The sequence below is a fragment of the Rhyacophila brunnea genome, unplaced genomic scaffold (genome assembly GCF_057557595.1).
Source record: "Rhyacophila brunnea isolate RB1 unplaced genomic scaffold, BYU_Rbru_1.0 scaffold_17, whole genome shotgun sequence".
Taxonomy (NCBI): domain Eukaryota; kingdom Metazoa; phylum Arthropoda; class Insecta; order Trichoptera; family Rhyacophilidae; genus Rhyacophila; species Rhyacophila brunnea.
In genome coordinates, this window is record NW_028232827.1 from 2,928,025 (window position 1) to 3,171,817 (window position 243,793).

General features: G+C 34.6%; 1 protein-coding gene across 4 annotated transcripts; it reads right to left on the minus strand.

Annotated features, from left to right (window-relative positions):
- Nucleotides 1–15,528: 15,528 nt before the first annotated feature.
- On the minus strand, nt 15,529–237,259 carry Picot (putative inorganic phosphate cotransporter protein picot). Of its 4 annotated transcripts, none has more exons than XM_085944302.1 (9): nt 105,065–105,993; nt 41,160–41,341; nt 24,914–25,159; nt 21,504–21,591; nt 19,417–19,637; nt 17,782–17,931; nt 17,180–17,312; nt 16,503–16,744; nt 15,529–16,089 (listed from the first exon to the last, which is right to left on the minus strand). In XM_085944302.1, exons 1-9 carry the CDS (start codon nt 105,153–105,155, stop codon nt 15,835–15,837), a joined length of 1,608 nt encoding a protein of 535 aa, XP_085800428.1. In that variant the 5' UTR covers nt 105,156–105,993; the 3' UTR covers nt 15,529–15,834. The 4 variants fall into 4 exon arrangements, with proteins under 4 accessions (XP_085800428.1, XP_085800429.1, XP_085800431.1 ...); XM_085944303.1 differs by lacking the exon at nt 105,065–105,993 and adding an exon at nt 237,065–237,259 and having other exon boundaries at nt 15,690–16,089; XM_085944305.1 differs by having other exon boundaries at nt 15,690–16,089; nt 105,852–105,905.
- Nucleotides 237,260–243,793: the final 6,534 nt, after the last annotated feature.

The following is a 243,793-nucleotide window of genomic DNA, read 5'->3' on the forward strand; positions in this document are numbered from 1 at the left end:
CTTCGTGATAACTTCAATCACCGAAGGCTGTTGTGTCTGCTCACGAACTCGGGTGTTTGTAACGCGGTTGTACCAATGTACCCCTAAGATTCGGTGGAGACATCGATTCTCAAAGCTCAAAAGCTGAGACTCTTGAAGCTTAGTAAGATGCCATGTCTCACAGCCATACAGGAGCACAGGTAGCACGCACGCGTTAAGCAAACGACATTTGGTCCTCACAGAATATAGCCTTGACCTCCATGCAACTCCAAGTAGGTTGAACGCATGGGTTGAAGGACGTAAGGTAGATGGTTTGTAAAATACAAAAGTATCATGATGCAATAAATCCACTTTTCGAATATTCACGTCATTCTTATAATAGTAATATTGATACCAGATGGAAGTCTCCCACAGGAGACCACCTCAAAAGACGGACCGAACCATCAACTTTCCCATACCCCACAGCCTACGTCTACTCTTCGTGGCTCTCGCAACTTCCGGCCGAGCGAAGCCTACCACCACTGAAAATACCAAAATTCAAATTCGTCCTCGCTCCCGCCAAAACAGACGCGGTCTACCGATAGCGCCGCCACTACTCAATCCGTCGGTAAAACAGGGAGGTTCCCGACCATTGAAGTTAAATTCCCTCCACCAAACCCGACCCGTACCACCCTCGGTCTTAATCGAGAGTATCACGGGACCCGTCAATTGGTGAAGTGAAGCATCTAAGAATTGGCCTGGGAGTGTCCTGGGAGAAAGTGCCCAAGACTTAGGTTGCTACGCTCAAAGTGAGCTCTGACTGAGTTTACTCTAATGCAAAGTGCCAGGGAGAGAAAAAGCACATGGAAATTACTAAAAAGAAAGTGAAGCAACTTGTTTATTAAATCAAAGAAAGAAGCTAATCATACAGGCAGCAATATTATGTGGAGAGATCTTCACGCCTGTAGTAAGACGCCGCAAATTTTTTGAAAGCAAGATAATTGGCCTTAGTAGCAACCAGGTCGGACGGGCCGATGGGTCCAACAGCTGGTTGGACCGACCTGAGCATTTCCTCCCGTTCGGAGCACATACTCAGACACTCCCATAGGATGTGGTTGGCATCCTGTATTTCCCCTCCGCATGGATATGTCGGACGGCTTGCAAGTCCAAGCTCGAAGAGCTTGCCAGCGAATCCACCATGACCAGTCACAAACTGACTGGTGTAATGGTCTGGAGTCAGATATTTGGTTATCTCCATTCGCCACTGTATGTCTGGAAAAAACGTATATGTGTGCCGGCCCTTGGTCGATTCGTCCCACTTTCGCTGCCAGGTCTTAATGGCCGCATCGAGCGACATAAGTCTAATTCTGCGCTTCAATAATGCTACTCCTTCGCCAGCTAGCCGAGGAGGGGGGACGAAGTGAAAATCACCAACGTTGGCCTCCTCGCCCCTGAGGAGCAATATTGAAGCGCCGCTGGCCTGAATGTGCAGGCAAGTGGGAGAATGCCGGCCAGGACCGGGAGCGCGTCAGTTGAGGTAATACGGTAGGCCTTGGTAATAGACAGAAGCGCGATGCGCTGTCCTCTTCAAAGAGAGATTCTAAGTGTGACACTTTTGGGAATGCCCGCGCACCAAGCACTGGCGGCATAAGCCGTGATTCCCATAAAATGGCGCCATAGGCGATCTTGAGCGCCCTTACTTTTAAGCCCCATCCTTCACCAGCCATGCCGCCGACCCTCTGGAAGGCCACCCCAGCCTTGTGGACTTGGGTTTCGGCATGGTGTTGGAAATTTAACATTGTGTCCATTTTGACGCCTAGATAGGTGACAATCTTCGACACTTTAACTCTCGTGTCACCGAATCGGACTGTGGGTGGTCTCGAACAGCTAAGTCGTCTTGGTCCTTTGAGGACAATGGCTTCTGTCTTGGAAGGTGCGAATGATAGTCTAGTTAATCTACCCCAAGCCTTAATTGATGCTAAGGCTTCGCCAACAGTGCTCTCAATCTTCGCTCTGCTGTCGGCCTGGATCAGCAGCAGCGCATCGTCTGCGTAGGCGATGACAGTACAGTCGGTTGGAAGCGGAATTCTAAGGAGATCGTCGAAGAGTACGTTCCAGAGAAGGGGCCCGAGGACTGAGCCCTGGGGACATCCCATGCTGGTGTTTCTCTCTATTGCTGTTGATCCAACTCGAAACTCGAACGATCTATTGGTGAAATAACTTTGAATTGACGCAAACAAATTTCCTGGTAGTCTCTTCAGCCGAAGCTTTTGAAGTATAAGAGGCCAGGACGCACTATCAAACGCACCTGAAATGTCCAGGAAAACTCCTAGGACGTATTTACGGCGGGAATTTTCAGCAATGGCAATCACATTCCTTATGGCGTCGACTGTTGATTTGCCTCTTCTGAATCCAAATTGCTTATTGAAAAGCGGCGAGTGTGTCTCCAGGTGGGCTTCAATCCTGCGGCACAGTAGCTTCTCCAGCACTTTTCCCAGAGCGGGCAGAATTGTTAGAGGGCGGTAGGCTTTGGGGCTAGACGGTTCTCGGCTGCCAGCTTTGGGGATTACCTTAAGTAAGCCCCTCTTCCAGCAGTCGGGGAACGTGCCGCTCCTGATGCAGTCACTGAAGAGGGCTGTAATCTCTGGCGCGGCGATGACCCATGTGCGTTTGACAAGTAAATTGTCAATACAATCCGAGCCTGGGGCTTTGCCAGCAATTAACTTGCGTACGATGTGGTTGATCTCGTGTTCGGAAGGCAACGATGAGTGAACCGTGTCGATGGGAAGAGAAGCCTCGAAGCGGGCCATCGTCATGGCGTCATCATCCCTGGATTCATCATCCAGGGGGATGATGGCCTCGAGTAGGACCGCAGCCGTTTCAGTACTGGTGAATCCGCCACCCGGTTTCTCGATACCGCACAAGAGGCTCGTCGGTCTGAGTCCCAGCCTCAATGCGCGGTATGGAGGACCCCAGGGGTCCGAACCTCCCTCGATGGTGACAAAGTTACGTCAGTAGTCTTTCTTGGCTTGAGTGATTGCTTTCTTGTATTCCATTCGGGTGGATTTGGCCATGGTTGCAAGGGGATCGATGGAGGCAGGTGGTTGCTTGCGTAGACGTGCACGTTGATGGGCCTTGCGTGCGTTTCTGAAAAGGTCACGCAGGCGCGAAACATGCTACGTGTATACAGTTAGTCGTGAGGCGGCCGAGTGTAGGTCCGGAGAACGGGTTCTAGATATCCTGTCAAGCTTTTTGGAAAGCACCTCTTCAAACTTTTCCCAATTCACGGACGAACATGACGCCGCCTGACAGTTGGACGCACGCGAAAAGCTCTCTCTTGCCTCGGACCTCGAACAGCTAGCATCTCCCGTCAAAAAGCCGAACAGCCAGGATCTCTGCTCTTGCATCGGACGCCGAACGAACAGCATCTCCAGATTCTCCAGCCCAGCAAGTATCTCTCGCCTCGGAGTCGGAGGCCGAGCGACAAGCACCTACAGCACAGCCAAAAGATGGCATCGGTAAGCCGCAAGCCCTGACCATCTTGCCTCGTACCCCAAGCATAAGCATCTTCAGCCGAGAAAAGCAGCTTTCAGCAGTGAAGCCAATAGCCAACAAAAACCTGGTCTACAACCGCCAACGACAATACCCTGTACCTAACTGCGACAATATAATAAACACCAGCCTCAACAGCATACACTTGCGTTTTTCTCATTTCACCCCGCTTCTGGCCTGCTAGTGATACGGCCTTCACCATTCTCCTCGACGGAGACAGGCCGGTATCATTCCGACGCTCGTCAACGTGGGGCTTGTGGGCGGAATTGTGTCCACCGGAGCTAGCATCGACCCTGAGATAAGCCAGCAGAGTGAGTACAATTGTGAACTTTATCAAATAAGTGACATTCGCAACTACTCACTCTACCGTGGGAGAAACGCGCTGCCAGTTTTTTTTTTATATCGCGTGCAATCGAGACACGTGGTGATACGTTCCTCGCAGCGGAGATGATGAGCTTCGCGCGGAACGTACTCCCGCAAGTGCATTCAGTGTCAAAAGCATAGCAAGACCGCGCAAAAACCGCGTGGTCCCGAACCCTGGACATCAGCACCTCAGTGACGCCTGACAGCCAGCATAGCAAGACAAAACTGGGGGCCGCGCAAAAGCCACGTGGTCCCGAACCCTGGACATCAACACCCTAGTGGCGCCCGACAACAACATCATCGACATCGGCTCCATCCCAAGACGTGACGCCACCATCGATCACCAGCACGGCGATGTTCCTCCGACCAGTTGCATCAACCGTCGACCCTGGCCACCGGAAGGATACATTCGATGCCATGACCACCAGCGTCGCGACATCACACCACATAGCCAGTTATCATCACCAGCACGGCGATGTTCCTCCGACCAGCTGCATCAATCGTCGACCCTGGCCTCTGGAAGAATACATCCGATACCGCGACCACCGGTGTCTTGACATCACACCTCTAAAACCAACAGCACAGCAATGTTCCTCCGACCAGCTGTATCATCTGTCAACCCTGGCCCACGGAAGGATACATGCGGTGTAGCGGCCACCGGCGTCACGACATCACACCGCATAGCCAGTTACCATCACCAGCACGGCGATGTTACTCCGACCAGCTGCATCAACCGTCGACCCTGGCCTCCGAAAGGATACATCCGATGCCGCGACCACCGGCGTCGCAACATCACACCCTCATCACACTGCATAGCCAGCTACCTCAACCGTCGACCCTGGCCTCCGGAAGGATACATCTGATGCCGCGACCACCAGCGTCTTGACATCACACCTCCAACACCATCAGCACAGCGATGTTCCTCCGACCAGCTGCATCATCCGTCGACCCTGGCCCACGGAAGGATACATCACACTCGCCTGACCTATCAACACGAAGCTAACCACGACACCTATGGCCAAACCGCTTCGACACCTTGGACGTGCGAGAAGACGACGCTCAAGAACTCAAGGTCCCACTTCCAACGCCAAACCCCATCACCAGACGTCCATTCTTGGAACCGGCGCTATCACAAAGTATCCCGGCGCGACGCCTAGCGCATCCGTGAAAACCTCACGAGGAAGCTGAGATTGGAGCCCTGGTCTCTAGTAACACAACGGTGGCGACTAGCAGGCGCAACAGGTCCCACCTCACTCTTCGACGGCCCAAGGATGCGATGAGCTGGTCGATCCGAGGGAGCCACATGTGGAAGTGGAAACCTCAGCAGTTAGGACGCAAATAAGCCTCAAACACGCCAATACCATCGAACGCGACAAAGCCGCACAAAGGTAAACTGGCCCCCAAGGACAAGCGACGGTAGGCTGATGGAAAAGACGACGGTTTGGTCGTTTCCCGGAGAGGTCGTTTGATACCAGATGGAAGTCTCCTACAGGAGACCACCTCAAAGGACGGACCGAACCATCAACTTTCCCATATCCCACAGCCTACGTCCACTCTTCACGGCTCTCGCAACCCCCGGCCGAGCGGAGCCTACCTCCACTGAAAATACCAAAATTCAAATTCGTCCTCGCTCCCGCCAAAACAGACGCGGTCTACCGATAGCGCCGCCACTACTCAATCCGTCGGTAAAACAGGGAGGTTCCCGACCGATGGATGAACATGACACCGCCTGACAGTTGGACGCGCGCGAAAGGCTCTCTCTTGCCTTGGACCTCGAATAGCTAGCATCTCCCGCCAAAAAGCCGAACAGCCAGGATCTCTGCTCTTGCATCGGACGCCGAACGAACAGCATCTCCAGATTCTCCAGCCCAGCAAGTATCTCTCGCCTCGGAGTCGGACGCCGAGCGACAAGCACCTCCAGCCCAGCCAAAAGACGGCATCGCCAAGCCGCAAGCCCTGACTCTCTTGCCTCGTACCGCAAGCATAAGCATCTTCAGCCGAGAAAAGCAGCCTTCAGCAGTGAAGCCAATAGCCAGCAAAAACCGGGTCTACAACCGCCAACAACGACAATACCCTGTACCTAACTGCGACAATATAATAAACACCAGCCTCAACAGCATACATGTGCGTTTCTCTCATTCCACCCCGCTTCTGGCCTGCTAGTGATACGGCCTTCACCATTCTCCTCGACGGAGAAAGACCGGTATCAATATAATATATACAATGGAAAATGTATTTGGCACTCATAAAACCATTGCAGGTAGGTGTATATTGGTAATTATATTATAATCAAATTATTAATGAAAATAGTTTTTTATTATTTAAAAATTATTTTGGTTATGACTATGCCTTCTAAAATTTTTATTTTTTCAATACTAAGCTTAAAATATATTACATACATACATATTTAAAAATAGAATTTTCACCTATTTATTACTAAGCTTAAAATAATGTCGTAAAAAATAAAGTAGGGAGTAAGAACATGTTAACGCGCGTGTTTGAACATGTACGTAACTCAAAAAAAAAAATCTTTTTTTTTTAAACGGTACATGTTCAAACACGCGCGTAAACATCATTTTACTCCCAACTTCAATTATAGGTTGTCAATTTATGGCTACCATAGCAAATGCCAAAGCATGTTTGGGCTGTTGCAGCGCCAGAAATAACGTCTCTTTTCTCCGATTGCTTTTCCAGTGGTATTTTTCCGGATTGCTGGAAAAAAGGAATACTTAGGATAATCCTTAAAGCCGGCAGCCGCCCTCCCTCTGACCCTAAGGCCTACCGCCCTCTGACACTCTTGCCTACATTCAGCAAGGTGCTAGAGCATCTTATGTGCACACGACTTGAGACTCACCTCGCAGAGACTGCACCACTCTCCCCGAACCAATTTGGCTTCAGGCCGGGTAAATCCACTGAGGATGCGATTCGAAAAGTTATTAACTACACTGAAACAGCAACAAGTAAATACGTACTAGGCATTCTTTTAGACATAGCGGGTGCTTTCGACAGTGCCTCCTGGCCATTAATATTGTGTAAACTTCGATTAAAACGTGTTCCGGGAGACATAATATATGTACTAATCCAAAATTATTTCAGCGACAGATCTATATTATATGATACCGGCAATACAATAATATCTAGGAAATCCACAATGGGGTGACCCCAGGGATCAGTTCTTGGACCCCTTCTATGGAATATCCTTTTTGATTACCTTCTGTCGATCCCGCTTCCAAACGACTGCAGTATTATTGCCTATGCGGATGACGCGCTTCTTCTTGTGAGTGCGAACAGCCGCAATGGTCTTGAGCTAGCTGCTAACGAGGCTTTGGAAACCATTATGACCTGGGGTTTTACTAACAAACTCACTTTTGCTCCGCATAAAACAGAATCCATCCTTCTCAAGGGAGCAGCCAACCTCAGTTCAAGGTCGCCCACCATCCGTATGGGTAGTGTCACCTCCGAAAGGGGGGGAGGGTGTAGGATAATGCGCTGGACCCCCCCTGATGATGTAAGGTCACGGTGATATTGTCTGCTGGCTTCTTCTTTCGGGGACATGCTTATGTTCATTGACAACGCGGAATTATTGGCGAAAACGGCGTTTTATTGTTCGGAATACAGTTACAGTAAAATTACAGCATAGAAAATATTTAACAAAAACATTTAAAAAAAAAAAAAAATTAAATTGACGGGAGACGTCGGCCAGCGCGGCGCCGCGCCGACGTCACGCTCGAGAGTTTGAAAACCGAATGACTTTTCTAGGGGCTGGGGTAGTATCAAAGTAGGTAATAATAATACACAACAAATAATTCACCATTCTATCACTCAAAAATACAGCCCTTACACCCTATGTACCTGGCTTGTAGGTACATTGGGTCTCATGCCTCATATTTCTGAGAATTTCTGGTCACAGAAATAGATAACCAGACCTTTTGTTAGGTTTGAAAATTTTTCTATTGTGTGGACACGATTTAGATGTTATTTCCGTGTGTGGGGAGAATATTTTGTTGATATAATATCGTCACTGTTCTGGCAGAAGACACTAATTCGAAAAAATGACATATTGAGTTAGTACCAAAATGTTCCTTATTTCAAACTTTACCGTCTGGAAATCTTCTTAATAAATAAACAGTCTTTATTTTAAAGTCATCCTTTTTACGATTATTTAATAAACTCACATGGTAGACCATTATTTCAAACTTTTTAACAACTTCAAAGTCAAATTACTCAAAACTAGTATTCTCCAGTTAGTGTGTTCTGCCAGAACAGAGACTTATATATATAGTATTATCGAATACCTACCCGTGTGTAAGATTCTTGCACACATAACAAGTCTAATCATTCTAAAAATCATACCATAAATTCTAGTATGGCGTGAATATGTTGATAAGTCTAAAAACATCAATTCTCAGGGCAGCTATTTATACGTGTGGCGTTCTGTGGTAAATCAGATTATATTTTTGGATGTCTTTAAATTTCAATAAAACGTTTGTAAATTATCAACAAACTAAAATTCCAAAAACAATGTATTCAAGTTAGGTACATGTAAATTGTACGTAAAACATTTCACTTTGAGCTTTCTTATCGGAAAGAGATGACCGTATACTATATGATACACCCCTGTTACAGGCGGGCTTCTCCCGGTGTAAAATAATCATTTAGTAGCTCAAGTCGAAACGTAACCCTGACCTCTAGAAACGGCTTCATAAAACATCTAATCTGATTCCTTGCTCAACCACGTAAGTATTTTTTAATCATAAGTAAAGGCCTTCGTCCGGTGTGTGAAAATCGCATATTGGGCGGAGGTGTAATTAAGATATATTTAATTTAATTTAAAAAGTATAAATGATGATGGATGAAAGCAATAATTTTAAGACTAAATATAAGTATTTAAATATAATAAATTTTGCCGCGCATTGTGCGTGAAATCCTCGCGCGCCGGCGCCAGGGTCAGGCTCGTGATTCGCCGAATCAAAGATCACGCGATAAAATTTGGCCAATCACGAGAGTACTTTTTGCTGGACGGCGTCGGTACGCGAAATTTAAAAAGAAAAAAAAGTTAGTAAGCGTCCCCTTTCCGACATATACGGACCTGCGTAACTAATTGTAAAAACCTAAACATGTAAAGAAAGTGTAAAATATAAGGAATACCAAGTTACACGAGACAGACGTGGATTTATTTAATTCCACCCTCAAATATATCGTACTTTTTTTTTGTGAATCCGGGGTTCGATGGACACCTGATCTAGCCGCTGGAACCCCGGGGATCTCAATGGCGCCCAACGTGGGGCTCGAAGAATCGCATGGATTCTTCCGAACCCGCGAAATAAAATTTACGCCCGCGAACGCTAAATAAAAGTTTATGATCCAGGAGCCGGAACAACCAAGAAATGGTTAACTAAAAAGTGGACTCCGACGTGACCCTTATCAAAGAAGAAGTGCTGTCTCCAACATCAAACCGGGAGAGCCCTCCTCTGGTGTTCGAAGACAGTCCACATACGGAGCTGACCGCGCCTAGCGTCGTGCTGGAGACCGTAGCACCAGCGCGTCTCCAGTACGACGAATGGCTGCACAAATCCCACCTATGGAGACCAGACACATCATCGACGGTATCCAGCGAGGAGGGCTCGTAGAGGCCACGGCCCACTCGCGACGAAAAACGGCGAGCAAAATGCCGATTCTAGCCGCTGGAACCCCGGGGATCTTATATACTGTCTCCAATTTTATTAGATTCGATATGAACATTAATTCAATTTTCATAGCTGATTTAGGCGGAATTCACGAATGAAACCCTAACCTAAAATCCAGTATAACGGTTATTTTCAAAACTTGTTTGCTGCTGGTTTCCTGTAAAGTGTAAACTGACAAGAACTGTGTTTTATTTAGACATGAATTTTATATCAGTACTACATATACGACTCAAAGAGGTTGGTACATAGGTCTTTAATATACGGCCATATATTTCCAATATAACATTTCAAGGTGAAATGTGATACAGCGAACTGCATACGTACAAGTTTCCGGACACGCATATTCACGCCATACACGGATTTATGGATTGATTTTTAAAATGATTAGAATTCTTATGTCTGCAAGAATCTTAAACACGGGTAGATATTCAATAATATTATTGTATTCAATAAAAATCTATTTTTTGGTCAAAATAGAATTTACAAGTTTTACAACATAGAATAGAGGGGCGATGTGAAAAAAAGGATTATTATAAAAATGGGGTTGAAATAAAACCAATACAACAGTGGTGAATAGTTTATTTTTCTTGTTCGTCCACTGTCTCTGGTAAAGTTGGTCCTCTTCGTTTCGCTATTTTTGTGGAATAGTTTTCTTTTATATAAATAATAATCAAATAAAAAAATCAACAAGATATTTTCCGTACAGAAACACACATATATTTTGTCATATCTATTAAACACTATCAATAATATGTGCATAAATAACAATAATTAATTATTCTTAACAACTTCAAACAGTATCTAACCTAAAAAATTAATAATTAGTCAACCTTTTTTTTATAAAAAAAAAACCCACTACAAGCGGTATAGTTTTTTTTTCTGGCAATCCAATAAAAGACACTTTATGAAATTTCCTCATTTATTAACAATAAATTCCTCGGTTTTTTTTAAATACAAATTAAATTATATCTTGCAAAGGCACAACAACACTTAACTAAAATTATTAATAACTTCTTTTGTTTGTTTTAGCTTTTAGTTTCGTGCATAATATAATAAAATCATTTTGCAATAATAATTATTCTAAAAGGCAAACTAAAATATCAGACAGTCGCTGAATTTTTATTGAATTTACATGTCATAAATCTTTCAACGTACAGTATTAAAAAAGTAGTTCAAATTTTGAAAAATATTTGTTTATTAGTTTTATAATATTAGTTTCACTGATGTGAAAATTAATGAAATATGCCTCTATTTATAACCACGAGGGAACAATTTTATTTATCCATTTTTTAAAACATCAATCAACAATAATTAGGGTTAGTAAAAATGCTGGTAGGTATTCGAGAAAATGGGTGAATGATCACAAAAATGATTGTGTTCTTGGTTGTTTTATGCCTATGTAAAGATTACAATAATATATTTAATTAGCATTTATTTTAAATGACAATAACAACATTATTAAAGTAAAAAAAATAATCAGTTTATTACGTACTATGTTTGAATGCAGTGTGATAACATAATATTTTGAAAATGTACATTATAAATGTAAAAATAAGGCATTTTTACTTTCACCATAAAAAAAATAATAATATGTAGTTATAATCGCTAAAAATGCTAATTTATTTTTACAATATAAAACAGTACCTACTAATAAAATTGTTATTTACATACATTCTCATTAGGCGACAAATTGTGAGTATTGCATTGCATTACACATTTGAATTGAGACTGAGTGATACAGTGGCCTAACGCACAATTCTTCACATTTGTTGACGTGCATAAAAACAACATCCTAACATTTCAAAAAATTCACCCCAAAGAGTCTGGACACAAATTTTTTGCTGCTATCATAGTTAAGCCACATTTTAACACAAACAGTTACTTTAAATGGCTTTATGTAGATACATTTCGATACTTTTGTCACTAAGGCGTTAATTATTATTTTCACTACATAAAAACAAGTTGTTCATTACTAATTGAAAAGCTGATTAGAGAGAGGAACCTAAGTAAAATTGGGTTTTTGAATTCTAGATTCCTTTCTTTCCATGTCATTGAAAACAATTTCAATCCAACGACTTCATTTATGCCGCTTGAGGTCAACATGTAAACATGACTTTTTTTGTATTAATTTAAATGTTTAAATGCATTTTTTTCAAAACTATTGTTGAACAAGAACTTCTTATCTACGTGTTCAAACTGTGAACTAACAAGCCCATATGCAGTTAATCGCACTTCCATTTTCAAACGAGGAACGCCCCAAAATTTTTAGTCATCTTTACACGATATAAGAATATATTCTTCCGACGCCATCACAAAAAAAAATCGACGTGCTCCCACCTCGAATGCCGCTCGGCGATTGGTATTATTGGTACTTATGTATGCTCTTAAGCGCTTACGCCCATACTCTAACCAGCTTCTCAATTATTATCCAAACGTTATAAAGTGAGGTTATATACAATACAATAAATGAGGAAGTCTAACAATACAGTAAGAAAGCAGTGATTTTTACTATTACATATTGTACAATGCAGCAATAATTGATTAATTATTAATAATAAATATTAATTATTTAATAATACGTAATGGCATATTCAAACAATGAATTATTACAATTATTCACTTTACTCGAAATTTAATAATAATCCGCTTAATAATAACTGATAATAATGTATTAGACATTGTTTTGATGAATGGAAGACATGATATGAGTTTATATACAGTGATTATCTAAGTGTTGCCAAAATCAAAAAAATACACAGAAGATACGTAACCAATATTCCTTTACCGCTTGAAGATTATGGATGTTATAAAACGGCATTCGTATTGGTTTCAGAATTTTTCACTGGCTTCTTTACTGATAGTATTTAATTCTAGGAAAACAGTTTATTGATAATGAATATTATAATACAAAGTTACGCCTATCTTAAAATCACAATTATACGTAATTATTATAATTAAAAAAATACTTAATAGCATATGATGATACAAACACACGTTGCCTTGTATCCAACGAGCTTGAAAACGCATGTCTCATGGCATCTAAATTATTATTTCCGCCGGCTACCGATCTACTGTTCGGATTCGTGGATCCCGATGTAGTAGCTGCTTCCAGTTATAGCGGAAAGCAATGAATAACATGAAATCGATGATAACAACCCACTTTGACTTCACTTACGGAATTATCAATAGTACAGTATACTCTAGTGGCATAGCAGGATTTTCAAGCTCGTTGCTTTTATCAAAAATTATAATGTGAATTCGAACATTTAATCAATGATCCTGCGTAAATGTGTTAGGGCCGAATGCAAAGATGTCGACTTAGTGTAGTTGACAGTCGAGGTAAACAAAAAATAGACAACGTGGCAATAGTAAAAGTATGAAAACTACAAAATATAAAAATTGTTTAAATAAATTTAATGGTTGCATTATCAGCGATTTCGCCATTAGAGGATCCATTCGTTTGACATATCGTATTGCATTATTTATCATGCAACCGAAAATCGGCTGCATAGCACATAAACCCATTTATTTACGTAAGTATCACTATGCATAAGACTCTTAGTGTGCATATCATATAGAGTATTAGTTATTTTTTGTAGTATTGTTACAATAGCAGAAAAATATTTCCTGCACATGACCTGTAGTGTTAATACTATAAGATAGTCAACTTTTCCAGATGTTAGCATTACGTCCTGTAGAGACATTCATTACATTCATAAACTACGCCAGAAGAATTAACACAGAACTGAATGAAAATCTCTCATAATGATTTAAAATTTTTTCGATAGGTATCTCTTACTGTCGACAGAAAAAAATTATATGGAATATATTTAAATCGATCATACAATGCATCAATACTAACACATTTATTAACTAAGATCCCTTTACTGTAATGTACCTAACACAAATGTTCGAGGAATGCATATAATATTTACATAATTACTTTTAAGTGCAAATTACATGAGCAGGCTCGCAGATTCAATAACTCTTGCCGACCGTCTGCCTTGATCATAAAATGTCAGTTTGAATCGTTTCCTCAAGTCGTCAGCAGAATAGAGCAATTTCCATTTTAGACAGATTCGATTTAACGATTGAGGTGACAGATTGGCTTGTATTCGTGAGCTTGATACTTGTCTAATACTTCAATATAGTTACTGACATTTAGAGTAAGAAAATATCAAAAAACACTGTTAATATATATTTTTAACTTATAACTTTTAACTCAACATATCGACTGTGTTTAGGAAAAAGGGCGTAACCCACAGAGAACAAATTTTACAGGAGGCAAAAAACGTTTTTTGAATGATTTTGGTTTAATATTAATAAAAAAAATAGGCACAGATATTGGGTGTATGATGATTGATGATTTGGTGTAATATCTTTTCGATCTACTAATAATTAAAGAAGTTATTACTGAAAATCATTAAAATTGAGGGTAAATGCTTTTTTCTTTAAATTAAAACTTAATTAAAGCTCAATTTAAATCTGAATTTAGATAATAAATCGGCATTTGCAGCTTACTTCCTTTTTACAGAACGTGTATTTAGTTGTATACATTGTTAATATCTAATAAAAGCACTTTTCGAAAAATCGAGGGTTACGCCCTTTTTCCTAAACACAGTCGATATGTTATTAACCGATCGATCCAAACGTCAGTCAACATGATGACATAGGTGGCTGAATCGTTGAGTGCGATTGTTGTTTATTATCGACGATTACTTGTTGAATCTGCGAGACAGCTGGTAGAGCTTAAGACAACTGATAATTTAAGTTGACAGATTTAACACGTGTATATATATACATATTTTTTATTTGCAATATACCATGATGTATATTGCAGAGATTTCATTTAATTTATGTACTCTTATTGTAAAAAAAAATTATTCATATTACAAACATTATTGAATCAATAATGGGGACAGTACAATCATAACGACTTTCGGAGAATCTTAATAATCAACGATTTCACGACACAAAAATCCAAATTTGAAACTTTCTAATAATTCTTTTCAAATATACTAAGAAATAATATCACTGTAAGTTGTGGACAAAAATTACATTACGGACAAAAATTGTTTCTATCAAAAAAAAAAACAAAAAAAAAATGGACTAGCACAAGCTCTAAGTCATTTCAGGCTTAAATATTTTACATCCGTCTTCATTCTCATCTTTCTGTCCACTGTTATGTTATGCTAATCAAGTTTAATACAAAAATGATTTGAAACAAAACAATATTTGTCAATTAATTATGTAATTAACTCAACTTACTATACACTATTCAAATTATAAAAAATAAATTAGGGAAATATTGAAGAAATTTTATGTTTCCAAGATGATCGCAATTTAAAATAATTGAAGCGTTTAGTTACAAAATCATCTAAAAGACTATATACATAATTATTATATTTATTATAAAAATAAACAAAAGTATAGATACCCAAGAATGGAAGATGGGTATTTAAATAACCAAAATCGGTGAAAAAACTAAAGAAAGACACAGCATCCTCGGGGATAAGGACATCTAGGTAGATAGCATTTATAATACTACAACAGGCCATGGCAGTACCAATTAAAGTAGTGACACAATCACAAAAACATCCAGGCTTAAGAAAATCATATATAATATGACGTAATATGAACTTACCGGGAAATGAATCCGGAAACCCAGTTATGAGGAACTAGGGCTTTGTACTGCAAGATTAAATGTTAGAAATGGCAACATTCTCCCGTGAAATTAAAAAAAAACTTGTAGATATGCACAGTATTCATTTGAATGGTGGATACAAGGGGTTTAGTGTACCGGAATGCCCACCAGGAATAGTATACCGCTACTAGTGACATCCAATGATGTAATTACGAAAGATGCGATTTAAATACAATTTACAGTATTGCAACAATACCGAAGCTTGATGAGATATTATAAAGAAAAAGGATTTCAAGTCAAACACAATTCCATTCTCAACTTTTTCCTTGCAAAAAAAAAGAGTCCTTCGTGAGAAATTATCAAAATACGCATGATAAAAATAATCGTAAAGAAATAAGTGATAAATATACTGAACGTACAGTTTTTATTCAAAATTTAGTGAAATAGTGAATTGTATCAAATTGCATGCTTCGCAATTCTGTCCGCAGTACCACTACATTCTCCCCCTTAAGCAACAGTTTTAAGAAAATTTGAATTACAATGATAAAGTACTGGTATTCATCATCTGAACATTGCTAATCGAACCGTTTTAGATGTTTTCGAAACCTTACGCTTCAATTAGTTAGAAGATCAATGCCTGGATTCTTCAGTGAGGGCGTGTCCGTTCCTCACGGTACTGCCGTCGTTGTCGATGCCATTTCGAGCGCCTTTCTCCGCATCCTTGGTGGCTTTCTTGGTCCTGGCCTTGAGGGCATTGGACTCGTCATTGTCGGGGTTGTCCCATGCTTGTCTCTCGCCTGACGCAAAGACGTTGTAGAATGTGCAGCAGAATACGTAAATGGCGGCCGCAATGAAGAATACAATTCGCCACTGCGCTTGAGTAGGCTGAAAAAGAATAGAATTTCATGTATATTGATATTATTATCAATTAAACCAGCTTTTAAATAATTACATGCGGCCAAAGACATTGAACGCAAATCTTGTTCAATGGAGTTGACATTATATCAGTGGCGAAGGGTGGAGGTAGGCTGTGTAGATCCGACAAAATAGTGCACACTAAACTTTGTCAGTCATACTATTTTTTTCATTGAATTAAGAATACAAATTGCGGATGGTGTTGGTTAGTATTTAAAATTCAATTAAGCTTCGCCTAAACCAATCCTTTGTGCCTTGACTGCACTAAAATAAAAATGAAACCCGAGTTATTTGAACAAAGTGCTATCTCCCAATACAGTTCATTGGGCCAGGTTTATGGGAGATAAACCTTTCGGTGCACTACGATTTCATGACATTCTTACCTTTCCTTCGACGATATATCCTGCAGCAATGGGCGCAAGAAGACCAGTGAGATTAGCAGAGCAATTGGTGAAGGACATGAGGATTCCAGCGAAGCGAGGGGAAATGTCGAGATGGTTGACCTTGAAGCCGGAGTAGATGCCTCCGTTCAGCCCCACGCCGATGGTCAGAATCGCAACAGTGAGCATAGCATCACATCCGGTGTATGAAGCGATTACGAGGCCAATAGCCGGGCCATATTGACCTGTAAACAGAATTATGATTAGTCCACTTTATGTATGTAACAAAGTTGAAATTTATAAAACGCATGACACTCAATGCACTAATACACACCGAGTTCTCTCAACATTTTTGGTTGAATTGTTTTTTATGAAAATGTAGGTATATATTACACACAATAGAGGGTTGAATACTGATAATGCATTATAACACTAGGTATTGTTGTTATATTTAATAAGTTACTCGAATGGATAATTATATAATATTTACAAGCGCGCGTATTAGCAAAACCGAGACTGGCACTAGAGTAAGTTGAGTGAATGTCGTTGTCATAGTACCCCCCTCACAGTGAAATGCTTCCACGATTAATAAACCACATAAAAAACAGTTGTTGTCGCTGTAGTGTCTAGTGTGATGTTGTCATAACTGAAATGTTCAAATGTAAAAAAGTATCACTCACCTAAACTGTTGATGATTTTTCGGACTTGAGTGTGATTAAAGCGTTGTGACGAGAGCATCCAGTCGGCAACGATGGAAATAAACATGGAGAACAGCCACATGGCAAGATACGGAAGAGCGGAGACCAGACCATTCTGAAATAGACAATTCATTTGAGATAAAATTATTTTGTATAAGTAATAAATAATAGGTTAATAAAAACTGGAACATTAAGATGTGACTAAGGTTGAAATAATTTCAAATCTTCCGACTATACTACGAGACCAGTTGATGGATTTAAATATTGGTGGGTTTTAAAATAGATAGACAATATGCAGATTAGTGCATTTAAAAAACCATATTACATACCTAACAATGAGTATAATATTATATTTCTCAATATATATATATTATAATATATATGTATAGGTTTGCATAGATGTGATATCATTATTAAGCTCATTTTTTGTGTTAGCAACATTTTCTGTTTTATGTACCTTTTGATATCATTTCAAGTGCCTACCTAAGTGGCTTAAATCAAGTGTTTTAATGCCGCAATATATAAAAATATGTGTGTAATAAAACACAATAGATAATTTTGGAAAATATTTGATATGCACTTACGTCCTTGATGGAGAAATGCAGAACTTGCTTCATGAAAGTCGGCAGCTCTGTCATGAGGGTTTCGTAGCCGTAGTTCTGCCCCATATGCGCCAACATGATCGCCCAGAATGGCAGCGAGCGGAGGATAGACTTCCATGGGATTGGCGGAGACTATAAGAAAAAACAGGGTTAAAATATTAATTACGAACGGGAAAGCCAATCCGAGGACATGTGACAACAAATTAAATTCTTAATAACAATTAAAATAATTAATACCTAGTATAAACTGAATACTTGTAGGTTTATACATCAATTAAATCAACACTCAAATAGGTGACTATTTCACCATCCAATATATTAAAATTGTTTATTTGTTATTTAATTACGCGGTATTAAATGTGTACCAGATCGATCGATGTATAAAACTTTTATGCTGGAAAAATATAGTAAGTATGACTGAATAGGGTCTTTGACAAGATATTGTTTCATTCAGATACCACCATGTCCATTTCATCGTTGAATTTTAATCAATTGAAATATTTCAAATTCAATTTTATCAAAACGTAAAAAAATTGGACGTACAGTAAAACCTTGATTGAGACTGACAATACCTAATTGTGATAATCGAAAAAATAATAGAACATCTATTTTCCTTCCAGAATTAACCTTTACAATATTTTTTCCAAAGTTCATCCTGTTTTACTAATTATATAATACTAACAAATATTGTCAGGTGGGAGGGAGTTACATATCGATCATGTTTAGGAAAAAGGGCGTAACCCTCACAGAACAAATTTTACATGAGAGGCAAAAAACATTTTTTAAATGATTTTGGTTCAATATTTAAAAAAAAAAAAATACGCACAGACATTAGGTGCAAGATGAGTGATGATTTGGTGTAATATCTTTTCGATCTAATAATAATTTAAGAAATTATTACAGAAAAATCATTAAAATTGAGGGTAAATGCTTTTTTTCCTTAAATGAAAACTTATTTAAAGCTCAATTAAAACCTGAATTTAGATAATAATTCGGCATTTGTGGCTTACTTCCTTTTTACAGAACGTGTATTTAGTTGTATACATTGTTAATATCTAATAAAAGCACTTCGAGGAAAAACCTTCAAATCGAGGGTTACGCCCTTTTTCCCAAACACAGTCGATATCATCTGTTAACATTCTCATAGATCTTTTTCCTGTCTTTCTCTCTCACATACGTTTACGTGTATGTTCTGTCTGTCTTTATTCTGATGTTTCGGACTCAATTATTTGTCTGTGAACTGCTGCATCATACTGGCAGAGTCTTTGTAGAGTCTCCTGATTTGCTAAGTATGACATCGCTGAACTCATTTATTTGCTAAACGGCGACGCGTTTCTTCCTCTTCCCCACCCTATCCTATTATAATTATACTATATTCCAATCACTCAATATTATGAGAATATCATTTGTTTTTTTTTCATGACCTAATTGAATAAACGATTCCTCTGATTTTTCAACTTTAGAATTTGCATTTATATGTCTATCATCTCTCTGTCTCGCTCTCTTACACCTTTTTATATGTTTTCATTTTGTACATATTTCTTACAATCGTGGGAAACTGATAATCAAGGTTCGTGTAACCGAAGTTCTACTGTACAACTTGATTGAGTTACTTACGCTGGAACCGGCTGCCCCCCAGAGATTGCTGAGAATGTATTTCTTTTCGTCCACGTCGATTTTCGGATGACATTCTGGATCTTCGTAGACAAAAATGAGGAAAGCGACGGACCACACTGCGCCCACCACTCCGAACACGTAGAAAATGGATGGCCAGCCGGCGCTTGATGAGGATAGGAGACCAGAGAGAGGCATGGATATGACAGTTCCAAATTGAGCACCTGAAAAATAAAAAACAAATCATAGTATATCATACCAATACTATATCAACAGAAGTTGATCATTTTGTGTCTATTCTATAATATAAAAAGATAAAATAAAATTTGCAAGATACCCACATAATACATTCGGTACAAGGGTGCTAATGCGTTGACAATACATTCTATTCAAATTTGAGGGCAGTCCCGTACTAACTCAAATATAAGGTCTCCATACAATGTTCTTCAGAAACACAAAATTTTTATTAATGACACCATAAATCTGAAACATTTACTAATGGACGTTGTTTCTAGATAGAAATGTCAAAAAAAAACATACTTATGTGTCGTCAATCTATTTTTCGAGATAATGAAACTTAAAAATTGCGAGGTCCAAAGTCTCCCAGGGAATGAAGTACACTAATGAAGGGTTGAGCTATGTAAATTATAAATTATGAAGTTAAAATACATATCAAATGTCATATTATCGGCTGCGAAACAACTGGACTGCATAGCATCTTAAACAAATACCTTGAACAATAACTAGAAATCCTATAAACTATAATAAATACTAAAGTCCTATAAACTTTTTATATTACAACACTTGATATTGACTCCTCAACATTTTTAGTGTGGTTGAATTGATAGCTATATAGCAAAATTAATAGTCTGTGCAATGACCCATTTAAAAATGGCAGCCAGAAAATTTAGTTTATAGCCACCATCTTTGGCAGCCTTTTGATATTTCCTTATATTGTATACGTATGACATATACGAAAATTTGTTGTTCACTAACTATTCTAAATGATTATTCAAACATTTCAGTTTAAGGGTTTATTTTGACAATATCTGCACATTTAATATTTAATGGAATCAATTGAATGATTGAATTACAGTTTTTCATAATTTATTGTGAGAAGAATAAATGTGAAATAGCATGCAGCTGTTTTTTCAGCCTCACTCTCATATATGTGGGCTCCATCTTCTAGAGAAGTTTTTGTTCAACGCCTTAGATTGTAGCATGCAGCTGTTTTTTCAGCCTCACTCTCATATATGTGGGCTCCGTCTTCTAGAGAAGGTTTTGTTCAACGCCTTAGATTGTACTATGAATTGTAACACTAACTAGCGATTTTAGTGTAGTTGAATTGGAAACAATAGAAAAATTTATATTCTCTATGTTGGCAACATTGAGTACAATTCTTGTAAATAAAATAGAAGATTGTTGCCTACTGTCGAACAAGAACGTCTTGTCCACGTGCTAAAACAGTGAACTAACAATCCCCTCCAGTACAGCTAATCGTACTTCCGCCCCCATATTTATCATTTCATTTTACGCTCCTGTGATGTACGGATCTATAAATTTACGTAATTTGAAGCTTTTGATAATGAAAATATGTATAAAACGATCAAGAGTGATGTTAGAATTATTATTAGTAAAATTTTGGTTTATTGCGAAGAAGAAAAGGAGTCACATCTAAAAAGAGTCAAATCTACATTATTTAAACACGCCTGCCGTGCGCGTGTTGCCACCATGACAGGTATGTCACTGATAAGTCTTCCGTATGCGACTCCCTGTTATCGTCGATTTCTTGTTGTCGGACTATACTCACTAACGTCTTGTTTTGGTTAATTACTTACGGGCTGCTATTTCCAACTTAACTTAATTATTCTTAATAATGTATATAGGCTTGTAACACTAATGGCCCTGACAATAAAGTAATAAAGTTATTTTTCTTATCGTGCCATCCCCTAATGGGTGATCTTTGCTCTATCATCTGCTACCCGGAACCGGCTACCTTGTGATTGGTGTCATTTTTGATACTGTTAATAATTTTGTTTTATTGAGGTTAATTTTCACTTAATAAGTTATGATGAAAATCAAATTGTTACCTGCGTAAACAGCAGCACCCATTCGACTCCTCTCATTTGGCGGAATCCATTTTGCGAGCATGGCATGCGTGCATGGCACAATGGGGCCCTGAAAAGAAAAAAAACATCATCGCACTTATTAAATAATTCTTAATAAAGGGTAATCCAAGTTCCGGTACATATATTTTTTTACAAGCAATAAATCAAGTGTTTCAAGAGCTGTATTGCATAGCCCATCATGTTTTCCAAATCGAAATCTTCCAATTCCAGTCACAAAAAATCAGTTATCATTTGCCCATGTAGCGGACGCCATTAACCATAACGGTCGCTCTTTCATAATTTTCAAAGAAGTAAGGCTCGAAAACAGCACTAAGCAGTATTGACTGCATTGAGATGAAAATATGCCTCATCACTGAAGATAATTATCCTTGCAGAATCAACATTGGTTGCCTGCTCTTCCAAGACCCAATCGGTGAATCTGCAATGCTGCCTTGCGTGAGCTGGATTTTATACGGGTGTAGGTGAAGGTATGTATGCAAAATTCGCCATAAAAAGCCGTATGAGAAGCTATGTTGCTGTAACCTTCTTGGAATCGATATCTCTGGGTTTTTGGCCAGCAATGTTTTCACATGAATCGGCTGAATAAACGGTTGTATGTAAATTGTACGTATTACATTTCACCGTAGCACAGTTCGCCGTGAGCTTTCTTATCGGAAAGAGATGACCGTATGCCAGTCAACTTTTAGCAAAATTCATGAATTCAAGAATGAAAACCTAACCTAATCAAACAAATCCAGTATATCGGCTATTTTCAAAATTTATTTGTCCCTTGCTTCCTGTAAACTGACAAGAACCATGTTTTATTTAGACATGAATTTTATCTCAGTACTATACGACCCAAAGAGGTAGGACAGTCTTTAATATATGACCATTTATATTTCTGATATAACATTTCACGGTAAAGTGTGATACGGCGAACTGCATACGTACAAATTTCTGGACACAGAATAAACATATGCATGTCTATTAAAAAATTTTAATCGGGTATTATAAAAAAATTTTTGTAAACAAAATCTTCAATTGGGCGATAATTTCTACTGAAATATGACATTAATTTTCACAGTACGACCGTCGAAGATTTGCCATTTTCGTAGTTTGATAGTACAATTTTAATGCATTGTGTAATAAACAATCCATTGTTTTAAATGGTAGACTTTCAACTGACGACATGTCATAAAATACTCTCAAAATATTTGATAGGTAACAATAATGACAGTATATAAAATTCGTACCACAAGTTGGCCATCCCTGTATAGTGTGTATCGTTCAGCTGCAAATCACACTGCGATAATAAAAATCTTGTTCATACAAAGCTTATATGGCAACAGTTGTCAGTAAACGATACTCGTTGTGATATGGTACGTATACATTGTTTCAATGACAATACATTTTTGCATATTTCATACTCACAGGGAAAAAAACACAGAATAATAAATTGTTAAAGCTGTGATTACACACCCAAATTTACAATTATAACTCAAGTGTCCCAAATACTGTATAAGGCCTTATAAGCCGTCTCGATCCAAATAACTTTTATTGCATTTTTAGATAATATTGTCGCCCCAAAAGCAAAAGGGCACTTGTCCAAAAATAGAGTTTTGAGAAAAAACGCATTTTAAAATTTTTTATGAGTGAAAAAAAATCGTGTGGAGGTTATATTTTGAAATGAAATTCAGAGCACATGTGACTTATACCTCGTTTACACGTGCATGGATGTACTGTGCACAGTAAGAAAATGTATTATCCTGCAGTTGGCAAGATTGCGTGCATGAATCAAACAAGATTGGAAGATTCCAAACTGTGATGATTTATTGCGCGCAAGTAAGATTATTTTCGATCTGCCCCTGCGCAGTAGAGCGATAGAGAGCGAGATAGCGATACATGCCGGTAAAAAAAAGAACTACTCATTTTGAGCTCCGATTTTCAATACGACCTGTCAATAGTAGTATAAAATGACAACCTCGCGTCTCGCTTACTCTTGAAGAATTAGATTGGAGAGACAGTCAGCACTTTTACGTGTAAACAGTTATTGTCATGACAGTTTAAAATAAGCACAATTGCCGACAGTAATTCCATGCATGTGTACAGGCGCTATTATTACTCAAAGATTGAAATGTAATTTTTATAAACACCCACGATGGCTGCGCAGTTTAAGAGTCGTGGGTCCCAGGTTCGAATCCTGGGTCTGGCAAGTACACATATTGTTTTTCAATTTGTGTATGAGTCCAGAGTATGGACCTAATAGGTTGAGCAAGTGGCTGACATACATTTCTCGTAAAAAGAAAATCTGTTCTACACTCTGTGGAGGCCCATATGATCTTGTGAAGATTCTCATCATATGGGCCCTTTTTCTGCAACAAAATCTTTTTTTGTACACCGTCAAAATGTTACAAGTGCCCTTTTGCTTTTGGGGCTACGATATACACCACCTATCATTTGAATTGTAATTTAAACTTCTATGTAAGCTAGCCCAGTTTATGGCGTGGCGAAACATTGTGGATCTCATAGATAGAGGGATATACATTTCCTGAACATTGTACATAATATATGTAGTGTTTTTACTTGGCGCAAAACAAAACTCGATTGAATGGTATTAGTTCTAAAGGAATCAACCATTCTTAAAATACCACTTAAGTGAAAAAATTATATTATATTTGACGCCAGGCACACAGAATAATGGCATGGGCGGAAGTCATTTCATCATCATCCATAATGATTTATCAGTGATTTTTAAGACGGCGGAAGGGGGAAGGGTTATCAAAATCTAGCAGGTGCCACTGACTTCCACATTAAGCCGCCTATCTCTGATATCTTCTACCCTGCACTTTTCGAGGCACACACCCCATACCCAGACACTCCTCACTTGCAGTCTAACGATGAACACTTGGTTTGGAACACGAGTTTTACGGGTGCTCACCTAAGACTTGATTTTACAACACATCCGTTCTAACATTTTCTCTGTGTATCCATTCTTGACATGCTATCACAGATATAGTAAATAAACAGATGGAGTATTTCTATACAGAGATACTACTAAATAGTTATCCAAGAAATTTACATTGACAATGCTGAATCCGTTGTGCTAAGTATTATTTCCATTTTTTTTCTAAAGGCACAAACCATTATATGACCGTGCCAATGGCATGCTAAATGCATTTTCAGTCGTTCTATGCTCCTTACTTGCTCGATATTAAAGAATTGTATGTCATACGGGTATATGCGTCATACAACATTATTAAAAAAACTAGTGGACAACTTATCAAATCTTGGATAATTTGCTTTTGAGGTTTTCCTGCGATGGCCTGGACAAAGGGTGGCGTACCGTTGTGAACCATAGAGGTCCAAAATAAAAATTATTCAATTAAACTTGCCTCTCCCAATCCTTGAATGAAACGCACGATAATCAACCAGATGACACCCTGCTCAGCGGCAATCGGAACAAGTAGCCCAAAGACAGAGTTGACCAGCATCCCGATGCCGAGGAAATACTTTGCGCCAAACTTCTTCGACAGTATACCAAACGGGATCTGAGTTATCACATATCCATAGAAGAAGGATGAGAGGATGTAGCCTTGGAGAGGAGTACTCCAAAGGTATTCGCCGTCTTGATCGGTATGCTGGAATCAAACAAAAAAATACAAGACACCGTTAATTGGATATTGGAATTAATCAAAATTTTTCTGTTAAGACTTCTTAGATGTTACCTAAGCGATGTCTCTAACTGTCAACCTGTGATTTTAGATTTCCGGCTGGAGTCGAAAACAATGGACAACTGTAATCAGAATATTTTCCAAATTGACACATTTTTATAAGTATTATTCATTGCTACATTTCAGGTCTCAAAAAATACACAAATCAGTCGACTATTTTATAGCGGATCTGTCCAAAAATGATACACAATTCGTACTGATTTTTTAATAACCCTAATATATTTGTCAAATTGAATTTTTAACTGCAGAAAGTAAAGTAGATAATTGTTACTCGATTCAAAAGACAGCTTGAAGGACAATCATAATTAGAACAGTATCAACGTCCATTCATTCTTCAAAAAATTCCACTTTTAATATTACTTAATCCAGATTAACTTCAAATACCTAATGAAATAAAAATATAGTAAAATTGACAATAATTATTGTATTCTGTACCTATTCACGAGACATTCGAAACTACATCAACTGTGTCGTATTTTTGATTAGATAAGTAATTTAGTAGTGGTTTTATTATGTACTAAGTACCCTTGACAGTCTCAACATAATTGAAGTCAGTGGCGAAGAATGTCTGTTGGATGGAGGTTTACGATTATAACAAACGAAAATAATAACACCTACACACTAAGGCAGTGATCAATGTGTTATAATATAACATACATAATATACCAGCAGTAAGCAGGTAGTAACGCCAAGTGATGCGCATTAATTTGTTCCACTTCCACACAAAATTTTAGAATAACTTGAATATCTTTAATTAATATTAAATATTAATTATGGTTACATATGCAATTATTACATAGTATTTACGTTGTCGGGTTATCCTTTTTCATTACTTACTGATGCAATAATAAATTCATATGCACTATTTGTGTCGATTTAATTGTAGGTATTATTGTATAAAAAATTCATAGTAATTATTATCAAATCTCCAACACTGCTTGACGTTCAGTTTATCTGGGTTAACTCTAAGTAGAATTTTATGAAGAATACATGAACATACTATATTCTAGAATTTTTTATTTTGATCTGTGGAAACCTATTTTATATTGGATACTTTCTTTTCCGAGTTAAATAATTCAATTATTTCAAATATGTATTGAATCGTGTCGTATTTACCTTGAACGGTAATAATCTATGGCCTTTTTACCTGATGCAACATGACATTCATTGACAGCGTAAAAAAAAAATGAAAAACTCTCATTCGAAATATAACGGGGCACTGTGACTCCCTCTCACACATTCAATGATACTTACATCTCATCACGCTCATATATCGGAAAGTGATGAAAGTTGATAAGCCCCCTTAAAAGGAGGCCTCCTGCATTGTAGTGATGGTGAAATTCGTACACTGGCACTAAACGGCCATTGGCCGATAGACCGTGGTACTATATTAAGCTGAAACACAATTTTCCACGGCTGAATTAGTATTGAACTTTAAAAACCAGGCAATTACATGACATCTATTTGACAACAATCAGAAATGAATGATATCTAATTATAACTAATTACATGTCGGCAAAAACAATTATCTCTGAAATCAAAAATGACTAATAAATAATGAAATGGAATAATATGAATGAATCCCATGGCCATTATTGAACGAAATATATTACATATAACAGAGTTTAAACATAAGGGTCTAAACGGCCCCACCGATGGCCGAGCAGTTACGCGTCAGGCCTATAATGTGGTCGGTTCACATCCTGGATCTGGCAAAATTTGTGTTTGCACCCAGAGTATGGACCTAATCGGTTGAGCAAGTGGTTAACATCCATTTCTCTTAAAAAAACAAAAATCTGTTAATACAATAACATTCTTAGGAGTGGACACGATTTAAAAAAAAAATTTACAGTGGCACCCATGGGTACGGCAAAATTGATTCACAGTTGTATTGGTATTGCTTACTAGCATTGTAGCAAATGATACCAATACACCTGCAAATACGCCAAATAGCCCATAATGCAGTGGCGAAGGGTGGAGGTAGGCTGTTAAGATCCGCCATAAATAGTGTACATTAAACTTTTTCAGACATACATATTTGTTTTCATTGAAATAAGACTACAATTTACAGATAGTGTTGGTTAGATTTTAAAATTCAATTAAACCCTGAGAAACCAAGCCATAATAGATAAAAGTCAAAAAATACATGTCTATCTATAAAATATCTAAAATTATGCAATTAAATCATACATAACTTTGAGTATTTTATAGATAGAATAATATGTCTTATTTATTCTAGTTTGGTTTACGCAGGGCTTAATGAATTAAAAAAATGAACCAACAATATGTCTAATATGTAGTTTTAATCCAACGAAAACAAATAACTATGAATGAAAAAGTGTGCACAATTTTGTCGTATCGCCCAAATTAGACCAAATCTATTATGGTTTCGTTTAGGCAGGGTTTAATTGATTTTTAAAAACTAACTAACACCATCTGTAAATTGTAGTCTTAGTTCAATAAAAACAAATACATATGCCTAACAAAGTTTAGTGTGCACTATTTATAGCGAATCTTAACAGCCTACCTCCACCCTTCGCCACTGCCATAATGCAACTGTAGACTGATTTACTTTCCAATGAAGTGAATTGGCAGCGCCGAAAGTGAAAACTTCAAAAAAGAAAAATTCAATATTTTTTACTGATTTGGTGATATCATCACAATCACTCTTCCGTCCACACCTCTATACCTAAAGATATATACTATGGCATAATGATCATTAGGTACACTTCGATGTTGTAGAGTGTCCCAGGAGCATCTTCCCCAGACGTTGGTGTGCACTAGAGTGCGCGTGATTTCTATTATGATTAAATTTACCGTATTCAATCCTTTATGAATAGAAACCTTCTCGCTCACCGTAAGACACCATAAACTTTTTGAAAAGTGAGATATTTACCCCCACAGAAACAAAATCGTAATGGCCAACCGGTCCAATCCTCGGACTTCATATTAGCATATCAACACATTATTCATTTACATTATTTATGTAGGTATAAGTCTCTGTTATATTGACATATATATATATTTGAAATACATTATGATGATATGACTATCTTGATGAATCGAGGATGAGTGCATATATCGCATGATGTAGAGTAGATGGATGGAGAAAGCCTACTGATCGGGAAAACCATTAAAATCCACACCTATAAAACAAATAGATGATTAAATACATGATTGAAAGTTCACCAGTTATTACCTATTTCAGTACACTATGTTAAGTTATTTTAATGTTAATGGTAGGTGTGGCCGTAGAGGTTTTGATCGAGAATTCTCGAGAAAAATTAATTTTTTATTTTTCTCTAGACACCAATGAGATTCTCGAGAAATTGTCATGAGGCTAAGATGGCTAAAAAATTTTCATTTATCGTTAAAAAAAGGCCTCAACTGATTGAAAATGGAATTTCTTAATTTTCCTAGTTAATTTTTTTTGGCCGCAGGAGCGGAAAGGTTTTGGCTTTCAATCTACACGAAAATTTAAAAAAAAAATTTATGGTAATTTTTTTGACCAGAAGATCTAAATAATTAATAATGAAAAAATCAGCAAAATGTAATTATGTAATAATGACAATTTCTCGAGAATTCTCAAGAAATCACAAGCTCTAGGTATATGTTTGTCATATTATAAAGTAACTTCTAAGTTATGAAAGTTTTATACTATTCCATGGTAATTATATATATATATATATATTATATTATAGAATAATAGGCAACTCTCATCAATTAGAATTTAAATTCAACTTCAGTCAAATACCCTCGGTCGACAGTATTAAAATCAAGTAGGTAACATGCAGTAGGTACTAATCATTATTGCTTACTAAAAAAAAACCAGACAAAAAAAACATTGATACGCCACGGTTCCATGATCACAGGATCAGCGCTGTATTCGGGTAGATTATGGGTTTTCAATTCCATAAACCCGGTTAACAAGTCCAAATTAAAGCTGGATGGTTTGGGTGAAAATTCTCCTCATTTTATGGATCCACGACAAGCTAACATGCTGATCATCATCGAATCAAATTCACTTAGCGTAAAATATAAATGCCAAAGCTGTGTCGCAGGCAATTTTTATGATGATTATAAAAGTCTTTCTGGCGAATTTGCTGGTGATTAGGCGGGTGCCTCCTGCACCTGTGTGATGCCTGCCGTGACGTATGCATTAAATATTGAAAGTCTCATATTATTAATTCATATTCTATTTTTGAAAAAAAACAGTTTACACTTAGGTGGTAAGATATAGTAAAGAATTTTACAACAAAATAAAATAGATTCAAGCATCCTCATTTTATCAAAATGTCACATTATTTAATTTGTTATATTAAAAAAAACAATCATAATAAAACTTAACAATGGATGCTGAAATCAATTTTATTTTATACAATAATAATTGGCTATAAAATGCCACTGATTATTTCTGCAACATCAAGTCATTCCATTGGGATCTAAAAGATCTAATCTTATTAGTATATTGGTAATAAATGATTTTGTCAATCACTGCCATCTGTTATTCGATTTTTAATTTAGATTTAAAAACATTTTATTAATATACTGCTTGCATATTACTACATGAGTTTAGTGATAAATTTCATTAAACCGTTTAAATGCAAGAGTTTGTTTCGAATGCAGTACAGCCGTATGTGATGTAAACATTGTACATTACTAATGTATCATTATAATAGTATTTTAATTCATATTTCCGTGGCGTTTCACGTCACATATAATAAAATTTATAGAGTACGCACAGATTAATAAAACCATCATAGCAGTTCTATGTAGTCTTCACTGCTCCTCCGATCGAATCCCGCCCAAACAAGACGACCATTAGCAACGGGTACTATAAATTTAACTTTATTTAATTTTACGTAGATGTATCTATCTGTACGTGAATATTTTGAATGTTCTTATAGAAATAAATGTAAACAGTTTTTATACAATGTTCCAGGGCTCGAAATGGATAGGAGCAGACCGGTACGCAGCACCAGTTAGCGAAATACTCGAGATTTCGTCTAGTGGAAAATTTATAGGTAAATTGCATTCTAGTATGTGAATTCATACGAAAATATTAAATTCATTTACGTTATAGAGTTAAATACGACACACATATTAGGTATATTATGAAAGAATAATCAAACACGTTTTAATATTTTCAGAAAATTATTGAACGCTACAAAATATTCCACTTCGTACGCTAGAATATTATTTTGTTTACATACAAATGTATCTTGATCTGGACTTCTTAATTAGCCCCCTTTTCAGTGTTTTATAATAATTCATTTTTTAATTTATATGTATCCACTGTTTTTAATTGTTAAAAAATGTGGTAATAGTGCCGCAAATGACCGTATGACCTTTTATAACTTTCTTTTTAGACCAAACCCAACCTATCCTAACCTAACCTAATCTCAGTGTGTGTTAATGATGCATCGAAATGTATGAAAATATCAAACTTTAAATTAACAACAATTATTATTGGATCGAAAAGTATCTGTGTCAACAGAAAAAAAGGTATTTAATAATATAATGGTCTACATGGGATAAACTGTTTCCGCCAAAAAAAATAATAAATGTTCCTAATAATCCGTTCACGTAGTGGTTTTGTAATGTAATTATAATTAATATACAAAATCCTCAAGTTTAAATTATCTACGGTGGCTGTCTGCCTATCAGTTTTAAAAAACGAGAGGATGAAGGTTTTAATAACTACCAATGACAAACTAAGTATTACGACTCAAAAATCATGTGTCTAAAAGTAAATAGTATTAATGTAGTACAAAGGTAGTACCAGTTTAAATAAGTAATTATTCTCTTGTTTGGGTACTAATAAAACGTATAAATAAACGGCACATCTCCTGCGTCATTCTTCGCGTATAAACAGTAGTATATTATATAAGTATATTTAAAATTACCAATACAATATATCTATAGATAAGATTATGCAAATCCGCGTCAAAGTAAATATTGGAAATAGTTGCGGGTACATATTACAGTTTGCCATGACAATAAAGATGGTGACTGTTTAAAACTGAAGAATGTTTGCACTAGGAATTTTCAAATGGGTATGCCAGAAATCGTTCAAATATTAACTGAGACGCGCTAATTAATTCAAATATACAAAGTAAAAAGAGGATACAACGAAAAAACCGCGAAAAAATCCCACTCTAAAAAGATAATTACTTAACGTTTTATTTTCTCTACTAAATATGTATACGGAGAACACAAAATTAATTGCAACTGGCTTACCCTAATGGGTGTAGTATATTAGGCTACAGACTTCATATGTGGAAAATGTAGAGATAAACTTAAACATGTGTTCAAGAATATCGTTGGTGTTTTGTAAAAAAAAAGGGCGCATTAACCAAAATGCTACTTTACAGGAGGACGATTTTTAACTTTTGACATTTATTTGTTTTTTACCTGTAGATGATTATAAATATCTAACAAGTTTATAATAAAGCTTAGAAAGAATACTGTCATTATAATAGGTATTATTATATAATATTATAAAAGGCCTATGTCACATTAATTGCTTTTTATTTCGTAATTTTAATTAATTTAATTTTAGTCGATTATCGTTTTTAAGTACATTCGCTTTCGATTCGCCCTTTTTACAAAACACCGACGATATGTTATATTAATAATAATATGCAATTAAAGTTTGTCACGTAAATGTAATGTGCATTCAATGTTGAGGGCAGTCGGCACGCTTTATTATAGTCCTGACCGCCATAAAGTACCCTGCTTCTAAACCTTGGCCAATGACAATGCCTTTTACATTTATATTTATTTATCTGTTCTGTGCAATGCATATTATGTAATAAAACTCCTCTAGGGTGCAGGGCCCGCAGGAGGTAGTTCATCATATTATATGCGTAAACGTAAACCTTCCCTCACCATGCAGCGGTGCTACTAAAGCGATCTACGTGCTTTAAGTCTCACGTGGCGTGGATGTGAAACTTAGCGATGGATCGATTAAAGTGACGCGGCCTTGTTATTACCATATGCTCCAATGCTGGGGCGCAACAGGGTAAAGTAAGTAAACATCAGCAGCCTCTTTTGCGGCTTGATAAACTTAGAAGTACAATTGAAGCTAACTAATTATTAAATGACGCCACAATAGCTGAGAGGCAACATGTCGGGCCTATAATCTTGTGGGTACCGGGTTCGAATCCAGAGTCTGGCAAAAAATCACATGTTATTTTTAATGTGTGTTTGGATGAAGAGTATGGACCTAATAGGTTGAGTAAGACTTAAGAGGCTCGTAAAAACAAAAAATCGGTAGGTAATACAGCCTCCACACCATGGAGGTCCATATTATGATCTTCTTAAAATAGAACATAGTAAACAAAACAAAGAAACATGCATGGTTTTACCATATTATTATGGCTAAAGGGGCCGTAGCCCAGGAACTGAAAAATAAAGAAATTACAGCGAATTAAAAACACCAATACCATTTGGTCAAATTAAGTATTTTTCGAAATAAAATGAAAAAGCGTGTTATTAAAAAATATGTATATCATATTTTATTGTATTTAGGCATGTTTTAAAATATTTTTGGGCCCCCGATATATTGTATTAACCAATTAACCTAAAGGCCCTGCAGAGATACTACAATAATTCCAAATTTTTATAAAACACGACAGAACATTTATTATGAGAAAAATCGGAAGTACGTATGTACGGAAAAACGTGAGTATGAATATGGCGACACATTCATTTCTCGTTTTTGGCGCCAGCTCATTAAGAAAGTTCAAAGTTTGGCTAGCGGGGCGGTCACATCCCACGATTTCAAAATAATTACGAAATACATCCAGCCCTTGAAATTAAGTCGGAACTTGCAATCATTCATCACCCGGTGCACTGCTGCCATCATATTTATTATTTGGCACTGCCAAATGTATTGGCAGATTTACAAGATTCGTATCACGATCAAAAGAAGAAGTCATTCATCATATTTCAGTATTTCGCGCAATGTTCCTACAATTAGTTACTAGATTTTAGAGTAAACAAAGTTTTGGCGAAGTCTTAGCCGTGTCGCACATCTAAACTAGTATCGAGTTCAACACGTCAACTATGTCGACGTGTTGCGTTATGATTTTTTTGGTATTCAGAAAACACAATATAGAACTTAATGTACCTCCCCGCACATAGCTAGAATGCGTCATTTTAGTTGAAAGAAAGTGCAGAAGCTGATTTTTCATCCGTCCTCGTTTGTGCGCACGGAAGACAGCCCGGAGAACACAAAAATAATGGGAACTGGCTTTCCCTACCGGGTGTGGTGTAACATGCTACCAGTGGCGAAGAACGGAGGTAGGCTGTTATGATTCGATATAAATATTTCACACTAAAATTTGTCAGTCATACTTATTTGTTTTTGTTGAATTAAGCATACGTATTACTGATGGTGTTGGCTAGGTTTTTAAAATTCATTAAGCCCTGTCGATTCCAAGCCATAATTGATAAAACATATTGTTCTATCCAGGGAACTCAGAAATAATGGGAACTGAAATACATAACGGGTAAGGCGATAGCAGGTAACCGACTCGAGTAAGGAAGAATCCGTGTTAAACTTACACACGTATGAAGAATACGTTTTACGTCGAATACTGAAAACTGCTCTCTGTTTATGCATCTACGCTCATTTAATATTGGTGTATTACACACACTATTGCACGTGCATAATGCGTGCTTCGTTTTGGTAGGACACTCACACATTCAAAAGCCTGCATCAACATGCGGCGTATTGAATATAGCCTATCGGTATTCTATTTATTATCTGTTCTGTGGTTCTATCTATAAAACATCTAAAATTATGTATGGTTCAATGTCATAATTTTAGATATTTTATAGATAAACGAATATGTAGTAGCGAGAAATTAATTGCGGTGGAGGGTTTTTGTTCCAGAATGGACCGTGGTGCCGTGGAGAACTTGATATACTTGATGTAGGTACTATCTAAAAAAAACAACAACCAAAGTTAACACAATAATATGTATAACAAACTTATGATTTGTGATATTGCGCGGCTAACGGCAATGTTATTGCGATCAATTTATTATTAATCTATTGTTTACTGTTGGAGGTCGTCATCAAATTTGAATAAAAAAAATGGCGCTTGACAATGAAATTCAAAGACAATGCAGTACCTATGCAGTTAGTCTGTCACCGTCCTAATCAACTAATCCGCCACGGTCCGCTAATTCAGATAATCAGACAATCTAACCGAGTGAGATAATAAATGGCGCGCTAATCCTGTCGCTCTGATATCATACTATCCACTACATCCGAAAATATTTTGTTTACCATATCCGGTTCCAGAATGGATGAACTATATGTGAAGCGCCTAGTTTCAAAAGCCCCTAAAACGGTTTTTGCAAACTTTTGAGTTCGATATTATGTGGTTAGATCATATCAATGAGTTAGATGGATATTTTTGTGACCTATATGATGGCCAAAGATTGAACTTAAAAAAAAGCCAAAATTCGTCAATACGCATGATCAAAAATAAGGGTAAATTTCAAAACCCGCTAAAATGGTTGGGTGTGCTTTTCAAATACCGTTAAAATGGAAAGCCAAACTACTCAGAATGTAACGAATTAAAAAAAAATACGATTTTTATGTGATTTTTTCTCAAAACTACCTAAAATCGTTTTAGGGGCTTTTGAAACTAGGCGCTTCATGTGTTGAAAGAATAGCTAATCTAGGTGTCCGACCTTCAATAATGTTGTTATAAAGTTCCGATGTCATTGAGCGATCGTTCGATTAGTTTAATGAAAACGCACCTTAAAGTAAAACACTAACAAATTATTATATAACATAATTATTGTACTCGAGAGCCCAGTATGCAGCAGTGGCGTGTGTGGAGGTGGGCTGTTATGATTCGACATAAATAGACCAAACTAAGCTTTGTCAGTCATAATTATTTGTTTTCATTGAACTAAAAATACAAATTGCAGGTGGTGCTGGTTAGTTTTTAAAATTCAATTAAACCCTGCCTTACCAAACCATAATAGTTTGGGTATGCCATGGGCGATACGACAAAAATAGTGCACACTTTTTCAGTCATACGTTTTTGTTTTCGTTTCGTAATAACGTTTACGCAGTGTTTAACTGAATTTTAAAAACTAACCAACATTATCTGCAATTTGTAGTAATGAAAACAAATACTTGACAGCCTACCTCCACCCTCCGCCACTAGTATACAGTGGTGTAATGCTAAATAAAATAATACCGGGGCACAGTTTTAAACATCCTAATTCCTACCTCCTTCGCATCCACCAGTTTTTCTAAAACCTTTTTCTTTTTGGAATTAAGATTACATTACAAATAGTTAAAAACCTTCTATAGCTGCAGATATCCAATGATTTATCAAAATATTCGCATATAACAGGTATTTAATTATCTATAGTTATTTTATAAGTGACTTAAAATGTTCAAATCATAATAAATTATTGTCTAAAATAGATGCAAATTAATCAATATTGGCGGGCCGAATCGTGTCATAATTATTTGGCAACACCGAACACGGGTTCTGTCAATAAAATTAATGCTTTTAATAGCAATTTACGTCGAACTGAGAATTTCCTGAACATTACACAATTTGGCAACGCTATAACTAGGTACCTAATTTACGTAATCTATTTTTGAATCGCGATGATTCACAATCATTTCTAAGTATTTAAATTATACACCGAACCGAGGGCGGTAATTTTGGTGCCCATTTTTATCCTTTGTAAGGAAAAATGCATTAGTAAAAATTACCACAGTATGAAGAATTTAGTATGTACAATATATCCATAAAAGGTATCAGTGAAATTCAAACTTATGTCTATCAATATTCTATTATTATATTCAACGGATGTGGTGAACTTTTCTGGTGTATGGTCATAGATAAACTGACAAAACCACACAGTATTATCAATCATCAGAGATGGAAACACTGACTTACTATTGGACACACGATTCAAATTTTTCACAATTTCAGTGAAATAGATTAATACTGTTAAAAAAAATGGCAAAATAACAATATTTTCGAAAGGGGGCATCCAAAGCCGGGCTTCCCCGCGTACATAAAATCACCACTGATGTACGTCTCGAAAACAACTGTCTTCATAGAAGCTTTGATATATGCATACAAAGTTTACTACCGACAGAATAGAAGAAAAACTAACCCACACCACCTGTAAATTGTAGAGTTAATTCATTGAAAACAAAGACGTATGACTGACAAAGTTAATTGTGGACTATTTATGTCGGATTTTAACGTCCTACCTCCACCCTTCGCCACTGAGTCACATACATTGCAAATTCGGAGGTCAACCATCGTCGGCACCATCTTTGCTATAATATGATAACCGGAACAGTTCAATCACGGAGGTTCTTCAGCCACGAAATATGACGTCGCCCTTTGCTACGTTTACCATTGATCTTTCCTTGGATAGCAAGTCAGAGGATGCTGTACCTTTGTCCTCTCATAATGTGGACGATGTAGTTTAGTTCCAATTAACAAAATAATGAGATTTTCCAGGTAACAGAATGCCCCGATATAGCTATTAATGCCAATGGATAAAACATTGAGCAAATATTATTGATTGGAAAAATCAACAACATGTACTAAACATACTAACTAATTACGTACTAAACAGTGCAACTCGTAATTTCATGATGACAACATCGGTAAAAAAGACAATGATAAAAATATGCATGATTAATGTTAATAACTCTAATTATATTAAAATACCGATGTCAATCTTCATTCAAGCTACCAGAGCATTTATTTACCTGAGTAATAGTTAATTGTCATCAACTCATCACTCATCAGACTGCGTAGTGGGCGTTCGGCAGAGATGGCTAATCTTTTCATGTTCGAAAGCCGTATTAAAAAAAACTTCAGTTGGATGCACTTCAAGATGTGCGTTACTTTGTAAAAATCTAACTTTGCAGGTACTAAATGTGATATACCTAATTGGGTATGGTGTTGAGTTAAGGAACCCTGAGGGCAAGGGAGCAGAATGCAATTGATGCCTTTGGAATGTGGTGTTGGCGCCGAATGCTTCATGTTTCATTACGAACGAGTCAATCAAAGGAACGCATTCTGCAGTTTTTGGACATATTGTTCGGACCGGATAACCTGGAGAGACATTGAAGTTAATTGGCCTCACCAAAACCACAACCGCCCCGCACAACACCCGATCTTAATCGGGCGTATCACGAGACCCTACGTTTGGTAGTGAAATATCATGGAAATGACTCAGGAGCAGTTACCCAAGACTAAGGTCACCATGCACTCAAATGTGCTTTGACTGAATTTACATGACGTTGAGTTGAGGTACCCATGGGAGAGATGATCACGTAGAGGCAATATTAAACCCGGAGAGACAGGTGGTTTTTGGTAACCTCCAGAGAAGGCGAAGTAAATGAAGAGACTAAGTGAATGGGATTACATGGGCAGGCTTCACTCTGCCTTGCGAGAGGCAGAAAACCGTGAGGGATAGAGTCTTGAAAAAATAAACCTTCTACATACTGAAACGAGAAAAATTAAAATAAATATTTTAGAGCTAAAATAAATCCTTGCTCATTTCAGTTCTGACCTCGTATGCCATTCGTTCATGGGAGTCCCATGTCCATCCCATCGTTTTAATCGATTTTTTTTTAAATATCAATTTAAAGGGGGGTTTTAGGACGTTCCTTGAGCATTCATTATAAAAAATATGAATAATTATTGATTCTCGATTTTGCTGTGATACCTATTATTGGCCGCTTTTCAAAGAGGGTTCTTCACCCCTTATTTTCAACCAATTACAAAAAAAAAAACCGAGACACTTGGCGAACAGACGATTGGTAAATGCCGGTAGGTAACGTAATATAAAGAATTGGTAATTTAACTGATTAGATTAATTGAAATCAATTCGCAGAATATGCAAATGGGCATTTTCCACAGTGACTGGACTAGTCGAGACTGAAGGCGGCAATAATTTAAAAGCACGTGGAACTGCATGTGTTGAAACTCTACTGTTTATTATTCGCCCAGACAATGTGAATTCATACACGACAGTGGAGTAATCCTATCATTGCTAATTGATGGTCAGCAACATTATTATTTATACGAGCATACATCATTAGATTTTTTTTAAATATAAGTTAATGAAGAGTATGTCTATGATGTGTTTTCGGGGTATGTATCTTCAATAAAGAAAGTTACATTTTTAAATCTTGTGAATTATTTGTTGACTATACAAAAAATAGTTTATTACCTACCTATTACGAGTTGTAAATATATTTATATTAATTCAGCAGTTCGTAATTTCCAAAACACTAGACGTTATCACAGATAGCAAAAATCCACTGGTTTGATGTTCAATACAGGGATGGGTTTCACGTGGGGATATAATGCGGGGGGCAGAAAAGCGGCGCACAGAAAATTAGGAGTGTTGCCGACATGTGAATGCGAAAATGGGTTGTTATCTGAACTATAACCCACTAATTATTACACTAAATAACACTAATTGTGACTTAGTAGGAACCGTCGTTATGGTGTGATTTTACTTATACAATCATCGCAACCTAATTGAATGTAGGTATCTTCAAATGGGAGTGATTTTACGTGATGATCGCATGCGATCAGCACTTAAATAGAGCCATAGACAAGGTTAAATTATTCACCATGGTATCAAATACATGACGATGCGTAGGTAGGAGGATAATGAAAAAGAAGAACAATATATTTTAGACGAAATATCAACATTACGGTGTATTGTTATTAGATTTCTTAGAACATCGGAAAATTGTCACTCTATTATTTAAATTGCCTTACAAAATCGCTTAGTTCCGATCGACGCGAAAATACAAAACGATAAAGAAAAATCATTTTTCATTTCGGTGGCTGCGGCCTGTGACAAAGTAGCCTTTCGTAACTTACTTTATTTATTTCACCCTATCACGCTCCAGCATTGGAACACTCTAACCCAGTGAAACCAGCAGCGCATAGATCGCTTGTGTAGCATCGCTGCAGGGCGAGGTAAGTTAGGTAGCTTAATCTTTGGTAACTTCAGGAACATATGTTCAAGCCACGTGAACTCAAACATATTGGCATAAATTAAACTTCCCAAGAACGTCGATCCGGTGTTGCATATGAAGACCAGCAAATCTACCTAGCGACAGTCGCTCGTTATCTTCAAAACGTATATATATTTGGATGCGGCGATCGGCGAGCCGGTATAGGAATGACCAATTCGTAGGTGTTTTTGTATGCGTCCTGGCGTCTTCGACTCGCAGCCCGAGAAGCATGCAACTTGTCGATTGCAATAGTAGATGTATTTTTCAAACTAAAAAGTCGCATTTGGCAACATGTGTTTTCTGAATAACGATGTCGTCACATCGACGTATTCGACACATTGAAGGCGGACGAGTTTTGATGTGAGAACCGTACTAAGTGCCATTAAATTTGGTCTTCACAGAAAAAAAAACATTGGACTTCACGCGAAACTAAAATATTTAGTTAAGTATCCACATTTCACGTAAATGCATATATAAAAGAATCATATTTTGTTTAAGTATTCATAAGACGTTTGATATTAGACACAAATTTGTACTGCACTATGAGCGCCTTATCTCTCAGAAACCTTCTTCTTCTTCTAGATTAAATTGTATAACAGCAAAACAAAGTATTTCATTCAATATTATAGTATATTGATATCTATAATATTTGTTATATAACATGATACCAGTCAAGTTAAACTAATCAACTCAATTTCTTTTCATTAATATGATTATTTTGTTTTATCATCAATACGTTATTATTGACGTGTGTATCTGTTATCTACGTAAACAAGGTCGACCGGACTTGCCCCTTTCATCCGTTGCCACTGCATTACCATAGCAACGATTTGCTTACAAAAGAAAACAAAAAGTACACAGTGACGGCACGCGAAATATGTGTAATTATTATCATTGGAGTTCCTGACAATCGTATTCTACAATCTAAATCAAAATATTTCTAATGCTTTGAATAAGTGATCACGCGTGACACATTACTTTGAGCAACGTTTGCTCTTAGCTAATCAGATTCCTTTTGGCATTCTTAGAGCGACGTTTGCATTCTTACACCTTCACTACACTTCATCATAACACATATCTCTTGATAATGGCCTCTACAACGAGCCCGAAACGTCTAGGAAAGAAGTAAGAAGTACACGCGGTGGAAACCTAAGAATCTATTACGATAAAAACAACCGTGAAAGTCTCAAACGTTGTAAAAGGTGAAATCTCGAGAAATAAATTATCAAAAATTTCGAGAATCCTTTCTTGAGAATTAATCATCTCTATTACTTACTACTAGGCAAAAATAATAAAAGGAAGTTGCAACGGAAAAATAAAAATGCCGACGGAACCGGAAGTTTAAAAAAAATCTGCAAAAAAAGCTAAAAAGGCTCTCGAACTTGAACTGGAACGGAATTTCTTTTCGAAAAATCACAGTGGTACCTGTAACCCATATAAATGCTCATCAATTAATGCTACTCGTAGAATGCATGTCGCAAGAGCCTTTCGGACCACATGAAGGTGAGACACACTTGATTAGTTCATTCTACTGTGTCATGAATAACCTAAACTCCTGTCTGCCAAAGTATTGATGGATGGCATAGGCGGTATGAGGCGCAGGCCGTAGGGAATCGTTTCGGAATAAGATAGAGAAGCAATCATATTTTGTTTATGTTGGTCAGCATTCCTCTCATTTCTATATAAATTATATCAAATTAATCAATTTTATTTGATGTTCCAAACTAATACTACCATAGTGCACGGACACAGTCGTTTCTACACAGACAATGCAAGGCTTTCGTGCGACTGCTATAAAAAAGACCCCAATGGTGCGACGATGTGCAGAATTGGTGGTACTACAGTGGTGGCCAACCTGTGTGGTGTTAACATCGTAGCCGCAGTTATCGCTGACGGGTTCCTCCGGGTTGGTGGGGTTGAGGGCCGTGTGGTTGACCATGGCCACGATCGCCACGGACATGTTCGTCCTCATGATGTAAGCGTTGGCCATGCCCAGGAACAGCATGAAGGTGACAAAGTGGCGGGCGCCGAGCCATCCTGTGAAGAAAAGAAAATAAATGATATAAGTAAACACATATTATAATAATCAAATCTTTCAAATATCAATATTATTGGAATCATGTTCTGTATCTGGTCAATCAAATTCTTGGTGGAAGGATTATCAGTATGTATAACTTAATTTGTATTATTTAGTACCTACACCTTCAAGACGCTATTACATAATATAACGTAATGCTATATCAGTACTTCAAAGCGATAACGTATCATATGTGCGTTTCTGGAAATTTGTACGTATGCAGTTCGCCGAATCACAGCTCAAAGTGAGCTATCGTATCGAAAACATATTACCGTATAACATTCAGATCGTGTTGTTCGTGGAGCATTTCACTTTGAAGTAAGTTGTATGTATGTTACAAAACCGTCAACAAAATAGTAATTTTAATTACTAGGTAGTGCACTTCGTAGGGTCTTCATCTGAATGCCGCTAAGACCAAATCCATGTGCAGTGCTGCATGCATTGACGCCGACACTCCTCTGCGGGTTTCTGGTCTGCCCGTCGAGCTGGTTTCCAGATTCAAATACTTGGGTGCCACGGTTGCCGATGATGGTGGTATTTCTAGTGAGCTTGGAATCCGCATGGGTGTGGCGGGCTCTGCGTTCAACCAACTTGGAGCCGCATGGAGGTCAAGGCTGTATTCTGTGAGGACCAAATGTCGTTTGTTTAACGCGTGCGTGCTACCTGTGCTCCTGTATGGCTGTGAGACATGGCATCTTACTAAGCTTCAAGAGTCTCGGCTTTTGAGCTTTGAGAATCGATGTCTCCGCCGAATCATAGGGGTACATTGGTACGACCGCGTTACAAACACCCGAGTTCGTGAGCAGACACAACAGCCTTCGGTGATTGAAGTTGTCACGAAGAGACGATTTACGTGGCTGGGACATGTATTCCGGATGCCGCCAAAGAGTGCGGCACTTCGTACCCTTGTGGCACAGCCTCAAGGGTTCCGTCGCCGTGGCCGGCCCTCCCTCACCCTGCAGCGATGCTACAAAAGCGACCTACGTGCTGCAGGCCTGACATGGCGGGAGGTCCAGGAGTTGGCGATGGACCGAGGGAAGTGGCGCCAACTTGTGCTTGCCTTATGCCCCAATGTTGGGACGTGACAGGGTGAAAGAAGAAGAAAGAAGAAGTGCACTTTAATGGTATCAAGTTAGTGTTATTCAACCGAAACGTGTGCAAATAAGCGAAGAAACCGCCGACGCATTATCAAAAATCTGCACTGCACATTTTGTGGTGTCGGCAAAAAATATTCCCACAATCCTTGCACTATGCGGTCTCGCGGCAGAAAAAAAATACATGCGCAAATAATGAAAACAAATATGAAAAATCAACAGCATTAAATACACAATATTATTTAAACGTCAGCTTGTCATATGCACGTTGCATCTTTGAGATTGCATGCTCGCTACAACGAATGTTCCGCAACAGTTAATTATAATTGCATTTGGAATACGCTGGACGCTAAAAGAAACTAGCATATTGTGTGAAGCCGCTTTACATATGATTTTTAATGATATTATTAAAATAACACACTGCCGTGCCAATGAAGACGGGAAATGAGTTTAAAAACTACATAATTTATTGTAATCGTACGACATGTAGATAATATGGGTTATGTTTAAATGGCAGGAAAACTAGCCAAATCCATCAGGCCGATTCACGAAAGGCAGAAAAACATTCAAAACCAAACTCTTGACCGATGTGGCAATTAATACGAATATTAAAAATAGATATAATCTGAGATACGAAATTTATTTGAAAACTATCGAGCCTGCAACACGAAAATAAAATTAGGTAAGTATGGAATAATTGGAATTTCAAAACAAATATTGGTTAGTAATAATATTTAATTAATTGTATTTAAAATTTTAATTTATTTACCAATAAGTAGTACCTAATACAACTAAGGTATATGATAAAAAAGTCAAAATACCTAAAAATTACCACGTCGGCTAAAAGGCAATATAATATGAAGATGAAAATTACATTTCATTTAAATACTGTTTTGTAAATCGGCACGATGTTTTCGGTATATTTTCCATCGTATAAGTTATCGGAAATGCACTATACACAGAACAGTTAAATAAAATGGAAATGCGAAAGCCAGTCGCCATGGACCAAACTATTAAAAATAACATAATATTCATTAACATGTGTTCAAGTTTATCCAATATTTTTACAGCTCACCCAGAAGGCAACCCACTTCCCTTACTTTATGCTCAAGTCAGTCGGTCATTCATTTAACATACACATTAACATTTATCAATAAGTCTACCGATGGAAACTAAAAAGACGTACCGCAGGCGAAATAAATCGTCAGACTATCGTGTATCGTTGCAGTTAGGGATCCCGAGCTATTTTCGATACCTATGGATCCCGGGATTGATAAACATAATCCCGGGATTTTGGGATTGATTTTTTATCAATTTGTATGGAAAATAAAATAAAATCGAAAATATAACAGAAAAAATACTTTTAATAAAAAATAACTACATTAGAAATAAACTGAGTTTGAATGAAGTTTGATTTATACCCATGTGTAGGTAGCCGATTCATTTTATTTTTTCACATAAATTATTAAAAATGAGAATGATTGGAAAAAAACAATGCTTCGCACTTTTAACAAAGTAATTCCACTATGATATCATACGTTTTACGGCAATTTCATATTTGGCTGACTAATTAGATTTATGAAGCGGAAAGGCCATAAGTACGGCATGATTATTTGCTTTATTATTTTAAATCTCGCTAATCCATTCATTATGTCTTTACTCAGAAACAAATCAGAAACAGCGATCTCATATTAAATTCACATTATTATTTATATTACAATATTATTTTCTCAATTAAACTTGTGTATTTCCAAGATTGAACGTATACAATATTAACAATAATTGTCTTAAATAGAATGAATTATACTAGATTTATTTTTCATCGATTTTATCAATGTTATTTGTAAATATAAAAATTTTATATAAACAATGGAAAAAAATGCCAATCCCGGTATCCCGGGATTGTCAAATTGTAATCCCGAAATCCCGGGATCAGAATTTTGGCTCGGGATTGGATTCCCTAGTTGCAGTTCCTTTGTAGTAGTGTTTTGATTAGCGGGCGCGCAGCTCGATCGCGATGGCATTACCAGCGCATGTAGGGCCGTCAAAAATTTGTCAATACTTCTTCATACAGTCTTCCGATACAATACCGTTATTGATACGTTTTCCATAGTTGGAATATTTAAATGCTTATTGAACATGATAATGCATTCAAATATTTGCAATATCTTAGCCAGAATTTTCAGTGAAATAGAAAGTAAGTATTTCGTTTTTAATATGTTTTGTTTGTTGTTAGCCGATAAATATAATAATAACGTAAATAATAAATACCAATCAATAAATATCTACACTGTTATCAGGTATTAATTAATAATTTGACAGTAGTTGTTTTGAGTCGATGTGTTAATGTTAAAAAATCAAAACCTCCGCATTGTGATCACTGTGATCAGTAAGTACACTAACTTCTAACATGAACCATTTAATATGTACCGTGGAATGTGGTGAAATTAGACCAATTCTTTTTGCGACTAATTTACATACTGTCATATAACAATAACTCGGCGATAATGGGAAGTCGCTGTAGTCGCATAAAGAAGACTTATCAGTGACGTTTAAATAATGTATCAACTCTCCTTTTAGATGCGACCCTTTTTCTTCTTTGCAATAAACTAAAAGTTTACTAATAATATTTCTAACATCACGTAAAATTAAATGATAAATTTAGGGGAATTCCTAATTTGAAAAGTGCGATTAGCTGCACTCTGGGATTGTTAGTTTACATTTTTAACACGTGGACAAGAAGTTCTTGTTTGACAACACTTAGGTACGTAAATTTGGTAAGTAATATCATATCATGATTATTGTTTTTCAAGCGAATGTTGCATTTCTTTATAATATTATTATCAAGTTTCGATTATGTTTTCTTTCGATATGACGGCCCTAGGCGCATGTTCTAATTCGGTTCTGGATGGAAATGCAGGTATGTTGATTGAAAACAGGATCGGCGCATCACGTGATCGCCGCATGGTATGACGGGAGCGACGCATGACACCGACAACCGCGGACGGACCGAATGCCTAATTAATGAGACACCACCGCCGTTTACCACCTCATGCACTGTGGATCGAATAACAGGCATGTCATCGATTGAAAAATGAAAACAATGAAGTAGGTATTAGAAGAGACATATCGAAGCAATTACACCTACATAATTCATTGGTAATAATGACTCATTGCCATTATTTCACCACAATTTCTAAGGAAACAATTCAAGGAAACCGGGTGCCGGATGGGGAAAACGGACTCGTGTAGAAGGCTTTTACTCGACGGCAAAATCATTCAGGGGTACCGACGAAGAAGAATGATACTAACAAATAATAAGTGAATACTTGACACATCAGCTGATCAAAACGCGTTTATCATAATATTACGCTTATAGTATTGAGGCGAGCACGCGGTGCCCTTAAAATAAAAGTTACGTGGTGAAGAATGAAATCGACGACCACTACAATGACTAGCACCATGGCTTCATGTATACTATTGTCTTACGTCGATGAATCATGAAAGAAACTGCGTCTATCATAGTACACAGACGAAATGGAGGTATATACTATCGTCTCAGGTAAACGAATCACAAAAATGCTTCTCATATAAAATACACCGGCTTTATCGAAACAGATACCGACGAATCTATATTGGTATTCAAATCGATGCGTTCTTTAGCTATGAATACTGTTATATTGCTTTGCTTGTGATATTATTGTTGAACGCATCGATAAGAATATGTACAGGTGGCACTGCCACCACTGGTAATTTTTAGTTTACAATAACATCTAGTTATGTGAAATGCCTATTGTCACATTGTTGCGTATATGGGTAAAGGCAGTAAGGGTGACATATTGACAACGTCGGATTGCGGAGATAAACTTATAGTCAACCCTGCTCGTATCTCTATGAGTAGGCTCGATAATGATCCGGCCTTTTTAGGGTTCTGGAGGAGATTTCCCTATGACGCTTTTATTCATTGTGTCACTATGTACTTAATATATTATTATGCATTGTATTTTTTATTATAACTTCACCATTAATGTCGACAAACAAGGTAAAATCGACACCACCGATAGGCATATTTTTCTGTCAATTAATAATCTTTACAAATAACCATGTTCAAATAGACCTGCAATGGTCGGATTAATAATTGCCTTGGCAGTGAACCGAACTGATAGACGCAGAACGAATAAATAATACCAAGCCAAATGACGTACATATACACCGAACTGACACCGATCAGCAATAGATAAATATAGCTCCCGAAACATTACTAAATAAATAATACTCATGTCAAATTTTCAAGCACAGACTATGCCAAACAACTGAGTAGGCAAAACGAATACCGCATCTATATTTTTGTAACACAACATAATATTACGTACTAGACGTAGACAAAGGTACGGTGATGCTGAAGTTATTGCAGAATCATTCCACAAAGAATGTAAAAATTATTTCAAGCGTTATTATAGGTATGTGGATATTAAAAACAATGTTAATTTATAACAACGTTTATAGATGTTAATCCTATAGTTAATAACAAATAATCGCACATAAGCGTAACAGTTAAGAGCGGCATGCACAATCTAAGATTTCAATCCTAAGGATAAGTCGACGAAAAGCATGACTTAACTATAGACAATCCTGAGTAGGGATTCCAATCCCGGGATCCCGAGCTATTTTCGATACCTATGAATCCCGGGATTGATAAACATAATCCCGTGATTTCGGGATTGATTTTTTTTATCAATTTTTATGGAAAATAAAATAAAAGCGAAAATATAACAGAAAAAATACTTTTAATAAAAAATAACTACATTAGAAATAAACTGAGTTTGAATGAAGTTTGATTTATACCCATGTGTAGGTAGCCGATTCATTTTATTTTTTCACATAAATTATTAAAAGTGAGAAAGATTGGAAAAAACAATACTTCGCACTTTTAACAAAGTAATTCCACCATGATATCATACGTTTTACGGCAGTTTCATATTTGGCTGACTAATTAGATTTATGAAGCGGAAAGGCCATAAGTACGCCATGCTTATTTGCTTTCTATTTTAAATCTCGCTAATCCATTCGTTAAGTCTTTACTATCAGAAACAGCAATCTCGTATTAAATTCACATTATTATTTATATATATATATATATATAATATTATTTACTCCATTAAACTTATGTATATGTGTCTTAAATAGTATAAATTATACTAGATTTATTTTTGACCGATTTTATCAATGTTATTTGTAAATATGAAAATTTTATATTAACAATGGAAAAAAATGCCAACCCCGGGACCAGTCCCGGGATCCCGGGATTGTCAAATTGTAATCCCGAAATCCCGGGATCAGAATTTTGGCTCGGGATTGGATTCCCTAATCCTGAGTATAGAGTTAACGAATCCTTAACCATATACTACTTTTGTTTTGAACACGCCCCCTTCTGTATTACCATTTACCACTGACAGCTGCTGTCAAAATAAATTCGCATGTCTATAAAACAGTCCATACACACAAATTCATTTAACAATGTATCTCAATATGGATATTGATAGTGTTAATTCGTTTGGCATGTACTTGCAGAATATTATTTTACTTTTATACGCCAGCCCGCAGAAATACAAGATGCCAGGTGATACTGGTGATAGAATGACACTTGACGCTAGTGTTACCATGTTAAAAAAATATCTTGCGGTGCCTGTGGAATCACGTATAATGACTTATTAATATGTATTTATAGTTATTGCGTTTATAAAATGCAGTTGTCATCGTTTAACAATTATAAAATAATTTACCTAAACTACAGGAAAGAGAATTTTTAAATATGGTATTATTTTCAATAGAAATGATCTTAACTAAGGACAATGTTTATGTATAGTGTTTTCTGCTAAGGAAATTTTAGTTATGACAAATTTTTCTGCATTCCGCTCTTTGAATACAATATTTAGTCGGGATTGGTTTGACGTCCGAGAAAAGAGTGACGCTGATTTGGTCACCTTTCGATAAAATAATTTACCTAAACTACAGGAAAGAGAATTTTTAAATATGGTATTATTTTCAATAGAAATGATCTTAACTAAGGACAATGTTTCTGTATAGTGTTTTCTGCTAAGGAAATTTTAGTTATGACAAATTTTTCTGCATTCCGCTCTTAGAATACAATTTTTAGTCGGGATTGGTTTGACGTCCGAGAAAAGAGTGACGCTGATTTGGTCACCTTTCGATTGTCACGGATGATTGCAAGCGATAAGGGGTAAAGAATGTTAACTGCCTCCCGTTAAGGATTTACAATATACATGAGAACAGCAAATAACACAAACGATTTATTATTAGGTCGGGGTTTTATAAAAATCCATTGCCAGATAATAAATTTACAAAATCAATCTTGTTTATCTGCCTGAAAAAAAGGTTAAATTCTAGAGGGAAATGAATGTTCCTGAAGCATATACCCTACATTACAAAACGTCATCAATATTGGCAGATAGTAAAGAGGGCTCGAAGTATTTAAAGAAGTATAACAATATTCAAGAAGTGAAACTATAGAATATTACGATTCAAAAATATTTTCAGTCAACTTGCACAGTTATGCGAAACTGTGCATAGTATTTTTTCCGCTGTAGTAAATACCTATACTATAAGCTTCGACTTCAGATGGTAGTGGATATTATGTTTCAATAAATTGATGCGTTGCCAGAGCATCGGCTTGGAACCAATGTCCCTTGCATAATAAACCGCATGCGATTTACTCCGCGAAGCTCTATCGCTGCCTTGACAGTGACCGACCCCAAGGCCGTCCATCGGGTTCGCTACACAGATCAGCCGTGACTGAATATAACTACTTTACTGCACATTAAGGCGATATAATGGAGATTCATATGATAAAAAAAATGAATAACGCGAACATACGAGTACCTACAAATCACCATCACGTTTCTAACTTCAAAGGAAACTAACTACCTTGATACCATTGACTGTTTGTACTTGATGGAATTTGAATTTAAATAATTTAAGGTTTGTCGTATTCCATTTGAGTAACTTTTTGCAACCCGGGTTTCGTATTTCGGCATCTTTAATCCATGCATACTGGCACTACAGCCCTTGGCGGCTTGTGACCTCCTTCCTGGACGATCGCAGTCTAGTCATCTCAGCTTTCGTCATGTAGATCTTCTCTTGCCATCGGGGTTGCTTATATAGACCGCGTAGCTGCCATCAGATATATAAGTGTGTATAGTGCCTGAAGAGACCGAAAGGCGAAACCCGAGTCGCAAAAATAACTCAAAAAAAATAATGCAAAAGTTAAATCATTTAGCAAACTGTTTAAATTATTTGGGTATGCCTCTTTAACCCATGGTAAATCCAGCCTTGTGTATGTCCATGGGATATCGATATATTATACTACATAGTGGTGTGGATCCGATCCAAAGTCGGAAATAAAATGGTTATCATACAAAAAAATACATATTGTGTTACATGTTTGAATCGTATTTCATTCATAAATGGTACTAATGTTTTAAGTATCTGTCGCTTTTACACGTTTACTCCCCAGAACTTAAATTTGTCTCACAATATGTATAGTTTATAATATGGGTAATTAGGTAGGTAAATACTTTTAAGTTAATTCCACGGATTCATTCAAATTTAAATAACACATTCGAAGTATATTATAAATTTATAATACGTCATACTAGACAACTTAAGTTCCAATTTGCAAGAAATCATTGAACTTGATCCCACGGTTTGCATAGATCATCAAAGCAACATAAATTATTACAAATGCTCGTGTCAAAAATCTATTTTCAAATCGTTTATTGGATTTTAATCGATCTATTAAAATGTATTAATAATTAATAAACTATTAAAACGAGTAATTTAGATTTATTAACACGTCATTAGTCATTATGAGAAACATTCAACACTACTTAAATCAGTTTATTACTTAATGAATGATTAAAACAATAATTTATATTGGCACATTAATTTATAATTGATATAAAGAGAAAATAATGAATGATAATTAAATAAAAACGTGTATAGTCATTCTTTGTGTATGGCAGAGGTTTTCAAATTGTGCGCCTCATCGCTCTGGGGTAATTGTACATGCAATTTTGATGGACGGCCACAATGATAAGTTCGTATTTTTCGGTGGCTGTTTTCTTCAAACGATAACAACATTTCAACGTAACATAGATATAAAGAGAAAATAATGAATGATAATTAAATAAAAACGTGTATGGTCATTCTTTGTGTATGGCAGAGGTTTTCAAATTGTGCACCTCATCGCTCTGGGGTAATTGTACATGCAATTTTAATGGACGGCCACAATGATAAGTTCGTATTTTTCGGTGGCTGTTTTCTTCAAACGATAACAACATTTCAACGTAACATACTGCTCTTCCCGTATCGCAAACGTAATCCATGTAATCGAAATCGGATACGACGTTACTTTCCTCTCCCTACGTCCAACAAAAATATTAACCGTGTCAGTAGGTATAAGATATGAGAAGACCTATGTCCTATGACCTATATCGGGGTTTTCCAAACTTTTTCTGCAATGGAATACTTCGCAAACCCGGAAATTTTAACAGAACACTTAGTAGGTTATGTATTAGCGCAGCTAACCGTTCTGTCAATTTTGGAAACTGTCGTTAAACTGACAAGACTTATCAGCCGGTCAGTTAAAAACAATATACCCTATCTTTTTCATGCGCACGGTGTGAGAAAAGATGGTCATCCGTCTGTACCTAGATCATGGCCCCCACATCCCTAAGCGGGCCCCCTACTTATCGCTAAGGTTAAAGGCAATGTGACGATCTACAGTTGCATATTCCAAATGATGTTCGAGGTAAAATTAAGGGTATTTTTAGCGATTTTTCGTATTTTTAATACACCCACTTTTATGTTGATATGCATAATAATGGACATGTCAGATATCGACAATAATCAAAAATTGTAAGAATCTATGGCAAAACCACATTTTTGAAACTATTTAAAACTATTAGTGCATGTTTGTGATGTGTGTTTATCTCACTTGGCTGGTCGATTTCTCACGCCGGGCCCCCCGTAAGCCCAGGCCCCCAGGCTAGAGGCCTGTCAGCCCCCCCCCCCCCCCTTGTGGGAGCCATGACCTATCTAGATACTTGACGTCATAAACATCAGTGGAGATTGATCATCACTCGCCTTTCAATGTAAAGTAGATTCTTTAATTATTTTAGTTTTACTTTCCCAATGGTCGCGGAACACCTATTCAGGTTCAGCGAAACATAGTTTGGGACACCCTGACCTATATGATGGAAGGATGGAATAGACTCACCCATCCCACAAATAATGTTAAATAATAAATGTAATACCTACATAATTTATTTTTTCAGGTTTTGGTGAAACGAAATTTTATTATTAAATTGTACCTACTTCCGATCATGTGTCCTTGACTCGGTTATAATTTACGTATATTTACTTAATTTATATTGTCAACTTTGACACCGTTTCAAATATTTTTTGTTAAATTAATGTACTTACATAATTATTATATTTTAAAAATAATATTTTCTCATTACATATTATGACGATTATTATATTAATTATAAAATTGTACAGAGTACTGCGTATTTAGCTTAGTGATAAAATGTTCTGACGATTGTTTTGCATGCTGAAATAACAATTAATATTAATCGATCAGTTTCTCACAAGGTTACATCTAAATTGTACGTATTACATTTCACCGTAGCACATTTCGCCGTGAGTTTTCTTATCGGAAAGAGATGAAAAAAATACGCATTGTTCTGTATTTCTAATTTAATTACATACCTACTTTCTACTGTCTTTCCCTTGTATTTTGGTAGATTTTATTAGGTATTAGGAAGCTAGGCGGGAACCGCGTCAATTTCATAGCTAATTTGGGAAAATAAATGAATTTAAGAATAAAAACCTAACGTAACCTAACAAATGGTCCAGTATATCGGCTATTTTCAAAATTTGTTTGCCGCTGGCTTCCTGTAAAGCGACAAGAACCGTGTTTTATTTAGACATGAATTTTATCTCAGTACTATACGACCCAAAGAGGTTGGACGGTCTTTAATATACGACCATATACCAATTTCTGATACAACATTTCACGGTGAAGTGTGATAATGAAATGAAATGTTTTACGTACAATTTACATGTAACCGTATGAAAGGGCTACATCCCGCTTGGGACACAGCATTGCCGACGAGAAAGAAGTTGTAATAATTTCGATCATCCAATGGTGCAAATATGGAAACAATGATCAGGCCGCAGCATTGGTGAAAGATTTGATGTTCTCTCAGTGGCCTGAACATTTGCATAACTATTTCTTTGAGAGTGTTGAGAAATAGAAATACTATGCCTTCCAATTTGGGAGGACAGAATTGAATGGAGAACGACGGATTGTCACGCAGAAAAGAGACGATTTGACAGCGGGCCACAGTCAGAGCCTCGGTAAAATAGGTAATATAAAAACACTTAAAAAAAACACTTGCAAATACCTTCTAATTTCCTTTTCACTTTATCCCCCACCCCGGCCAGCCGCCCCCCACCTCCAGCTAACTTATCACCCCCGAACGAATCGTACATCTTCCCTTGCGAATGCTGAGAACTACACTGACCCCTGGCATCCGATCTCGGTCCGTTTTATCAACGCTCTTCTCCGAGATATTAAATTAATTTGTGTCGCAGAAGTGTGATAATAAAATAATGTCAAATCCTGGGGGCAATAAAGAGGATTATTGTGTTGATACGTACGAGACAACACTCCGTCGTCGTAGCGTCCGTGTGATGTAGGCGGTGTGTTTGAGATTGCAGCGAAAACGTGGTGCTCTTGCAACAATCATTGTATTAACATTAGTGTTCTGATTAATCTATTAATCGCAGTGGATTGAGACTTCTCTTTGTGTTATATTCAATCCAGTTTATGCCAATAAATGACAGAAAACATTACAGTGTGAACGATTACCTTTCCGGCCAGATCAAAACTTTCAATAATACGAGCACTACGGAGATAATAATATTTTCTTGAATACAAAATAGTTTAATAAACTATTTTTTTTATTAAATGTAACGAATAAAATGTTACATTCTCAAATCTTGTGAATTATTCGTTGAATAAAAGAAATACTTACTTCACCATGTTCGATCCTGAGAGGATCTTAGTATGAGCTTCCACAGAGTGGAGGTTGTATTAACAGATTTTTAACGAGAAATGGATGTTGGCCACTTGGTCAAATCCATACTCAAATTGAAAAACAATGTGTGTATTTGTCTGACCCAGGATTTGAGCCTGGGCCCCACGACATTATAAGCCGACGCTTAAATGATTATTTTATTAAATTATTAGCAAGTGCAAGTACGTAATAACTAAAACGGTCTGGGAACGATCCGAACGTCAGTTAGTTATTGGTGCACTTAATTGATACCTAATATCACCGAATATACCTAGTATCAAATCGTAACGAACGTATATTTATTTCATTAATCAACGTTATTTCATTCGACAATGCGGCGCCCACTTGTCCAGTTGTCCCAATACTAAATGACCTCCCCTATAGTCAGGCCTCAGCACGTAACGCACATAACTACGTATGAAATATGGTTAACTGATTGTGGAAAATGATGATTGTTCCATGTTGAAAAAAAATGGTAATACCTAACGTTAATTATTAATATGGACGAAATATTCGTGTTTATGAGTTAACGGTCTCGAAACTTTTTTACCATCTGCAACTGCAGTGTGTATACATTACACGTAACCAGGTCAACATAGGTCATGTGGATCCTTATTTAATTACCAACCAATAAACATTGGCTAATAAAAAACCAATACCAATATAAGACGATTTATGTAGGGGCGATACTATCAATTCCGTAATCATTAAACTAACCTAGTTAAGAGACACACTATTATCATATAATCCGTACTTATAAAATGAGACAAATTGAATGAACCAGGAAGAATTCAATTCAACATAAGAGTAAGCAATTACGCGCCAGATAACTTTATTACCGGAGATTATCTAAAACTGATACAGCTGTGTATGTAATTTGTATCAATTTAACAAATCGTTGACGAAGGTCGCCAGCAAATGATTCAAGTGGTTTTCAGTAGTAAATACGTTCTTACTTACACATTGTAATATTGTCAAACGATTCCATGCTGTCGGAAAATGAATATATTGGATTCTCAGCATTCAAGAGAAACAGGGGATACGTCATAACCATGACCCCCACATCCTAAAGCGGGCCCCCCGGCCAGGATCTTTGGCGGCCCCCCTACCTATCGCTAAGTTTAATAGCATGTGTGATGCACAACATAAGTCTTTTTTTTTCTTTTATTTTGTTAACTGTCTTCAAAATAGCATTAGAGGTAAAAGTAAGGGCTTTCAGTTTATTTTTAGCGATTTAGTGTAGTTTTAATACATCTACTTTATGGAGTTGTCGAGTGGTGTACAAAATAATCAAAAATTGCATTTTACAACCTTATTTTTTAAATGCTATTAACCCCTTCGTGTTAAAGCTCCGCAGACTTTTTTTACTGTTAGAGTGTGTGATGATCAAATTTGTGAAGTGTGTTTATCTCACATATCTGATTGACCCGCCACGCCGCCCCCCCCCCTGAGCCCGGGCCCTTAGGCTAGAGCCTTGTCAGACCCCACATTTTGGGGGAAATGGTCATAACTATTGGACAAAAAATCTTGAACCTATTGGAATTCGAATACTTTTAAGTACTTATGTTAATAGAATTTTAATGGTGGGTGGTACCCATTCATACGACCCATTGAATCCTTGTACTGAATCAAACACGTACCTACTGAAATAAACAATATATGCATTTTTTGTGCCGTCCCAGGAATAAACCCATGACTCTAACTTCTAAAAGGCACGCATCTGATGCTTTCTTTCTACAAATTAATGTATTTCCAATAAATAATGCTACATTTTTAAACATTATTTGTGTACCTACCTATATTGTCTTGAATAAACAAATAGAACAGAGAAGTAGAATAAACAGTATATTATTAAATTAGTACAAAATAAACTATTTTTTCGTTCAACGAATAATTCACAAGATTTACGAATGAAACATTATTTACAAGAAATGAAAATATAATTAATATTAAATTCTACAGGTTTTTTTAAAAAGGTTTGTCGATAGCTATTTCGGTTGTAACACCATTATCAAGACTATTCAGATAGGCCGTTTGCCTTTGCTTAAATACTATACGTGTATAGATAGAGACAGAATACATTTTCTTATTCGTTCCAGCAATATTATGATTTTTTTTTTTTACATTATTATTAATTGTAATATTATTAATACTTTGAAAACCCTAAGTGGGTTTTTTAAATTGGATATCGAAATTTTCAAAATTTATCAAAATTAAAGTGTTCGATGGTTATTTATTGACATTATTAATCAATTAAAATATTATTAGTATAATTGTCTTAATCGTGTGTTTAGATTATATTTAATAGTGGCGACGAATACATTACCAAATTTTCATTAATTATGTGATTACTTTTGGATAATTCGCGATTAATTTCCAACTGTTCAAGTAAATTTAATTTTAGACCTTTATTACATATATGCAAACATTGTGGCGTTTCATTGTTACTGATGCTATGCGAGTTTGATATCAAATGTTTAGCAAACTGAGAATCTGTTTTACCATTCCTAAAAGACCGGAGGTGCTCTTCAAAACGAGTTTTTATTGACCTGCCAGATTGACCAATGTAGCATAGACTACATGTGCCACATATTATTTTATAAACTCCGCTTTTCTCCAGTTTGTTGATTTTATCTTTACTATTTTTTAAGTTTAATCCTAGATTATTATTAGCTTTGAATGCTACGAGGGTGGGTCAATAAGTCCTTAGAAAAGCCGACAGGTGGCGCGACTAGTACTGTAAGCAGTTTGTTTTCATGCAGCGGCACTACCGATTCAGTATGCTGCGAAGTTTCAATCAGATTGGTCGAGTTGTTGTGTGTTTCTCGTACATTTAAAAAAAAAATTTGCTTGTTTACAAAAATTGAGAAAATTGAGTTTAGAGCTGTTATTAAACATTTTAATATAAAAGGGTTAACAGCAAAGGAAATAAAAAATGAGTTGGATTTAGTTCACGGCACATCTGCTCCTTCACTTGCAACTATTTATAACTGGTTAAATGAATTTAAACGTGGTCGTACATCAACAAAGGATGAACCACGCTCAGGACGTCCTGTAGAGGTGACTACACCAGAAATGATCAATAAAATCCACGATATGGTGTTAAGTGACCGAAGATTAAAGTTGAGTGAGATAATTGAGGTTACAGGGATCTCAAAAGGTAGCGTCATTTCTCTTTTACATGACAAATTGGGCATGAAAAATATTTCTGCAAGATGGGTGCCGCGTTTGCTCACAGTCGACAATAAACGCAATAGGGTGGTGGCCTCTAAAGCCCTGTTGTCGCTCATGCAACGCAATCCGGATGAATTTTTTCGTCGCTTTGTGACTGTAGATGAAACATGGATACACCACTATACTCCCGAGACGAAAGAACAGTCAAACCAGTGGATTGCGAAAGGCGAACCATGTCCAAAGAAGGCGAAAACCGTAAAATCAGCTGGTAAGGTTATGGCTACTGTATTTTGGTATGCACGTGGAATTATTTTCGTTGACTATTTGGAAAAAGGAAAAACAATAACAGGGGATTATTATGCATCTTTATTGGACCAGCTAAAAAACAAAATTGAAGAAAAACGGCCTCATTTAAACAGGAAAAAAATCCTCTTTCATCAGGACAATGCCCGTGTTCACACATGTTTACGATCAATGGCTAAAATTGAAGAATTGAAGTTCGAATTGGTCGACCACCCACCGTATTCGCCAGATTTAGCAGTGACTTTTTCCTTTTCCCAAACTTAAAAAAATGGCTAAGTGGACAACGTTTTTTTTCAAATGAAGAAGTCATCGATCGGACAAATGCTTATTTTGAGGACCTTCCGAAAACTTATTTTTCTGACGGTTTAAAAAAAATTGAGAAACGTCTAACCAAGTGTATTGAGCTCCAAGGAGATTATGTTGAGAAATAAAAAAAAATACAAAAATAAAAACTGTTTTAATGCTTTTTTCTAAGGAATTATTGACCCACCCTCGTACGTTAACGCTGTGTTTAATTTCTTGATAAATTTTGTCTGAAATAATGTCGTGATAACCAATGGACTTGTAATACCGATTTGAATCTTTAACGTTAGGGTATATTGTTGATCTAGCTAATTTAAGTTGTTTTTTATATAATATTTTATCTACCATTGATGTTTCATATCCATTACTTAAGGCTATTTGTTTAATGGTATGTAGTTCATCCTCAAAATCTAATTTGTTCATGGGCACGCTAACTAGCCTGTGGATCATGGCATGGTATGCCGCCAACTTATGAATCCATGGATGTTGCGATCCTTTATGTATAGTAGTTTCAGTATAGGTGGGTTTTCTATATATTTTGAAGTTATGTTTATTATTAACCCTCTGAATAGTGAGGTCTAGAAAATTAATTCTGTTTTCTATCTCTACTTCGACCGTGAATTTAATATTACAGTGCAATGCGTTAGCCCTTTTGACGAACGAGTTAAGTTGACGGTCAGTTCCTTTCCAGCAAATCAAAATATCATCTACGTATCTATGGTAATATAATATGTCAGCTACTGAGTCTATTTTAAGTGATTCCGATTCGAATTTGTCCATAAAAAGTTCTGCGAGCAAAGGACTTAAAGGAGACCCCATAGGGACTCCGTCAAGTTGATTATAAAACTCTGAATTAAATGAGAAATAGTTGTTTTCTACACATAATTTCATTCATTCTTGATAATGGTGTTACAACCGAAATAGCTATCGACAAACCTTTTTAAAAAAACCTGTAGAATTTAATATTAATTATATTTTCATTTCTTGTAAAATGGAATTCTACCAAGTAAATGCTAACTCAATTAAGAAACATTATTTATTGAACATACATAAGTTGGAAAAAACACATTGATAAAAATACACAATCAAAAACATTCAAATCAAAATTACTGCAGTGACATTAGTAAACAGATAGTGTTTTTGATTTTAGTTAAATTGTTGTAGGAGATTTAAACTACATTTTCTCTTATACTGTGTAAAATTATTAGATTCTTTTGACATAACCTATAAATAGAAAAGTGCTAAGAAAATTTCACAAAAACCAAAAACACTCATTTTACTTAGCAGGGCAGCATAGGTATGATATTCTTAGGATCGGTCATGCATTTTTTTTGCAAGAAACAAATAAAATTTTACATTGAAAACGGAAGGTGCGTCATTTTATGTCTGCGAAGGGGAATATGTTGAATTAGGGGCGTCATTTGGAAACACGCATTAAAACATTCCGGAAACCGATAATGCAAGCGAAATGCAAAACCCATTACTATTATTAGACCTAGAGTATTGAAGCCAGTGCAATGAGTAATCACTTTAAAATGATTAAAACTAAATGCGTCAAAGTAATTTTCCATTGATACTGTTAACAGTGACACTAAAATAGCTGACATTCCATTATACCACATCAGCCGTGTAGGTTAGTACCTATATTTGATATAACTATTATGATAGAAGAGTGAAAAAATGCATTATCACCTCACTGTGACAATAACACTGATAAGAGCATGATTACTGATGCTACATCATATTGTGCGTTGGTTTGTTGGTTACCAATATTTTTTGAATAGAGATTCCCCCTTTGCAACAACAGAGTATACTTGCACCCCCGCCCCGCCGCAATATCATAAGAAGGCACTTTTATAACATTATATAATTTAGAAAAACACTAACTGAGAGAGTATATCACAACCAATAGAAAAAACTTTTTTGAAAAAAGTAAGCCAACCGGTCGGGAATCGAACCCGGCATCTCCAACGGGTAAACGCCCCAAACTCGTCGCATTCAGCCATTATGCTACGGAAGACATACTAATGACGACAATATTTAAGCTATTGGCTATTAAATACCTACCACTCAGCGCTCTTCGAAATCATGTTACTTTGGCAATCGATTTTTGTTTATTAAATCAAAGTAGGTAGCTATTTTTACTATTACCACTTTTATAAGGTGAAGAAACCACAGTAATAACGTATAAGCAATATGTCAAAAAATCAAGTAGGTATGACACAATTTGTAGTATGCACCTACTGAGATGTGAGGAATATCACTATTTAATATTTATAAGTGTAGACATTGCTCGTGCAAAAAAAAACAACATTTTATCAGCTTAGTATAAAATAAACAATATACAATGTCTACTGCTAATCCAGTACCAATTTATTTTATTGCATTATTTAACGATCTCAACAATGTTATAAAAAAAGATAGTATAAATTACAAATGTACTGTTTATGCAGTGTCTGTGGGCAAAATACCTACCTACGCGAGATAATAATATAATGTAATCAATTACCTATAGCTATACAGAGTTATCAAATTAGTACAGTCCTACAAACTTATCTAAAGGACGGTCAAAAATGGAACTACGAACTACCATATGGACGCCGTTTTAAAAACGTCATTCGAATGTCAGATTCTGTCCAGATTGGGTAGTTTTCGACAGTGGCTCCCCCATCCATTCTTTAGATAAGTTTGTAGGTCTGTAGGTACTATATATTTTGAAAACGTCATAGCAGCCATTGTATTATTCTGATTTCCACCAAAAATGGCATTTGTGTTCTGTATTGTTTGGAAAAACATAATGGAAAGATTTAACATTTATTACAACAATATTCAACCAATTCGGGCATTGCGTATATTTATGGTCAAAATAATCGATCTACACAACTTAAAATTCGTAATTTAATCGAAAAATTCTAGTTAAATGATGTTATGTTAAAAATGTGAGTGAAAAACGTAAACGTACCGCTGAAAATATCGATGTTGTGAATCAAAGTTGGGATGAAAATTTGGAACAATCAATTAATTACACGTCGTCCTCGAGAACTTTCTAATGGCATATTAAAGGAATGGAAGGAACATGGAAAGATTTGCATTTGAAGGCGTATAAAATACAGTTAACATAACTTAAACTGAATGACCATTCGGTGAGTCGATTGCTATTGGGCTTTAGGGCAACTTGCAAACCCACATGCTATTCTTGAAACACATTTACATCCACCAAAATTAAGGCTATACTTCAACTGAGGCATGGTCTAAAAAAATCGTGACTAGGCGATGCGCGGATTGTGCAAATGACGCGAGCCGAACGAAATTTAATTTGTCATAAAAATTCAACATGCGTCCTTTTAATGTTATGTTTATTATTATATTCGTAATAATAATGGTATATTCATTGACATGTTTTCTTTTTCAAGTACATGAGGAACGTTTTTTAGTCATCTTTACACGATTTAAGAATATATTCCTCCGACGCCATCACAAAACAAATTGACGTGCTCACACCACGACTATCAGTCTCCGTTTGGCGACGACTGCGAAATTTCGTTCCAACTACTGTTGAAAATTATTTGCCGTTTCACTTATGTATAGGTATGCCCTTAACGGTTTGGTGTGGTTTATGGTCTGGAGGTGAAATTGGACCGTATTTTTTTGAAAACGAAAGTGGCACCGCTGCACAAACATGATCACTGATAGATGATTTTGATCTTGACGATATGTGGTTCTAACAAAACAGTGCAACATGCCACACAGCTCGTGACACAATCAACTTATTGAGGGTTAAATTAATGATATATATATCTCTTATTTGATAACACTATAGCACCTATCTTGAGGGCATTTATACTACCCACGTATCATTTAATTCAGAGAAAATCGATAAGCATTTGTACTAAAATAGTACCTACAATACATTGTCATACTATTAATCCAATTGTGCCAGTTGTAACGTAATTCGAGTCAATATAATATTATGATCGAACCTTTAGTACATACAATAAATTAATTATATTGATTAATTAATTATCAGAGCCGAAGAGGTATATATAATAGCTGAGGTCGGTTCTAACAATTGTATCAATTCAATTCTGAAATATTACGGAAACATTGGCACTAACTAAATAATGTAACTGGGTTCAATAAATTGTCATGATATTATACTTCTTCTTAATCCGGGTTAATGTTTAAGTATACTGAGTGATAATAATGATACTATATCAAAAAATGTAAGCATGTGGCCATATAGCGCCTCACTCTACTTGCACTGGTGGTAGATATAATAATAAACGCTATTGCCTACTACCATAAATAATAAAAATATGCCAGATAGGGTAAAAAAATAAACAAGTTGCCAGAAAAATACGCTAGATTTTCTTATAGTTAACAAAAATATCCACAAATTAGTAATACAAATATGAACACACTAACTGGAGAATACTAGTTTTGAGTAATTTGACTTTGAAGTTGTTAAAGTGTTTATTAAGTAATCGTAAAAAGGATGACTTTAAAATAAAGACTGTTTATTTATTAAAAAGGTTTCCAGACGGTAACGGTAACATGTTGGTATAACTAACTCAATTTGTCATTTTTTCGAATTAGTGTCTTCTGCCAGAACAGTGACGAATATTTAATAATTTTCAACATTGTTGTGTGAGAACAAAATATATCTGAGAAGAACTATTAATTATTGTTTCATAAATTTCAGATCAGAAATTTGGTCTTGACTTGTATTTATAGTATAGTACATTTCATTTATTGGTACAATAATGTATGTTCAGGAGGCCAGCATGTTGATTTTCAAGCAAATTTGTGTAATATTATAGCTTTTTTGGGAGTAATTTGCGGTGTCTAAAAACGCTAGATTTCACGCCTTACGACAGATGTTTATTTTGCAATTCAAAAATGCTAGTTCTTGCAAGACAAACGCTAAGTTGGCAACGCTGATATTAATATCGTTTGTCATGAATTAGGTTGCCATGGAAACCGCATTCAATAGTTTTCATAATATTATTTTTTCCAAGTTTTAGTTCTGACTATTATGAATGAAAAATTGACGGCACTTGTCACATAATTGGTACATTGATAAATTTATTCGCAATAGACTAGGCCCGCAGACAGGTTTTTTTATCATTTTTTTTTATTAGGCCTGATTAGCGGGTGTCTTCTTGGAGATATAGCAGACGCAGTCAATATTTACTCGGTCTGTCAGATATTTAGTTCTTTTTTAATAATATTTTTTTTCAGAAACTATTTATAAAGTAAAGTGTGATCATTTTTACTTCGTCGAATATAACATGAATTTAACCCGGAACATTATTTGATCGCGTAGGTAATAAATTGCGCGCAAGGACTGACTCACCTGCTTATTCGACAAACTATGTATTATTAAATAACCTACTGGGATATTTAAAAAAATATATGTTAACCCATAGCTTACGGGCCGCACAAAATTGTGTTTTTGCTAATTACTTTTCAAATGCAAATTAACACGTTAATTACAAAATTAATTAAAAGGGCCCGTAAGCATTGTGTTAATAACCATGTCCCTGCTTTTTCGTGCATGGTGGTTGTTAGTAATTTTGAACAATCGCAAATACCCAGGCTTTGAGAAAATCACATAAATATTGGGTCCTTATCGGGAACAAATCCAGAGCTCCCGGATGGAAGGCCAGCGCCATACGCACTGCACCACGAGAGCCGCCCTTACTGGGATATTGAAGACAACAATTAATAATCATTACGGAATTACAAAATATTGACCACATTGTTTCAGTAAAAAACTGTGTTCTAAAAAAAGTTTACAGCCAGAAAGAGCTTCACAAGTGAAATTTTATTTTTAACCATTACCCTATTCTATTGCAGCAACCATAAAGTAACAAACTACATTGAAAAAAAATCGTCGAATTAAAATATAACGTGGTTGCGTTTTTTTGTATGTGTGTATGTCCTTCTATTGACTTGCGACTACAGTAATTTTTTACGTCGGAAGCGCCGACAAGCGAGCGGAGGGTCGAACGCTGCGCTCGGTAGTTCATGTTAGCGAACAGCATAATTGCACGCACAGGTGAGTTTTCCGAGTATTTTAAAATTCATCTGGGCACTCTCGGGTGTAGAAATTAAATGGACTTCATTTACATAATTGGCAGACTTGAGAAACGGATGTGACATTTGTCAGAATGATCAACATATAGCGTGCAGAATTGAAGCAAATATAGCAGTGTACTTCGTTTATTAAACGAAATACAACACTATAGTTTCTAGAATTCCGTACACGGTACACTACTTGACTATTCTGACAACCGTTGGGTTTTCTCAATTATTCCACCCCTTGATACAGTGAAATATGACTTAACATCTGAGCAGCAAGTGGGTTTAGCTACCTTAATTAAATACAATTTGAACTGCAATATGTTGAAACCTAGGGGTGGCAGGTTATATGAAAGTATGGTGAAGCAGGCAGGTTATATAAAAAAAGTATGGTGAGGCTGGCTGGTAATCAATTTGCGGCAAAATTAACGTTAACATTATTAATTATATGGGTACGTTATAATGACCAAAGCAAATCCTCCGTGATGCCCTGCATTTTTTTTAACGCGTCGCTATTTCTCGTAAGTTGTCGGCTATTGTTGGCATGCTTCATTCAGTTGTATGGGAAAGCCGATTGCTTGCCCCCAAGGCCTGAACAAAAACGATGCATGAGTCCGAGTGAGAAAGTATTCGGCACCCTACAATCTGTGACACTCGCTAGAGTAAGATAAAAGGTCTACATATGTGTGAGCTAGTTTCCAAAAGTATCGCCATCAAATCGGGGCGAAACGCTTCACATAGCGTCGATAACTTGCGAGCTCGTGTTGCTAAAATTGCTATTTTTTGTGTTAAACATAAAGTCAGTGGTAAATATTTTTAGTTAATTAAGTAGAAAAGATGGTTCTGTGTGTTGTCTTAAAATGCGGTAGCCGTACTGATAAGCAAAAAGATGGTATTACGTTTCATAGGTAAGTTGATACATGTTCGTGATAATTTATTTGTATTTTATTATATATTTTAATATCAGTGACCTAGTATTTCTTTAAAATAACTTAAATTATGGATATCTTTATCTAATGGTTGCATTTTGACCGCTTAAAAATACTATATAACGTAAAAAAATAGAAAATTATATTTTAATTCTGAGGGTCTAGTGCGAGCACTTTGGGCGAGCACTAGCGAAATGGTCTATGGTCTCGAACATTATTGTAGACGAATGCGTTCGCTCGCCCACAAACCAAACGCAAGGCACGCGGCTTCATTTAGCAATGCAACGGGTGGCGTCTAGATGTATCTATAGTCTAAGCTTGCCCCTCTTTTTATTTAATACCTCTACGGTTGAAACAATGTTAGTGGTAAATACGATTTTTAGTTTTGCTGATGAGAAAGCTTTCTAACCTAACCTTACTCTTTGCACATGATAATTGTGAATTATGCTACAACATTTGCGTGAGATTTGATTGTTTTTACAGAAAACTAGACATAGTCCGGGGATGGGCGCCGAGTGAGAGAAATCGATGCAATATTGTATGAAGTAAATACTACTAACAATTGCAACCGAGACAATAACCACATTTGTCTTGTCTAATTACTGGTGTGCACTAGTAGAAATCTGCGCATGCTCAAAGCAAAATTTTTCCGTTATAATAAGTCCAAACAATCACACAGATTTCCCCGAATGACCTTTATACTGGGGATTTTCCTTAAACCACGTTTCTCACACGACGCATACAACAACATTGTATGTAGATAATATATTATAAAGTATTTTTTATTATACTTACTTACTCACAAATAATATAAGCGATTATTCATGTTGCTATATATACATATCGCATGTGAATCATTATATTCCGTAAATAATGTTGTTGTTTTTTTAATTATTATCGTACCTGGAAACACCTTGTAAACAGTGCCTAGATAAGATGCAATAACCTGTCAATCAAATGAAGTTGATTCATAATTTACAATGTCACCAAAAGCATAATGAACCCAGCAACATGCTTCTTAAAACGGACTACTCCGATATAAGGATGTGTCAATTTCTCACTAGGAAATATTAGTTTATAACAAATTAAGTTATTTTTAATGTGCTTGTACGGTTTTGAATTCGGAAGATAGTCTTATTACATCCTAGTGTCCTATGTGGACATAGCATACCGTCATATCATGTTATGGCATTTCGTCTGTAATCTCAGATTAAAGACAGAATTAAGTAACGGACACATGAATGACATTTTGGCGAAAAACCGTAATGAATTCGCTGCCAAGTTTGACATTATCCTGTTTCAATAATGGCTAATTTCCAAAAAACGCTCTTTGTCTAGATGATTTACTACATTGTATTGAATCGACTAAATTAGCTTACCTCGGGTATTTTACTTGACTTTGAAAATTGCAGCAAGGTGCAAGCTTGGCACACATGCGATTAAAAAAAATGTATTTATTACTGTCAAACACTATTGGACATCTCGGACGGTAAGGCCAAACAAATGAAATTAACTTTAAAGCATGTTTATACTGAGAATATATTCTGGAATACACGTCTGAAAGCAGTAGGTAGCCAATGTGACTAGATGCAGTAATAAAAAAACGAATGCTTTTTCTTTGGTGAACTATTTTACCTTTTTATAGATTATACAAAATAAGATATTTTCTTGACAAATAAAAAGAAAAACGATCATTTCAAGTCAATTAGGTCGTAACGTAAAGAATTGTCGTACAAATTATGCGACCCTAGAAAATTACACTAGCTAATTCGTCACTTCCCTTGAAAACAAGTAGATTGGCGTTTGAATTACCATATAACCAAGTCTCTTGTAAATTACAATAGTGCATTTCCCATAATTCGGTCAATATGGAGCCACTATTGCAGATACAATTTCAATTATTTGAAAAAAAAAAACACTTAATATTCTGTGCGTTGACAGCATTCAAAAACACAGCACACAAAATAAATTCGTGTGAAGACATTCAGCACAAAATACATTCATCTAATTTAATCGTTCGCTTTAGCAAACTTTTCTTCAGATTAATTTTCATATATAAAAGCTCATATGGATAGAAGGTTTTTCTTCAACGTAAAACATGCAATATTATTACATGTTTAACACAGTATGTATTATCTAAAGAAAAAATGGCAAAATTCCAAGACCACGTTGGGACGAGACGATAATTATATTAATTATGTCTTCGAACACAAAATAATTATTCTCACCTGCCGCTCAGTCTTAAATTTATTATCTTTAAAAAAACACGTGAATGAATTCATTTGGTATGATGATAGCCACGTGCGTCATTCAAGCACTCCTCAATCTGTAATATTTATAATGCAGATAATTCCACTATAATATAAGAGACTCATTATTATAATTATGTATTATCATATCATTCGTTCACTATCAGTCGGAATATTTCGAGGAGCAGTGATATTTAATTTATTTTAAGAAACATCGTTATACTATCAGTATTATCATTATCACGTTTTTGTGCCTAAAACAAGTAAAAAGGAGAGAGGGAGGGGGGGCAATAAATTACTTTTAAAATTGTGTCAAGTAATAACAGATAATTATGATACCAGTGTCGTCCTCTCGCGAAATGGTGAACATTAAGTAATTAAATAATATACTTAAACAAAATATAAATTTAAAAAAAAGAAACGCACAACATGGCAAAAAGATTACACAGTTAAGCATAATGCTACAACACTAGCGTGAGATTTGATTGTTTTTACAGAAAACTAGACATAGTCCGGGGGTGGGCGCCGAACGAGAGAAATCGATCCAATATTGTTGAAGTAGAAAATAATTGTCCATTATAGTTTCTTTACTCAGTTTACAATGTTTACATGAATGAATTGATACTATACTCTTCTAATTAAAATATCAGTGTTGCACTTTTCATAAACCAAGTGACAATATAGATAATCTCGAAAACATTAAAGTATCTGTATCACTTTAAAATGTTACTATCGCAGTTAACAACGCTTATAGAAACATGCCATTCTAGTGGCGTCGTAAAATCGATCAATCCGGCGTCTAGCGGAAGTGACCTAGGGAGCGGCACTTGTACAGATTGACATCGAATAAACACGCACGGGCAGACGAAGCGCCGCGGCGCCCTTGCACAAGAACATTGTACCTATTTACAATAACATGCAACTGGTATTATATCGACGCCGCGCAAATAGATACTCTAACAATAATTAAAAGGTGATAGAACATTGCACAGCTGACGGTATGTACCTAACCTATCTACAGTATTGGTTTAACTAATTGTAGAGCACGACATTAAACACAATTATTATATAATATACGTTATATTTATCAATTTATCACACTGTGAATATTTTATGCATATTATAATCTGTGATATTAAGGAAAAACTACTTACATTAAAAATATCACCTTCTGAGAAGAGCCCTTGAAAAAATCATATATTCAACCAAAACATAGAATACCTATTATTTTTAACCTGTTTAAAGTGAGTACAGTTAAGTTAATACAGTTTTGAAAATACTATGTCCTGAATAGTTTTGCCGAAATGAAACATTAGGATACCGCTTCTTTATGTGAATTGAATATTTAAACAGAGACAAATCGTTTGATAATGCTGCGACAACCGAAATGCCAATTTACAAGCAAATCATTTTGTAAAATTTAATTAAGTATATGAAGTAAATGTTACCTAACCCAATTGAAACAGTTTTTTAACAAGTATCTTTTCAATGTTCCTGTTAGATTTAATTTTGAAAAAATAAAACATTAATAAACTGAATACGCCCTTACCTACATAATATAATTCCAACGAATTACATTCATTAATAATTGAATATAACACAATATTAATTAGTACTAATTCTACTTTTTAAATATTATTCTGGACCCGTTTCGTTCGCTTCAGAGGGACATTGACATTGTCAACTTATGGGCAAAGTCTAAAAATTGACAATGTCCCTCTGAAGCGGTCGAAATCGGTTCAAAATAATATTTAAAAAGTGGAATTAAGTAGTTAACTTATACTTATTGTGTTTTATTTATTTATCAATACAAGAAATTTCCACCATGAATTGACAGGAATTTTATTTAATTGTTGAAGTATTTTTTTACTCAGAGTGCAATTTTATTGTTTATACCTATTAAGGTAGAAAGAAAAATGCTATCTAATCTTTTTAAGCTTATTTTTGTAGAAATTAGTAATACACGACAGAACTGATAATATACACATCTTATACATATTGCTAATACATAAAAAATCAGCTCCATCGAGAGATACGAATCCCAGTTGGAATTACATTGATTGTCCACCGATATCGCGAGCAAAATTCCTTGTTTATAACTCCAGTTAACGACGTGCCATTTCAGCGATAACTTTGCAATCTGTGGACACGACGTTATCGCGCCACTGAGGACAAGAGTTAAGTGTTTTACTTCTGCGAAAATACATCTACGGAGCCATAAAAAGAGCCATTATTTATTATTTTCTTATCCTGCAAATGCAATGATGGCGCAATCTTAGATTCAGGGACGGCAAAACTGCACTTAACTGCAATTTAAATTCAAGAAAAATAATACACAATTGTATAATATTATTCTATACGCTCGGAGATGAGCAATGTCAAAATATTATCAGCTCTAATTAAACAATAAAAAAATGATTTTTCAAAAATCAGGCCTTATATTAAGTATTATGGATTGATTTCATTAAGATTTTGAAAAGGAAGCATAAACCATTCCTATTTTTATTTCCGTGGAGGTCGTTTTCAAATTAACCGTGAGACAGCCCGCTTGACCTGTCACTGCCTAACGCTGGAGTGAGAGGATAAGGAGATGTGAATCACCGCGCTTTAAACTGGGGCGTTCCTTTCACCATCGCGTAGTGGGCTCTTTTTTTAAGTACGAAAGTGACAGTGTCACGACTTATCAAGCGGATACGTTACGCGGGCGCTAGATACCTAGTAGAAAGCTGATGGCGAAAATATAATAGTATGTAGTCAGTATAGGAATAAATATCTTATTTATTGAATGTTACTTAAAGATCCGTTAAATTTTGGTTTCTACGAAAACAAGCTATTTGGCAGGAAAAACGCTAGATTTTGTAAAAATAACACTTTTTTTGCATATCGAAAAAAAAGTGCTAAAAATGAAAAAAAAATCGGTAATTAGGTAAGTAATACCAGAGAGTGGAATCCCCGATAGTCGTCAATCGGATGGCACACATTAAATTATAATATCCGATACCATTATACACACTATAACGCTTAGAATGCTCTTATTGTTTCGTTATATAATTTTATTTCTCCAACCCACTCGATGGTCGGATATTTGATGTGCGAAAAAAAAACTAAATATCTAGCTTATTTTCAGCACATTTACAGCTGTTGAAGGCATCAAAAAACGCTAACAAAAACGCCATAAGCTAGATGCCTACCGAAAAATGCTAAATCTGGCAAGAAAAACGCTATGTTGGCAACGCTGGTAATAATATATACAATAATTTAAAAAAAAACGATAATTATTATCCTATATACATATATATTTTAAATTGTCAGCCATGTAGCCGTAGGTATTATACCTAATATAAATTATATAGATATCATTCGTAGGTAACCTATACATATAACATGTTTTATGTATCCATTGATTGGACAATATTTTTTTATTATTTCAGAACTGCAGCTGTGGTAATAAAATAGTGCAACTATGCAACAAGCTTGAAAATGATATCAATTCACTTTACTGATTGACTGTTATTCAATCGACTGCAGAACAATAAAATTATGCACATAGGTATGTATGTTATATCGATAATGCATATGTTAAGAAATTACTTTATATTGACCTCCCCCGGTCGCATCTTGCCAAAGCCTACTTATCATAAAGCAGGGCTTTGGCAATTGTAGCGCCTGCATCGATATAGCTTTTGGCGATCGTATTTAAACGTCGTTTCATACTGACTACAGTGCCAAACCCTACTAATCGGAAATCAGTACATCGCAGTAGCCTTTGGCACGAACGCTTCGACACGCTCATCCGCTCCAATAGAGTATAAGTATAATAGAATACAAGTAATGAGTTGTAGGTACCTACACCTGAATAACGTGGTAGAATAATCAGGAGTCATGAAAATATGTATAATATTATCTTACAATGAGAATAGGTCAATGTTTTAGTTGTACCTATTTTATTAATTTTTAAATACACCAAAATGTCGCATATAAAATACTCTATAATATGTTGTAATATTAATTGTTTATACATTTTTTCTTCGACAATGTCCGATCCTAATAGGATCATATGGGCCTCCACAGAGTAGAGGTTTGTATTAGGGCTATACTTCAGCGGGGGCACGGTCTAAAACGATCGTGACTACGCGACGCGAAGATTGTGCAAATGACGCGCGCAGAACAAAACATAATTTGTCATAAAAAGTCAACATGGGTAACGTTTTTTAGTCATCTTTACACGATTTAATAATTACTTCCCCCGTCGCCATCACAAAACAAATTGACGTGTTCACAGCTCGACTTTCGCTCTCCGATTGCCAGCCAGTCCGAAATTTCGTCGCACCTATAGTTGAAAATTATTTGCCGTTTCACAGAAGTACCGTCTTAACAGAAAATTGAATATAATTAATATATGGGTTATCAAGCTCATTGAAAGCGATCGATCATTATTTGTAATAAAATCGGAGCTTTTACCTGTTCGGCAATGGCGTAAAATAATTGGCAGGATTAATTTACACTATCATGATTAGTGATTACTTTGGAAATAATGTTTGGGTGTTCAGATCGACACTAAAAATGTATACAATTATTACAACATATTTAATATTGTAATATATTTGTATACATTTTGTACCTATAAGTATATAGTTTCTCTGATTCTTTACATACGAACAATGGTTTTTCTGTTTTTTTTGTAATATATTAGTTTAGTATATAATCAGTAAGTAACTGTATTCTCAGTTATAATGCCATATAAGAATGTCCATAATGTATTATATTGAGAATGCCAAAACGTGATTCAAATAGAATACCTCATACAAAACAAAAGTCTATTTGAATGAATTAGTGTATTTTTTATTACAACGTTTTTCTTAGCTCATATTCTTATTTGTCCGGTGGTTGTTTATCCAGTAAAAATCTTGCAATCGATTTTTAACTAACTTCCCGACTAGCTAGACATTAGAAACTTTTAGAATATATCAGAACACGATGCCAATGCATTCTTTTAATACTTTTAGCCATCTTTAAGTAGAATTGAATTCATTTTCAGTTCATTCTGTTTTGTATGAAAAGTTATTTCGGAAGAAATCCGTAATCCAATCCACCATTATTGGTTGCTAGGGGTCTGGGGTCCTAGCAACTAAATTATTAATATATACGTGCGTTACTATGGAAATCAAAATGACATTTCAGTATTCTATATTTGTTTGTTTGTTGCAAAATAGCGAAAAAATGATTTGTTGACAATTGCCTTACTTGTCCTAAATTATAAATACATAGAATTGTCAAGTTTATATGATTCAACAGAAAATTTAAAAACGTGGTATATAAAAAGTTCTTTTTATCTTGTAATTATTTATAGATTATATAGTCAAAACAATTCAATAATTTTACATAATATAAGAGAAAAGGTAGTTTAAAACTATGGTCTGTCTATATATCTGACTTCACTAAAACCAAAACGCTGTCTTTTTACCTGGCAAGGGAGAGTATTGTAGATCTGTGATTAACAAACGTCAACATTATCTGTGAGACTGTGATTAATATTCGATAGTACCTGTTGCCTAATACTGGGTATTCAATATTACATACCATTTATTTCTCATTTTTTTTTCCAAAAATGCATTTGAAAATTTAAAAAGTATCTTTTTTACGCTTTGATTAGTATAAAATTCAATACAAATATATACTTACATATATGTTTCACGTGTATGGAAAATATTAATGATAAATAACATTGTATACTAGGTAGGTAGCAGTGGCGAAGAGTGGAGGTACGCTGGATCCGACATAAATAGTGCACACTAAACGTATTTGTTTCCATTGAACTAAGACTATAATGTGTAGAATGTCGATATAACTCGTTAGTTTTTAAAATTCAATTATACTCTGCCTAATGAGTCATCGTCAATAAATATTCGTTTATCTATAAATATCTAAGATTTTGACATCAAACCATACATAATTTTAGATGTTTTATAGAAAGAAGAATATTTTTATCGATTATGGTTTGGTTAGGCAGGGCAATGAATTTTCGAACGAAAACAAATAAATATGAATGAAAAAGCCTGCACTATTTTTGTCTGATCACCCATGGCATACCTAAACTATTATGGTTTGGTTTAGGCAGGGTTTAATTGAATTTTAAAAACTAACCAGCACCATCTGCAATTTGTATCCGTAGTTCATTGAAAACAAATAAGTATGACTGATAAGTGTGCACTATTCATGTCAGATCTTACAAGCGTACCTCTACCCCTCGCCGCTGGTAGGTAGGTACTGCTTTAAATTATATCTCAAAAGTATTCACTACATAATTGCAATCGGTGCAGTAGGTACCCTTATTATGTTTATATGTAGGTAGGTACTGTCTGATACTTGCAACTCTTGCAAGGGCATCATCATGTTGTCGGTGTTTTGTAAAAAGGGCGAATCAACCATTTTGGCAAAATTGAGATTTTAATGAAAAAAACAATATGTAAAAAGGGCGAATCAAATTTTGGCAAAATTGAGATTTTAATGAAAAAAACAATATGTCTATTGTAGAGGTGAATTTAATATTTAAGACGGTCAATAACACCAACATAATATTTGTTATCCGATAGAATTTGCTTTATATGGCTACCCATTGGCCGATATAAATAGTCAGTATTATCAGTTATTTTAATTAAATTTTATTGTACATAATCTTTTAGTTTAAACTATTATTTTTGAGCACAAAAAGCTACACAAAACCGTCTTATAAATTTGCACTGAGTTTACCTCACTAGCTTTGTTGTGTAAAAACGTTCAATTTGTATCTCCACAGGAAAATACCTACATAAAAACGACAATCGTAAGGGCGAATATCCACATAGGTAATGTTACGGATAAAAAGCGAATGTGATAAGGACAATATTCTTTCTAAGCTTTATTATAAACTTGTTAGATATTTATAATCATTAACAGGTAATTAATAAATAAATGAAAAATCCTCCTCCTGTAAAATATCATTTTGGTTAATTCGCCCTTTTTACAAAACATCGACGATGTTATACCTCCATATTATAACAGGTGATTATACGTGTATTTCATAATATGTAGTTCACATCATGATATGTTCACATCATAATATGTAGTTCACATCATGATATGTAGTTCACATCATAATATGTAGTTCACATCATTTCCACCTACGTGTATCATTTTACTACTCGTAATAAAGTCGATAGGTGGAATTTTTTCAGAAAGAATAATATTATACAAACGTAGCGCGTTAACAATGAAAAAATGTTGCTTTGCGAATTTCAACAAAAAACTGACACCCAACACGTACCTATTGTCTGGACGTACTTGCGAATTGAATAACAATGTTTTTTTTTAACGAAAAAAACTTGTGATAAAGAAAAAAGAAATTAGCTACGGTCTGCATGCTGAAAAGAAAACGTGATATCGTTTTTTTTTCTGCTGAATTCGCATGTTTTCAAAATATCTTCTATCTATGCACTAAAGTTGTGATGTATATTTTCTGCATAGGAGGGGTCGAACCATTTGTTACAATAACAATAAAACGGTATATATCGTCTATCGAATCGATCCTATTCATTGCGAATATTGAAAGACAACACAAGAATTTGAATTTACAACATTTTATAAATGGCATGACATAGATTTTTACATAGTATTTTTTATTCATATATTCAGGAACAGGCCAACGGAAAATGCGTTTTATAATTGAACTGGTCATTTCGAAAACCCCATAACTGACACAAAATTGTAAAATGCGTTTATTACGGATTATTGTTTATTGAGGGTAGACCCATCATTCTCTTCGAAAACAACTCAATTGTGAATAATATGCAACACGATTTTATTTCAAGTCAAAGTTTCAAGTCAGTTCGAAAACAACATACATGCAGTAGTTATGTTGTTTTCGCACAGATTATCTTTAGCTACCGTACATCGACTACATATTTGCAAAATCTTTCACTTCCGAATATTCCTGTGCATGAATTTTGTGATTATCGCCAGCTATGGGTAAACTCTTTTTTTATATACAACCTTATGTCAAATAAGGCAGGATTGTATTGCTACCACGAAGGACTAGCAAAAAAGGGCCCAATGAAGTGTGTACATTTTTGATGGACTACATAGATCGATTTGTACTCTCGCAAAGTAAAGAACTGTACATTTTTTCAGAATGTGGTTTTGATTTTTTCTTACTTTGGACTGACACAAAAGATTTCAAAGTATTGTTCATGCTGTACTAATGCCGAGTCACTCATTTCTTCCCTGTCATAGGGATTTCGGTACTGCAAAACGCTTAATCCGGCGTCAAGATAGGATCAATACTCCATATGAGTATTCTTTCCTCATAGAAAGACCCAGTACAACAAAATTTAAATGACTTAAAAAAAATTCGGCAGTATATTCCTGAAAAATATATCCCTTTTTATGAAACATTTTTTTAAGTGGCAAACCATAAAAACTGAAAATGACGATTAATTGATTTTTTTGATAAACTTATCCGAAATACTAAATTTGCATAATCTATATCAAATATTTTTTTAAATAATTGAAATTAAATATTAATTAACAATTATAACGGTATTCCACATGTTCATTTCGAAAACAACATAATTACAAGAAATTAAAACAGATTTTGCCATTAAATTAGGTAAAATTTCCTATTTATTTTGGAACTCAAATGCTCCATATATTATTCTACAGCTTTCGAGGAGTTGTTTTTGAACGTACGTCACTAAACAAAAAAATACACGGTTTTTTATCTCTCCTGAAAAATTTGATTTCTGTCAGTTATGGGGTTTTCGAAATGACCAGTTCAATTATAATACCTAATAATAATAACAATAATCGTTTTAGTTCAAAATTAAATTAAACTAAATTGCTTCTTCTGTAACATTTTTCAGTTCATTTGAGATAGATCTAAATTGTCCGGGGACAACAACGCAATTGTATATTTTACAAAATCCCACAAATCATCTTGAACCAAGAGGACTCTGTACAGAGACCGGAGTCGGAAGCTTAATTGGTTGAAATACTCGCAGAAAGGAGAGAAAACGTTCGAATTCCACACGGTATAAGACTTAAATACATGAGTCCCAAAGACAGTAGTGAGTAGTGTATTTACTGATAGAAGAGTAACAATTGACAATAAATAGAACTCGTGAGTCGTGGCCCCGGATGAAAGACCAGCGCCATACGCACTGGACTATGAGGGCATACTATGTAATAATATGTGTTTCTGAGGCATTTTCAATTTCAGTAGTATCAAATTATGTTTTTTTCTACATTCTTATTAAATAAAACTAATTAAAAGGAGATCCTAAATCCTGGCTCAGATGTATGTCAAACGGATGAGGGCGCATCACCCGGGCGCCAGGTATCAGGGGACGGCATATTATGTTAAATATTATATAATATGAAATACATACGTATTTTGGGTACCGGCGCATGAAGACACAAAATGAAAACCGACTAATTAACGAACCTAATATATATTGAAAACTACACAATAATTGCGTTTAGGAGTTTAAAGTGTCCGAATATATGACATTACACACTTCAGTGAGCATTGTAAAAATACTAGTTAACTTCGTCGCAATTAGATAGGACACACGTAGTTTAGTGGGCAGGGACATCTGCACGGGTTCGAAACCAGCACGTTGTCGTATTTTTTCAAAAATATTCTTTCTATTGTTGTATATTTCTCTGAGGTATTTTCAAATGATGTATAATAGGTATAAGCGACAAAAGGGTTGAAACAGGGAGATGGGATGGCGGAGTAGAGATGGGATGAGTAGTGGCAAAAAGTAAAATAATATTATTAGGCGAGGTTGAGCTATTGACAGATGAGTGAGTGGTCCCTGAAAATCGTAGCAGCGAACCGCTTGTTGATTTTTGTGAGGGCTTCACTGATTTTAAATAGGTAAGTACTTACTCAGATAAGTGTTATTTGTGAGTATGATGTTATTCGAGACATGCCGTGATCTAAAAAGAGAACAATGTTGAGGTGAATGACCGCAGAACTATGGGCTCGGACAGTGATGGTCAACTAGCGACCCGCGGTCACAATCCAGATAAGTATATAAAAAGAAAATATGTAAAAAAACTTCCCAGTTGGTAATCTCTAGCTCACCAATAGCCAGCTATGTCTACATTAAATTTGATCAATCTAACTTTTTTAATTCTGGTGATAACACCAAGCAGTTTTGCGCAAGCTTTAGGTGGAAAACGTGTCACGCACCGCGCCATAAACGGTCTACACTACTTGTACGTCAAATAGTCTTCATTTTTTGTCGCAGTGTTGTCATATTTTTATAATGCTGATTTTAATACAAACATGTAAAAATAATAGAATTTTGAAAAAACTATAATACACAGAGTATTTTTTACTTATTCGGCGATCTTTCCCACGATGGCCGCGCGGCTTAAGCGTCGTAGGTACCAGGTTCGAATCCTGGGTCTGGCAAGTACACATATTGTTTTTCAATTTGTGTATGAGTCAGAGTATGTACCTAATAGGTTGACCAAGTGGCTGACATCCATTTCTCGTTAAAACAGAATCTGTTAATACAAAGCTCCACTCTGTGGAGGCCCATATGATCTTATTAGAATCTATCTAGACACTTATACTATTATACATTCTCGCGGAATCATTCGGTTGACAACACTAACGTCATGTTGAAAAGAAGTCCATCGGTGACATAGCTACATGCGCTAGCAAAACGGCTATTTTTGAGGTTACGGTTTGAGGCAGGCAATGCGCAGGCTACGCATGCACTGCGGTGTGTTCATCTAGCGAATGATAATATGCCCGAATGTAGACAGGAATAATCAAGGGTACGTTAGGGAGCATCACAATAAAATTCGTTCACTTTACTTCAAAAAGTTACAGAGCGTGCATTCAGTTTGATAGTCAGGATATGCACGATTCATTAGCATATTAAAACCATTCTTTCAATCACTACCTTTGTTACGAATACCATATATTATATCCATGATATTAATCATGAAAAATAACTACGATAATAGGTTTGATGTGGATACAGTGTGTAAAATTGTACGAATTTGTTAGAAATGAGAAGGTGGAAAATCGAGCCATGCGATCTTTCTACATATCGAATGTGAAGATGCGACGTTGGGCCTGACTTCAATGGAGTCTCAACCGGGTCTAAGAGTTAGTTAAATATCATTTTCAGGTTATATTTAACTGAGTCTCGGCGTGATGGCGTTACCTGGAAAAGCGCTTGTCGGTCGACAGGGACCTTCGCAAACGTTGCGTGAAGTCTATATTATGCACAAGACGACGAAATTCAATTATGTATGATACAACGGTGCGCAGTTGCACATAAGTTGACCTGCTCTGGAAATGAGTATTAATAATCATAGATAAGTGTATATATGTGCACAGTACAACCGCATTCACAGTAATATATTATGCAGATGGGTGTTATTTTTAGAGATTTATGTGGGAGGACACCGAAGATTATTATCTACCGACAACATTCACGAATCACGCCTTCCGCTGACTATCTAAAATGAAGAGACTCTCCAAAACGATAGACATTTAGAGACACAAGAGTCTACGATTTCAAAAATCTACGGACCGATTCGATAAATAAAAAAAAATGTATTTAGATTCCTAGGAAGTTTTCTGCTTGCACTAAACATTGAAACAGTAGAAATATATTGTATACTTATTTCCACAACTTCACAAAATACATTTCGTTGTTACAGGCTAGAACCGATAGTGGAAACTTTGCAAGAGAGAAAAATAGCTTTAAATTCATCACTGTTAGAATGTTAACAACTATTTCTGACTGCAAGCAGATCGCTTGCTCTTGGGGTAAATTCCTCGCGTTTGGCCATAAAACTAATTTGATACGGAGCGTCGCGGGAATGCAAGGAAAATCTTTAGTACAGCGGTGACAAATTACCTGAAACCTCAACGAATTAAAAAAAATCAACACAGCTAAACACATTTGTATTAATTATTAGTGTTGTTTCTATTTTAGGCAGTTGTTTTACAGCTGTCCACTTGTGCCGAGAAATCAAATTGGATTTCTCTCATTCGAGTTCTTCCAAGCGGCTGGTCAGATCTGTGAATTTGTTCCTCCACAGTTCCTTCCCAGAACCAGCATCTGTGTCGAACCGTTTCGGCGGCTTAACTCATAAGTTATAAGGCTGCTTGAGATGTGGTGAAATTGGAGTTTATGTCGGAAGAGCCGCAAACGTCTGTGCAAAGAGCCACTTCTGCCGATACCTGCCCTAGTCCATCGATATGGTACCGCATGTCCGGAAATTTGTACTTATGCAACTATCACAGTTCTTCGTGAGATGCTGTTTATCCCTTACAGACCCTGCACTCACTCTTGTGAGGGTCACTTTAGTATGGAATAAATAATTATTTTGATAGTCTACGTGGTTTGGCCCTGGCTCACATGAAAGTGAGTGTATCTGGCAGGTGACAACAGTCATCCTTAATTCTACACGTGCGTCGGTTGGCGACACTGGAACATTGCAAAGTGACATTTTGACAGCACTGTGTAAGGAGCATTCTGTGTGAGTACTTTATTGATTTTATTACCAAAAAATTGTTCCCAATGATATTTTTGGGATGAATAATGTAAAAAACATATCCTGCAACATATTTAACTAGTTTTTGAAGTCATAACTATCAATTTAGTATGTTTTTGACATGTTCAATCTTGTGACTCACGTTTGTGAGTGCCAGGTTTCAACAGTCACTAAATTACTAATTTTCATCTTTTTACTCATTAGTAATTTCATATTATTTGAAGATTAAAGAACTTAATTATATTGATTTATGTTATTATACATGTTGTTTATATTTATTATATTTATTTTAGATTTCAAAATGGAAAATATTTAAGCTGATAAATAATTTAATAGGAAATGGAGATAATTCCGATGTTGAGTAAAAATACGATGATGAGAATGATTTCGATTACATTCCGCCAACTATCGACAAAGATGACTCATCAGATTCGAATTTTGACACCGATGGTAATTTGTGGAACTCAGATGTAGCACCACAACCATCCACTACAACCATAGGTTTTATTCTTGTACATCAATTTTATTAGTAATTTCTAACTAATTAATATTGTATTTAATATATATTGTTATAATTGTTAATTGTGCCCCATATTAAAAATAAAAAATGTCTCAAAATCGTAAAAAAACAGTTCTTTACATTTTACATTTCAACTTTCTATTCCTATTATTTTAGTGTTTGAGACCCGACCATCACAAATGTGAGGGTCACTTTTTATAAATAACGAAGAAAGTAAAAAAAAAAAAAAAATATTTTTGATTTCTTCAAACCCATTTTAGATATGTTTTAAAGAGAAAACCGTTAAAAGTATTCAATTTTAGGCTTGGGTCTGTAAGGGATAGGAAATAGATGGCCGAATAATAATTACGATCAAAGCCAAATTCACGTCTAAATTAAACAATAACACCGGAATACAAGGAAAAGACAGAAGAAAATAGGTAGGTAAGTAAATTATAAATACAATCATATCGCATATATTAATATATAACTCTAGTAGGAGGAGTAAGTGTCAAAACGTACCTATCAAATGTCTGATAAAAATGACAGCGTTATGACACCAATCAATATGAAAATTATGTTCTTACATATTGAATCTAATAAAATTTAAACATTACTGTCTGCAATGCCCCACGAACACTGTAATTTTTTTTTTTTAATTTCAATGCTATTCTGCGATCTTTTTCCAGTAAGATAGCTCACGGTAAACTTTACTGTGCTACGGCGAAATGTAATACCCGGTATTGATAAATTATGCACGTATTACATACTTAATTAATGATTTATATTACAAGATGTCAGCACTATGTGCCTTAAATTTCCAAGAACCTTATAATTAAAATACTTCCATGGGGGTCATTAAAAGACGGTATTAAAAGCATGAGCAGCAAGTGTTCACGACCGTGAGTGGTGATTTTTTAAAAGTGTGCCAAGGCCCGAATCGCGCAGCATTTCGGAAATAGACCGCGATCGCGCCCCGCACACCGGTTGCCCAAGTCGATTTCCTTTACTTCCTGTTGTCCCTTTATCTGACTGTCTGCGAGGCCCTGTTTTATCGTTGCGAAAGACACCTTGAATGAGATCCGCCATCGCGCGTAAAATGTCCGAAAGGGACAAAAAACGACGACAGAATATGCCAGTCATTATACATAATTGTATATGGGATTCAGGGTGTTAGAGAACTGTCAACTCTCGTCAACAAAATATGACAGATGTGTAGGCCCGGTCGCGTTTAAGGCGAATGGATCGATTGGGTTTAATCGGACCTCGCTAGGTAGGCTGTCAAGATCCGACATACAATTATTGTGCACACTAAACTTTGCCAGTCATACGTTTTTGTTTTTATTGAACTAAAACTACAATAATTCACATATCGACCGTGTTTAGGAAAAAGGGCTTAACCCTCACAGAACAAATTTTACAGGAGAGGCAAAAAACGTTTTTTGAGAGATTTTAGTTTAATATTTAAAAAAAAAAATAGGCACAGACATTGGGTGCATGATGATTGATGATTTGGTGTAATATATTTTCGATCTAATAATAATTAAAGAAGTTATTACAGAAAAATCATTAAAATTGAGGATAAATGCTTTTTTCCATAAATTAAAAATTAATTAATCTCAATTAAAACCTGAATTTAGATAATAATTCGGCATTTGCGGCTTACTTCCTTTTTATAGAACGTGTATTTAGTTGTATACATTATTAATATCTAATAAAAGCACTTTTCGAAAAATTGAGGGTTACACCCTTTTTCCTAAACACAGTCGATATGGTGTTAGTTAGTTTTGAAAAATCAATTAAATCCTGCCTAAGCCAAACCATACTAGTTAGTTACGAATATTAATAAATATACTGTTTTTAAAAATAAAAAGAACTTTTATCTAATGATTTTTGATGTGTATAAATGTTTTGAAAAAATACGTAATTTAAACTGATCGCTTAATATTATGTCGTCAGTGAGTAAGAAGAAAAATATTTTTAAATTACATATTGACTTATTTATGTAATCACTTGATTATATATTTTATAAAATAATTTATTTTGCAAACGAGAGATGCTGTATATGTAGGAATGTATTACTTACACATATAATTGCAAAACAATCTGCTAAGGTTTTTTTTTCATATGGGCTTTACGTCACGTAGCCCCGCCCAGTCTATCGAATTGTATGAACTAAGGTAAGCTCCGATCGTAGAGCCTAAAACTAAATAATTATAATTAGATAATTTAAAAAAAATAATTTCTATGGTGTTAATCGAATATTAATAAATATAGACTGTTTTTAAAAATAAAAAGAACTTTTATCTAATGATTTTTGATTATCTATAAATGTTTTAAAAAAATGTAAGTACTTACTTAATTTAAGTTTCATTAAATTAGTGTGTCGTTGTCATTAGTGTGTACCTATTCATTCGTAGTAATATCGTATTATCTTCTTATTTCTTGTAAGTATACCTGACAAGTGTGTTCTTTTTATCAGATCTCCACAGCCTACTTCTTTCCAAAAGTCACCCTTCGCCACTGCCGTATATGTATACTTATATTATGTATTTTATTATATCACCAAGTCTATTCCTGGATACCTAATTTTCTTGGGGCTATGCTGATGGCGATTATATGGAGGTAATCAAAGTTGATTGTTGAAAAACAAATCACGATAATACCTTCTCGTATTTATGCGAGTTTAGTATCGAACACTAAAATGGATCTTAATTGCATTGTTTTTACCATCGGGAGGTAAGCTGTGTATACGAAACCATAGTAAACACCAGGGGCGTAGCTATGTGTTTTAGTGCCCGAGATAGTAAACAAATACGCTCCTTGGGTTATTAATACTAAACTTGTACTCTTATGGCCCAAACACATCACCAAAAATGTACCAATACATAATACCTGTAAATACGAAATTTATCAGTGCTCTGTTACTAAAATGTCACATAGATTATATAAATACATTTAAATATCAATACTGTGCTACCTTGGAGAATAAATATAATATCTTACTATACCAGTACATTTGAGTCACATAACTATTTAGCGAGGTTTTAAATGAGCGACCTTCGTGGTCCAGTGCGTAGAGCGCTGGATTCTCACCCAAAGGCTCTGGATTCGATCCCGGTGAGTGTTTATGAGATTGTTTCAATTATTATGCTACCACACAACTGCTTCACTAACACTACTGCCATTGGGCATCACAGCCTATTGTAGTTTTAAAAATAATGTATGTATAAAATTTATATAGATAATAATTATTATATTATATATTATGTTTAAATATTTCTGATGGGTCAGTAATTCTTTTGATGATATAGGTGCATAAATCCAACAAATAGTTTTCTTTGATTGGTGATTTAAGGTAATTTTTAAATCATTTAAATTATTTACTAAAACCGTATACATTCGAAGCTACTGAAACGTAAACCAGTGATTCTGAACATACATTATCACTTCTCGTCATAAGAAAATTGTCAAACGATGGTCTCTGATGCACGGGTTCCTAACCAAAAAGTGCTTTCTAGGCATTTTTGTGTAAAATGTATGTGATATACGGGAAATTGACACTCGGTTTGCCACGTCAACCGAAAATCAGAAAAATTGACAATACAATGAGAGCTAGCGGTTCCAGTTTTATACAATGAATAATAATGCAGCGAACAATATTATATTCAGAAAGAAAAACTGTCAGTTATCTGTGAAAAAGACATTCAATAATGTCCAAGAGACAATAAAAGTGAAATTTCTAACAGTAAACAAACATACATACTTAAGTAAATAGCGATATTTTCTAATTAAAAAGCATAATCTTATAATATGTGGATTGATAATGATAACTTACATAAAAAAAAAAATTTTTAATGTCTTGCTTCGTCATAAAAAATATCCATATACAAATGTGGCGGGGTTCGCAGGATATTCGGTTTTATAAAAGGGGGTCACGAAACGAAAGATTTTGGGGACCAGTGTTATTGTAGCACCGACACAAATGGGATAATCTGTACCTATACATATTTCAAATATCCATAATAAATTAAATACATTCATATAGGTACATGACGAATATATTTTTACAATGATACAATAAGCCCGATAAGAAAATGTTTAATGAAAAAACTATAGTCCATTCATTGGCTTGAACTTTGTTCAGCGTGGAACATAAATACGTATACACCACACAGAGAAAATGAAGGTTAAACGCATAAAATACTTATTTATCCACGTTGGCTATGCAACAGGTAGATATTGTACGAATCGGAAAATACCTTCACCACAATATCATTACGATTTTCATACTGCAAAGAGAATATTCTGGTCCTCAGTAATTAGTAAGTTCTTTCCTGTCTATTAAAGAGGCGTATATTTTTCAAATATCGCTAAAGTCTAAAACATGGCATTTTCAACGGAGTTGCACCTCTTTCCCACGTGAGATGCCTAGTAATCAGCGTACAATATACAACACTTATGGTCATAGATTTCTCGACACGTGCCTTCTTCCAAATATATTCCTTTCAAAGATATCCAGTTTCACCTGTCAACATTCACATACACATTCTCCGTGTCTCCCTCTCTCACATACATTTACATGTATCTTTTGTTTTACTGTATTTGATCAGCTGTTAATAATAACTTGAATTGTCAAAAACTTTGTTTCCATAAGATTTAATTGACTTGGTACTGAATCAGAATTGTTTTTTTTTTCAGGTGAGAGTAAATGGAAGCAAGTGAAGCCTTCCGGAGACTGTCCTCCGTCCCTGCAGGAGCACACGGCCGTGGCGCACGGCAGTAGCCTCTACGTCTTCGGGGGTGAAGTTGGATTCTCGTCTACGGAGACGCCGCTATGGGTCTACGACGTCAAGGTGAAAATCAGAAACTTGTTTTCATTACTCCTTGTGTAGTCTTGGTTATAATCAGTACCTATTTACAGTGCTGTGTTTGAAACTAGATTGTATGTCTGAGAACTGTTGCATTAGCCTGGCGGAGTCGTTGTAGAATCCCCTGGCTTTGCCGAGCAAGCCATCACTGAACTCTTTCATTTGTCAAGCGGCGACGCTTGGCTGATGGTTCTTCTTCATCCATAATGTTTCTGTTTTGTGTATTGATTATATATGTTGCCTATTGGTTAAGGTTTCAGCACCCTATATTATAATTACCAACCCTTAAATCTCTTGGATAACACACTAATTCCTGGATACTATAATCACTCGATATGCCATTACCGCACTGTAAGCATATGTCAGACTATTTTGACAGTATCATTTGATTTCTTTCACGACCCGATTAAAATACATATACATATTCTCAAACTTTTCAAATTTAGAATTTGCGTCTATGCGTGTATGTTCAGTACGTCTACTGCATGTCTTGTTCTCTTGCACATATTATGTTCTCTTTGATACATTACAAATAATTCAATAATATATCAACGCTTTTAAAATTGTTACCTATCTAATTTGTATACATACATGCTGTAAAAACTAAGCGATATTTCTATATTTTTTATAGAATGCATTATAATTAGATGCACGCTATTTGCAGTGGCCTGTGTCTGAGCCCTAACTAGTAAGTAACCTCACTACGAATCGTGTTTTATTTAATTTAATACAATGTCTCTCCACTATGAAGTAACTGCGCATTGATCAATTAAAAAATTAAACACTTTTGTCAGGTCATTTTCAGTAAATTGCATTTGGATGTTTCCTTATTCAGTCACCAGATGTATCAAATGGTATTACACCCTCCTTCCAAATACTCTCAATTCTACAATTAATTTATCAATAAAATCTTTCTCCTCTTCAAGAATGCATTCAATACATGTGCAAGATGTATTGCAATGCAAGAGCACGCCGTCTCGGAGCTTCTTTACAACAATTATTAATAACCTTCGATATCAATCAATTGAATGGAAGATTGCGATGTGCCAGGTTGACTGTCAATAAAATCGTGTGACCGCAACCGACGTTGACTGCAAATAGAAATTCCTATTGCCGGCACTAAAATGTCTATCTTTAATACCTATTCATACGAGACACGTACGAATCTTTCGCCAATGCAACATAGTGACTATAAACACACATTTATAATGAATAATACGGCCATCAAAAAGGGACTATCAATGAAAATATGGTGGGAAGTTAAAAAAAGACATGGTTGAATTATTTATCTATAATGCCATATTACAGTGGTTTCCAAACTTGATGTTAATACGCCTCCCATTTAAAAAAAATCGAATCTTGGCGCCTCCCCCTTTCAACAATTCAACAATCAATTTCAATAGTGGTCAATCCAAATTCACATCATCGTTCATTGACAAATAGATTCTATCATGGGCCCCACATCCTGAAGCGGGCCCTCAGGCCAGGATCTTTGGCGGGCCCACCTACCTATCGCTGAGGTTAAGGGCAGTGTGGTGCTCTAACGTAGTGTTTCCTAAATTATACACGGGAGTTATCATTTAAGTATATCAATCATCATATAGGTATCACATCAAATTGCAACGCACAACCACTAAAATATTTAATAGCCCTGAAATAAAGCAGCGACTTCTTTTTACTATTAATAAAATAATGTGAAAAGTGCATTAGCAAACTAACCAAGAACTCAGTAAATAGATTTTTGTTTGCTTCGATATATCTGGCGCAGAAATTATTTAAAAGTGGAAACATGGCAAACTTAGTTTTTATGTAGTTATATTTAATTTTGATTTCCAAAGCTCCAATTTTTAATGAAAGCCTTCACTTTGTCTTTTTAAATCAGCGAATGGATTAGTGGTCCTTGCATTGATTTATTCACTTTTTTTTTTTTAATTTCAACCAAATAGACAAGTTTAACAACAAAATTACCTAAACAAATTTACCTCAAATTTCAACATTATGATTTGACCCTTTTATTTCATTTTTCAACGAGATAGCCAGCGCGCTTCACAATAGTATAGAAATAAGGTATTATAAAATCAGTCTCCATATTTTCAGACAGGTTTGCAAACAACCTTTTATAGGACTGTTTTTTTTGTGTATATTATTTTACATATCATTTATTATTTTATTTGCAAACTGCAAACCTGTGGCTACATTAATTGTGTTAAACTGTTCGCGCCTCCCTTTGCAACTCTCCGCGCCTCCCAGTTTGGAAATCGCTGCCATATTATGTGCATATTCCAACGTACCCAGAAAGATTTTATCTTTTGGAACACAGTGGCAGAGGTGGCAATAGGCAATCTAATAATTATAATTATTATACATCATTACCAAAGATCAAGAGGTATCAATAATTAATTGTGTAGTCTGTAGAGAAACTGACTACTTACGCGGCCATTCACACAAAGAATCAATGCAACCTCAACATAATAATATTATTACCTAACTTAAAAGCAACAAAATTGCTTGCTCAATTAATTCAAATAGTCAAAAGCATTTCTATAGATTCTACATTACTGTCAAACACGGACTGTTTCATGTCAAATAGCTCTGGCGACGGCGTAATGTGGATAAGGTTTGTTTACAATATATGAGGCGTTTATTGTCAAATTCTAACAAAAATACGTAGGTAGGTAAAATACCTATTTATTGTAGTTTAAATTCACACAATACATAACAATCTATAAATTATATAACCCGATAGAAGCACACGAAAAAAAATGTTTAATGACTTACAGAAACCGATTAATTAAAATTATTCATATAAATGTCGATATGAGCAATTCAATGCAATAAACAATCATAATCCATTAAATAATGTGAAAATAATATTGACTTAAGAGCGTCCAGTGTTGCCATCTTTTTCTATGCTGATTATAGGACAAAGGCATAAAAATTATAGTATTTCTGAAAAATATATAGTACAGGAACATTTTTCGTTTTGAATCCTTTAAAATTATAGTATTTTGGTATATTTGGCGTAAAATTATAGTATTTTACATTTTTCGCGGAATTAAAATTATAGTATTATACTATAATAATTATAGTACGGTTGGCATCACTGGAGCGTACATAAGTGAAACGGCAAATAATTTTCAACACTATGTGGAACGATTCGGCCACGTTGCCATTCGGAGAGGTTAGTCGACCTGTTCGCACGTCAATTTCTTTTGTGATGGAGTCGGATAAATATATTCTTAAATCGTGTAAAGATGACTTAAAAACGTTCCGCATGTACTTGAAAAAGAAAACATGTCAATGAATATACTATTATTATTACGAATATAATAATAAACATAACATAAAAAGGACGCATGTAGAATTTTTATGACAAATTATATATATTTCGTTCGGTTCCCGTCATTTGCACCCGCGACCCGCAATCCACGCATCGCCTAGTCACGATCTTTTTAGACTATGCCTCGCTGAGGTATAGCCTTAACCAATTTTGACAATATACCTACACGGTTCACGATATTCACGGTTACATATTATTATGTATTACAAAAATTATGCTATGCTGTATTATGAATATTTTATGATAACTGAGGGATGCGCAGTATCCACAGCATCTATGGACTGAACGCCACTGGAGATATTATAATAATATATAAACGAGATAATAAATGTTATGTATTAAATGCAAAATGTTTACAGTTTACGTGTTTACGAGTTAACTAAGAAAACATGCAAAACGCCTATATAAACGACCTACAATCGGATAGGACGTGGTGTTGATCACACACATCGTAAAAGATAAGAAGCATAATATGTACTATATTGATATTTCTACATTATATAATATTATTACTTATTGACTTTATACTTATAAAACAAGTACCTAGTAACTAAACAGAAAATAGTTATATGTTTAATCAGCTACAATGTATTAACAAGGCATGCCAACCCACGCGAGACGATGGATAGTTTCGAGTTGGATTTTAAAACCCTGGGTGTCCAAAACTGGGGGAAAGTGACTTGACATTAGACTTGGATGAAGGCGAACGCTGGGCAATACACACGAGGAAGAATAATTCAGATGTTGAAGATTTTGCTAATACAAATACACCGGTGACCGTGTTGCTGTGGAGAGGGGTGGATGTAGACATTCAACATAAATAGTGACACTAAATTTTGTCAGTCATACGCATTCGTTTTCATTGAACTAAGAATATAATTTGCAGATGGTGCTGGTTAGTTTTTAAAATTCAATTAGACCCCGCCTAATCTAAGCCATAGTAGACAATAGAAAAATATTCGTTTATCTATAAAATATCTAAAAAAATTATGTATGGTTTAACGTTTAACGGCATAACTGCATGTTGATGATTGTTATCAAACAAAGTGATAAGTAAGGGTCGTTCGTAGTAGGTAATTAATTGCTAACACAGAAAAAAATCTGTGTTAGTCGATAACAAAAATTATGATTTTAGCCTGATCGCATTTTTTGCGACGCCGCGAAGCTATACTAAAAATCGTTTTGATTTTTTAGAATGTTAAAAATATTTTGTAGGCGTGCCACGTTTGGCGGACAGGTATTTTCTGGTATCACTGAAATCAAAACAGGTAAATAACACATCGATATTGTGCCATCCTTCCAAGAACTAAATATTCCATCCAGTCCATACAATTCTGCCAGTTGTTTTACATTTTACACGATATCGACGGCACTGCCTTTTTTTCCGAACTATGTCGACTCAGTGACGCCTCGTGGAATAATCGGAGTCTTAGAGATTTAGGGGCGGCACATCCTAAAGGGCAATAAATAAATGAATTTGAATATTATAACTTATAACTTTCGCCTTGACAAACTGAATGCATAAACTGTACATCGCTCAGCCAAAATTTGTGATGAAAGACATCCATTAAATATGGACATACACTGGCCCAATCATGCCTAAAATCGAGGAAGAGCTTCCTTCGGTCATTCAAAGAGATTGGCCAAATGCCTCAATGATGATGCCCGATGAGAAGCTGCCACCTGGAGACACGCATGACTTCGCAGGACAATGAATTAAATTCGAGCCGGAGTAACTAGGACCAAGGACAGTGTGAAGAAGTGTAGGTACTCCGACGATTCTTCAAACTGCGAATGTGGCACCGAAGGAAACTGCGGAACACGTCCGCTCGTTGCAACAAGCTGCACCATTGAAGCCACTGACACGGCCCCAACGGTAGTCAAGGCATGGTTGAGGAAAGAATCTCTCGACACGACAGAAGAAGAATCGATTGCTCACAAGTAAGAGCACTCACCCGGATAGTGAATGACGAGAGTTCGAGACCCACTCGGTCCAACTTTTATTAGATTTACTTATAATAGTTCTGAGGTTTTTCAAAATTATGTTTTATTAAGGCCGTGCATTAGTTGAGGCACGGTCTAAAAAGATCGTTGCTAGGCGATGCGCGGAATGCGGGTCGCGGGTGCAAATGACGCCTGTCAAACGAAATATAATTTGTCATATAAATCCAACATACGTCCATTTTACTCGCTCCACTTGTGAGCGAGTCACTGCCGAGGCGTTTCAGGACCAAGGGAACCGACTGGGTACGTTTTGACCGCGAGTTTGCTGAGGGTCTGGACAGGATGGCCTCGCGCCCTCCGCCAAAGGACATGCACGCTGCGGCTGAGGACCTCACGAATCTCATGATTGAAAAAGCGGAGGGCACTATCGGAAGGACGACCCTGAGACCGCCGAACCTCGCACCCTGGTGGAAGCCGAGACTGACAAGACTGAGAGACACGATGAGGAAGGCCAGAAGGGCCTTACAAGCAGCGCGAAGATCGCTGGAGGGGCCGCTGCACGCGGACCATCCGCTTGCGGTCACCTACAGGACCACTAGACTCAAGTTCAAAAAGGCAATCAGTAAGGCTAAGAAGGTGCACTGGAGAGAGTTCGTCACTGAAATGGGTGGCAATGATCCGTGGGGCCCCCCCTTCCGCGTGATGAAGCTGGGCTTACGGCCCGGAAAAGTCATGTCGGCGGTACGGCGCCCTGACGGATCGTTCACCAATAGCTCTGAAGAGTCCGCCACAGTCCTGTTGGATGCTCTTATCCCGCAGGACAACGAGTCGCTCGACATTGACAACGACCGATTTCAGCAGCTTCGCGTCTATGCGCTGCTCCCCTTAAACACTCCGCGATCCGCAGCCACTACCATGTCCGAACTAGGGATCCTGTTTGCCAGCCTCCCGATTGGCAAAGCCCCGGGGCTTGACTGCATAGATAACGCGCTAGCGAGAAGGGCGTGGTCTCTTGCCTCACACGAGATCACGCAACTCTACAAAGAATGCATGAGTAGTGGCATATTCCCCGACTGCTGGAAAAAGGGTCATCTCACGGTGATCCCCAAAGCCGGCAGTCGCCCTCCTTGTGACCCGAAAGCGTATAGACCGATTACGCTCCTTCCCGTCTTCGGGAAGATATTGGAAAAATTGATAAACAGCAGGATTGAGTCCCACCTGTCGGAAAACTGTCCAATCTCGCAAAGACAATTTGGGTTTAGACCCGGAAAGTCCACCGAGGATGCGATTCGCTTTGTGATCGATTCTGTGGAGAGCTCTGGCAAGGACCTCGTTGTCGGGATTTTTCTCGACATCGCGGGCGCGTTTGATACTGCGTGGTGGCCCTTGGTTCTGGCAAAGCTTAGGCTGAAACAGATCCCCGGGGACCTCTTTGCCTTAGTTCAAAGCTACTTCAGCAATAGGGAGATAACCTACGACTCCGGCCCCAGCCTGATTCACAGGAGGACCACCATGGGGTGTCCCCAGGGCTCCGTCCTGGGACCCCTTCTGTGGAACATTCTGTTTGACGACGTTCTGTCCCTGCCACTGCCTCCGGGCTGCACGCTCGTTGCGTACGCCGACGACTTGCTCCTGCTAGTTGGGGCGACGAGCCGACCGGCACTTGAGCGTGCAGCCACGGACGCCTTGGGCAGAATCCTTAATTGGGGGTTGCTGAACAAGCTGACCTTTGCCCCGAGCAAGACGGAAGCTGTCCTCCTCAGGGGTAGTTCTCGGGTCAACATAACTCGACGGCCGCCCACGGTTCGTTTTGGCCAGACCTCAGTACGTTTCTCCGAAAGGGTTACGTATCTGGGAGTAATTCTTGATGACAAGCTGTCTTTCGTTCACCACGCCAAGACGGCCGTCTCTAAGGCCAATTCGGCCTATCAGAGAATGGCCCGAATGGCGGGCAGCAATTGGGGACTTAAGCCTAGAGCCCTTAAGGTTGCATACGGCGCAATTTTCATGGGAATTGCCGGTTACGCCTCCAGCATTTGGCATTCCCGAGTAAACTCCTTAACTCTCGTGAGACGCGCACTATTAAGCGGGCAGCGACTTGCGCTGATCTCGCTTACCAAAGCCTACCGCACAACTTCTACTGACGCACTTGCCGTACTCGCGGGGGTGCTACCCCTCGATCTGCACGTCCAAGTCAGAGGATCGATCACCCTCCTCTTGAGGGGGATCAGCACAATACTCGCCGGTGTCCATCTGACACCACCGCAGAGATCCGAGGACGTTCCTTACAGGAAGACTGTAAGTGACATTGTGTACAAGACCGCATTTGCGGCATGGCAGGCGAGGTGGACCGCCTCCCCCAAGGGGCGGCACACTTACCGTTTTTTTTCCAGACGTATTCTGCAGGCACCAAACTAGAAGACTCCAACCTTCGCACTGGATTAGCCAGTTCCTCACCGGCCATGGCAACTTCGCCGCCAGACTCCACGAGTTTGGCTTGATAGTAGATGGGCCGGGTTGTACCTGCGGGCATGACCACCAAGATGTTGAACACATCCTCTGGGATTGCCCGCTTATGGAATTCGAACGAGCGGAGCTGTTTGCCAGGGTCCGTCCTCACACGGGCCCAATTGGTCATGGAGATCTGGTAGCAACCGAGGCCAACTTTGCGGCATTTGAGAAATTTGCAGCGTCGTATGGGGAGCGGGATAGTCCCGACTCTTCCGTAGACTCATCCATTTCAATTCGTGACACTCAGTATGCGGGTACACAAAGCGCTTAACGTCAGCGGACAGCAGAGCCAGTCCAAAAACAAACATTTTCTTTCTTAACTTTCTTCTTTAAGCACTACGGTGCATGGTTGCAGCATCAGTCCCGTGCGGCTCCGTCTCGGGACGGAATGAGCACTTAAAATCACTTCTTTCAGACACGTTTAAAGCGTCATAGAAAGCGGCCGTGCATATCCACGGTTGTGCATATATGACGGGTGGTGGTGGGCACTTTAACGTATGTTCTATTAGTAACAATAATAATATATTCATTGACATGTTTTCTTTTTAAAGTAAATGGGTAACGTTTTTAGTCATCTTTACACGATTCTAGAATTAATTGGCCCGTCGCCATCACGCAGCAAAGTGACGTGCTTCTGCCTCGACGTTCTCTCAATGAATGCGAGCGAGTCCAAAATTTCGTCGCGCCTACAGTTGAAAATTATTTGGCGTTTCACTGATGCGTCACCTTAATAATACATTAGATTATAATACGTTTGTCTTGATTTATATAGCTCTCTCTCTCTCTGTAACGTATGAGAGAAAACATAATATGCAAATGTGTAGGAGAGAGCAAGGCTAGAAGGAATAAGCAAATTATAAAATTGAAAAATAAAAGCTACACGCAAAAAAGTATTCATTTATTTTAATAAGCCCGTGAAAGAAAACATTTAATGATAGGATACTCTCGTGATAATTTAACAGACAGTGCAGTACTAGCATGTATATTATATTAAACGACATTACAATTAATTTGCGACAGATTGACGGAAAGGTATAAAGAAGTATGGTGTCGGACTATGGGTGTCGGAGAGGTAAAACGATTTTAAAAATTATATAGTACTTAATTAAATTAATTTCTATTTCAGAACCAAGCCACATCCGTGAATGTTGATGACACTGCCACCTGGTAATTTTTCTAGTATTAAATGAATGGTAGTTAAAATTAATGCCAGACACCGACAGTATACACTACAATAATAATTGTACTTTACTAAGAAGATGCGAAGACACTTCCGATGATTATTTTTGGATTTAATCGAAATGCGCGCCAAGAGAAAAAAAATCTATTTACGTATCACATCACCAATAACTATTGTATTGGCGAAGTAGAATTAAATTTGTATTTGAATAAATAATAACATTGTGAGGAATGAGTTTCCAATATAGAATTGTAATATACATGTAAGATACTGTAATGAAAAAGGTGCAGATTTTCGACAACCGACACTAGAAAATTCAATTCAAGTATCAACATCGCCTTTTTATGACGACACCCCTCTGGACGAACTTCAAGGCTCGTTGTAAAGCCGATTCGACACACATTTTGGGTTTACAATGCGTAGCTCGGATGGAATCATAGGCCATCCTCCCACGGCGCAACTGACATCTGATGGAACTGGTTTGTGAAGGAACTCATAAACTGACCAATGTGATGCTTCGCACACGGCGCTATTGAAACCCAGTTGAAATAATAATCACATAACCTCAAACTATCAAACTGGACTGTCAGCTGTGTTGTACAAAAACTGACAATACGCGCGCTGCAGCGTTTACAATTATGTTATTTTAATTTTCCGATTAATATTTACTTTTGACGTCTCTGGTTGTTTTGGTTTTTACGATATGACGCTAGCGGCTTTACGAAGTGCTACCAATTTTGGTAAGAAAATATGATTTTTCACCGAAATCTAATGATGTTGGTACTACTGTTTTACGGTGACTGGAAACTTCAGAGACCGCGCGACTAGCATGTCGCATCTCTTCGCGACCGTTTTGAAGCTGAGAGATTCCAGTCTCGCCGTCAGCGAGCCGCCATTGAAATACATTAGCTACTTAGATACTGGCTGGAATTTTAGTTTCAGTTTCGACGGACATAAGTTGCGCCGTGGGAGGATGGCCATAGAGTTCACTCGCCCATTTGAACAGTGTTTTCACACAGATTTCTATGAATGGACTGTAATCCAACGATATTAATGAAATTCTTACAACGTGGGTAACTAACTGCTTCAAACTAATATTTTACTTATATTCCTTCATTAATACGGTTTTCTATTTAGAGTCCAAATTCTTTGGATAAAAACAATAAAATTCTTTTATCAAATTGGTCTTATTCAAAGTTTAAATTATCACCGGCGTCTTTTTGACATAGCAAAATCAGTGTTGCCAACCGTCGTTTACGAAAATATGCCAGATGGGGTTAAAAAATAAGCTAGATGGCAGGAAAAACTACTATAGTAGGTTCGTTACTATTTTCGGAATCAAAGTCGAGAGGTTTTTTCATATTTTTTCCAATTCGGAATCAAATTCGTTAGCTTTTATTTTTTTACTGCTCTCTGAGTTTTTTCAGATAACATCAAGCTGTTGGCGGCATGAAAACACTACAAACGCTATATTAGGTATTATGCTAGATGTGTCATTGTTAGATAGGTAAAAACCAGGAAACACAAAAATAATGGGAACTTGCTTAGTGTATCAGTTGTAATATAACAGACTACGGATTTTGAGTCTCGAAAAATATGGCATAAACTTATAGCATAATATCCATTAAAGTTTGTAACGTAAACATACCTAACGCGCATTCAATATTTTCTAAGGGACACTTAGCGCGCTTCGTGTCCCATGGTTTTATGGACAAAGTAATTCAGCCAACCCTGCTTCAAAACCGCTACTACACCCCCGTAGGGTAAGACAGTCCCCATTTATTTTATATTCCCTTGTAAAAACACTAGATCTGGCAAGAAAAATGGTGTGCAAAAAAGCAATGTTGATTTTTCAGAACATTGCACGAGTCAGTACTAAGTACAATATTTAAGAAAAAATATGTGTAATGTCTCTCAGTTGGAAAAGATTATCATGCAGGGATTGCAAACCAGGTATAAGCAATAGGTACAATAATGTAAAGGTGCGTTCATTATGTTCGTGTCCCCTGGTGCCTACCAGAGATAACAATTTATAATTGGAATCCAAAGTGAAAAATTATTCATAATAATATAATCAATTATGTTGATACGCAGAATTACAACACTGTGGAATTTTCGTGCATTTTGTGTGGCGTTTTCCTCGTAGGTAAATACGTTGTCGATAAGGATTTTTTTTTACATTTTCGCGTTGGTTATAAAACAATAATAAATAATAATCACCGGTGTGAATTTCTTCTGAACATAATATACACTGGATAGTGGGTAGACTCGCTTACATACCTGAAACAAATGAAAAAACCAAATTAAAAAAATAATTTCTTTACTATGCATAGGTACAATACCCAATTAGTATTAATAGCAATTTTAAATAATTCACAATGCTTTTACTAAAACATCGCTATATTTTATGACACATTCAATCTGTAAAATAAAACTATTAATTGTTTATAATAAATTACTTTCAATAAAATCATTTTTTTGTTCTACAAAACCCTTAAGGGGGGACATGCTCGTCGAAGGTCAAAATTGAGTTTTTATTGTATTTTCAAACCATGATCCTGGACACTCCTTAAACGTTGTAGATAATCTATTTATATAATTTTGAAGCCTTATTATCCTTTATAGTTATTTTAAACATTTGATGACTGCATGAAGTATTTTTGTTACATAAAATAGTATTCTTTTAAACCTCTCGCTCTAATGTTTTAGAATATAGTCATATTTCAGTACGTCCATGTGAGGTGGTGTTAAGATTTTTTACATTTATTAATTTTTAAACGCATTTATAAAACCATTAGCATAATTTACTACGAGATAATCAAAAATTCAAAAAATCGGCAAGATTAACACATTTGAAGATGATTCTAAAGATACTCATTATAAGCTATGTCTTTGACCATTCAAGTGTGATAAACATCTTATGAATAATGATTGCTTTATAATAATTATTGACCTAAGAATAAGGTAGTGTTTTTTTGAAATACGCCATTTCTTTTGTCATTCCCCAGTGGTTAAGCTACAACATACGGCCGTAGCCATAAATTGAAAAACTATAATTGAAGTAGGGAGTAAAACGATATTGACGGGCGTGTTTGAACATGTACCGTTTAAAAAAAAATAAAAAAAAATTCGGTTAAGTACATGTTCAAACACGCGCGTTAACATAATGTTACTCCCTACTTTAATTATAGTTTGTCATTTTATGGCTACGGCCGTATGTTGTAGCTTAATTACTAGGGAATGACAAAAGAAATGGCGTATTTCAAAAAAACACTACCTTATTCTTAGGTCAATAATTATTATAAAGCAATCATTATTCATAAGATTTTTATCACACTTGAATGGTCAAAGACATAGCTTATAATGGGTATCTTTAGAATCATCTTCAAATGTGTTAATCTTGCCGATTTTTTGAATAATAAAATGCCTAATTCTTGTCAAATTTGGGATCACAGAGATTATCAAAATATTTTTTTATCGTGAATATTTTACAAAAATTATCTCGTAATAAATTATACTAATGGTTTTATAAATGCGTTTAAAAATTAATAAATTTAAAAAATCTTAACACCACTGCACAGTTATGTACCGAAATATGACTATATTCTAAAACATTAGAGCGAGAGGTTTAAAAGAATACTATTTTATGTAACAAAAATACTTCCTGCAGTCATCAAATGTTTAAAATAACTATAAAGGATAACAAGGCTTCAAAATTATATAAATAGATTATCTACAACGTTTAAGGACTGTCCAGGATCATGGTTTGAAAATACAATAAAAACTCAATTTTGACCTTCGACGAGCATGTCCCCCCTTAAGGCGATGGCTTGATAATTTACAATTTCAACTGTATTAATTAATAAATATGTACCTGAAAACATTAAGAACTGTATAGGTAAACTATTGTAACTAGAAAATCGTGAAATGGAGCTATTGTTACTTCATTACTTATCTTTCATACGTGGTAAACAGCTGTAACTCATATTACTCTTATTACGTTAAAAATTAAAAATGTCATTGTAACTCCATAACTATAAGAGGTAAACAACAGTAAAAAAACATACAATTCTTTTGATGAAACTTATAATCGAACTACAGCGGTAAACAAACAAAAAGGTTTTGATAAATAGATAAATTTTATCTTTTTCCATTCCAGTTGAAAGTTCCAAAAATCACAAATTCGTCTCTCCTGTGAAGTTGTCATTTTGGATTTACCATAGTTTACCTCTGGTATACAGAATATTTTTTACCGATACTACCGATCTACCGATAAACAATAATCAAAAAGTTAAAAAACTATATAAAAATATAAAACCAAAGAAAATTGATAAAACGTATTACTTTACTATTACTTACATACGAGTACTGTACGAAAACATTTTCTTGGCTACGTGTTAAAACTGTGAACTAACACGCTCCGCCCATTTTTAACCGCAATTCCATTATAAGCTCCTTCCATTTAGTAAACAACAGCGCCTGGAAGCGTAGCCAAGAAGATGTTTTCGTACAGTAGTACACAATATTTCTACAAGTGTATGAAAATATTACTACATAGGATTTAAACGATTTATGAAGGAAAAGGAATGAAAAACCTGCGTCACAGTGGCACACCGTTTGGGAATCATCATTTATTATTATGATGAATTATTCGCTTCTTTTCGATATGATAACGCGATAATCCAATTTGACGACAATTTTCATCACCTTGTTAACTAGTCTTATAAATAATTGTAAACGCAATGTACACAAGAGAAAAACAGCTGTCTAAATAGATACATATATTTTGTACTAATTTATCGCTAAAGTAATATTTCGACTTCTGTATATTCAACTCAAAATATTTTGAACTGAAGCACACGGGAAAGAGGTAGTAATACTATTAACTCTACCTAGGGAACTCAGAAATAATGGGAACTGTAATACCTAACGGGTAAGGAGAAGCAGGCAGCCGATCTCGAGTAAGCAAGAATACGGGATAAATTTAAACACGTGTCAAGAATACGTAATTCGTCGAATACTGACAACTGCTCTTGGTTTAAGCATTGGCGCTCATTTAATATTGGTGTATTACACACATGCCCCCCCCAGGATAGGATCTTTGGTGGACCCCCCTACCGATCGCTAGGGTTAAGCGCAGTGGGACTTTTTACAGAATCGTTTTCTAAATGTTGTTTCAGGTAAAATAAGGGTATTCGGTGTATTTTTATCGATTTTTTTGTATGGTTGAATAAATCCATTTGAATTACGGAGTAAGTTGTCGAAAATCGACACAAGTAATCAAAAATTGCATCACACAACACACAACTAAACATTTTAAAATGTCAAGACTTTACGAATAAAATAGCGCCGCAGGCGACTTTTTACCCATTAGGGCAAATTTGTGGTGTGTGTTTATCTCACTTATCGGGTCGACCGCCACGCCGGGCCCCTTCAGAGCCCGGGACCCCAGGCTAGAGCCCTGTCAGCACCCTTGTGGGGGCCATGATTACACACACTATTGCATGTCAATAATGCGTGGTTCATTTTCGTGGGACACTCACATTCAAAACCCTGCGTCAAAATTTACTGTATCGGTAGCCTATCGGAATTCTATTTATTATATTATGTTCTGTCACTCTACCCCTACATTGCAATAAGGGTGCATATCGGAAATTCGCAATCATGTTTTACAGCACGGTCTGAACAGTGACATCCCGTGGGGGTAGGCAGATTGAGCGTCGCTTGGGGGCGGCAGTTACTCGAAGGGCGGCATATCGAGGAGAATCATTTGGTATATATAGAAATAGCTATCTTAACTGAGTACTTAATAACTAAAATATCTTTCCTTTAAGAAAAATCAGCTCACTTGGAAACAAAATGTATTAATTATTTTTGTCGGGTTCGCAATGACTAGTTTACTTCCGTTGCCCTTCGAGGTCCTTGGTGACCAGAAACGACACGAGCACGGATGATAAAAAATATTGTATAAAAATGGGGCGGCATTATGGCGCTTCCAAGGGGCGGCATTTTGTCTAGGGACGTCACTGGCTCTGAAGCTACAAAGTGGAATAATGTTACCCTGTTTTCAGAAAAATTTAATAATAAGGTACGGAACATTACTCACTACATAGCCTCTGTCCAATGACACTTAATCAGTAAATGAATAGAATAAAGTTACACATTCCGCAGTATCTGAGTATATCGCAGTTTCCTAGAATTAGATGCAATCTATCATTAAATAAATTTAGATAAGAACGCGTAAAATATAAGTATTTATTGGAATCACACGTGCGTAGACATTTATTATTACGTACGTTAGGTACAACTCGAGATAATGCTGAATGACATTTTAAAAATTCGCGGATATTATTACTACGCTAAGATAAATCAGTGGCACACCGGCTCATGAATGGGAGAGCAAGCTTTGACCACATGTTTTCTCAAGACGAAAACAATAAATCACGCGGTAACACAAATTTCCTTTTTTTTTAAATTTACACACAGCTTAATTACATTTTTTCTCTCTCTCTTCTATTTACTACACTTTTGCGTAAATAATAGTGAAAAAAATAACGTGACTACGCTGGCCAACTCTATCTGGCAAGCACGTGCTTTTAGGATTTCATTCATAATTTTTTTTAATTTTTATTACGTAAATAACAAACCAACAGTAGAGTAAACGTTTCATAATTTTGCACTCCGGATCTAGGATGAAAATGGTGTACTAATATATTCTGAAAATAATATAATATAATCTATTTATTACTGCATATTATTATATTAAGAGCATACATAAGTGAAACGGCAAATAATTTTCAACTATATCTGGAACGAAATTTCGGCCGCGTTGCCATTCAGAGAGCGATAGTCGACCTGTTTGCACGTCAATTTGTTTTGTGATGGCGTCGGAGGAATATATTCTTAAATCGTGTAAAGATGACTAAAAAACGTTCCGCATGCACTTGAAAAAGAAAATATGACAATGAATATACTATTATTATTACGAATATAATAATAAACAACATAAAAAGGACGCATGGTGAATTTTTATGAAAAAATTATATTTCGTTCGGCTCGCGTCATTTGCACAACCCGCGCATCGCCTAGTCACGATCTTTTTAGACCATGCCTCAGTTGAGGTATAGCCTTAATACAAGTGAATAGGTATCATTTGATCTAATTTTATGCGTGGTAATCAGGCAAAGAGGCGTATTGGTGTAGTAAAAAGAGCAAAGTTATAAAACGTATCGGTACCTACTCTAGAATGGTGTCAGATTCTTCTGGCAGTGCAGGCGACTCATTAAGGCTAGGCGATGCGCGGATTGTGCAAATGACGCGTGCCGAAAGAAATATAATTTGTCATAAAAATCCAACATGCGGTCATTTAATGTTATGTTTATTGTTATATTACTAATAATACTAGTATATTCATTGACATGTTTTCTTTTTTAAGTATATGCGGAACATTTTTTAGTCATCTTTACACGATTTAAGAATATATTCCTCCGACGCGATCACAAAACAAATTGACGTGTTCACAGCTCGACTTTCGCTCTCCGATTGCCAGCGAGTTCGAAATTTGGTCGCACCTACCTACGTAGGTACATACGTAAAGTTTTTTAGTCATCTTTACACGATTTAAGAATATTTTCATCCGACGCCATGACAAAACAAATCGACGTGCGGACACCTCGACTGTGTCTCCGATTGGCGACTAGTGAGAAATTTCGTCGCACCTACTGTTGAAAATTATTTGCCGTTTCATTGAAGTACCACCCATTACGTTCAAATGACACCAACACCGTTGCAGAAGAATCTGTTATTCCTCTACCAGTGTAGGTAACACAATTTATTTTGTTAAAAAAATACCTAAAAAAGACTACCTGTTACGAACAAATAACAGTACACACTTAGACAGTGATAAATGTGTTACTTATAATAAATATTATTATTTAATAAAATTTTCGGTTATAATTCCAAAACTAGTGAACTAATATTGATGACACTTACACGGTTGTAAACTATATTTCTGTTATCAATTTAATGGAGTCGCATTAGTTTTTTCAAAAAACAAACTTGTTAATGGTGTCATCAATCTGAAATCTCCATCGATGCACCATGTATTGGTGCTTTTCTCTGAGATCAAACAAACATCGAAAAACAACGTGTGGTTTTTGCCGGATGAGCGAATCGACACCCGTGTTCATAGTTTCAGAGAGACACTCTTAGCGATGGTGCCCATAGAACGCGTCGAGCGGGCGAAGTCGGCGTATTAAGTGTTTATTCATAACCATAATCACACGTCTCTCGCCGCGCATTACCCTTCACATATGTAATAAGCGGCCCAAGCAGCACAAAACAATTATTTTTACAGCGTCTCTCATAACAAAGCAATAAAAATATTATATTATTTCGGGGCTTGTAATAAATATTTACGACGACATTATTCAACCAGCGAAATATAGGACACGGAACAAAAGTTCCCTGTTATTAAATAATTGCTTTTCGCCCGTCGATCGACGACGCCTCGAGCAGCGTAATTTTGGTAGCCGTGTTCAATGAATGGACTTCTTTGTATTTTCATTAAATCGTATCGCCGAGAAGCGAAAAACGGTGACTCATGCGGCAAGCGGGGCGCAAGGCATCGTCAAGTCCAGTGGGCGCTGGCGTATTTGATTACGTTGTATTTTTGATGATTTACGCGCCACTTGTAGAAATTTTGCGCGAGCGCCGCACTCGCTGCGTCAATGGGCTTTATGCCTTAAATCTACGTCTACACCACTGTAGGATATTTTTCATCGTAACTGTCGTAAGAAGAATGAATGTAACAATTACCTATTCAGAATAGAATATGTTCGCGTTCGGAGATTTAATAGCGGGAAATTCAAAGAATCATAAACATAATCCAATCAGACCAAACGTGTTCTGGTATCCCCACATTATCATAATAATTAATCGTTTGAACGTGAAGTAAGAATATACATCGATGGTTATTTTACTATTAATATTTTTTTTAAGAAATAGGTATACCAACTTTTGTTTTGGGAGATTGTTTGTGCTACATACATAGTACAATACTATAGAAATGGATTATTGTCTTTGTTTTCTACCTACAATCTACACCAGTGGTTCCCAAAGTTGACTGGGCTCCGACCCATCTAACAAAAATTTCCAATCTTGGGACCCACCTCTTGGCTGTCTTAGAGAAAAGAGGGCATAAATATTGGTAATGCTCAGATTCCCTAGTGGCAAGTCGTGGAACTACTTAATGCTGTCTTACTTGTTCTAATATGAATGAAAGACTGTTGAAATAAGAAACACAACTTAAACTAAAAATATTACTTAAATACCTACACCTGCAAGGTATTTTTACAAAGTTATTTCAATGGAAGGATGTATTTGTTTCTTATTGTTCTTCATTACAGTTTTAGCATCAACTTCAACTTTAGTTACTTTTAATCGCAGTGAGTTTGATATATCCAATTTATTTCGGTATTTAGTTTTAATATTAACCATAGCCGAAAATCTGACCTCACATAGATATGAGGTAGTAAAGAGGAGGAGGACTTTCATAGCTTCATCGAACAGGCAAGGATAATTATCAGCAACAGCAACTGAGAGCCAGAATTTTGTTAACTGTTTACGATTGAAACTATTTTTCAGTGACGTATCTTCTGATAAATCAATGAGTTCTTCGCTTGCTTTTGTTGACATACTAGTTGGTAAGTCGTCTTGAAATGGGTTACAAATCCAACGCAACGAATCAAACTTTTTCATCTCTTCCCCAAAATAATCGTCAAAGTTATTTATTAACAGTGATAAATTACTGGAAATTTCAGACAGTGTGTTCATCTTAGGCTGCACTTGGTTTTCAATAATAAAAGTTTCAAGTGTTTCAAAACAATCATACTGAATGAAATATCAAATTTATCACTTCCTATTTTTTTTAATTCATGTATACAGTGGCGAGGGCCCACTCAACATTCGCTCGCGACCCACTGGTGGGTCGCGACCCATAGTTTGGGAAACCATGATCTACACTGTATTATGACCAGCTAAAATAGATGCTGGTGAGTGGATACGAATATAAGACGTATCTAAATACTACATAACTTTTGTAAATGAGATCTTGTTCTCAAAAGATTCTACATTAGTATTATTCCATATTGATATTTATTCTTGTTTTTAGTGATTGAAGGAGGACAAATCAAGCCAAAAGGCTCAAATAATAACAATATGGTTGTGATGAAAGTAATATCGACATTTTATTCACCATGTCCAATGTCCACTTAATCCAATGTAGGAAATAAAATGCTAATATCTTTTCATGCAGAGAAGACACAATGTTTATTTTCTTTTTACGCATAATAGGGTGGTGTGAAAACTGCTAGGTACTACTTTTTTAACAACTTGTAATGGGTAGGTAGGTACTCCTCCGTTGTGCGGAATTGCATTATGTTCGTGCATAGACAGAAGCAAGTCATGCCAAGTCAGTGCAATCATCGTCATATTATCGACGAAAAAAACTTATCAGCAATAAATAGTAATAAAAGACGAAGGAAACTTTTATATCACCAACGCAATGCCAAATAAGCAAAAAAAAAAAAAAAAAAACGACTTACACGAGGATAAAATTTTATTTAAATGATTCGAAAATAGAACAATAATGGAATGAGAAATCAAAGTGACACTAGATGTCAATAGCAAAAACTCATTACCTATTCATTTTTCTGTGGGCTGCAAAATAATCTTTACGTCATGCTCGTTTTTTTATAGGAATTTATTAATAAATGCAATTAGGTAGGTACTAAATGGTGAATAATTTCACGTTTATTAGATAAATTGGGAAATAATTTGAGTATTGATTAATTATATGCGTTCAACATGAAACAACTCTGTTGTCACAATGCAATGAGGACAAATTTTAATATTATTTTAAGTAAATCATAATTTTTCACCTTTCTATTTACACCCAGATTTTTTTATTTTATGACCAAACTTGGCTTTTACGGTCAACAACCTTTCAGAAAGGCCACACACGTTGTTCTTTCACGCGGGAAAGCGAGATAAGTGAAGAAAACCCTATTATAAAGTCAATTAAAATAATAACAAATGTTTAATAGTGAAGGAGTTATGATCCTATTTTTTAATGCTATTCTATCAACAAAATAATATGCATTTTGCCTCAATAAAGCATTAGTAATTTCACAGATTGGATTGAAATTTTTTTCGACAAATAAATTTGAAACAATAGGTATGATCTTTGATAGAATCTAGGAATCCTTGATTTCCCTGGTTATCGCACCGGAAAAGTAGCGGCAAAGAGCCATGGGGAGAAAAGGGATGTAAGTATACTGATATCGTTATTCGTCGCTCGATAACGTTATCAACAAGTTTGCCATTGCGGTGTTGGGGAATTAGGATTTGTTCGTTGTGTATTTATGATATCAAAGTGGGAATAGAACTGATTGTTGTGAGATTATCATACCATTTTTCCGTCGGGCAGTCTGAGCATCCAGACCGGATTGATTCCAAACCAGCACGTGACCATTCCGGCTCCTGTCGCTCGCCGAGCGCATCTTGGAAACAAAATACACCGACCTTACCGCGAATAAACTAAACTCTAATATCACAGATTTAGAAATTGGGACGACACGGAAGAAGTGCAGCCACAGCCAGAAAATTCGAGATCACGCGGCGGTCGAGTGATACGGTGACCACAATATAACAATATTATTTCACAGATTGATATCCTCCAAGATTGCAATCCTGCAGCCCGTTTCTGACAGGTTTTAAAGAGACGAGATTTTTTGAACTTTGGCAAGACAATAATGTCTATTTCGGTACTTAAAACGACCGCGACAGACACAAAACTATTTCAGTGAGACGTTATGCAGTAACCGTTTGAATATTTGGTAAATCAAATCTTTAACACTTTGGTATTACACGATAAAATAAATTATTACAAATGGAAGACAGGCGATTTTTTTTTAAATTCGTCAACAACGATATTTATTATTATTTATAAACAAAACTTAATAATTGAAACCCTGAAGATAATATTACGGTCGGGCAATTAATAGAATTTAAATCTAACCTTACTTTTTAATAGACCGCCAAAATATGCGATATGCGTTAACGGGCCAACTATGTCATATTGCAAACGGTGTATTTAAAGGATATCTTCACGAAAACACAAGCGATGCGGGCTTTCATCTCGAAAAGAATTCAATTAGTTAATTGTACCGGGAAATTAACTGCAAAAGGCTTAATACCTAGCACAGGCGATCACTGCACCACGAATGTGTATGGTTGATTCTGCCGAGCGGTAACTGACTTTGATAAAAATATCTGAAAGTTTGTAAACGCGGTTATAGCTACGAATATAGCCTCTATCTACACATACTACACAACTATAATATACGCGCGTCGGACGCACATGTTCGATTGTATTTTTCTCAGTAGGGCCATTAGTAAATCGCTGACGTCTCATATTGCCATCTCTGTCACACACTGGCCGTCGGTCAAGTGGACAACTATCAGTTCACGGTTTTCGCTTATCATAGAAAAATAGTATATCGTAGTGGTAGTAAACACACGCATGCATTTACAAACTACTGAAGAATTTAATATGCAGTGCTTCAACTGTGACATATAATTATTATGCATTTCTTATTCAACAAAAAATATAATCGTCTCTGTTCTGGCAGAACACACTAACTGGAGAATACTAGTTTTGAGTAATTTGACTTTGTAGTTGTTAAAATGTTTGAAATGGTCTATCATGTGAGTTTATTAAGTAATCGGAAAAAGGATGACTTTAAAATAAAGACTGTTTATTTATTAAGAAGGTTTTTAGACGGTAAAGTTTGAAATAAGGATCATTTTGGTATAACTAACTCATGTAATTTTTTTCGAATTAGTGTCTTCTGCCAGAACAGTGACGAATGTAAATACATAATTATTCAGCATTGCACACTTGGTGTTTTCTTGCCAGATGTAGTATTTTTCAATAGACATCTCGCTTGCAAAATATGTATCTGGCAAATAGCGTTAAATCCAGCGTTTTTATTTACATTTTAACCGTTAAAATTTCTCAAAAAAGGCTAGAGTATTAGACAAATTTTTGAAATGCTGGGCACGTGTACCTATATATTATTATAATAATAAGACATACAATATTAATTAAGTAATTAACAAATTTCGTACCAATTTTTGATTCTATGACTTGGGTTGCGAAATAATTTATTATTCTTCAATATATTTTGTTCTCACAAAACAATGTTAAAAAAATATGACTTATTTTTGTGAAGTGCCTTTTTTCAAGACATTATTTTAATTGTAAGAAAATCTAGCGTTCTTCCTGCCAACTAGCTTATTTTAGTATCCATAGAACAGATAATAAATAGAATTCCGATAGGCTATATTCAATACACTGCATTTTGATGCAGGGTTTTGAATGTGTGAGTGTCCTACAAGACTGAAACACGTATTATGCACGTGCAATAGCTGTGTAATACACAAATATTAAATGAGCGCCAATGCATAAGCCGAGAGCAGTTGTCAGTATTCGACGTATGACGTATTCTTGACACGTGTTTAAGTTTATCCCGGGTTCTTCCTCACTCGAGATCGGTTAACTGCTACTCCTTACCCATTAGGTATTTCAGTTCCCATTATTTCTCAGTTCCCTGTTAGTACACTATCTGACATATTTTAGTCAGTGGTGGTTGACAACACTGAATAGGTATATTCTGTACCTCAGACCTAGTGTGTCCCAGGAATGATTTTGCTGAAAATGAGTACAGGCTGTGACTCTAAACCAGTGATTCCCAACGTGGGGCGTACGCCCCAGCGGTGGGCGATTTGAATGTTTTGGGGGGCAAAAAGGTCATCTTGAATTGAAGACGAAGCATAACACAAGGATCGCACTAATTTTCTTCTGGACATGTAACGTAATATACATATTTACTTACGAAAGTTAAATTAAAAATAGTATTGAATAAGTGCATTTTTTATTTGAAGCAATTCATATTTTTTTTCATAATTAGTTAGGTAATTATAAAATTTTGATAGGGGGGGCATGGAGACATTTTAAGCGTTGAAGTGGGGCTTGGCAGAAATAAGGTTGGGAAACACTGCTCTAAAGCTAAAGTTTCATAATATCTTTCAGGACCAATTTGAGTTTATTCACCTGAAATTCTTATAACTAAAAAGCCAAATGTTCAAAGACATCAAGCAACTGAAAAATCTTGAATAACGTTTTCTCAGATGAGTTTTTTTTAACATAAAACATGTAAATTTGACAGACCCGGGACCAGTGACGTCCCGTGGGGGTAGGCAGATTGACGCTTGGGGGGCAAATCGAGGAGAATCATTAGGTATGTATAGACATAGGTAGCTAAAATTATTTTGTTTACATGCCTACAATAATAGCATAGGTACTTAGTAAAAATGGTGTAGAAATAATAAATCTGTGTATTGCTAAATTTAACGGTACAAACCAAATGTGTGTAAAATACGAACCACATAGAACCTCAGCCTCTGATGATTTTGGGTATACATATTTCCTACCATGTCCAATCCTAATAGAATCATATTATGGGCCTCCACGGTTTTGTATTAACAGATTTTTGTTTTTACGAGAAATGGATGTCAGCCACTTGCTCAACCTCTTAGGTCCTTACTCTGACTCACACACAAATTGAAAAACAATACGTGTACTTGCCAGACCCAGGATTCGAACCTGGGACCCACGACACTATATAGGCCGACGCTTATATCTAAATTTAATTTTGTATGTATTAGTGGTACCTATGCTACCTTTATATTTTGTTAGTAATTTACCTATCCATACAAGAGATTTATTAGATATTGGAGTCATGAAAGGATGATAAAAATACTGTATAAAAATGGGGTGGCATTTTGGCGATGCCTAGGGGCGGTATTTTGTCTAGGGACGTCACTGCCCACGACTTACACCGGATACGTTATCAGTGAGTTGGTCGTCACGGGCGCCAACTTGAAAAATATATGGAAACTCTCTGTAAATTTTTAACGACCTAAGAATGCTAGAAAAGGGAGTCCAACGGAACAGATAAATAAAATAGAAACATACAACTCAGGTGAAACAATGCGGGCCGACTGTCTTCAAATATTGAATGCGCGATAAATCTACGTGACAAACTATAATGCATATCATTATGATACAGACGTAATTGTTGAAAATACATATTCTTTAGCACGTGTTTTAGTAAATTCCATACCCAGTAAGGTAAGTAAGTTCCCATTCATTTCGTGTTCCCCGATCTAAGGGCTTGCGCAGACATAGAGCGGTCAGGCGGTCTGCGTTCCGCGTTCGGAGTTCGGCGTTCTTTGTACTGTATGGACTTCATACTGTATGGGTACACAGCCGGCGGTCAGACCGCGCCGGTCAATTGGAACGCTAGCGTTCTAGAGTTCTATTCCCGGAATTACTAAGAACGCCGTACCTCCCGTCCAGTCCCGTCATAGGAATTTGAGCAGTCAAACAACATAGAGCGAAACCACACGGGGGAGTGAGTACGCAACAGCGGTGCTTTCTCACTTCCACTCGCAGTCGGAATATAGCGGTCTCGCATTATGCAGCGCCTGTGTCACTACAACGTTTGTATACAAATGGAACGCACATTGTTGACCGCCACCTGTCTGCTGTCCCTGAACGCTAGCGGTCAACGGTCGGTTGAACGCAGAACTCCGACCGCTCTCTGTCTGTGCAAGCCCTAAGTTAAAAAAATATATTCAACAGGAAATATTTTATTTAGCAATACACCACTGGTAACGTCAAGTTACCTACAAATTCAAAATTCGAATACCCTGTTTGATCTTGTCCATTCTTGTAATCTTGTACCAGGTAACGTGCCGAGTGCTGACTACATATCTTTAATCATTATTAATTTAATCGTTTTCCAAGAAATGTATCGTAAAATAATCTACAAGAGTGATTTTGCCTGTCTTACAATCCTACGAAGTCTCTTTTTTGTCATGCCGGTTAGGTACTGTATTAACATTTTTACTTAGGACTCTCTATAAAGGCTTGTTTACACTGGCTTAGTACTGAGTATATTGTATTAGCATTAATAGCGACACGTCGTATAAACCGGTCGAATATTAATAAGCATTAGTTAAAGCGAGTGAAAGAAACCCATCCTATTTACTGATCGTTAGTACGTACCATAGTAGCAGGATTTTTGTGCGTGTTTTTGTATTTGCAGCGGTCGAAATGGAAGATTTTACGAACCGGAGCGCTCGATAATTTTCTGAAAATATTTACATATTTAAGTACCTATGTACTAGTATTATATAATATAAATACCAAGCTCTGACCATAAAATGAAATAACTGTCTTTAACACGTTGATCGCCATGGGGGTCACCGGTGACCGGCATTGGATTACGTTCAGGGGGCCATGGGGGTCACCGGTGACCGGCAAAGAAGACCTGCCTTAGAGTTGTTCTACAGCGCCGGCGGGCACGCTCGCAGTGCATTTTTCGATACGCGGTGACCGGCATGGCCCTTCTGTATATTACTGCCACTTGGCCTGAAAATATGTCTTCACAGTCACAAAATATAGGCTCACTAATGTAAAGAATGTACATAATGAAAAAAAAAGTTTTCCTTTTAAATTTTAAATGTGTTTTTATTGATATAAAAATAAAAATTAAATAGATTATAAAAATGTAAGTTATAAAAAATATGTAAATAATAAAAAAATAGAATAACAAAAATGTTTATAAGGTATGTATACGTATATTTCCAGTTTATGTGTATCCAGGTATGATACTACCCAATTTGAAAACTTTTATTCCGTATTTGTGCCTTTTCTGTTTATTATACTATCTAAATCTAAATATAATTCGACCGCGAAATGGCACCATGCTCTCGTCAACACATATGGACAGGTGACCGGCGAAATGGCCGGCACGGCGCAATAGAATAAATTAACTTGTTGGCGCCGCGACGGACACATGTGGCCGGCACATCATAAAAACCAATATTTACATAGAAAAATCATCAAAATGAAAAAAAAACATTATATTCTTTCATAACCTATCAAATAATACCTTAAAAACAAATAATCATTTTTTAACTATTTTATGTAAAACTAGTTGGCGATCAATGTGTTAAACTCGGGGCATGCAAGATTATGGTATAATGCTATAATGTGTCGGCGATGGTGATGAAAATCAAGGCTTACGTCACGTCATAAATATTATATTTTTTCTATGATTCCGTCAGGTTTCGTATTTTTTAATGATTCACGAACCGTGATGCAATATTAAATTTTTCCACAAGACACTGCAGAATAAGAACAGGAGCTGCGCTCCGGTGCGTTCCGGTCCATTTCGAGCGCTGTAGTATTTGTCATGGTGCTACTAATAGACTTTTACTCTTATTAACTCGAGTAAATTCTACTGTGTTTTAAGTACCTAGCTTAGTGGCTAGTGAGACTAGCGTGTACTAATGAGTAATAGTAGTGCTACTAAGCCAGTGTAAACTAACCATAATTACCGTAAGTAGTATAAAGCGCCAATGACATTGAGCTACTTTACGAGCTGCTTGTAAAGTCGCCCAGTGTCATCATCGAATAAGCTAACAAGGAGATTGTAAACAATCTACCGAGAAAAGTTGAAAGCCGGTCAACTTTACACGCTACACGCCAGCGTGTGGGCCTATCGCGTCTGAGCAGTAGAGCGTAGTAGTGACCTCCCGGTAAAAAAACGAACTACGTTCTATCAAAATAGTCGCTAGCTTGTTGGCTTCTCAGCGAATGGAAAGTTTTGTGTGTCATCATCACAATCGCAGTAGCTGAATCGCCCGCTTTTAAATTCGACAACAAACAGCTTGTAAAGTAGCTCAATGTCATTGACGCATAAGTAACACAAGTATCGAAATCACTGAAGCAAGTTAAAGTTTCACGTGTGGCGCAGGCGCCTCTTTTATATGCAAAATTAATACCACCCCCTTCTTTTCAAAATTTGTATAAAAATTAGTTGCCCTTTCTTGCTATTACTTTTATACGTTTAATAGCCATCGCAATAAAGAAAGTCTTCATCAACATTTTTGATTACTTTGTTAGAAATAGCGACCAATTAAATAAACAAGAAAACTAATTATCGTTCGAGATTTTTAACGTCGCCAAGAAAGTAAAGAACCTTGTAATTATTACTGACCAAAATGAAAATTGATCAAAAAATAATGAGATACCTATAATAATTATGTAGATAGGGTGAATCCGACAGCTATTGACCATCCGACAGTAATAATTGGCCACTTTACGAGCATGTGTACCTACAAAATCAACAATGGCAACACTTTAATGTCCCCAAAACAGAACAGATTAATATGATATACATGGTTTTACGTTTCCCATCTCTACCCGTCTTGTATGTACAGCATGGCCCCCACAAGGGGGGCTGACAGGGTTCTAGCCTGGAAGCCCGGGCGCTTAGAGGGACCCGGCATGGGAGATCGACCAGTTAAGTGACATAAACACGCATCACAAATTTTCTCTAATAGTAAAAAAAATTCGCCTGTATCTTACTTGAAAACCATTAAAGTTTAAATAGGTGTCTATGTGATGCAAGTCTATGTGATATCGTCACCGTTCAGGCAAAAGTCACCAACCCTAAAAACATAGTTTTGAGATATCGCAATTTGAAAGTTTGAAAATGGAGGAAAAATCAGATTTTAATGTTTAGGTAATTTTACTTTTTGATGCTAATTAAAACATCTGGAAGGTTTTGAAGGAGGCAAGGTAGCTCAATTATGGTTTGGTGACTTTTGCTTGTTAATAATCTGAACAATGTTAGCCAAAAGAAGGATCAGTAAAACTCACCATCCATAGTATAGTGACTTTTGCTTGTATATTTATAACGAAGGATTTATTTTTTTATATAGTCAATAATGTCTATTCACCTATAATGACTTTTGCTTTTTATGATTTTATCGAAAGTCATACCGTGGTGAGTTTTGCATCTTAAAGAACATAATTTTACGCTTCGGGTGACATACTCAACTCAAAATTGCCATTTTCAGGGTTGGTGACTTTTGCCTGATCGGTGACGATATGATGATTGATATAAGTAATTAAAGATAATTCAAGTGCAGAAATTTATTAAAATTATTTTTAGTGTGTTTTCTGACTAATAAAAATCGCTATTTATCGAATATACTGAAGGGTCGCATGTTACTTGACTTCCACAAAAAGGGATCGCGATCAGTGCTTCATAATATAATAGCGTGTGCCGACAATTCAAGTGAATTTATTTAAAAAAACTAAACATCGCTAAAAATACACGGAACGCCCATAATTTTACCTTGCGGAACCCTGGGGTTCCATTGGAGACTACTATTTAGGTAGCACTAGTGTAGAACATCACGCTGTCCCCTTAGCGATATGTATGGGGACCCGCATAAACATCCTAGCCAGGGGGCCCGCTTCAGGATGTGAGGGCCGTGATGTAAAGCCGTGGATATGCAGGGCCGTCTTCTAGACGATTTCAGAAAGATTTTACGTGCTCCAAGATCCACATCGGTGTGTGGAGCTATCACTGCGTAGCGTCACAGTGGTGTAAGACCAAATAATATCTTCATAAAATAATAGAAAGGAAAACTGACATAAAACTCTCTTGACTGTACGAAGTACTTTATTAGGAGGAAAAGTCGCTAGTACCGATACCGGCGGTGGGAAATTTATGGATTGCAAATTAACATTTAATGCTATTTTACAACTTTTTTTTTCTTAGGTCGTATTCTTATTTGTCCGGTGGTTGTTTGTCCTGTACAAATCTTGAAATCGATTTTTAACTAACTTACCGACTAGCTAGACATTTGAAACGTTTAGAATATATCAGAACACGATGCCAATGCATTTTTTAAATACTTTTAGCCATCTTTAAGTAGAATTGAATTCATTTTTAGTTAATTCAGTTTTGTATGAAAAGTTATTTTGATACCATATTGGTTGCTAGGGGGTCCTAGCAACTAAATTATTAAATAATATATACGTGCGTTCCTACGGAAATCAATATGAAATGACATTTCATTATTCAGTATTTCTATTAAGTACAAATTTTTTTGATCGTTTAAGCTAGTCAAGTCAAGTTTATATGATTCAACAGAAAATTTAAAAACATTGTGTATAAAAAGTTCTTTTTATCTTGCAATTATTTGTGTATTAGGGACATCCTAGGGGTGGGCCAACAAAATTAATGGGAACCAGCTTACCCAACTGGATGTGATATAGTAACAGGATACGGATCCCTCTTAAACACGTGTCATAATAATATATATTTGACATTCAGTGCGCTTTCTGTTTCTTGAGATGTATGGTATAAAGTAATAATACGAACCCTGCGTCATTACAATATGTCTATATTAATAATCTGTTTTGTAGTTGCACCTGTAATACCATTCACACCAAATATACACCATTTTCATATAAGTACCTGCAAGAATGTAAATCTAAAGTAATTTGTAAATCTCAATAAGGTTTTTGTGAAATACTTATTATTAATCGTATTGAGATGTCTAAGTATTATATTTTTATAGACAATCGATTTTTATGGTAAAGGAGTGCACTGCTATTTTTATTTTTTGAGAAGGGCTTGACTCAGTTTGAAGTGCCGCCACTGCTCCATGTTATGTGAAATACCACCATCGTGACTATTATTATGGAAATTTCTGTTACGAATGTGTATTAATAAAATGAAATACCTACCGAATGAGACATCACTGCTATCTGTGTTTCTAAGCATTTTCTAAGATATGACAGTCATGGAGTAAAGTTTGAACAATGATTGGTAAGATTAGGTTCCTCGAAAAAAGTAGAATAAAAAAAAAAATTAATTTCTTATTTCGTCTCTTGGTCACATGCGAATACCAACTTGTAGGTAGGCAGGGCTCGAAACGGACCGGAACGCACCGGAGCGCCGTTCCGGTTCATAAAATCCACAAAATTATCGCTCAGTCTCGTGGAAATATAAATTTGACAGTCTGAGCTAGATATTTCATACAATAAAAAATAACACTTATTTTTATAAATCACATTTACAATTAATGTAGTATAGTATAATATAGTTGATATTTTCGTAAAATTATCGAGCGCTCCGGTTCGTAAAATTTTCTATTTCGAGCGCTGTAGGTAGGTAAGTATTTTTTGAATGCCCTTTTTAAACAGATGATATAATATAATCTTTGATAACCGGTTCTTAGCATCTATTCTATACACAAGACTGCTATCGGCGGCTGTCGAGGGTACATTGAGCTACTTTACAAGCTACAAGCCAGCGAATTTACAATCCGCTTGTAAACTCGCCCAGTGTCATCATCGAACTAGCTAACAAGCAGATTGTAAACAATCTACCGAGAACAGTTGAAAGCCGGGCTACTTTACACGCTACACGCTGAGATGTGGGCGATCTGCGTCTGCGCAATAGAGCGATAGTGGCGACCTCCCGGTAAAAAAACTACTCAATAAGTCCTGTCAAAATAGTACCGAAAATGACGGTGTCAACTCGCTAGCTTGTTGCCTTCTGAGCGAGTGGAAAGTTTTGTGTGTCATCATCACAATCGCACTAGCTGACTCGCCCACTTTTAAACTCGCTGCCAAGCAGCTTGTAAAGTAGTCAATGTCATCGACGCATTAACAGTCAAAACTGTCTACGTCGCTCTACTAAAAGTTAGCACAGCCAAGAGAGGTGCTATTAAAACCAGTAACGTCCCGTGGGGGTAGGCAGATTGAGCGTCGCTTGGGGGCGGCAGTCACTCGAAGGGCGGCAAATCGAGGAGAATCATTTGGTACCTATATATAGAAATAGCTACCTACACTTAGTAACAACGAGAATATCTTTCCATTAAACATTTTAGCTCACTGGTTGGAAACACAATGTATTAATTGGCATAAAAGGTTTAACGAGAGTGTAAATTTTTTAGGGGTTCGCGATATCTAGTTTACTTCCGTTGCTTTTCGGGGTCCTTGGTGACCGTAACCGACACGTGCATATTTGCGAATAATTATAGTCTGACTTATTAACCAGTGCGCACGGAAGTTGCGTTATCGAAGAGTCGCTCCGTCATTATGTCGATTATCGATTTAATATTGCCTAAACCTTTTAGATCCCAGGCTAAAAATATCATTACAAATATTGCCGAGTATGAAGAAGACAACCACTGTATTACCAACAACGTCTAAAAAATCCCTACATTTGGGGAAAAAAAAATTTATAAATTATATATTTTGTTAGTAATGTATACAACACATTTTTTAGATATTGGAGTGATGAAAGGATGTTAAAAATACTGTATAAAAAAATGGGGCGGCATTTTGGCTTTGCCTAGGGGCGTCACTGATTAAAACATAGCACGTATTGTCTTGTGTATAGAATAGATGCGCTGATGATAATGAGGAGATGGGTTATTTATTGTTTCGGTGTACCTACTTATTTAATTTTGTGGAACAATCAATGACATTAGGAACAATAAAAATATGGCGCCAGTCTGAATAAGAACAAAATTTGTATTATTGAAGTGCACGCAGTAATTATTGATAATTTACAAGTTACAAGTATTATTTAGAGTAGGTATTTAGAGTTTAGACTATCAGTTCAGTAGGTCATATTTAATATTGGTATACCTAGTTTATTAATAAATCAACAACATTCAATTGTTAAACGTACACTTTTTAATTGATTTTAAAAAGTAGATTTCGGACAATTGGTTTTATATAAAATATAAATGCTCGACTCACTCTTTTTCACTCAATTTTATTATAAGGCAGGCGGTTTTCTATGAAGCAAAGTAATCACATGTTATGTCAGAAATTACCAACATTAAAGTTGTATTTTTCAGAATCCGAGTTTAAAAAATTATCCAAAACATTAAAAAATTCAAGCAACACATCTGAATATTGCTGTATTTTTACAACACTCCGTTCATTTATTGCTATCGTGAAAATTTACGTATGAGGGGCTCCGAACAGTCCAAATCAGTCGTGTCGTGGCGGCTTGGGGGCGCTGACAGGTATGGAGGCCCCATTGAAAATGTCTCACCAGTGTTATAAACCGGCAATTGGTGTTAAACATATAGCAACAGTTTAAAGGATTTTTGTTAAATTCCATCATTGATGTAATTAACCTTTAAATTATGAAAAATACACATCTTATCAAAATTTTGACAGTTTATAACGAAATTGCAGCTGCAAAAGGTTACAAGTGCATGAAACAGATTTACGTAATTATGTTACAAAAACTCAAAAAGTAAACAAATTAATGCGATTCGTTTACAGCTGTCATTATAGTTAGTATCATAATAGCATAAAGCCCACCAGGAGATTTGTGCCAAACCCACAATATTATATTTTTTGTCGTAACGAAAAATGTCTTCTACTGTTTTTTCCGGGAGCTGACAAACAGCGACGTTGGACTTACACAATATTAAAATCATCAACCGAGTCACGCCATTTTCACGAGAATTGTAATATCATAAGACACAATGACAACATCCACACTCATATTTAATTGTATTGTAGAGTGACATCTCTTTGCTTTGGAATTTGTTTGCATTCTCGGCAAAATGATAATTTTATTATTTATTTTTTCAAAGCCTATGTCAACCATACGAAACGTACAGTGGCTGTTTTACTTGTTTACTCGTAAGTGTTTAGTACTTTATTTTTGGTGATACATAAAAAGGCCCCGGAGCGCTGATTAATTTTAATATTTTTAGAAATAACCAGGGATTGCTATTGCAATCCCGGTATCCCAGTATTTTTCCATATCGGAATAGGTACCGGTTTTAAAAATCAGACGATACCGATGTATTCGGTTTTGAAAGTGGAATGAGTGGAGATGGTTTAACATGACTGTGTATTTTGTCGGGTTACGCGATGTCTGGTTTACTTCCGTTGCCCTTCAACGCCCTTTTAGACCAGTAATGGCACGTGCTATAAAATATTAATATTTTAAAGAGATTTTTATATACATAATAATATACTTCCTTAAATATTTATTGGTAGATACTTCTTTTTTTCCCCCATATATTTCACGAATAACGGACAACGGTATTGATATCGGTACTCAATAGGCAATATCGAAATACCAGTATTAGTATTTTCACTCGGTATTGCAACCCATTTATTACATCATCGTCATCATTTATTTTCAAATCTTCGATACCTACTGAGCAGTGGCAAAGGGTGACTTTTGGAGAGAGGTAGGCTAAGGATAACTGAGAAAAAGTGCACACTTTCAGGTATAATTATTACGGGAAATAAGGAGATAATACGATATTACTACTAACGAATGAGGTACACACTTATTCAATGAAATTTCAATAGCTCACAGACGGCATAAAATTGAGCAACGGGTTTGAATTACGTATCTATGTATTTTCCTAAACATTTATACATGTTACGCCAAGTGTGCGAAATTGACTATTACAATGAAATGGGCTAAATTTTGCCTAAATCATGAAAAATGCAAGCCCGTTGCCTTATTCATGAATTAGACAAAATATCTGGTGAGTGCATGAATTCCGCAGTAATTTAGCGCTACGGTGGTATTTTTTGCAACTAAACTAAATGTGTGAAATGCTCGTGGATTGGTCAAAATATACGTATATTATCTATGGTCAAAATAGGTGGTCGCGCTCCGGTGGTATTTTTTGCAACTAATCAAACTAACCAAATGAAATGTGTCAGATGTCATTGATTATAATATAAAAATATACCAATCAATAACTAAAATGACGTTCATATCCATTTACTATGCGCAAAAAAACTAGAACTATAATATGATAACGGATGAATTTTATTAAAAGGTATTTTCGCGATTTGATTCGTGCTTGGGTATCGTACATGCAATGGTCGATTGTACGTTTTTGATAGTTTGTTGACACTTGTTAGCTAACTTCAAAATGGACATTCAGTTGAATAATTCAGAATTTCAAAACCTAACCTAACCTAACCTAACCTCTTTTTCTGCTGTCATGTTGACAGTTTAAGAATTCCATGCCCTGGCGACTTCATGTACTCGGCAGAAAATTTACCTTATTCATGAATAAGGCAACAGGCTTGACTATTACATGAATTAGCCAAAATTTAGCCCATTTCATGTAATAGTCAATTTCGCACATTTGGCGTAACATACACATCAAAAATCATTAGATAAAATTATGTTTTATTTTTTAAAACAATCTACCTAAGTATATTTATTTATATATGTATTTGTGTGCCATAGAAATCATTTTTTTTTTAAGTAGGTAAGTATCTAATAAATTATTATTTTTAGGAGAAGAGATAGCTGGTGCTAAGTGTGATATATTATATGTGTCAGATGTAAGTACATATTTGAAAAAGTAAATTTATTAAACGGACAGTTTCAGCGGATCTATTCAATACGCAAGGCCGCTAAAGTGATAGTATTTACGGCTACAGTGACGTCCCTAGACAAAATGCCGCCCCCAGGCAGCGCCAAAATGCCACCCCATTTTTTATCATCATTTCATGACTCCAATATCTAAGAAATGTGTTGTATGGATACCTTACTAACAAAATATAAACCACTAAAACACTGAAAATTAAATTTAAATATAAAAAGCAAATAAACATAATATTATAAATTAGACATTTATCCAAATTACCAGAACTAAAGTCTTATTTGGTCAATATTTCTGACACATTTGGTTTGTACCATTTAGCAATACAGAGATTTATTATTTCCACACCATTTTTACTATGCTATTATTGTACAACACATAAACAAAATAATTTTAGCTATTTATATATACCTACACCAAATGATTCTCCTCAATTTGCCGCCCTTCGAGAAACTGTCGCCCCAAGCGATGCTCAATCTGCCTACCCCCACGGGACGTCATTGTACGGCTAACTAGGGTAGGTTTGTATAGAGTTATTAGCACTTATTGTAACAATTACAATAAGTTGGTTGGTATTGTTGCAATAAGTGCTATATTTTAACAGTGCGTCTCTTGGCTGCAATGACATTATTAATGGACGACGCACTCAATACAGTAGCTAGCAAGTAAATTCGCGCATTCGCATGTATAGGTAGACGTCACGCAATTTCCATTATGCGATATCACGCATCGGGAATTTATAGCAATATGAGCTTTATTGTAATGGCGTTAGAGCAGTGTTTCTAATGTCAATGTTCATTTGAGCGGACCCGTTCGAACCGAACCATTCGGCAGCTCAACAAAAAGCATCAGGAATTTATAGCAATATCACCTTTATTGTAATGGCGTTAGAACAGATTATGCCATTCGGCAGACCCGACGACAAAGTGAGTGTCATTTTTTTCCAGATGATTCGTTCATATTAATGTCATTCATTGCTTGGCTGTGATAAAATTTAGAGCGAGAGCGAGAGAGAGACAGTTTTGACTGATGAGACTGCTTACTTATTGTAACAATTATTATAATACCTCAATACGTCATAATGTATGTAATAAATACGATCACTTTATCACTTTAGCGGCCTTGTGTATAGAATAGACCCGCAGGAGAAAATTTTGTAGTCTTATACCTAACATGGAAAGCATTCACGCTTTTCTCGGAAAGCTCAATCATATTAAATTGAATAAAGTACGCCGTGAGCTAATACAATAATTTCTATCGTTAGCTATTATTGTCATCGAAGTAGGGTACACGATTTTGTTTGTACATTGATGACTTAAAACAACTTCACGGGGATATGCAAGTTTGATTCAGTGATAAAGTGCGAAATCTTTACGGTGATAGGCGGCTTGGGGAACTACATCCCCTCCTCTCGCGTTTCAGTACTTACAATACTTTGAAATCAAAAACCATAGACAAGGTACAACAAGAGCGCCGCCGCCGGTCTTACGTTGGAGCGTACTTCAGCGAAACGGCAAATAATTTTCAACAGTAGGTGCGACGAAATTTCTCACTAGTCGCCAATCGGAGACGGATAGTCGAGATGTCTGCACGTCGATTTGTTTTGTCATGGCGTTGTTTGAAAATATTCTTAAATCGTGTAAAGATGACTAAAAAACTTTACGTAATTATGTAATTAAAAAAGAAAACATGTCAATATACTATTATTATTAGTAATATAACAATAAACATAATATTAAATGGACGCATGTTGGATTTTTATGACAAATTATATTTCGTTCGGTACGCGTCATTTGCACAATCCGCGCATCTCCTAGCCACGATCTTTTTAGACCATGCCTCAACTGAAGTATAGCCTTAAAGATTTCGCAATCTAGGTAACTAATTGATGAATGGATGCAGTGATATGACAAATACAAATGTCCTAGATTGGGTGATAAACTCATTCGGTGTGAACGCAATAATGTATATTGAAATAAGGGTGGTACGAGAGCTCAAGATATAAAATTTAAAAAAAGATAATTTCTGGATAAATATTTAGTAGGTAACATAACAAATACATTTCGAGAGCTGAATTTTACGTTACTGCATTTCTCGCATCTATCATGTTGGATCTGGGTATATGAGTTGGGTTGGGTTATTCATCTGCTCTCAAAAGCTCGTAGCCATCTTGGTGTATTCAATAGATGCGGGCGTCATTTTGTCGCTGACAGCGTTGCAACCAGTGATTTTGAGACGCGAGTGTAATGTAGGTATCGAGTGTAATGACATGACGCATCAGTGAAACGCCAAATAATTTTCAACTGTAGGCGCGACGAAATTTTGGACTCGCTCGCATTCATTGAGAGAACGTCGAGCCAGAAGCACGTCACTTTGCTGCGTGATGGCGACGGGCCAATTAATTCTAAAATCGTGTAAAGATGACTAAAAACGTTACCCATTTACTTTAAAAAGAAAACATGTCAATGAATATATTATTATTGTTACTAATAGAACAATAAACAGAACATAAAATGGACGTATGTTGGATTTATATGACAAATTATATTTCGTTTGACAGGCGTCATTTGCACCCGCGACCCGCAGTCCGCGCATCGCCTAGCAACGATCTTTTTAGACCGTGCCTCAACTAATGCACGGCCTTAATAATAATTGTTATTACCTTAATGTCTCTAGGCAACCATCCTAACCCAGAGTTACCAAGATAATTAATAATTTTATTACTCCTTCCGTTGCGATACATTCCACTCGTGTCTCACGGTGGGTGCAATAGAATAAAAGTGCAGACATTTGAAAAAAAACTAGTTTTAGAATCACAACTAGTGACTGTTTCGTGTGATAAATTTCGTTATCGCACATAAATAATGATAGTTATTATAACTATACTAGCTAGGACATTACTGAAATAATTTACCCCACCATCCGACAGTTGCTAGAGCCGCCACTGGTCAAAAGGATCAAATTAAAATAAAGGAAACGTCATTTTGATACATTTAAAGAATGAATATCTATATAAAATACTTTATAGTTATAGTATTATAGTTCATAAGAAATTTATTATAATAAATAATTTTAATTAAAATTTCATTTTGTAATTTTAATAAAATCAATAGTGCAATTTTAGTGGTGTTTCAACGACATCTCTATACAGCACACATAAGTAGTGTCGTAACTAGTCTATGATAATAAAATTGATTTCTAGGATGTTTGTTTTGATCGAATCAGCTATTGAAGGCATACGAGTATAAAATCATTTATAAAATTTTATTATACGTAATATTTTACAAAAATGATTTATAACTGGTTAAAATATGTATAAACTGTTTATTGTTTCTATGACAGTAATTTTAGGTATGGTATATAAATATAATACACAACAAAGAAAGCTAAAAATAACAAAGAGATCAAATATGTAGTGTTAGATAAATAGTCATATTATATATTCGTGATATTTCATTCAATAAACAACAGACAAACTATGTACAGTTGTATTAATATAATAGTTTAATTTTAATTCATTGACTGCCTCGTAATTACTAATTAGTAATGAATTTTCGATTTTATATTTTTTGTTTACTTTCCGTCTTACGTGAAAGTAATAAAATATTTTTTTTACTATGAGACATCTATCTTCAACAATGATAAGTTATATTATATTGTTTTTTAAATAGGAACACAGATGTCTCTACTTTATAGAAGTCTGAAAACACTATTATGTTGTTATGATGGAATAGAATATTTTTCAAAAAATACATAGTGCAACTGAAAAATTTACTTTGAAGCCGTTTGAAAGAGTACCTATTTAAAATCGCGGATATTGGAAATATGAGAGAATTGAAATTAATTGAAAACATTATTTTTTAAGAACTTTACGACACTCTAGCTAGAATCTAAAAACAAACTTCTACGTACTTTTGAAAATGGTGGAGCCATCGTTTCAGATAAGTAATCCATCTGAAGTTGCTGAAAAACTACGAGCCTAAAGCAGGGCTCGAAATGCACCGGAGCACCGTTCCGGTACATGAAATCTCCAAAATAATCGCTCCGTCTCGCGGTAAAATTAATTTCACCATCTGAGCTAGATAGGTCGTATAAAAAAATCTAAGTAACACACTTATTTTTGTTATAATTTGATAAATGCGTTAATATTTTCGGAATATTATTTTGCGCTCCGGTTCGTGAAATTGTCGATTTCAAGCGCTGGCCCAAACGAAACGTAGAGGGTAGTTAGGTCGCGAGTCGCGACCCATGTGAGGCAGTGTCGGAAATACATGGTGCATTATTATACCCCACAATGCATTGTTGCGAAACCCATGGGGTCCATTTTTAATGTAGGGACATTATTATATTTAAATTAAATATATTATATGTACCTGCATTATGGTATCATACCCGCCTATCAGGGCTTATTGAAATTTTTCTCGAAAATGACTCCAATGCACCTAATGTACCTACCTAATTGTTTCTTTTCACATTGTTAAAATAATATCACATAACATTTATTATTATAATAATATGCTAACCAAATTCGTGTGTTGGTTAAACATTCATGATAATAGTATGTATAATATTGTTTGATGCATAAATAAGATTAACATAACAAAAAAAACGCACCTATTCAAATTTCTGAAAAAAACAAATGAAGCTGAAATGAACCATATTTTTTAGGTAGGTATGCGCGTAAGCATCGTTGACAAATAAATTATAATATAAATCGACTGCATTTAAAAAGGTGATTCATCTCTGCCGTAGGTACCTACGTAATAAATGTATATGCAAATGTTGCTAATTTACAAAATTATCAAGCGAAATGTTAATTCTCAACCAATGCGTTAAATTTGTTTCGGCATATTTTTTAAATTTAATAATGATGATGACAATTATTGAATTTCCGAAATGAACAATGAAGAAATTGTGATAAAATTTTTTGAATGAGAAGTATGGATCTATTATAAAAAAATATATCGTGGCAAATAAACGTAACATATTACAATTTATACAAAAGAATCAATTGCAAAGTACAATGGAAAGGTTGCCAAAATTATGCCGACATATACGGCGGAAGGGTCGACGTACGAAAGGGGGAGGATCGAACGCAGCAGTTGGTGGTTCATGTTTGCGTACAGTATTATTCTCAATTACACACAACGACGTTTACAATAATAATACAATTATTTTATATGACCACGACGCAATGACAATAATATGGACGAAGCATCTGGGAATAAAAATGACACTCACTTTCTTGTCGGGTTTGCCGAATGGCATAATCTGTTCTAACGCCATTACAATAAAGGGGATATTGCTATAAATTCCCGATCCATCTATTATTACGTAATTTCAATTAAGAAAACAAAATATGGTTAAAAATGTTGATTTTCACCATGTCCTGCATTCTGTAACAACGGCACCAAATTGGCAACGATTGTCTCCAGTGAGTTAAGAGCATACTTCAGTGAAACGGCAAATAATTTTCAACTATAGGTGCGACGAAATTTTGGACTCGCTGGCAATCGGAGAACGAAAGACAAGCTGTGAACACGTCAATTTGTTTCGTGATGGCGACGGGGGTATTAATTCTTAAATCGTATAAAGATGACTAAAAAACGTTACCTAGTTACTTGAAAAAGAAAACATGTCAATGAATATATTATTATTATTGTTACTATTAGAACAATAAACAGAATATTAGATGGACGCATGTTGAATTTTTATGACAAATTAGGTTTTGTTCTGCAGGCGTCGTTTGCACAATCTTCGCGTCGCGTAGTCACGATCGTTTTAGACCGTGCCCCAGCTGAAGTATAGCCTTAATGGCATAAATATTATATCGTTCATATAAAATGTACAGATTGGTAAAATTTTGCTCCTCTCTCTCTCTCTTCAATTTCGACTGTTATGTGGTAGACAGGACTATAAAAGCACAGCATTTAAGGGACTTTGTGAAATGTTCCCCACTATAACAGTGTGAATGGTCACTTATGATACCCACTATTTTTTTATAGAATAAGGCGCTAGCTACATCAGCGATGGAGAACTTATAGCACACGATATAATTATAGAACCTCAAACTCAACGATGTAAAACATCCCGGAATTTTATAAAATTTTGGGGATATGTGAAGAAATACAAGAGACTTTTGGGAAATACCTAAAAATGTCTTGGCCCTAATTTTGTACGGAATATCTTAAATTCGCTGGTATTTTTTCACGAAAACTGCCTATAAAGCTTTTATAAACATTTTTTTAGTTATTCGACAACTAAAGATAAATAAGTTGGCCATTCCTGAGCTACATTGACTTTCATTTATAAGACCCGTTTCAGACGGGACACCGGTGTCGCGCTCGTATATAATATAGAAGGCCTTTGTATTCGAATAAAGGGGCCTTTATATGTTTATGAACGCCCCAGAGCTAATGAGTCAACGCATAATTTCGCGTTAAAAATTAGAACATAAAACTGGCTGCGGTAATAAAAACAAGTGTATCAGCGGCTTGAGAATGTGGCGGCCGACGGAAAAGTGTACTAGACACGCGTTGACTCATAAGCTCTGAGGCGTTCATAAACATAATACAAAGGCCCCTTCATTCGAATACAAAGGCCTCTTTATTATAATTATATGAGCGCGACACCGGTATCCCGTCTGAAACGGCCCTAATACGGAGTTTGTCATGTAAAATTCCTCATGAGAATAATAAAATTACTGTTATATGTCAATAAAATACGTACATCAAAGTATCCATAAACTACTTGATTTAATATATATTGACATTATTAACAATTAACAAGTATTCATAATAATAAATAATTCTATATTATGTGGTTCGCAAACCGCATTATACTTTGTTACTGGCAGTGGTGCGCATTATTTTTCGACCGAGGGTCACTTAATCAAGAGAAAATTTTCTATTTAGAGATGTCTCCGTTTGAAAATAATCAATATTTTACAAATAAAATTTGAAAATCTGTAATTTTAACGGGGGTGTCAATGTTTATAAAAAATACGGAATAGTTTTGGCTGATTCTATTTGACATGACGCCTGGTCAAATAAATTTGAATTTGAAATTAAAAATAAATCAATTTGAATTTGAATTTTGAAGATCCTAGATTTCTCGCTTTTTTTAATGCAAAAATATCACGTACATAGGTATATGGCAAACTGCAAAATAATACATACATATTATGTTTCTTTTTACCAACCATAATAATGCAACTCTCGCTATAATTTTAGAAAATATCATAACTAGGCTTAGGATTTTAGGTGCTAAAAATGAATAATAGGTACCTAAAATATGTAGATATAATTGAAAAATATGTTATTAAAATTTCATAATTATGTGCTAAAAACACAAATAAGTGCTAAAAATGTAAGTAAGTATTACAATAAATCATACTCGTATATATTACAACAGTTTAATTTATTATTTATTCACAAACAGAAAACGCTTTATTACAATAATTATTAATAAAACAATGCTTCAAATTTTCGAAAGTGAATCTTTGACGATTTGATCATAGCAAATTTTTATACATGGAAAAACTTCTTTCCACTTCTACAGCTGATGTTATTATTGCGTATGTAAATGAAACTATTTCTGAAGTAAAAAAAAATTGAAACATCTGAGGCATCTGATGGATTTTCCAAAACTGCTTTAATATTCTGCAGCGTTTGAAGTCCAGTATTTTATTACAACGTTTTTCTTAGCTCGTATTCTTATTTGTCCGGTGGTTGTTTGTCCGGTACAAATCTTGCAATCGATTTTAACTAACTTCCCGACTAGCTAGACATTTGAAACTTATAGAATATATTATCAGAACACGATGCCAATGCATTTTTTTAATACTTTTAGCCATATTTAAGTAGAATTTAATTCATTTTCAGTTAATTCTGTTTTTTATGAAAAGTTATTTCGATACCATTATTGGTTGCTAGGGGGTCCTAGCAACTAAATTATTATTAAATATTATGGAAATCAATATGAAATGACATTTCATTATTCAGTATTTCTATCAAGTACAATTTTTTTTGATCGTTTAAGCTAGTCAAGTCAAGTTTATATGATTCAACAGAAAATTCAAAAACGTTGTATATAAAAAGTTCTTTTTATCTTGTAAATATTTTTTTTATTTATAACACTATTTAATTTTGTATTTATTTTTATTCCAATTGGTCCCAGGAACATTTCCTTATTTTAGCAGCAGTAAATATTAATTTGCTCCACTAGTGATTTTGTAGATGATTCTAACATTTCAATTGTGTTTACTAGTGTTATTGTGTTAATTAATTTTGTGTTTATCTGAAAATATGTTATTATCCAAAAATATTTAAAAATAGGTGTTAACAAATAGGGCTTAAATGTTGACTGAAACAGATAGATTTTTTGATATTTTGTTGTGGGCCACTCACAAAAAATATTTAAATACCTCAGAATCCTAAGCCTAATCATATCATAACAATATGTGATAAATTCGAAAGTATTTTTTCAATTCTTACGTCCCCTTCGAAAATACATCGAGCACACACCACGAAAGGTTGGAGCTGTTTTCACCTGTGGAATTATTGAAAACAAATATCTTTGTAAAGGGTATACCATTTTTATCGGGATACTACGATATAATTAATGATTATTAACACTGTGGTCATGGTGGCACTATAACGCCGTGGGTCCCAGGTTCGAATCCTGGGTCTGGCAAGTACACATATTGTTTTTCAATTTGTGTATGAGTCAGAGTATGAACCTAATAGGTTGAGCAAGTGGCTGACATCCATTTCTCGTAAAAAACAAAATCTGTTAATTAATACAAACCTCTACTCTGTGGAGGCCCATATTATGATCCTATTAGGATCGAACATGGTCGGTAAGCGATAACACTGATCAAGATGGATTCTTAAATATTATAATTTTACCTTTTTCGAACAATTAAGCCTGTCGTTTGCGCAATGTTCCGATTTCAAAAGCATTATTTTGAAGTCAAATGTTAATATCACAGATGAATAACAAGTTGACAATTTGCAAAGCACGAAAAAATAATATGTATTTGAAGGTTTTTGAATATATTCTGACCATTTGGAAGACTTCATTAATTATTATCAATGTTATACTTACAAGTACACATAACACTTTTACACACGCAAGACATTTTTCTTGGCAATGGTAAAATAAAAGAAAATGGCGTTTCTGTAATTCGCATTGACTGAAAAAATAGTTATTTAATTTATACGCATATTAAAATAATATTGTGGTAATTCCTTAAAATAATGGAGAACAATATGCAAAGTACAAAAAGATTTATTGGAAGGTTTTGGAATACACTCTGGCCGTTTGGTTAACATCATTAATTATTATTAATTGTGAAAATAATACTTTAACAAACGCACGCCTTTCTCCTTGGTAATGGACCAGTGCATTGCCGACTCACTAGATGGCGCTGACCAGCGGTAAAAAAATGATTCAATTCAACTCAATTTATTTATTTTACATATTGTGGACATTACAAATTATAAGTTTAAGACGTTCACAACATGACATGAAACAGTATTATAAAGAAGAAAGAAAAAAGAAAAGGGATAAAAATGAAAATATAAAAAGAGAACATAATATAAACAAACAAACGCAGTTAAAATACAATTATACATCTATAGTAGTTCAAATAAGTACACCGAGTTAGCTAAGGAGACCCTATTTTAAGAATTTATAAAATAGCGTCCACCTAAACTCACCATCACGCAAGTGGAATATATCAACACCCGAAGCAATTTGGTTGAACATAGTTATCGCCCTCCCAATTCGGCCCCTTCGAGTCAAAGAAACCAATCTTAATTTTTAACAATTTTGAGTTACGTAAGGAACTGGACATTAAGTGACAAAGAAACTTATCAAAAAATTCAACTGATAAAAGATAAGTCAATATATATCTCTTGCGAACACTTTCTTGTTAATGTCTATGGAATGTAAATTTACTTGTGTTTGGGGTCTCCCGAAAAGTAGAGAAAAATGAAATACGTTTCTTTGACTCTAAGGGGCCGAATTGGCACTACCAGTGGCAGGTTGGTTCTGCACCTTGGGAGAATAAACAACTGATGCTCCCTATTTCTAAGATCAGGCACACACAGGTCAACACTGCCCAGAATGACAGAGTTCTCATTTATGCCTCGTATAAGTCGAAAAAATACGTAGCTAAATAAAAATCTCGAAATGATGGTGGGTTTAGGTACGAAGGGGGGATTTAGGCATTAGTTCCCCCTTATTTTACATGAGGCACGTTCCGAAATTATAAATTCCAGCCTAATGTTCCTAATGATTAGAAAAAAATATATTTACCTACATGTTTTCATAAATTTTTCTATGGTTTTTGCATATAGTTAATAATAATATTGTATTATTGAAATTGTTAAACAATGCTTTGTGTTTTTTTTTTCAAATCAAATCAAATTTATTTATTTTACATACGAGTATAATGAATATAACAAATTATAAATTCAAAGCGTTCACGACATGACATAAAATAAGTGTTAATAAATTTAAAAATAAAAATACAGAGAATAAGTAATAAAATAAGAAATAAAATAGGTAACAAAATAAAAGTAGATGGAAGCACACAGAGTGAACTTTGATAGACCCTATCTTAAAAACTTATAAAACAACGTCCACTTAAATTCACTCAGACAATTCGTTAAGACAGTTAAGACAATGGTTTGTGAATATTTACGTCGCGTTAAGATGAGTTAATATCTTTATAATATGTAATATGAGATATAATATAATATGAGGCGTCTAATTCCAAAAAGCGATAAGTCCACATTTGGTCAAAATCGAGAAAAAATACGCACGTATTCTTCGTATAAATTTACACAATATGTATTGATCTATAAATTCCAAAACGCGACATAACCCTTCGAAAAAAAATATTTTAAGTCTCGATTTATTACAAAAAGCGCCAAGTCCGTGTTTCATATAATTTAAAGCTTGTTTGATTTCGCGCGTGTTTAAGTCAACCAATAAGGGAACGTTCAATATTGAAAAGGGCGTCTCCCATCCTGTAGCATCTGGTAAACTAATGACAGTACCACGGAAATATGTGCCTTATGCGGAGTAAATTAAAAAGTGAAGTACAAATGGCGCTACGTCCAATTTTATTTTGCCTATATTTATTACATTTAAGAGTTTATCGGCTGAAACAAATTGCCATCTGGTTCTAATTTCGACATAGAATACAAAGGAAAAAATAATCTCGCGTTAAAACAAATAATTGAAGCTTGAAACATAAAAACGTTGTTTCCCGAAAACATTGAAATGTGGACTTGTCGCTTTTTGTAATTAGACGCCTCTTATATAAGAAGTACTCATAACGTAATAATAATATACATAACTAATTTTTAGGTTTTATGAATGGTGCCAAACCAATATTGATCCGTCTTTTCCAGGACAGGCTCTAGATCCGGGCCTTTCATTATTGTACTACATAACGATATTATTACGACTTGTGGTGAATATAAAAAGCCAAGTTCACATATAACATAACGATATATGCCCCATATGAAGTTGGCACCTTTATGGCACATTAAATAATGTTTACGAGGTAAGTTTTGAATTTTATGATGCATTCATTTCATTGATAGTATAAAACTGTTGAAGTTAAGTGCATTTCCAATTAAGCCTTTTAAAATAATTTCGCGATTGGAAATGATATACAATATATTATATTATGATATAATTACTTGTATAAACGTTATGGTAGGTATCATATAATTGCATATAATATGATACGTTTATTAATCGGAGTGGTTTTCAGTATCAATCATAATATAATATATGTTTATATCTTTTAATAATATGTAACCATTCCAACTTCAAAACGAATTATTTTGATATCCACTCCATGGCCCCCACATCCTAAAGCGGGCCCCCCGGCCAGGATCTTTGGCGGCCCCCCTACCTATCGCTAAGTTTAATAGCATGTGTGATGCACAACATAAGCCTTTTCAAAATTGTGTTAGAGTAAACGTAAGGGCTTTCAGATTATTTTTTTAGCGATTTTTGTAGTTTTAATACATCTACTTGAATTATGGAGTTGTCGAGTGGTATACAAAATAATCAAAAATTGCATTTTACATCCTCATTTTTTAAATTCATTGTTAACAACCCCTTCGTGATATAGCGCCGCAGGCGACTTTTTTACTATTAAGGTGTGTGATGATCACATTGGTGATGTGTGTTTATCTAACATATCTGATTGACTCTCCACGTCGGGCCCTCCAGGAGCCCGGGCCCTTAGGCTAGAGCCCTGTCAGACCCATGTGGGGGCCATGATCCACTCATTTTATACAAGATTTAAAAAAAGACAAAATAAGGTCGCAAATACTGTCACTTCATTTGAATAGTATCCAGACATTTTATAAAAGATTAATGAAACGTAGGTACTTATACCTTCCTATCTCTGACAAAAAAAGTGTGAATAAATATGGGACAAACTTAAACACGTATTAAATAATGGGTTATTTTCAATAGATACGTCTGTATCATAATACATATTAGTAAAAATTGAGGACACTTTGCGCGCGTGCTTTGTGTTTCTTGAGTTTTATGGCTTGGCCGTCATAAAGTAATAAAATCAATCCGGCTTCAATGACGACCGGCTTTCACAATTCTATCTCATTAATCTGTTATGTGTCAAGAACGCTAGAAATATGAGTTATAGATCCACCATTATAAGTTGTCCGCTTAGTGAGGGCGCCACATGCAAACATTTAAGATATCATTCAATATTTTTTATACTGTGATGAGTTTAGATCTAAATTCGAATACCTGACGATTTATGATAATATATCTATAACAATTAGGATATCACCTTGCATAATTTGGCATGTGCCATGATGGGTCATCTATAAATGACGTCACACGATTTTCGACCCTCCATTCGCCATAGTCACGCTTCGTCACAAAGTCATTTACTGCCCTATCCAAATTACGTCACATTTTAAACCCCCCCCTAAAATTTGTAAAAAAAAAGCAAATTCAAAATAGGACTCAAATTATCGATAATATGTTGAGTTTGGATCAGAAAATACATAGTGCTATATGTTATTATAAATCTGGTCGATTAAATGCAAAATATCCAATGATCTGACTGAATACAATGGATTAAACATCAGATAGCAAAACTTAACTTAAGTGATAGTCTAATGCCTTTATTATTGTCTAGTTGTTGCGGATTTGGAATTCCATAACATAATAAATACTTCTAGCGGTTCAACATCCTGATAAGCGTGATACGATGCAACTACGCGTTATTGGATGGTGATAATAGTGGGAATAATACAATTTAATTCTTATTTTGAAGAAAGTTAGTTGTGGTGTGCAAACAAAATTAATGATATATACACGACTTATGTCAACTAAACTTGCACTGTTTTCTTGGAAACTGCATTAAATTAAATAAACCAATATTATGTTAGGCATTAATTAATTTGCTGGTTTAGTAACGAAGTCGACCTGTGGGTACAGCAAAGTGCGTCAACGATTGCGGTATATTTGAAATCACTATCTAAACAAGTGATCTCCAAACTTTATGTTACTATGCCCCCTTTAAAAATCTAATTTTCGCCTCCTATTTAAAATAATTACAAGATAAAAATAACTTTTTATATAGGTACCAAGTTTTTAAATTTTCTGTTGAATCATAATATAAACTTGACAATTCTATGTATTAATAAATACTGTTTTTTGCTCTTGATAGAAATACTGAATAAAATATAGAATACTGAAATGTCATTTTGAAATTTTATATTGATTTCCACAGTAACGCACGTATATATTAATAATTTAGTTGCTAGAACCCCCTTAGCAACTAATAATAGTGTTTTACTTTTTACGATTTTTTTCCGAAATAACTTTCCACACAAAACAGAATTAACTGAAAATGAATTCAATTCTGCTTAAAGATGGCTAAAAGTATTAAAAGAATGCATTGTCATCGTGTTCTGAAATATTCTAAAAGTTTCAAATGTCTAGCTAGCCGGGAAGTTAGTTAAAAATCGATTGCAAGATTTGTATTGGACAAACAAGAAAAAAATTGTACTGGACAAACAAGAATACGAGCTAATAAAAACGTGGTAAAAATAATACAGACTCATTTTTAAATGGTAAAAAATGTAGGTATCAGTACAAAAAAAAGGTTTTAACAGAATAATACCAACGTTTTTAATACGATGGATGTATTTGTTGATATGCAAAACGTTTATCACATCTAGGTGTGATTGAGGAGAGTGCTACTCGTAGCTCTTTATCTCCTACTAAGCGGGCTCGATATTTGGATTTCATTGCAGTTAACCCACAAAACCCCGTTTCGCATAAGTTGATGTTACGAATGGGAGTATAGTATTTGCATTGCTTTGCTTGACAAAATATTACATTCTTCACTACGATTCAACCAATATTGACATAGTGAAAACAGTGAAAACTCTGAAATTTTTGTTTCAACGAAGTATCACGTCATGATAATTCAATCAATTTTTACTTTTCAACAGTAGGAAATCGTAATTCATCATCCTGTTCGCGCCTCCCAGTTTGGAAATCGCTGGTCTAAACAATGATTTCGGTAAGTCAAAGTGTAATAAATTTCCTTTCTGAGGGGAGCTGAAAGACTCACGATCTGTATCTATTGTCTAAGCTCACGATAGCCTCTTGATGGCAAGGGGGTTTAGTGCTTTAGAATTTAGATAACTAGTATTAATTACAGCACTCAAAATGGAAAATGTTACGAACCGGAGCGATCAATAAGTTTTTGAAAATATTAACATGGCTAAGTGTATTTTATAAAAAATAATATTAGGTTATAAATGGCCTATCTAGCTCAGATGGTCAATTTCCAAAAGACGGAGCGACATTTTGGGGATTTCGTGAACCGGAACGGCGATCCGATCCATTTCGAACCCTGATTAATTAACTAAAATACTTTATAAAATATATACTAATTCATTAAAATGCATTTAATTGTATGTCTCATGCAAAGTTCACTCTAATTTTTAATAAGTTTGTGAGGACATCAATTTATCTGGATACACCATATTTTTGCGTGGATGAATGAACTCGTCAAATTTAATGGCGGGAAAGAAACTAAGTACCTACCTAGCAAGGAAGTGATTATTTTTTAATGTAAATAAATTGTGCTGTAGGTACTCTTATTTGATTTGGTACTTTATCCTACGGCGCCATTTTTATGGGAATCGCGGCTTATGCCGCCAGTGCTTGGTGCCCGCGCATTCCCAAAAGTGTCAAACTTAGAATCTCTCTTTTAAGAGGACAGCGCATCGCGCTTCTGTCCATTACCAGCCTACCGTACTACCTCAACTGACGCGCTCCCGGTCCTGGCCGGCATTCTCCCACTTGACCTGCATATTCAGGTCAGCGGCGCTTCAATATTGCTCCTCAAGGGCGAGGAGGCCGACGTTGGTGATTTTCACCTCGTTCCCCCCCCTCGGCTAGCTGGCGAAGGAGTAGCATTATTGAGGCGCAGAATTAGACTCATGTCGCTCAACGCGGCCATTAAGACCTGGCAGCGAAAGTGGGACGAATCGACCGGCACACATATACGTTTTTTCCAAACATACAGTGGCGAATGGAGATAACCAAATATCTGACTCCAGACCATTACACCAGTCAATTTGTGACTGGTCATGGTGGTTTCGCTGGCAAGCTCTTCGAGCTTGGACTTGTAAGCCGTCCGACATGTCCATGCGGAGGGGAAATACAGGATGCCAACCACATCCTATGGGAGTGTCTGAGTATGTGCTCCGAACGGGAGGAAATGCTCAGGTCGGTCCAACCAGCTGTTGGACCCATCGGCCCGTCCGACCTGGTTGCTACTAAGGCCAATTATCTTGCTTTCAAAAAATTTGCGGCGTCTTACTACGGGCGTGAAGATCTCTTCACATAAATTTTGCTGCCTGTATGATTAGCTTCGTTCTTTAATTTAATAAACAAGTAGGTTCATTTTCTTTTTAGTAATTTCCATGTGCTTTTTCTCTCCCTGGCACTTTGCATTAGAGTAAACTCAGTAAACTCAGTAAACTCAGTCACAGCTCACTTTGAGCGTAGCAATCTAAGTCTTGGGCATCTTCTCCCAGGACACTCCCAGGCCAATTCTTAGATGCTTCATATCACCAATTGATGGGTCCCGTGATACTCTCGATTAAGACCGAGGGTGGTACGGGGCGGGTTTGGTGGAGGGACTTTAACTTCAATGGTACTTTATCCAGTTTGGTGGAATGATAAAATGTTTGTCATTATTTAGTATATTTAGGCAATCCAAAAATCTGGTAGGTACCGTACAACCTTTCTGTAATTAATATGTGTGGATTTTTTTTTACAAATCATAGCCCGTTCGCATACAGAAACTCGTCTCAACTGCAACGCGTCGAATTTGTCGATGTGATTTTGTTGTCATTCACAAAACACACGTAACTTAATGTAGAGTATACGTTTTATAACTTTGCACTTTTTTGCACTTTTTACTATAATGATACTTTGCCTGCGTATCCGGACACTTATTCGTGCGCCGCAGTACGTGAAACATGAGTTCGTGTAACATTTAATCAAATGACGAGTTCTTCGTTGAACATTTCACCGTGGAGTATATTTGTACGTATGCTACAACATGTGGAGATGTATTTACTAGGTTAGGTTAGGTTAGGTTAGGTAATCTAATTGGAACAGTACTATTTGCAAACTATCGCCGCATTTTGTAAGATACGTACAAATGTATTCCACGGTGAAATGTTCAACGAAGAATTCGTCATTTGATAAAATTTTATATGAACTCATGTTTCACGTACTGCGGCCCACGAAAAAGTGTCCCACGATGAACTGCATACGTACAACTTACATGTAACCTTTTGCCTGATTACCTCGCATAAAATTAAATCAAACGATATTATCTTGTATTAATATAATATGTAGTAATAAATAAATAAATAAATACATAGATAATATAATAATATGAAAAAAATATATTTTTAGAATATATTACACCATTTTCATCCTAGAGCCATAGTGCAAAGTTATGAAGCATAATTATTATACTCGACTACCGCACGTAGCGAAGGTGCGAAATTTTTGGTAGAAAAAACATCTGTTTGTTGCGTGCAACAATTTTCACTCGAAATGGGGCGAAGGTGGAATAGAAAAATTTCGCATCGGCGAAGAATATTATGCACAAGCTGCTTTTTAATTAGATTCGGCTAGCCGGGTGACGTCACTCGACATCGTAGGATCGATCGAGTTGGGAAGTAATGTAAAATTACATATTTAGTAATTTTCAAATAGAAAACACAAATGTTTACCTAATTAATAAGTTATTTAAAAAAAATATGAATTTATTCTATTTCAAATAAATAATAATATGTTTTCGGTTTTACCTATTTATACGTAGATAACTTGATCCATTTAGAGGAACTGAATATTGAAGTGAGACATCTGCTTACCTGAAACAATAAAAAAATGATTATAATCAATGCATAGACATAATATAATATACGTATAAGACATAAGTGAAAGCTATCATTTTATTAAAACATACTGCAATGCTACCAATGTTCAGAACAGAAATTATAGCTAATGTGATATCTAACAACTACCCTACTTCGTGAAAAAGAAAATCAAAGAACTCAAAAAATTATCTATAGACATTTAGATAGGTACCCCGTGAGCCTCGTTTGCAGTGTTCCTAACTGCGATTCATAAAAATATGTCAAATTGGGTTAAAAAAGGTAGGTAGCAGAAAAGGTTACATGAGTACATTGTACGTACGATTACGTATTACATTTCACCGTAGCACGGTGGGCCGTTAACTTTCTTATCGGAAAGTATCGTATAGTATACGGTCATCTCTATAGCACCGAGATGAAAAAAATACGCGTTGTTCGTGGAGCATTGCAGACAATAATGTTCCGTTTTTGCCAAAATTCATGAATTCAAGAATGAAAATCCATCCTAACCAAACAAATAATCGAGTATATCGGCTATTTTCAAACTTTGTTTGCCGTTGGCTTCCTGTAAATCGACAAGAACCGTGTTTTATTTAGACATGAATTTTATCTCAGTACTATACGAATCAAAGAGGTTGGGCGGTCTTTAATATACGACCATAATATATTATTTCCGATACAACATTTCACGGTGAACTGTGATACGGCGAACTGCATACGTACAAACTTCTACTAGATTGTCTAGCAATAGGTGCTAAAAAATAAGTCATAATGTTAAACATTCTTCTAAAAGAGAATTAATAATCGCAACTACTAAAAGCAATAACCATACAATCAAAACATAACCAGTTACGAAATTCTGTCTTCACTTAAATATCGCATGTTACATTTTAATTTATTAATAAGATGAAAAAATATGTACAAAATACCAGTATATTGATTTTCAAGGAAATTTGTGTAATATTCTAGCTTTTTGGTTAGAAGTTTTAATTTATTTGCTGTGACGAAAATCGCTAAATTTAATGCGATACCTCAGATGCGTATTTTGCAAGCTAGGCGTCTATATTCTTTAATCTTAATCTAAGACGTCTATTCAAAAATTATAGATCTGGTAAGAAAAGCGTTCTTGGCAACGCTGTTTGTTTACTAATTCTGCCATTATTGTGGCGATCAGTTTATGGATGTGCTGTCGATGGGTTTTGATGATTTACTAAGACCTTATATACCAGATTTTCACATGAATTTTAATAATAATTTTGAAATGATCTGCTATATTAGCCGTTTTAAAACTTTTTCATTTTACGGCTCCCGGACCCTTTGAGCTTGAGTGTCAACAAATAAAATAAATATCACTGCGTATTATATTATAGCAAACACGAACACCCACTGAAAATGATTGTCTATCTTCACTCTATCTCTATATTAACAACATTAAATTATCTATGATTTATAAACATATTATGTAATATGTCTTTTGATAAGCGATGTAACATAACGATTTTAAAAATGTAGTTTTTTTTTTTAAATTGATCAGTTCGTCTGTATTATAATATAACATAACTTAAAATTATACTGAATGAATATTGATAAAACTTGCATATTAGATTGATAGTACAAAAATGTAGTAGAGTTTCATCTAGTACATGGTTTTCAAGTTAATATAATATTTCCGGAAAATAATGATTCTACATGATTATTTAAAGTGGTCGGATAGCAGGATGCAGGATTGAAGTGGTAAAGTGGGCGCACGCCTACATTCAACTCTCATTCGAGTGTGATACTGCCGTAGTGTCAATCAGGCACTGATTGGATATTCATGTAATTGGAATGGACTCACTTATTTCATAAATAGAAATTCAAATCATTTCATTCAATTCAGTTCGTATTTTATATCGACGCTATCACTAGTATAAAATTATTTATAAGATGTTTTAATGGCCTCGTTTCGATTAATAATCTTTAATGATTGATTTTGAATGGGATCTAATTATGATACCGCTGTAATTCGGATTATGTCAGATCCAGACGATGATTACAATTAACATTATATTGATAATGATTTCGACATTCAAGTTTTAATGTTAACACATATTACCTATTTTCTTTTGTTATTATCGATTAAAATTATCAGTTTGTATCTGAAGGATTATACTATCTGTATAAAGTAGTGCCGTAATAATTGATTTAAGTGTGTAAATAGCATACATTTTAGAAAATAGATTAGCGGCCGCTAATAGGTTACCAGCATGTAGGGGTTTCAATACCGGTATTCAATTATTTATCGATACCGAAATACCGGTTTCAAAAACTTAAAATATCGGTATTTTTTGTATTAACAGGTGTATGTTTTTCAACAATGAATTTAATGTTATTTTTTCATTACTTACTACTATATTCTACTATACCCACGATAGCCGAGTGACTTAAGCGTTGGCTTACAGTGTCGTGGATCCCAGGTTCGAATCCTGCGTCTGACAGACATACATATTGTTTTCAATTTGTATTTGAGTATGGACCTATTTAGGTTGAGCAAGTGGCTAACATCCATTTTTCGTTAAAACAAAACTCTGTTAATGCAAACCTCCACTCTGTGGAGGCACATATGATCTTATTAGGATCGGACATGGTCAAAAAAAATTGAATATTAAATTTAGTGTAAGTATAAGTTTTATGCTGCCAAAACGCAAATAGGTATATTGACGTAAACCAACAAAAGTTAAATAATATTAAAACAAAATTCGCTCAAATATACTTAAAGAACTCTTGCAATGAATTTACATATTTCGAAAAAGTAAATATTCGTGGCAAATGTTTCCAATTATTCTATAACTATCGATCCAACGTTGAACTTGAGAGAGATTTTCCTGTACCAGGACTTAAGTATTTAAAAAAATAGCTGTTCTAAAATATTATGACCTAAGCATATTTATAAAGGTCAACATATTATATGTAGGTACGTACTTTAAGTTTCTATAAAATAGTGTTTTAAATAGATTTTAATGGTTATATTTATTGATAGGTACTTCTATAATATAAAAATACCGAAATTGATATATTCATTCGGTATTGCAATTCCTAGCACCAGGGCAGGGCACCGGCATACGTAATATTATGTATGCCAAATAATGCTGATAATTTAAAAGCCGTGATTTTGGGATTAAGAAATCGAGCTGAATCTCGACTCTGGAAACCCTAATATATACGAGTTGCTACGTATTTTGTTGATATCTGAAAAAATATCACCACGGATAGTTTTGTTGGGTTAATGCAAATCCAGCTTATACACAATACGATATATTATTATGTTTACTCAGATTACTACTTATTTTATCAAACGATTTGGTTTTATATAAATAATATTTAATTATTTATATACAACCATGTTTATTCAATATCGAATATATGCAGAGTTTTAATAAAATTTGATTCTTCATTACAGAAAAAACATAATTTTGAAAAATCTCAGAAATATACATACTTATTACCAATGACATTAATAATGGACAACTCACTCAATACAGTAGCTAGCAAGTAAATTCACGCATAGCGACATTCGCACATGTATAGGTAGAAGTCACGCAATTTCCATAATGCGATATCACGCATCGGGAATTTATAGCAATATCACTTTTATTGTAATTGTCAATGTTCATTTGAGCGAACCCGTTTGAACCGAACCATTCGGCAGACACGACAAAGAGCATAGGGGGTTTATAGCAATATCACCTTTATTGTAATGGCGTTAGAAAAGATTATGCCATTCGGCAGACCCGACAAAAAGTGAGTGTCATTTTTTTCCCAGATGCTTCGTCCATATTAATGTCATTGCTTATTGCAAAAAAAGTTGGACGGAGTGGGACTTGAACACACATCTTTCACTTTCCGTGTGAGTGCTTTGGCCTCTAAACTATTGATCCATCTATGATTCAATACTAAATACGTATTTTCTAATAATTTAAGTTTATAATTTAAGAGTAACCACACTCACTTTAAAACCTGTTTCAACCTCACCCAGAAAGCAACCCAATTTCATTATTTTTATGTTTCTGATTGGAATACAATGCTCCATTATTTTTCGGTTGAAGTATTTTACGATAATCATACAATATTTTTTATATATTTTAAATAAGGGATGGCTCCTCATTATAATTTTTACACGGCGGCGATTTAAGTCGTCATCTTGGATATCTCATACTATGGACCACTTTTTAATTCAGCATTCCCCAAAGCTAAATACATATAATTTGATATATAACTTGCAAATATTAAAATAATTTAAATTTTATGATTTTAGTGGGAGATGCACATGACCCCCAGACCAGGGTGTATGGAGGGCCCCCTTACCTATTGCTAAGGTTAAGGGCAGTGTGCTTTTCGACAACTGTAGTGTTCCTCAAATGGTTTCCGCGTAACCCCAGAGTTAAGGTGATTCTGTGTATTTTCAGCAATTTAAAAAAAATCCAGTTGCCTTATTGAGTTTTCGGCACCCATCATCATATTATTATGAAGCACTTATTGCGCCCTCCTTTTGTAGTAGCCAGGTAACATGCAACCCTTCGCCAGGAAACACACTTAAAATAAAATTCTATACATGAATTATCATATTTTAATCATATCACATCAAATTGCATCGCACAGCCATGTATTTTAAAATGTAAATATTCCTTGACTTTTTTTACTATTTTTCTCACTTAATTAGTCGATCCGCCACGCCGGACCGTTGTCAGACCACCTTGTGGGGGCCATGGGGATGAATGTCAGGTGGTTTACCTTCCTAAACGTTGATGATAGGTGTGGACATAATCATGGCCCCCACAAGGGGTTGGATTGACAGGGCTCTAGCCTGGGGGCCCGGGTTCAGGAAGGGTCCGGTGTGGCTAGTCGACCCGATAAATGAGATAAATACAAATCACAAATTTGCTCCAATAATAAAAAAAAGTCGCCTGCGGCGCAATTTTACATAAATGATATTAATAAATTTAAATATTAGATTGTACGATGCAATTTTTATTTAATTCAAATGGATGTAAGTACATGTTAAAAATACAAAAAATCGCTAAAAATACACCTTAATTTTACCACGTACACCATTTTGGAAAACACTACTGCAGCGCGTCACACTGCCTTTACCCTTAGCGATAGGTAGGGGGGGGGGCACCAACCATCCTAGCCTGGGGGCCCACTTCAGGATGTGGGGGCCATGGACATAATATATATTAAGTACCAAGTTTGGTTCTCTCCTGAAAAAGTGCAATTTTTCACTAAAAAACAATACTTGCACAAGCGACTAATTAATAATCTTGCCGCTACTGGACAAACCATCGATGGTCAGTGTTGCCACCTGCATTGATTTTACTTTCCCCACTCTACTTACCGGCAAATTGATAATAATTACCATTACTTATCAGAGATGCATTAACAGTAGGCAGAGAACGAAACGGTGTGTAGACACGGCGAGATGCACGACTGCACAGGACGGAAGAAAGTCACGACGCGAGCGGTTAACTAACAAAACGCAATCACTTTTCGAAATGTATTATTAATCCGTTTTGACTCAAGCTGCTGACTGCTGAACAAAAATGTTGAACAAAACGCATTCTCTTGTGAAAATTACGTCTTTATACAATGAAAGTGAAGCTGGTTTTAACTTTACTAAATCTAATGATTAAATCTGCGATACACGGGTGAAACTACGAGCGTCAAAAATATTAACTTCACAAAAGAGCAAACACTTTTTTTAATTCAAACTATAGGTATTCCTGTTTCATGCAATCAATCATCCATAAATATTTGTTTTGAAACCATGTAATTTGTAGTTGTAGTTGTAGTTGACCGTTCTGAACAATGACATATTAAATGGACGACTCACTTCATACCCGGCGCGCACGAGAAATTGTGCATGAAAGTCATTCACAGATGTATAGGTAGATGTCACGTGACCATTGACGTATCTGTTTCCATTATGCGATACAAGCTTCGAGAATTTATAGTAATATAACCTTTATTGTAATGGCGTATTAGTGTCATGACTCATTGCGTTAGAAACAGATTCTCGGTTACTTACGACTTCTCGGAGATTAGACGCAAGTGAGCCCAGCGAATCACAGGCGACTGACTGTCCAATGGTTCCTGTCATTCAATTGCATTGAATAAACATTCATCAATATCTTAAAATGGCATTTTATAAATAATAAATAATACTAACACATGCAAAGTGATATCCCATCTTTCTTGGAGTGTTTAGTAGATTTTTTTTACAATTTTTAACTAGGCACATTGGCATTTTGTAACACAATAATAACGGTGGAGTCGAAACCTGACAGTCAGAAATTTTGTATGGGCAGACCCAGCGGTGTCGCCAGACCGCTTGCAAGCAGAATGTTCATTTGAGCGTAGGATACCGATATTAAAATATGAATTTCGCCATCCGGCAGACCCGACACAAAGTGAGTGTCATTTTATTTTCTAGATGCTTCGTCCACATTAATGTCATTGGTTCCGAAATAATCCGAAACAACTTTCTGTCAACGTAACAACATAACTTTAGTTCAACACAATTATTATGTGAATAAACATAAATGCAGTGGCGGTTTTACGTACGTGGACGCTCGAGACTAGTTTGGAGACCCCCATGAGAAAATTGTACGTTTGCGATAAACTACCATTGAGTGTAATAAATACGTCAATAGTTATGACAGATTTTTTTTTACACTTTCGTTGATTTTTTACATTCACCTTGTGAAAAAAACGGATTACCTATTTTAATGTTTTGTTTATGATGTGAAGCGAATGCCTTATCTGATTAATGGCAAACTGTCATTTCATAAACGACTTAATATGTTTGACAAAATGGAGGCTAAATTAATGATTTTCTATCGTTATATAGTTCTTCTTACAAGACCAAATATTAAAAAAATAGCAACGTCATAGTGTCCACAATTTTTCGAAAAGGCTATTGTACAATGTTGTTTTTTATGATTTACCGAGGCTCTGACTGCGAATCGCTTCTCTTCTAGAAAGGGATTCGCCGATCAGGTCCAAACTCCAATTATGTTAATAAAGAACTTTACAATTTTGCCAAGCTCTTCTGTCTTACCCACCGCCAGAGCACCTTTCAATTCATCGACATTCTCAAAGATGTCCGCAATTCGCAGCTATACTCGGTGTCGTTCATATTTGGGGCATTGTACAGCTATATGTACAATGTTCTCCAAAACATCACATCAATCGCAGAGCTGCAAATCCTTTCTTCCCATGAGGACATCACATCGTTTACGCATTGTGTGACCTGTTCTTAGCCTCAGTATCAGCTTAAACTCATTTCTCTTCAAAGGAGACTCTACAAACCATATTGTATTATAATAATTGTTCTTAATGTCGTTTCAAAATTTAAATGAACCAAACAGTTCTGTAATTATTTATGTACTAAACGCATACTACGTAATACTATACAGTATTGTTTTTATTTTAATTAATAAAATATTTAATCATATTCTATTCCATAATTTTAATAATCTATTTGCAGAAAATTAAGCATTTTTATGTCTAAAACTTTAAAGCCGTTATTTTATCATAATTATTATCACCTGATAACGTAATTAATATCTCAATGCATGTCATGCATGTCATGGGAGTATATTATTAGGTACACATAAAATTCATAATGATGATTATGTTTACATATATTTTGTCAAGATAGATTATTTCCAAATTTTGAAGGATTTAAGACATGCCTAATGATAATATTAAAATAAAGTCATGTCATGACACTTAAAATATTGTAGTACATAATTCGAATGACGCATTTCCTACGTCTAGTCAACAAATTAAATAAAAAAAGTATTTGTTTAAAATTACTAAAATAAAATTGATGTTAAAGATCTAGTTAGGTAGGTATTGTCTACCTATTCTAACAGATCACGTAACCCCAAAAGCAATAAAAAAGTGATATGTATGATAAGTCGTATTCAGTTCTTTAATTATCCCGGGAAGTGAATTGTCAGGCGTGATATTTTTTAACACGGCCACCCATGACCGCGTACTTTTTCTTTATCGAATTGGAGATTCTAATGGGATACATTATACGACGTGTTAACTGTGCTTACAATTATTATTGTGGATAACAACCTTGTTTATGGAATTGCTCCGAGTGATATCCGTGCTATTTTGGAGCAATACAAATACGTGACACCGTGTTAACTATTTAGAATAGTCCTTCCTGCTGGTACGCCGAAATCTAAAATATCAAAATCCCGATATTTTTTAAAAACATGATACTACCTGAAAATAGTTAAAAAGCAAAAAGTGTAATATCATTTAAGTAGATAACCGTATTTCTGTATAGCAATATACAGTTATAGATAACAGTAATAGATAACAGTATTTCTGACCGATATAAGGCTCACATCATCATCATATGGGAATGGGACGACTGGCCTCCGGACAATTGGACGCCGCGCTGTCGTCAACACGTGTAGACGAGGTATTTTAATCAGTTTCTATCTACTACTTAGTAGTTTGAATTAATTTTACTCTTAACATAATGTATTCTTTATCGCGGATTGAGAATTACCATGCCTAAGGCTTTATATAAAATAAAAACTCTTTTTTCGTTGGAACTTAAACATAATTGCACGATTGAATCATTGTTTACGTCTGCATATTTACATTCTCACCAACTATTAAATCATAATATAATCATTGAAATATAAATAATAATATTGAAATTTTTTTAAAGTACCTATAAGTACCTAACGTCTATTTATTTTCGAATTCCGTGGCGTCCAGTTGTCCGGTGCCAAATCTTCATAGACCCTCATCATATATGGTACTACAATCCTTGACGGGTCTTGGCCTTCTTCAAAAACTTCCTCCATCCTGGATGATCCAACGCCGACACTCTCCAGTTGAGCATTCTTAAATCTCTTGTGACGCAATCCAGACATTTACGCCATTCTATGCACATGGCTGATCCAGCGCAGTTTCTACATTTTCATATGCTACGTGATCTTTTCGCCCCCATATATTCCTACATAAAGCTTACTTACCTCAGTGATCATCATCCTCACGAAGTTCCTGACTATGTAACTGAATCACCATTATTTTTTTATTTTCTAGCCAATTAAAAAAAAAAGTTTGAATTCAGACCTAGTTCCCAATTAGAAACCAAATATGTATGTATATTATGTGACAGAGAAAGCATGCCCGACTTCAAGTAAACTGTGATCTACCAAACTCTCTTATCGTCATTCTTCAACTAGTACTAGAATAAACATAGTATCTATACTTTGCCGAACACTGACGCGTAACAAATTAAACAGCAACACTGACTTGTCTTTCACCATAAGAAAAGAATACTCAACTTCCCATTCGTCTTAAAAAAATATAAGTTTTAGTCATCTTTTGCCCACTCATTGATATATTTTATCATACTGTGCAAAGAGCATACAGCGCGACGATATAAAGCGCGACGATTAAAATCTTCTCTTTCTCGCACTCCTGCGGCAGGCCGTTGTTGATAAAATACGAACCAAGAAATACAGTGAAGTCACGTGAGCTACTTCACAAGTAATTTGAAAACGTGTTTCAAGTAATGTGGTTAAGGAGATACGAATATGAATAACTAAATGCTTAATCTTAAAAATCTCAATGAAAACATAATAATACATTGCATCTGAATGTACAGGCTTATTATATTTTCACGACTCAATTCATATGTGTCTATAGTGTGGATTGACCAAAATCCATCCTGGAATCGACGCATTGGACATTTCGGTATAGATTATACAACATGACAAGATAATATTAGGTATAAACTCTCATATTTCTGAAAAGACAAAACTTCAACAAATTGTGTATTTTAGATAAAATGAGTGTTGAAATAATATTAATTGCCACTGCTTTATATGAAACTAGATTACACTAAGGCCTGTTTCAGATGGGACACCGGTGTCGCGCTCGATATAATATAGGAGGCCTCTGTATTCGAATAAAGGGGTCTTTGTATTATGTTTATGAACGCCCCAGAGCTAATGAGTCAACGCGTGTCCGGTACACTTTTCCGTTGGCCGCTACATTCTCAAGCCGCCGATACACTTGTTTTTATTACCGCAGCCAGTTTTATGTCCTCATAATAGTGCAAAATTATGCGTTGACTCATTAGCTCTGGGGCGTTCATAAACATCATAAAATGGCCCCTTTATTTGAATACAAAGGCCTACTATGTTATATCGAGCGCGACACCGGTGTCCCGTCTGAAACGGGCCTAATATGGGGTCGGTCTTTTATTGTTTAATCCGACCTTTAGGTCCGAGCCGCAGTTTGAATATAACAAAAAAACAATTATTGGGAAGGTAATGAAATTAATTTATACTTTGATGGAATGCGGAACAAGAGAAACAGTACCTATCGGAGAAAGTGAACAGGAGTACCAACTTAAATAAATAACATTATTACTCATATAAAATGAACAATACATTTTCTAATAATATGACGGCATTGTTAAAGGATGAATGTAAAGTATGCAAGACGTAGGATCAATATATTAATCATGTATGGAATACAAACGTAAAAGTACACAAAGCATGGTGCAACATCGCCATGGTGCCTTACCAAGATATTTCGCAATATTACACCGCATAGTTTAGTAAAACTTAATATATGAATATTAATTATTTAAAACTCCAATTTAACATGTCTTATTATGATAATACCGAAAAACCTCCAACGTACGTAGTTTTCACATCGAAGTTATCACACTACATTCGATGGTAAATACAAATAGGGATTACAATACCGGTATTTCGGTATTTTATATTGAATAAGTACCGGTATTCATTAAAACATAGAAAAGAACAGAAGTATCTATCAATAAATATAGTTATATAATTACAAGATAAAAAGAACTTTTTATATACAACGTTTTTAAATTTTCTGTTGAATCATATAAACTTGACTTGACTAGCTTAAACGATCAAAAAAATTTGTACTTGATAGAAATACTGAATAAACATAGAATACTGAAATGTCATCTTGACATTTCATATTGATTTCCATAGTAACGCACGTATATATTAATAATTTAGTTGCTAGGACCCCAGAACCCTAGCAACCAATAACAGTGTTTTACTTTTTACGGATTTCTTCCGAAATAACTTTTCATACAAAATAGAATTAACTGAAAATGAATTCAATTCTACTTAAAGATGGCTAAAAGTATTAAAAAATGCATTGGCATCGTGTTTTGATATATTCTAAAAGTTTCAAACGTCTAGCTAGTCGGGAAGTTAGTTAAAATTCGATTGCAAGATTTGTAGTGGATAAACAACCACCGGACAAACAAGAATATGACCTAATAAAAACGTTGTAAAAAATGACTATGGAACATTTATATTTTACAGCAAAAAAATCTTAGCATTAAAATATTATGTTGTTATTTAGAATATGTATTGATAATAATATGGTAGAGCTACTGATTTTATAAATAACTACCATTGAAATTGTTGATAATTTGAACTTAAATAAATGGCCTCGAAAAGTTTAGCCCGGCTGCAGGAAAAGCCTTCTCAGATTCAACGCTTGTTGGACATAGTCATCAAAATAATAACATTATATAATAATTGTTTTTCATCAATTCTTTTTGAACGATTCAATGTTAATTGATTGCGAACAATTTTATAAATATATTTGACAAAATTTGTTATATTATTATTTCACTTTTGTTGAATACAGTAATTTAACTTAAACATTTTTAAAACCGATATTTTGGTATCGATAAATACCGAAATACCGGTTTTGAAATACCGGTATTGCAATCCCTAGCCACTACATATTAGTTTAAACAATTACAAGGCATTATCTAAAATGGCTGTATTGGAAATGACTGAAATTTTGATTGCAGTGGTAATTTAAATACCACCTGTTGGTTGAAATATAAGCGATGGTTAATTAAACAGAATATAGAATTGCACACTTGGACAGTGGTGTGATAATATGACAATAAAATCGATTAACACGCACTTATAATAACGACAGCCAAAATACGACGCCAACTGTTTAGTATGAAAATAGACAAGGACGGGCCAAGGTGGTTGCAGCCCGAGTGCCAGCCCGAAATTGCCGCCCCCACAAATAAAACTATTTTTTATTGAAAATATGACAGAAGTCATAGAACAGTTGAATCAAATATTTTATTGTCATTTAATGACACACATTCTTCACGTAATGATTTTTTTTCGACTGACAAAATATTCCCTTTCTGAATTTCAGTAGATAGGTATCGGCAGGGCTATTCTAACATAGCACTTAACTCCAAAATCAATACAAAAGGGATAGCTATTATAATATGTCGTATTCAGGCGTGATATTTTTTTACCACGGGCGTCCATGACCGCCTTAACCACGAGCTGTCAAATGTCGTTGAGTACCACAGTTAACACGTTCTACTTGATCAATTAGAATCTCCAACTCGATAAAAAGCCTAACTGGCGATCTAATCTGATTTATTTGGAATCAAGTAAGATGCAGTGGCGAGTGCTAATATTATTGTAGAAAACCATCTTATTTATGGAATTGATCCGAGTAATATCCGTGTTATTTTGGAGCAATAAAAATAACGGAAACGTATTACCGTGTTAATTATTTAGATATAGCCCTTCAGAAATTTAAAGAATTGAATTGTTATGTTTAAAATAACATGACGTGACTGTTAATGTATTTTGATAAAACAAAAACGCGTGTAAGTACCTACGTAATTCAATTTTATAATAAAAAAAGGATTTTTATTCTAGTATTTTGTCGCCCCTGAATTTTACCGCCTGTTTGCCATGCACCCCCACTTGGGACGAACCTGTTTGAAGTATCTGTTATTGAATCTAATTGAGCATAAACAATTCACTGCCGCGTGTTGCTAGACTTTCGGCCGCCATTTGCAGCGTCCATCTTGCGGTTACATGCAAGAATAATAATAATGATTAATTATTATAATAATCATTGAACGTACGCGACGTTTAACGCACGGCGCAGGAAGTAGGTAGTCGTCGATGTATGTCAACGAACAGCTGTTTACTTTGCCGCTCTTCTACCGGGGGAATTGAACTCAATTCATTGGGATTCAATGTCATGAAAATTGCGAATCGGACGGACCGGAATCGACTACAAATGCAGAGGGCTTTTGAAGTGTGTGTTCCAGGCATTGATGTATTATACTCGATGCATAGTTACCATACAAGTGGCATTTTAAAACTGTACAACAAAAGATGTTATGAATAATATTATCATCTTATGATATTTCCTTATAGGTATAATGCGTTAAGACCGTTATCATGGATTGCTGAATATCACCCGTATTGTAAGGGCCGTAAAACGTAATTACTGTGCATGGAATAGTCTCTCTATTCGAAATCGAAAACACTATTTATGGCATTCGAAAATAATCAGGAACGAACTGGGAATATTACTTTTCATTTCATCATCATCATCAGCCTGAATCTATCCACTGCTAGATGAAGGCCTCTTCAAGTTGCTTCCACTTCTCTCGGTCCTGTGCGTTGCGTTGCCACGTACTTTCGCAGAACTTTATCATTTCATAGATCCAGCGGCCTCTAGGTCTACCTTGCGGATGTTTTGTACCTCTTGGATACCACCGGATGATTAAATTTGTCCATCGATTGTCTCTTCTTCGAGCTATATGTCCAGCCCATCTCCATTTGAGGCTTTTAATGAACTCTATTACATCGCAAACCCTTGTCTGCTTCCTTATCCCTCTTTTTGTCTTTTCGCGTTATGCCCAGCATTCACCTCTCCATACCACGTTGTGCTACTCTAAGTTTCTGGATCTCTCTTTTACTTATGGTCCATGTTTCACACGCGGGAAGTTTACGGGAAGCACACACTGGTTGAACACTTTGCGCTTTAGGCACAGTGGAAGGTCACCTTTGAAGACATTTTTCAGGCGGTCAAAAGCACTCCAGCCTAGCTTTACTCTGCGAACAATTTCATCAAAAATATACATCTATCTATTTCTTGACTTGTTGTCCCATTATAACTTTAAATATTATGTTAGAATATCTATATAATATATTGCCTTTTCTGTTACACTGTGTATAATCTATATACATAATATGCATTGTTAGATTAATAACTGTGTTGAGTAGTAAGAATACAATAATTAGTCCAGGATCAATTTAAATGTTGTCATGCAATCTATGTATCGATCTTCCAATTATTGTATTCAAATTGTAATAACTTTCTATATTATTATGCACTGGGGCGTGTGGTCGTTTTGTAACCAGTGTGGTCAACCATTCACAAAAATTGCCAGAATGGGTTACAAAATAAGCTAAATTTAAACATACCACAAAAGCGTGAAGTTTGATAGTTTTGTCAGAAATTATGACGTAGTTAAAGCGATGCCGAGCGAGAGAAAACGATGCAATAGGCTTTATGTACCTAAGAGCAGTCGGAAATAATGACGGTAACAATAATTTATTTTATCCTATGTAATTCATGCGCAGTAGAAGAAATCGTAATCTGCGCAAGTTGTTCCTTTATAGCAGAGCTGTCCAACTGGCGGCCCGCCAAAACTTTTTTGCGGCCCGCGAGCTGTACAACATTCCTAACAGATATTCAAAATTATTTAAACGTTTTGAATAAATCCTTGCAGGGAAAAGATCAAAACAAGATTTTCTCAATTTGATGACCTTAAGCTGAGAATTAATTTATTCAGTGATCCATTCAATATCGATATTAGCTCTGTTGATCCTAAATATCAATTGGAATTATGCGAACTTCAGGCTGACCCATTTATTGCATCTATTGGAGCTACTGAATTAGAAGTGTTCAAACTTTTGGATATAGAAAAATACTCAAAAATGAGAGATTTGGATCATTTCATCTATCTATGTTCGGAAGTACATATAACTGCGAGCGTACCTTCTCTGACATGAAATACATAAAATCAAAATATAGAAACAGCTTGAAGGACTCCACGCTAATGTGAAAAAATGGCCCGCGGCCTAAAAGAAGTTGGACAGCGCTGCTTTATAGTAAAAAATTGTCTATTTTTTACTAATTAATTTAAAAAATTGTCTAAAAAATAACATTATTATTATTACACAACTAATCAGTGCTCGATAATTTTCCGAAAATATTAGCATAGCTCAAACGGTCAAATTAATTTTCCACAAAAAAGTCATAGAACTAAGATTTATTGCAGTTACGAAAATAAATATGGTCACTAGTTAAAAATATAGTCGATTACATTTATTTTATTGAACAGATATTATACTCGTACTATACAAAAGGCCAGCATGTCGATTTTCAAACAAATCTGATGTAATAATATTCTAGCTTTTAATGAGAAGTTTTAAGCTGTGTGGGGTTTCGAAAAACGTCAAATGTAACGCCATACGACAGATGCGAATTTAACAAACTAGATGCCTATTCAAAAATACTAGATTTGGCATGAAAAAAACGTAGTATTCGTGAGAATATGTACAATTGATTTTAAATAGTTAAACATTCACTAAAATGTAACAATTATAATTCATTTTTTTTTTTACATATAGTGAACATTACAAATTATTAATTTAAAATGTTCACAACATCACATTTAGGAACAATGAAATATTACCTATTATTAAAACAGTATTATAAAAAAAACAGATAGATCAGTATTAAGTTATTAAACAGTAGACAAGTGTAAATACAAAAATTATAAATTAGATACAAGCAAATACACCGAATGAGCTAAGCACAGGGACGGCTCTACCTTAAGGGTTCGTAGGGACCATCCCCACTTTGTTATCATGTCAACAATACAGGTCTAATATTTTTATCATCGTCATAATATACCTACTTAATTACGTGATTACATGAACTATTTAATTTATGTTATCCATCTAAACCTGTCGCAATTTTATAGAGATATTTATTATTATTATTATACAAATGAATAAAGCAATGATTTTAAATTGTGTAATATAGCCTAATAATGATTGCATGGTATTAAAATAATTAATAAAATAAAATACGCCGTATTTCTACCGGACCAACTATGGTCTATTTTTCGATGACCGGGGTCACTCAGTCCAATCCCGTCGCCACGGTACAAATCTCGTTCTACAAAGGATGTGAATACATTGGCGTTAGTACACGCATAGATACTGGGGAACGAATCAAATGACTCCTGGGTGAGTAAAAACGCTCGCTGTATGTCGTTGTTAAAAACTGATAATGATAAGTCTATAATAATCATTATTATTATTAAGTTAATATTTTTAATTAACGTAACGATTAAGTGACGACTGAGATAATCATATTATTAGCTTGGTACATAATGTATAATATGAGAAAGTAGGTAGAAATGTAGATTTAATAATCAATGGGTAAACCCCACCACCTAGAAAGTCATCGAGCCGCCACTGGCTAAGCAAACCCTATGTTAAGAATTTATACAATGCCAACCTATAAATAATATATACTCACCTTCACGCAGGTGGTTTGCTTGGCCAAGTGGCATTACCAATGGCAGGTTAGTTCTGCTCCTTGGGAGAACAAACAACTGATGCTCCCGATTTCTAAGATAGTTATCAAAGACACACATATCAATACTACCATGAATTTACCAGAATTCTCATTATAACTGCATATAAGTCGGAGAATGATATGATATTTACGACTATTTATTAGATGCCTTGCTTTACGAGTAGTAAGTACGTAACATGATTAAATAAAAGGGGTCTCAAAATGCTTTGTGTTCAATTGTGGCTTACTCCATTAAGCAAATCTAGTTTTCTGCTGATTTGAATATAAATACTTCACGTATTTTTTTTTTTTTGATAATGTCAAGCTTGGAATTGTTTCCATAGATGGAGCACCGTTTTATACAACACAAAAAAACTCATTATCCAAGCCGTTAAATATTCGCGAGTGTCAAATTTGTACTGTTAGTCATGCGAAATGTAAATTTGTGAGTTACGCCAACGCCTACTTTTGACGAAAATCAATATTTATATGGGTAAGTGAAGGTGAAAGGCCACTTAAAAGTTACAATAATCACAGGTGTATTTGCCTATTTGCCTATTTGCCTACCACCATGACCAGGTATATCGAATTGATAGATCTTATCTTACAAACTATGGAGTTATATTATAAACTAGTGATGTTTCTCGCTTGTTGGCAGATTTCCCCCGTCTTTCATGATGTTGACATATACCTGTGTGGGTCTATTCTATACACAAGGCGACTATCGACGGTAGTTTATCATATTTATGTGCTGAGGTGGTTAATTGTTACAATAAATTATCCGTCTAAACTAGAAACTGTCAAAAAGTTACTACGTTAAAAAGGTTAAACGCCAATATTATGAATTCATAGTATATCATAGTATAATATTTAATAAACATATTTCTCAATATGATCAACGTAGATCTATCTTTAGCAGTGGTTCTCACGTGATATTTAACTGTGGCCGCACAATTGACATTGACAGTTCTATGGAAACGTCTGGTGGCCGCACCAAATTTCACCTTTGTTGTGATTGAAAAAATTAAAGCTAAATTTTATTTTCTAAAAAAAATGGATCAATTAATTTTTGACAAGTACATTTAATAAAAGACATTTGAACATTTTAGTACATATCTATTTATTTAAAAATAGTGCAAATGGAAATTCCTCAATACTCATTTTTTCAATGCGAGCTGCATGGCTGTTTCTATGTTATGCTATGTTATGAAGTGCATTATCTACACTGAATAATCTTTTACAGTTTACAGTAGTACGAAAAATCGACAATATTAATAAAGAAATGGTTGCCAATTCTTAGAATTGACTTTATGCTCAGAAACAGACTATTTCACACATGATCTCATCATTCTCATCACAAAAACACATTATGGATCATTTGAGCGTGGAAAGAAATTTAAGACAAGTCATGTGTATTCAACCAATTTCATAATTTTATAAATAAATTTTTGAAATATTATTCTGTAAAATGCTGGTGGCCGCAGCAAAATCCTCTGGTGGCCACATGCGGCCGCACATGAGAACCACTGATCTATAGTATACACCACAGAAAAGAAAAATTCCCATACCATGCTTCTGTGTGCGCGCTTGTCATTTGATGGTGAGTGAGTAGTACACATAGGTAGGTATAACTGCGACTGTACATTTTTCTAATCATTGCAACAAAGCGAAAACGTTGTTTATTTTGTCCTTGTGGCAAGACAATTTTGACGTTTGCTGAAATTATTTCCTGTCATATAAAAAATAGCAAATTAACTATGACTGGCCTCATTATAGTTATGACTAAATTGGAAAATCGTATTTAGCACTATGATAAAAACCATAATAATAAGAATCAGCCATTATATAATTTAGTTACAATTACAAAACAAATTATGCAATCAATTGAAATGGTTATGTACCCACTGTTCACAGGTTCAACACGGTAGGTAGGTTTTATTTGAAGAAAAATAATTGGGTCTACTAAGTTGTGCTGCATGCATGTAATGCATTTGAATTTTGACTGTATAAACACTATAAACAGACGTATAGGTAATGAAAATTCCTTAGGCCGAGATGCATAGAATGTAGAGTTACGTTAGATATAAATAACGTGAAAATGACAAAAGAATGCATTGTCTGATGTTCTGATATATTCTAAAAGTTTCAGTTTCAGTCGGGAAGTTAGTTAAAAATCGATCGCAAGATTTGTACTGGAAAAACAAGAATACGAGCTAATAAAAACGTGATAAAATATTCTTTGATTGTCATAAAAAGGTAAAAGTATGCAAACGGCACAATTTTAATTGAAGAAATATACATTTATGATTATTAATATAAACCTCAAATAATTTGATAGTTGCTTTATCAGTGGTTAACCTGACCTAACCGAAACAATTGACCCATTGATTTTAGATCTACAATCTACACACTTTAAATTTATTATAGAGTTGAGACCTCCGTACATACCGTATGTTTTTATGTAGACTTTATGTTGACAGCAGGGCCAGATTAACGCGTGAAAAGGTAATGCGATAATATTATATTGGTACACCGAATATTTTTCTTTTAAATAATACTTCTGGTTTAAAATCATTTATTATTGAATTAATCTAAATCAATTATTTTACGTTATAGTAAATAAATTCAATTTTGTTCCAATGGTAGGTATTGCATAAATATTTTTTTGATTCATGACAACTTGGAAAATGTTTTCACAATTAGTGGCAGGCATTCTGAAAAGACAAAAAACAAATTGGTATTTGCAAATCCCCAAGGGGGCTACCGATCTGGGGCCCTGGACCATAGCTCATTTAGCCCTAGATATGAGGTAGCATTGCTAGACTTCCCGATTTTTGCGAGACGTCCCGCTTTTTAAGCAAAAATAGATTGTCCCACGTGGACAGCTAAATTCACGATTATTCAATAAATATACAAATAAGACGTTTAGGTTAATACCTTTTCGAGCCAATCCTGTGAAAAACAGACTTTCAAGCTACTTTCATTTATTTTAAGCATATCAGATTAAATCATATTATTATTTTAAGCATAATATATAATTGTTATACCGAACGGGTATTTTCTCAGATGAATTTAAATTGGTCAGATGCAAGAAACAAATGTTTTATTGAGTTACTTGTTCAATTCGGCATGACATATTTACCTACAAATTTGCTGAATATTGCCAAAAAAATCGTCAGAAAGTAAAACTTCAGCCAATTATAAATCGCTGCCTGATTTCCAGGTTGTGCTATTTCACATTTTTAAGAAAAATGACTTTTTAATGCAATTTCGTTCTATTTCCAGAACTCTATTTCACCCATTAATCAGAATATAAAAATTATGAACGCATTTGTCGATAATCTCGAAAATAAGTTATTCTTTTATATGCAGAACACAGTTTTTAATATATATAGGTTGTGCAATTATGTCAGTGTGAACTATCAAATTGCTCTCCTAAGAATTTTACAGAAAATGACATAGAACAACCTAGGAGTCAGGCAGCTATATATATATATTGGTGGTACAATTTATTATTTCAATGTGAACTTTCAAATTGCTCTCCTGAACATTTTACTGAAAGTAACATAGAACAACCTGGAAATCAGGCATCGAAATAGGTGAATGTCGGGAAAAATACAGTTTTTTAGTTTGTGTTGTGTCATTTATGATTGATATTGTAGAAATAAACATTATAAATATTACCACTCGTTTTTTTACGTTGTCCCGGTTTATTTATGCTCCTAAATCACGATTTTTTTAAAATTTCACATGGTAAAAATTGCGATTTAGAAAAATAATTACCTGACAACGTTAGTGTGAGGGCTTATTTGATCCTTTTAAATGTATTTTTTTGAAGGTTTGTCACATTATCTATAACTGCATAAAACATACGTCATAATAGGTATATTATTTAATTTACGTGGTATACGATTAGCTTTCCACTTAATTTTAAATATATAAAAGGACAATAAAAATAGTGTAATACCATCAAATCAACAGGTAAACAGTTCTGACAATAATAATAAAGATAAGCTATCATGCAGAAAAATCAGTACTTTTGACGCGTGCTTGCACACTGTTCCTAGTTAAACGTTTTTTTTCTGCTCGCGGTTTATAACTTGAACGTCAGTATGATGTTATATGTCACAGGTGACTTAGTTAAAGGTATTTATAAAGTAGTTTTATTCATAACCAGCGATCGCCCGCAACGTCTACCACCGGCGATGAGTGGAGGTAGGTTGTTAAGATATGACATAAATAGTTCACATTAAACTTTGTCAGTCATACATATTCGTTTTCATTGAACTAAAACTACAATACAGTACTCTCTCAGTAATCCGCCACCCGAAAAACCAGACAAGTATCCAATTAGTGAAAGCGGCGGATTATAGTGGATACATACCTTACAAAATTTAGTAAAAATTAAAACATTTATTTCGTAAATATACTTTTTTGATAAATTTGTACTAGCAAATTACGGTTTTATTTATAATCAAAATCAAGGAGGTAATTACTAAATCATACATATTTTAATAAACTAAGTTTATTAAATAAATATTAAACAGTAAATCACTTGACACAAACAGTTGTTCAGTGAGGCAGATATTCATGAATGGCTTAGGATTATTGGCTTTCCCTGTGACCAAAAGCTTCATTTTGTGCGTCCCGGATGCATTGGAGCACGGCATAATTGTGCTGCGGCCCTTGGGCACTTTCCTCCCTGTTACATTACTTTCTTCGGAATGAACGTACGTTTTACGAAGGAGAAGTTTCCAAAACAAACCCGCCTCATCTGCGTTGCATACTTGTACGCGGCGGACTACTGAATTTGACAATCGAATACCGGCGAATTATAGAGCTTGATTTTGTGCTTTCAACTAGTAAAAATAACGGTGGATTATTATAGTAATTGTCGGATAATCGAGCGGCGAATTACTGAGAGTGTACTGTATACAGCTAGTATTGATTAGTTTTTAAAATTAATCAAAACCTGCGTAGAGTAAGCCATCATTAGATACTAGTTAAAAAATACTCGTCTATCTATAAAATGTCTAAAACTATACCATTAAATCATACATAATGTTGGATATTCTATAGACTTAATAATATTTTTTTCTATTTTTGTTTGGTTTAGGCCTCAATGAATTTGAAAAATGAAACAACAATGTGTAATATGTATTTTTAATCCAACGAAAACAAATTAGTGAAGTATGAATGAAAAATTGGGGCACAATTTTTTCGTATCGCCCAAAGTATACGTAAACTATTATGGCTTGGTTTAGGCAGGGTTTAATTGATTTTTAAAAACTTACCATCACCATCTGTAAATTGAAGTCTGTAAAACAATAGTTTATCAATAATAATTACAAGATAAAAAGAACTTTTTATATACAACGTTTTTAAATTTTCTGTTGAATCATATAAACTTGACATGACTAGCTTAAACGATCAAAAAAATGTACTTGATAGAAATACTGCATAATGAAATGTCATTTAATATTGATTTACATAGTAACGCACGTATATATTATTTAATAATTTAGTTGCTAGGACCCCCTAGCAACCAATAATGGTATCGAAATAACTTTTCATACAAAACAGAATTAACTAAAAATGAATTCAATTCTACTTAAAGATGGCTAAAAGTATTAAAAAGATGCATTGGCATCGTGTTCTGATATATTCTAAGAGTTTCAAATGTCTAGCTAGTCGGGAAGTTAGTTAAAAATCTATTGCAAGATTTGTACCGGACAAACAACCACCCGACAAATAAGAATACGACCTAAGAAAAACGTTGTGAAAAATTTTAGATTACATTTTCATCATAAAACATATCATCTCTTGATAATGGCCTCTGCAACGAGCCCGAGTAAAGAAGGAAGAAGGACATACGGTGGAAACCCAAAAATCTACTACGATAAAAAACAACCGTGAAAGCCTCAAACATTATATAAATAAATTGACTTTAATTGAAAGATTCGTATTTATCCGCTAGGTGCCTCTGCTATGTTGAGCATTTGTTTTAAGCATATAAGTCACAGCCATTTGTCACGTCATTTAAACAGTTGGTGTTCGTATCAACTTTCTTTATATTGCGTACAAAAACAGATTTGCAAAAAAATGCCATATGGAAACACTACCCTAGAATCGTATACTGTAAATCTGATAACACAGATTGGGTAAAAATTTAATTAGTTATGGTCACAGTGATTGATTTGTGTTGTTAATCTAATTGAAAATTCAATATGATTGCATTCGTTCCGCTATGTGCATAATAATTCTAACGTTAGAGAGGCCTGCCATTTTTTAATAATATATTATATTTTATTCGCGATCATAATAACAACGCTGACATTGCAAAAAACGTATGAAACCACTCATCATCGGTTGTATAATGTAGTACCTATTAACTAGGGCCTGCTAACACGGTATTTTTTATGATCGATATTAAATGGCTAGAATCAGCATTGCCAACTTAGCGTTTTTCTTGCGAGGTTTAACGATTTTAACAAAATTATGTAGTATCTATGTGGCGTAAAATCTGGAGTTTTTTTTCCATATTGTGTCGACCAGTGGCGAAGGGTGGAGATAGGCTGTTCATATTTGATACGGCTGTTAATATTTATAACGCCCCCTTGTGGGCGCTGGAAGCTTTCAGGGGGGCAGTAGAAGGCTCAAAGAAAATTACGGGGCGTTAAGGCTATACATCTCAGTTGAGGCATGGTCTAGAAATATCGTGGCTAGGCGATGCGCGGATTGAGCAAATGACGGGTGCCAAACGAAATATAATTTGTCATATAAATCCAACATGCGTCCATTTAATGTTCTATTAGTAACAATAATAATGTATTCATTGACATGTTTTCTTTTTCAAATAAATGGGTAACGTTTTTAGTCATCTTTGCACGATTTAAGAATTAATACCGCCGTCGCCATCACGAAACAAATTGACGTGTTCGCACCTCGACGTTCGCTCTCCGATCGCCAGCGACTTCAAAATTTCGTCCCACCTATAGTTGAAAACCGCCGTAGCGCTATTATCTAATTTGCCCAATGCATGAACTAGGCAGAAAAATTACTGTCGAATTCACGCACTCGGCAGATATTTTGTCTAATTCATGAATAAGGCAACGGGCTTGCATTTTTCATGGTTTAGGCAAAATCGTGCCCATTTCATGTTATAGACAATTCGCACATTCGGTGTAACATATTATATAAATATATATTTTGTTAAATAAAAGTAATAATAGTCAACTGTATTTTTTAATATTTTCTCCAAACGCGAGATATAAGCAAATAATATCCCGGGCATTGGTTAAATAAAGAATCCCGGATATATGTTTTATTTTTTCCGGTATTAATTGTAATCCCTATGTGGGCACTTATGTACCGCTTACTCGGTATATTTGAACGATTTTTTTTCAGTGTGAGACGACTGAAACATAATGAAAAAAGCCGTTTGCAATATGTGCAGAAAATGTTATGAATGATGGCTCAGATTTAATAACGATGGTCATGTTTTCTAAAAACTGAATGACCCTGTTAAGAGCGCAAGCGGCACAATACAATGTGTATAATTAATGGGGTAACATGTTTGTCAAGTGAGCTTTTAAAGAGGTGTCAATCAACAAACAAGCCATACATATTAATTTATTACACTACGCTGACTACACAAAGCTTATCAACCTGTGTGGCGCGAGTGATATTATCTATTGAGTTCCGGAAAATTCAAGCATCAGTTTTTCCAATTGTTATTCACTAAAATATGCCAAGAAAATTAGCTTAGAAATAATTACAAGATAAAAAGAACTTTTTATATACAACGTTTTTAAATTTATAAACTTGACTTGACTAGCTTAAACGATCAAAAAAATTTGTACTTGATAGAAATACTGAAATGTCATTTCGACACTTCATATTGATTTCCATAGTAACGCACGTATATATTAATAATTTAGTGGCTAGGACCCACTTAGCAACCAATAATAGTTTTACTTTTTACGAATTTCTTCCGAAATAACTTTTCATACAAAACAGAATTAACTGAAAATGAAATCAATTCTACTTAAAGATGGCTAAAGAAAGTATTAAAAAATGCATTGGCATCGTGTTCTGATACATTCTAAAAATGTCTAGCTAGTCGGGAAGTTAGTTAAAAATCGATTACAAGATTTGTGCCGGACAAATAAGAATACGAGCTAAGAAAAACGTTGTAATAAAATGATAGATTTTTCTCATAATTCAAAAAAGTGTCTAGAAACCAGTATTTTCAAAAAAATGGTCAAAATTATTAAAATTGTGCATACAAGAACATGATAAGGAAGAAGAATTTCTTGTTTTACAACTAATAAAATAAGACAAAATGAATGCAGGTAAGAAGTTTAGTCACAATTTTATATGTAGCATTAGTCACGTTGTATCAATATTCCAAAATATTTTGATCTTTTAATAAAAGACAAAGAAGGTCTACTGTGTTTGAATAATGATGAAACCCTCGATCTGAAATCCAAATATATTCAGCTACAGTCCTACAAACTTATCTGAAAGCGGTCAAGAATTGAACTACAAACTACCATATGGACGCCACTTTGAAACGTCATTCGAATGTCAGATTCTGTCCAGTTGCGAGTCTCAATTGCGTAGTTGTCGACTGTGGCTTCCCCATCAATTCTTCGGATAAGTTTGTGACACTGTACTTGAATTTTATTATTAATCTAACTAGAGCTTACTTGGTAGAACTCCATTATAATGGTTTTGAAACAAAGTTTTACGTTGATAGCTGTTTCGCACTCGAATTCGAATTCTAGTTGATTTGAAATAAAACTGCTCTACCATTTGCAACCAGACGTGGATAATCTATGATAAACGTTAAAAATTTAGAGTGTTCATCTTGAAAACTAATAATTTTTACGAGTAGGTATCTCTTTTAATCAAATGTAAAAGTATCTCGTTGAAATGCGAAATATAGTCTAAAAAGTGATAGTTAGGTACGTAGTAATACTTTATGACTTGAATAGTATGCTGTAATACAAAAAAGTTTGAGAAGCACTCAGTAACTAAAACATCACTGGTAAATAATAAACACAAAACTTTCTATTCACGGCGAATTTTTAGCTGTCGGTATTACATCAATCTTTTAAGATGACTGTTTGCAAAATGCCGCCATCTTGAAATAAGTCATGACGAATCTATACGGTGAATTTCTTTGTTGTTTCACCATAGGGTCGGTATATTTGCTTGAATAATTAATGTAGAGGTGAGACCAAGGTGTCATTGGAAAAAAGGTCTTGGTAAAGTTGAAGATTTTCATGACATATTAAAATATTATATATTTCGACATTTGATTACGAGTATCGTGAGTAGCGCAACGTGGCATAGAAAGGTGCATGTTGGGAACAAGGCGTAAAAATCACAAAATAAGCCAATTTATAAAAAAATAGACAAGAGTACGTGATGTGATAGAGGTCACTAAGCAGATGGAATGGCAATGGGCTGTCATGACGCTCTAAAACCAGTTAGATAGACGAACCCATAAAGTGAGGTGGATGTACCTGACAGCAAATAACTAACGACCGAGAAGAGTGAATGGAGTTAGGGGAGGCTTTCATCCAGCAGCGGATCGAAACCGTCTGATGATGATGATTTGATTTAATTTCACCTTTATTGTAATTACAATTTTATTTATGTCTGCCTTTTGGGTGTAACAAGGTTAAAATTTCGAATGTTAAGAAATATGGGATAAACTTAAACACGTGTTAAAGAATATGTTATTTTCAATAGTTACGCCACGTAAACGAAATACGAATCCGATATTATTTGTACAACGTGGATTTTATGGCATGGCCGTATTAAAGTAATAAACGGAATCAAAGTTTTGATCCATTGCGACTGTCTTTTACATTTTCATGTTATTAATCTGTTCTGTTGTTAAAACCCTCGCCAGAAAGATTTATTCTATGACGTAAGTATGCTTTTTTTATGTTACCTATTTTAAATGACGAATACTGCACTTATAAAGCACCAATATTTAGTTTTAAATTAAAAAACATATTTATTATAATATAATTGTGTTTATAGATATTTCTTGACGGAAAAGACATGTTCTTACCTTATTAAAATAAGCCACAGCATACATAATATTATTATAACTAATTACCCGACATAATTAAATATCTATCAGGACCGGCATCTTGGCTGAGGAAGGCATTATTTACCCAATGTTTTCCAAGTAGACTGTATCAATCCCAAAGCTCGATTAGGAGAAAAATGTTATTTTCTAAAAAAATATATGTCATTTAAATTTAAAAAAAATTACAATAAAACTATGATAATTTAGGAAATCTTGCCGGAATATCTGAGAAAACTTATTAACCTATACTGTAATAATAAAACAATATAATGGAAGCGTTCAACAGCCAGTTACATGAAAGCTACAGTGAGATAAAGTGAAAAAGTCAATTTTGAGATAAGTATTCCAATCGATTGCCGAAAGCTATACCTAAATGTCACTGAGATTTATTTTAAAATTATAATACCCCATTTACAAGAAAAACTACCACTGTTGCATTTATTAACTTTTACTCTTCTTCAAAGACTTCAAACTTCAACTTCAAAGCAACAGTGTGATAACTGAGATAATCCACTTTTAAATTAATAATGTTATACAAAAAAATACCCTTATTATCTGTTATAAGCCGCAGAAAAAAAAATCTGTGTGTGTTAGAAGTTACACTTCTTTGACGTAACAAAATAAAATAATCGCACACCGCGTTAGTCAAAATTCACATCAACTAAAAATATTCAAACAGTTAGAAAATAGTTTTCACATCAACTAAATATGTAATACCAAACAAAAGTAACGTACCTATCACACTTAAAAATATTAAGCTTAGTTTTGACAGCTAATCACATATAAAAAGGAGTAGGTACAATTCACAACGCAAAATAATATTTTTCACCAACTTTTTTGGCCAACAATAATAAATTCGTTTCCTAGGCAACGGAACAATTCTCCGTACATATAATAATAAATTCGCTGCCTTGGCAACGAAATAATTCTAAACTATAAAATTATACTGTATAATCGTCACGATTGCATTATCATACTGTGGCGTAAATGCAGGCGAACAATCGTGGTTCGAATTAAATCGAGTACGATTTTTTTCGTGTGAAAAAATAAATTATGTGTTACATGTCACACGCCAAAAATACACTCTGATCTGATTTTCCAAACGCGCCTAAAGAAGTATAACTTTAGAAATAAAATAAACAAATAGCTAACTATTTCATTTATTTGAATGTTTTCACAACTAGTATTTTTGACTTGTCGCAATGTTGCTTTTAGGTAGCGAAAAGCACACTTTGTCATAGTTTATTTTACTGTAAGTCTTAAATGTTTTTAGATAAGTATTGAAATAATGATTATTAAAAAAAAAAAACTTTAAAACCTAAATTATCAGTAAAATTTATCTATTAACTAACTATCATCTCGCATGTTTTTTCGGTATGTGCTTCTATTATCATGATCATTCGTGTCAAAATAGCCCGGTTTGGACGCTGACCTCCACAATTCGTCATCCAAAGTTCGGCCTGTCCTCGGCAATCTTCCTCCATTCCGAAATTCCGAATGCTCATGCATCCTTGGCCGAACTATCCAACCAGGGAACTCTGTTCTGTGCATCCAACCATTCGGTATTTGGGTCACCGAACACTTCTACGCCCAGACGGTTTCTCATTAAAAAAATCCTGTCTAGTCGACCTAAATCCATAAGGCTCAATTAAGTCGGAAAATTTTGATGGCTTGGATTATATTGACGTAGACTTCGCGGTTGTAGCGTGTGTGTAGCTCCACAGAACAGATAATAAATAGAATTCCGATAGGAAATATTCAATACATTACATTTTGGTATAAGTTTTTGAATGTGTGAGTGTCATACGAAAATGAAGCACGTATTATGCACGTGCAATAGTGTGTAATACACCGATATTAAATTAGCGTCAATGCATAAACCGAGAGCAGTTGTCAGTATTCGACGTATGGCGTATTCTTGGCACGTGATTAAGTTTATCCCGGATTACTCCTTACTCGAGAGCGGTTGCCTGCTTCACCTTACCCGATAGGTATTTCAGTTCCCATTATTTCTAGATCTTTTTTCAGAAAATCAAAGTGTTTTCTGGTACATAGTAGCATTGCACTTACTTTAATATAAAAGAGTAAATTATAGACAAGGAAAAATAATTCTTATGTAGAATAGTATGATTTTCCGATTCGCTGCATGTCCGCAGTCCGATGACTGGTAAGAAATTCATTATTCATTAAATCACCAGACTGAACTTAATTTTGTCATGTTTATTAACTATTAATGTGTTTTTTTTAATACTTACAATAACTAATTAGATTAAGGTACTGACATAACATGGTATAATCATTTTCGATAAATATTTATACGACACTCAATATAATATTTACATTCCTATACTTACGGCGTTATTGAGTTTACTTTCATTAACTAGCCACATGCCGATGACGCTGTTCTATTCGACAACTCAATCGAGGGCATTCAAGAGACAATATGCCGGCTTCATGACAATTCGTTTTGGTCTGAAAATCAACGCGAAGAAAACCAACGTTTTTATCCAGATTTCCCTCTGATTTACGACGGGCAAAACATAGAGAGTGTCAACAGCTTCAAGTACCTAAGGATACACATCACGGGAGATGGCATTTTACAAAGAGAGCTCAAAATACGAATGCGAATTACTGAAGCAACATTCAAACTCGATACCGAGTGTCTGGGACTCACGACTATACTGGTTAAAACCAAATGCACCCTATTTGATGCTTGCATTCTGACGGTGCTGTGGTACGGTATAATGCAACCGTATAATGAGCTTTGAGAATAGATGTTTGCGATGGATACTGGGTGTGATGAGCAACGTGCTGCGGATCCCAAAAGAGAACTTCTACTTGGCTTGCCTGTTCTTCAAGCCAACCGGATTCCGGCGTCCAGGAAGACCGCTAAATACTGTAGATATAGTTATACGGCGGAGTTACAGGATGCTGGTATCAGCAGGAATGACGCAAGAAGCCTAGCGAGCGACAGGGATTCTTGGCGGCGCCGTGTGGTGTCCTTATGTTCCAGCTAAGGGGCGGACATGAAGGATTACGGAACACGTCGAATTCATCTATATTATATTGTTGTAATTCACAAAATACACGTAACTTAATGTAACTGTTGTATCGTAGCGTCGGTGCAACATTTTTGGTATAAAAACATCTGATTGTTGCATGTAACAAATTTCACTCGGCTCTTTGCGGTTAGCCATTCGTTTCCGCTAGTTGCGTGACGTTACTGTCCCGGTATGGACCCGTCCGTGTGCGCGGAAGAGAGTTGCAACATTATGGGCTTTTTTAATTTATGGCTATCTCGCAGTCGAGTCGATTTTGTATGTTCGACAGAGCTAGGGCGCAACGCACACTGACATTAGTCGTACTGTTTTTTTTTATTGGTCCACTATTTCTAACTAAAGGCGGTATTTTTTTCGCACACAGGCGCCTGTACCCCTCGTACCCCATGTGCCAATTTATATTTTCAGATTGATTGCATAAATAGCATATAATTGAAACGTAATTAAAGCCATCCTCAAGAAAACAAAACTATTTAATAATAATAATGTATTATTAAATAATTATTATGTAAATCATGGGAAACCAGGCACTTATTAATAATAATAATTGTATGTAATTACAAAAATATTATATTCTATCAGCATTTACGTAGTAACTGCTTTTTTAAATAAATAGCCACTAGTCAGGTGATTCCCATTGGTTTATGACATAATAATGTGATATAATATATTCAATTATAAAACAAATTAACAAGATAATAGAATTGTGTTATTTATGGTCTAAGTACTGCAATAAATTAATATATGCTTGTTCTTAGAATAGCAACACAAACAAAATAATATGAATTATTTACGATACGTCATTCGACAGGGCCTAGGCTAGGACGATTCGGCGCCGGGACAACTGGCCACCACGCAATTGAATGAAATTCGAAAATAAATAGACGTTCGTGAATTATATGTAATTTTACAAAACAATAACACATTTTGTTTTTACGAGAAATGGATGTCAGCAACTTGCTCAACCTATTAGGTCCATATTCTGACTCAGTAAAACAATATGTGTATTTGCTAAACCCAGGATTCGAATCTGGGACCCACGACGCCATAGGCCGACGCTTAAGCCATGCGGCCATCTGCCTTGCACACTGTTATTTATATACGATTTCTTTTATTCAACGAATATTTCACAAGATTTGAGAATGTAGCATTCTATATATCGTCACCGTTTTAGCAAAACCATATATGTGTCACTTTTATCAAAAATGACTTTTGAATACCGAGTCATTCCTTATTTTTTTCTCCATAGGCCAGTAAAATGATCTATGTGTTGGGTAAACTCGCTCCGAAGTTATTTCAAAAAATAAAAAACAGCTATGTGTAAGGTTCAAAAACCACGGTTCACAAAAACAACTATGTGTATATTATAGTAACATATATATGGTATTTCGATATCGAGAGTGTTATGTTTTTTTACAGTTTTTTTTTATATTTAATTATGCATTATGGTCTTGCACGACAGTTTGAAAAATGAAAGATGCATGCTCACATTAGGTGATTGAAAAAACCGTCACGTCATTTCTTTGTGGGGAATTTTCTCAAGAAGAGAGGCAGGAAATACTCAATAATTTCTGGAAGATGTCTACATGGCCAATAGGGTATAGGCGAGAGTTAATTTAAAAGTTGGGTAAACAACTACAAACGTTTCGATGACAGTGGCCAATTGAAAGCCACGATGACAGGTAATAAGAATCTGAATGAAGATAAATAATTGGTAGTGCAAAACGGGAGAGATTTGTGAAAAAATGTTACATTGTGGTTGGATCTAATTCCGAAGTTCCCAGCCATTATTGCAGAGAAAATACCTCCAGGGTGTATGTGGAATCATGTTTCCGATCCAAAATACAAATGCATGATGAATATAAAAAAATGGTCTCTGGAAAATGGTCATAAAGCAGTAGAAGTATCCTTTTTTCTAATTCATTAACACCAAAAAATCAGTATCCACCAACCACGTAAATAAAGATCAGTGTGCCATCACTGCCATCTACTGTGGTTATAAAATGAAGACTGTTTCAGAAATGGAATACAATAGCCACATTATTAAAAAAAGAGATGCTAGAAGACCAAAAATGAAATGACGGAGAGTACCAGAAGTATTACTGGACGGTTAGTAATCACGATGGATCTCCAAAGTGTGCTGCTCTCGTATGTCCAAAAACACAGGCATGAAAAATGTATTATAAACAAAAGCTGCAACTGCACAATTTCACCATATACATTCTTAATAATGTATCTTCTAATGAATTTGTCTCATCTCATCGAAAGCAGGACAATACAATGAAATAATTCTAAAATCGGATGGGTGTCGATATCGAAACCGAAATAAATTATTCACTACTGCTCTAAGTGATATTTTTAGAGAGAAAAAACATCGAGATTCAACAGCTTTTTCTAGAAAAAGGCCACACCATGATGGAGGCCGATAGTGCACATGCCACCTTGGAAAAGTATTTTAAGCCTCCAATATATTCACCGTCTGATTATATAGCACGTATTCGGCTGGCAAGACCAAAACAACCTTATAAAATTAATGTCATTGATTTTTAATTTTTAAGAATTATGGATAAGATTAAATCTGGATTAAGTTCAATCAGACCAGGAAAACGAATCGGAGATCCTGTTGTATATGATATTAAAATGTTAAAGTATCTACCAGATGGAAAAATCTTTTACAAACTCAACTTTTATCAGTGCAACCGTTCGATGGCTTTTGTAATATATATATAATGAATCATTGCCAATATCGCAGTCGAAATACATACATCTTCAGGAATTAAAAAGTGTAATAGAGAAAGATCATCATTATTTCTACGATAACCTAACATTTAAACCTGCTAATAGAAAGTAAACGAACTTATAAATATAATATCATCTCAATATTGCATTAATAATTAATAAAATGATATTGCAATTTTAACTATTATATTTTAACTATTATTTATGTAACAGTTTTTCATGAGTGAAAATTTATTATTATTCACCTTTTGATGAATAAATTAAACTATGTGTATTTACAAAACGATCAAAACAACTTATGTGACATCATAAACTGTATTTTTATTATTTTTGTATTAAAAATAAAAGATTTTTGTAAAAATAATAATAATTTTAGACCATCTTCTGATTATAATAAAGCAATCTTCATAATTTTAATGTTTAAATGTAATATTATTTTTTTATTCAGTTTTATCCTTCTCCTGCACAATTTGAGAAAGTGCACATAGATGGTTTTGCTAAAACAGTGACGATATTGAACATGTATAACTTGAAAACACTTCAGATATAGAAAAAAATACAAAAACTGGTTAGAAATGGTTAAAACAAATATTCAAGTAGACGTTATAACTAAATATTTGGCGAGAGCCGGGCGTCGGTTAAGGCAAATAATGTTTCCTTAATTTAAAACACTAAAACCGATAAGTAGTACAAAAATAACGCAATTTGATAAGTATGTCATGTAGGACATACTAGTTAAAATTGTCGTAATTAAGTAGGAGGCCCGTACCTAAATTGGACAAAGAATATTGGCGCGATACAAGTGGATATGCGGGTTCAAATCCCGTCGGGCGCCGTAGTTTTTCAAATGTGATTTTTCACAGTGAGATGATTTCAAATTATATTATGTTCAATTATATTTATATATGAATTATTATATTATTATTTAATACTTGGTGAGAATTTAAATATGCACACGCGAATGATTTAATTGTGCATATTATGTTTAATTTCCAACAAGAAGAGAGTTCTTTTATTTTTATATAAAGCCTCAGACATGAATGCATGGATGCAATGAATGCTCAATCCGCAATAAAAAAACATTATAGAAACTGATTAATATTCCTCGTCAACTTTCTGAATAAAATCGTAACGAATGTCTATTTATTTCATTCGACAGTGCGGCGCCCAATTAATTGTCCTGACGCCCAGTTGTCCCATTCCCTTCGTCAATACATTATAATGATGCAGCATATAAAACAGAGAATCATAATCGGGGGCATCCGTACGTCTTGATGCAAGAGCTATAGAACCGAATAATAGTAAGCAGGTACCTAAATAAAATAATGTAATTTACCTTACTCGATTCGAAGTGGAGTATAAATGCCCTTGATAAAGTTGAAAATTCTCACAAACTATCGTAACCGTGAAACAAAGTTGACAGTTTTAGCAGACAAACGAATGTAGGTTGCTCGAGTAACTTAAATAATGGGATCTCAATAATTCTGCTCAATTAAATCATAAATATGTCTAAATAATATAAAGATTTGCGCAGTGACATGAGACATCCCGTGGCCGTTGCTTTTTCGACTATTTCCGATCCTAATAGAATCATATGGGCCTCCACAGAGTGGAGGTTTGTATTAACAGATTTTATTTTTACGAGAAATGGATGTCAGTCATTTGCTCAACCTATTAGGTACATACCCTGACTCACACACAAATTGAAACACAATATATGTACTTGCCAGACCCAGGATTCGAACCTGGGAACCTCGACACTATAGACCGGCGCTTAAGCCACGCGACCATCGCGTTGCTTAGGGGCGGCAAATTGAAGAATGAATACGACTATTGAAAGTAATGGCGGTTTTCCATCAAGCGGGCGATACGGACGGATCATTATAAAGTACCGACATCTTAGTTTAAGGAAATCACAAGATCTCCAAACTTGTCAGCGCCTCAGACCTTCACTTACCTAAAACTATAGCTTTCTGAGATGAGGTTTCGTAGAATTATTCTAATTCTTAGTAGATTACATATTGTACCTACATCATTTTTTTTTTAAATTATTTATTGCAACTATTGTCAGTTAAAGATAGCAATGAATGGAGACGGCAACGGAGAAGTCTTCCTAAAGGCGGTATTTTGTCTAGCGACGTCACTGGGTTTGCGTCTATTATAATCATGGTATTCGCCATTTATTTGTTTGCCTTAGGGGTACACGACCAAAAAATTTAGAGACCACTCGTATAGATGCATATAGATATCTTGATAAATTACAGCTTTTTATAGTAATATGGATATGTTATTATTCTAACAGTAACTATTTAAAACCTGTATGTACAATAATTATAATACACGTATGTAGATAAAGAGATATACTTTTTAACCACAATATATAAAGAGGTTAAAATGTAAATAAATTATATTATTCGTAGGTAATTTTATTATGCCAAACCAAAAATTTTAATTTTAAAATAAACGAAACCACAAGAAGCTTCGTAAACTTAAATATTATGTAAAACAAATCGGTGTATATACTTATGTACGCACGTTAGAAGTTATACTTCTTTGGCGTAACAAAACAAAAACAAAACGTGTGATAAACTAGATTCTTTGACTAGCTCTTAATTATATTGTTAAATTACACACTCAAGATAAAGGACCGCTTATTGGAACGCCGTTGGTTTATTTCTATACACTTTATTACTAAATTATATAATGGTTTCTCATTGTTTTTATTTTTAAAGTACCAAATGACAATCTGACGTTTAATCGTTTGTTCACGAAAGGAATTGCAAATGGCCGACAATAATTAATTCGCTGCCTAGGCAACGGAACGATTCTAAACTATAATATCGTCACTGTTCTGGCAGAACACACTAATTCGAAAAAATTATATATTGAGTTATTTATACCGAAATGTGCCTTATTTCTTCAAACCTTACCGTCTGGAAACCTTCTTAATAAATAAACTGTCTTTATTTTAAAGTCATCCTTTTTACGATTACTTAATAAACTCACATGATAGACCATTTCAAACATTTTAACAACTTCAAAGTCAAATTAGTCAAAACTAGTATTCTCCAGTTAGTGTGTTCTGCCAGGTCAGAGACGATATTATACTGTATAATCGTCACGATTGCAGTATCATACTGTGGCGTAAATGTAGTGCGTTCGGCTGATAACCGAACAATCGGTGATTCGAATCGTGCGTGAAAAGTGCGTTATTTTTCGTGTGAAAAAATTAAATTATGTGTCACACGCCAAAAATACACTCTGATCTGATTTCCCAAACGCGCCAAAAGAAGTATAACTTCAAAAATGATGGGACAAATAATTAATTGATCGGCCTACAAAGCGTTAATGGTTTTTCTTCTGCAGTTATTCAAATTTCGAATAGATACATGCAAATCGTAATGTGACATAGCTTATTGGTTTGATTTACTAATGTCAAATATATTTAAGGCTAGGTAATTGAATTACTCCAAACGATGCATTCAAATTCAAATTGTACCGTGTAACTGTACATAATAAAGCTAACAATCTCCATTCAAACTTCGTTGTCGATCAAACAGTTTAAGCTGCATTTTCTTTGTGTGGTTATTTGCACGCGCTGGTCACGTCCAGCGTTCAATAAATTACATTGAATAACCAGTCACACTTTCAACATGGCGGACGTCCATTGAGAAAATAATATTATTGTTACATTACAATAATAATAAGAATAATAATATAATGGGTACTTACTCTGATTTTGGACTCAATAGCCATTGGCCTTGTTGGAGGTTTTTTTTTTAAAGCATACAATCAAATAAATTGGTAGCGAATATAGTTGATGCAGTCTATGTATCTACATGTCTAGAGTTTAAAAGATAAACCTGTTGGCGGTATTTTAAAGACTTGACCACACTGAGCGGAATCGGAAAAATGGTCGCGTTTCCGCCGCGTGAAAAACGCACATCTCTAGCGTAGCGTACTCGATAATGACAACATCGTATCTTCCGTTTTTCATGGAGTGAAATATTTATATTGGTATTAATAGAAAAAAATATTTTGTAAGTTGGCGCATTGAAAGTTGGGGTTAAATATAAACATTTTTATATTCGTTATAATTTATGTAGTTATATTGTAATGTAGCTTGTGATATACGAAGACATTTTTATCTCAGTGAAAATCTAACAAACAAATCTCCGAGCATATAATCACAACGTCAAATGATTTACAACTTATTTAATCATTAGCCTTAGTAGTGTGTACATTAAATTAACACGATAATAACGGTTTACACGTAAAAGTGTTGCTTGTCTCGCCAATCTCATTCTTCAAACGTAATCCAGACGCGTTGTTATCATTGTATAATACTATTTGAGATGTTGTGAAAATTGATAAATGTTAAAATGCACTGCGCGGTGTAGTTCGTACTATTTCCGTTCAGGTTTTCTACTATCTTTCTACTGCGTATGCGCATACGTCATGCAAGTTCCAACTATCATGTAACAATTCAGAAGTCGTTGAACTTTTTTGATCCATGCACGCAAACTTGAAACTCGCACGATAATACACGTGCGTTTTCTTGTTATGGACACGATAATACGTACTGTCAGCAGTAAATCCATGCACGTGTAAACGGGGTAAGTATAATAATATATTATATAGAATCATGGCCACTATCTTGATCTTGAATCGACGTATCAAATGTCGTAAGATCCAAACGGTTTACTTATTCTTATCTCTAGGTCAAATTTGCTAAAATTCACAGATAATTGTTGTATATTTATCTGTAAGTCGTGGTCATGATTGATCTAAATATTTATGTACCTAGTAAATAACCTATATAAAAATTTCAATTAGTATTTTCACGTACGGCTTTAAAAAAAATCTGTGTTGCCATTTTTTTGGATCAAGAATAAAATTATTGTCCTTGAAAACATAATCATAGACTGTATTATTATTCAATAGTCATTATTTAATTTCTTCGCTCCACGACTAAAACAACTTGACCTAGGTTGCGGTTAATCTTCCGGTGAATGTTGATACACTTCGTTATCTAAAATACAATTACGGCAAAGTTAAGAGTTTGAACTAATAAAGAGGTAGTCTGTAGATTTCTTTATATTGCAACACTGATGGTTTCCAAAACATTTTAATTGCGGTCGAATTGGTATTATTGAAAATATAATATTCCCTGTTTTAGCAGTACTGAATACATTTTAAATAAAATGAAAATGGTAACCTGCTGTTTAAAATGAAAATAAAAATAATAATATCATATAATATTTCTTTTAGGTGAATGCAAGGCGTTTTTGTTTCAGTGATAGTCTAGACTCTAGAAAATAAATTTCAGAGCATGCATATGCGAACCTTGCTGCAAATGAATATTTTTGAAGTCATATTTATTTTGGGGCGTTTGGTAGAGAGTGAAATTGAGAGCTACGCGCGCACAACGTTACGAAAGTGCGCGACAGTATGAAGTTAGCTGAGAATTAGTCAAACGCAAGTTTGATAGTAGAATTGTTCCGTTGTCTAGGCAACGAATTTATTATTGTCGGCCATTTGCAATTTATTACGTAAACAAACGATTAAGCGTCACAGTGACAATTATTACTTTAAAAATAAAAACAACGAGAAATAATTATATAATTTAGTAATATAAGTTAAAGTGTATAGAAATAAACCAACGGCGCTCTAATAAGGGGTCATTTTTTTGAGTGTGTTATTTAACAAGATAATTAAGAGCTAGTCGAAGAATCTAGGTTATCACAAGTTTTGTTTTTGTTTTGTTACGCCAAAGAAGTATAACTTCTAACGCGCGTACATAAGTACACACACCGATTTTTTTATTTATTAACTATTTATTATTGCACAAAACCTTCCTCCATAGTCTATAGAGATGGAACCAAATAATTTATGAAACTGAATCCAAAAAGGGACCAAGTTAGCTACAAATGACCATATTGCAGATTCATTTATAGATAACTTTGCGCTACTGCTATGACATTTATTTGCCAATTTGCAAGATATATTAAACATGATGAGAAGATAAGTAGCCAGAAATCCAGTAAAATTTGTTTAAAACCAAGGCCTGAACAAAAACGATGCATGAGTGCGAGTGAGAAAGTATTCGGCACCCTTATAATCTCTGCGATACGCGCTAGAGTAAGATAAAAGGTCTACATATGTTTTAGTTAGTTTCCAAAAGTATCGCTGACAAATCGCGGTGAATCGCTTCACGTAGCGTCGTAGCTCGTGTTGCTAAATTGCTATTTTTTGTGTTAAACATAAAGTCAGTGATAAATATTTTTAGTTAATTAAGTAGGAAAGATGGTTTTGTGTGTTGTATTAAAATATGGTAGCCGTACTGATAAGCAAGTAGATGGTATTACGTTTCATAGGTAAGTTGATACATGTTCGTGATAATTTATTTGTATATTATTATATATTTCAATATCAGTGACCTAGTGTTTCTTTAAAATAACTTAAATTATGGATATCTTTACCTAATGGTTGCATTTTGAACGCTTAAAAATACTATATAACGTAAAAAAATAGAAAATTATATTTTAATTCTGAGCGTCTAGTGCGAGCACTTTGGGCGAGCACTACCGAAATGGTCTATGGTCTCGAACATTTGTAGACGAATGCGTTCGCTCGCTTACAAACCAAACGCATGGTATGCAGCTTCATTTAGCAATGCAACGGGTGGCGTCTAGATGTATCTATAGTCTATGTTTAAAACCGTTTATAACAGTACTCGAGTAAATAAGCACTTCTAGGAAGATAAAAAAGGCAGCCATTTTGCGTGAGTAAGAAGATCGCAATGGCAACTGAATAATATTAATATTTCTTGAGTTTACTAACTTGAATTGAAATTATCTAGCAAACGCATGAAGCATAGTTAAGTTTGTAAACTCCATAAATATTAACATCGTTCAGTTGCCAATGCGATATTACTCACTGAAAATGGCTGCCATTTTTTATTGTTATAGGTACTATAAATGGCGATTTCACAAAGTTTTTAGTGTGCTTGAATTGATAGACATAGCATAATCAATTTAATGCACTTTGGCTCAGTAAAATGTGAAATTTATAGTAGCCATCATTAGCATGTGTTGACGTTCGTTATTATTATATACGTATGCCATACGTCATTTTTGTAATTGTTAATAATAATCTAATATTACTAAATCTTATAATGTATACATTCAGTTTGGAGTAGGTCATACAAAATGTAAGAAGAAGTCGGATAGCTAAATCGGACATACAGTCCCTGTCTTTTGATATTATTTAACAGTGAGTCAACTGTGCCACGGCCTCCACAAAGGGGGGCTGACATGGCTCTAGCCTGGGCCCGGCGTGGCGAATCAACCAAATAAATGAGATAAACACACATCACAAATTTTGCTTTAAAAGGAAAAAAAGTCGCCCGCGGTGCTATTTTAATTAAAGAATATATGATTGAGCGATGCAATTTTTAATTGTGTGTCAATAGTCGACAACTCAAGTGAATGTAGGTATTAATAATACAAAAAATATACTAAATGCCGCTAATTTTACCGTGAGCATGATTGTGAACGCTACTGTAGAGCGTCATACTGCTTTTAACTTTAGCGTAGGGGGGCCTGTTAAATATCCTAGTCTGGGGGCCCGCTTCAGGGTATGGAGGGCATGATCTGTGTATCTTTTACGTATGTACATACCATTCAAAAATCAGTCAATCATGTAGTTAAACTATGAATTCATGACACTGTTCATTAAAAATTTTGATTTTTCTCGTTTTTAGAACATAACCCAAGCTCCACCGATGCTTGTAAAATATTACACTGTATTGACAAATCTTGATATCACGTGGCAGTACATTAAATTCTATTGACAAATGCGCAATAGAAATGTCAAAGCGAGATAGCATGTATATTCCAACTATATGCCACCCCACTGCCATCTTTAGATTAATAAAGCCTGAGCATAACTTTTTACACAAGCAACGAGTGGTCCACTTTTCAGCTGTCAAATTAGATCCCAGATTGCTTGACATATTGTTTCGCCCTTTCTCGTTTCAAATTGAATTATAAAAAATTCTCAAATCAAATATACGAACTATCAGTGTTATTTATAAATAATATACATTCATGTTATTCATCAGCTGTCAAAGTCAGACTAGTCCTTCACACAAAAACCGGTGGTAATATCGATTTCCAAAAAATATGTAGCATTGATCTATGCATTACATTTGTAGAAGGTGTGTATTATTTATCATGTAACACATCTATCAAAATCAAACCATTCCCTGTGTGAATACGACAGACGCGTCAATATGAGCACTCTATATAACAATGACAGGCAATGACAGGCAGTGGCGAAGACTCCATACTAGGCGATTATTTGAAGCCTACCTTCTTAAGAAAAATATTTTTTAATTGCATATTGACTGATTTATATAATCACTTGATTATATATTCTATAAAATAATTTATTTTGCCAAGGAGAGATGCCGTATGTGCAGGAATGTATTACATAGATAATTGCAAAATAATCGGCTAAGGTTTTAAAAAATATACCAGAGCGCGCCATCTGTCTCGACGTAAATAAAGGTCGCATTATGTTTCAAATAATTCTCAATTTTTTTCATATGGACTTTACGTCACGTAGCCCCACCCAGTATATCGAATTGTATGAACTAAGGTAAGCTCCGATCGCAGAGCCTAAAACTAAATAATAATTAATTAGATAATTAAAAAAAAATTTCTATGGTGTTTAATCGAATATTAATAAATATAGACTGTTTTTAAAAATAAAAAGAACTTTTATCTAATGATTTTTGATGTGTATAAATGTTTTGAAAAAATGTAAGTACTTACTTAATTTAAGTTTCATTAAATTAGTGTGTCATGGTCATTAGTGTGTACCTATTCATTAGTAGTAATATCGTATTATCTTCTTATTTCTTGTAATTATATCTGACAAGTGTGTTCTTTATATCAGATCTTCACAACCTACCTCTTTCCAAAAGTCACCCTTCGCCACTGATGACAGGTCATCCATAGACAACAACGGGAGGGCCGGAAAAAGTAAAACCAGTCGTTGTGAATGTATCGGCTTTCTACTTGAGTCGGCAGTGGCCACCCTGCTTATGACCAAATATACCTAATAATCATTACCGATGACTCGTATAAAAATTTTAATAAACGAAACCCACCTTGAAATAGGTACAAACAATTTTTTGAAAATAATCTTACACGAGGTCGTTCGCTAAAAAGACCAATCTGTCATTCCATGGTTTGGGTTAAGACCAATGCGTGACATTTTCAATACAAGGAAATTAATTTTTCTTCCATTATGATTGCCAATTATTACCTATTATGCTTCAGGACCTTGATTTTACCTGAGAGTTAAATCGGACTGTATTATGAGTTTAAACATGTTATGTTACAGGTAAAAAACGTATTTACTATTGTACGTGCGTATTTTGACTGCATGTTATATTGATTGTTTCCTGAATAATGTATACATAGGCACGTTTACGTAATTGCTAATTACAGTAACCTATCTAATGTAATGATATTTACAGACCATATTACAGAGAACGACGAATCACTGTTTTAAAATAATCCAGAGGGTTCTACATAGCCAGAAAGAAAAACAACAATTTTGACACACTCGTCGTCAGTGGAACTATAGTTGGTCGACGAGGAAAATGTATGTAGTATGGATATCTCAATTCCAAATAGTCAAGATTATCAAAGGCAATGGATATTACAACGATGACAACTGATCATTTTAACCAGGGCTGTATAACCTCGAAAAATAATTATTAGATGATTTTACAGAAATCTATAAAAGGATACACGAGTGAAACAAAATTTTTAATGTTTTGAGACACCTTCCATAACAAACCACTTAAGAATAAAACAAAATATTATTCTTTCGAAATATATATCATACATATATGTGGCCCAGAACCAGACTTGTCTAACCCACAATAAGTATTCAGTTCTGAGATAATTAGTATAAAAGTTATAGATTCATTGAAAATAATTACAAGATAAAAAGAACTTTTTATATTCAACGTTTTTAAATTTTCTGTTGAATCATATAAACTTGACTTGCTAGCTTAAACGATCAAAAAAAAATTGTACTCGATAGAAATAATACTGAAATGTCATTTTGATTTCCATAGCACGTATATATTAATAATTTAGTTGCTAGGACCCCAGACCCCTAGCAACCAAAAATGGTGGATTGGATTACTGATTTCTTCCGAAATAACTTTTCATACAATACAGAATTAACTGAAAATGAATTCAATTCTACTTAAAGATGGCTAAAAGTATTAAAAAAATGCATTGGCATCGTGTTCTGATATATTCTAAAAGTGTCAAATGTCTAGCTAGTCGGGAAGTTAGTTAAAAATTGATTGCAAGATTTGTACTGGATAAACAACCACCGGACAAATAAGAATACGACCTAATAAAAACGTTGTAAAATACTCAATATTGTTTCAGCAAAATACCTGATAGTGTAACTGTATCAAATGAATCACTTGAAGGCTTGCATTCACTGTTATTTGTTGAAAAGTCCTCATCTGTTTCTTTCAGAATTTCACGAATGTCGGCCTTGTCTGCCATTTATATTATAAAATAGACAAATATGGCATGCATAATGAATTATTTAATACTTAGCAAACTCGGTGTACTTCTTTGAACTACTATAGATGAATAATTGTACTTTCACTGCTTTTGTATGTTTATATTCTGTTCTCGTTTAATATTTTAATTTTTATCACTTTTACTACTTTTTCTTCTTTTTTATAATGTTTCATGTCATTTTGTGAACATATTAAACTTATAATTTGTAATGTCCAGAATACGTTAAGAAATAAATTGAATTAAAGTAATGTTTACTGTAATAAGTACTTTAAAATCAATATTGCGATAGACCAAATAAAAAAACGGACAAAGAAAACATTATTAAATAAATAAAAAATGTAATATTATTCCAATAGTAGGTACCTACGACTAATGTTTGATATAATCAATGATTGCACTAGAATGTATGAGGTGCAAAATGCAATCAGTAATCACTCTACATAATGCATTAATACGAAGTGCCAAGTCAATAATATGTTGTTTATTTATATCTATTTGATTTTTTTTTAATTTCCAGAACAATCTACAAAATGTAAGTATACTAGATAAATTATTAATTTGTTCGACTTTTCGCATGGTTAAGTCAAGATATTTCAAATAACTATGCTTTCAAAAACATGTAGAACCATTCAACCTCAAACGGTTTTTATACGGTTGATGCCATGGCGGGTTGAAGGATGTCAATTTTCGATGCACTGATTGATTTCGAAGCCCCCCACTATTATAATAGAGATTTATTGTAATTGCGAAATGTTCCCACGGGCAAGGGTCAATCAAGGGGACAATATCTAGGGATATAATAATCTGAATATTGGATATAGCAGATGTTCCACAAAAACATCATAAACTATGGATTTTAATTAACTATTTCTTTTATTCAATGAATAATTCACAATATTTAAGAATATATCATTCTGATTATTGAACATATAAAATTTAGAAAAACACTTTCTGAGAGTATAATATATTATAACCAATAGAAAAAATCTTTTTTGAAAAAAAGTAAGCCAACCCGACGGGGAATCGAACTCCGTATCTCCCAGGTTTACGCCCTGATCCGTTGCATTACCACTACGCTACGAGGTGACATACTAATTGCGACAATTTTTAACTATTGGTCAATTTTAATACCTACTCATCAGTGCTCTTCCAAATTAAGCTACTTTGGCAATCGATTTTTGTTTCTTAAATCAAAGTAGGTAACTATTTACTTATTACTTTGATTACTAACCGACGTCGTGGAATTTCTCCAATATTTTTAGATGTAACTACTTGCACTTGCTAATGGATACGGAGTTTGATTCCCCATCGGGTTGGCTTACTTTTTTTCAAAAAAGATTTTTTCTATTGGTTATAATATATGTGTCGCTAGTTTTCAAAATCAGCCAAGTCCATAATAGATGAATAGGAAAAAAACAGCTTTTTGTTTTCTCAAATACACAGTCACAAGGGTGAAAGTTTATATTATTTCGAGTATAGAATATTTAAAATTAATAAATTCCACATTTTGATAATGCGGAAATGTTAAAAAGTAGTAATTCTTCATCAATTCACAAAAAAGTAAAAAATAGCTAAAGGTGGACTTGGCTGATTTTGAAATGTAGCGACACATATATTCTCAGAAAGTGTTTTTCTAAATTATATATGTTATGGATTTTAAGATGTGAACAATTACAATTCATATTACTACACTCACTACAATATTGTTAGAATATTGCTAGTTGTTAAAATTATGCAATAAATAGTACTTAATCTAAAACGTATCCCTTATTTACTTATATCAAAACATCCCTTGGTATAATATTTAACAATATAAAATAATACTGTAGGAATTCTTCGGTCAGTCATAAACTTACTTATTGATCCATGTCTTAAATCGAATAATATTTTATAACAACATTAATTAAAACACTTTAAAATATGAATTATTAATAAAATACTTAAATTTCATGTATTATTATGTATTTTTCCGGTGACTCTGGTAGGCGGAGTATTCATCTTAATTATTAGTGTTAGGATATTTTATCCGTTCCGGTTCAAAAATAGTTATGTGCTTCTCACGGTTACGGGTTATGTTCCAGTTCGGTTTACCCCTCCGGATACAATATAAAATGGATGAACATGTGAAAAAATATTCGCGTAAAAACTGATAATTTAAAAAAAAAATAGGTTTTCATAATAATAAACGAGAATACACATAGCTATCATTGTAATAGTTTGAATAAATGTTGATTACCTACTTAGTTTTTTGTTATGAATATTTTATTCATTATTTATGAAAGGTTACCGAACCCAAATTAGGCAGTCAATTGATGTTATATATTTACTCATTAATATTCAAATATTTACATAATATGTACGTACATATTTCAATAAGTGCTTATAAACCTGTATTATGAAAGCTATATTATATAAGTCTCAGTAAGAAGAAATAGTTTTATCATGCCCATTATTTTTATCGTAGTAGATTTTTGTGTTTCCACCGTGTATCCTTCTTCCTTCTTTCTTTGACGTTTCGGGCTCGTTGCAGAGGCCATTATCAAGAGATGATATGGTTGATACAGAGAACTCAGAAATAATGGGAACTGAAATACATAACGGGTAAGGCGATAGCAGGTAACCGACTCGAGTAAGGAAGAATCCGGGTTAAACTTACACACCTGTCAGAATACGTTTTACGTCGAATACTGAAAACTGCTCTCGGTTTATGCATTTACGCTCATTTAATGTTCGTGTATTACACACACTATTGCACGTGCATAATGCGTGCTTCATTTTCGTAGGACACTCACACATTCAAAACCCGGCATCAACATGCGGCGTATTGAATATAGCCTATCGGTATTCTATTTATTATATGTTCTGTAAGTTGATAATGGCCTCTGCAACGAGCCCAAAACGTCGAGGAAAGAAGGAAGAAGGTCACACGGTGGAAACCCAAAAATCTACTACGATAAAATACAACCGTGAAAGCCTCAAATATTATATACCCATTATTTTTGATTATGCTACTTTTAATATAGGTTTAGGCGTCCTCGAAGGCAGCTTAATAGGTAGAATTGCTTCGTCATAACTTTGCACTCCCGGCTCTAGGATGAAATTGATGTAATATATTCTAAACTTTTTTTTATAGATATTATCTATTTATTTTCTTATTGCTACATTTATTAATACAAGTGAATATCATTTGATCTAGTTTTACGCTATGTAATTAGGCAAAGAGGCGAATCAGTGTAGTAGAAGGTGCAAAAAAGTGCAAAGTTTTAAAACGTATAGTCCAGTCAATGAGTGCTCAAAAGATAGGTGTAGAGTGCATGGAATATGGAATATAATGGAAATTTTTGACTTCAGGACTTTGTTAGGAGTAGTAAGTAAGTACATACTAAAATTCTCCGCCCCTGGGAGGCGAACTAAAGGCGGTAGGGGGTCGAAGGTCCCATTTTTTGATTTTTCGCTTATATCTCGGAAACGGTGCACGTAGAAAAAATTTTTTTTTAAAAAAATGAAAGCTAATTAAATTTCATATAAAATTATTTCTATACATATTTGTCAAATTCCCAGCAGTTTCCGAGATATGGCCATTTCAATCTTATTAATCCGTTCAGTGATTCCAATGCACGAGTTTATATCATTTAGTTTATTAGTACCTACGTACAAAATTCATATATCTACTTACATATTATTATTTGAACAACATATTTATATATGTTTTCGGTTACTTACTTGGATATGTTTTTGTTAACGAGTTATCGAATGTGGTTACAGTTGTTATATCCCAGCAATCTGAGCTTATCTTTATATTATTCTTATCGAATGTTAATAAGCAGTAACAATGAATGTCTCGCAATGCATTTGATAAAAATTTGATTTATAACTCATTGTTTCAAACTTTCTTCCAACGATATTTTTGTCTGAGAATTCCATACATAATATCAATGTTAATTTTATAATATACTTAATCAAAATAGCTTTACAATTCTTTATTCAGTTTAAATCCAACCTTAGAGAAAGACACATCGACTGCATTTACTGTATTAAGGCTATATATACTTCAGTTGAGGGATTGTCTAAAAAGATCGTGGCTAGGCGATGCGCGGATTGTGCAAATGACGCGTGCCTAACGAAATATAATTTGTCATAAAAATCCAACATGCGTCCATTTAATGTTATGTTTATTGTTATATTACTAATAATAATAGTATATTCATTGACATGTTTTCTTTGTAAAGTTTTTTAGTTATCTTAATTAACGTCACGACAAAACAAATCGACGTGCGCACACTTCGACTATCGGCCTCCGATTGGCGAGTCCAGGCGACGAGTGAGAAATTTCGTCGCACCTACTGTTGAAAATTATTTGCCTTTTCACTGAAGTACGCTCTTAAGCGTTACTGTAACAAGTTGTCTAAGATGTAATCTGCTTTATATATTGTATTAATTAGCTTCAAATAAAATCAGTTTTAAATATAAACGGTGTTTATATGAAAATGATCCCACTGTTCCATAACACAGTATTGTCAATGCGATAATAGAGAAATCTACTGACGCAAAAAACGCATCACGTATTTTGATTTGTTTCACTGTTGACGCGTAATTTCGCGGTAGTGAGTATATTCAACAAAAAAGTTTATTCTAACGGATTTGTAAATAAAGATTTACTACGAATTTTTATGCTAATAAAATAACTGTTTAAAATATTTAAGTGAAGAGCTGACGATCGAAGTAATATAAGTGTAGGTACAGATAAATTCTGCATGGTTGAATACCATTCAGTAGAAAAGTGCAAAGTACCAAAAATACAAAAAAAAAAAAACATATTTTACGTGGAATGGGTGCCAAGTAGGTACCTATCATGCGTTAAATTGCAAAAGGGCTATGAATGGCTCCAGTAGTATAGAAAACATTTATGATCGATCAACAAAAAATTGCAGTGCCCGGTGTTGTACACCATTTTATAACGTTTTTATTAACTCGTATTCTTATTTGTTCGGTGATTGTTTATCCAGTACAAATCGTGCAATAGATTTTTAACAACTAACTTCCCGACTAGCTAGACATTTGAAACTTTTAGAATATACCAGAACACGATGGCAATGCATTCTTTTAATACTTTTAGCCATCTTTAAGTAGAATTGAATTCATTTTCAGTTAATTCTGTTTTGTATGAAAATCTATTTCGGACGAAATCCGTAATCCAATCCACTATTATTGGTTGCTAAGGGGGTGGACCTATCAACTAAATTATTAATATATACGTGCGTTAGTATGGAAATCAAAATGACATTTCAGTATTCTATATTTGTTTGTTGCAAAATAGCAAAAATGATTTGTTGACAATTGCCTTATTTGTCCTAAATTATAAATACATAGAATTGTCAAGTTTATATGATTCAACTGAAATTTAAAAAACATGGTATATAAAAAGTTCTTTTTATCTTGTAATTATTTAATTTAATTTTTCAATTTTTTTTTCATATATATTATTATTATATTGCTTTTTTAAGTATTGTAACATATGAAGCGTAATATTGGAGCTGCATTGTAAGTTTACTGAAAAAAAATGAATACATGTTTTTAGCAAATAAAATGTTTTTCTTAATTATTTCCCAAACTTTTGATTTTTGGCACATACATAGCACCTTTCTACTCAACCGTATTCCTGTTTTCAATATACTGCAAATAATAAGGCCTTCTTCTCAAATGATTAAAAATATTGATGTATTTTTGGAACATTCATTAAATAATATGAAAGTAATAGCGCATATACACATGCATGGATTTACTTGCACCAATAGTGAGTATTTTAAACTATCGTGACAATAACTTTACTGTTTACACGTACAAGTGCTGACTATCTTTCAAATCTCATTCTTCAAGAGTAAGCGAGACACGATGTTGTCATTTTATGGTACTATTTTGACAGTCGTTAAAATCAGTTAACTTCAAAATGAGTCTGCGCGGTGCGACGAACATTCTATGTGACGAGATCTTCATGCCCCAAGGATATTTTTAAATGCAAAAAAATATGAAATTGGTCTTTGTGACGGCCAGGTCGGACCTAACTGCGAATTGGGCTGACTTAAGAGCGTACATAAGTGAAACGGAAAACAATTTTCAACACTATATGGAACGAAATTTTGGCCGCATTCAGAGAGGGATACTCGACCAGTTCGCACGTCAATTTCTTTTGTGATCGAGTCGGATGAATATATTCTTAAATCGTGTAAAGATGACTAAAAAACGTTCCGCATGTACTTGAAAAAGAAAACGTGTCAATGAATATACTATTATTATTACGAATATAATAATAAACATAACATAAAAAGGACGGATGTAAAATTTTTATGACAAATTATATTTCACTCGGCTCGAGTCATTTGCACCCGCGACCCGCAATCCGCGGATCGCCTAGTCACGATCTTTTTAGACCATGCCTCAGCTGAGGGTGCACGTCAAGCCAAAACATTCAAATTAGAATATGTTGTTATGAATAAGATAACGTTTAATGCACATACATCAGTGGAGAGGGGTGGAGGTAGGCTTTTAATATTTTACATAAATAGTGCACACTAAACTTTGTCGTCAGTCATACTTATTTGTTTTCATTAAACTAAGAATACAATTTGCTGATGGTGCTTGCTAATTTTTTATTTAATTCAATTAAATGGGCGATCTGCACACTTTTTCAGTCATGTCTGTTTTCGTTGATTTAAAATACAATATTATAGTACAGATGGTGTTGGTTAGTTTCATGAAGCTAAACCATTATCGTTAACATATTATCTATCTATAAAAAATCTAAATGATGTACGGATCATAATTTTAGATATTTTATAGATAAAGAAATATTTTTGACTAATATCTACTATGGCTTGGATTAGGTAGGGTTTAGTTGACTTTTAAAAACAGCTGACTAACACTATCTACACATTGTAGTCGTTCAATAAAAGCAAAGACGTTTGACTGACAAAGTTTAGTGTGCACTATTTATGTCAGTTCTTAACAGCCTACCTCTACCCTTCGCCACTGACATACGTACATAATTATCTAAAATAAATAAACATTATAATATCATCATGTCTGGGTTCATTTACAATCCGTCTATATACTGGAAAGTATTAATTTTCATTTTCCCGCCAATAACTCTGCGGTCTTTATAATACCCCGTTGCAGTGGGTCTATTCTATACTTATTGAACACTAAATTAATAAATAGTATCAAACTTAGGGTAGGCTTGTATCAAAATATTAGCACTTATTGTAACAATTACACGAAGCCGGTTTTTATTGTTGCAATAAGTGCGATATTTTAACAGCAGCAAGATAAGTGCTAATATTTTGATACAAACCTACCCTAAGTTTGATAATATTTATCACTTTATCACTTTAGCGGTCGATAAGCATAGAATAGACCCACAGGACGGATGTCATGTTTCACGATGCCGTGTATCGTGCTATTAGCCTATTTGATAGCACCATAAAGGTTAATTTATTATTTTATAACTATAGGTATAATGTTTGTTGACATTTTAAATAAGTTAAATTTATAATTGTTTTTATGATTTTATTTTACCATTTACATAAAAACTTTACTGCCTCTCCTTATTTCATGTTTAATCACAGAACAGATAATAAATAGAATAGCAATAGGCTATAATTCAATATGCCGCATGGTGAAGCAGGCTTTTGAATGTGTGAGTGTCCTACGAAAATGAAGCACGCATTATGCACGTGCAATAGTGTGTGTAATACACCAACATTAAATGAGCGTAAATGCATAAGCCGAGAGCAGTTTTCAGTATTCGGCGTTAAACGTATTCTAGACACGTGTGTAAGTTTAACCCGGATTCATCCTTACTCGAGTCGGTTACCTGCTATCGCCTTACCCGTTGTGTATTTCAGTTACCATTATTTCTGAGTTCCCTGTGTTTAATATTTATTATTGTCATTTTTTTCATTTTATTGACTATTTGTAATTTTATTATGTACATAATGTGGCGCATCGGTAACTAATTGGTAATAACTGAAAGAGCCATTATACTCTTTTCTATTAAATACTAATTACCTCCACTGAGTGGACGCTGTATTAATAGATTGTTGTTTTATTAGAAATGGAAGCACTTGCTTAGCCCATTAGGTCCACATTCGAGAGTCCAAACACACATACGAAAATACTATGCGAATTTGCCAGACCCGGTATTCACACCCGGAACCCACGCCATAATAAGCAGTCACGTTACCAAAGAACAGATAAATAAATAGACTTCCGATAGGCTATAACCAAATGCACTACATTTTGTCGCAAGATTTTGAATGTGTGAGTGTCGTACAAAAATGAACCACACATTATAAACGTGCAATAGTGTGTGTTGCAACTTCAAATACACCAATATTGAATGAGTGTCAGTGCATAAAACGAGAGCAGTTGTCAGAATGAAATACATGCATATTCGTAACACGTGTTTAAGTTAATCCCATATTCTTCCACACTCGAGATCGGTTGACTGTTTCTCCACACCCGTTAGGTATTTCAGTTCCAATTATTTCTTGATTAACAGATTTTTGTTTTATTAGAAATGAATATTAGTCACTTGCTCAGCCCATTAGGTCTACATTTTGTGTCCAAACACACATTGAAGAATAATACGTGAATTTTCCATACCCGGTATTTAAGCCTGGGATCCACACTATAATAAGCAGTCACGTTTAGAGTTGGGTTTCGGGAATTTTCGAGAAATTTTCGAGATTTTCCATCTCGAATCTCGAGAATTGAAATTTTTAACATTTCGGGAAATCCCGGATCTCGAGAATCTTTTCTCGGGATTCGGGATCTCTTTATTATCAAAAATATTAATTGAAAAAACGATTTTCCATATGAAAAAGTGGACAGGAAACAAAAAAATGTTCAAAGACTGATCGGGGCATTTAACACAATTAAGCCAACGTCGACTCAAAATGAGTGCAATTTTTGCAACATCAGGGAATTTTGTGTCGGAAAAGCGTACGCGATTGTCAGACGCAGCGATTGACAATATGTGTTTTTTGAAATTCTATTTTAATAAGTAATGTTTTGATTTATTTTTCTTCTTACATAAATAAAAAAAATATATATTTTTTGAATTTGCCTGTTTTTACACTGGTTTTAGGATTTTTACAGAGTTTTTTTTAAATTTGCCTATCTCGAGAATTCTCGAGAATTCTTTTCTGGAAATCCCGAATCTCGAGATTGAGATTTTCTCGGGAAATACACAACTCTAGTCACGTTACTGTTCGGCCTAAAATCAATAACCTACATTTAAAATATGAAAATGAATAATGAAAAAACTTTTCTATGTATTGTAAATGTCGTTAGTATCCACATAGCCGTGATATCATTATTGCTCGATCATCATAAATATAATAATGTTAGATTGCCAAGTCAATAAAAATGTACAGTTTTTACGTTTGTATTACTGCAAATAAATTTTCAACTAGCCTTGCATATTCAGGTGTTTTTTTTTTATCAATACCGGTGAGTAAAATCATAATATGGAATTCTGATTGGAATTCGATCCTCAATATTGACAGTTTAAATTCCAATATTTCCCGCGAATTTATGTTGACAATAACGTCGAAGGAAATGTATATTATGTAACACAATTTAGGTTATAATTGTCCAAGTTGCTCCAAAATCCATGACTAATTGTAGGTATATGGACGACTGTTTATGTTTATTGTATTTTTATTAATTTTGTATTTTGCTTTTCTTACATTACCTGTCTATGTATATATTTTTTTTAATAACTCTCAAATTACATTGATTACAGCTGTACCTAATATTTGAACTAATTTAATTTGATTTATTATGCTTTTTGTGTTATTGGGACCTTCCACCATTTCTCCGCCACTGGACATGTTGAGCGGGTAACAAGACCAAGCTCCAAGACTCAAAGATACGTTTTATTTGTTTACAGGTAGATGTTCCTATAATATCAGTCTGGACTAGGCTTTAATCATCGTCCTTTCATAAAGCCAATCGTTCCAACTCGCCGTGAAATCAGTAAACTTAAGAGAGTACATAACTGAAACGGCAAATAATTTTCAACACTATGTGGAACGAAATTTGGGCCGCGTTGCCATTCGGAGAGGGATAGCGACCTGCAGCCCTATGTTCTAACTAGTGATATAAAGTCACCCGACGACATGACGTAATTGTGACGTCAGCCAATACACGCTCGTGGCAAGCCGTCCAACGCACACGGCTCACCCCTGAGGCCCTATGTTAGAACCTGCGAGTGCAAGCCGCCCGGTCGACATGACGTCATATGACATCATTGTGACGTACTACCGGAGTGATAATAGCACTCGAGAAAATAACGCTGGTCAGACAGTGACGTTATTCATTGTCACCATACAAATATAGGTGTTTCATCATAATAATATCTATGGTGAGCACTGTGTGCTGGGCGGCATGCCTCGAGCGTGTATTGGCTGACGTCACAATTACGTCATGTCGTCGGCTGACACACGAGTCGATAGTTAAGAAATCGCGGTGCTGTTCGCACGTCAATTTCTTTTGAGATGGAGTCGGATGAATATATTCTTAAATCGTGTAAAGATGACTTAAAAACGTTCCGCATGTACTTAAAAAAGAAAACATGTCAATGAATATACTATTATTATTACGAATATAATAATAAACATAACATAAATAGGACGCATGTTGAATTTTTATGACAAATTATATTTCGTTCGGTTCGCGTCGTTTGCACCCGCGACCCGCAATCCGCGCATCGCCTAGTCACGATCTTTTTAGACCATGCCTCAGCTGAGGTATAGCCTTAAATTGGTGACAGATCATCTATCATCCAATCGTATAAATATCATAAGCATTTCTTATTATATTGACCATCAAAAAATAAAAAAACATATACTTATTCTCATTTTTACTGCACTTAGCACCAAATCGCACCCAGTTATAAATTTAACGACTTTAAACAGTACCCATGCACCATAATATATTTTATTTTCATTTTATTAAACATCGTACAATTTTGTTATAAATTATGACTACTGTATTATTATTATAAGGGTATATTTTATACGATTGATTATATTATTATTTCCGATTAATGCGCAAAATACCTTTCCTGATATTGTTATATAGACCCTTATACCATTATACCTAGCAATGTTTCTCAACTGATGCCCATGTGCCTCATTTGGTTGTTCAAAATATTTTAACAGAACCACATGCAAAAAATCAACTTTTTGGGAGCCTCTCTAACCATTTTAGGTAAATTATTACAGAAATATATAAACATAAAATAAGTATTACCCTTGAACAAAGCCGCGTCAATATTCGATTCAGTAATATAATAATATCATATCACATTGATTGATAGATCTTTTTAGTTCTGAAATTCAATTACAAGAAAGTCTCATAGAACCTACGAGACCTTACTTTAGATATAAACAAAACAATTTTATTTTTGAATAAGGATTACGATTCCACGTCTTATTTTATTTAATCTAGATTCAGTCATGTTTATAAGCTGCTCTCACAAGCTCGTAACCATCTTTATGTCATGAATAGAGACGACTTGCATTTGTTTCCCACAAAGTTTAAATCAGACCTTATAAGCCGGCTCGCACATCACAACTCGCCTTGTGTGCCTGACGGCCATAAATCAAAACTTCCGAGACTGCCGGCGAATGTTGCATGATCACAACCTCGCACATCTGCCTAGCGCTGCTAGCTCTAGCTCTGCCAAACGCGGCGACAGTCTGGAGAGAAATGGCCGATTATGCAGCTGTGTGCATGCGCGGAGTCGATATTGGCCGGACATCGACATACAGGCTTTGGCCAAGGCAACTCGACGCATGTCGCAGCGTCGCAGAGTCGCAGTTGCATCGGCCAATCTGCGAAGCTCCATTTGATAACGTTTGTTTCTTGGTTTACGATGACGTCACATCGACGAATTCGTCGTAAGACGCATGCGGCGAGTTCTGGTGTGCGAGCCCACTTATACTTGCTAGTTTGCATTTTGCATCCGTCACGAGGAACATACTGAACAAAGTAAACGTCAATTTATTACATATAAAGATGAATATGCAAGTAGGTACTTACATATTATTATGTATATTATTAGATTTATACTATTAGAATTATTAAACTCAACAAGATGGCGACAGGTCAGAAAGATCATTGTTTAAGATCTATTTTAAAGATTGCAATTATATTTGAACATTTTTGAAAAAAAATACACCGCCAAATACGTACCTATACGCAGGAACAATTATGAGCTCTAACGTCTGTTAATTCAGTTAGATTCGGACCCATGCACTCGCTTGTTCATTGTCAATTACATGCGAATTTATATCATTGTAAAACGAGAGGAATTTGTTACTCACAATGATAATATGACAGTACCTACCTAATTACAATACATACCAATGAACCTGATTCATCAAATCACATAAGTACTACATAATTATTGTTTGATTTTTACATTTCGCGTATTTGTGAACAGTGAAATAAAAATTAATAAAATAGAAGTACTCAGTATGTACCGCACCTGAATTCATTAAAATCATTATCGGCACTATAATTCAATATGGATTTTGGTCGTCTCCAGGAATCGTATATTATACTCCGATCTACTTTATGTGGCTCCGTTCACTGCATTGGCTTTAGTGATTATAATATATCTTTCTACACCGTATATCTCAGTCTCCCGCCATCAGAGCAATGATACTAAAGAAAGAGTATATTATCCAACTACATGAAGCCGTTTTCTTTATGTACGATGTACATTGAACATTTTAAATTCTACAGTATAAGCTCAAGTAATGAAAACCCACATGATAATCTTGAAACACTTTTACATCCACAAAAATTGACAGTTTGGTCTGGTTTATGATCCGGAGGTGTAATTCGACAGTATTTTTTGAATACGAAAATGGCAACGCAGTTATTGTCAATGGAAATCGCTACAGCAACTATAGAATTTTTCTTGTATATGTTACGCCGAATGTGCGAAATTGAATATTACATGAAATGGGCAAAATTTTGCCTAAATCATGAAAAATGCAAGCCCGTTGCCTTATTCATGAATTAGACAAAGTATCTGGAGAGTGCGTGAAATCGGCAGTAATTTTTCTGCCTACTTCATGTCTTGGACAAATCAAATAGTAGCGCTACGGTGGTATTTTGTTGCAACTAAACTAAATGTATCAAATGCTCATGGATTGGTCAAAATGTACATTTATATTATCTATGGTCAAAATAGATGATCGCGCTCCGTGGTGTTTTTTGCAACTAAACAAATGTGTCAAATGTCATTGATTTGAATGACGTTCATATCCATTTACTATGCGCAAAAAAAATCTAGAACTATAATATGATAACGGAAGAATTTTATTGAAAAGTATTTTCGCGATTTGATTCATGCTTGGGTATCAATTGTGCAATGGTCGATTGAATGTTTGTGATAGTTTGTTGACACTTGATAGCTAACCTCAAAATGGACATTCAGTTGAATAATTTAATTCAGAATTACAAAACCTAACCTAACCTAACCTAACCTAATAATAATAATATTATATTATGTCCAATTGTAACTAATAAAACTATCCGTATTAAATTTACTTTTTCTTCTGTCATGTTGACAGTTCAAGAATTCCATACCGTGGCGAATTCATGTACTCAGCAGAAAAATTACCTAATTCATGAATAAGGCAACAGGCTTGACTATTACATGAATTAGCCAAAATTTTGCCCATTTCATGTAATAGTCAATTTCGCACATTCGGTGTAACATATACAATAAATAGATCATTTTCATCTGGACGATATGTGGTCCCAAAATATATATATATATCTCTTCTTAGATAACCATTTACTGAGGGATAATTGGAATATTTAGAGTTGAATAAATAATATTTTATATAGCTATAAAGGTACTATTAATTTTACAGTTTCTCACTGGTATTTTGTCTTGTTTGTGTTTACTTTAACTCTCTATGTAATCATATTTTAATCACTATAATATATGCTTTAAGAGCGTACTTCAGTGAAACGGCAAATAATTTTCAACAGTAGGTGCGACGAAATTTCTCACTAGTCGCCAATAGGAGACCGACAATCGAGGTGTCCTCACGGCGATTTGTTTTGTCATGGCGTCGGATGAAAATATTCTTAAATCGTGTAAAGATGACTAAAAAACTTTACGTATGTACTTTAAAAAGAAAACATGTCAATGAACTATTATTATTAGTAATATAACAATAAACATAACATTAAATGGACACATGTTGGATTTTTATGACAAACTATATTTCGTTCGGCACGTCGTGTCATTTGCACAATCCGCGCATCGCCTAGCCACGATCTTTTTAGACTATGCCTCAACTGAAGTAGCCTCAAGTAAAATAAAATCCTAAAAAATACGTTTAATGAATTAGATACGTGTTTCAAAGTTATGTGATAACAATAAAGATCAGTAAATGACTACGTCCTTCGTTTTTTGACATAAATCAATTACCAAGCCATTATTTTTCATACAGATACCTCCCATCACATGTGTTAATTGGTTATTTTACTGACGTCAAAGAAAGATACATAATTGCCTTTTTCAACAACAAATAAAAATATTAAATAGAAGGATCTAATTTGTTATGAAAAAAAAATTCGCAATTTGCAAAATACGTCATACAAACCAATTTTAAACAGGGTCTAACAATATAACATATTTTTTGCCACGATTGCTAAGTTGGAAAACCCACATGTGTATTATATCCTTCTCAAATCTCGTTCAATCGGCAGTTAATCTGGTTTTGATGGCAATTGAAAACAGGATGCTTATTAAGATGTCATAAATATTGATATAAAAAATAATTTGTTATATTTATTTGATACTTAATATCATACTGTTGTATGGTTAATTAATTAAGGCGAATGCTCCACCTACAAGAGGAGACAACTAAAAATGCGAGCTTTCAATTGGAGATAAGTAATGTAATATAGATAATTATTTACATTTTAAAGTGTTTTAATATTAATCAATATGCATCTAAAAAACATTATAAAGAAATCACTTACACATTGAGATATGAGTATAAAATAATGACACAGTTTTGGCGGATTTTTAGGTACATTATAAATTATATTATATTAGTACAGGTCACTAAATTACTTTGACTATTAATTGTTTAAATTAACTATACTATACTACTATTATTTGGTCTAATTTGAACATTTTTCTTCTTAGAGTGTGCTTTTCAAAAATGGAGTGAACCCATTTGACTTCTTAACAACTCAATTTAAATTGTTTTTTTTTATTAAATGCGAATTCGTTTAAGGACCGCATCTTATTTTTACATATTTTCTATGATTTGTTTACATTAAAATTAAGTTTATTAAGTTTTCTCTAATTCAGCGAAAATATTTTTGAATAATTCATTTAATTTCATTTTAAGAAAAAACGTAGAGTGAGTTTAACTTGAAATCCTATATATTGAATCTTGTTTCGGTATAGTCACAATATTGAGCCTTGATTTATTTAACGTGAATAAAAAGGATTTGAGGTTATGCATTTTTAAATAAATATAAAATACATTAAATTTATGAATTATTCAAAGATATCTTCCCTGCAAAAAGAACGTTATTGATAAACTAATTTCAGTAAACAAAACCATAGAATAATACGTAATAATGAAGTGTAACGTTTTTGTAATTTCAAATTTATCTTTTACCTAAAAAAATATAATTATTGTTTTAAGTGTTTATAAATTATATTTTATTACTGCAAATATACAGTTACATTAATAACTATATAGAGAAACAATAATAATTCTAAAAGAGTAAAACAACATAAGTGACAAAGGGTGTAAAATTAAACGATTACATATATATATATATATATATAAACCAATAAACTAATAATTATTATATAACGATTGATATACTAGGTCTCCTCAAGTATATAAAATACCTCCTGATTATCTCGACAACGCTACCTGTCTGGATGTTTACACTTATTCGCTGTATCGTGAGCTCAGTTTAACAGCACTCGCCTTTTTATCAATCAAGAAATCAAGCGACGACCGATTTCAGCCACAGTCTTCAAAGCAGACAGTCCGCAGTGTCTAAATGTCTCGAAACCCAAATGACTTACAGATTGTTTAAAAAATGTGTTTATCTATTAATAATTACAATACTTAAAATACTGTACATAATCAATACATTGTCTGAAATTGGAAGTTTGATATTTCCGCTAAGTGCTTCTGGTAGGCGAAGCATTCACCTTAACTATTGTGTTATAATATATTGTTTTTAAATAACGACGCAACCCCGGTATATCTTGTTCACTTTCATTTTTGTAAAAAATGGGATTTTTATTGAATACCCAAGTATTATCGATTGTTCATCTATGTATGTAAGTATAAGATTTGGACGCCCATAACACGTATAATTAAATCAAGAATAAATCCATAAAAGACTTCCCAAATTGTGTACATGCAACGGACAAATTGGCAAATCTTGGAAATATTAAGAATCATCGTCATTTTGTAGATTTTTTAAGTTATTCTTCTTTTGGCGCGTTTGGGAAATCAGATCAGCGTTTGAATGTTTCAGTAGTGTTATAGCGGGCGGGTTAATAGACGTTGCCAAACAGCTGAAATGGAGATGGGCGGGGCACATTGCTCGCCGAAAGGACGGCCGCTGGACAAATGCCGTCATCCAGTGGTACCCAAGGGGTACGAAACGGCCACAGGGTCGCCCTAAAAGCCGCTGGATTGACGAACTGGTAAAGTTCGGCGGAAATGCGTGGCAGCAAACGACACAGGATCGAGAGAGTTGGAAAAAACTTGGGGAGGCCTTCATCCGGCAGTGGATTGACCCCGGCTGATGATGATGATAGCGGGATTTGATAGACACATTGATTTTGTTTCATAAATGACAGTCAATCGTAGCGGATTTGAAAGAGGCGATAAAATTTTCATGTAGAGATTTTAATAACGAATACAATGATATATAAATCTTAATTATTTCAAAAAAGTGTTATAAACTCAGCGACACAAATTAAACTGGCATTTCACTATCACATATTATATACTCAATTCCCTATTCGTCGTGAAAATGATAAGTTTTCATCTGATTTTGGGCACTCATTACACTCATCGTTAAAATATTCTTCTACAGTGCAAAGAGCATGTGTAAATGACAGTGGCGAAGGGTGGAAGTAGGATGTTTAGTTGGGCGTTTAGTGTTGGGTACCACGGTATGATGGCATTTGTCTAGCTTAGCGATCTCTATCATGAATCGTTAAATATTGACACTTATTAAGCGAAACTCGAACCCGCATCTACTGGATCCGTGTTAGTATGACAAGGATTGCTTGATCGGTAAAGCGTCAATTACATTGAGCTTCTTTACGAGCTGTTTGTTGGCGAATTTATAATCTGCCTGTAAAGTCGCCCAGTGTAATCATCGAAAAAGCTAACATGTTCGATGATTACACTGGGCGACTTTACAGGCAGATTATAAATTCGCCAACAAACAGCTCGTAAAGAAGCTCAATGTAATTGAAGCTTTAAGCACTTTAGCCGTAATCCAATATATACACACCTTATTAATATGTTTCCAACTATTTTCTTATACGAGGTCGTTGAAGGTTAAACTTTATCACGGTCGACTGATGACCCGTGACTCGTGGTCGCCTGGTCTTGCGACAATAATTGAAGATTTGGGTAGGTGGGAAAAAAGGAATGAGGGTCACTCTAATTGGACCAACCACGAGCTATTCCAAATTATGAATATTCATTTATGAATACTACATTATTAATTCTTATGACTTATTCATTGAATAAAAGAAAATAGTTTTATTATGGTTGTTTTAAATAACAAAACCACATATATTTTATTTAGTCTACCCATTGCCGACTGAAGAGAAATCAGATACATTCACGACCGGTCCTATCTTTCCGACCTATGTATGACCTGTCATTGTCTATACTCTATAGAGTTGTCATACTGACGCGTCTGTCGTGTTCTATTTCTATTCTATTTTCAGAAAACATATTCCTATACTATTCATAATATATGGATACACTGCTAATAAAAATATGAGTTTTAAAATGCTATTACAAATTGATATTTCCAGCTGTCTTGACACAGGGAATGGTTTGATTTGGATAGATGAGCTAAATAATAAATAATACACTAGCATTAATACACTTTCTACAAATGTAACGCATAGATCAATGCTACATACTTTTTGGAAATCGATATTACCACCGGTTTTTGTGTGAAGGACTAGTCTGACTTTGATAGCTGATGAATAAAAGGAATGCATATTATTTATAAACAACACTGATAGTTAATATATTTGATTTGAGAATTTTTTTATAATTCAATTTGAAACGAGAAAGGGCAAATCAAAAAGTCAAACAATTTGGGATCTTATTTTGACAGCTGAAAAGTGGACCACTCATTGCTTGTGCAAAAAGTTATGCTCAGGCTTTATTAATCTAAAGATGGCGGTGGTCAACCTCTTTATTTTATTCACATTGAGTGGTAGGTACCTATAAGTAAATGAATAGAAAAGTTACCATGATGGAGAAAGGCATACGTCGATTTGTTACATAAAGATAAAAGTGTTTAATATTCAATATGGACAATTGAAAACATTATTGGTAAATTGAATGACTTCGCAGAAAAAAATATCTTTACGGTTATTGCGTATAATCAGCAAAAAAAAAAACGACTAACCTACTTGCGATATGGTTGACTGACTGCACCAAGTATCGATTCATTGAATATATATTTTTTACATTACGTAAAATTTTTAAGACCTTAAAGATTGTAAATTCAAATTCCTGGAAAACACCTACTTCATAATATACGACTGCAATATTATTGTTGTTTTCGGCTCTAGATAGAAGGAGTCTTTATAATGTAGAAGACAAAATATTGCAAGTTATCCAAAATTATGTTTAAAATGTAAACTCCAATGGAAAGTTTGCCAAACATTAAAAAATATGCTGACAAAAAAAAAATTGAATAATAATATAACCACGGAAATTTATGAAAATATGGTGGTTGCGTCAAATTATGGTGGTGGTAATCCTTACTTCGCACCTCCGTCAAATCCCAGTATTATTATCACAAGACCAAGTGACCGGCAGTCACGGGTCATGAGAGACCGTGATCCAAATAACATTTAGTTACTCCAAAACCGCCGAGTGCGCAGGCTTGCAAAAGCTGTCGAGGTATATCAGATACTATACGAACGAGGCCGTTTTAGATACGTGATTCAATTCAATTGAATTCATTTTTTTTTTTTTTTTTACATATTGTGGACATTACAAATTATAAGTTTAAGACGTTCACAACATGACATGAAACATTATTAGAAAGAAGTAATAAAAGGGATAAAAATGAAATTATAAACAGAGAAGAAAATATATACATTCAAAGAACTCCTAAAGACCCTATCTTAATTCATTCATATCACCAATCATCATCATTCATCAACCTCACATATCATCCATAAACAGTGTACCGCCACGTGCCGCGCACCGGGAAAACCAAACAAACAATACCGCGTGATTCCACGATCAACCAGACGACGGCGCCATCATCAATATCATAAAAGGCCAGTGTCTGGCATCCTGTTAAATCGCCCCCACCCCTAGATCCGGAATCCACATCATCCTTAAAATTATACAGTCCACTGCTAAAAACGCCACCATATGGCTTTATTCTCAATTTTAAATCAGTGTCGCCTACAATAATACTATTTTATGATCAATTGAGATAATTAATTTACTTGTAGAATTCCATTTTACAATTTTTTACAAGTAAGTTGGTACTATTCATGAATAGTCCCAGGGCCAGGGAGAGAGATCATACCGTTTCATTAATATTTAAGCGTAGATGAGTCTACTCTATTGCTTGACTATTTTCGACTAATAACACAATATGCGTTTCTCAAGTCTGCCAGTATTTAATAACAGCGATACCTTTCTCTCTATTTCTCCATCTATGATCACGACCAAGGAACTCAGAAATAATGGAAACTGAAATACATAACGGGTAAGGCGAAGCAGGTAACCGACTCGAGTAAGGAAGAATCCGGGTTAAACTTACACACGTGTTAAGAATACGTTTTACGTCGAATACTAAAAACTGCTCTCGGTTTATGCATTAACGCTCATTTAATGTTGGCAATGACATATTAAATGGACAACTCACTTCATACCGGCGCGCACGAGAAATTGTGCATGAAAGTCATTCACAGATGTATAGGTAGATGTCACGTGACCATATGACGTATCCATTTCCATTATGCGATACAAGCTTCGAGAATTTATAGTAATATAACCTTTATTGTAATGGCGTATTAGTGTCATGACTCATTGCATTAGAAACAGATTCTCGGTTACTTACGACTTCTCGGAGATTAGACGCAAGTGAGCCCAGCGAATCACAGGCGACTGACTGTCCAATGGTTCCTGTCATTCAATTGCATTGAATAAACATTTATCAATATCTTAAAATGGCATTTTATAAATAATAAATAATACTAACACATGAAAAGTGATATCCCATCTTTCTTGGAGTGTTTAGTAGATATTTTTTACAATTTTTAACTAGGCACATTGGCATTTTGTAACACAATAATAACGGTGGAGTCGAAACCTGACAGTCAGAAATTTTGTATGGGCAGACCCAGCGGTGTCGCCAGACCGCTTGCAAGCAGAATGTTTATTTGAGCGTAGGATACCGATATTAAAATATGAATTTCGCCATCCGGCAGACCCGACACAAAGTGAGTGTCATTTTATTTTCTAGATGCTTCGTCCATATTAATGTCATTGAATGTTGGTGTATTACATACTATTGCACGTGCATAATGCGTGCTTCATTTTCGTAGGACACTCACACATTCAAAACCCTGCATCAAGATGCGACGTATTCAATATAGCCTATCGGTATTCTATTTATTATCTGTTCTGTGTCCTACGAAAATGAAGCACGCATTATGCACGTGCAATAGTGTGTGTAATACACCAACATTAAATGAGCGTAAATGCATAAGCCGAGAGCGGTTTTTAGTATTCGACGTTAAACGTATTCTAGACGCGTGTGTAAGTTTAACCCGGATTCATCCTTACTCGAGTCGATTACCTGCTTCGCCTTACCCGTTGTGTATTTCAGTTGCCATTATTTCTGAGTTCCCTGGGTTTGAACATAGTACGCCAGTTGGCGAATGCTCTACATTTTAGTTACGCATCGGGGCCGGATACTGTTGAATAGGAACTGACTTAAAAAAAAAACAAAACTAAAAATATGGATATAGAGTAAAAACCGATAATCAAAACAATTTCATATCTTTTAACCTCGTACCAGAGGTTTCTTGGTCAAACGCTTTTTGCATACTTCAAGATAACGAAAAAAATAATAAATAGATGAATTACACTCATAGCGTAGACCTATAATCCATATTACACCGCAAAACTCAAACTGAATGGAATCGATCCAAAGACGACGTAATCTCGTTATCTTTTAGAAGCACGCTGACAAATTGGGGTAGTTTTAAAATGGAACACGATGTCATTATGCTAACGAATGGAATCAACATAACTCAAAGATGGTTAAAACGCCCTTTTAAAAATTAAATTATCGGCTTATGATAACTAAAATACGATGCAGTATGACAACTGTGTTAACAGATATTTGATAACAATCAATATCAAATCAATGTAAATAAATAACAGGCCATGAGACCCGATGATAGTATTGTAGTGAAACAGTAATGTATTTATCACATAACAGATAATACATAGAATTAAAATAGGCAATATTCAATACATTACATTTTGATGCAGGGTTTTGAATGTGTGAGTGCCCTACGAAAATGAAACACGCATTATGAACGTGCAATAGTGTGTCAAGTGTGTGTAATACACCAATTTTAAATGAGCGTCAATGCATAAACCGAGAGTAGTTGTCAGTATTCCACGTATGACGTAAGTTCCCTGGTACTTCGCAATGGCGAAGGATGGAGGTAGACTGTCAAGATCAGACATAAATAAAGCACACACAACTTTGTCAATCAAATGTATCTGTTTTCATTGAACTAACGACTAGAACATGTAGATAGTGTGTGTGTTAGTTTTAAAATTTCAATTAAACCCTGCCTAAAAACAAACAAGTATAACTGACAAAGTTTAGTGTGCACTATTTACGTCGAATTTTCCATCTGGTATTTATAGAATAGAAACAATCACGAATGCCAAGATTTTGAGAAAATCACATATTATGACCTCACTGAGATCGAACTCAGGGCGCCCGGATGAAAGACCAGCGCCTTACGCACTAGACTACGAGAGCCATTTCTAATAAAATTGGAACATTATTGCTTGAAATGCTATACGGTGGCTATATCCCTTTCCAGTACGACAGTTCGTAGTGAAGTGTAATTCGTATAATTTATATGTAGCAATTATAAATATCTAGCAAATAATGCATCAATCATAGTCTAGTTCATGGTTTCCCAAACTATGGGTCCCGACCCACCTATGACCTCACTGAGATCGAACTCAGGGCGCCCGGATGAAAGACCAGCGCCTTACGCACTAGACTACGAGAGCCATTTCTAATAAAATTGGAACATTATTGCTTGAAATGCTATACGGTGGCTATATCCCTTTCCAGTACGACAGTTCGTAGTGAAGTGTAATTCGTATAATTTATATGTAGCAATTATAAATATCTAGCAAATAATGCATCAATCATAGTCTAGTTCATGGTTTCCCAAACTATGGGTCCCGACCCACCAGTGGGTCGCGAGCGAATATTGAGTGGGCCCTCGCCACTGTATACATGAATTTAAAAAAATATGAAGTGATAAATTTGATATTTCATTCAGCTATATATAATTCCTCCTCCTCTTTACTACCTCATATATATTTGAGGTCGGATTGTGGCTATGGTTAACATTAAAACTAAATACCGAAATAAATTGGAACTCACTGTGATTAAAAGTAACTAAAGTTGAAGTTGATGCTAAAACTGTAATGAAGAAAAATAAGAAACAAATACATCCTTCCCTTTGAAATAACTTTGTAAAAAAACCTTGCAGTTGTAGGTATTTAAGTAATATTTTTTTTTTATTTAAGTTGTGTTTCTTATTTTAACAGTCTTTCATTCATATTGGTAACACTTACAAATTATTTTTTTTTATTTCAATTAGAACAAATAAGACAGCAGTAAGTAGTTCCTCGACTCGCCACTAGGGAATCTGAGCATTACCAATATTTATACCCGTTTTTCTCTAAGACAGCTAAGAGGTGGGTCCCAAGATTGGAAATTTTTGTTAGATGGGTCGGAGCCCAGCCAACTTTGGGAACCACTGGTCTAGTTCATTCAAACCGTAGTAAACAATTGGTAGGTCATTCATTGGTCAGATGTTTGCCGCTTCATAATATACACACTGTTACTGCGAATGTGGTAGAGAGTAGAGACAACGCATTGCGCAAGCCCCTTGGTTTCAATTTTCATTTCACTTCGATTTCCATTGAACGCACGTATAGGTAAATCGTTTCACAGTGGCACCACGGGTACGGCAACTGCGGCTTGCAGTTGTAGTGGTATTGTTTGCTAGCATTGAAACAGGCATTGTCGCAAGCAATTCAATACACGCGCGAATCGCCTATGGTGCCACTGTAGAATGATTTACCTATACAGTAAAAACAAAACAATGATTCGGTTCGTGGATTGTATGCGTACGAATACGTAAACCGTCGTCAGCGCTACGAGTACATCGACTGCCAGGTAATTAATAGCACTAGTAAGGGTAAACATCCGCACGCACACCATCGACCAACCGAATAATTGTTTTGTTTCTACTGTACGTTGTTTTTACTGCTAAAGTTTTTTCACTATAAACATAAATAATAAATCCCTGAGGAAACTTGCGGCGGATAAAATATATGAATGGAGACGTTCCCTGTAGGCAGAAATGACTCGTTGCGTTGTAGTCATGGCCCCCACAAAGGGGGGGGCTGATAGGGCTCTAGCCCGGGCTCAGGAAGGGCCCGGCGTGGCGAATCGACCAGATAAGTGATTTAAACACACATCACAAATTCTTTCGAAGAGTACAAATTTATCTTCTATTTATCGTTAGATAGCGCTATTTGCTATTATTTAAAATTATGTGGTTGTACGATATAATTTTTAATTGTATATCGATACTCGACAACTCCATAATTCAAATAGATGAATTCAAATATACAAAAAACACTAAATATAGGTACGCATTAATTTTACTTGGAAAACGCTACTGTAGAGCATTACACTGCCTTTATCTTTAGCGATAGGTAGGGGGCCGTCAAAGATCCTAGCCTGGGGGCCCGCTTCAGGATGGGGGGGGGCATGGTTGTAGTGCTGATGATGATGATGTAATAATCAGGTATATTACGATCAAGTCACTCAGCGTAATGTGGGAGTTTTAACGCACGAATGTCATGTATTTTCGTTTACGATAAAAAAAAAATGGAGAATAATTCGACCTTACAATTTTCTGATCTATGAATGACCGCGATTTACAGAATCGAAGCGACCACGATAACGGTGTTACTTACCGAATTATCGTTACATTGTAACTATAAATAAAATTGTAAGAATTTTGAAAATGACAAACATTTCGTAATCTCGGCTGCTTAATTTGCAAACCTGCTAACTCCACTTGGAAAATTGTTTATGCTTCAAATACACTCTATGACGATCGGTCATATATATGTCGAAAAACCCGTTTCTCATGTCCAGTGTCCAGTGTCACAGAGTGTAAATACGATGTCATAGCTCTCATACAATATGTATGTATAATATGTCGGAATGGCATAGATTTGATCATAGACACTAAAACGCTCTTAGCATATATGTGCCCGATCGTCATATAGTCTATTTGAACCCTTAGGAAAGAGAAAAAACTTAATAATTTAACTATCGAGCGGAATTTGAGAATTTCATAAATACACAGGATTTTTTTTTACAATAAGCTGCACTATGAATTAATACACTATTTTAGCTTCCCTTTTATGTATGAAGAAAATTTGTATATAAAGAGCGGGGTTGTTCCATTTATGATAATGGAAATTTGGCACCTGCAGTTGGCTGTTTTGTGCAGTGTTGCCATATTTTTCTATGCTGACTATAGTACAAAGGCGTAAAAATTATAGTATTTCTGAAAAATATATAGTACAGGAACATTGTCGTCTTGAATCCTTTAAAATTATAGTATTTTGGTATATTTGGCGTAAAATTATAGTATTTTACATTTTTCGCGAAATCAAAATTATAGTATTGTACTATAATTATAGTACGGTTGGCATCACTGGTTTTGTGTGAAGAACGAGCATTTATTTATAGGTTTAGGAATTTGATATTTTGTGTGAGTACCTATAGAAAACAAAATGCCATCAAAATCTCATTTTTGGTCAAAAGTGCAGTTAGCTGGTTTGCAGATTGAGCAGTCTGCCAGCCCACTACATCAGAAGATAACGAACATCGCTGATTGAAAGAATAATATTTATTACAAAATATAAATGCAATTTTTACTATCTGTCAAGTGAAATTCAATTCAATTCAATTCAATTCAATTAATTTTTTAACATATTGTGGACATTACAAATTATACGTTCAAGACGTTCACAACATGACATGAAATAATAATAACGATAAAAATGAGAATATAAAAAGAGAACATAATATAAACATACAGAAGCAGTGAAAATACAATTACACATATATAGAAGTTCAAAGAAGTACACCGAGTTTGCTTGGGAGACCCTATTTTAAGAATTATTTAAATAGCGTCCACCTAAACTCACCCTCACGCAAGTGGGATGTATCAACATCCGAAGCAAGTTATTTTAATGTACTGGTATCCAACCTCATAAATATAATAGTACCTAAAGTAATCCATGACCGTCACTACATTTGTATAAAAGAGCACTAATATTATGTCACATATCGGCGGTTACCTTGAAATCGTGAATCCCGTTTTGATGACCAATGAGATTTAATTATTTCAGAAATCATTTCACAATCCATACAACGGAAAAAAATTGCAAACTAGCTAAATATCGGTTATGAATCGTTATCATTTTTTACAACGTTTTTATTAATTAGCTCGTATTCTTATTTGTCCGGTGGTTGTTTGTCCGGTGCAAATCTTGCAATCGATTTTAAACTAATTTCCCGACTAGCTAGACATTTGAAACTTTTAGAATACATCAGAACAGAATGCCAATGCATTCTTTTAATACTTTTAGCCATCTTTAAGCAGAATTGAATTCATTTTCAGTTAATTCTGTTATGTATGGAAAGTTATTTCAGAAAAATCTGTAAAAAGTAAAACTATTATTGGTTGCTAAGTGGGTCCTAGCAACTAAATTACTAATATATACTTGCGTTACTATGGAAATCAATATGGCATTTCAGTATTGTTTCTATCAAGTACAAATTTTTTTGATCGTTTAAGCTAGTCAAGTCAAGTTTATATGATTCAACAGAAAATCTAAAAACGTTCTAGATAAAAAGTTCTTTTTATCTTGTAATTATTATAGAGTTTTTCCTTTTTTTATTTGAGCTTTGAACTTCTTTCTATAGTAAACTGTTTCCTAAAAAAAGGTTTTATATTTATGAAATTTACAAGACACGTGAGAATGAAAATGTGGTTTATATATTATCACATTTTCTCTCACTTACACATTTACAGGTGAATTCGCAGTTATTACGTTTTCTTTCACGTTAATGTTTTTGTCATGTAAATTTTTTAAAGTGTCACGTTTTGTTAAAACACTTTTTCCCATAAAATTTTCTTCTATTTTTAAATTAGCAATCGTTACATTTGATTTCACTTACTAACTTCTACACCTACCTACGTACATTACCTTATATTATGTGTTATTTCATACAAGATGTCGGTACTGTGATGGCAGACGGGTATAACTGCAGTTTTTTCACTTTTTAAGTTTTCTTCTATAATATGTTCCAAATTATACATTCTTTGATGTGGCAAAATATTAGAGCTGTAACCAAGGCCTGACAAAAACGATGCATAAGTACGAGTGAGAAAGTATTCGGCACCCTTATAATCTCTGCGACACGCGCTAGAGTAAGATAAAATGTTTACAGATGTGAGAGATGGTTCGCTACGGTGTCGCCGCCAAATCTTACTTTATTGCTTAACTAAGCGTCGATAACCGTGTTGCTAAAATTGCTATTTTTTGTGTTAAACATAAAGTCACTAAAGTCAGTGGTAAATATTTTTAGTTAATTAAGTAGAAAAGATGGTTCTGTGTGTTGTATTAAAATATGATAGCCGTACTGATAAGCAAGAAGATGGTATTACGTTTCATAGGTAAGTTGATACACGTTTGTGATAATTTATTGGTATATTGTTATGTATTTAAACGTCAAGTGACCTAGTGTTTTTTTAAAATAACTTAAATTATGGATATCTTTACCTAATGGTTGCATTTTGACCGCTTAAAATTACTATATAACGTAAAAAAATAGAAAATTATATTTTAATTCTGAGCGTCTAGTGCAAGCACTAGCGAAATGGTCTATGGTTTCAAACATTTGTATACGAATGCGTTCGCTCGCCCACAAACCAAACGCACGGCACGCAGCTTCATTTAGCAATGCAATCGGTGGCGTCTAGATGTATCTATATTCTAAGGCTGTAACTTTATTGGTCATAAAGTAATGTTAAAAGATATCTGCGTCTTAAATGTGAAAAAAGTTTATATGGCAAAAATATATATCTGCTTAAAACGCAAGATAACAATAAAACAGTTTGTTTTGGGATGCTAATTCCGCTTATTTTATTATAAAATACTTCAAAATAGATACCTTATAAACTAACTTGTCAGACTGATTTGAAATCTTTGTATTTGCTCTCCTGTAAAGTTGTGTAAATATCAGATATAACCGTTCTCCATCACAGTAGCGATGCATTGATCTATCGATGACTTAAAAAATCGCGCGAAAAGTATACGATAAAAAGTGCTACACATTGACTGCTGACTAGATAATTACTTTTTAATTACCACATTTAAATAGCATGCTAATCACATAGAATGGCCACCTGATCGTTACGCGCTAGGTGCGTCTTTAGTGTCCAATGTATTAAAAGGATATCAGTAAATGTTAATATGTTTAATTTAATGTTGTTTAAAATTATTCAAATAAACGGTTTATTTGTGTAAAAAAATGGGCGTGTTGTGTTAATTTGATAATAGAAAAGAATCTAAAGTTAAAATAAACAAAATATCGTTTAATATTGAACAATTATTATTGACTAGATCGGTTTTTGAAAACAGACGAGATATAGATCGACAGAGATATTTATAGGCAAAAAAAAATAGTACACCGAAGTGTCTCGTTCAAACTTTTACGATAGAAATTAAACGGTAAAAAAACATTTTAGAAAGTTTATAAATAATAAGTGCGTACATGTTCAATAAACACTTCTCCGTCGAAATATAATATTATGTTATCAATATGATTGACGTGAAATAAGAGTCTTAATTATTATAAATGGTCACTTGATAATAATTATAATAGTTACCTACTTGTTTTATTTGTATGTGACTTATAAGAGTATTATTTTACTACTATAGGTAGCAGTGGCGAGGGGTGGAGGTAGGCTGTTAAGATTCGACAGCCTACCTCCACCCTTCGCCAATGGTTTCTGGGGGGTGGGGTCCAGACCCGAACCCTCACCACTTATGTGACCGCCTATAGATATTCAACCCTTAGTCCTGAAGTCCTGAAACCAATACGTAACTATTCTGAAAATAGTTTTTCTATAATTTAAATCTCTTCTCAATCTTTCTTTTTACTCTTGGCATTAAAAGCATTAATGGTTGATTTTTGTTTAATAGGTACCTACTTACAAAGGTTTTATGACCAATAGTTCAAACAAATAAATAAATAAATAAACAATGGAGTCAAAAGGTGTTAATAAATAATAAAAAATAAATATTTATACATATTAGTCAGTGTTATGAATGTTATGATCTTATGATATTTGTCATGTCTCTACCATATTATTCACTGTGTCCACTAATTTGAAACAAATGGAAAAAACGTTGTTACTGTTTGAAATAAGGTAATATATTTATGTTTTTAAAATAATCGTCTCATTTATATTAAAAAATGCTTAGTTTAGTGTGCATTTTTTAATAAAATATCCATTAATATAATTAAAACTCTGCAAAGTATCTATATATTATATATGTAGAGAATATCATATATGTAGGTAAGTAGGTAGTAATCCCCAGTGATAAACACATATAGCTGTATAAATGTACCTACGTTCTTATATGATTCATTTACGATACGATAGAAATCTACTTTTGGTTTCATCCAAGTGAAAAGAAAATATAAAGTTAGTTTATTCTATTCAACATTTTTTTATGAAAATATCGACGTGCGTATTTGCACGTATGTATTCCATGTCTTATTGCTTGGTATTTTATGACTGTTTTGAAGTCCTTGCGAAATTGAGGGCTAGACTGCATTGATATAAGTAATATAATATAACATCATTGCCAGACTGTGAACTATAATATTATCTACATGTTTAATTATGGAGAAGCGAGCGCCTCCTGCTCTTCAAGAAAATCCATCACCTATTTGTAGTGTAAATGAAAACTCCACTATGTTTTAAGTGCTTATTTTTTCTATAATCTAAGCTTATTTGATAAATCGGGCGAATCAGCTGTTCGTATTGTCAAGATCCAGAGCTAGGACTCACTAGTAGGGATTCCAATTCCGGGATCCCGAACTATTTTCAATACATATGAATCCCGGGATTGGTAAACATAATACCGAAATTTTCGGGATTGAGTTTTTTTATCAATTTTTATGGAAAACGAAATAAAAACGAAAATATAACAGAAAAAATACTTTTAATAACATTCAACTATACTTATTAGAAAGAAACTGAGTTTGAATGAAGTTTGATCTATTACCCATGTGTTGCCAATTCATTTTATTTTTTCACATAAATTAATAACAATGAGAAAGATTGGAAAAAACAATGCTTCGCACTTTCAACAAAGTGATTCCACCATGTTTTTTAATGCATTTGTCATTTTTTTATTTTAATTGAACTTGTATTTGTCATCTTTTCATAAATAAATAAAACTGTTTTACTTTCACATTATTATTTATATTACAATATTATTTACTCCATTAAACTTATGTATTTCCAAGATTGAACGTACATAATATTAACAATAAATGTCTTAAATAGTATAAATTATACTAGATTTATTTTTGACCGATGTTATCAACGTTATTTGTATAAGTACATAAAAATTTGATATTAACTATTGAAAAAATGCCAATCCCGGGATCGTCAAATCGTAATCCCGAGATCAAGATTTTGGCTCGGGATTGGATTCTCTACTCACTAGCCATTGGTGATCCAAATTGGGAGTGCAATAACTGTATTTAATGAAATTGTTTATGTTGAACATATTATATTCCATAATAAACTATTTCTTTTATTCACCGAATAATTCACAATATTGTGTGACATGTTTTCAAATTATTTATATTATATTATAATCATGTAATTGTTTAATTTAAGTCTACGTTGCTTTATAATTAATGCTAAACTAGGGTAAGTATAATATGTAGCTCATTCAGTGCTCTTTCATGTACTTATATGATATAAACGTACATAATTATAAAAAATATAAAAACGCTTAAAAAAGTATTTATTTCTATTATTTTACTGTCTTAATGAGTTACTGTTTTTTTTTGTGTTTCATGTAGGGATTGCAATACCGTTACATATTTCAAAACCGGTACCCCAGTATTGTTCGATACCAAAATACCGATTTTAAAAATGTGACAATACCGATATATTAGGTATTAAAAGTGGAAACAAAATGACGTATTAATTAACATAAAAGGCTTAACAGGACTGTCATTTTTAGCCAGGTTACGCAATATCTGATTTACTTCTGCGGCCCATCATCGTCATTTGTGACCAGCGATGATACATGCTATAAAATATTAATATTTTTAAAAGATTTTTACATATTACTTATATATTATTTATTGGTAGATAAGTACCTACTTCTGTTTTTCCCCCAATTATTTTACAAACATGTTACCTATGTAAATGCCTTAAACTTTTAATTTATAATTTTAACCCAAATACTTATTTATAATTGAATTTGGACGAGTCTGATCTCTCAACGAGCCAAGGTAGAACAACGAAAACTTTTCTATGGCTACAAATTCAACAACACTGTATTATAGTTATGGATTCGTTTATTTATCAATTATTGTTGTAATAAAAAATCACATGACAACCTCTAGTTATAAACCTTGATACTGTGTTTTTTTTTGTTAATGATTGTGACTGTCTTTTATTTGAATCTCGAAATGTTGTTGTTTACACCCTACCGCCATACGAGTGAATAAATGCTATGTAATATGTATAGACTAAACTATTTGATGTTAGTGCAGTATTAGCCTTTATTATAATACGTATATTATCTATGATTAAATTACAATCAACAAGAGCGTTAGAGAATATGTCCCCAATGTGTTGCCATGATCAGTAGGATAGTCTTACACTTAATAATAATAATTAAGAGAACCATTAAATACTTAATATATTATTTTTACATTTTTAATTCAAGGTGAAATATGCAGGTTGTATTAATAATATTATTCTCAATTCTATTTAAAATTCAAGAAGAAAAAAACACATGGAAAATCCTACTAAATACTAATATTGAACAAGGAAAAATTCTTGTCACCTTTTCACATGCATGACGTATTGAATCGACGATAAACTCAAGTCATTTACCCACCATCACTACCCACAGAAAAGTATCGGTGTTTCTTACTGTTGCCTTTATGACCCCAATTCATCTATTCAATAGTATTCTATACACGAGACTGTTATCGGCGGCGGGTAGTTTTTTATATTTTTGTATCGAAGTATTAGCACTTATTCTAACAATTACAATAAGTTAGTTGTAATTATTACAATAAGTGCTGTGTTTTAACAGCACCTCTCTTGGCTGTGCTAATAGACAGTTTTGACTGTTTAGACAGCTAATTTATTGTAACTTCAATAAACTACCCTCCTTAACCGCCGATAGCAGTCTTGTGTACAGAATAGATGAGCAAATACCGTATCAGTGAAAAATGAAACGTTTGTCACGATATCATTGGGGGCTAACTCTGAACAATCTGTGGAATTTATACGAAATTGATGTAGTCTAATGGTTACATGTAAATTGTACGTATTAAATTTCACTGTAGCACAGTTCACAGTGAGCTGTCTTCCGGAAAGACATAGCCGTAAAGCATTGAGATCAAAAAATGACGCGTTGTTCGTGTTGCATTGCAGAAAGTAATTTTCCAATTTTATTAGATTCAATAAGAACATTAATTTAATTTTGATTTGACATTAAGATTCATGAATTCAAGAATGAAAACCTAACCTAACCTAACAAATAGTCCAGTAAGTATATCGGCTATTTTCAAAATTTGTTTGCTGTTGGCTTCACATAAAGTGTAAACCGACAAGAACCGTATTTTATTTAGACATGAATTTTATGTCAGTACTATACGACCCAAAGAGGTTGAACGGTCTTTCATATACGGCCACATATTTCCAACACAACATTTCACGATGAAGTATGATACGGCGAACTGCTTACGTACAAAATTCCGGACACGAATAATGAATAATTATGGACACGCCAATCTATTCCATAAATAAAATTTAATCGTCTGTCTATGATTTCCAAATATGTATTTATCTTTTGGTGAGTATTTTGACTATTTCCATGATGTCTAAATACAAAATATAGTATCTTTTTCTGTCTGTTCCGTTATGTTCCCGTAAAACTACTTATATATAGTAGATATTATCGCTCTAGCGCACGATACATCTAGTGACTAGTCGATCGCGACACTACATCTCTATAGTGCTAGTGTCGTGTGTCGACTTCGTCATGCCAGCGTAACCCTTTTATGATCATCAACTCTATTATCACGGCAGCTCTTCGCAAATCTGCCGTGTCGCTGCATCTAATTAGTTACCTGCAATAAAAAATGAATGCAAATAATTATTTGCATGTTAATATTTGCCATTGAACAAATTTAATGCCTAATTAGAAAAAACCGAGCTAACTGCGCACAAATTCACTGCGAACGCCTCAATTTTCTATGCATTTGAATCGCATAGCTCAGTGGCTTTCAAACTTTTTTTTATTTTACAGCGCCCTTGGTGTATAAAGTTTCTTTCGCGGCATCCTAAACAATGTACGTTCTGTACAATCAATCGAAAATTTTCCATTCATGACAATACAATTTATTCTTTTTTTCTTTCTTTTGACCATGTCTCATCCTAACAGGATCATATAGGCCTCCACGGAGTGGTGATTTGTATTGACATATTTTTGTTTTTTTACGAGAAATGTATGCAGCCACTTGCTCAACCTATTATGTCCACTCCAACCACCAATTGAAATAACATAAATGTGTACCTATTTGCCAGACCCAGGCTTTGAATCTGGGATCCACGACATTATAAGCCGACGCTTAAGCAGCTCGGCCATCGTGGGCGTTTATATATACAGTCGAATTCGGTTATTACGATCACGAAAATAGCGAGATCTATTTGTAATGAGGAAAAATTCGTTGACATTTTAGTTTTATTTTTCCCATACATTTATTCACTCTTATAACGAGCTAACTATCGGGTATACCGAGCAAAAATATCGTCAAAAATTTTCTTACAACTGTTAATGTGTCGATCGTTTAAAAATATTTTCGAACCTAAGCAATAAAATCCGACCGGGCAGGATGCTGCCGGGATCGGATTCAATTTATGACACTAGTTAAGTGTCTAAGTACCTAATTGGTATTTTCGCCGACAACATTGAAAAAGTATCCACGTATATGGTTGAAATTGCATGTAAAAAATCCATGCTTTGTGAAGTCAGTAGGTACCTACCAGCACCGGCGGCTCATACAATAAACAACTTCTGTTGTAGTTTATGAATGCCATGCTTGTTTCGGGATTTTTACGATGGTTTTCAGATTTTTTATGTTCTATGCTTAAATAGAACGTGGCGCGAAAAATGTTATATAACAATATACCGAGTAATGCTTATAAGGAGCAGATTCAGTCTATCCCATCTTCCTCGTAATAACCAAGTTCGACTGTATATTAACACTACAATAGACCATTTGGCCCATTGGAAATAGTATACCTAGTTGGAATACTTGCTTTTCCCTCCACGCACGTTATGTAGGCGTATACCGTGGCGTAACGAAAGTTATGCGCTCTTAAAAGATGTGCTGATAGTGCCCCAGGAGCAACTTACCAAAACCTTGGTTGACGTGCATGCACTAGAGTGTGCGTGATTCCTATTTTTGTATAATGTTTTATGGTCAATTCACGATGAGATAAGTGTAATATTCTAAGTAGTGTTCTAAAACTGCATTAAAATACAGAGCTGTCCTCTAAATTAAAATATTTTATTACAAGACCATTTAATATTTTTGTATCGCATAACTAAAAAAACAGCCATCGAAAGGTTTCAATTATAAATGTCATCATGATTCAGCACATTGATTTAATAAGATCTACGTTTTTTTTAGAACGGCCTGTGGCGCCCGTGGCAGTTGCTCTTTGCACCCGTGTCGCACACTTTGAACACCACTGGCGTAGCTGTTTCTTATTATTATCATCACTGCTGATACGTGCAATGAATTAACAAGACGGGCGAAAGAATGCAAAAAAAGTGAAACTTTTGTGTTGCGATTATTATTACTATTATTTTTGTATATACGATATGGCAATAACAATAACAATTCCGATCAAGAAAGCGGACAGTTTTAACCGCAGATCTTGAGACAATAACAAAATCTATATTACAACGAAATTATCAATTTCCTTATGGTTTTTTTGTTATTCTAAAACAGAGGTTCATAACCCGCGACGCCATTTTATTGCGGTCCACCGAATACATAAAATAAATGCGAAAACTATTCCTAGCATTATACACACAGACTCAGTTATTGTCGAACAAGGGGCCCGATGTTAGAACTTGCGAGTGCCAGCTGCCCGGTCGACATGACGTCATATAACATCATTGTGACGTACTACCGGAGTGATAATAGCGCTCGAGAATATAACACTACTCCGACAGCGGCGCTATTCATTGTCACCATACACATATAGGTGTTTCATCGTAATAATATCTACGGTGGGCACTGCGGGCGGGCGGCATGCTTCGAGCGTGTAATGGCTGACGTCACAATTACGTCATGTCGTCTGGTGCCACACGAGTCGATAGTTAGGAAATCGCGGTGAAGAACTTCTTGTCCACGTGTTAAAACTGTGAACAAACTATCCCCTCGAGTGCAGCTAATCGCACTTCGGCTTCGGCCAGCTACGCTAATCCTGAGCTAGATGCTATGCTTTTCTACTAAAAACACTACTGCCACATTGCACGCTACGTGCTTAGGTACAAATTCATTTGACATTTGCGAGCGCTCAAGTCAACAACGATATGTCACTCTCAAAACTAACCAGAAAGCTACTTCTCACAGAGAATTTAAGTTTAAAATTTCTTAAGTCGCAAATTCGAACTTGTTGCGTGCGTACTGTCAATTATTCATCCCATGCGTTATTATTCATAACCTCAAAATATACGGTGTTTGACGTTTGTCATACTGAAGAAACATCCGCCATCTTGCAAAATCCACAGACATTGAAGTTAATCCCTTCAAACCAAAACCCACCACGCACCACACCCGGTCTTAATCGGGCGTATCACGTGGCCCTACATTGGCGATGTGAAGCATCTAGTTAAGTTTTAGGCCGGGAATGCCCTAGGAGGAGATACCCAGGACTAAGGTTGCTACGCTCAGAGTGAGCTCTGACTGAGTTTAAAGTTACTTTCTAATGCAACGTGCCGGGGAGAGAAGAGCACAGGGAAATTATAAAAATAAAAATGATTCTAGTGTATAATATAACAAAAATAGTGAAGCTCATCATACGGACAGCAAAAATTATGTGAAGAGATCTTCACGCCCGCAGTAAGACGCCGCACATTTTTTAAATGCAAGATAATTGGCCTTAGTAGCAACCAAGTCGGACGGCCCGATGGGCCCAACAGCTGTTTGACCGACCTGAGCATCTCCTCCCGTTCGGAGCACATTCTAAGACATTCCCAGAGGATGTGGTTGGCATCCTGAATCTCCCCTCCGCATGGACATGTCGGACGGCTTACAAGTCCAAGCTCAAAGAGCTTGCCAGCGAACCCACCGTGTCCAGTCACAAATTGACTGGTGTGATGGGTGATGGTCAGGAGTCAGATATTTGGTTATCTCCAATCGCCATTTAATATTTGGAAAAAAACAATTGCAAAATCACTAGGTGACACACGGTGAAACACGTTTGTTCGCCGGGAGACTCACGAGGTGAGTCATAATCACGTAGCGAGGCGCGAAGCGTGCAGTGTGGCCATTGCGATAGAATAGTGTGCGTTCGTTCATTAGGATGTCACCTAGCACGTAGACACCAAGCAAGGCACCCGCCTATATGGCCGAAGCCTTCCGTTTTCAAATGAGGAACGCCCCCTAATTTATCATTTCATTTTATACTTCCGTGGTGTACGGATCTTTCAATTTACATAATTTGAAGCTTTTTATAATAAAAATGTGTCTAAAAGGAGTGGTGTTAGAATTATTATTAGTTAACTTTTGGTTTATTGCAAAGAAGAAAAGGAGAACCGATACATTATTTAAACACGCCTCTAGCATGCGTTATCGCCATGACAGATAAGTCAATGAGAAGTCTTCTACACGCGACTACATCAACTTCCTGTTATCGCCGATTTATGATTATCTAAACAATAATATATAGGACGCCTGATGCAGAAATGTCACCGTTAAATTAACCTAACTAACGGCTAAATACTTAGTTATGTAGTCTTCCTTATGCCAACAATACAATCCACAATGTTACCAAAGTAGCATTTTTCTTTTCTTTCTATATCTATCATCCATAAATAAACATCTATTTTGAAAAACAACGACCTAGCTTATTATCACGTTAAATTAAACATTTTAAACACTGCAAATAGTTTAAAAAATCACAAAAGTACAATTTATCAGTACTTATGTAAAAAACTAAATTTGAATAGAATTGAAAAGGTTCGCCGCAAACTAGAACCACAAAATCTATCTCACTAGTTTATAATAATAAAATTAATTATGTGGGCTGATTTGTTTTCTTACCCTGTCTGGCTAATTTTGGTTAATATCAGTTGACAGCAGTGACGGTGGATGGCGGGGGAGCTCACGAACAATTAGAAAATGAATAAATTGGTCAACTGACACTGTTTCAAGACAAGTAAAAGTCGTATGCACCGACATAAGAAGTCAAGCATGGAATTAGAAGGTAAATATTATTACCTATAACAAATTATTATGGATTGCTATTAATTTTCGCGATAAGGGTATATTTATTGATCCATTATTATTAATATAAACACGTAGGTAAATAAAAAAAAAGAAAAATGATTTATGTGTTTATAATGAATAGTGCATGTTTTTTTGTAATAAAACAAGAATTACTCAGTCATCATAATTTCATTTTATATTAATAACCATTACTATTAGGTAGTAAAAACAATGACAGGCAGTAAAAATGATAAAATAAAAGTATATTAGAATGAATGTTATACAAATATATGTTTTTATTATGTAATATTAATTGTTTATGGGGATCAGTGGCGAAAGGTGGAGGTAGGCTGTTAAGAATCGCCATTAATAATGCATACTAAACTTTGTCAGTCATACGTATTTGTTTTCATTGAAATACGACTACAATTTACAGGTAGTGTTGATTACTTTTAAAAATTGACTTAAACCCTGCGAAACCAAGCCATAATAAATAATAGTCAAAAAATATTCGTCTATCTAATATCTAAAATTATGCGATTAAATCATACATAACTGGATATTTTATAGATAGAATAATATTTTTATCTACTATAGCTTGGTTTAGGCAGGGCTTAATGAATTTAAAGAAATGAATCAACAATATGTGTAAAATGTATTCTTAATCCAATGAAAACAAATAGGTATGAATGAAAAAGTGTGCACAATTTTGTCATATCGCCCAGGGCTCGAAATGGACCGGAACGCACCGGAGCGCCGTCCCGGTTCGTAAAATAGATAAAATTATCGCTCCGTCTCGTGGAGAAAATAATTTGACCGTCTGAGCTAGATGAGTCATTTAACAAAAAAATTAACACACTTTTTTTATAAAATACACATAAAATTTTATAACTATGTTAATATCTTCAGAAAATTGTCGAGCGCTCCGGTTCGAAAACTTTTCCATTTCAAGCGCTGATATCGCCCAAAGTATACCAACACTATTATGGTTTGGCTGAGGCAGGGTTTAATTGATTTTTAAAAACTAATCGACACCATCTGTAAATTGTAGTCTTAGTTCAAGAAAAACAAATACCCTTGACTAACAAAGTTTAATGTGCTCTATTTATGGCGGATCTTAACAGCCTACCTCCACTCTTCGCCACTGATGGGGATAGATTGTTTAGGATAAAATATCAAAAGCCTCTTAAAGCCACCAGGAAGACCAATTCCGTGACAAAATTACACTAGTTTTTGATATGGTTGTCAGTGAAAAAATAACGGTACAAGTCCGTTTACAGGAAGCCAGGCGAGAATCGTGCCAATTTTCATAGCCGATTTTGGCAAAATTCATGAATTCATGAATAAAAACCTAACCTTAATAAACAATAATATGATAAATTACGTTTTTCATTAAACTCAGTCAAAGATCACTTGAGAGGGTGGCGACCTCAGTCCTGGGTCTCTGATCTTGTGACATTCCCAGGGAAAAACAACTGCTGCGCATCTATTATATACACAATACTGCTTTCGGCCGCCACGGCAGCTATCGTTTAGCTATAGGTTTGTATCGAAATATTAGCACTTATTGTAACAATAAATTACAATAAGTTAGCCGCCTAAGTGTACATCCTGAGTGGCAGCGTTCGGCGCAGCGTTGAGCGTTTTGCGCAACTCAAACGTATAACCGTATAAATGTATAACCAAAAAAATACATTGTCTATGAACATTTTCACACACGGTTATACGTTTGAGTTGCGCAAAACGCTCAACGCTGCGCCGAACGCTGCCACTGCGGCCTTAAATGCTCAAATAGTCGAAACTGTCTATCTCGCTCTAAAATTCCAAAAAAACCCATAGTCAATATACCGGCGATGATGAGGCGTATTTTTTAATTCTGAGATTCACAGCGTAACCTCAAAATGGGAAAGATCATTTGGCGGTTAATTGTTTTGGGTCTCATAATTCTCAGAAAGTGTGCAAGAATCATTAAAGTTCTGCAATGTTTACTAATAATATTCTTATTTGTTTTCACATTGCGCGAACTTCACGTGCTCCGCGGATAGTAATTATTTCTAAGAAACTCAAACAGAGCGCTAGTGTTTCAGTTTCAAACGAAAATTTAACAAAAAAAATTAACATCTACACTCTAAATAATTAACAAGAAACCCCAATGAACAAATGAGTGTGTACTTAAAAACAGTAATTGTTACTTCGCTTTTTAACAGGTAGGATGAAGACATGAGCCGTGGTTACAGAATAAATTATAGTAATGGCGAATGAATTATTATGTTAATTTTTTGGCACACACTCTTTGGAACCACCTCAATGGTAATCGTACCTACCTAATAATTATGACAATTGTTTTAGTACAAGGCCCCGTACCCACGCGTGCAAAGCGCGCGAAGAACGTACCACTTTGCGTTTTCTTCCGCTGACGATGTAGAGTAGATACCCAAAGAAAACCATGAGATTTTCACTCCCATTACGTTTATTTTTTGCAAGCACCGACTTATAAGTTATAACCATTACGTAAAGCAGTGATTCCGAACCGGGGTTGCGCGACAATTAATGTTTGCAAAAACTTAATTTTGATATTTGAGCAGAAAAACGTTTAACGTGACATATTTTTAAAATTAAAGTAAAAATCGAAGAATTTTATTTTCAGTAATGAAGACACCACCTACTACGCGCTGTTTGTTTTGTTTCTGCCAAAGCGTTTAAAAAAATCACGATAACGTTTTATTATATTATAGTTACAGCACAGAAATGATTAATTATTATATTAGGTACAAGAGCGATTTTTGTTGACGTACGTGACGCAATTGGTTCGTCAAAAGATTTAAAAGGGGGCCTCGAAACAGTTTAAACCGGTCATACAATTAAAAAAGTATATTTAGAAAAATCTTAAAAATTGTCACAGATTGAATGTAAAGTATTAGCCAACGCATAACAAAATCCCTGCAAATATCATCAAGGAAGCCTTAATTATCCATACATAGACGAACATATATACAAAAATTTAATTACTATTTATATTTTTATTTCCTTAACCAGCTTACATGAGTCATTTTAAAATTAACCACGAAGAAGCCGCGTAACTTGAATTGTATTGCATCACCCACGGCCTTTTGCAAAAGTGATAGAAAGATAATATGTGAATGAATACGCTTTGAATTGACGCGTATTTTACCCTTAACGTCGCGCAATAGGCTCTTTGCACAATAGGATAATAACTTGACGATAAGAAATTAAGTTTTTATTTTTACTGGTAAAATACAAGTGTTGTTTAATTTGTAACGCCTCAGTTTACTCAGACATAATAATATGCTTATTTAAATTGAAGAATTGCAATAAAAGGTGGTAGGTTACTGACAGTTTTTATAATAAGTAGTAAATCACAGTCTAATTGAAGTTGAACACGCATGTTTTATGGGAATGAAATAAAAGAGAAATCTTTGCCCATTCAATCGATCAATACTATTACAGTATACATACAATCTAAGTTAAGTTCTCAACAGAATGGGAAAGGATGGAGAAATTCTACGTAGTATAGAAACCAGAAAACTACCTCCCTGCAGCATTCCTCAAACTGTCATCCAAGAAAAGATCAACGGTAAGCGTAGCAGAAGACGACGTCGCATTTAGTGGTTTAAGAATCCCCATGATTGCTACGAGTGGCTCCACCGAACTGTTCAGGGTATCAGATGATAAGGCAAAGATTGCTCCCATGGTAGCTGTCCTCCGCTAGGGATGGCACGATAAGAAGAATCCATCACATAGATATAATTTAACTTTGTCTTTCCAAGTGATGCATCTGTACATCCATATTTCGAAAGGTTCAGCGTCTACGCCGAAAACCCTCTTACTGTGACAATATATCCATTAAATCATGTTCTAAGGCTGGTATTAGATTATAACTGTACAATAACAAAATGGAAGACGGCAAGAAATTAACTAATACAATAATTATTGATTGTATAATCCGAAAAATATGAAATACCATATTATAATAATCGTAATACAAATTAAAAACATTTAAATAAAAGGCTGTATACACAGGAGTCGAAAAGATCTGAATGTAGCTCAGGATTATGAAATCCTCGAGTCTATGGCTCCGTTACGTGGAAAAATTATAAATTGCGTCCTCGTTTGTGAGTTATGAATAAAATATTTAAATTCATTTACATTAGGTGCTTATTTTATCTTAGAATTGAATACGAAACGCATTGTAGATAAATAACAAAAAGACACTTTTTAATACTTTTGGAAAATTATCGAGCGCGCTCCGGTTCGTAAAATTTTCCAATACAAGCGCTCATTATACATAAACGTATAAAAATTATAATGGATTTAAATTTTGTACTATCCCATTTGAGTCGTTTTTTGCGACCCGGGTTTCGCGTTTCGGCATCTACAGGCACTATGTACACACACCAACATAGCGCCTGAAGATGCCGAAAGGCGAAACCCGGGTCGCACAAAACGACTCAAACGGAATAGTCGATAGTATTGATATTATAAACGTATAAGCCAACATACATTCATTGTCCAATTTTAAATTTAACTTATATAAAATATTGTACGTTGTGTAATTATATGTCATCTTGTGTTTTATAAAAAATGCTATACTATAAAAGATTGTATAAAACATTTTTGATAGTTCAATACCGGCCTAAAACATGACGTTTTGAAGGGTAAGTTACCTTTATTTAAAAATAATACTTGTGGTAGGTACATTTTTAGGGCATATTATGTTTGCTGAAGTATTATTTTTTTGTATTACGCCTGTGATAGTGACTACAAATTTTAGAAAACTATTATATTATGATGAATTTTATTCCATATATTCTTAACCACAAATAAAAGAAAATTGTACACGGCTTAAATTAAAATAATGCAGTATTTTACGTGAAACATTTTTACAAACTCGGCTTGACAATACCGAAGGACATAGTGCACTATAATTCCAATATGACGGCAAGTGTACCTTTCCAGTACCCAGTTCCTGGGTAGACGGAAAATGTCCTGAAAACTCGATTTAAAAAAAAATCGAATTAATGCATACAGTAAAACTATTTAATGAGGATATTATTATACAATAGTAAACCGCAAGGTCACATTTGTTATGAAGCCGCGGAACCAAACTATTACGCGGATTGTATTGATTGATTGCACTGCATCTGTTTGGCGTCATACAAAAAGAAACCAATCCACATTTTATTGCAAAATTAACAACAAAAAAAAAACGTGAAAAATGCAAAAAAAAATAAGTGTTGAAAAAAAGTTAATTGGAATGATTACTGGTATAAAATAATTTAAATTAAGTATCTTATAGTAATTATTGTAATGTAATACTAATACAATAATAACAATTATCACAAAATATATAAAGTAATTGTCAAAATACGGTATATTTTTTCACTTACTGCATCATTGTTGTCTAACTAAGACAGTGGTCGGAAAACTCATTAGTCAACAGAGCCAAATATCAACAGTGCAACGATTGAGATTTCTTTTGAGAGCCAATTTTCTTAAACTAAAATTATATAATATGTACACTATTTATTACGAGGGTGGGTCAATAAGTCCTTAGAAAAGCCGACAAGTGGCGCGACTAGTACTGTAAGCGGTTTGTTTTCATGCAGCGGCACTACCGATTCAGTATGCTGCGAAGTTTCAATCAGATTGGTCGGGTTGTTGTGTGTTTTTCGTACATTTAAAAAAAAAATTTGCTTGTGGAAAATGGAAAAATGGAAAATGGAGAAAATTGAGTTTAGAGTTGTTATTAAACATTTTAATATAAAAGGGTTAACAGCAAAGGAAATAAAAAATGAGTTGGATTTAGTTCACGGCATATCTGCTCCTTCACTTGCAACTATTTATAACTGGTTAAATGAATTTAAACGTGGTCGTACATCAACAAAGGATGAACCACGCTCAGGACGTCCTGTAGAGGTGACTACACCAGAAATGATCAATAAAATCCACGATATGGTGTTAAGTGACCAAAGATTAAAGTTGAGTGAGATAATTGAGGTTACAGGGATCTCAAAAGGTAGCGTCATTTCTATTTTACATGACAAATTGGGCATGAAAAATATTTCTGCAAGATGGGTGCCGCGTTTGCTCACAGTCGACAATAAACGCAATAGGGTGGTGGCCTCTAAAGCCCTGTTGTCGCTCATGCAACGCAATCCGGATGAATTTTTTCGTCGCTTTGTGACTGTAGATGAAACATGGATACACCACTATACTCCCGAGACGAAAGAACAGTCAAAGCAGTGGATTGCGAAGACAAACCATGTCCAAAGAAGGCGAAAACCGTAAAATCAGCTGGTAAGGTTATGGCTACTGTATTTTGGGATGCACGTGAAATTATTTTCGTTGACTATTTGGAAAAAGGAAAAACAATAACAGGGGATTATTATGCATCTTTATTGGACCAGCTAAAAAACGAAATTGAAGAAAAATGGTCTCATTTAAACAGGAAAAAAATCCTCTTTCATCAGAACAATGCCCGTGTTCACACATGTTTACGATCAATGGCTAAAATTGAAGAATTGAAGTTCGAATTGGTCGACCACCCACCGTATTCGCCAGATTTAGCCCCCAGTGACTTTTTCCTTTTCCCAAACTTAAAAAAATGGCTAAGTGGACAAGGTTTTTTTTCAAATGAAGAAGTCATCGATCGGACAAATGCTTATTTTGAGGACCTTCCGAAAACTTATTTTTCTGACGGTTTAAAAAAAATTGAGAAACGTCTAACCAAGTGTATTGAGCTCCAAGGAGATTGTGTTGAGAAATAAAAAAAAAATACAAAAATAAAAACTGTTTTAATGTTTTTTTCTAAGGAATTATTGACCCACCCTCGTACCTCAATAAACTTATATAAAGTTTTATAAAGTTTGTGTAATTCACATTTGTATGTTGATGTTTTTAACTTTAAGCACGATTCCACGTTCTCATCAATAAGACGACTTCTCAATTTACTCTTGATTTCCTGTCTTAGAAATCTCTTAACTAACCACAAAACATGCAATATTAACATTTTTGGAAGGTTGTATTCAGTAATTAAATACAGAACTTAATTTTTTTGACTCTTCTAAAGTTCCTCAACTGCTCTCTTCCTTGCATCACCGACAGGATATTTAGTGCTAAATGACAAGTGTTTAGTTGTAAAGTGTCCCTCCAAATTTGACTTCGTGTTATGCGCCAATTTTTCCCGACAAATAATACAGGTCGGTAGGCCATTTAAGTTTTGAATAAACGCGAAAGTCTCGGTCCATTCAACTTTAAATTCACGGTTTTCTTCATCTGTTTTTCTTTGCTTCTTCTTTGTAGCTATGTAGGGCCATGTAGCAAAATAGGGCAGATGGCATTTGTGGAAGAGCCGCACTCAAGGGACCAAAGAGCCACATGTGGCTCGCGAACCGCGGTTTGCCGACCACTGAACTAAGAGATAGGTTAGGATAGCATATCTGTTAACAACTTATATATAATATAGCGAGACACTGCTCACATTGTGAATGTGTGTTAATCCCGATAATAAAATAAAGTAGAAACGTTAGCACGATAGGTCAGACGTAAAATTACAATAATCGCCCTAATTGGAAGACAGATAGAATATTTTTTTCAATTTCATTTATCATATTGACCGAAAAGACTGTCAGTGATAGTTTGAGATAGCAATTTAGAAAAAGATTATTGTTTGTTTCACTTTTTGAATGCTGAAGATGACATTCTAAACTAAATAATCTAGTCTCATAAGAATCTCGTTTTCACCATGACGTTCCTGACGGCCTTTTGGTTTAGCACTGTATTATCAATACAGTTTAAAATTTCTAAGCAAAATTGTACAAATGACGCTATTGGCTAAAAAGCCGGTTACTTCATTTTTTTTTAAAATACAATTTTCTTAAATTTGTTTTTTTTTATGTTCTTATCGATTGTATGTACATTCATAATATCAAATCTTGCGCCATTATTTTGTCAGTAAAATAGGATAAAACCAGACGTTAATTGCAGAGGTCACCTATTATATTCAACAGGCAACATTTTTTAATATTTTTGACCAGCAATTCGTAGATGCGATTTAAAAATTTTGAAACTACCTCAAAATGGCAAAATTGGAAGTAATCTACTTTGAAATCAATAGCATCAAATTAGTGATGCGAATACATGAACGCATATTTGCAATTTAATCGCGTTGTTTCTTGATAAATTGATTTGTGGGATGGTTAGTTTCCGCATTACACTGTCTAGTTTTGTTTATTGGCATTGATTGAAACATGTACATTATTTTGACTCTAATTATATCGTAATAAACGGTTAAATTTCGGATTCACGTGAATAAACTAGTAATATAATCAGATACACCTTTTATAATTACAAAAAAAAAAACACTTCCACGTTAAAATCATTGTCACAACTTATTATTGCATGATGTATATACCATTAATTTTAGTAACATTGAAATCTGTTTTTTTTTATATTCACAAAGGACGCGGTGAATATTATTAATAAGTTTACGTGATTCACCATTTTTAAAAACAAAAAATATAGCCAAAAAACGAATCAATAAACAATACAAAACAATCTATTAATCCATTCCTGCTATTAAATCAGCTCGAACTAGTAAAGAACTACCCAGACAATAAGTTATTGGTTATATAGATCAAAGCTGGGATGGAGTCAGATGCGCACACAAGGAGGCGGGGGTCCAGATTCTGAGTCCAGAGTCCATGAGGGTACGGCCAAGAAGAAAGAAAAATTTATTTTGCCGTTCGTTTTTTATAATTATTTACTAATGTTTATAAAAAAAATCTATTACCTGTCCTAAATGAGATTGGCGATTTTTGCGATTATCTCAAAACGATGGAATATAAAGATTACCAACTTTGAAACCAATAGCCTCAATTTATAAATTCGTAATTCGTAATTCGTAAAAAGAAAAAGATTTAGTTTAGACATTAAAAAGATGGCATAAAATGAAAGTGTATATATTTTAATAATATAATATTTTATATGAGTACCTACGTAAGTGAAGGATAATAAAAAAAAACATTTTATTTAAAGTAACAATATCTTTAACTTGAAATCATTTTTGTTAATATCTGATCGATCATCGGTACCAACACAATACCCATATATGACTGGAAGATATCAATATTTGGCCACGTATTTTTTTCGACTTATACGTGGTGTAAATGAGAACTCTGCGCCATTCTTGGTGGTATTGACTTGTGTGTACCTGATAACCATCTTAGAAATCTAGAGCATCAGTTGTTTGTTCTCCCGAGGAGCAGAACTGGGAATGGGACAACTGGACGCCAGGACAATTGGACGCCGCACTTTCGTAGACACGTAAACAGAACGTAGACGAGGAATTTTAATCAGTTTCTATCTACTGCTTAGTAGTTTTAATTAATTTTACTATTCATATAATGTTCTTTTATTGCAGATTGAGAATTGCCATGCCTAAGGCTTTATATAAAAATAAAATACTCTTTTTTCGTTGGAACTTAAACATATGCACGATTAAATCATTATTTACGTGTGCATATTTAAATTAACACCAACTATTAAATCAGAATATAATAATTTAAATATAAATAATAATATTAAATATTTTTTTAAAGTACCTATAAGTACGTCTATTTATTTTCGAATTGCGTGCCGTCCAGTTGTTCCGGTGCCAAATCGTCCTAGACCCAGCAAAACTATCCTGCCATTGGTGATGCCAATTGGTAGGGCAATAACTCTGTTCAACCAAATCGCTTCGGATGTCGATATATTCCACCTACGTGAGGATGAGTATAGGTGGGCGTTGTTTTATACATTCTTAAAATATGGTCCACTTAGCTCATTAGGCGTGCTTCCATGCTTTATAATTTTTATAATTTTTGTACCTTTTACTTTACTTTTCATAGGTACTGTTTTTGTGATACTGCATATATTTATTTCTTCTTTACACTGTTTAATACTATTTATTTCTTTTTAAATGCCATGTTGTGAACATCTTTAATTTATAATTTGTAATGTTTACCGTATGTAAAAAAAAAATGAATTTGAATAGGTCCGTATTGATTAACTGAAACTATTTTTACTGTAAATATCCAGTTAACTGTACTTCATTGCATTTTTCACAATTTAATCTTTAGATAGATTCAGTCCTTAGTAGCCCTTTATTTTGACAAATTAAATGCTGTAATGTTTTTATTCATTTGCGATTTTTTTAAATGCCACAACGTTAAGTTGTTAAGTATATTACATATATCAATTGGAGTCTGTTGACATCTAGGTTATTTAGAAAGAAAGCTTTGCACATCTGCACAAACACATCATGAAACTATATTATTGTAATATAACAGAAGATAAGTAATATTCTTATTCCCCTTCAATATATGTATTGGTATATTTCGTCATTTTTATGACATGATTAATTAAGTTACCTATAGAAAGTTGTAACGCTGAGTGCGTATATACCTTTATGAATTAGTATGTACAGTGCATTCTGGCATTTCCGAATTAGTTTCCCAATTCAATATGATGAAATACCCAATATGTATAAATCGAGCACTGGTTTCCAACCGGTAAGTCGCGATCCCTGGGCGGTAGCTGCAGGATAGATGGGGGTCGCCACGAACCGGATTTTGATATTGAATAGTGATCATCAATTATTTATTTAACTAATATAATTTAATAGTAAAAACTAGTCTAAGAACATTCTTCGTCCACACTTCGATCACAATAATTATTCTGCCCGGTCACAATTTTATCGCTCGCGTGAAGAATTGCCACAACAATATATTAATAATACATAGTAAAGTTAACATGCATTTATTTAACTTACATATCGTCGCCCTCAAGGAAGAACTCACCAAATACAGTTTTTGCTCAAAATGAGTTATTTACACGGGCAATTTTGCAATTTTTAACTCTATCTTAGAAAAAATCACCAAAATTCTGACTATACGTTTTAAGTTAAAAATTACAAAAACAAAATATTCACCAACTACGTGTCTTTGTTCTCTAATTAGAGCAATTTTAAATATTGAAATAGTTTAAAAGCCTGTTATCTCAAGATTTTACTTTTGTTGGTTGGTGAGTTCTTCCTTGATGGCGACGATATTGTAAGCACTGCATTAATTGGGTAATATTTTAAATGAATTCCATGCCACGAGAGGGTTCTAGCCGGTATGGCGGGTCAACCAGATAAGTGAGCGTGTCCGGAAACGTGTACGTATGCAGTTCGCCGTATCACACTTCACCATGAAATGTTGTATCGGAAATATGTGGCCGTATAATATTAAAAACCGTCAAACCACTTTGGGTCGTGTAGAACTGATATAAAATTAATCTCTAAATAAAACACGGTTCTTGTCAGTTTACACTTTACAGGAAGCCAGCAGCAAACAATTTAAAAAAAATAGCCGATCTACTGTATTATGCGTTAAGTTAGGGTTTTATTCTTGAATTAATGATTTTTGCCAAAATCAGCTATGAAAATTGAGTTAATGTTCATATTGAATCTATTTAAATTGAAGACCGTATAGTATACGGTTATTTCTTTCCGATAGAAAGCTCACGGCGAACTGAGCCAAAGTGAAATGTTTTACGTATAATTTACATGTAACCATAAGTGAGATAAGCACACATCACAAATTTGTTCTAATAGTAAAAAAGTGAGGCGCTATTTTACAAGAATATTAAAATTTTTAAATATGTGGTTGTACGATGCAATTTTCGATTACTGTGTGTGAATACCCATAATTTTACCTCCCAACACCATTTTTAGGAAACTAGCTATTATCGAGTGTCACATTGCCTTTCTTAAGTTGGGTGACCGGCCAAAGATCATAGCCTGGGCCCACTTTAGGAAGTGGAGGCCATGATGAATTACGACAATTGACAGTCACAATTGGGTTAAATCCATCTACAAAATTCAATTCAATTCAATTCATTTATTTTTTTTAACATATTGTGGACATTACAAATTATAAGTTTAAGACGTTCACAACATGACATTTAGAAACAAAGATATATAAATATAACAGTATTACATAAAAAAAGAGATATATCAGTAGATGAATTAGATAGGTACAAGGAAGTACACCGGATGAGTTAAGCAGACCTTATTTTAAGATTTTATAAAACAACATCCACCTAAACTCATTCTCACGTAGGTGGAATATATCAACACCCGAAGCAATTTCGTTGAACATAGTTATCACTCAAATGAAGAATATGCACTTTCAAATCACTTAACCCCTTTTAACAAAAGGGTATAGATATATACAAATAGAGTTCGCTAAAAGCCTCAAATGGAAATGGGTTGGACACATAGCTCAAAGAAGGGACAATCGTTGGACAAATACAGTCATCCAGTGGTATCCAAGAGGTACAAAACGTCCGCAAGGTAGACCTACGGGCCACTGGATCGATGAAATAATACAGTTCTGCGGAACGCAATGCAAAGGACCGAGAGAAGTGGAATCGCAGTAAGCACAGTAAGTCGCAGAATAGCAGTGGATAGACACATGCTGATGATGATGATTGTGATATACATATTGGTTAGGCCGATTATGATCCCAATCCCATCTTTAAACCCGCACAAATATGTCATACCTACCTAATATCATTATGTATCGTTGTCATCCAGGCACTTAACAATAACGGGTCATTAGTAGACCGTGATTTGATAACAGACCACGACCGGGTCAACTTGATACAGTTTGACCGTCGTTCTGAATTATGAATACCTGGCAAGCCGTGATACCGTTAACCTCCTCCATCAACCGTGTACCGTCAAGTGCCGCGCAACGGGTAACCCAATAAACAATACCGCGCGAGTGCTAGTGCAATCATACCACGGGAGCCCGCCCGAACAACACCAAGGTTACAAGCCGCTCCCCCCCTAAATCCGTAATCCACAAGAATCCCAAAATTACAGTCCACTGCGAAAAGCGCAACCACATATTATAGTGACTAACCTCCCCAAATCACACTATTTAAGCAGGTAACAATTTTTCAAGATAATGAAGTCATAGTGTAGATAAAAATAACTTTGGACAAAATAGGTAAGACAATCCTTAAAACAGACAGAATTATGAAAGATATTTTTTTGAATTTACCTTACCTAACTAATAACGGGCCGCAATATCAAGAAGGTTTAAAATCACTGATTTGGATAGAGTATACGTGACAACTATCTGTGATTCATAATTCGTAATACTATTAACGTGTTTACATATTGATGCACTACTTACGGTTAACACATGCGTGGTGATTAGAAAGACATGATAACACCTTAGTGATTGCACTTTATATAACCGTGAATGCAATACCTACTTAATTCATTTTCGTTAGACATATATTTTAACTAGCCCGTGTATATAAAACAACGATGGGAGTCAATTTGATTGACACGTGTGTATTAATACTAATAATCAATACGCAGGGCCGTTTTGAAAATGAAAATATTCAGCGCCCTTTTAAGGCTTTTTAAATCAAATATGATAATAAAACCAAATAACTTAAACTGTAATTTTTAACTGGTTACGCGATGTTTGGTTTACTTCCGTTGCCCTTCGACGTTCTTAGTGACCAGCAATGACACGTGTAGATCTTTTAAATACATTTGCATTATAGGTGCCTACAAGTTATCAGGTGTGTTTTTATATATATCTGAATAACCTCAGTCCTGCGGCCCTATGTTAGAACTTGCGAGTGCCAGCTGCCCGTTCGACATGACGTCATATGACATCATTGTGACGTACTACCGGAGTGATAATAGCATTCAAGAAAATAACGCTACTCAGACAGCGGCGCTATTCATTGTCACCATACACATATAGGTGTTTTATCGTAATAATATCTACGGTGAGCACTGTGCGGGGGCGGCATGCCTCGAGCGTGTATTGGCTGACGTCACAATTACGTCATGTCGTCTGGTGCCACACGAGTCGATAGTTAGGAAATCGCGGTGCTGGTGGCGAATATTTCATGATGAAATAATAATTATACACTACAATGGACTTGCCTGTGCCTAATTTAAACGTAGGTATTTGTAAACATCAGTATCTCTACCATATCGTACCTTTACCCATTTTAAAGGTTTACGTGTATGTATAATGTACATAGTATTTATATATTTTTGCTGTAAATATTATTATTTTAAAGAATTTTTAATAGATACATATATTGCGAAATAGCGGTATTGGTATTTTCATTCGGTATTGCAATCCATACGTCCAATGTAACAGAATTCAAACAAAACGTGCCCTCTGTGGGCGCTCTGAATTTCTTACCGTAGCACTGCGGCTCTGTATATTACATTATCGTTAACAACTTGCTATTACGTTAAAAATTTGTGTAATTATAGATTAGTATTAATAGTAGGACATACTTTGTAAAGGTGTTATTTATAAGTTATAATCATTGAATAGTGATAATCTATTAAACAATATGTTAATTATTAGTCTATCTACATTCTACTTATTGTAGGTACATAGCAGGATAATAATATAGTTGGAAATTCAGTATAGCGCATTTAAGTGATAATAATTACAAGACAAAAAGAACTTTTTATACACCACGTTTTTAAATTTTCTGTTGAATCATATAAACTTGACAATTCTATGTATTAATAAATACTTTTTTGTACTTGATAGAAATACTGAATGAATATAGAATACTGAAATGTCATTTTCACATTTCGTATTGATGTCCATAGTAACGCACGTATATATTAATAATTTAGTTGCTAGGACCCCCTTAGCAACCAATAATAGTGTTTTACTTTCGTAATTTTTCCGAAATAACTTTCCATACAAAACGGAATAAACTGAAAATGAATTCAATACTGCTTAAAATGGCTAAAAGAAAGCATTGTCGTCGTGTTCTGATATATTCTAAAAGTTTCAAATGTCTAGCTAGTCGGGAAGTTAGTTAAAAATCTGCAATCGTCCAATACAAATCTTGGACAAACAAGAAAAAAATTGTACTTACTGGAGAAACAAAAATAGGAGCTAATAAAAACGTGGTAAAAAGTGAAAAATAGCTTAACGGCCCACGTGCTCGTCGTAGGTCAAAATTGAGTTTTTATTGTATTTTCAAACCATGATCCTGGACACTCCTTAAACGTTGTAGATAATCTATTTATATAATTTTGAAGCCTTATTATCCTTTATAGTTATTTTAAACATTTGATGACTGCATAAAGTATTTTTGTTACATAAAATAGTATTCTTTTAAACCTCTCGCTCTAATGTTTTAGAATATAGTCATATTTCGGTACATAACTGTGCAGTGGTGTTAGGATTTTTTACATTTATTAATTTTTAAACGCATTTATAAAATCATTAGTATAATTTATTACGAGATAATTTTTGTAAAATATTAACGATAAAAAATTATATTGATAATCTCTGTGATCGCAAATTTGACAAGAATTAGGCATTTTATTATTCAAAAAATCGGCAAGATTAACACATTTGAAGATGATTCTAAAGATATTTATTATAAGCTATGTCTTTGACCATTCAAGTGTGATAAACATCTTATGAATAATAATTGATTTATAATAATTATTGACCTAAGAATAAGGTAGTGTTTTTTTGAAATACGCCATTTCTTTTGTCATTCCCCAGTGATTAAGCTACAACATACGGCCGTAGCCATAAATTGACAAACTATAATTGAAGTAGGGAGTAAAATGATATTAACGCGCGTGTTTGAACATGTACCGTTTAAAAAAAAATAAAAAAAAAATTGGTTAGGTACATGTTCAAACACGCGCGTTAACATAATTTTTTTCCCTACTTTAATTATAGTTTGTCAATTTATGGCTACGGCTGTATGTTGTAGCTTAACTACTGGGGAATGACAAAAGAAATGGCGTATTTCAAAAAAACACTACCTTATTCTTAGGTCAATAATTATTATAAAGCAATCATTATTCATAAGATGTTTATCACACTTGAATGGTCAAAGACATAGCTTATAATAAATATCTTTAGAATCATCTTCAAATTTGTTAATCTTGCCGATTTTTTGAATAATAAAATGCCTAATTCTTGTCAAATTTGGGATCACAGAGATTATCAATATAATTTTTTATCGTGAATATTTTACAAAAATTATCTCATAATAAATTATGCTAATGGTTTTGTAAATGCGTTTAAAAATTAATAAATGTAAAAAATCTTAACACCACTGCACAGTTATGTACCGAAATATGACTATATTCTAAAACATTAGAGCGAGAGGTTTAAAAGAATACTATTTTATGTAACAAAAATACTTTATGCAGTCATCAAATGTTTAAAATAATTATAAAGGATAATAAGGCTTCAAAATTATATAAATAGATTATCTACAACGTTTAAGAAGTGTCCAGGATCATGGTTTGAAAATACAATAAAAACTCAAATTTGACCTTCGACGAGCATGTCCCCCCTTAAAGCCATTAGTTTTGAATTTAAAAATTAAATTACTCAAGAAATATTATCAATTTATAATATACGTTGAAATTAAATGACAAGCACTGTTCCTTACAGTGAAGTTTGAATTTTTTCCGCAGTGTAGCCAACCATAATAATATAATGGTGAAAATTATCTATACGATGTTGCAGATCACAAACCTTCTATGTCAAATTTTATGATTTTGACTTTATGGTATCAAAAAATCAACAAAAAATGAACGGATCTGTTGAACTTTACCTCCTATGTCAAAGAGAAAAATAGCCGAGTTTATTGATCTTTTAATTAAAACTCCTATGTCATATTCATCGTATTATGCTGCAAATAAATCAGTTTTAACCTTCCCCTGTAAAATCGTATTTTTTGACTAAGGAGATTTGTGATCTGCACCATCGTATAGGTACTGTTAGTAGTAGTGTAGTACATATAGGAGTCAAAAATAATCTAACCCAATGCAATGAATTTTTAGATTAATCTAGTTTTACGTTAGCTATAAATTATAGAATCCAACTCCAATCTCCATATCAATTATGTGCTCATTTTATGTATGAATACAGTACCGTAAATTAGTAACATCGCAAGCCGCAATAATAATTGTTTTATTTTGTATGCAAAGTATGAAATTTAATAATGATTTACTTTAATTGTTACATATTACATGTTACAAAAACTAACCATAACTTCAATAAAATTGAAAAAGCATTCGGCATGCGTATAATCTCCGCAACATGCGTTAGAGTAAGATATACGATTGTGGGAGTTAGGTTTCAAGACGTGAACCCGGTAAATCTATCCTCTAAGATTTTTTTTTACTTTCAAAACACAACAGATAATAAACACAATTCCGATAGGCTATATGTATATACAAATACAGTAAATTTTGACGCAGGGTTTTGAATGTGTGAGTGTCCTTCGAAAATGAACCACGCATTATAGACGTGCAAAAGTGTCTGTAATACACCAATATTAAATTAGCGCCACTGCATAAACCGAGAACAGTTGTCAGTATTCGACGTACGACGTATTCTTGACACGTGATCGGTTGCCTGCTTCTCATTACCCGTTAGGTATTTCAATTCCCATTTTTTCTGAGTCCTCTGTTTCAAACTAACGGTTTTCGAGCGTATTTTTCACAATATGTAAAACAATGGAGTAGGTATCGCGTTTAAAAAAAATACTAAGCATTCGTTCAGCATTGAAATATTTATTGATCAGTTTTTTAAAATAACTATTTACCGTTATTCTAAATTTCTTAATATCGGCATTTATTTTTTGCTGACAACTCTATGATGCAGAGTTATTTTATTACAAGAACTATGCACATTGTTAATACAAATAATAAAAAAAATCGCAGAAAAAGCACTGTCAGGTGTCTAGGCACTTCAGACATAGTTTTTGCCATTCAGAATTTTTACATCGCATAAATTTTATTCCATATTGTATCTTGATTAACCTAAACAAATAAACACATAAACCTATCCTAACTATAATTACGTATTTTTTTAAAATATACCAAATAATTAAATAGGGTGTTGTCCATACCCGGCAGGGTGATGTTTTTAATGTCTTATTTTGAACGGGCAGTATCGTCAAATACTTTTCAACTGACAACTAATTTTTTTCGATAAATAGTTTCAACGTTAATACAATCAATGCGACTTTCTCTCTTTAGTTAAATTTGCTGTAGATATTGTTGCCATATGAAAAGGTGAGTAAAATTAATTTGCAAGTACTTAAACATGTTGGTAAAATAAAACATTAGAGAGATAGTTTTAGATAGTTTTTGACTAAATAACAATCGATTTTATGGCCATCCATATTCCATAGATGCTGGTTTAGAACCGTGTCACATACAAAACTTATGATTTCTGTTCATGGAAACATATTTTCACAAAGTTTATAAGCATCTGATCGTATTCGTTTTTATACCATACATTTACACTTACAAACTTATGAAAATATATTTTTATGAACAGAAATCATAAGTTTAGTATGACACACGGTTTTAAATCGCATATGGTTTCAGTTTATGGATGGCCTCTTAATAAGTATATATATATATATAATAAATAGCACCTGAGTGAAAATAATGAATTAATCAAATATATTTATCACTTTGCCCGGACATTATGTTTAATGCCCAATTAATCACATGGTTCAGAAGATATGCATACATTTCATTAAATTAAATAAAACACTATATGTACTTGGTAGAGTACCTATACGTTTTATAACTTTGCACTTTTTTACACTCTTTACTATACTGATACACCTCTTTGCCTAATTACCTCGCACAAAATTAGATCAAATGATATTTACTTGTATTAATATGTAGTAATAAATAAATAGACGGATAATATATGTAAAAAAAAATATTTGTAGAATGTATTACTTACATAATTTCTATCCTAGAGCCAGAGTGCAAAGTTATATACTCTACGGTGGCGGTTTAAGACACAATATGGAGGTTTCAAGGCGCTGACAGGTTTGGAGGCCTCTTTGCGACACAAAAACTTAAACGATAAATCGTCACCGAGTATAAAAAATACAGTAATCAGTATGCTGCCTAATTTTTTTTTGATCGAACACTTAAAATTATTAGTGTTGTATACTGATTATGGAAAATGCATTTATTTTTAAGGTTTTTATAGTTTCTGACGAATCATCACCTCCAAATCGTAGGTACGTATTTCACATAATTTATTAACAGTGGAGAATGAACTTCCTCAATTAATTGAGAATGTTCTATTGAAGCGGATAAAACCTGTCCTAATCGGTAAAATATTATGTAGAGTAAGTACTATATCGCTACCTGAAAGCAAAAGTGGGATAAGTAAAAGTACTTGTTTCTAGATAATTGAACTTTAATGTTTTTGTAATACAAATTAAATATTTCAACGTTTTGAAGTTGAAAATGTACCTTTGAGGCGGGCGAAATCGGTCCAGTTATATTTAATGAAAGTGGAGTCAGTACGATAAAATTTGCGTTTTATTAAAATTAATAATACAGTGCATTTAACACAACAAAAGAAAGTTAACAGTGTGTTTATTTTGTATTTTTTTTTTGCATAACATTATTAACAGTGAGTTAGTATCTCAGTTATCTCACTATTGCTTTGAAAATACAATTAATTTTAAATCTTAATGATTCATTAAGTTTAGCTTTCGGCTGTCGATTGCCATATTTACATCAAAATCGACTTTTTTCACTTTGTGTTGCTTTCATGTGGCGATATACTATGTTATTTTAATTTTAATTAATAGTGTCTTTCCACACATAATTTACAACAATTAAAATGTAAAATACATTCAGTGCCATCGATTATTTTAAAATATTTTCCGAAAAATTTGTCTTTGACCACTTATACTTGTAGACTTGAAATTTGGTACATATTTTAAGCGTTGGCATGGTGACTTTATCGATGTTTCACGATTCACCAAGTGACATTTGTTATTGTCGGCCTGACGTCAATTATTAGAAACCTGTGTAGAATTCATTTTAAAGGCAACAATATTACTCTCAATAAACACGGTACTAACCTGCTGGTTTCTCGTAGTCAGATTCGACGATCATCTCCTTGCTGGGGCTTTTCCCCTCTGCCTCAGATTTTAATCCTTCACCCTGACCCATCTTGCAACACTTTATTTTAAAAGTTTTCTATCAAACAAACCTACTGCAAATATTATTTTTTATAACTACGCAAAATCTGACAGAATTCTGCTATTAACTGCTGTATTTAGACAAAACTGCAAACGATTTATTAATAATAAATTGTTCTTACTAGTTATTATTAATTATTGAGATTCTCAATTGTTACATAAATAACAATACGAAACATCGCGTGATTTATTGAAACCTTCGTAAAGTAGATAATAATAAATATTGACGTATGGATTTGTTTATTATTTATTTATATTAGTGTGTTTAATTTAATTGTAATTAATATTTATGTCTTGTTATTTATTTTCAGTGTGCTATATTTTAGTTGTAATTAAATTTATATAATATTGTAATTGTCATCACTAGTAGATTGTAGATTTATTTGACACATTTTGTTCTTTTTTTTGAATGTACAATATTATGAAACAAAAGAGTTGTGTGCATCTGTCAAAAACTCAAAATCGATGTTTATTTAGTGTTTTTTTTTTTGACAGAACCTTCGGAAGAGTACAATTAAACGTCAAATCGATATTCCGACTATCTATTCTGTGAATACATACGCATACGGAATGGATTGTTATTATCACGTGTCTTTAGTGTTGTGCAGTAGAGAGTCCGGTAGCAATGTACCTCGTATTTCAACGCGCGGCGCGAAACTAGTTGATTGAAATGTAAGCGTGGACTTTTGATAGGTCGGCGGCAAAGGTGTTTATCGCGGCAGGTGAGATGCCGATGGAAGGGGTTTCGTACTATCTTCCAGTATATCGGGCAGAGGATTAAGAGGTAATTTCCTCCAGGTGAAAGGTCTAGAAAAATACACCGCGGATAAAAAGATGCAGAATGCATGCTAGTTGCACGTGTAAATTTATTATTGGCATAAAACTGCATTTTGTGCGATTATAATAATAATCAATACAGGAAAATGCAACATTACTTAACATGTGGCTTCCTTTTATCGTTTATTATAATTCAAAGAAAATAAAATATTTACATAATATTATACTTTATTTAAAGCAACAAATATATAGGTAGTTGAGAAATCGAAATTAATATTGTTGTCAACGTACCTATTAAATGAATTGTATCAAACAATATATTTTTTAATTAGTTTAACAACCTGCTGTTAGCTACAAGCCAATTTCAAAATTTCCCCAACAGGCCAGGATTAGACATAGAAAAATAATTATCCATTTTTTTTTAAATTTTGACAAGACAAGTGGCTTAAACATTTATAATATTCTAGACATCTCCAAAGTTCTATAGCCATTCATTAGCCAATCTCTCAATTTCTCCAACAGACCCAGATTAAACAAAGAAAAAATAATCATTCAAATTTTTGACAAAGTGGGTTTCAACGTATCCCGAATAATATCACTGGTTTAAACTTTTACAATATTCTAGACATCTCCAGAGTTCTATCATTCTACGATGATCTAGAATACTCTACAACTTGCTAGTTTGTAGGATCCATACTATTTTTACCACGTTTTTATTAGCTCGTATTTTTGTTTGTCCAGTACAAATTTTTTCTTGTTTGTCCAAGATTGTATTGGACGATTGAAGATTTTTAACTAACTTTCCGACTAGCTAGACATTTGAAACTTTTAGAATATATCATAAAACGATGACAATGCATTCTTTTAATACTTTTAGCCATCTTTACGTAGAATTGAATTTATTTTCAGTTTATTCTGTTTTGTATGGAAAGTTATATCGGAAAAAAATCGTATAAAGTAAAACACTATTATTGGTTGCTAAGGGGGTCCTAGCAACTTAATTATTAATATATACGTGCGTTACTATAGAAATCAATATGAAAAGTCAAAATGACATTTCAGTATTCTATATTTATTCTGTATTTCTATTAAGTACAAAAAAAGAATTTATTAATACATAGAATTGTCAAGTTTATATGATTCAACAGAAAAATTAAAAACGTGGTAGGTATATAAAAAGTTCTTTTTATCTTCTAATTATTTTATTGTGTGTTTGATCAAGTGTGAAGACTGAATGAGCTGGGTGAATGGAAACCATTCCTCGCAAAAAAATGTTTTAATATAGACTATACCGCGTAGATGGAGGAGGCCCTTGTAGTCTCTTTCATCCGGGGGCTCCTGGCTTGATCCGAGGTGAGGTCACAATATATACGTATATGATTTTTTTCCATGTTTGGCTGTTTGTGATTGTTTCTCTTCTATTACTAATTGTACGGTAATTTTTCACTACACTACTGTCATTTGGCCTCGTGGTCTGTTGTAATGTTAACAAGAATATATTATATTGTATTAGATAATGAATTAATTAATCAGTTTAGGATAAGCAAAAATGGTAGGTAATTAACTTTTTTACAGATATATACAGCTTTTTCGAAAACTTATTTATCTTATTTAAATTAGTGGTTGCCAACCGTTTTATGCCATGGCACATTTTTTAAATTATAAAAATTGCGATATTCTAGAGAATATATTATTATACACACATTCGTAAAATTTTTGTCGAGTAGATTGAGATGTTTGTGTACTTGACATAACTTGTATATGATAGAAATAAAAAAAATCTGTATATACATAATACGACAGTGGCGTGTCGACCTCCATTAAAAGTAATTACTACCTGCTGTAAATTATAGGTACTTAATCAATTCTTTCAATTATATAAATAGATATACATAGTGCTTGTTTAAGAGAATCCAACTTCTTGTGAATGGGTCGATGCTTGAAAGAACTATTCGTAATTACTGAACAACTTCTTTAAAAAAATATAACTTTTTGGATTATTAGTCTTGACCATCGACGAGAGAGATTTCGCACAGATTTGTATGATAATCGAGTCTATTACGCTTTCTACATTAGACAAACGCTCTTATATTTAAATTTATGGCTTTATTCACTTCCCATTATTATTTTAGACCACTGTCTCCCGAGATAGTGGTCCTGAATATTTTAGCACGTTTTTATTAGCTCGTATTCTTGTTTGTCCAGTACAATTTTTTTCTTGTGTGTCCAGTACACTATTATTGGTTTCTAAGGGGGTCCTAGCAACTAAATTATTAATATATACGTGCGTTATTATGGAAATTAATATGAAATATCAAAATGACATTTCAGTATTCTATATTAAATTTATTGAGTATTTCTATCAAGTACTAAAAAACTATTTATTAATACATAGAATTGTCAAGTTTATATGATAAAACAGAAAATTTAAAAACGTGGTATATAAAAAGTTCTTTTTATCTTGTAATTATTTATAAAAAGATTTGTTTTGAATAATGGGGTTTCAACTTTCTCTCTAAAATTCCATGATTCTGCTATTCAGAACCCCGTGCTTTATATGTTTTACCATCAAATATATTTTGATTCGAATTAAAAACACATTTTCTTTTGTAGTTTCATTATAGCTACTACTTCTTCGTGGACCCCTAAAGCGCGAGACCCGGATCGGGCCCAATCGATCTAATCGCCCTAATACCGGACCTGACTAGAATCTAGCGCACATATTGCAGTCGGGCCTCGCACTTGCTAGGACCGGCCCTGAAAGAAGTGGCTGATTGAGAGTTTTGCACATCAGTTACTTTGTTGTGGTTCATGCACTGCCGCATAAGTACTTGTCTAAAACAAATTATCTCCGAGAAGTTGGAGAAACTAAAACTACTCAAGTTTTTTCCTGTACTTTTTATTATCGCCTGTAATTTTTGTTAAGGTCAAATAACTCAACTATATTGTGAAGGAAGTATCGTGGTTATAATTTAAAGTAAACAAAAAAAACCTTTCAGTAATAGTTATGCAATAATTGCGATTTCCACGGGCAGGGCTTTTTTGCGGAGAATTGAAAATATCGTGGTTCGCGTAACTGGTTTTCTATCAACTGAATAATGTTTGCAATAAAACAAATAATAGTTCATTGTACATTAATATAAACATACTATAAGGCGCATTATTTTCAATGCAATTGGTTGTTGTGGTATAAATACGAAGGTGGGTCAATAATTCCTTAGAAAAAAGCATTAAAACAGTTTTTATTTTTGTATTTTTTTTTTATTTCTCAACATAATCTCCTTGGAGCTCAATACACTTGGTTAGACGTTTCTCAATATTTTTTAAACCGTCAGAAAAATAAGTTTTCGGAAGGTCCTCAAAATAAGCATTTGTCCGATCGATGACTTCTTCATTTGAAAAAAAACGTTGTCCACTTAGCCATTTTTTTAAGTTTGGGAAAAGGAAAAAGTCACTGGGGGCTAAATCTGGCGAATACGGTGGGTGGTCGACCAATTCGAACTTCAATTCTTCAATTTTAGCCATTGATCGTAAACATGTGTGAACACGGGCATTGTCCTGATGAAAGAGGATTTTTTTCCTGTTTAAATGAGGCCGTTTTTCTTCAATTTTGTTTTTTAGCTGGTCCAATAAAGATGCATAATAATCCCCTGTTATTTTTTTTCCTTTTTCCAAATAGTCAACGAAAATAATTTCACGTGCATCCCAAAATACAGTAGCCATAACCTTACCAGCTGATTTTACGGTTTTCGCTCTTCTTTGGACATGGTTTGCCTTCGCAATCCACTGCTTTGACTGTTCTTTCGTCTCGGGAGTATAGTGGTGTATCCATGTTTCATCTACAGTCACAAAGCGACGAAAAAATTCATCCGGATTGCGTTGCATGAGCGACAACAGGGCTTTAGAGGCCACCACCCTATTGCGTTTATTGTCGACTGTGAGCAAACGCGGCACCCATCTTGCAGAAATATTTTTCATGCCCAATTTGTCATGTAAAATAGAAATGACGCTACTTTTTGAGATCCCTGTAACCTCAATTATCTCACTCAACTTTAATCTTCGGTCACTTAACACCATATCGTGGATTTTATTGATCATTTCTGGTGTAGTCACCTCTACAGGACGTCCTGAGCGTGGTTCATCCTTTGTTGATGTACGACCACGTTTAAATTCATTTAACCAGTTATAAATAGTTGCAAGTGAAGGAGCAGATATGCCGTGAACTAAATCCAACTCATTTTTTATTTCCTTTGCTGTTAACCCTTTTATATTAAAATGTTTAATAACAGCTCTAACCTCAATTTTCTCCATTTTCCATTTTTCCATTTTCCACAAGCAAATTTTTTTTTTAAATTTACGAGAAACACACAACAACCCGACCAATCTGATTGAAACTTCGCAGCATACTAAATCGGTAGTGCCGCTGCATGAAAACAAGCCGCTTACAGTACTAGTCGCGCCACCTGTCGGCTTTTCTAAGGACTTATTGACCCACCCTCGTATTATAGGGTTATCAAATTAGTCTCATACATTTTTAAAACGTCATAGCAGCCATTTTTTTCTGATTCCCTCCAAATTTTTCATTAAATTTGTATTAGGTATTGTTTGTCAAATCATAACGGAAAGATACACAGTTTTAAAGCGTATACAAATTGTTCAAATTTATTACAACAATAATGAATCTACTCGAGCCTGGTTTCGGGCATTCACATGAAATTTATGTTCAAAATAATCGACGTTACTATTCGCAATTTAATTGGAAAATGATAGTCAAATGGTAATATTTGTGATGTTAAGAGCGTACATAAGTGAAACGGCAAATAATTTTCAACTGTATGCGGAACGAAATTACGGCCGCGTTGCCATTCGGAGAGCGATAGTCGAGGTGTCTGCACGTCGATTCATTTTGTCATGGCGTCGGATGAAAATATTCTTAAATCGTGTAAAGATGACTAAAAAACATTACGTATGTACTTAAAAAAGAAAACATGTCAATGAATATACTATTATTATTACGAATATAATAATAAACATAACATAAAAAGGAACTTGGACTTTTATGACAAATTATATTTCGTTCGGCTCGCGTCATTTGCACAATCCGCGCATCGCTAGTCACGATCTTTTTAGAGCATGCCTCAGCTGAACGTAAACTTGCTACAGAAAATATCGATGTTGTGAATCAAAGTGTGGTTGAAAATCCAGAACAATAAATTACATGTAGGTAGTTCTCAAGAATTTGGATTTTCTTATGGCACTACATCAATGACATTAATATGGACGAATCATCTGGAAAAGAAAATGACACTCACTTTATTGTCGGGTCTGCCGAATGGCATAATCTGTTCTAACGCCATTGCAATAAAGGTGATATTGCTATAAACTCCTGATGCTTTTTGTTGGGTCTGCCGAATGGTTCGGTTCGAACGGGTTCGCTAAAATGAACATTTACATTGGAAACACTGCTCTAACGCCATTACAATAAGGGTCATATTGCTATAAATTCCCGATGCGTGATATCGCATAATAGAAATTGCGTGACGTCTACCTATACATGCGAATGCGCGAATTTACTTGCTAGCTACTGTATTGAGTGCGTCGTCCATTATTAATGTCATTGCACTACATAGAATATTCTTTTGCATTTGAAGACGTTAAAAAATAGTTAACACTAAAACTTAAACTGGATGACTTTAGAGCAACTTGAAACAGACCCATTATCCCATTATTCATGAAAAAAAACATTTTCTGCAATAAAACTCATTTTTCGTTAAATGGTTTCATAAATACGCATAATGGTCGCATTTGGCGTATTGAAAGCCCACATGCTAT

What these genes read in the sequence shown, in the direction of transcription:
- Picot (XM_085944302.1), bottom strand. Translation starts at nt 105,155, where the DNA reads ATGCGCTCGGCGAGCGACAGGAGCCGGAATGGTCACGTGCTGGTTTGG. An exon ending in TCATTCAAGGATTGGGAGAG is followed by an intron (nt 21,592 to 24,913) that starts GCAAGTTTAATT and finishes TTTTCTTTTCAG; the next exon opens with GGCCCCATTGTGCCATGCAC. An exon ending in GGGTGCTGCTGTTTACGCAG is followed by an intron (nt 19,638 to 21,503) that starts GTAACAATTTGA and finishes TTTATTTTTCAG; the next exon opens with GTGCTCAATTTGGAACTGTC.